Genomic DNA, 228,540 nt, shown 5'->3' on the forward strand with positions numbered 1-228,540 from the left:
CATTAAACAAGCAAACAGACAAACACACAAACAAACACAGGCCTTGCAAGATGGCTCTGAGAATTACCACGTTTGCTGCCAAGCCTGACCACCTGAGTTTGTTCCCAGAGTCCACACAGTGGAAGGAGATACCCAATTCCACAAAGTTGTACTTGACTTCCTGCATGTGTGGGTGCATTCACACTCACTACATGTGCAAAACTAAATCCAAAACACACTCGAGGAGTGGAGAGGTAGTTGGTCCAGGGGCTCTGGTGCCCCAGAATGCCAGAAGCAGGCATCAGAGCCCCTGGACCTGAAGTTACAGATGGCTGTGAGCTGCCATGGGGGGGTGCTGAGAACCCCAGTCCTCTGCAAGGACAACATTTTCTCTCTTTTTTTTTTTTATTATTATTAACTTGAGTATTTCTTATATACATTTTGAGTGTTATTCCCTTTCCTGGTTTCTGGGCAAACATCCCCCTCCCCCTCCCCTTCCTTATGGGTGTTCCCCTCCCCACCCTCCCCCCATTGCCGCCCTCCCCCAACATTTTCTCTTAACCGGTTAGTAAACTCACCAGCCCTTCCTTAGTGGTTTTAACTTTTTTTTTTTTTTTTGAGACAGTTTCTCTGTAATGTAGCCCTGACTGTCTTGTAACTCACTGTGTAGACCAGGTTGGTTTTCGCGTGTCTGCCCTCTGAGTGCTGAACGTAAGGTGTGTACCATGTCGTGCTGCACCTTCATTTTTAAAAGGAAGATTCATTTTTATTTATATGTATGCATGTTTTGTGTGTCTGGGTCGATGAGTGCCTTATGTGTACGGTGCCTTCAGAGGCCAGAAGAGAGCACTGGGCCCTCTGGAACTGCAGTTACAGGTAGTTCTGAGTTGCCTAATTTGGGCGTGGGGAACCTGACTCAGGTTCTCTGAAATAGCATGTGCTCTTAAACTGTGGAGCCATCTCTGTAGCCACAAATACTCAGGCTATCCTCCCCTGTCCTTGGGATTGAGCCCACTGCTTCATATATGCTAAGCAAGAGTCCTACTGGTGGGGGCTGGAGAGATGGCTCAGTGGTTAGGAGCACTGACTGCTCTTCCTAGAGGTCCTGAGCTCAAATCGCAGCAACTACACTGTGGCTCAGAACCATCTGTAATGGGTGCCAGCCTCTTCTGGTGTGTCTGAGGACAGTGAGAGTGCACTCACATACCTACAATAAGTAAAATCTTTGAAAAAAATAAAAAAAATAAGAGTCCTGCTACTAAGCTATAATGCCAACCTTCTTTTTATAGGTAAAAAGCCCAGGCTCTCCTTGAGTTTGGGATTCTCCTGTTTCAACTTCCTCAGTCGTTTGGGTTACAGGCCTGTGCCCCCAGGATTGGCAAACTTGGTGGCACAGTTTCAAAAGATGTTTTTCTTTTCTTCGAGACAGGGTTTCTCTGTGTAGCCCTGACCGTCCTGGAACTCACTCTGAAGACCAGGCTGGCCTTGAACTCAAGACAGGCCTGCCTCTGCCTCCTGAGTCCTGGGATTAAAGGCGTGCTTCTGCCTTTTGAGTGCTGGAATTAAAGGCGTGCTTCCCCACTGCCCAGAGAAAGAGTCTTTTCTTTTTTTGTGCAAGTATTGGGCATGTTGAGTGGCCAGCTAATTCCAGAAACTGCTGAGTTCTTCTTGTAGCTGGTGTCGTTGTCCTGTTACCTTGGTCTTGTCGGTATGGACCCTACATTGGGCTAAAGAACTTTCGATTTATTTATTTATTTATTTATTTATTTATTTATTTATTTATTTATTTATTTTGTTATTTATTTTGTTATTTATTTATTTATTTATTTATTTTGTTCTTTTTTTCGGAGCTGGGGACCGAACCCAGGACCTTGCGCTTCCTAGGTAAGCGCTCTACCACTGAGCTAAATCCCCAACCCCTCGATTTATTTATTAACTGCATCTGACTCCGTGTTCCTGGGAAGACTAGTTAAGCCAATCATCCAGGAAAACACAGAAGATCCTAGAGATAGTGGTCATATAATGAATTGGTTAAATTGTAGCAATCCGGAGGCCTGAACCAAAAAGTTCTCAGTGTATAAACTACACATTGGGGATATAGATCTGCTGTAAAGCAGAAAACACCATAAACTGGGATCGGTCTGGTTGAATTTCTGCGGAAATCCCTCTGGCTGCCAGGGTCTCAGAGTTTAAAAGTGCTTGGAGGAGAGGTTGGCTCCAGGAGTCACCCAGCCCGGTCACACCAGGCACCCTCGCAGGGCGCCTAGAGAAACCAGATAGAAGGCGAAGAGTCAGCCTCGGGAGAGCTTGGAAGAAGCCGCACCCTTGAAGAGAGAGCAATGACCACCGAAGCTGTGGTGGTATCGCGGCTCCAACACGACCCTGGCTGTAGGATGGCTGATTGCTGCAGACCGCAACTTAATAGCGAGCGAATCAGGATGCCAAATCCTCCGCGGCCTCCAGCTCGCCACGAGATTTGCGACAGTCGGCTTTGCTGCTCTCGTCGACTTCGGACTTGACTTACGGCTCCTCTTCTGTTATTCTTTGGGCTCAGACCTTCTTCCCAGCGTTCCCTGAGCTTGCGCCTCGATCTCTTCTGCGAGGCCCTCTCCAGCCTCCCAGCACCCAGGACCGAGCTCCTGCGTGCACCGCGTTCCGAGGCACGTGAGTGCAGGCGGCCCTCGCTGGGGTGGTTCCAGCGGGGTCGCAGAGCGTGGGACCCTTTGGATTCGGGCGGCTGCTGGGCACGCCCTGCACGGGGGCGTCTCATTTAGGGAGACCTAGTCCGGAAGCCCCCTGGGCTCCGCTGATTCTGGACGGAGGCGCCGGGTCTGCGGTGCTGACCGCGAGCTAGGGAGGGCAGCCCGGGCTGTAGTAGCGGTTCTCTGCACAAGGTGACACGCGCGCCGACTGTTAACAGTCTGTGACTGGGTGAAGTCGGATGGAGTGGGTTGGGTTGAGAAGAAACGGTGGACTTGACCTTCGGAGTAGCCTTTCCGGACTTTGAAAACTGAGGCGTGCATTAGTACGTTTAAATTCACTCCTTAGAGGTGTGCAGTTCTCTGGTTACTCATATGCTTGGGGGTTGTGCAACCCTTAGCATCATCGAATTCCACAACATTTTCATCACTCCTAAATAAATCCTGAAGCTCCAGTGAGCTCTCCATTCCACCACTTTCCCCCTCGTCCCAGGACCCCTTCTACTCTGTCAGTGAACTTGCCTGTTTCGCTTGTGTGAAATAATACAGTTCGTTCTCGTTCTCTCTCTCTCTCTCTCTCTCTCTCTCTCTCTCTCTCTCTCTCTCTCTCTCTCTCTCTCTCTCTCTCTGTGTGTGTGTGTGTGTGTGTGTGTGTGTGTGTGTGTAGGATCTGTTTCCGCAGAATAAAGTTCTGTCGTGTGTATGGTTTCAACTATCCATCAGATGACTAAGTTGTTGGCCATCTAGGCTGATTCCACTACATCCATGACATCTCGTATTGCTGCTTTAATAAGAGCTAGACAGGGGCCGGAGAGATGGCTCAGTGGTGAAGAGCACTGACTGCTCTTCCAGAGGTCCTGAGTTCAAATCCCAGCAACCACATGGTGGCTCACAACCATCTGTAATGAGATCTGATGCCCTCTTCTGGTGTGTGTGAAGACAGCTACAGTGTATTCACATATAATAAATAAATAAGTCTTTAAAAAAAATAAGAGCTGGACAATGATAGCACCAATTGACATGCCCACTTGGAAGGGGGGCAGGATCTTGAAGGGCCAACCCCTAGATGTAGAGCTACAGACAATGACTGTTGAGACAGGGAGAATAGATACTAGAGATGAACCCCCTAACGGATAACCCAGTACCAAGTGATCAGCCCTAAAATCATGCATGTACATGCTACATTAAACAGACTTAGGGTTATATTTATATATTCACATATGTATGTCTGTGTTGTCTGTGTAAAACAAACACAAAAAGGCCATGATGTTGAGAGGGGGATATGAGGGATTGGATATGATGAGTATAATGTAATTATATTTCATTTAAAAAAAACATCAAGGCTAGAAAGATGACTCAGTGGATAAGAGGACTGGCTGCTCTTCCCAAGGACCAGGGTTCAGTTCCCAGCATTCAACATGATAGCTTACAGCTATCTATAACTCTAGTTATAAGGAATACGTGGAGGCACCAGGCACACATGGGGTGCCCAGATAAGCATGCGGGCAAAACACCCATATAATACAAACATTGAATGTTTTTTTTTTAAGATTCAAAATTTCTAATCTTTAAAAAACACAGGGGCTGAAGAAATGGCTTAGTGGTTAAGAGCAATGGCTGTTCTTTCAGAGGACCTGGGTTTAATTCCCAGCGCCCACGTGTCTATAACTTCAATTGCAGAGGTCCAGCACCATCATATAGACATAATATGCTGACAAACTACCAATGTACATAGTTTAAAAAAATAAAAAATGTTAGCTGGGTGTGGTGGTACATACTTTTAATCCCAGCACTCAGGAGACAGAGGCAGGTGGATTTCTGTGAGTTCGAGACCAAACTGGTTGACAGAGTAAGTTCTAGAACAGCCAGGACTACACAGAGACCCCCTCCCCCCAGTCATTTCTCTGGCTGGGTTTACTCCATGATAGTTTGTTTATTGTGGTAGTTGTGAATACAGTTGTGTTTGTCGTTGGTCTATATTTTGCCCCTAATGGTCTGTGTGTATTAATTTTGCATCCTGGTAGTTCATTAAAGTGACTATCAACTCTAAGACTTCTGTTGGAATCTTTAGGGTCTGGTGTATAGAGGCACAATGTGTACAACTAAGGATGCTTTGGCAACTTCCTTAGAGGCCGGCAGGGCACTGGCTGCCCTGAAGCTTGCTACGCAGGTCAGGCTGCCTCAGTGCTGGGAGTACAGTGAGGCAATCAGGTCAGACTCGTTTTATCTTTCTGTAGCTTTGGCTGTCCCAGAACTCAGAGACCCGCCTGCTCTGCCTCCCAAGTGCTGGGATTAACCTCATGGGCCACCTTGCTCAGCTCTGGGTGACATTTTCATCTATAGTTTAGATGTGTGCTTCGATAAAATTATAAGACCAGACAGACCAGAAAGGCTCCTTATGTTCAAAGCGTAGGTATAGACCGGGCCGGCTTCATTTCCTTGTAGGCAGGCAGGCTTTGTGGTGATTTGAATATGAAACAGGATTGCCATCCTTGTGGTGCCCCCCTAAGAATCCCCACAGGAACAGCCAAAATTAAGATACACTGACCAAAGTCACCTGCAAAGGAAAAGGAGGTCCTGTCACCTGCCACTAGAAGGCTGTGGGCTTGCCTCTTTCTGGACAAGGCCTTCCTTTTGTGTACTTTTGGTTTATTCTGATAGTAGAACGTTCTACAATATATGAGTTGGACTGAGAAGGCAGGGAGTGGGTACACAGTGAGATCCAGGACAGCCTGAAGGAGATCCCAACTCAAACAAACAAGTGTCCCATATGTTAATCTCAAAGATGGGAGGAGAAAGGCCACTGACTCATCATTTCATCAAGCAATTAATGAAAATAAGCTTTTTCTACTTGTGCACATGGACTGCCTTCACTTAAGGCAGGGTTGGAGAGGTCAAGCATTGGATAGGAAGAAGAGAAGACTTTTTTTTTTTTTTTTTGGTTCTTTTTTTTGGAGCTGGGGACCGAACCCAGGGCCTTGCGCTTCCTAGGCAAGCACTCTACCACTGAGCTAAATCCCCAACCCCAAGAGAAGACTTTTAAAGCTCAGGGGTAGGGGGTTTCAAATGGGGCAACTGACAGGCAAAACAGGCAGGGTTACAGGGGCAGAACAAAGCATAATGTCAGTCCTAAAGACCTGAAGCAAAGACTAGTTGCAAGGTGGGCATAACAAGGTAGTCATAGCAACTGGTAGCCATAGCAACCCCTTTGAAACAAAGGTAGGGTTGCAAGATAGTTATTAACTTTTTGAAACAGACATTACCATTCCTGGAACAGGTAGTACAGTTAAGGTTGCAGGTGGGAAACAGCCCAGAACTTGAGAAACAGGTTTAATCATGAACAGGGGTGAATCTAGTTTGTCTTTCTTATGAGATGGCTTTAAAGCCCCAAATGGAGTCAGGCTGGGTCTTCACATATCTGCCATGAGTGATGGGAATTGACAGCATAACCACTTCGATGATTCAGTAGCAAAGGCCTAGTGTGGATTTTTTAAAATTGTTTTTAATTATTTTCTGTGGGGCCGGGGTTGTGGTGTGTGGAGGTCAGAGAACAGTGTGCAGAAGCCTCTCTTTATTCCACCATGGGTCCCTGGGATTGAACTCTGATTGTCACACTTAACGGCAAGCACCTTTACCTTCTGAGCCATCTTGCTGGCCCAGATCTTATCCTTTCTTCCCTATAATACATATCCATACTTCATCCTTTTGTTCCATTGTCTTACTTGAGCTTTTTCTTACTCCTCTCTGAGTCGTTGTGATACAGGTTGGCGACTGACCTGTACCATTCCCTGTGGAAAATCTAACTTGCCTTCAGATTTCCCGTTAGTCTCTCTGGAAGCTGATGAAATGGGCTCACACTTTTCAGGTTCTTTATAAACACTGCTGCTGCTTTGAAGAGCTGAGAAGGGTTGCCGGGAGGGAGAAAGGTCAGACCTCCTCCAGTGACAGTGTCTCATTTTCTGTCCCTCCTTCCCCTTCCTTCCACAAATTTCTAGACATGCTTTTAGGTAATGAGATGGAAGAGAATAGAAAGCCACTTTGCTTGTTTTATCCCCGACCCCACCCCAGGACTGAGACATGAATGGGTCTCTTTGCTTGTGCTTTCTAAACCTTGCCTCTGAGCTGAGTCCTTATTTACCTTTTATTTTTTTGAGACAGGGTGTCATGTAGTCCAGGTTAGCCTTGAACTCACTATGTGGCTGAGGAGAGCCTTGGACTAATCCTTCACTTCCTAAGAGCATCATGCCTAGTTTATGTGGTGCTGACGATCAGACTTGGGCTTTGTGTGAGGTAGGCACTGTGCATCTTCAGCTCCGTTGACCTTTTAAATCATCCGTTTCTACTCGTAGTAAGGACTCCACTCTGGACTCTTACTATTTATGGGGCTCAATATTCTGTGTCGTTCCAGGCATTCACTGCCTGTGAGGAGGCAACCGTGTGTCTTAGGAAAAGGTTGTTTGAACATCGCCGCCATCTGAGGCTGCTGCATGTGGTGCAGTGCGGCTCGCCAGCTTGCCACACAGAATAGGTACTAATGCCAAAGGAGCACTCAGGTGAAGAGTGCAGGTGTTGGCGTTTGGACGGAAGGTCAGGGCGTGCCGTGTGGAGAGAGCTGAGCGACTGGACGTGCATTTTCCCTTTAACAAATGTGTACATGCTGGAAGGGAGAAGTGTCAGATTTCCTCCAGTGTACATGTGTGTACATAAGAAAAAGGGTGGGGCTGTTTCTTGGTGGTGGGATCCATTCACTTTTTGCTTTCTACTTATTTGTAGCCTTCCTTTACTTCTATTTCATGTATATGAGTGTTTTGTATATGTGTGTCTGTGCACCATATGTGTGTAGTACTTAGGGAGGCCAGATGATGTTGACTCCTTTGAAATTAGAGTTACAGGCGGTTGTAAACCACTGTGTACTGGGTTCTATGGAAGAGCAGCCAGTGCTCTTAACTACAGCTCCTTTTTCCTTTTCTTCCTTTTTTGTCCTCTCTAATTCTACTTTTATTAATTTTTTTTTTAGTCCAGTGTCTAGTTTCATAGGAATGAAACTATTTCTATGGCTGAATATCCTGACCAACAAACAGACAAAAACCAACCGCCACAACAAATCAAACAGCCTCGGGGAGAAGGGGTTTATTTTAGTTCACCTTCCAGGTCATAGTCCGTCATGGCCAGGAAGTCAGGGTGGCAGGAACGTGAAGCAGCCTGTCACATCACGTCCACAGTCGTGACCTGAGAGACATGAATGATCCGTGCTGAAGGCTCAGGTAGCTTTGCCTACTCTTGATGCAGTCCAGGCCCACACTGAGGACTGGTGTCTGTTCAAGCTGGGTTTTCTCCACATCAGCTCACGTAGCCAAGACAGTCCTCACAGACATGTCCCCTGATCAACGGGACCTGGGCAGGCTTCCCTTACGACCCTCTCCCCAGGTGATTGTAGATTAGATCAAGTTGACAACTAACCTGGTTAGCCATCACCTCGCTAACTAGCTCACCTGGTGTAGCTGGACTTTCAGAGATTAGAACATGAGTTCTAGCAGGGGTGGGCGCAGTGTGGCCTGTGGGCAGATCTGTTAGCTTCATATACAAAGCTCAGTTGAAATGCCCACTTAGGAATTGTCACTGAGCGACTGCTCATATGCTCACATTCCACAGTTGGATGCTCTGGCAGGCTCTGCATTGCTCTGGAACACAGTACTCACTGTCTAGCCTTTGCTGGATCCACTACATTTGTTTATTTCTATTTATTAAAAAATAATATACAGGGCCGGAGAGATGGCTCAGTGGTTAAGAGCGCTGTCTGCTCTTCCAGAGGTCCTGAGTTCAATTCCCAGCAAGCACATGGTGGCTCACAACCATCTGTAATGAGATCTGGTGCCCTCTTCTGGTGTGTCTGAAGACAGTGACAGGGTACACATATACATAAAATAAATAATCCTAAAAGAACATTACACACACACACACACACACACACACACACACACATTTGAGTACTGGAGTAGTTCTAGAAGTTTATTTTGGGGTGTGTATGTGGGGGGGTGGAGATTTGAGATAGGGTCTCTTATATCTCAGACTAGGCTTAAAACTCACTGTGTCACCAAGGACCTCAGAAAATGCTTCTGCCTCCTGCTCCCGTGTGGTTCTTAGTGTGTCTCTCTCTAACGGCCTATGTGTTTTCAAGCACATTGTACATGTAGTGGAATTGTGGGGCAGGCATTTGAAACAGACACTGTTTTCAGTCTACCGAAGCAGTCGTGCTTCAGCAGCCTGAAGAGGAGTCTAAGAATTTGCATCTTCTGCAAGTTTCCCAGCTGCTGCTGCTGCTGCTGCTGGTTGAGAGTCCAATCTGGCTGAAGGGGATGCTGCTGTTTCTGTCAGTCTACTGCCCTGCCCACCCTGGCTATCCGGGTCCCCTTTGCTTTTTCCTTTTCCTTTCCTCTTGCTCCTTTTTCCTTCTGATGAACTCTTGATGTACTGCCCAGGCTCTCCAATGTGGACCACCACACCTGGCCTGTTTCCTTTCTGGTGTTCTCCTAACTAGAGTGATTCTTGGAAAACAGTTGAGTTATTGTGGCCATTTCCATTTTAACCCCATAGAGACCAGAGTTACATTGTCCATATGCTAGATACTTACGGTTAGTCTTTAAGGTGAAAACATAGGTTCTCAAGTTGGGCTGGTAGCCTACATCTTTAATCTCTGCTTGTGGGAAGGAGAGGCTGCCCTGATGTACTTAGTTTCAGGCTAGCAGAGCTATAGAGTAAGACCTTCTCTCAGAATAGCCTCTTTATTCCCTCTAGCTTTCTAAGGTGTGTAGTATGCTGACTGTTGTTTTGAGATGACTGTGTTGTTCAAACTGGACTCCAGATCCTGGGCTGCAGGGCGCCTTCAGATCAGCCTTCTAAGCAGTTGAGCCTGTAGGCATTTGCCCCAGACCCAGCTACAGTAGTGATTTGATATATAGCATATACGGTGTGAAGTGATTGCCACAGAGAGGCTGTTAATACCTCTCCTCTTGTACTCACTCTGAGGTAGCAGTTAGTGACTCTTTCCCCATAGCGAGAATTTTGTTTTGTATTTTAAGACAGAGATTGTCTGCCTCTGCCTTCTGAATGCTCGCATTAAGGTGTGCACCACCGTCGCCTGCCTTTGTAACCCTGCACAACACAGTGTGCTCTTGGTGTAAATATTCACCCTTGCGAGCCCATAGTAGTAAATGTGTGAACTGAAAGTGGGAGCTATAGGTTTGTCTGTGTCTTCGTAGACCCTAGCTGACCCCTGAGATACTTTGTCCCTTGAGTAAGTACCTTATCTGATTTGGGATAGAGGCCCTCCCTTCCTTTAGCATTCTTTGAATTTTGTTTTAATGTTTTCTTTAAACAGAGTCAATATGGCTGGGGCTGAAGAAGCGGTCCATGGAGGCTGTGACTGCCGTCCTCCGTTTGTTGGTGGGAAGTCTGTGCTTCTCTTTGGACAGGTAACTGGCTCTTTGTCCCTCATAAAAGGAGTTCATGTGAGGAGTGTCAGACTGTCAGCATGTGTGTGAGCTACTCACTGGTTCCCTTTTTCCTTTGGATGCAGGACCTCTGGGTCTTGGCTGTTTTGTTCTGTATTACTGAGGATTGAACTCAGTGCTCTACTACTGAGCTGTTGTGTCCCCAGCATGGAGTAGGATTTTGTCCTTTGTTTTAAGTTCTTTATTAACTAAGTGTATTTAAACACTTTACAGCAAACGACTAGTAGGGCCAGTGAGGCAGCTCAGCGGATGAAGTCACCTCCTGCCAGCCTGATCACTTGAGGTGGGTCCCTAGGATCCGCACGGTGGGAAGAAAGAAGTGACTTCTGCAGGCTGTCCTCTGAGCCCACTACACACTATACTTACACATGCATATGCAAAATAAACACATTGAAAAATTAAAAACACCTAACAGTACAAGGGATTACATTTAGGTGTAAATTTTTTGTGCTCACCCTATTTGAATGTACAGTGTTTAGGATGTGTGTGTGTGAAGAGGGTATCAAATCGCCTGAGGCTGAAATTGTAGTCAATCAGTGATACACCAACCAGTGACAGCCTTCACAGTGACACACCAGTGACAGCCTTCACAGTGACACACCAGTGACGGCCTTCACAGTGACACACCAGTGACAGCCTTCACAGTGACACACCAGTGACGGCCTTCACAGTGACACACCAGTGACAGCCTTCACAGTGACACACCAGTGACGGCCTTCACAGTGACACACTGGTGACAGCCTTCACAGTGACACACCAGTGACGGTCTTCACAGTGACACACCGGTGACAGCCTTCACAGTGACACACCAGTGACGGTCTTCACAGTGACACACCGGTGACAGCCTTCACAGTGACACACCAGTGTCGGCCTTCACAGTGACACACCAGTGTCGGCCTTCACAGTGACACACCGGTGACGGCCTTCACGGTGACACACCAGTGATGGCCTTCACGGTGACACACCAGTGACGGCCTTCACAGTGACACACCAGTGACGGCCTTCACAGTGACACACCGGTGACAGCCTTCACAGTGACACACCGGTGACGGCCTTCACGGTGACACACCAGTGACAGCCTTCACAGTGACACACCAGTGACAGCCTTCACAGTGACACACCAGTGACGGCCTTCACAGTGACACACCAGTGACGGCCTTCACAGTGACACACCGGTGACAGCTTTTACAGTGACACACCAGTGACGGCCTTCACAGTGACACACCGGTGACGGCCTTCACAGTGACACACCGGTGACGGCCTTCACAGTGACACACCGGTGACGGCCTTCACAGTGACACACCGGTGACGGCCTTCACAGTGACACACCAGTGACAGCCTTCACAGTGACACACCAGTGACGGCCTTCACAGGCCCAGACCCTCCTGAGCTTCCTTTTCCCAAGCGGCACCAACATAAACAGCCCCCTGGCTAGAGCTTCTTGGCAGCCACTTCCCCTTTTCAGTGCTGAGATTTTGTGTGGTTTGAGCATGTGCGTGTGTCAGTGTGCAGCTACAGTCTGAGTGTGCATTAGTCCTCTTGTGTCTAGAAGGCGCTGTTGGCTTAGAGTCGCCTCTGCCTCTTCTGCATACATCCCTGAGCCTTGAGGGGAGAGGTTTAATGAATTCCATTTAGGGCTGTGTGTGCCGAGGCCTCTTACTCTCCTCACACTGTCTAGTTGTGTATCTGTGATGAGGGTTGAATGATGCATGGATCTGTGCATATAGTAATGTATCAGTATCATTTATTAAGTATCATTTATTGCTATATTTCTATGTAGAATAATAGTAGTAGGTTCCCCTCACTACTCTGATCCATCTAGTCTCCAGTCCCCAGCCATTTAAAGCAGTGTTTTTTTTTTTTTTTTGTTTTGTTTTTTTTTTTTGTTTTTTGGTTCTTTTTTTCGGAGCTGGGGACCGAACCCAGGGCCTTGCGCTTCCTAGGCAAGCGCTCTACCACTGAGCTAAATCCCCAACCCCTTAAAGCAGTTTTTAATGAGTGCATAAAGTAAGGCTTTGTAGAGGGTACCACACAATGCTTTGATTCATGTATATATATATATTTTTTTTTTTAAAAGAAAACCACTTTTATTTATTTTATTTACATTAGTACACTGTTACTGTCTTCAGACACACCAGAAGAGGGCATCAGATCCCATTACAGATGGTTGTGAGCCACCATGTGGTTTCTGGGAATTGAACTCAGGACCTCTGGAAGAGCAGTCAGTGCTCTTAACCGCTGAGACACCTCTCCAGCCCGATTCATGTATATATTAATGTCTAATTTTTCCCTTGGGCTGAGGATGAAACCTAAGCCTCATGCCTGCTAGGCAGGTACTCTCCTGCTGCTGACCTACTCAGCTCTCCTCAGTGTTTACCAGGAAGAGATGCCGCAGTTGGAAACTCAGACAGGGCTTCACTGGGGGAGGAATGGCACACGTAGCAATTTGATTTCCTTCTTGATTATAGAGCCAATACACAGCAGATGAATACCAGGCCATCCAGAAAGCCCTGAGGCAGAGGCTGGGGCCAGAGTACATTAGCAGCCGCATGGCGGGAGGAGGTCAGAAGGTAAGTTGAGTCTTGGGCATGTATGTAGTTGTTGACAGAGATCCTGCCTTTTGCTTTTATTGGATTTCATGGATTCAGAGGCCCTTGGCCTCTGTTACTAGATTCTTTTTAGTGCCTCTAAGATGGGTGGGTCCAGCCTTCACTGTCATCTGCAAAAGCCCAGACAGATGCCCTCTTCAAATTCCATGTTGAGATTTTTTAAAGACTTATTTATTATAAATGAGTACACTGTAGCTGTTTCCAGACACACCAGAAGAGGGCATTGGATCCCATTACAGATGGTTGTGAGCCACCATGTGGTTGCTGGGATTTGAACTCAGAACCTCTGGAAGAGCCGTCAGTGCTCTTAACTGCTGAGCCATCTCTCCAGCCCCCATTTTGAGATTTTTACATCATCTTTAAAAATGTTCCCTTTGCCACTTGCTTCCAATTTTATTAATTTTTGTTTTTGTGTTTTCAGACAGGGTCTTTGTATGTAACCCTGCCTACCTTCACAGAGATCCACCTGCCTCAGCCTCCTGAGTGCTGGGATTAAAGGCGGGCACTATCCTGCCAGGTCTTGCCTTCAGTTTTAACAATCTTCTCTTGGTGCTCGGATGGAGAATTGGCCTCCTGCCTACGAGGCGTGTGCTGTACACCTGGCCACCATGCTAAAGTTCTGTGTGTGGTTTTGGTCCTCCATTTAACATGTCATACATCAGCTTGACGGTTTTTCCCAGAGTCTGGTCCATTCCCAGAGGTAGACTGGTAGTTCTGGTTTGATTTTTTCCAAAACTCTCTGAAATACTTGCTGCAAAGCTTCCTGTGGAATGAAAGTTTTTCCAAAAATCCAAAAACGAAAACAAAACAGCAAAAAACCCCCACATGAGGAATAAATGACTTTCATTCACATTTTAAAATGGCAAAAATATTTTAATAGTTTTTTTCTTAAAAAATTTATTTTCTAGGTGTGTTATATTGAAGGTCACCGGGTAATTAATCTGGCCAATGAGATGTTTGGTTACAATGGCTGGGCACACTCCGTCACCCAGCAGAATGTGGGTATGTTTCTGTGTGTGCTGACTGCCCCACGTTCCTTACTGCATAACTGCCCTACTGTGCTCCAGTCCAGTGAGTTAGGGCAGGCGGCTTTGATTGACAGCCGAGGAGTGCGGATGAGGCACAGGGCTCAGTATCTCTCCAACTGCTTCTCTTTCCATTTCTAGATTTTGTTGACCTCAACAATGGCAAGTTCTACGTGGGAGTCTGTGCATTTGTAAGGGTGCAGTTAAAGGTGAGGGGGTGGGTGCCACTTCCACCTTGCGGGGACTGAGCAGACAGAGGGGAGGGAGTCTATAGAGTGTAGACCTGGGATGGGGCTGGGGATTTAGCTCAGTGGTAGAGCGCTTGCCTAGGAAGCGCAAGGCCCTGGGTTCGGTCCCCAGCTCCGAAAAAAAGAACCAAAAAAAAAAAAAAAAAAAAGAAAATCTATAACAACAACAGAACCTAAGTGTCATAGGGGATTGGAGTCTGTCATTTATTTGAAGCAATGCTGTGTCCCATAACCCTTAGCTCAGTTTAGACCAGTGGTTCTCACCCTGTGGGTGGCAACTTCTTTGGAGGTTGAATGGCCCTTTCAGGGGTTGTCTAAGACTGTCTGTATTTCAGACATTTACGTTACAGTTTCTAACATTAGTAGAATTGTTATGAAGCATCAAGGGAGACTGTTTTATGGTTGGGTCACGACAGGAGGAACTGTTAAAGTTTGGTAGAATCAGAAGGGTTGAGAAGCCCTGGCCTGACTGTGCAGGCTTCTAGGTGTCTGCAGCTCTGTCTTCCTTCTGCCTTTTGCTGAGGTGACAGGCGTGTGCTATGAAAGGCCTACTAGCTTTTTGTACTTAATTTTATAGAGAGCTATGGAAAAGGTGTCAGCAGACAGCCTAGGTTATGCTTAAACTGTCAGTCTTCTTGCCTCTTACCTTGAGCCCCAGGATTTTAGGGTTTGCTCTGCCACATCTGGCTATGCTGCACTTGGATCACAGAAACGTCAGAATGTTCTGTGTTTTGTCTCAAGTCCTAGTTCCTGCTGCTGTTGTCCTATATTTATGCTTGAAAGTTCCTTTTATAACTCCATTGCATTTCCACACCTCTGTGTGTGTGTGTGTGTGTGTGTGTGTGTGTGTGTGTGTGTGTGTGTGTAAACATAAATTCCTCTTGTTTAATTATTGACCTTAAAGCTTTAAATATTAAAGACTTGTCACTGAGCACAGGTATCTTTCCAGGTAGCTCCAAGCAGCACTTCTAGAAATTGATATCTTAAACTCTGTGCTGTGTCCTCTTCAGCAGTGTCCTGGGTCCTTAGGTGCAGGGCGATTTGTTTTGTTTATTTTCTTCCTTTCTTTTAAGTGCTGTTGGTCAGAGAAGAGGCTGGACAGCCAAAGGTAGTACAGCTTTCTGCTCCCTTTCTACCTCAGGATGGTTCCTACCATGAGGATGTGGGCTATGGAGTTAGTGAGGGCCTCAGATCGAAGGCTTTGTCACTGGAGAAGGCCAGGAAGGAGGCTGTGACTGACGGGCTGAAACGGGCACTCAGGTAAGGAGGAAGCAGGGGTCCACCTCATTTTAGCTCTTATTTTCAAGGAAGTGGCACGTTCACTTGGGTCAGAAGTCTAAATAGCATGGAAAGATGTCTCAGCTCATCCTGATCTCATGTTTCCTGCTTTTTTAAGGACTTTCCAATGGATAAATGGCAGAATTCAGACCATGCCTCTTGGTTCTCCAGTTTTGGGGCCTCTCTTTCCTCCCAGGAAGGGCCCAGAACTTCTCAGGTGCTGAGTCGCCAATCAGTTCTTAGAACAGTTGCCTGGATATAGTGCTCAGAGCTTTAGCTTGGCTCAGCTTTGAGAGGGCTTAGCCCAGGATTGACTTAGCCCAGGATTGACTAGCCTTCTTGCTGTGGGTCTGGAGCATGGGTCATGCATCGTGGTGGAGAAGCAAAAATAAGAACAGACAGAAGAGACCAATGGTCCATAGTCCAGAGGACAGATGCCCAATCACCAAAACCTCCCATCAGCCCTGAGCTGCTAAACTCCATCAGTTCCATCAGCTCCCTAGAGATGAAACTGTCAGCAGGTGGGTTTTGTGAGACTCATGTGCCTGTTCCTGCTCTGTTCTCAGAAGCTAGTGGAGTGCAGGGACATGGCAGAAGTTCCAGTACCACTGAATGAAGGTTAGGGTCCGATTCCTCTCGTGTTTGCATCCTTGTGGTGTTGTGACAACTGGTCAGATGTTGTCACTGAGCTCTTGTTTCTTTGTCACCATAGGAGTTTTGGGAATGCACTTGGAAACTGCATTCTGGATAAAGACTATCTGAAGTCGCTGAATAGGCTGCCTCGGCAGGTACGTTGTGTGAGAGCTGGTTAGCCCGGTTGGGGTTCTCCAGTGTGGCCCAGCTAAAAGGAGAAGTGAGGACTCTCACTTCTGGGCAGCATCTTTACTGATTATTTCAGATCTGGAAGGTTGATGCTAGTAGATGTGTCCTGGACAGGTTTTCCATTGCACCTCACAGACAGAGGGCTGTGCCTGGGACTGGTCTTTGACTCCTCAGAACCAGTGCAGAGCCTTCTGCCATTGCTGTGCGCCATACATGTTCAGATCTTTCTTCCTTTAGTTCTGGTGCTTAGAGGTGCACATCTCCGTTCTGGTACTGCCCACCTATGGAATCTTAGTGCTAGCCTCTGAGTGTACATAGATACTGATAGAGTCACAGTTAACTAGCGAGAGCTGCCATCTACCTCACAGAATCATTGCCTTCTCTGTCTGTCTCCTTGAGGGCCCTTTCAGCTCTACCCCGTTCTCCTCTCATGGGTCCAGTTGGCGTCTTCTTCCTCCTTCCTCTTGTGTGTCTGCTGTCTCCTGGGGACTACACTGTGCTTGTCTGCCCATCTCTTGGCTGTTGTCACTGCTATGAACATGGATGTGTAAATTCCCTTAGAAGCCAGCCTTCAGTTTCATGAAAATTACACACAAGTGTGAGTGCTGGATCGTGTGTCTCCTATGTTGATTCTTTTGAGAAATCTCCATACTGATATTCACAGTAGTTTCTACTGTACCAAAGGTTCTCTTCATGGCTTTGTTCTGTGTTTCAAAAGCTTGTTGGTCTTTTTTTTTTTTTTTTTTTGAGAGATTGAAGTCCTACGCCCTTTTTAATGGGTTATCTGGTATTCTTTTTTTTTTTTTTTTCTTTTTTCTTTTTTTCGGAGCTGGGGACCGAACCCAGGGCCTTCCGCTTGCTAGGCAAGCGCTCTACCACTGAGCTAAATCCCCAACCCCGTTATCTGGTATTCTTGCTGTTAAATTACAGTAGTACTTTCAAGTAAAGGACATTAAAACCCTTTATCTGTTAATAAGACATACAAATATTTTCTTCCATTCCCTGGGGATCTTAAGGTTATTTTTATTTCATTATATTAATTTTTTTTACCGAGAAAGGGTTTCTCTGGCTGTCCTGGAACTCACTCTGTAGACCAAGCTGGCCTTGAACTTGGAAGATCCATTTGCCTGCCTCCTCTACTTTTGGAGCACTGGGACTAAAGACCTGTGCCACCACAGCCTGGCTCTTTTGGTATTTTATCAAGACATTATCATCATATCCAGTGTTGTAAAACATTTTCTATTTTTTACTTCCTAAGAGTTTGGAGTCCTACACTTAGGACTTTAGCCTATGTTGAGCTGGTTCTTGTGAATAGTATAAGACATGAACCTTTGTTCTGGGAAGACCACGCATTCTCAGCCTCCTTTATTGACTCTATTCCCGGGTGAGAGCGAGTTCATGCTTGTGTGTGCACGTGGTGGTGAGAGGTCGATGTTGGTTGTCTGTCTTAGTTGCTCTACCTTATATTTTGAGACAGGGTCTGTCACTGAGCCTGGTGTATATCAATTAGGTTCCACTGGTTAGCCGTTGAGCCCGGGGGTCCTTCAGGGTTGGGGTTCCTTCAGGGTTGGGGTTATGGGCATGTGCTACCCTACCAGGCTCAGGCTCAGCTCTTTGTAGGTGTCACGTATTTGATATACTTTTTTGTAATTCATTCACCAAAACTGCTTTTTTAATTTTAATTTTTGTTATTTTTAATTCTGTGTATATCAGTTTATGTATGTGGGTGTGTATGAACATAGATGCAGGTGTCCATGGAGCACAGAGGAGTTAGATCTCTTTAGAGAGGCAGTTACAGGTCTCTGCAAGAGCTCCGTATCCTGAGCCATCTCTGGCCCCATCCATGCATTTTAACTAAGATTTGATCCATTTATGTTTAAAATAATTACAATAGGATTATTACTACTTTCACTTTTCTAATTTTCTGCACATTTAATAGCTTTTATTTTCTTGGTTCTTTGTCTTTTAAGTATTTTGCATTGCTGATTCACATTTCCAGTTTGTACATCCTAAGGTAATTTATTTCCATTGCAGTCGCATAAACCATCCTAATGTTAATAATTCTTTTAACAAGGCATCAGTTTAACTCTAATTGCATAAAAGCCTGTAAAACCGTGCTTTCTGTGTGTTACACAGTCCGTACCATAGGGTTGGAGGTTTTGTTGCCGTTGGCCCAGGCTCCGATGGTGTAGTTGTTGCTGGTCTGGAACTCAGAGAGACCTGCCTGCCTCTGTATCCTGAGTGCTGGGGTTAAGGGTGTGTCCCACATACCTGGCAGGTTTTTTTTTTTAATTAAATTTTTTATTGCTTTGCTTTGTACATTCTCTGTCCCAGAGTTTCAGTGGTCGTCTCTGTGCATGCCAGTGCTTACTGGAGACTTTTGTTTCCTTCTGTCTTTATGCTGCTTTCTGTATCTTTTTTTTTTTTTAATGTTGACTCCTGTTTTCTGTTTGTTTTAAGATTTATTTATTTACTTTATATATTTGAGTACACTGTAGCTGTCTTCAGACACACCAGAAGAGGGCATAAGATCCCATTACAGATGGTTGTGAGCCACCGTGTGGTTGCTGGGAATTGAACTCAGGACCTGAGAAAGATCAGCCAGTGCTCCTAACCGCTGAGCCATCTCTCCAGCCCTGTGTCTTTTCATTTTTAATCTAGAGGACTCCAGCCTTTTTTTCTTCTTGTTCCTCTCTTCTTCTCTCCCTTCCTCCTTCCTTTTACTTCCGTGGCCCTTCCTTCTAAGACATGAGGGGAAGCCCGTTTATCCTTAAGCTTGTAGCTGTCTTCTGTTTGCTGAAGTGCTAGGGCCTTAGGTGTGTGTCGCTGTGCAAAGACGGTAATAAGCAGACAGCAAGGACAGGTCAACAGCAAGATTCAAATTAGATTGTGTATACTATTCATCAAAGTAAAGATTCATTTTTATTATTTATCATTTGTTAAAATGTCAGAAGTCTGCAGTCCCAGCTGCCTGGCCCAAGAGTTTGACATGAATATAGAAAACGGACCCAATTATGAAACAAACAAACCAATTTGGAAATTATGGGTCATTTTAGTCACCTTTTGAGGACAGATGGATCAAGGATCAAATGCTATGTCCGAATAGCTATGCATGATGGGGAAGGACAGCTGTGTATGGGGTACATTCAATATTTCTTTCTCCTCTTTCTAGCTCCCACTTGAAGTGGATTTAACTACAACAAAGAGAGAAGATTTTGAACCATCTGTAGAACAGGCAAGATATAACAGCTGCCGACAGGATAAAGCATCGGGGCTCCCCAAACCACAGGAAGCAGCTTCTCCTTGCAGACCAAGCCACCCACATGATTCGAACGTTAAGCTACAGGGGGCTAAGGACAGCAGCAGCAGCTCCTGGTACTGGACTCAGGTTCCCTCCCTTTCCTCTCTCGCCCCTTCTAGTGTGGCTTTGATCGTTTTCCACTCCTGTACTTGAAACCAGCAAGTGGTTGTGTGTGCTTCCTCAAGCCGGGTCCATTGTGGTTAACTTGGTTTGCAGCAGTCTGGCCACCACCTCAGAGAGTGATGCCACTCACCAGAGGAAGCTCCGGAAGCTCCGGCAGAAGCAGTTACAGCAGCAGTTCCGGGAACAGATGGAGGCTCACCGGCTTAGCCACGCACCTGCCGAAGAGGTGGAAGCCAAGCGTGAGGGTGTGTGAGAGGGAGCTCCTGTGACTCATTCTAGGCCATGTCTCACTAGGGCGTGTAGGATCTATAACCCCATGAAATTAGGATGGTAAAGTTTGCCCTGCATCTTCCCAGTTCCAAAGACAATAGGCTTTTTAGGGAAGTCAACAGGCTGTGATTGACATAGTCTTCTACAGTACTTGGGAGGCAGAGGTAGGTAGGTGGTTCTAGGCCAGCCTGAACTATAGAGTGAGACCCTGTCTCAAACAAACACCTCCCAAAGACACCCCCCCCCACCCCATTCTGGTATTTGAAGTTTCAGAGACTTGCCTCTTGGATGGCCTTTGACTATGAGACAATGTTGGAAGATAATGAGCTTTGGGCAGATTCCTTACCCAGAGCTTAAATTAAGTCCAGGTTTCATAAAATTTCAGGTATTTCTGGTGTTACACAGATATTTGTCACAGAGCATTCCCAGACCAGGGAGCTTTGTTAGCTTTTGTTTTTGTTATGCACCCCTTGGCATAACAGTAAAATTATTGCAGGAAAAAATGAAAACAACAAAAACCAAAACATGTACCATTTTGGGTACATCATGAGTAGTGAGTTATACTGAAAGTTTGGCTTCTGGGTCATAGCAGGAGCTGGAAGGGCAGGGGTATCTAGGATCTACTGCCCTTGCCCCAGATCCACTGGGCTGGATGGCTCCTAACAATGTTCTGCCTTAAAGTAGAAATGGGTCAGGGTGCCGCTCTCCAGTTTTATCCCCTGCACCACAGACCTGCTGTGCTGGCACACTGCTCTCACTCAGTAGGTTAAGGTGTCGAAGGTCATCTTGGCTTTATAGGGAATCCGAGGCCTACCTGGGCTACATGAGATACCCTGTCCACCACAGATAAAATGCCAAAGGAAATACACTCGGTTCTCTCAGGAACCTGAATGCCCAAGGTGCACAAGGGGGATAAACTTAATCAGAGTTGACATGTGACTCTGGCTGACCCTCTGTCTCCTGTGCAAACCATAGCAGCACTTCCAGCCCCTCCAAAACACAGCACCCCCGTACCTGCAGCCTCGGCATGCCTCAGGGAGAAAGCCGTCCTTCCAGGTAATGCGAGTTCTGAGTTACTGTACTGTGTGCTTTTTGATATATATAGAATCCATGTTAGTTTGGGGAGGTCATGTACAGTGTTGGATTGATCCTACCTTGCAACACTAGGCAAGTGCTGTACCATTGAGCTCTATCTCTAACCTGTAGATTTCATCTTAAAGGAATCATAAAAGTCCTCACTTTTATGTGACTTTTATGTATGTCCTGGCACATACGTGTAGGTCAGAGGGCAACTTGTAGTAGTCAGTTCTTTTTTACCACGTGCCTGGGTCTTGAATGTAGGGAATTGAGCTTTGTGGAAAGTGATGTTACCCAGTAAGCTGGCTCTTACTTGATTTTTAGTGCCATTAAGTTTTATAAAAAAAATGGAAAGAGGTCTCCAAATTGATAGGGGCTCTGATATATGTTTCTTTGTGCTCTGACCAATGGGAAGGTTTAGATATTTGTGAGAATAAAAAATTATCAGAGGGAGCTTTAAGCATGGAATTTTTTTTTTTTTTTAAATCCCGAGACAAGGCCTCACTGTCTTGCCTGAAATTGTCAGTCTTCTACTCCCTGCCAGCTGCCAGGTGCACCATTATGGTTGTCAAAACATGGAAGCTTTTGTGAATAACTCTGTGGTTCTCTTTGTAGATAACCTAGAAGAGAACCTTGAAATGTGGGACCTTACTCCAGACTTAGAGGACATCATTAAGCCCTTGTGTAGAACAGAACCACCCCAAACCTCTGTCACCCGAACCCTCAACAACCAGGCGGTGATCCAGGACAGTGTCCCACATATCCATTGCCACCAGAAAGTACAAGAAAAACCTGGACCTGGGCACCTGCAGACCTGCAGCACTAATCAGCATGTCCTAGGTAGCAGAGGTTCGTGGAAGAGCAGAGATTCTGGGTTTAATTCTATCAAATGGAAAGGAAAGGTGCTAGTTCATTTTAAGAAGTTGACTTAGGGGGGTCTGTAGAGAACCTGGACTTAATTCCTAGTACTTCTGTGTTGCTTTGTAACAGTTTATAACACCAGTTCCAAGGAGATGAGGTCAGCCTGCACTATAGATGAATTCTGTGGGCTGGGCAATCAATGTTAGAACATTTTACCTAGTGTGTATAAGGCCTCATGTTCAATTGTGCCAGTAAGGAATACATACGAATTAAAATCCTGTCTCAAAAGAAAAAAAAAAAAAAGCTAGATGGAGTCCTCCTAAGGCAGTGAGCAGTACAGGTGGTGGTTTGAGCTTTGGACTCTAAACATCACGTCTAGATCTATTTAGATCTAAAATGTGTGTCCAACATGATATTTGGGAAAGCTATGAGTGTTTGTATTAATAAAGTTTAAAAGTTTTGTAAATTGATTGCATGGCTCTTGAGCTCCAAAATGTCAAAATGTTGGACACACTACTTATCCTGACTGCATTTAGAGGACTTCCTTCTGAAGGTAGATACGTCATGAGAATGATATCAGTGGTCACTCTCACTGTGTTGTCTGAATGAAAGTAGTTGGACAGTATACTCCAGAAATGACTAATTACTGTTTGTTTTTAAATTTGTTTTCACTTTACATCCCAATCATAGCCCCACTTCCCTTTCTTCCCAGTCCCAACCCTTAACAAGTCCCTCCCCCCATTACAGCCACCCCTCCTTGGGTACCACCTCACCCTGGGACATCCAGTCCCAGCAGATTGGCACATTCCCTCCCACTGAGGCCCAACCAGCAGGCAGCCCGCCCAGTTAGGGGAAAAGGATCCAGAGGGAGGCAACAGTGAGAGACAAGTCCTATTCTAGGTGTTAGGGGACCCACAGGAAGACCAGACAGCACATCTGCTACAGTTACGGGGGCGGGGAATGGGGATGGGAGGGTACTGTTTATTTTAAAGTCAAAGCTGCTGTATTTTAACTATTAAACCATTATCTTCTACAGAAAACTCTGAATCTCATAGGAAGAGCCAGGACCTGAAGAAAAGGAAACTAGATCCATCCTGAAGCTCAATAAGTTACTAGATTCTGCCACAAAAGGACTTTGGAAAATGCAGTTTGGTCACCAAATTATTCCCATCTTGGTTCATGCTGAACTCTTTAGAGCCTACTGTAGAGGAAGCTGACTACAAGAGGTTGTTGTACCCTGTGATGGGAAAGAGGCCAACAGATGCTTTAACTTTTTTCAGTATTGCTTACTCCTAAGCCAATGCATTGAGATTCTAGGAAGGCTGCCTTCCGTTTTAACGATGTAGCTCACCAAACCCAGTTTCATTGCCACCTACATTAAATCACGTGTGACCTTGCCTTTCCTTTGGCTTCAGGTTTTTAATGTTTTCCACTGGGTGCTATCAACAAGGTCACGGTTAGTTCAGGACTATGCATGGATCCACAGAGTAGCCTCCCTTTATCTAGAGATGTGCCAACACTTAAATGGGGCACTTAAGACTTCCGTCCTCTCCATGGCATTTCTTTTAGTGTTTTTGTTTTTTGTGTAGTCCTGGCCGTCCTGGGTCTTGCACCTGCCCCCTCCCTCCCTCCCTTCAGAGTGCTGGGATTAAAGGAGTGGCTCCTGTCAGTGCTGTGTTTTGAGCTAGTAATGTTTGAACGCTAATACTGGAAGAATTGGTGTGACTTATAACTGAGATTACTGGTCGTTAGACTTCTTGCATGGCTGTATTTGGCAAAGGCGTAATTCACATCCAGGGTAAGATTCATGAACAACGCACAATTTTAAAGAATTGTTTTCTCTGGCTGAAACCTGAATGAAAAACCATGGGTTGTCGGGGAGCTACTGCATAACTTCTCATTTAAAGGAAGGAATCATAGTGCATAAGGTTGCTGGGACTTGAACTCAGACATTTCAAGAGCAGTCAGTGCTCTTAACTGTTGAACCCCAGGAATAGGTTTTTTTTTTCTTTTTTTTCGGAGCTGGGGACCGAACCCAGGGCCTTGCGCTTCCTAGGCAAGTGCTCTACCACTGAGCTAAATCCCCAACCCCCAGGAATAGGTGTTTTAAAGAAGTAACTACTCTCTTGACTATGTCATACCCAGAAGTTCCCATGATTCTTTTCAAAGGAATAAGGAACTTCCAAGTCTACGTAGCTGCATTTAGGGTTATGCTATGCCTAAAACAGGAGGAAATTGGTGCTCTCTTCACACCATGTGGGTCCTTGTGGTCAAGCACAGGCTTTGTGGGAAGTACCTTTAGCCCCTGTTCTCAATCTCGAAGCAGGAACAAGATTTATTTGTGGGAAACTGAGTCAAATGCTTACAGAACTGTTGACTGACAGCCGTTTGCCATAATTTCCCTGCCTCCTAACAGCTGCTTTGCCTTTTTTTTCCTGAGGGGAAAGTACCACTTTCATCCTTGCAACTGCTACTAAAGGTTCCCAGAAACAATAAATCCAGCTATAAACTGACACATCTGTGTGTTGGTAGTCTGGCAGGTTGGAAAAGGAGAGACTCACCTCATAATTCATGTGTCCTTTGCTGCCTCTCCTGCCTGAAAAAGTTTTTTTTTTTGTTGGTTTGTTAGAAAGGACACCCCAGAGTTCAACAAAAGCAAGTTTGGTTTATTTGAATGGTTTCATTAAATAAGTTCTACAAAGGTAACAAACTGAAGCACGAAGCGCAATCTTACAAGAAGCGCAACACCCGGAGTTAGTGCAAAATGTACAGTTAACGGCTGCTGAGAAACCCCAAGGTTTGAATTCAGTTTTAAACAGTGTACATTGTTAAATAACGTAAGGAAAACATTTATAATTCGGAAAGTTCTTTTTAAATGTGGAAAAAGATACTCAAAGTGTACTATTAACACAAAAATAATTTAAACAGTTCAGTAGCTCTAGCTCTTGTCTCTAGGCTTCAGTTATTTCATCCACAGGAGGGGAAATCAACAGTAAGTAAACCTTTGTGAAGGGGGCACAGACCTCAAAACCAAACACCACAGGCTGCATTTGGCTCCCTCTACTGCTGGTACAAAACACTCAATCATCCAAAACCCGCTTCACTCCCACAGTACCTCTCACCCTCTCCCAAAAGGAATAAATGAGTGAACACTTTAGTAGCAGGACCTCAAACAAAAACCCTGCTCATTACACTTCCCTCTCCTAAAACTTTCAGCTCTCACTTGTACCTTTGGGCCTCGACCAACTTAGAAAGAACAGGACTGACTCTTAAAGGAAGCAGCCAGGCTCTTGCTAGTGTGGCAACTCCCGGGATGTGTCATGAAGTTGGAAATGTGTCAGTTCCCAACTCAAGGTGAAGCACCCAAGAAATGACGGAGATCTACTTTTCTCCACTTTTCTAGAATATTCAGATCCCAAACAGCCAATTAGGTCCCTACTGCCAGAAAGTTAGATAATACTGGTTGGTTCTGTTATTTCGGGACATGAGTATGAAAACGTGAGAGTATTATTTCTAATACAGAAGTATAGGCAGCACAATAGATTCTGACTGTGCAGCCATTTGGACATGGCAGAAGGGGTAGGAAAGGAAATAAGCATTGTTAGAAAGTCAGAAGTGGGTTGAATTCCCACAGTACAGTACTTAAAGCAGAGAAATGGGTGGTACATGTGTAATAAGAGGTGGGGGCAACCAAGCAGGTTTCCTTAGAGCAATATTTCCATCTGTGACTTGGCACTGCCATCCTCCCCAACGTAAAATCTAGCCCACCCCCTCTCACTTTACTTTCCTCTAGGTCTTGTTTGTTCAGTGGCCAGGCATCACTTCGAACAAGCTTGTCCCCCACATCCAGTCCCTGTCCTTCACACGGCTCACAACTCTCCTCATTCTTTCTGAAACAGAACTTTATTTCCCACCACTGATGCCAACCTCTCACTGTGTTCATCTCACACCTGCTCTAGGCAAAACTGTTGAACGACTAAAAAAAAAAAAAAAAAGAAAGAAAGAAAGAAAAAAGAAAAAAAAAAAAAAGGAAAAAGAAAAACAAAACAAAAAAATAAACCAAACCAAAACCAAAAACACTTTCATTTTCCCTTTGGCATATCCACTGCTGGGGTCACGTGGACCTAAGATTTCTTTCCACATACCCTTTGGTGACCTGGGGGTCTGGTAAGTTGATGCTAACAGCAGAAGCAATAGAAGTCCAAGGCACTAAAATATCCAGCAAGCAATACTGGGAGAACAGAAGTATTCAAGTACAGTAATTTATACAATTTTACATTCACATTTATTTATCTAATACAATGGAAATACAAAGGAAAAAGTTAAAGTGTCTTAATAAGGAAAGGACAGAGCTAGCTTTGTGTGTGAACCTTTTAAACCTTTCAAATTTTACTCTTAAAACTAATGTTGTCCAACAACATTTATATATCACAGTGTTTCCACATCAAAACTGATGGCAAAGTTAACATGTCCGCAGGGAACGTCATTGTTTTCCCTAATTGCTAATGCTGCAGTCAAAGCTGCTAATCTTTTGCTTAAAGCATTAATGACCTATATAAGAAAGGGTTGCAACCCCAGTCCCCTGGTGTTTTTCACTAGGTTGTAAAAGGAAAAAAAAAAAGTGGGGGTAGGGATCCGAGTGGGAGAGAACCTTTTTGTCTTAAGGTGTGCACTGTTGAGGGAATAAGGAGTTTCGGGGGCACATGTCAAAATTAAGAGCTCTACCCACTTCAGATACATATGGGATTTGGCTTACATGAGGCTTTCTGGTAACAAGGCTCTCTTCTAGCCCCTAGGCCTTACTGGTGGGTACAAAAACAGAAAAGCAGTCTCAGGCAGCCCCTCCACCAGAAAGCTCTTCTTTCCTTCTTTTTTAACTCCAACAAATGGAGAAGGAGGGTGGTTCTCCATTCTGAGGGCTCAAAATGGTATTAAAAACATTCCCTTCTGGCAAGAAATAACCAGTTAAATGCAGCACTAGTAGTTAGTATATAGGCTATTTCCCCCCCCCCCACCCCATCACCATTCCATTTCCTGCCCCCAGATCTACTCAGTTAACATCCTTGCTGCTGACTAGGTGGTCCGTAGGTTGGAACCTGGGGGGTTGCTGATGGACTTCTGCAAATTGCTGATGTTGAAATTTTGCAAGGATGTGGTTCCTACAGGTTGGAACTGACCAAGTGGCTGTGGTGCTGGACCACCTGTTCCACTCCACTGAGTGCCGAATGGGGCAGCTGGAAAACCATACTGCTGTGGGGGGCACATGGACTTGGTGAAGTGACCTAGAGAGGTAGCAGATGCTGCAGAGATGGGGGTAGAGCCACCCATGTTTGAGGTCATGGAAATGCACAGCTGCCCAGGAGCAGAGAACTTCCTTGCCATTCCAGGGCCCTATAAACAAGAAAGTAGCAATGAGAACTTGGCATAGGTGAATACCCAGACACAAAATGGGTGCTATGCAGTGCTGTTCTAGAACTGAGATGTTCTAATCTTAGCATTGTCAAAATATAACAAAGCCTCCCATAATATTCACTGGCTCTACCCTTAACAAGGAGGAGTAAACAGGTATTTATGTGCACATACAGGTAGTGCAGGATGCTGAAGGAAAAGGGTAACAAAGTGATTGTCTCCTTGTTTTCTCAGTGATGGAATCCACAGGCTAGTGAAGAGGGTGGTAGTTAAGAACAACACACCAGCCTTGGCAGTCCTGACACATCTGTGTGTTGGTAGTCTGGCAGGTTGGAAAAGGAGAGACTCACCTCATAATTCATGTGTCCTTTGCTGCCTCTCCTGCCTGAAAGATTCATGGCATCTCGGGCCCAGTTGTCTACCAACTTGTGCAGGTCATCTGTGAATGTGCCCTTCCTACTGGAAGTCATGGCAGGAGGCTGAGCCTGGGCAGCCTGGCTACTCACTGTTCCTCCAACGGTGTTTGTGCTGCTGGTCCCTAGAATTGTAAGTAACATAATACTTGCATTAATGTGGGGGTCTGGAATATAACTCTAGGGAAAGGGGAAAATGTCACAGGATAATGAATGGCAAGCCACAGAATGGGGAGAATATTTGGGAAGCCATGCAGGAGAGGAAGATTTTGAAGTTTTACTTATCCATTTGCTTTGCATAACAGGTAATGAAAATGGTTTCTCTTCCACAGCTTGTAGATAAGGCTCAACAACTTGGAATGATGGCAGGCATGAAGAGGAAGAAGCCTTTCTTTCAAAGCATTTTCTAACACTGGGACTCTTTGCCAGTACTCTATTCCCAGCAACACACTGATGAGGGAGTGATGCGGTCCACAGGGCTAGCTGCTATGGACTTTGTAGAGAGCAGGGCCAAAGAAGTACTGTGCACTGGGCAAGTTATAGTACAAAGGCAGAGATCAGTGCTTCTGTGGAAAAGATGGGGTTCTCAGACTACATGTGTACTGTGGCATTCTTTAGATCCTCTTAAACAGAAACAGACAATGAGATGCAACATGCTTTGTTCAAAAGTTTCCACCTGGAACCATAAACATAAATTTGTAAATATGAATTTGGAAGGAGTCAAGGCTTCAACTCCTCTCTGTGTCCCAGGAATAAAGAACCGAGATTTGGTGGCAGCAGATGTGCCTGAAATTTTCAGCTCCACGAAGTTATGGTTTCTTGAGGACTTGGGTTTTAATTGGTCAAGGATTCTCATCCCTTCTCCCCACTCTTCCCAACAGAAGAAGCACTCCTAGGTAGAAGCAACAGGAAAATGCAGCTGAGGCAGGGGTGCAGAGGGGAGAGGAGGAGGCATAGAGGTTATGATGAAGGATTTCTATTTCTATGGTTTGATGAAAAAGAAAAGGAGGAGTCTGTGTCCTGCCTGATTTTGGTTCAGCTGGAGGGCACACTGAAGGTTATTCGAAGAGGCAAGTTTTAGGGAAGAGGGAAAGAAGAGTCATGGTCTTATTTTTGGTTTTTATCCCCCACTTTATTAGTAGACTTCACATTTACTACACAGTTACTAAAGCTGTGAGCCAGTAGGTCCTACCGTATGCAGGAGCTCTGGGTTAACTAAGTGCATGCATTTTCCTGCTTTCAAATGCCAAAGCAGCACACCAGAGCACAGCAGCACACCTGAAGCAACCCTGCCTACAAACACCCACTGCCATCCTCTGTTGATACCAAAGGGTATATCTACTACTTTACCACGTAGGGAATAGGACTCTAGCTAAAAGCATTTCTGTGCTAAAGGAAAGCTAACTTGGGTGAAGCTGCAGAGCGAGGATGCTCACATGCTTTTTTTGTGTGGCAATTCATGGCTAAAACTGCAGGGGATCACAATACAGTGTGAAGGTAGAGTAATTCACCTATAGTACAGGAAACCAAGTGGGAAAGTATAAAAGCACAGAAAACGGCTTTCTTTGAATGCAAGTGTGGGATAAGGTGCAGTGGGAAGGAAGCAAAGGCCATGAGGATGGGCAGTTACAACAGTGAGGAAACCCAGAAAGCAGGCATGTGGCATGCATGTGGACCAGCATCCTGCTGGATGACAGGCCAGATGATCAGAACAATAAAAATATCCACAAGTGAGCAGAGCTGTCGATGCCAGATGAGAAGCCAAGTCAAGGTGAGCACTGCTTGTCCAGAGAGCTCATGCCAGAAGTCACACTTCTCTAGTCTGATGCTAGTTGCTCTTGATGTTGTGAGGGCCCTTTAAAACCAAACGCCATTCATTTTAGTCTACATTCCTCAATATTGTATTCTGAAAACGAGGTTTACCCTACACACGAGAGTCACCCTACAGTTAATCTTTTTTTTTTTTTTGGTTCTTTTTTTCGGAGCTGGGGACTGAACCCAGCAGTTAATCTTTTTATTGTAGTTTCTGACTATAAAGTAGGATTAACAGGCTTTCTGCCGAGTATGGTAACTTTAAAATGTTTTCAGTCACTCTGAAAGCTTTATAAACTAGGATAGATTTTATTCCTTTAAATTCATGCTTCCCTATCCCTACAATGTCAGATTCAGACATGTCCCTCAGCCACTATAAGTCATATTTACTGCCAAAGAATCCCACCCATAGAATTTTCGTGTTAACTCTGTATACTCTTATAACTTGTTGGGTACTAAATTCTTAGCATTTGCATTTTATTTTAATGAGAAACCCCTAGGCTAAAAAGCCAAGCTCTAATAACCAAGCAGCATTCCTCTCCCTACTAGCTGAGCATCACCTTCTACTGAGATGAATGATAACGAGAACATGGTTCTCTGTACACCTAGATCATCGAGTTTCCAGTGTGACCAACTGTGGGGGGAGCATGCTCCCTGTCTCTGAGATTCTTCTGCCTGGATCCTAGGTTCCCCCCTTCTCCCTACTCAACATCAGTGGACACAGTAGATCCACGACTAACTTAGCTGGGATCACAGAACAGCACTGACTATGAAGTGGTTTCTCAATCTGGAAGTAGTAGTAATTAAATATGGCAATTAAGCATGTTAAGGAATATATCAGAAAAGGGTGCAGGAATGGGTGGAAATTAGGAAACAGGGAGTTAATGAGGCTTCAGAGTTCAAATAACGCATGGCTTTGCAATCAGGACCAAAAGTGACAGAAAGAAAAGATAATTACTACAGAGCTGGTTGCAAGGACAGACTTTTTTCACCATCTTCCCTGAAGCACAAAGAGAGAGCAGTGTGTTAAAGAAATATCAGTGTAAAATCTTTACAGACACTCCAAACAGCACATAGAAGCCCAGCAAGAGAAAGCAGGAGGAGACATAGCTGGGTGGGACCTGGTAGCCCTAGAAGTAAACACAAGTGGATGAATAAATCTAAGTGGCTTGTGAACAGTGACATAGTTATCAGATGGACTGGCTGTAAAGCCGGGGTGACAGATACTGGGCTTTTACACCTAATCTTTCTAAAATATAATTTGGCATTAAGGCTCTAGAAGAGGAAGGAACAGGGTTCACTGCTTGAATTTCAAATATCCAAGCAGTACTTCCATTGACCTTGTCCTACTTCCTGTTTCTCCTGCTGGGTTGTTATAAAGCATTTAAATCAGTAACATTGTTATAGCTTTAAGTTAACTTAAACTGGTTGTTATATTTCCACATCCTAGGTACAACACACCCATGTACACACACACACACACACACACACACACACACACACACACACACACACACACACACCACCCCTATACCATACAAACATACTCTCGCTTCCCCCCATATACCCCATAACTTCCAGAAACAATTTAAAAGTATGTGAAAAACAAGCAACCTTTAAATAAATATAGATAGAGCATTAAGCCAAGCCGTGCTTCCAAACTATTTTGAGAACATAGGATAATGTCTCCAAAACTAGTAAGGGTCCCCCGACTCTTTCAAGCACCTGCTCTCTATTCTATGTCTTTTTAAAAATCTGCCTCCTAGGATTTGTCCAGCAGTTTTATCATGATGCACCTTTGCTAGGTATAAGGCCTTTCATTTTCAAGTAGATAATACTGCCTATACTTAAAGAGTATGCTGTGAGATACAAAATTAGTTCAAATGGTGCATATCAGATTTCACAGAAAGAAGCCCTGCTTTGCCTTTTTTTCCTCAGATGTATCAGGCTGTGTTTTACAGGCCTGGCATGTCACATTTTACTGCAAAATACCCACTCTATTACTAATACACTTACATCTCTCTAGCTGGACATATAAATTAAATGCTTATTCAAGTGTGCTAACAACATATGTAGTCAAAGCTACACTAATTAAAAAAAGGTATTGGTAAATGCATACACAAATTATGCATGCTTGGAAACCACCAAAATGGACACTGCCCTTCAACCACTTTTGTTGAAGAGCTCAGCCCTGGACCACTGACATGTGTGGGAATGTGGTAAAGGAAGGCTCTAGGTAGAAGCAATCCATAACTAACCCAGGAGAAAGAACAGGGGAACAAGGATGACAAATATGTCTGTGAGGGAAACAGAGGCTAAATCTAATACACAAAAGTACAAGAACAGAGCAGAGAGCAAATTCTTCCCACCATGAAGAGGCCAAAGGCTCCCTGAGCCATACTTAGAAACACTGATGGCTTTAGCACATGCATTTAAAAGCACTAATAACCACACCAGAAGTTTGAGGCCTCAACGGATTGTTATTCAAACTCTAAACAAGGTTTTTTCTTACTTGAGTTTTTTCTTTTTAATTTTTTTCTTTCAATACACACTTATTGGCCACTTACTAAGTACCAGAGAGGTTCTTGCTAATCACAGGGAACTCTGACATTTTTCTAAGGACCAGACGTTTTTATGGAGAATATCCATATTTAAATTGCACAATAGCCTTGGGGAGTAGGCACTGACTTCACTCCTTATCTGGAGAAGACGAGACAGGGCAATCTGCTCCTGTGCACATGTCACCTTGTTCTTCATGATTATTTTTTATTTCACTGTTATGGGTGTTTAGCCTGCATGTATGTCTGTGTACCATGCATGTGCGTGTTCTAAGGCCAGAGGAGGATGTTGGATTCCCTGGAACTGGCATTGTAGACAGTTGTGAGCTGCCATGTGGTTGTTGGGAACTGAACCTGAGTCCACTGGAAGAACAGCCAGTGCTCTTGACTGTTGAACAATCGTTGGAGTCACACGGGCACCCTTTTCTTTTGGTGTGTGCCCTTCTGTGTATAGGTACATGTGGTGATTGGAGGACAACTTCAGGTGTGGGTCCTTCATGAGGCCATCCAGTTTTTTTCTGAGGAAGGGTCTCTCATTGGCCCAAGGCTTGCTAACATGGCTAAATTGATTTGTTCTTGAGACATGGGGTCCTTTTTCCAACTTTGCTACTACTAGGATTACAAGTACAAGCCAACGTGCCAAACTTTTAACTTAGGTTCTAGGGAATCAAACTCAGGCCCTCAATCTACATAGCAAATACTTTACTGAGGAATTTCTCTAGCTTTCTTCACCTCGTTTTTACACAGAAAGTGGGAAAGTTCTATTGATATTAAAGTGACAAATTACACGTGCAGGTATTTAGCTTTGGTCTTCAAAAGTATAAATGCTTTGTCATGATAACTACACTAAATGTTCTTTCCAACTACTTAGTGTCATGGAGTTGGTAATAGTAAGGGATTTCTAGCATTTTTTCAACCTGCACATATTCAGGCTAAATTGAAAAGGTGAACCTGGGAGTTATTTTGAAACCTCAAAAAATTTACTGTTGTTTCTGTATCTTTTACTATAATTAACATGGGGACCCAAACTTCTGAGGGTAACAATCAGCCAAGCCACTGAGTAGATGAAATATAAAAGAGACAAATGAAAATGGACTGCGTGACAAATCAGATCCAAAGCAGCAGAAAAACAAGGACAAGGAAGGAGTAAAGGTGTTACACACAAAGAGCCAAGCAGGGCGTACTCAGAAATCGCGTCCTCCTGCCACCAGGTTTGAATGTCACCTGCTCAGATGCACAGTTAAACTTCGCACAGCCTGTGAGAAGGGAAAAGGAAAGAACAGAGAGGAGAAGAGACAACACAACTACAAGATGTTAGAGCTTGAGGCTGGAGTGGTGACACACTGGATGGCATGTAGAAGAGCAAGATCCGTGGGAAGTCCATCTGCTGTATGAGACAGAGACACCAGGCTTCACTCCATTGGCAGAAATGAAGCCCTTTTTTTTCCGGTTGGAACAATGCTAGCAACTTTGTGTTGTTTCATATTAAGCAAATATATTAACTGGGTGAAGAGAAAATTAATGTCTAGATTTTATGTAATTGTGCAAAAGGCACTTAACTTTTCTGTAGTCTGTACCTCCATTCCTTTCTACACAAACACCCAATTGTTTTGAATTTTTTTCAAAAATTTTCTTTTCTTTTTTTTTCTTTTCTTTTTTCTTTTTTTGGTGTGTGTAAATCAGGTTTCACTGCTACAGCCCAGACTGGCCTCAGCTCGTGAGTACTAGAACTAAAAAATCATGTGCTACAACACCTGGCTTTCCTTTCAATTTTTTAAAGACGTTTTATGTGTTTGGCCTGATTGTAAGCCTGTGCACCATACACATGGGTGCTGTGAATTGAACCCAGATCCTCTGCAAAAGCAGCTCCTGCTCTTAACCACTGATATACTCAGTCTCTCCCTTCCAACTCTCACTTAATTTTAGTTACTAAAGGATCTGTGCAGAAATGTTTTGAATAAGACTAAACAAAATACTATTTTGGAAAGTAGAATATGGATCAAGAACTTGATCTTAGGATATTCCTCTCTTGGAGTCACTTCAACTCTATGGAATTTTCTTGTTTTCCTTACTAAATCCATGTTTAAAAAAAAAAAAAGTAGATGTTAAGACTAGTCATTTCAGTATGCTGCTATCATGCTTAGAAGTTTAAATGTGCACCTAGAAGTGCACATTGGCTTAAAAAAAAAAAAAGACATTAGTTTTTAAAAACTGCTAGCAACTTCTTAGAGTTTTGTCCACAAGTCTTGGCTTAGTGTGAAATGTTAAGGTCTAAATCTTTAACAAATTATATACATAGGCTGTAAATGCAATGATCCCTCTTTAAAAAGAAGCAATTTCAGAGCTGGGTTTGATGGCTTACATCTAATTCCAGCACACGGGAGGCTGAAGCAAGAGAACTTGTAGGAGTTCAAGGTTAGCCTGGGTTCCACACTGAGTTACAGATCAGTAGAATCTAGTCTACACAATGAGGTGTTGTCTAAACAACAACAAACGAGAAGAAGCTATCTTACCAGACGGCTGGAAGCAAGGAGGCCAGTGATTCTAATCCCTAGTCAACTTTCCTGCTAAGCTCTATAGCTAGTCATTGCTTAACAACTCAGGCTCTTTCTACTCAGCTGATGGCAGTAAGGTATCCATCTTGCTTTTGTAGCAAGTAAGGCAATATTTCTATTTTAATGCTTCTGGAAGATGGTGGTCACTTTGAATTCTTACCTTGACCTGGAGCAGAAAGGCTTGGTACTGAAATGGCACCATCACTGGTAAAGGCTGAATAGAGGTTGTCACTGGAGGGAGATGGCTTAAGAGGCTGTAACAGCTGGTTGTGTCCAGTCTCTGGGGTATTGCCTGGGGGATGGAGGGTCTGTTGGGGGTTTAAGACTGAAGTTCCACTCTGACCAGACAGGTTACCTGTTCAAAGATAAAAGTACGAAAAACCATGTAGAAGGGGCTGAAGATCTGTCTCAATTCGCTACGCATTCGTGAAGCACTGGATTTCATCTCCAGCACCACAGAAACCAGGGTATGTATGGTGGTCAGCATGTCTGTAATCCCAGCACTCGAGAAGTGGAAGAATGATCAGGCATTCAAGGTAATCCTTAACTGCACAGTGAGTCTGAAGTTAGTTTGGGATTCATGAGACCATATCTTCAATAAATAACTAAATAAATAATAAAACAAACAAAAGAAAAAACATATAAACCTTTCCTAATACACTTATTGTTTCTGTTTCAAATTTGTCTTGAGAGGTAAATGAAACAAAACAAACCTAAAAAATGACAAATGCACAAAAACTTTATTGATATGAAGGTGAGAAAAAATAAGTTTATAAACATAGGATCATTATGAATTGCTCAAGAATGATAGCTTAGGTAACATGTAGAGCTCACTAGCCTGAGCAGAATGTACAGTAAATTAGAATATAGACACAAAGATTCCTTTCTATTTCCATAATCACTGTTTTCTGCCATATTAGAAAGATGGTGACCATACAAATAGGATGTTAGTCTCTGCTTAGATTTCCTTATAAACATGCACGATATAATACATATAAAAATGGCTGGAGAGATGGCTCAGTAAGATTAAGATTAAGATTAAGAGCACTGGTAGCTCTTGCGAAGGAGCCAGCTTAGATTCCAAGAACCCACACGGCAGCTTACAACTGTCTTTAATGTCAGTTCCGGCGATCCAACACCCTCTTCTGAACTCCTAAGACAACTTATAAATGTAGAACAAAGCTTAAGAAATAGGACACAAAGAAAGCGTTGAATGATGATGTAGGTAACCACTGACTAGTATTTAAAACTCCTTTTGGATAAAGAAAATGAATAAAAATAACACTTAGTAGGGAGTTATGAGTTATGTCAACTGCCCATAATTCTTGGTTTACAAGTTACTAGTTAAATAGAAATGCACTAAAAATTACATCAAAACCAGAGTTTGAGTCTGAATTAGCCACTCTCCTCTATAGACACATCTCTCTAAGTTGCACACATTGGTCAAGTACTCAAGAAAAGGCCTGAATCACTCTGAGTTTCTAGACAATAGAGAGCAGGTAAGAAATTTGCAAATACCTGCTTTCCATACTTCAACTAGACTTGGAGAACAAGTGTGAAACATATAGCCCTTTCTTTTAGCCCTCTTCTTTAGCTCTGAAGCCAATTAGTTGTCATATACTACACAATTTTAACGAGGACAAAACTTTCTATCCCATTAAAATAGGCATAGTGTATTATGAAAAGTTATGATTTTATATCTTTGATTAGAGTCACCATCAAGTTCCTTATCCTAAGACAGATACATGAGATGCAAAGCTTCATCTAGGGTTAATACTACTTAAGTACACCAAGTCTCTAACAGCTACATTAAGTTTATGCAATTATGGCCAATTCACAGACATTTAAAAAAGAAAAAATCTTGAGGCTGGAGAGATGGCTCCCTGGTTAGGAGCACTGGCGGCTCTTCTAGAGGACTTGGGTTCAACTCCCAGAACCCACGGGGCCACTCACAACTATCTGTGACTCCAGTTTCAGGGGCTATGACACCCTCACACAAAAACATGCAGGCAAAACACCAATGTACATGGTATAAAAATAGATTAAAAAAGAAAGAATGAATGAAAGAAAGAAAGAAAGGAAGAAAGAAAGGAATCTTTAGTTTATTAAACAGAAAATAAGTTTTTCTTCTAAATGCCCAAAGGCCTGATCAAATATTGAGTTGTATAAATTGACAGAGCTAAATGTCTATCCTGAAGAATAATCATAAACAAAAACTGTTAGTAAGATAGACAGTAACACCCATTACATTTTTTAAAAAAGCCTATTTCTATAGTGTCAGAGGTTCAAAATACACAAGAGGTAGAAAAGTCAAAGAAGCAAGAAAGCCAAACACCTTTGAAATGTAATAGAAGTTAGCCAATGTGTAGTAGTAACATACATTGTGGGATACAGACAAAAAAATGACTGACTTGACAGCTTCCAGCTTTTTACCTGAAAGCTGAGGGCTTTTGTTGCCCAATGAGCTGCTGCGACTGGACTTGCTGCCTTTGCTTTTAGTAGGCCTCCTTCTTCTCCCTGACAGAGGAGCAGCTGGGGGAATAATGACAGCAGGGGGAACCTTGCCCAGTTTGGTATACAAAGATTCAATTTCATGCTTCTGGCGACTCTGCAGGTCCTGAATCTCTTTAAGATGTCTAGAAAAGATAACCAAACATAGATAAAAATATAACCATCATTGTTGAAGAGTTAAAGCGTGTTCTTAAATCTGCATTCAAGTGTTTACATAGCTATGAATCCCTTTGCGAAATGTGCTGTGAGACTCTACTTTGACAATTCATTTTTGCTGGTCTCTATTACACAAGACACATTCCAGCAATCTCCTAGTCTAGATGATAGCATGTTACAGAAAAAAAAAAAGGACTTGAGGCCATACAAAGGGTAGGTAAGAATGCTACTGTGATCCAAGTGATAATCAGCAAAACTGATCACAATTATATACTGTAGTGCTATTATTAGATTCATAGTATAGACTAAGAAACAACCAAGAGTTGTTAGTTATTAACAGAGCTGGAGAGATGGTTCAGCAATTAAGAAAATTTCCTCTTCTTGCAGAGGACCTGAGTTCAGTTGGCAGTACCCACATCACAGCCAACAACCATCCGTAACTTAGGTCCAGAGAATGATACTGTCTTTTGTTCTCCATGGGCACCATGCATGCACATGATGCATATCGTGCAGGCAAAATATTTATACACATAAACAACTTTCTTTAAAGGTGTCATAAGCAAAAGTAATTTAATAATACAGAAGTGTTGAAGAGATCCCAAAAGTAGAAATGCCATGGGTGCTGATGAGTACAGAACAACCCATGAATAATCTATCAGGTAATTTTAGCTTTTGTGTATCACTTTCTGTTCAAAAGGGACGTGAAATTAGCATCTGTATTGAAAAGCTATTAGACCAGGTGAGACATAGTATCTAACATTATTTTACATGAAAAAATTACTTACTTTTCCCGTAGTCGTCGCAGTTCTAACCTTAAGTCTTCATCTTCAATGTCGGACTCATTGTCACTACTCATGTAAGAGGAGTTGAATGAATTACTAAGGCTTTGACTTAGAGTCTGGATGGGAAGGCTCTTTGAACACAGGTGAGGGGGAGAGTGAGGACTACCTGATCCATCCTCTCCACCCCTACTTAGAAAGGCAGCCTCCAAGTCTGAAGATGGCCCATTCAGATGGGAAGGTTCTGCCAGCTCAGGCTTCTCCTTCTTTGGTATCGCAGCAGGAATAACAGTTTGTTCTGAATCTCTGAAAGGAGAGGTCACTGGTCCCTCTTTTTTGAGCTCTGTGACCTTGTCCTCAGTTCTTGAAACAGAGAAACGACCCACTTTGTTGGCTGTAGTTGTCACCTGAAAACGTCCAACCTTGGTAGGCTGTCCTGTTTCTGACTTTGCTTCTGGGGTCGGTGTTCTATGGGTACTGTCTGGCACATCTAAGGAGATGCCAGAAACAGTAATTCCATTAGGCTCTGGCTTTACCAGGGTACTCTCTGGACTACTACTTGAAAGAACTGATGACTCTGATGTACTAGATTCAAAATGAACCGACTTTGTATCTTCTGACCTATTTTTACGCTCTTTCTGGGCATCATCCATTGTAACTGAAACCTGGTGGAAAAAGAGAATGAAGTATAATTAAAAAATGATGTCCCTGGCTGGAGTGGTGGTGCACGTCTTTAATCCTAGCACTTCAGAGGTAGAGGCAGGTGGATCTCCATAAGTTTAAGTCAACATGTTCTATATAGCAAGTTCCAAGCCAATCAAGGCTACATAGGAAACCTTTTCTCAAAAACAGACAAACAAACAAACTCCAAAAAGCACAAAGCCAAACGAGAGAGCAAGATAGACAGAGAGAGAGAGAGACTGAGAGAGAGAGAGACAGAGAGAGAGAGAAAGAAGAGTTCTTCCATTTTTAGCGTGGACAGTTAAAAAAGAAAAATCTGCTGGTGATGTAGCTCAGTTGGCCAAATGCTTGCTTAGTATGAATGAGGCCCCTGGGAGAAATCTCCAGGACTAAATAAACCAGAAACAATGGTGCATGCTTGTAATCTCAGCGCATTGGAGACGGTGTCAGGAGGATCAAAAAGAAGTTCAAAGCCACCCTCACATACACAGCCTGGGCTGGAGAGGTTTGCTTAGAGAGGAGAAGGGCCAGGAGGGGCAGGGCAGGGAGGGGTGAAGGTGAAAGAAGGATTAGTGAACTTGTGGCACCTCTTCTCTTAGTGTCTCTGATCACTGTGAAGTAAAGTGGATACCTATTACAGAGAACATTTGCATACAGTACTGAGATGCATATTCTCAGTGGCTGCTGACTAAATGATTCATTTTTACCTCTTATTGGACCTGACACAAATTCATATCTCAGTCAAATTATAAATAACAGGTTATAGTCTTGAATGTTTCTTCTGAATAGATTAAATACAACAAACCTCAAATGCTAGAATCAATAGTAAGGCCATCCAAGCCATGACTTGTTCATCATATAAACTCAGTCCATTCCAAACTCTTAGAACCTCTGTTTGAATTATAATTAAAAAAAAAAAAAATCACCTACAATCTTCTTCAACTCCAAGGACTATCCCAAAAAATAATGAAAGTGTTTTAGAAAATAATTCTCTATGTATTAAGGGCCAAAAACCCTCCCTGGTTGGACCAAGGTGGGAAATAAAATGTAGTATCACTTGATGCTGATTTTATTTGAGGGCTGAATCCTAAGAAAAATATTCTAAACATGGAAGATATTTTTAGATGTTTGCTATTACTTTCGTTTGTGTATTGGAAAATTACAACAACAAGGAACAAAAGAATGTATAGGTAAGCCAAATGGCTATTGGGGAAAAGAATCTAGAAAAGATCATTTAGAGAAGCCAGTTGTTAAGGGGGGTAGGTGGAAGAAAATATGTTTGCATTTTCTATAATTAGTAGTAATGATTTATGAGGTAAAGAATAGAGCTATAAAATGGTATATAAAATACACCATTAGATTGATAACTATGTCCTAAATATGTATATAATATATATTTCTCCTTTTTGTGAAGACTGAATTGAGGGATGTGAATATGCTACTTTAGTGTCCTAGCACTGAGTATATCCTAGCCTTCTTTTTACTTTTTGAGAAAAGCTCTTACTAAATTAAAAGTCTGGACTTGAACTTACTCTGTAGTCCCAAGAACACTCTGAACTGATGGCCCTCCTGCTCAGGGTTCTCGACCAATTTTCTAGAATCATAGTCCATGCCACTCAGTTTGGCTAAGAGTTTTTTTTACTATAGACCCTGTCCCCAAAAGAGGCAAAGAAAATGATTGCCTTACCTGAAATCTCCCCATCTTAACAACACCAGCTCCTGAGCTACTTGCTGTGACATGAACTTCTGTGCCTTGAGAAACAGAAACAAGAAATAGGAAGACAAAAGCAAATTAACATCTCTTTTTAGTCTTTGCAATTTCACCAGTAATGTGACATTAAAGATTCCTTTCCTACCCTTACGCAGTCTGCTAATAAACTTGTTCTGTGTCAGACTCCCAAGTACGTATGAAATTACAAGTGTGCAATCAGTTAAACATTTGTTTTTAAATTTTTCATTATTGCTATGGTTTGTTTGTTTCTTTCTTTAAGACTTATTTATTATATATAAGTATACTGTACCTGTCTTCAGACACACCTGAAGAGAGCATCAGATCTCATTACAGATGGTTGTGAGCCACCATGTGGTTGCTGGGATTTGAACTCAGGACCTCTGGAAGAGTTCAGAGCAGTCATTGCTCTTAACCACTGAGCCATCTCACCAGTCCATTGCTATGTTTTCTTTATGATGTGTGTATGTGGGTATGTGCTTGCATGTAAAACAGCACATGGGAGAGGTCAACTTTCAGGACTTAGTCCTCTACACAGGGTAGACTCTGGCAATAAAAGCAGGTTGTCGGGCTTGTGTGGCATTTACCCTTGAGCCACATCTCTAGGCAACATCATTTTTTGCCTTTAAGCACACACACAAAGAAAATTACATTTATTTATTTCGTATGTGTACATGTGTGCACACTTGTATTCTATAGAATGTGTGTGGAGGAAAGGATGTCGACTTGTGGCAGTTGGTTTTCTTCTTCCACCTTCTAAGTCTTTTTTTTTTTTTTTTTTGGTTCTTTTTTTTGGAGCTGGGGACCGAACCCAGGGCCTTGCGCTTCCTAGGTAAGCGCTCTACCACTGAGCTAAATCCCCAGCCCCCACCTTCTAAGTCTTAAGATCAAACTCAGGCTGACAGGCTTAGCAGGAGGAGCTTCTGCTTGCCTGACCATCGCACTGGCCTTTCTTCAGATTTTTTAAGTTCTCTGAGAAATAGTCTCTTACAGATCTATACACTACAATTTTGACAGATGTTACTAAACTGATTGGCAGAGGCTTTTTCCATGTGGCTGAGAAAGCAAACTGCTTTTAACTTTTTAACTTTGTTTTGTATTTTTGTTATTATGTATTTTCATAGTTATGTCTTTTAATCCCAGCACCTGGGAGACAGTAGCCAGATTTGAGTTCAAGGCCAGCTTGGTCTATAGACCAAGTTACAAGATAGCCAGGGATACACAGAGAAACCCTGTCTTAATAACAACACCCCCCCCCCCACGAAAAAAAGGATGTCCCTTTTTTTAAAAAGATTTATTATATATGAGTACACTGCCGCTGTCTTCAGACACACCAGAAGAGGGCATCAGATCCCATTACAGACAGTTGTGAGCCACCATGTGGTTGCTGGGAATTGAACTCAGAACCTCTGGAAGAGCAGTCAGTGCTCTCTCTCTTTTTTTTCTTTTAAATATTTTATTCATTTATTATATCTGAGTACACTGTAGCTGTCTTCAGACACAGCAGAAGAGGGCGTCAGATCTCATTACAGATGGTTGTGAGCCACCATGTGGTTGCTGGGATTTGAACTCAGGACCTCAGGAAGAGCATTCGGTGCTCTTAACCACTGAGCCATCTCTCCAGCCCAGTCCCTATTGTTTTTTAACTTAGTCTGAAAAGTTACTACTACTGCCTACTCTGGCTTGTACACCAAACTTATTAGTAACCTGTTTTACTGTATTAGTAAAAACTGTGATTAGTGGGACAAATTTTGCTTTTGACCATTTTTAGAAATACATTTATTTTGCACACAGCCATGCTCACCCACATACTATTATCCACTGTAAGAGACTTGTGTGACTTGAAAAACCCTTTTAATAATCTTAGTATCTGGCCTTTACAGAAAAGTTTCAGTCGAGCATATAGTAGCCCATATCAATAATTCTAACACTCAGAACATAGGAGCACAAGAGTAAGAGTTCAAGGTAATCCTTAGCTACACAGTAAGTTGTAAGCTACCCTAGGCTACATGGGAGCCTTTCTCAAAAAACAAAAGCAACCAACCAAACAAAAAACGGTCCTGGGCTCTGCTCTAGATAGTTGGGGGAGAAGATAAGTATGCTTAATTAGTTTGGGTTTTATTATTTTTAGTGTGCCTTCATGACATAGAAATATAGGTTTATGGTATTTTCACACATATACTTTTATGACTTTTATACTGATATTTTATGTTGCATCTGTGATTTATTTAGAATTTTACCTTGGTCTAACTGCTGTTCATCTTGGCATTATACAGATCACTATATAGTGGTCCGAACCATATACCAAAATTTCCTATCTTGCCACGTGCTATGGTAGTACACACTTTTAATCCCAGCAGAGGAAGCAGGAGGATCTCTGTTAGCTTTGAGGCCAGCCTCATCTACATAGTGAGTTCTAGAATAGTTGAGGCTATGTAGAGACTCAGTTTCAAACCATCAAACTCACTCTACTGGTTTAAAAAGCCATCTTTTCAGATTTTACATGCTTCCCTATCCTGCTTTGTTTTTCTGAGACAAGGTCTGACAGTATCTAACACTGGCTTGCAACTCATGGCAATCCTCCTGCCTTAGCTTTCTGGGTTCTGAAATTAGACCTAGTGTTTGTATTTTCTTTTATTTGGCACACCTTGTCACCCCTTAAACCCCAAGTGATGTAGACTGAACCCAAGGATTTGTGCCTGTAGATTTTACTCCCAGCCCTGGGGTGAATACCAGTTTTTATTTTATATATATATATTTTTTCAATGCATCTAAAACACATTGGAAATCTAAACTTTGTTCATTTCTAGACTTTCTATACTGTTGTACTCATTTCTCTGTTTTGTTTTTAATGAGAGCAAATCAGAAGATAATTGCTTTGAAAATAAAAATTATAATGTCTAAACTAATATATTAGTACCTTAAGTTTTTATCAATAAAGAAATGTTATGTCCAGGCTTTTCCAGGTAAACTACATTTCTGTATATATGTTTCTATGTAAAAATTACAAATCTTAATAGTTACCTGTCAATTGACTACTCCTAGCCTTTTCCCTGCTGACACAGTTATTATCTTGCCTCTGCTGTGGCACATCACCACACCTGGGCTTGTAAATTGTTTTTTATAATAACAAAGGATCTCATTCTATAAACCACACAATGCTTATTACATGTACCTCTTTACCCCAATATAATCATTCAAGATTCATTAGTCCATTATTTCCTACCTTAGAAATTAGCAAAGTTCTTCAGTCATGAAAACATATAAATATTCTCATATATAAGTCAAAAGTACAACAATATTGTCAAAACGTGTCTTTTAAATAGTAAACTGTATTATCATTTACAGGTAGAAGTGGGTTCAATAAAACAAAAGGAAGAAGGCATCTCACCATCCTTCTGAGGTTGACTTCCTGCTTCTGTAACTGCCGTTGAAGACATCGTAGACAAAGGCTGCAAAACACATACACATAGATACCAGACAATCTTCAGTTTTAATCACTCTGACAACTTTTGTTTTGTTACCTTTCCTCTATGTAAAATAGCAGAAAGATAGTATATACAAGGAAATACTTTAATGTAGTGGGGTTTTTTTCCCTCTTCTTTTTTTTTACAACCTAAAGGTTGGATATAGAAAGGCAGTTTTTAGAAAAAACATTGAAACTTAACTCTTTACTATTGTCTTAGTTTTCAGCACAAAAAAATTTAAAATTACATTTATTTATGTATATGTGTACAGGTGCCAGGAGAGACCAGAAAAATGCATTAGATTCCCTGAAGGTTGAATTACAAGGAGCTGTGAGCTGCTAGAGAACTCAACTCTGGTCTTCTCCAAGAGCAACAAATGTACTTAATTGCCAAGCCATCTTTCCAGTGTCTATCACAAGATATTTAAACAGTATAGCTTAAATATTTATTGGGGAAAAAATTTTTTTTGAAGCAGGGTTTCTCTGTGTAGTCCTGGCTGTTCTGGAACTTACCCTATAGACCAGGCTAGCCTTGAATTCAGGGATCCACCTGCCTCTGTCTCCTGAGTGCTAGGATTTAAAGGCTTGAGCCATCACTGCCTCACTGAAAAATAGGCTTTTTTGTTTATCAAGACAGGGTTTCTCTATGTAGCCTTCGCTGTCCTGAAACTTGCACTGTAGACCAGGTTGGCCTTGAACTCAGAGATAGGCGTGCACCACCACTAGAAGGTAGTTTTAGTAAAAATATTGTCACAGGGGTTTAACCTCTTCTAAAACACAAAATTCATAAGCTCGAGCTATAATCTAATTCCCTGAGAGGGCATCTCTGATATCTTTTTCCATAGATACATTAGGGGTCAGTGTTACTCTTTCATTAATCCGTGCCGTTTTGTTAACAAGGACTCTGACTAGGAATTAAGATAATCATCTAGATTATAGTTTGTGCTAGGAAACACTTTGAAGACTGGTTTTTATCACAGCTTTAAAAACTTACACCAACTGCGGGTGTCACTGGAATAGTCTCTGGACTAAGTGTTCTTCTCAACTGAGCATCAAGATCTTCTAGGGGTTGCTGGGTCTAAGCAAAAACAGTTACAGCACTGTAAGTTGTTTAGCACCTTCAGAGTCACTATATATAGCTAATTTATAGAACATACATTATTTTATGCTTTAGACCACAACATTTGTTGTAATACTGAATATGAAACCAGTGCATATCAAGTTGCTAGTCTATCAATCTTTGGGACAATTCAAGAACATTTATGCTTTTGTAGTTTCAGAACCATTTTATCTTGTGTTTAATATTAGTGACGTTACTGTTTTCTGTATGAAAATACATTCTGGAAAGTATATCAGAATCTATTGCTAGATTATATAACCACTTGTCTTTCTACACACACACACACACACACACACACACACACACTTTTTTGCTGTGTAGCCAGGTTAGACTTCCTGGTCTCCTGAGTTCTTTTATTGCTATGTCTGGCTCTTTCTCAGCTTTCATACATCTTTCTGAGAACTGCTCTCTGAATAAGAGATAGCATTAACACATCCTGTTGCTATCAAGGGATCGTTTTCTTTTCTTCAGCTGTTCAGATGTAGTTCTTCTGTCATTAACAGCATCAAGGAGCTGCTTTGTACCACTAGTGTCCATCTCAAGTTCCTTTATTACTCTCTAATCCTGCTTCTAATCTTGTTTTTCTTTTCTGTATGCAAGCTTTTATCTGTTAACGTCACACATTTCTCATTACACTTTTAACTTCCCTAGATTTCTTATGTGACTTGCTATGCTTCCTAGGTTAGTTGCAAACTTCTGGGTTCAAGTGATACTCCCCAAACATGGTGCCAGGCCTCTAAATACCTATTTCTAACAAGAACCAGGCTAAAAACTACATTCCTAATTATAAGCTTTTCCTTTTCTCCTAAACTTTTATGGCTTGACTGGTAGTGTCTATTTCTGTTGGAGTTAAGACTCTTATGGTACATTCCTTATCCTATCATGTCTATTGAAAATTAAGATCAAATAAGTAGGATAAATACATACTGGGCTTCTTATGTAAGCAAATTTGTCATGTTTTTCTTAAACATAATTTAAAAATGAATTACAAATATTTCAAATTTATTTGCTGTTTCATATAAGAAGCTTTTTCAGGTTTACAATGAATTCAGAACTGCTTTCAATCAAGAATGCAATTAAATGCATTGGTAACAGTGGTGGGAAAAGTAAATAGTAACTTAAATATTATACTTATGACCATACTGTACTTTAACTATTTCACTAATGAAAGAAATGATAAACACAAAAGGGAAAGCTTGTGAGCCCCAAAGGAAAGCTGTACCAGTTACCCACGTGGTTTCCACCCTTCTCTCCCTGGAAATGGTCTTGCTATGTAGGCCATCTGTCCTTGTACCTAAAACTCTTTTTCTTGACCCACCCAAGTGGTGGGATTATAGATCTTTTTTTTTTTCTTTCTTTTTTTCAGAGCTGGGGACCGAACCCAGGGCCTTGTGCTTTCTAGGCAAGCGCTCTACCACTGAGCTAAATCCCCAACCCCTATAGATCTTTTTGTACAAGGCCTGGTTTATGGTTCCATTCTTTAAACAAAGTGAACAGAATTTTAAGGAAAAGTGAGGAAGAACTCTGGTTGTGTGCTGTGGTTTGCAGAGATTTCAAACTCTGACTGCTGACTTATGACGGATTTCTTTTCTTTTCTGACTCAGGAACTCAAGAGTTAAATATATACCTTTTATTTCTACAATGGCTTAGAAGCTCAACTTACTCTTTTTTTGCTTTCAAAGTTTCATCTTATTTCTGTGTGCCCGTGGTGCTGTGGTGGGCGGCACTTATATACACTGTGTATGCAGAAGCTTGCAGTTGTTATCAAGTGTCTTCTTTGATTGCTTTCCATCTTATATATTGAGACAGGTGCCTCGTTTGAATCCTAAACTCATCACCTGACTAGCATAGCCAGATACAGTTTATTATTTACTTATTTATTGAGGGAGGGTTTATGTAGCTCTGAATGGCCTGAAACTAACAGATCCACTTGAATGCTGGGATTAAAGGCATGTGCCGCCATGCCAGGCCTGCCAAATATAGTTTAAAAAACTGCTATTACTAATTTATAGCCAAAATGAGTTGGAAGTCAAGATAAATAACACAATGGAGAATTTACACAAACTTGGTGAAGAAAAAAGCAGGGGCGCAAAAAATAGTTTGTTAAGTTAGTGGCACCTGAATTAGAGACGGTCCGGGAAAAGGTGGCAGCTGCTCACAGGGTACAGTACCAGCCGAAAGCTCAGTACCCACTGGCGGCACCTATGATGATGAAGGAGAATTCAAATCCATGAGCTACCACTGGTAAAAACCATATAATAAGAAAGAAAATGAAATAAAATGTGAAAGCAGACGAATGAAACTAAAGTGTGTCTTTTATGGCACACTAAGTCACACTCTTCAGTCTGTCTTAAAGGACAAAATATCCAAAGATATTATTATGAGAGTTACAATGAAACAAATGATAAAATACAGTGAAAGGGAAAATAAAAAGAACAAATTTTCTAAGTAGATAAGAGGTACAGTTAGGGGCTGAAGAGATGGCTCAGCAGTTAAGAGCACTGGCTGCTCTTGCAGAGGACCCAAGTTTTGTTCCCAGAATCGGCATGGTGGCTCACAACCCCAGTTCTAGGGGATCTGATGCCCTCTTCTGACTTTGGTGGACACCAAGCACTGAGTGCCAAAAGAAGACCCATGGACAAATTTTTGAAGCTGCTCATATAAGAAAAATGAGACATTTTAAAGAAAACATGCAGACTTAGAAATAATCAAGGTTCAAGACTGATAATAAAGGCATAAAATTATATTACTGTAAAGTAATTTCTGTTGGAGCAGAGAGAAAGAAGATGAAGATATCAGAATGGGAGGAAATCTGCAACAGCACAATTAAATACATTCTGGTTATTGGATTTTTAGAATGATACCACTTCCTCTTCCATTATTATTACTTAACAACTTCCAACTTTCTTTAATATATATGAGCATGCTGTCGCTGTCTTCGGACACACCAGAAGAGGGCATCAGATCCCGTTACAGATGGTTGTGAGCCCCCATGTGGTTGCTGGGAATTGAACTCAGGACTTCTAGAAGTTAACTGCTGAGCCATCTCTCCTACCCAACTTCAACTTTTTATTAAATCCAAATTTATATCAACGGAATCTACAATAAGGAATATTCATTCTCAACTAAAAGATGATAAACTTTTCCCCTGCTGGTAGATACATTTTGTTCCCTTTTGGGATATAGAATTCTTTACCATCTACTAATCTAGTAGAAATAACCTTTCCTTCTTTTCAATAGAGATTTATTATAGTATTAAACTATTTATATCTATTTATGTCTTTGTGGGGAATGTGCATTCTGAATGCAGATGCCTGCAGAAGCGAGAAGAGGTCAGATCCTTGGTGCTGGAGTTTTAGGTGGTTATTAGACTCTCGCACATGGGTTCTGGGAACCAAATTTGGAGCCTATGAAAGAGCAGCATGTGCTTCTAAATGCTGAGTCATCTTTTCCAGCCCTTGCTTTTGTGTGTGCGTGCGTGTGTGCACAACAAAGCCTCATTCTATAGTCAAGGCTGGCCTGGAACTCACTATGCCCAGGCTCTCCTGGAACTTGTAATTATTCCTACCTTCTGTCATTAAGTGCTGGAATAATGGATATGAGGCAAAAGACCCAGGGAAAAACATGTATTTTATCTGATAATTCTACATTCTAAGAAAATTGTCCAACATAACCTAAAAATCTAGCTATATTTCAAACAAAGAGAACATTCTCGTGTTAACTGTACTTATATCCTAAAATGGCTGTCACTTTAAGACTGAGTGACGAGTTTATATGCCAGACACCTTCATGACTTGTAAGACTCAGGTGAAAATATGTAATTACTGAGGGAGGAAAGAAAAGTAATCATATTTATTTAGTCATTTTATGATGAATCTTACCACAGTCTTAGTTAAAGATGGCTTTGGGGGAGTTGTTCCAGGTTTTGCTCCTGTTGCGGTGCTGGCTGGGGCTGAGGCATGTGTGCCTGGGGTAGAAACTTGACCAGGTGTGCCCACTGGCATAACTGGCATGCCAGCTGTTCCTAAGGGTAAATTGGTTGGTGGCAAGCAAGTGCTTGTAGTGGAAGTCATGAGTTTACTTGGTGCTACAGCAGTGGTAGGGATGCCCGGTGTGACAGTCTCTACTACTAAGGGTGTCTCCAGGGAGACAGAAGCATGCTGAGTTCCAGATGAGCTATGCTCACTAAAGAGCGATCTCAGCTTTTCCTCCAGAGTCTTTATATCATCGATCCCAGGAGCTTTGGACTGGGTATCAGCATCCATTTCGGGACAGTGTGTGTGAGGCTGGTTGGGAAGTAGAGCTGGTTGAGGCTGACTATGAATGAGTGTTTGCTGTACAGCAGGCACATTAGCAACAGGTTGTACCAAGGGTGGGATATTAGGTACTTGGGGTAATAAAGGTGTAGAAGTAGGTACTGCTGGTTGTGGGAGGACAGGTGTAGAAGCTATAGCTGATGAGATGACCAAAGGATGCACAATACCAGGCTGAGAAACAGAACTAGACACTGCTGTTCCAGAGGAGGAAGAAGAGGACGGTGCGCAAAAGGACAAACCCAATCCTGCTGTACTACTGTGAGATGCCTTGTCTAGTGAGTGTGCACTAACCACCACTGTTTCAGCTAGTGTAGGAGCAGATGTGCTGCTACCAAGTGGAAGGGATGGCTGTGAAGCCATGGCTGGGAATGGAGTGGTAGTAGAAACTGATGTCACTATGGCTACCCCAGCAGTATTACCTGCTACCTGTTGCAGTAATACAGTTGGAGGCTTAGCATTTGGGACAGCTACACTACTCACTGTGGTACCTGTAGTTGTGGAAAATGTTCCAGAAGGAAAACTGCCTGTACTAGAAGCAATGCTCCCAGATGTGGAAGCCTGAACTGGTTGGGATGTTGTAGACACTGTGACAACTGCAGGCGCTGTAGAACTTGAAACTGCACTGGAAAGTGTTGGTGTCTCAGACACAGACAATGTGGTGAGACCACCTGAAGCTACCACACCTGTGCTGGTGGTAACTCCCCCAATGCCTTTGTCAGTGGGCAGTGCACCCTCTGACTGCATCACTGATGTGGAAATGTCATTAAGAGGGCTGCTTGTTATAGGGACTGATACTGATGGTGTGGATGCTGCTACAGTTTGGACACCAGCAATGCTAGTCAAAAAGGGAGAAAATGTTGGTCCTGGGTGATTAAAATTTGGAGGTGCTGTATTGGGTCCTTCAGTCATCTGACCATGTTTCAGTTCAGAAAAAGCCTGCTGGAGACTAAGGGATGAAGCGGAGTGAGATAAGTTCATTCCAGGGCCCTGAGATGTAGAGGCCGCAACTAGAAAAGAAAAAATAAAGAAATTACGCTATTTAAAACATGTGGATTCAAAAAGAGTGTCTTTGAGGAAACATTATTGGATTATTAACAATGTTACACATCAGTATGTCTTATAACTATTCCCAAGGAAATGACACGCTGTAAAACAGTATAGTAGTTTGACATAGTAAGGCAGCTTATAATTTTGAAAACCATCAAACATAAGACTAGCCTGAAAACAAAATTTATCTCTAAGTATAGAAACACAATACTGTGTAGGTTCTATTTAGCACGCCTGGTCCTTTATGGCCTGCTGTCTTTCTTTTTCTTTGGAGAGAGGGTGTTACGAAGCCACCCAGGCTGACCTCAAACTCCCGATCATTTCCTCTTCCCTGTCTCCTGAGCATGAAATTACATGCACGTGTCATGTTCAACTCTAAATTTTATTTCAACACTATTTTAGTTCATTTCCCTCTTCCATGTTACTTTACTATTACTTTTAATTTTATACTTTTGATTTGATCATGAGTTATTGTTTGATCAAGATTCCGCCATACCAGAGATGCTATAAGATTTACCAAAGCGTGGCTAAATCATTCTTACCTGGATCTGGTATTTCACTGGTGAAAATTTTTGATTCTCGTAATCGACTTTCTGGAACTGGACTCACTATAAATCGTCTTCCAGCAGAATGAACAACTTGTGTTAAAGAACTGGTAGGAACACCTGAACAAAACAAATCATTGAAATTCATATATACTGTTATATATAAATAAAGCCTTGAGATTTCACTATTGGCACATACAACTTCAAAAGAAAAGCTTACCTATTTGTTGTGGCATGGAAGATACAGCAATTGGTTGCTTGAACTCTCCTTCTAATTTCTACAATAAGCAAAAGTAAAACTCTTCTCAAATGCAACCTCCATGATTATGCAAAGCAAACTGTCACATTTGATGCGCACATAAATGTTCATTCTCAGGCATAGAGGTACTAACTATTGCATCAGTGGATATTCTGCTTGATAGGTTAGGCAGTACAGAACTATTTTAAATACAGAACTAACTATAGCTATGGTGAACATACCTGAGAACCTGGAAAGCCATAGTCATCCTTTCCTTGTAGACTCTCCAATCCCTGGTCACCCTCAGGCTCCACACTGACATCCTCGCTTAACATTTCATCAGCCTTTTCAATAATTTCCCGCACTTGAGCCACAAAAGACTCTCTCTCTATGGCTAGAATAAAGTCATTGTTCACCTATAAGAAATTTGATATCAATCTCATTAGTACATTATTTAAGCTTTTAGTCATTCAATTACCAATTCATTTTTATGACTCCAATCTGTACATCAGCTGTACTGTGTATGTGGTATTTAAAATACTACTTTCCTTCATAAGACCCTGAACACATACACAGCTACATCTTAGACGAAAGCCATCTCTAAATCATAGAATCATGGGTTGGGTATGCTAGTTTTAAAGCAGAAAATAAAATTTATCATTAAAATGAAAGTGGATGGCAAAATACTGCATGGTTGTCTAGGACATGTACTTAAGACCATATACTATGGGAAAATGTGGAAATCCAAATGGAGGCATACCATAATTGTTGCTATCTCTTCAGGGTTGTCACCATCTAGGTCAAATTTAAATGTAACCATTTTCCGATTATGAGTCTCCAATTGACATTCTACTACTCGGTCTCCTTTATTTGAAACCTAAAATGAGAAAGGTAATTCATATTCTGATTTATTACTGAATTTGAGAAGTCATCTTGAAATTCCTTGAATCGTTGGGTGTGTATGTGGTTTTTTGAGACAAAGTTTCTCTATGTAGCGTCCTGGAACTCAGAGATCTGCCTATCTCTGCCACTCAAGTGCTAGGATTAAAGGTGTGTGCCACCGCCATCAATGTCTTCAATCTTAACTGGCTAAAGAAACCCGAGAGGTCTTGCTCAGCCCTTGCCCTCTTTTCATCTTCCATTAACGAAAGTATCTAGTATCTTTGTTTTGTCAGCTCAAACTCCAGAGCTAGGTGCAACAACAAAAAGAAATGTAATAGTCAACTAACAGAGATTAGGTATATTAAATAAAAAATCTGCTATAAAATTATATATAAAGATAAGGCATCTTTATTTTAACCAAGTGAGTGGTTTAGATCTCATGATCTCTAAAATTAAAAGTACTAAATTCTTTAAATAATACAAAGGTTGAAAATCAATATTTACATTTAAAATCCTCAGTTTCGGGCGAGAAGTCTTTTCATGACGAGAACGACTTCTTACAGATTTTCGATAATGACGTTTTGTCGTCCTCCCTTCATGCCTCCCGCTGGATGAAGGAGCATTCTCATTGCCATCACTCATACCAGAAGCAACATCTGAATGGGCACTTTGAGGGGGAAAATCATGTATAAGATTTAAAGGCCTATTATTCTGAAGTTTCATATCATCCTGCCTATTAATCAAAGGAGTGTTTTTAGTTTACTTACCTGTCCACAGAGGAAACCAATGGAACAGGTTGAGTAGGTTGTGACTGTGTTATTGGAGTTTGTTCTGGAGGAGCAGCCTGAGAGACTCCCTGTGTACTACTCTGTGGATTGAAAGGATAATTCAAATCTTGCATTTATACATATATGTATTTAAATATAAAATAATCATCCATCAATTCTAAGATGTCCCCTTTTATTTTTCTTGTTACCCCGCTATAATTCCTAGAAGCAATGAAGCTACTAGTAATTCTTAATATTCAAAATCTAAAAACAGTGTGCTTACATTTTCAAAGTTTCCAAAGCTAGTTTCTAGTATAGACTGTTGGTGTGAAGTCAGCCAACCTATTTGCGAGGCACTGTGAAACTACAATTTGCCATGCAGCCAGCATCTTACCAGAATGTGCAATAGGGCAGGTAGAGCAAAGTGCAGAGATGAATTCAAAACTGTATCCTAGTAGGACAAAAATGACTGCTGGGAGCACAGCAAGATAAGATACTCTTATGAACTGCTAATGGCAAAAGTTTGTGGAAGAACAATGGCTAATGCACTAGCTAGAGAAGAGAAGTGCTAATAGTGTTAATCTTCTCTAAGGCAAACTCACTTCCCAACAAAACAGCCAGTGGCAACAAGGCCCCCACATTGGCATTTCATTCTGCTGTAAGACAAAGTCATTTAGAAGTTAGTTTAACAGTGTCTAAATGCGTTGTAATAAGGGGAGCCTGTTTTTCCTTTTCTACTTTAACCCCATGTTCAATAGATGTTTTCTATATAACCATGCAGTAATTCCATTTACCTCCAAAACTGCTTGCTGGGAGGATGTAGTGGGGGGTTGTTGCGATAAACTCACTGCTGGTTGGGACACTTGAACCTGGCCTCCTACACTGCCCATAGGAACCAAAGGAGTTGATTCCACATAAGGCTGCACTACTGTAGGAAAGTAACCTTGGGTGGCCAATGCTTCTGTTGGCATAGGAGGAGGGGCTAGGACTGTAGAATGGATGCAAACAGAAGCCACGTTGGAAGAGGGAGCAATATTTGAATCTCCTGGGTATTGTGGTGGCAGTCGAGATGGGAAGCCCTGTGACAGAAATGAGGAAGGTGAGTTAGTGCAGGCTGGGACATCAAATTAGCAAATCAGTAGACGAGGAGGTGGAGGGGAAAAAGCACAAAGCAAAGGACAGTGTCCCACTTTCTAATAATTTAAAGATCATTTTCAAAATGAACTAGCAGATAACTTATGATACTTTAAACTGCTTGATTTCCCCTTCTAGAGAAAACTGACATAGAATTTAGGTACTTAATTCCTCACAAAAAGGATCTATAGCAATCTTACATGGAAGAATGCAAAAATATTTCCCAGGTATCAGTCATATTATGAAATGTAAAGCCTCTAAATCTAAACCCTGAACTTTCTGTTAGTACCAAGATGCCTGGTCTCTTTACTCATCTACATATAAAGGAGCAGCTTGGTATATTTCACTAACCATATATATCCAGGGATATCTAGCTTATCATGAATACTGAGTTTAACTTTCTTCTAAGTTATGTCTTTAAAAATGTGTAAGGAATCATTTGACAATATTATCCCATTAGATTTTTTGAGACAGGGACTAGAACATGCTATATAGACCAGGCTAGCTTTGAACTTACAGAGATCTGCTACCTGCCTCTACTCTACAAGCATTGGGAACAAAGGCATATACTGCTATGCCCAGTTTTCCATTCTTATTTTTAGAATTTTGCTATTTATATTTTTTCTAGTTTGGAGTTTCAATTTTTGTTACTGATACTCAACTAGTACAATTTTCAAGTTCTTAATCATCTTCCATTAAAATCAAGCACTAATTAATACCCTCTGATTTGCTGGCTAACACAATACCTGGTACAGAACATCTCCAGGGGGAAGTGGACACTCAGCAGCTTGTCCAAGGTTAGCTGGTAATCCCATGGACTGAACTGTTGTTGGCTGTAGGAGCTGTGGGTGAACCTGACTCTGCAGCTGATTCACAGGCTGCAGAAGGGTTGGAAGCTGATTAGGAACTACAGTTGATGCCCCTGGGATTGAAGATGCTGTAGCAGATGAAGCCAAGGTGAGCAGAGGCTGATTAATGCCAGCAGCCATTGTTATAGGAACAGATGAGAAACCTGTTTGCGCCGTGGACACATGAGGAGTCGATATGGAAATTTGAGAGACAGGATACTGTGGGAGTAAAGAAGTAGGGATTGGCTGTCCCATAGGAAGGAAATGAGCACCAGAGTGGACTGGAACAACTGAGGGTTGTGTTGAAACTGGGATGTGAGGTTCACCTTGGACAGTTGGTACTATCTGGGAAACTGGAAGCTGGGAAGGTAAAGAAAAACAAAACAAGACTTTTTTTTTAAAAAAAAGCAAAGCTGCCAAAAGCAAGATTTACATATTAGGCAAGAAGAAGAAAACCAAAACTCTGAATACATTAGCATAAATTAACATGCCATATAAGAATTATGAAAGAATAGGAAAGACAAATATGCTAATAAAGTGTCTAACATCTCCAGACCTTTTGTTGTAGAAAAATATGGCAGTGTTTCATTGTTGGCAATAAAAAGAGGACCTTTTCACAGGTGAGCATTTCCCCCTCTCTCCTTTCCATTTATGTTTTTGATTTTGAGTCTCACTAAATAGCTGAGGCTTTCCTGGAGCTTGCTTGGTGGTCTAGACTGCCCTCGCCTCCCAAGTGTTAAGATTCCAGATATGTACTACAATACCCAGTTTTCTGCTTGTTTTTTGGTAGCATTTTTGCATGTTTCACCCACCATAATCCACTGGCATGTTTGCTATAACCTAATCTCTGACAGCTTATAATTAAACATAATTTCTTCCAGTGGAATTAGGTTTTACCAGTATTATATATCAGTTTTTAAAATGTAAAACAGCTCCATAAAGTGGGTGTAATTAACACAATTCACTGACTCTAGGAAGTTATCACTCAGTATTTCACTAATCTGTCACTTTAACAGCTTAGAAATTGGGATATACGTACTAATTAGAAGGATGTATTAGTTATTTACTTTGTGGTAAATAAAACTATAGAGCATTTACAGTTGATACTGCTTTAGTTAGTTCTAAGATATGATAATAACATATTCTATGCACATATGATGGATAAATGAAGCTGATAAAGGTTATTCATAAGAACATACCTTCTACAAGGTACTTTCCAAATGACTGAAACAACAACAAAAAAAACAAAACACCCAAAGAACAACCAAAATAATCCCCCAGACAAAATGAAAATCCTCCAAGGTTTTTTTGGGAGGTGGGGTGGGGTTAGGGGTGAGGGTAGGGGTGAGTGTGAGGGTGGGTATAGCAGATATTTAAGGTTTTTCTTGAAATTTTGAACCACCTGCCTGAGAAATCTCAGATGTGTCAACATGCCCATCTTGTGATGGGTAATCCTGGCTTGAGTCCACTTTAATTGGACTCAAGAATAAAGTAGGAGAGTGGTACTGTAAGTCCCTTGAGTGTGTCTCTGAGAGGATTTCCAGAGACAACTATATCATAAAGATTCTGACCTCTGATGAATTCATATCTTGAATGAACTAGAAAGTAGAGGAACTGTAGAGGGCAGGGCCTAGGTAATGGTGGGGCTTTGAAGGTTATATTTTGACTTTAACCTCTTCTATGATCCTTGTTGGCTATAAGGTAAATAGTTTCTTATGGCATAACCCTTCTTCCATCCCTTGCTACAGGCCTAAAAGCAATATAGCCTGCCAATCATAGATGGACTGAAACCTCTGAAACCACACAAGAAGAAAAAAGCTTCTTTCCTTACAATAACTTTCTACTTATTTGTTAGTAATGAGAAACTAATTATAATTAAACAATGAGTTAGTATCTGTAGGCAGTGAGGGGAAAAAATACTGAAGTTTACCAGGAAATGAAACATTGTGGCAAATCTGAACTATCAGATAGACTTGACATATTTCTAGAGAATGTCACAGGTTTACTTACCAAAGCATCTCCATCTAACCCATTAGTTGCAATACTTGTAACTACTTTATATCTATAAATCTAATATCTCACATTTCATATTGTCACTGCTATCAGCATATACTGATTTACAATAAATAAAAGCGTATAATGGGAATGATCTTTATTCCATTTTAACAGATCTTTAACTATTTGAAGAGAAAGTAAAATCTGTAGGAAGGGACAAAGTATATAGCTATCATTTGCAGCATCCCTTCAGACATTTGAGTTTACCTGTGTTCCAGCTGACACTTGAGGCTGACTCACTGGCTGGACAGTGCCTTCACTGGAAGACGCTGCCTGTGGAAGTGAATACTGTACTGCCTGTTGAGGAGGTACAGTCGGCTGTATTCCCTGCTGCGAAGAATAAAATACAATGTTTCAGATTTTTTGAGAGGGATTTTGCTATGTTACTTAAAATAAACTTTAAAAAAAAAAAAAAAAAAAAGAGAACAAAGTATTATCGTGTAGCTCTGGAACTCACAGAGTCTGCCTGCCCCTGTCACTGAAGGTGATGGAAGGCAAGCTCCATCACCTTCAGTTCCTGTTGGCTTTTAAGCATAGGCTACGGGAATGACATTAAGACTATGTGCCCGGGGTTGGAGATTTAGCTCAGTGGTAAAGCGCTTGCCTAGCAAGCGCAAGGTCCTGGGTTCGGTCCTCAGCTCCGGAAAAAAAAAAAAAAAAAAGACTACATGCCCTCTTCTACCCCCCACGGGCACTGCCTGCATGTGAGAGACATACAATCTTTCAGGCTTTAAACACTAATATAAATAAAAGTAAACTTCTAAAAGTATATACATTTTAAAAGTTAAATGTAAACACTACCATTTCTATCTATTCTCAAGAGGTGGTCACTATGGATTTTCTCAGTTTTCTATATTTTTACTTTCTGTTGAAACAAAACAAAAACAAGCCTATATTATAAACTGATGTTACTAATTAACATTTTGGTAGGTTTTCTTTTTTTGGGGTGGTGGGGTTGTGGGTGGGGAGGTATTTAAAAAGATTTCGACTAATAGCCCTAACTAGTCTGATTTAGGGTTAACTACTGTTATGATCAAATACCATGACCGAAAGCCGAGTTGGGGAGGAAAGGGTTTAGTTTATACTTCCACATCATAGTTCATATTTGAAGGAAATCAGGACAGGGAATTCAAACAGGGCAGGAACCTGGGTCAGGAGCCAATGCAGAGGCCATGGAAGTGATCTACTTATTGGCTTAGCTTGCCAAGAAGCTCTTATAGAACCCAGCACTACCAGTCCAAGAGTGACACCAGCTCCAATAGGCTGTGCCCTCCTATATAAATTACTAATTAAGAAAATCCCCTACAGGCTTGCCTACAGCCTAACTTTATAGAAGCAATTTTTCAATCGAAGCTCCCTCCTCCCTGATGACTTTAGCTTGTGTTAAGTTGAAGTAAAAGTAGCCAGCACAAAACCTTCGTCTTGATATATCTAATACAATTATTTGGTTGGCACCTGTATAAAGGTAAGTTACTTATTCACACACCATAATGAGTGCCTTGGATTTTTATAAGATACCTGGAAATACTTTTGTCCTAACAGAATGATTTTGTATCATCAAATTACAACTACCAAATTTTAAAAGCACCAAAATACACTCGTCTTATTTAATCATTCCTGATAAGGATTCTTTCACTACGCATGGCCATGCTGGAACCTGCTCTTAGACCATGTGTATACCTTCATCTCAAGAGAGTCACCTGCCTCTGCTTCCCAAATGCTAGAATTAATACTCTTACATGGACAAGTCATAAACATATATAGAAACAAAGATATTCTTTGTATGGTTTACTTTATGCATAAAATCACTTAGGAAGGGAGATATAATTTATAACTATATAACAATTCTCTTTTTTAAAAAAAGATTTATTATAGCACTCTGCCAGCATGTATGCCTCCACACCAGGCAAGGGCATCTGCTTTCATTACAGATGGTTGAGAGCCAGCATGTAGTTGCTGGGAATTGAATTCAGGACCTCTGAAGAGCAGCCAGTGCTGTTAACCTCTGAGCCATCTCTCCAGTCCACAATTATTCTTTTCAACACTTATCTCTTAAATTGCTCATAGGTACATAAAACATGTTATGAAAATTACTCTTTCAAAAACTTAGCAACCCATTTATATCAGAAATCTACTGATATAGATATAAAACAGTGCCTGTGGCTACTGCTAAAACATTAATATAGCAATGTGACATTTTTACCTGCTGAGGATGTTGGACGGGTTGTGAAGATAGAACCCCTGCTAAACTACTTGATGGCTGGCCCTGGTTCTGCCCCTGTGCCTGAAGAACAAAAAGCACATACAAATTAGAAAGTTTATATACAAAGTTTAGATTTTTGTATAAATACTTCATTCAGATCCTGAGAAGATTGCTTGATCAAAATGAAACATCAGCTTAATGCTGTAGTACAAGACCGACCTCGGATTTTTTGGTAAGGTAAGTTCAGAAAAAAGATCATAGAACATTTCTGATCACATCTCAAGTAAACACAAACAGAAAGACAAAACCACAAACACATTGATAGTTCCAGTTTTAGCTGGCTTGAATAGTCAGATTCACAATAAAATTGTCACAGGGAAAATGTGGTAAGATATCAATATGAAAAAATTTATTCTTGACAATTAAAGAAAACCACATTCAAAACTGTTAATTTGGTTCCCTTTTGAGTTTTCTTGTAGTATTGTAGTAACTCTGATGAGAAATGTGAAAGAACTGTTAGAAACCAACTCCTAAACAGGCATATAACGGTTGTCCAGGCAATGTAGAAATATCTTGAGTCATTCTGATTGTTAACTAGGGGAAATGGCTGCTACTTATAAGAGATACTACTAAAAATAAATAAATAAATAAATAAAATTCTATGACGACCAGAGGAATCTCACTCAAAATAAAGGATTAACCAACCCAGAATGTCAACCACGTTGGGTCTGAGAAACTGAACAGTGCATTCCAATTAACAAGAAGTCAAATTAACTAAGAATAGAGTGTAAGAATATATGTTAGGAAAATTAATCCACGTATACTATGTATATAAACACGTTAAGAAAATGAGAAGGCTAGACCTTTACTGTTTCATTCCAATGTAGCAGAAGTTTACATGGATGTATCATACTCCACTAAAACTTTAATTATCTATTTTCTTTAAAAAAAATATTTTTCCTTTGCAAAGCTTAGAGGATAATGTAAGCATACAGCATGTCCACACTGTTTAAATTTCAGGGTCCTTTTGCTTCTTAAACACTACTCTAAATAACTGATAAGAGATAGTCATTGCTGACTGCCTTACTTCTATGTCTTTGTGTAAATGTTCATTAGTATGTATATACGCTCACCTGTGTGATTAAAGTTTTACATGTATTTATTGAGAACAGGGTCTGAAAGATCTACTGTTCCCAACTATGTAATATGTTATCATAAACTCATGAAAACCTAATAAAAACATTATATAATAGGCTCTAATAGTCATTAATATTAGACATAGTCCTTAATTTTAGTTTAATATTTTATTAATATCTTTAGTATAGTGATTTGACGGATACCATCTCAAAATGGCACCTTCATTTATTAAGCTAAACTCCTAAATTATGTTTTCTTAAGTTCTTATGATGAAAAGTTCTGTGTTTCTTAACATGACACCAAAAAAGCCATTTTGCTTTATGGTTTGTTTCTCATTTTTAAAAACTTATTTAGAAGAAGCAATTATATACTAAATCATCTTACTATAAATAATCAAGACTGACAGACAATTGCATTTTTACTACTACCACAAAATTCCACAGATATTAGTCATTGATTCTGACAACTAAAATCACAGGTAAACCAGGTATTTTCCACTTTAAAGTTCATTTTTTTAGTACATATATTTATAACCACAAAAGAAATCCTACTAAGAAAATAACATTTCTTATAAATCCATGATTCAGGGAAATGAGACAGAGAATTTAAATGCATTGGTGCATAATAGGGTATTTTAAAAGAATTGTGAAAGTTTTCCTATAACCTGTGGATGGAGTGCAGATCCTCCTGAAGAATATGAAGCAGATAAGACCTGCTGAGATGTGGTTCCTTGGGGGAAACAGAAGAATAGTGGGGATTCTTGTAACACTGTCTGAGGCAGGCGAATATAGGGCAATGAGACGTCAGAGCCAAAAGGTGCAGCTGTTCCCCCTGTAGGGGGAGGTGATTGAAAATCACTGATATCTGAAGAAGTAATTTGAGAGGAATCACTGGAATATTCTGGGCTTCCTACTGGCCAGTTTTGTCCCATAGGTTCTACCACAGAAATGGTCAATTCTGGGGTATGGTTATTACGCTGTTCTTCAGTAACAGGCTGCAGGTGGCAGTGTAATCCAACTGACTGAGGAGACAGTTCTTCCTGACTTGAGTCCACTGCAACCTGTCGATTTCGGTAAACACGTTGAGGTAAAATCCCACCTCCTTCTCCTGAAGAGGAACTTGGTGTTTGAGCATGAAATTCAAATACACAGTTGCTTCTGTTCTCATTGCTATGAGTTAACACAGCTGGTGCAGAATGAGGTACAAAGACAGGGTGAAATTTCAAATGTGTAGCATCTGTACTGTTAGGCGCAGAAATACTAGACAGGGGTGATGCTGGACTTGGTCCAGAATCTAATCTTAAATTCTGAAGGTGTCCTACTAGGAAAGCCTGTCCAGAAGGAAATTCAAAGACAGAACTTGAGGCAGGGCACCCAGGCACTGGCTTCTGTTCAGTTATCTGTTTCATAGGACTTGACAGTACTGGTGAGTTGTATGAAATACCCTCATACTGTCCTGCCGCATGGGCCTGGTAATGCACCCCAGCTAGATATACTGTTTCCTGAGGAATAAAATAGTGAGCTTCTTCTGCCAGTACTAGTCCAGGTCTATAGTCACTGTAAATCTGGGTTGTCTCAAACACAGGTTGGACCTGCATCTCACATAGCTCTCTATTTACTCTATTGGCTGTAGTACCCAACATAACTATGGCCTCTGGTGTCCAGTTAGTTGGGCTGCCACCAGGTGGAAGATGATTTTGGCCAACAGTCCTCAGCAGGGGTTGGAAGTGGCGAGTTTGAGCTTCCAGGAAGGAGGTACTCTTACGTCGCTGGGAAATGGCTACTTTCGGTGGACAGGTAGGAGGTGGTGAAAAAGAAACTGGACGTTCATGAATAGTTGGGAAAAATATCTGTGATTCTGGGTATGTTGGGGTCCCCCCACACGGATGCGCCACGGACTGAGGCTGTATCAACATGAATAAGACAAGTAATTCATACATTCAATATGTAAAATTACATCAGACATGCACAGCTGGATAGTTCTGTGTAACCCCATGAAGTGGCTACACCAAAATTTTAATAACTAACAATGCTTTTGGAATTTATAGCAAAAATCCATTAAATACATCCAGGGCCAATAAAGTCAATCTGTGGCACTTCCTTGAATGAAAGAAAAAGCTGCTTTCCCACAAACTTGCTCCATCAAAGCAAAGGCATAAATTACAACTTCCCAAGTAATTATTCTATTTTACCTATAATAAATGTGTTCATTCTTAAAATGTTTGTCAATGGAAAGAGCTAAAGTTAGAATATTAAAGGACAATAAATAACCTTATTATTTTTATAATTTAAAATATATTTCAATTTAAGCTACTGTTCCATAGTGCTACAACATTAGTCTATTAGAGGCTTCAGTTATTTTTCATTAACTAACAGTAGAAATTTAACTAGTATAAATCAGAAGAGGTCTTTGGTATTTGGTATAAGATAAGCCGAAAAGAGTGGAACATACTTATAATAATGTTAGCACCCAAGAGGCTAAGACAGGGGAATGTAAGAGTACAAGACCTGAGCACTGTCTTAAAAAAACAAATAAAAAGATAAATGACTTGTTGCTCTTTTCTGTGTTTAAAGCTACAATTAATAGTTTTACTATAAAACAAGCTACAGGTGCTAAATCATTCTTCTGATCATTGCTAAGGGCTGAATACCATGAGTTTCCTAATTCTGACAAATCAGGCAAAAAGGCAAACCTGATTTAATAGCATGTTTTATTTCCAGAATTTAAGACTAAGCTTGCCAAATGCAATATACATACTTCTCTACCATGCACTGGACTTCTAAAGTGAGCTTATGTAAGAGCCCAGGCTCAATCCTTAACAACATAAAAACAGAGGACAACCTGAAATGTTGGACATCATCCCCAACTTGTCAGAGACAGGTGTCTGTTGCTTGATTATGTATACAACAGACTGCAAGGCACATAAGATTCTACAGAGTCTATTATCCTCTCCCATCGCAAAATAGGAACACGAGATTATGGACAGTATCTACCACACCAGGCTTCACATGGGTTATGGTAATCTGCATTCAGGTCTCCATGCTTGTGCAGCAAGCACTTTAGTCACGGAGCCATTTCTTCAACCTGCTAAAGTATTTCTCCATAAAATCAAAGTGCTCATATTTTATTGATTATTCAATTTGTGTCCTGAGGCTATAAAACATTGTACAGTTAATCTTTTTCCTAAGTAAAAGTCTTAAGTTTCTGGTGTTATTAGTTCAGAATATTCTGTTTGGAAAAGCAGCAAACAAGGTCTCATAACAATTAATGTAATTTGAGAGGTTGTATGTTTCACAGACATTAATGGACACAAGGAAAATTACATGTTATATATGTATCTAATATACTCGAGTCTATGCCCCACTTTATGTAATCTAAGAGGTGAAAAGAAAGTGCTTCCCAGACAGGAAATAGCCTTTTGATTTCCCGACATTTCACTTCATACAAATGACTGAATTAAAATCAACTTTTACTCCTCGATTGATTGGTTTAAAAAACAAAGGACTTGGGGTTGGGGATTTAGCTCAGTGGTAGAGCGCTTGCCTAGGAAGCGCAAGGTCCTGGGTTTGGGCCTCAGCTCCAAAAAAACCAAAAAACCAAAAACAAAGGACTCAATTAGTTGTATTTCTTAAGAATAAACTGAGGAGAAAACATACTTGGTCAGTGTTTGGTAGACTCTACTTTTGATTAGGCTAATGAGTTGAATTAAGTAATCCACATACTTCTTGCTAAGATATTAAAATGAGAACCCTTTTATCAATAGAAGATAGAAAAGTATAATAAAAACTCTATTAATATATGCTAATGACATTATAAGCATTCTCTTTCATTGCCTCTTTGCTTTTTATTCCCATTTAAAGTCTTATTACAAAAATGTTTCCTATAGGAATAGTTATCTTAAAACACAACATTTGCTAATAGTTTAGTTTTGCTTTTTTAAGCATATAGTCTCTATGCCCGGATGTATTCATTGGTAATGGTTTTTCACTTGTCAGGAAGTTTACAGTTACATACAGTAGTGACAAAGAGGGAAGGCAGGCTGGAGCGTCGGTGCTTGCGCTGGGAGGCAGAGTGCATAGGCAGGACACTCTCCAATGCTTTAGAGAGTTTTTCCGCAAAAGTTTCCTCAGGGGCACTCCGAAGGAGGGAAGGACAAAGAGGTGCAGACAGCACTGGTGGTGGGGTGGAAGGAGCACTGGGAGAGATGCGGGATAGAGAGGGAACAGCAGAAAGATGGGGAACACAAACCGACATGCTACGGCCACGACGAGGCTAAACAGAAAACAAACACACATGAAAAACACAGTACTTTGAAAACAAAATAACCAAATGTACAGTGATAATAGGGTATAGTTAACATAAAGAAATGTTCTACCCTCCCCAATTCTACAAAAAAAAAAAAAAAAAAAGAGTGTAAGACATAATTCTACAAAGCACAGCTGGTATATTGTAACTATTTTCCCTGTTCTGGTGGTTTTGTGCAGGTTTTCTTATAAACAATCAAAAGATCAATTATGATCTTTAATATTTTGAAATAATATCAACTATTATAAGTTCATTAATTTAAAAAAATGACTAACAATACCACACAAGAAAAACAGTTAACTATAGTTCTAAAACCTTAGTAAGACTAAGCAAGAATAAATTCTATTAGAGTACAGGATTTGGGAGATGAAGAGTACATTGTCTGTAAGAGCTCTAGTAACTTGAGGGAAAAATTCACCTATTTTTTTTAGAAGCCATCTAAAATGTTGTTTGCTCACAGCTTTATTCTATTGCCACATTCTGTAAAAAGGTTAAAGAGTCATTGACTAGAAGAAAAAATTCATAACTGGGTATCAGAAATATTGTATATTGTTACGAAGGAGCCAGTGAGGGGGTACTTTCAATACCACAACCCCCAAAATAAAAAATTCAGTTTAGACCTACAAAGCTTGAAGTACCTTAAGAGAAAGGGTGTAATACAGCTACAGAGTAGCCTAATACTGTGAAGTTGTCTGGACCTATTTGTTTTTTTTCAAAACTGGCTGCAAAGAAAGCCTTCAGCCAAACTTGAAGCCCATAAGTACATATCATAATTTAATTTATTTTGATTTCAAATTTTTATCATTTTAAAACTTTTTCTCTTACAGTTTTACATTATTATAAGGCATAGTAGGTTTTTGAGATGAGACAACAGAATTATAAAATATTTTAATGTTATAAAGACTTGTAATTCTTTATAACTATTTGACAGAATATTGTCATCAAAAATCTAGAAAGTCTGATTTTAGAGCAGCAAATAAATACAACTATGTTAATGGCTTAAGCATTTAACATCTACATAAACGATCAATCCTGCTTGTCTTTTAGAAACATACATAACCCTGTGGAGAGGGAAGCCAAGAGGTAGAAAATAACTGTCAAACAAAAGGAGAAGTTAAGAAGTGCTGACAACTAATATTTGCCAGTATTCAGAAATAAATCACCCAAGATCATTTACCATACTTAGGTTAAAGAACAGACTGTTAAAAGTTTAGTATACATTAGTAGTAGTTTTCTTTGTATTAATGTGGCCATTAATCTTGGGATCTATGTCCAAAGCAGGACTGATCGATCAATGGACTCCAAAACAAACATCTTTTATGTGCAAAAAGTATCTTCCTGAAAAACATTCATTTAATGGAGATAAGAATTCTTCAAAGTTCAGATTAAAGCCCTCTGAGGAGGGTGGGAAATCGGTCTGCTTAAAGATTATACTAAACAAGTGAGATAGAGTGAACAATTATCATCTAATTCCTTTCTGAAGTATATGATCTAGCTTTTTTTTCTCCAAAGACCTCACAGAGAGTCAGCAAAAGAAATGAGGATATTTTATGATTCATCTCCTTTAACATTCACTATTGCAAATGGACAATGTGCATATGCATCGTGTACACAAACAAACCATTCCAAGAAATTTACTTCTATAAGCTGACTCTGAAAATAAACTGGTAATGAAATAAATACCAAATAAAGGGAAAAAGCAAATGAACATATACTGGGAAAGGAACACGCAGAGCAACTGATGATCAACTAAATACAAGCAATAAATTAGTTAGAGGTCATAAAGGATTCCTTTACACTATAATACTCACATGCAACATTCTATAATAGTTTGAAGGTCTTACCTGGTTTTTATACAAAAGAAAAATCTTAAAATTTCTTTAGTAATAAGCTTTAAAATTATTTTAAAAAAATTTGTTCCACCCACAAATCATCTGGTATATCTAGTTTATGTCACTGTGAAGAGTTTTTAATTCCTAGGAGTCTTAATGTTCACATAGCTGCTTTCTAGGAAGCTCAGTTAATTCTCACTGTCTAGTGTATATTTACCCAGTCTGATCTACTCCAGTTATATTCTTGTGAACTGATCTTCTTTAGCAATAATACCCTCAGTCTCTGCTCTAAGTTGGTTTCAAGTCACCCCAACAGATATCAAAATCTGCAACTGGCTAAGTCCTTCACATACATTATCCCAGCATTTGCATATAATCTCTAGATTATATACCCATGTAATTCAAAAGCCATATAAAAAACTGTCATATTGCTAGGGAATTAACAAGAAAAGTCTGCACATGTGTAGTACAGATAAATTTTTTAAGCTTTTTACTATTTAAGTCCCCCAACATAAAAACCCCAGATAAAGAAGACTGACTAGACCATTTATAGTCTCTTAGACTCACAGTGCTACTTAGATGACATAAATAATTTTAATTTGGCAGATTACCTATTGATTACTATTTTGGTATTCCATTTTCTTATGCATTTACTCACCATACTTGAGGGTGGATACACCCCATGGGGCTGAGATTGTGCTTGGATACTAGAAACTGTATGTCCTGGTGCTGTGCCAATAGAATGTGCCTGCTCATGTTGGGAGCCATAGGAAACAGTCTGTTGGCTGCTCACTCTGGATTCTGTGAATACAGATGATCCTTGACCACTGTCAACTGTTCCATCAGCTGAAGGAAAAAATGAATCATAAGAGGGAGGGATATGGAAGGGAAAGAAATTGTTCACATTTAGAGTCATTACATTAATGTTATTAGTTATTTCTTTGTTCAAACCCAAATTTTTAAAAAAATGAATAGCTCAAATGAGTACTTAAAAAATTATTTCTCTGATTCTCACTGAATGTTATCATCTGAAGAGCAAACAAAATTTAAGTTAGTCTTAAATTGAATCCAACTTCCAGGTCTTACCCTGTGGAGACCTATGTGTACTTGATATTCGATTAATGTGCACTGGTCTTATCAGCCTTTGGTTTGCTCTGCAGTATTGCTAAAAGAGCTGAACCAGATTAACAGCTGCAATTATAAATGCCAAATTTCCTCACTCTTGATTATTCACAATCTTAGGGAACTAAGTAAAACAGACAACTTAAACCCCCAAGACACTGGAAGTTTTTTCAAACTTTCTTATATTCTAACCACATTTCCTCAGTGTTTCATCCTATTAATCATGGGTATAGGAATAGAAACATATAAAGAACAAACTAGCACATCTGTTTACTCCCCCAGATACTTACACAACACAGATATACTAGGTTGCTGATACTGCAGCTGTTGATGCTGATCTGCCTCGGGTTCTTCAGGCTCTACTTGAGTAGAAACTGAAGCGGATGTGGTGGGAGCAGTGGGTATGCCAGTGCTAGCAACAGAGAGTGGCTGGATTCCTGCCTGGGAAACACTTGCTTGTTGTTCATTCTGCTGTTTGAAACTGCTCTCTTCTTGTTTTCTTTTTTCTTGTTCTTCTCGAACCAACTGCCGCTGCTCTCGTTTTCTCTTAATTAATGATACCCTATCTTTGATAGCTTTAGCCATGGTCTTGTGATCACCTTCACAGACATAACCAGACTCGACCTACAGAGTAAAAGAGTATATTAGGAAGAAAAGGGTACCCAAGGAAAATGACTTAAAATGACAGTAAAATTACTAGTCTGGGTTAAGTTTCTCCACAATTGTGGTAAACAGAGACCAGCAGTCTCAACTGACCTAGACCCTTGAGATCTCTCAGATACTGAGCCACCAACCATACATCAGCTGATATGAGGCCCCCAACACGTACACAGCAGAGATGTACGCCTGGTCTGGCCTCAGTGAAAGAAGATACATCTAACCCTCAAGAAACTTAAGGCCCTAAGGAGTGGGGAGGTCTGGTGAGGTGGGAGAGGGTGGGGTGGGGGCATCCTCTTGGAGACAGGGGGAGGAGGTATGGAATGGGGAGCAGTCTAGAGGTAGACCGGGAAGGAGATGAAGACTGAATTGTAAAAAGCGGATCAAAGAATAAAAAAAACAAAACAAAACAAAACAAAAAAACCAAAGGGAAAAAAAAAAGATCAAATGAACAAACCAATAAAATTAAATATCTATTTCATATTTAGCCCATTTTTAAAAACACTGAATAATTTATGAATCCTAGTAAGGGTACTCTATAACTATCTGTGTGATAATTGACCATTTTTTTAGGCACTGTGGCATATCTAGATTTGGTTAAGGGTTTCCTTTAGAACAGTGATCGTTTACACATACTTAAAGTAAGGATACATCAAAGAGTAATTAGTAACTTTTGACAATGAAAACATCCTGTAGAGTAAAAATGTTTTCATAATGTTTATTTTTGTTATTTATATCATGTGCATGCAGATGAAGGCCCAGTATTTGACCCCCTGATACTGGAAGTACAGGAAGGTGTGAGCTGCTTGATGTGGGCAGTGGAGACTGAACTAAGGACCCTGGAAGAGCAGTATACACTTGTAACTGCCATCTCTCCAGCCACCAAAGTAAAAGTACTTTATAATCCTGTATCTGTCTACAGTATTTATGAGGATGGATCAAAGGCTAACCAGTATTTAGAAACAATTCAAAACTTGATCAGACTGTATATGCCTGTAATCTCAGCACTCAGTGGGATGAGACAGGAGGACCATGAGTTCAGTGTTCCCACAGCAAAATAGCATAACTAACACATTTTGACTAAAGAATCAGCTACAAAGGAGGAGTTATTAAACTTTATAGACATTAAAAGGACTCCAAAATGCATCCCAGTCTTATATCTCATTTATCCACTTGTACCTACATGTTATTTTCCTCGTATAAAAAAATTTAAAGAACTAAAATCCAACCACATCAAAACAATATCAAAAAACACAAAGAAAGAACTTAAAGAGAAATTATAGGTAGCCCCAGCCCCCACATCCAAAGACAATACACTTGGGAGCAACACAACCTCATATAAATGATATACATATCATACATCACTAATTAAATAGTTGTTTTGCTTTTTTCCTATCAGTTTCAGTATATATAAATCTACATCAACATCTACGGGCCAATTTACCATTTCTTGAGCAACATCTTCTGGTACATCCCTCTCCAAGTCAAAGGAAAACTCAATAGCTTCATTGTCTTTGTATTTTCCCTTTAATTTCTTAATATCTTCAATACGTAGCCATAATTTGATAGCTATCTTTTCTCCATCATCTTCTTCTGCTAATTCTACCCGTACCCCTGTTTCCTCCTGGAAAAAGGCATGGTTCAAAAGGTCTTTGATGGAATATCTTTCAAAGAAAGAAAAATCAAAAAAAAAGAAAGTCATTAGTTTGAAAGGACATTTTTCTTTCTCTTTCTGAGATAATATTTCACTATTTTACCCAGGTTGGCCTCAGACTACAGAGTACTTAGAGGAATAAGAATGATTTTCGAATGTATGTGTTTACTATTATTTAGTTAAGGGAGAACATCTACAGAAAAACAAGGAAAATTTTGTTATTCATTTTAACATTAATCCATTTGAGTGGTAATGTTATAGAGAGAGAGGGGGGAGGGGGGAGAGAGAGTGAGAGAGAGAGAGAGAGAGAGAGAGAGAGTGTGTGTGTGTGTGTGTGTGTGTGTGTGTGTGTGTGTGTGTGTGCGCGCCCAGGGAGTGGAGGCAATGGAATATATGACCTTGTACATGATAGACAAGTACTTCTACATCTCCAGTCTATAGTCATACTTTAGTCTGTTTTGTTTTTTTTTTTTTAAATAACAGTCGATAGGGACAATTTTTAAATTAAATGACCTAGTCTTATTAGTTAGTAGGATATAATTATGGCAAGTCATACATACATAGAATATCGAAGCTTCAAAATACCAAAGAAGCATAGCAAAAACAAACAAAACAAAAGCCAAGAAAACAAAATTATGTATGGCCTTGACTGACTCTTGAACAATAACTATCCAATGGAATACCATTTACTAACTAATATAAAATGAAGGCGGAGAAAAGTTAATAGTCTTTCTGAAATTTCTAAAATAATAAATGATGATATAATAAAAACTAGAACATAAATTTATTGATTTCTAGTTTGGTACTTTCTATAACAGCCACCTTCATTACTACAATAAATTCCTTATCAACAACTTGTGGATTAAACAAGTCAAAGGCTGGTTATATAACAATCAAAGAAGTTTCAACAAAATACCAGTAATCAAGTAAAACTGTTCCATCCAGAAAAGAAACAGAATGACATTTTAAGACACAAAACAAATATCCCTTTGTTTACAGTGAAAAAGTCTGAAAAGAGCAAAACAGAAACTCAAGCTAAATATCCACTGAACAGTCTTATTAAAGATCATGATGTTAAGCTCTTCTAAATAACATTTTGAAATGAACATGAGCCTCGAAGGGTGAAGATACAGAATTCTTGAATTTGACTGATATACTCAATTGTGCCCATATTTTAGGAGATAGGTTATGCTCAATTTACAATTTATATTTGTATTAATTAGGATAGGATGGTGTACTTTTTCTTTTGTAGCTGGTATGGGGGTGTGGTAAAGGCAGATTATTTTCAAATACAGATTGTGGCTGCCTGCCAAGCCTACAGGTGACCCATTAGCTGCACTGCATAAACAGATACTTGACACTTTTCTCAGAAAAGTTCTGTTTGTACAAATGACTAAGCCAGATCTCCTCTTAAGCCTTGGGTAAAATCTCTTTTTACTCAAAGGAATTTTGATATTTTGCTCTTTAATGACAGAAAAAAATCTAGGCCTACGTAGCTGAGCTGACTTTCAAAGCCAAGATTTTACTTTACCTTTCAAACTTTAATGAGAAAAGGATTAAAGAATGGGTTTGCTGCAATGGAGAATAAACTTTAGAGTTTTCTAAAATTATCCTCTAAGTAGTCTGTTGTAAGGTGTAAGGCTTACATTAAAAAAAATCACTAAACCACATTTTTACAGTTACAGTGGGCAAATTTGAGTAGATTCAATGGAAATAATCCAATTTTTTAAAATGTTATATGCTATGAATGAAAAAATGAAACACAAGTATTGAAGTCACCTCTCATTGTTCAAGTGACACAGTATCAAAGAAACAACTTACCTTTCATCTTTGTTTTGTCGGATACATCCTTCAATAATTTCCTTCACTTCAGGAATTGCTACTTTGTCAAAACTGGCTGGCTTCACTCCCTAAAATCAGAAATAATGAAATAATGAAAAGAGAATCCTAAACTATGTTCTAAATAAGATGCCTCCTTAGTATCCTGGTCTTTTTTCTGATGTACCTGTAGGACCTGATCCAGAGGTATTAAGTAGCAATCTCAAGAAACAACAAGTAGTATGGTAGGCTACTTTCTATTAGTAGAAAAACATTAGGCTGCTCAAAGTATCTTACATGGTATCCAGGTGCTCTGATTCATTAGAAAATCTTTTGTGCAACTTTGAAAACTAACATATTGATTACTTCAGCCTTTATTCTGGACACTGAACCCATGAGTAGGTATGAAGTCACACAGTTTGGTAGACATATTATATAATACTCTTTAAAACACTTATTACAAAAAATTATGGGTTACTATTGATTTGCCAGAATAACTAGGAAGCAATTTTACATAAATAAAACAGAAAAAAGAGAATCAGGAGCAGTGATATAAGTCTGCAAGCCCAATACTTTTGAAATGGAGGCAGGAGGATCAGGCTTGCAAGGTTATCCTTGGAGTAATGTCACAATGGAGTACCTCAGTAACGGAAATTAAACTAGTGATAACCGGATCATAGAAAGGTATATAATCTCTCACAAGACTAAATAAAAACACAGTTGTTTGAGTTCTTCAAGTGTAGACTGGAAATATTAATATTTGTCTTGATTCTGTTCAAGAAACCACCTTAACTTTTTACAATAAGGTACTTTAAGTCCTAGAGGAAATGTATTAGAAGATTCAGTACTATCACTGGTTTCAGACACCCACTGGTTATACATCAAATGATTCAGTGTCAAAGCCATTAAATGTGGAAATTAACTACAAATTTGATTAATTTTTATTCATTACCCATTGCGTTCTTTCAAGCAGTGATTTAGAGAATTGAGCTCCTAAGAATAACTCTTCACAGCAACTAACTGTGTATTAAGAGTAAAATCCTCAAGTCACACAAAGGTAATTTGAAAGTTTAAATCTGAGAATGACTATAAAGATCATTTTTTTGGATTTTCCTTAGTCATTTTCTTTTTCAAATGCAGGTAAATAGTCCCTAAATATCTTTGTCTACATAATTCTGTTTGAGAATTTCATAAACATATGTGTCTTCATTAAGCTACAAATCCATGCACACACAAACCCTTTGAGACCACTTAGTGATGCCAGTGTACACTTGGGTGAAGTCATCCACTGGATCCTGGGTAATAAACCTCTTAGAGGCTGTCCCTCCCTATTCATGCTAGGATTTTGTCTGGTTTATTTTACTCAAGTCTTGTACATGCTGTCACAACTGTTATGAGTACATACGTGCAGCTGCCCTGCTATATTCAAAACACCCCAAATAAGTTGTGAAAAGAGTTAATATATATATGGGTATAATGATATACCATTAGGAGTCATTTTAACATTATGTCCGTTTAGCTGAATAATAATCGTAGGTATTGGGCTGGAGAGATGGCTCAATGGTTAAGAGCACTGACTGTTCTTCCAGAGGACCTGAGTTCAAATCCCAGCAACCACATGGTGGCTCACAACCATCTGTAATGAGAACTGATACCCTCCTCTGGTGTGTCTGAAAACAGTTACAGTATACTTATATAAATAAAATAAATTTAAAAAAAAAATCGTAGGTATTTCTCTAGGGCCTAAGACATACTACAGTTACAAGTATATGTTTTCTTTTAAGAAGCGGGCCTTAAATCCAATCATAAAGTGTTTCGTTGCCGGGTATAATGGCACATGCCTTTAATTCCAGAATTTGGAAGGCAGAGGCAAGTAATCTCAGAATTAGAGGCCAACCTGTTAAACACAATTTCCAGGACAGACGAAACTCCATAGTGTAACCCTACCTTGGAAAATAAAACAAAACAAAAGTCAAAAAGGTGGCGGGGAGCGGGGAGGGTGTTGTATACCTCCATAACAGCTTGCCACTATTGTACCAATGGCTATGTCTTGGTAGGCCAATCCTAACTGGGATCACAGCCGAGTGAAGACTGGTGATGCCTTTTCTCCACTAATAGCTGCACCTTCCAGCAGAACTAAAAAACCTAGCTTAGTAGGAATGAAGCTTCTAGATTGTTACAAGGTTTGCTTTCTCCGTGTTCTAGGTGCTACTATGTAGTATCGTTAGCAACATAATCTTATTATCTATTTCCAGATGACAATAGCCTGTCTATGAGTTCCACTAATGAACAACTCCAAAATAGGAAATATATGTCTACCACTGGTCTTTTTTGTTTTTTCCTTAATAGCTTATAATGTCAAATAGAACAACTATTTTTAACCCTCACCTCACCTCAGCTACAGGATAATTCCTTTTAAATTCTTTGTATGTTTGTATAGATTTTAGAAAGCTTCTACAGTAGTAGGTTTCCATGCAGCATTTCTGAAAGTCTTTAGTTTAAATTATCCCTACCCATTCTCCATTCTTGTGAGTGATAGTATTAAAAAAGTCACCCTGGTGGCACACATTTTTTTAGTCTAAGATATCAGGTATTAGGCAGAATTGCAGTAGTTTATACTTGGCTAACTTAAAGAGCTTATAAAGAAATTCTTTTCCATGTTTAAGATATGGGTATTGATTTCCCTGATGACAAAGGATGTTGAGCATTTCTTTAAGTACGTCTCATCCATTCAAGAGTCCTCTGTTGAGAAATCTGTTTAGCTCTGTACCCCATTTTTTGGGGGAGGGAGGGTTCTCTGAAGTCTACCTTCTTGAGTTCTTTGTATATTTTGGATATTATCCCTCTTTGTCAGTTGTAGGATTAGTAAAGATCTTTTCCCAATCTATAAGCTGCCATTTTGTCCTATTGACAGTGTCCTTTGCCTTACAGAAGCTTTTCAGTTTCATGAGGGTCCATTTATCAATTGTTGACCTTAGAGCCTGAATAATGTGTTCTATTCAGGAAATTGTCTCCTGTATCATATCATTGCATTCAAGGCTACTTCCCACTTTCTCTTCCATGAAATTTAGTGTATCCACTTTTATGTTTTGAGGTCCTTGATCCACTTGGACTTGAATTTTGTGCAGGGTGATAAATATGATTCTATTTGCATTGTTCTACATGTAGACATCAAGTTAGACCAGCAACATTTCTTTTTCCATTGTATGGTTTTGGTTTATTTGTCAAAAATCAAGTATCCATAGGTATGTGGGTTTATTTCTCAGTCTTCGATTTGATTCCATTGATCAACCTGTCTGTTTCTGTACCAACACCTCCTAGTTTTTACCATTATTGCTTTATAGTACAGACCCTAAGATTCCATCTTATATCAATTTATTTTCCTCTGCCTCCCAAGTACTGGAATCAAAGGTATGTGCCACCACTACCACCAGGCAAATTCTCATATCCCCTTACCCCTTTTAAAATTTACATCCCAAATGTTGCCTCCCCTCTTGGTGCGCCCCCTTCATAAAGCTCTATTCTATTACTTGCGATTTTCATTTTTCTTAATAGCTAAATATCCCACTGTGTGACTATAGCACATTTTCTTCATCCATTCTTCTGTTTATGAACATATGGTTTGTTTCTATTTCCTGGATGTTATGAATAAAGCAGCAATGAACATGGATGAATAAGTATCTCTAAGATATAGTCTTTTGAAATATGTCTGACAAAGGGTGATATACTTGATCAGTACGTAGATCTATTCCTAGCTATTTCAGGAAACTTCACACTGCTGATTTCTTCACTAGCTGCACTAGTCTGAACTCCCATTAACAATGGGTAAGTGTTCTCCCTTTGCCAAACCCATGCTGTAATTTTTTTGTCTTTAAAATCTTAGCATTTCTGTCTGGGGTATGTCAAAGTAGTCTTAACCTGGATGACTAAAGGACTGAACACTTGGAAATATTTCTTAAGCATTTACATTTCTTCTTTGAGAACACTCTGTTAGTTCCATGACCCAGTTTTAATTGACTTGTTTTCCTGATGTTTTGTTTTTTATGTATTCTAAATACTAACCCTCTATCAGATATATACCTAGGAAAGTTTTTTTCCCCTCATTCTATAGACTGCCTTTTTATTTGACTGTCTGTATCCTTTGCTATACATAAACGTTTTAGTTTTGAGAATCCATTTAAATTGCTAGTTGAAGAAGAAGAACTTGGCATATTTGCTGCTTGTATACAAGAAGGCTACCAAGCTTTATGTGTTATGTTTATGTTCTTTGCTAAATGTGTTTATCAGCAGTCAGAATTTTCTGGTAAAAGCCATAGAGTCTTTTATGCATAGAATCATATCATATGCAAACAAGAATACTTCTGTTTCATCCTTTCTTATGTGTACCACTGTTAACATCTTCAGTCACAAGACTGTAAGCACTATAGTAATAGGAATGGAGATCATGGACACTCTTGACTTATTACTGATTTTAGTGGACATATTCTTCATATAACTCAAATGAAAACAAGAATACTGCTAAAGTCAAAACTGCAGTGATAGAGCAAAAGGGCATTTAAAAGTTAAGACTGTAAGAAAGAGAAACCATGGGTTGTGTCTCAGTTGGTACACCTGCCTAACAAGCTTAAAGCCCTGGGTTTGATCTCCAACACCACATAAGTCAAATCTGGTCTGGTGTTCCATAATTGATCCTGGTACCCAGGGAGGTGCCACTAGCCAAGAGGATCAGAAATTTAAAAGTATTAATGGTTACAAAGGAAGTTCAAGGTCAGCCTAGGTTATACAAGACCTTGTTCCAAAAACAAAACAAAAATAAAATAAAACCACAAGTGTCACAGCACACAAGCAGTTTTGGACATACACATAGTAAGTAAAATAGTAATTTACAATAAAACAAAACAAACTTCGTTTAAGCAATTTTATGGATGTATTACACTAAAGCCTGATAGGAGAAAGTTTGAATTTTCTGTTCTATATTGGCTTTTGTTTTCTACAATAAAGTAAAAACAGCATAAAGGAAACTTTTAAATGGCAATAAACACCTAAAATATTATTTGCAAGCAATCGTCTGAAACATAATTTGGTATAACAGACTGAACAGTTAGACTTTGCATGTGAAGACAGTTCAAATGCTACGAAAAAATAATCACAAATCAACAGAAAATATAATGAGGAGAAAAATGTTCCTTCTCTAATACAAGGGAATATAATCTCCAGGGAATGCGCTTCAATTATTGGCAGTAATATATTAACTACGATGGCAAATGTGGACTGACTTTGGTAGTAATGTAAAGGACAATGACCCTGCTTCTGTCCCTGACGATTCTAAACTGCCATCTTATACCACAGCAGCTCATGCAAACACACACACTCACATCTTTACAAACTGTAATTTCTATCTACTTGCTAACAAAACAGAAAAGTCATGTATGGCACAACCTCAAATATATTAGTTAATACTGTCATTTAAATTTATGGCTAAAGTTAGAAACAGATGGCTCTATATGAATGTAATAAAATATATCCAGAAGCCACTGTGGCCTTAAAAAATGACCTTTAAAAAATAACTATGTGGTCCAGCAATGGTGGCACATGCCTTTGATCCCAGGACTTTGGAGGCAGAGGCAGGTGGATCTGTGTAAGCTCATGGCCAGCCTGGACTACAGAGTGAATTCCAGAATAGCAAACGTTACACTGAGAAACCCTGTTTCAAATAAACAACAATAATAATGTACAAGAATGTATAAATTTAGTATTAACAGACAAGTAAAGTATTTGGAATAAGTTCAAACTTTTATATGCCTGAAAATGACTTACGGAAGAGCCATTTGAGACATTGAGTGGCAAGGTTTTGAGATACTCGTGGGTTTTTTATTTTTAAGATATAAGAACTTGGGCTGGGGATTTAGGTCAGTGGTAGAGCGCTTACCTAGGAAGCGCAAGGCCCTGGGTTCGGTCCCCAGCTCCGAAAAAAAGAACCAAAAAAAAAAAAAAAAAAAAAGATATAAGAACTTAATATATATTTGATAATTGACATTTTTTAAAAGTTGGTCTAGGTTATTCTAAAACATAATTTTTAGCACCAGAAAGAACATAGTAGTAATAATAATGTTTTTGTATTAACTTCATCTTATTTTTATTTAACATGCATATATGAAATAGAGACAAAGATTAACTTGAAAGTCTTACAACCCCTCAAAAGCAACCCTTTTCCTTACTCATTATCTTAATCACACTTGGTCCTGTTCCAACTAGTAAAAGCAAATGTATTTCCCACCTTTTCTGAATAAGATTAGAAAATATAAAACCGATACTAAAATAGAAAAAACTGGGTTACTGTTAAAGAAAAAAAAGTAAGCTTTATTCAATAAGGACATACACTTTTCCCACTCCACTCCTCCCAACAGGCAACTTAGCTCTAAAAGTATTCTTGTTTTACTGTTGAAAGTCACAGGATCTATCTTTGGGCAACCGTCTTGATAGACATACATTCCCTTGCAAAATGTGAGAGTAGCCTATTTCTCTTCTTTAAATGATATTAAGTATGTCTTGAGTATCTATGGATACCCACTAGATACTTTCAAGGTAATATTTGTGTACTTTCTCATTTTGTTTTGAGACCTTGTCTCAGTCACTTCTGTAACACATATAAAGTATAAAAAATATAGAATATTTGACTCTAAAGTATCAAATATGCAGCATTAGGTGCTAGAGAGATGGGTTAGTGGTTAAGAGCACTGACTGCTCTTTCAGAGGTCCCAGGTTCATTTCCCAGCACCCACATGAGGGCACACACTTGTAACTCCAGTCCCAGGGCCTCTGTCACCTGACACAGACATCCATACAAGCATAACACCACCAGTGAATATCACACACACACACACACACACACACACACACACACACACACAAACCCACCTCTGTCTGACTTCATTAATTCTGTTTGTTTGCCAACTAATCTGCTGGAAACACAGGAATGAGTCATAATATAGAATTCTTTGGTTCAGTCTTTGATTTTTTTTTTTTTAAAAAACTGTCAGCAATTCCTTATAAAAGCTTAAGTTTCAAAAGTTAGGGTAATATTTAATATCTTGACAAAAGTAAAACTTGTCCTAACCATTCAGAATTTAGAAAAGCATACCTCCTCACACAGAATAAATTATAGATCACTAAATAATTTCAGTAATTTAAGTGAAATTTCCTGTATACATCATTAGAAAGGTTATAATATGCCTGTATAAAGACTGGAAATTCTTACCTCATTTATACAATCCTTTTGAGAACAGCAGCAGCAATGAGAATTTACAATAACAAATACTGAACAAAAATCTTTCTTCAAAAAATCCATCAGAAAAGGCAAAACAGACTTAATAGAGTTTAGGAAAAAACTAGGGGGAAAGTAAATAGAAATACAAACTACCATAAACTTAGCCTATAGCATAAGGAAGACAAAGACCAAAGTCAGAGCACTGGTCTTGTTTAGCAGCCATGCTTCCCAACTCTATTGCGTTTGTTCTGCTCAGCCAACAATCTATTTAGATTGGCTCTGTGGATATAAACCCTGAAAGGGCAATGATTTTGCTGCTAGTAGTTTCTTCTGCTTCTCCTACAATAGCAGTAAATCCTTGAATAAGCACAGCCGTTTTTATTTGCTCAAAGCTCCACCTACTGTATCCAAAAGCTCTGCCTCCCTGACTGTGAAATCTGCCTTAGAGGCGTTTCTGTATGTGACACTATATATCTAGCTACTCAAACACTTTTTCACGCCAATCATATTAAAACTTACCTTTATTTAGAAGTGGGATAAGAGACTGAACTCAGTCACCAAAGGAAATTCAGAAGAATCATCAAGAAGGGACAATACACTGACAGTTATCCAGTTAACTTATGCTCCCATTGGCTTTTTGTCCAGAGGACCCCTATTTACTTCACAGCACACACACACACAGCAGCTCACAACCATCTGTAACTCCAGTTTCCAGAGAATCTGATATCTTCTGGCCTCCATGGGCACCAGGTACAAGTGGTGCATAGAAACAGATGCAGACAAAACACCCATGCACTTAGACAAATAGAAATAGATCCTGTTTCCCCAATTGACAAGTGTGGTAATATCAGGGCTGGGGACGTCGTAGTTCAGTGGTACAGGGCTTGCTGAGCGTGGATGAAGCCCTGAGTTCAACTCCCACTGTGTGTGGAAGGGAAGAGTAAGCGCTATTAAACTGCTTCCACTTCTGTATAGGTTTTTTTAAAAAAACAGCAGTGAACTGTTATACAAAACCAATAAAGGTTTCTTTTTTTTTTTTTTAAATCCATCCTATTTAAAGCCTACACATGTACAGAAATTTCCTGGACCCAAATAAAAGCTACTCTGAATTTAATTATTAATCATTGTTTAGCTTTTCTTCATATTAACACAGTAGAGAAAGTACTGCTGTGGCATCAGCATAAAGCTGTATCCTTTGAAATGGTATGAGATTGAATCGCAAAGACAGCAGTGGATGTCAGGTAAGGGTTAGATGCTATTTGGTAAAAATACTTCTACTCTCGGGAAAGCTAAATGACTCAGTGGGTAAAAAAACTTGCCATTGAGCCTGACATGAGTTCAATCCATTAGACTCATGTGTTGAAAGGAGAGACTGACTTTCACACAAAATGTTGCTGTGATACATTAGTGCCCCCCCCCCATGTATACATATAAAAAAAAATACTTCTATCCTATAAGGTTAGAAATGCACTAATTCTGGCAGTAATTTCTGGCTCAGTCATTTAACACTACTAAGCAGCCAATCTAAGACAGCAGGTACTGGGCAGACATGCAGCAGTTCTTTCAGCTTACACATACAAGAAAGACTGTTTAAGACTACATGCTTGGCTAACTCAAAGCACTTTTGCAAAAACAAAAATTGCCTTTCCTGTGCTTCTTTAAGATATGGGTATTGCCAAGAGGTGGTGGTGCACGCCTTTCTTTAATCCCAGCACTCAGGAGACAGAGGCAGGCAGATCTCTGAGTTTGAAGCCAGCCTGGTCTACAGAGGGAGTTCCAGGATAGCCAGGGCTACATAGAGAAACCCTGTCTCCGAGGGGGACAGAGAGAGGGAGAGAGGGAGAGAGGGAGAGAGAGATCAGGGCCAAAAAACAAAAAGAAAAAAACCAAAAAACCAGCAAAACCCCCAAAACAAATAAAAGTAAATAAATAAAATAAAATAAAAATAACTTTAAGACACATAGAATGGAAGGAAAGGAACCAAAACAGAAATCCCAGGACTGAAAAAAAATCTTATGAGCTTTAGATACTGTTGGAGGAGTTAGAGAAAGGATTCAAAGAGCTGAAGGGGTTTGCAACCTCATAAGAACAACAATGCTGGGTTGGGGATTTAGCTCAGTGGTAGAGCGCTTGCCTAGCAAACGCAAGGCCCTGGGTTTGGTCCCCAGCTCCGAAAAATAGAAAAAAAAAAAACAAAAACAAAAACCAACAATGCCAACCAACCAGAGCTCCCAGGGACTAAACCACTACCCAAAAAGTACACATGGACTGACCCATGGCTCCAGCTGCATATGTAGCAAAGGATGGCCTTGTTGGGCACCAATGGGAGGAGAAGCTCTTAGTCTCACCAAGGTTGGACCCACAGTGTAGGGGAATGGGGGGGGGGGGGCAGTTGGGGGAGTGGATGGAGAGGGGAACACAGAAGAAGGAGCGGAGGATGAGATAGGGGGCTTATGTCCAGGGAACCAGGAAACAGAATAACATTTGAAATGTAAATAAAAATATCCAAAAAAAAAAAAAAAAAAAAGAGGAAAAAAAAAAAAAAAATAGCTCTTAAAAAAAAAAAAAAAAAAAAAAGTTGTACATAAGATCCCCAAACTGCACTTTGGGGCCTTACATAAAAGTCTGTGATCCTTGCTCAGCACACACACAAAAAAGACTGATTAGCTCTATGTTATACTTGTTATCTGACCCACTTATCTTAAATCTATGCCTCTGGTAGTAAGAACCAAGGAAGAGTATTAATTCAGCTACTTGGGAGGCTAAGGTAGTAGGACTGAAAGTTCAAGCCCTACTTGAATTACAGAATGAACTCAGAACTCTGTGAGACTCTATCTCAAAGTAAAACTTTTAAAGGTGGATATGGAAATACATAGGTCAGCAGTAGAACATTTGTCTAGTATGTGCTTGGCCATAGGTTCACTCTTTAGTGGAGCAGGAAAAGTAATACAAGCTTTGCATGCTATTAAAAGCATACACCACGGCATCAATATTTATATGGAGGATAGTGCATCTGAGGTTGGAGCAATACCTTGGTTCTCAAGTATCCAAGGTAATAAGCCTTAGGAAATCACGAGGCAAGCTAATTTCCTTTAATAGAGCCAACTCAATTTGGTAGGGCATTTGAAGAGGCTTGTTTTCCAATGGAAATATATGCTATGTTCAAATACCTGTAAACTAATGGTTCATACCAACAAGAATCTGGCTTAATCCAGCCCTTTAACAACCAAGTTAAAAATAATGGAGATTTTTAATGACTTTGTTTGTGTAATTTGACTTTGTCACTGATTCCATTAGCCTTTGAATTGCAAGGCTTGAACATCTTATATGGAAAAAACAGAATTAAAGCCATTAGGGTAAAATTCCTTCCAGTTTTTATATAACAGATTACAGTTTGCTCCTTTCTATAGAAACAAGTGACACGCATTTGTGATTAGTGTTTGAGGTTGAGAAAAATGTTCTATTATCTTTTAGCAGTTAGAAAAAAATCTGGAATTAGCTAAAATGATTCTTTAATAAATCCTCCTGTAAATCTGGATTGAAAGTGAAAAGATAAGTTGTACCTTAACATTCTTGTCTTTCAGAGGTTATCTGTTACCACTGTGGTTCTAAATTTAAGAGACTATTTGGGGTATTATTTGTGGGGTTAAAAAAAATTGCAAAATTTTTCATAATTCCTCAGTGAAGCCTGAATATCAATCTTTAATTCCCTATGTAGTAGATAGAATAAAAACTGACAGTATGTAAAGATACTTTTCTTACTTAGGCACATTTCAGCAATAATGAATTTTCTGGCCTAAGAACCATAAGAAGTAAGTATACACTAAACAGAAATACATCTGACCAAACTTACAGGGGCGATGAAGATATTAACTTTTAATATTATTATTATTATTGCTGTTGTTATTATTATTATTATTGAGTCAGATTTGGGGAAAGGTGTTTATTGAGAGCAAAGGAAAATATCTTTTATAACAGAAGGAGCACTATATGAAAAATACAATGTTTTTGGTTAGTTGGCTCATTTTTTTGAGACTAGATCTCTATGTAGCCCAGGCTGGACTCCAGAAATCTGCCTGCCTCTGCCTTGCAAGTGCTGGGATTAACGGTTTGTACCACTACACCCAACTGAAAAAGTGTTATTAATGGAAACAAGTTTTAAGCATTCAATGAACAAGTACTCAGTCTGACTGACTTACTCTGAGAAAATAAGGGTAGATAGAGGTGAAATACTAAACATATAGTATAGAATTCTACTTTTTGTTCTACCATTAACTGGACCATTACATACTAGAACATAAACTGTGCCTTACCCTAGCTGCTCAAGTTAATGCACTATTAGCACTCACTAGACTAGATATTCAGAAGTCAACACTAAATTAACATTTTTTCATATGAATGCTCAAAATTACAGAAATAAAATGAAATATATTTGTGCTGAGAAATGCAGTAATAAATACAATTCAAGAAAGAAGAACAGCTCTCTACATTGATATATTGTTACAAATGAAGATTTTGGAGTCCCACCACCCACCCACATCTTAGTATCTGTTGCCCCTTTTGCATATGCACTTTTATAATCAGCCCTCTGAAAAGACTCCTAACTGAAAGAGAATGAAAAGCATACAAATGTGCATTAATCATGATTTTATTTAAAAATAGCAAACAATGCTGTACAGAAATTGATATGTAAATTTCAAAAAATACTGCATTTTAGATTTAATTGGCAAAGACACAGAATTTAATCTTCATTGTAGAGACCAGATACATCAAACTGACCAAAATAAAAGTTTACTGCTGTTTGAAAATCCTGGGTTGGGCTGGAGAGAGGGCTCAGTGGTTAAGAGCACTGTCTGCTCTTCCAGAGGTCCTGAGCTCAACTCCCAGCAACCACATGGTGGCTCACAACCATCTGTAATGAGATCTGATGCCCTCTTATGATGTGTCTGAAAACAGCTACAGTGTACTCATCATACAAAATAAGTAAGTAAACAAATAAAATTTAAAAAAAAAGTCTGTATTAAAACTGCTGTGAACAACAACAAAAGGCTATATTAATTTAGGTTGTTCTTGATACCCATCCTTTTTCTCTTTCTTTCTTTTTTTTCTTTTTGAAACAGAGTTTCTCTGTACAGCACTGGCTGTCCTAAACCTCACTCTCAAGGCTGGCCTTGAGAACCTTCTGCCTCTGCCACCTAAAAGCCTTTGCTGGGATTAAAGGTATGCGTCAGTCACCAATACCTGGCTAGGGACTTAAAACAACAACAACAAGGAAAAGAAAAACCTAGAAGAAAAAGTTTAAAACAACAACCAAAGGACAAAACTATTAGGATCTATCTTAATATCTTGTTTTTAGACTCTGTTATTATTTGTCATGACATTAAGTAAAATGATTAAACCTTTCAAGTCTGTCATGCTATCTATGACTATACAAAAATTAGAATAAATATAAGGTAATTTGCAAGGCAACTGACAAAATTATATGCAAATATCAATTCCTTCATCCTGTTTGAAGTTTGGCTTTATGAATGACGCTTATTAAATACATTTCATACAATTTGCTGAATATCATTAGTGACAACTAATTTCATCACTACTGATGCTATAGTAATATTAGTAGAATGACAATATCCAGCAAGTGCTATAAGTGTATACCCAGGACGTTTTTAAATTTTATAATGCCTTTCTCAGTTCATACTTTAGGCTCAGAGGAATTAAAAAACCTGCAGCTATCAAACATTCCTGGGATCTGAACCCAAGCAGACCAAACTTCAAATGCATTTAATTCATCTCTCATAATCCATACTCATGTATTTATTTCACAAATACTGGCCGAGTGCTTATAACTTCCAAATCACTGTATTACCTAGTCTTTAATTCTATACTGTCAACTCCTATATTTGAAAATGCTATATTTTTTTAACTGATATCCATTCCTCATCATGAAATGAACAACAAAGGGCCTGTGTTTTGTGTTACTTTTCTAGAGGGCTGCTTGTGTTTGAGGTAATAAATATACAGACAACACAATAATTTCATGTAACTATAAGCAACAAATGACCACTATTAAAATAAGCCCCATTGAAATATTGTGTATATAACTTGTATTTGAATTAGAATATAAAATAAAAATTTGCTGGCATGTGATAAATGAAAAATAAAGTGAGGATGGAATCAGAGTATATGATATATTTTAAGAATTTTTTTAGATAGGTTAATCAGAGAAAGCCTCGCTAGGCATATTAACATTAAGAGAGCTGAATGATATATACAGTGTATTATCAATGCATTATTTCTCTGTTAATTCAGTCTGCCTTTATCACTCTCATATCAGCAATAATGCAGGTTAAAATGCCCTCATATCATAACTGACACTATACTGCTTATTAATTCATTATAACACTTGATTTAAGCTGGATCTGAGATCAGAACTCTTATTTTCCAATTTTTTTTTAAATGTTTTATATTTTCTGGTCTGACAGCTACAGTGTACTCATATAAGTAAAATAAAATAAATCTTGAGAGAGAGAGAGAGAGAGAGAGAGAGAGAGAGAGAGAGAGAGAGAGAGAGAGGGAGAGAGAGGGAGGGAAAGGGAGGGAGGGAGGGAGGGAGGGAGAGCACGCAAGAGCACTTAATGCTTTTCCTAAGGCCCCAGGTTTGATTCCCAGTCCCAATGTGGTAGCTCACAACAGTCTATACTGGAGTTCCAAGGGATCTGAAGCCTTCTGGCCTCCCTGGCGACCAGGTATGCATGTGCTGTACAAGACAAACATACAAATAAAACACTCAAGCACAATATAATAAATAAATGCATGCATACATACATACATACACACACACACACATAAATAAATAAGAGTGTTAAGAAGACTAGGCTGTTCAAGACACCATCTTAAACAGAAAGACACGGAAAAAGAGCAGCCTAATTTCCTCTTCTAACAAGACATATGTATTACTTCCTTAGTTTTAGAAAAACTATCCTGAAATGTTTGCGGGATATTTTAAAAAATACAATTTGCTTTTGCCCTCAGAAAACAAAGTAAAAATAAGACTAAAAATTATGGGGAAATACTGCCAGGAAAAGCCCCACAATCCTATCCTGACAGCATAGAACGTTGTTTTAACTGGCTACCAAGAAACTTCAATTTTGAGATTTTTTGAATCTGTACAAGAGGGTTCAGATGCTACCCCATTCTATCCTTTTTTTCTATACTTATATATTGCTTCTACGTGTATGTCAGTTTCTATTTACTGTGATTTAACTTCATTTTGTAAGAAAACAATTTTTCAAAAGTCATTTTAAATTTCATTTCTTTTTTGGAATATAATTCTCATAAATTGGCATAAAGCCCAACTTTTAACTATAATTGGGATTCCTTTAAATTTAAATGTTTTATTTTTCAAAACATTTATAAATGCCTGTACTATGCCATATGCTATACAATGAACAGGTAAATATAAACAAGTATTTGACAGATAAACTCTTAAGAAAATGACTTTTAAAACACTATATACATCATCCTTCATGTTAGCTATGATCTGATTATTTATATATCCACCTAAAAATCTGATGTCAAAATACAACATACAATGGAATAGTATTCAGAAGTACAACCTTTGGCATATGGTTAGGTCATGAATGTACAAACTATATAACTTAATAAAAAGAATCTTTCACAGGAAAGGACAATGTGAAAAGGCATTCTGCACGAGGAATGGGTCTCCCATAGATACTGAAACTGGAGGCGCCTTTATTTTGAACTTTCCAGTTTCCAGAACTGAAAAATAAACTATATAAAATAAATAACCCTGCTGTTTAATTCACTCAGTTTATGGTATTTCTATTATAGCTGCTCAAAAGATTAAAACACCGTTCTTTATCCTTCTCCAGGAATAGAATCAAGCAGTTTAACAATAAAAGGAGAAAAAATACAGAACTAAGGAAGAACAAAAGCTGCTGAATATTATACAATAGAGTATTATCCAACTATAAAAAGTAATGAAGTACTGCTACATGTCAGCACATGAATGAACACTGGAAATATTACGCTAAGTTAGTAAAACTAGAATATTGATATCATATGCCCCCAAAAGACAAATCAAATTCAGTTTGGTGAGTAGAGGAGAGAATTACTAACTATGGGATTACTTTGAAGAATGGTGAACAAGTCCTAGAATCAGTTGGGAAGGATACATTAGAAATGTAACAGAAACCGCCAAACTATATACTCATGTATTCATATTTGCTCACTTTAAAAATATTTATTCAACAACTGAAAACAGACTGAGAGCTATAATAACTAAGAAATAGTTACAACAGTCTGAGTACTATTATTAACAGAAAGGTCTTATTTAAAAGGATTTTATTCTTTTTTAACATTGATTATTTTATTTATTTACATTTCAAATGTTGTCCCCCTTCCTGGTGTCCCCTCCACAAACCCCCATCCTATTTCTCCTCCCCTTTGCCTCTATCAGAGTGCTCCTCCACCCACCTACCCACTCCCATCTCCCTGCTCTAGCATCCTCCTATGCTGGGGCAACAAGCCTCCACAGGACCAAGGGTCTCCCCTCTTAACTGACATGAAGTTTATAACTAGTAAACTCTTCTTCATTTCCTATGAACCAATTTTTTTAAAACCATCCAACTGAATTAAGACTGTAAAGACAAAGTCATCACCTGAATTAGAATAAAAGCCAAGTATACTGTGTGTTAGGTCTTCTCTTATCAAGAGTAAAATTTGCTCTGTGCAGACACTTCACTTGGAGTTGTAGTGTTCTTCTTGGCAGCCTTAAACTTGTTTCTAACACCTTGAAAGAGTAGTCAGTGCTCTTAACTAAGCCACATATCCATCTCTCCAGGCTCCCACTTTCTCTTTGTTTGTATGTCCTGTTTTTGTTTTTTTCAAGACAGGGTTTTTCAGTGTAGCCATGGCTGTCTTTGAACTCACTATGTAGACCAGGTTGATCTCAAACTCAGAAATCCATCTGCCTCTGCCTCCTGAGTGCTTGGATGAAAGGTTGTTTGTTATTTTTGTGTGTGACCCATTCTGTTTTATTAGGGTTTCTTAACAGGCTCCTGGGTGAAGGACTATTTGCAAGAGCATGAGCTCCCTATCAATGGTTATACTTCTGAAGAAAATGTCTCTGCTTGCCCTAGTGACCATTAACAGCCGATAGATAAGATGCTTAGGGAAGGTGGGGCACCCTAAAGCCCTCCCTGCTAGCTACCATTATCTGTCCACAAGTCTTCAGAAAGGAACAAAATGTTGGTAAACATAACTGCAGTGAAATCAATAATGCGAATGCAAAGTCATCAACATGCTCCAAAGACAACGTTCTACCTCCCTCACCTACTTTCTCCTGCTCTTAAATTCTTTCCATTTCCTTTTAGGTGACAGGTGATACATTTGTCCCAACGAACATTCAACATTCTCTTGCTCTTATTACTATGACCAATTGGCAATCTCTGGATCACCAAGGGCCACTGTAGAAGTGTATTTCTCTAAAATGGTCATTTATTTTCTTAAATGTTAAATGTAAGAACTCAAATTTAAATTTAATAAGACAAAACAAAAAGCAAAAACTTCATGAATCCATCTAATACAGGTTTTTTCCTATGATTCCATACCTCCAAACTTTCAGTTATTTTCCCCCATTAGCTGATTACTGTGATGATCATTTCTCATTTGCCCTTCTATATGACTCATAATTCTGCCTTGGTACTCTTCAGTGCTAGTGTATACCACTAAATCAGAACTTCAATAGCCAACTGTTTTTAGTGTGGTTTGATTTTAGTCCCCTATTCTGCTTTTCCTATTTTGATTTTAGTTCTCCAAATTTACATCCAAAAAAATCTTTGTAAAATTTAAGTCTGATTATGTGACACCTATCTGTTTTATAAAAGCTACAACAATTCTGCCAGTACTTTAGATAAGCGTCAAAGGTTTTCATTCACCCTTTAACCCTTTACTCTAAACCTCACTTTTTTCCTATCTGCAAACTCAACAGGCATGCCTAACTGTAGTTCTCTCACAGATAATACTTGGGGCCCCGTAGGATCTTTGATGATTATTCTCCCAATCTGTTCAACTCAGTGGGATACTAACTGCTGCCATGAGCTTTAGTTAACTATTTAACACTAGAATAGCTGGCCTAGTTGTGGTGAGACACATCTTTAATGGGGGGCTGGGGAGGAAGGGGAACAGAGGCAGGAAGATGTGAGTTCAAGGCCAGGCTGGTCTATAGAGGTAGTTCCAGGACAGCCATGGCTACACACAAAACAAACAAATAAAAAACAAACAAAAACCAACCAACCAACCAAACCAAATAAACCCACTAGAATAGTGTTTGTCTGTGATACCAAACTTCTTTGTCATTGTCCTTCCTCCACTTAAGCTTTTTAGAAACAAGAACTACACTTAATAATATTCAGAATCATGAATTTAGAAAAGTCTGGAATACAGAAGAGACTCAACATATTTGTTGGTAGATGAGATAGTTCAGCTGTGGCCAAACTTGGTGATCCAACTCTTGTCCCTGGGGCTCATACTGTAAAGGGAAGAGTCCTCTGAGCTCCACACATTTGCTATGGCATGCATGTACACCTACACAATGAAAATAAATGTAATAATGTAACAAAAGGTATGGGTGATACCACTTCTTGGGCTGCGATCTAAATAAACAGGCGAGAACAAGTTTTTTTTTTTTTTTTTGGTTCTTTTTTTCGGAGCTGGGGACCCAACCCAGGGCCTTGTGCTTCCTAGGTAAGCGCTCTACCACTGAGCTAAATCCCCAGCCCCAAGCGAGAACAAGTTTAGCAGCAGCATTAATCTAGATGTAATATGAACAGCTGCCTCAAAACCCTGCCATGATGGGCTGTACTCTGTGATCCAAAATAAACCTTTCCTTCTTTAAATTGCTTTTGTTGGGTATTTTTGTTACAGCAACAAGACAAGTAACTGATACAATGACCTTATTTAGAAACAGGATTATTACAGAAGTTAAGTTTGACAAGGTTAAGATGAGTTCACTTGGAACAAAGGAAATTATATAGCCTTGAAATTTAAAATCATTTTACCAAATGTTAATAAAATTGGTTTCAGAGGGCTGCCACAGCAAATTATTACAAATTGAGTGAGACCTTTATTTTCTCAAGGTTCTAGAGGCCAGAAGTTCTAACCTACAGTTTTAGCATGACTAAATGCCTTCTAAAATATGTTTGGCTTTGGTGTTCCTTGTCTTGTAGCATAGACAATCTCTTACTCTGTCACCACACAGAATATCAGATACTCCGAACTATATGCACCTCTCCTATTCTGACAAAGAATAGACAATTCTTTGTAAGGTAATTCTTACAAAAATAGCTTGTCATTGGGTTGAGGTCCCCTATCCCTTCCTGAAAGGTAAATCTAAAAGCTAAAATGTGGAGCAGTGCTGATGCACACCTTTAACCAACACTCAGGAGACAGAGGCAGTGATTCTCTGTGAGTTTGAGGCCACCCTGATCCTGTTCCAGGACAATCAGGGCTACATACTGAGAAATCCTATTTTAAAACAAAACAAAAAACAAAAAAACCCAGCTAATTTGTATACATTTGGTGAACTATGCTGTATTATGTGATAAATTATTTAATTCACATATGTAACAATAAAGACCAATAAAGAGTTAGGTTTTGACAAGTTCTCGTGTGTATATGGTCAACTGATTTGGTAGATGTGCTCAAACCATTTAAAGGCATAAAAATCTCACTCTGCTCAATAAACAGTGGTAGAACAATTGCCACAGTCAAAACTGTGAAGTAACTGAGAAATTCGGCATGTAGTTCAGTTGGTAGTTTGCTTGTTGGGCAGACATGAAGCCTTAGACTCAGTTCTCAGTACTACCTAAACTGAGGATGGTGTTATGTGATTCTTCTATGTCACCAGGAAATAGAGGTAGGAGGATCAAAATTTCAAAGTTACCTTTCATTACATAGTAAGTCCTCATGTAATCTCTAAATACAACACTATCTTCTACATGGCTGACATCAATACTAAAGGATCCAAAGAAAAACCTTTAGTGTTTCTTCTTTAAACTGTTTTAGAGTTGGTTTTTTTTAACTTTTAACATCACATTGAAATGAAATACAAGAGAGCAAAGCAATTTGATTCCTCTTAAAGTTAAATGACTGAACTTCTAGACAAAATTCTAAAGTCTAGCTTTGATTTGAAAAGTAACTCAAAGATGACAAATATAAAATAAAGTAAGGCAATTTGAGATTTGTAAAAGAAATTCAGCAACTTGGACAGTAAACTAACCAAAAAGAACATGGAGGGGAGAAAAACAAAGCAGAACAACAACAATCAGAACATGAACAGCTCAATAAATCCAGTTTAAAAAAAGGGGGGGGGGGCTGGGATTTAGCTCAGTGGTAGAGTGCTTACCTAGGAAGCGCAAGGCCCTGGGTTCGGTCCCCAGCTCCGAAAAAAAGAACCAAAAAAAAAAAAAAAAAACAGTGGAGAGAGGCTGAGTGAATAAAAAGATGTCTGTCCTGTGGGTAAGCCTGAGAAAATGAGTTTAAATATCTGGGACCCAATAGTAGGAGAAAGCCATCTTTCACCTTTGTCAGTGCACTAAAGCAGACAAATATGTACCATAAACATAACATAAAAACAATATCAACAAAATAAACTAAGTAGAAGGACTATTAGTGATTAAAGGCAAGATTAAAGAATTATTACATTCAGACAGCAATAAAGAAAAAACCCTATAAGAGTCAATATGTCTGGAATAAGATTAAGAGACCAATTTATAAAAAATGTGATAAACTTATTAACTGATAACTTATTAACAGTCATGGTAACTGTCTTACTTTTCTATTGCTATGATAAACTACTATAACTAAGGTAACTTACAAAAGGATTTATTTGGAACATAGAGTTTCAAGAGAGGTAAGAGTTTATCACTGTATTCTGGTAAGAGCATGTAGCAGGCAGGCATAGTCCTGAAACAGCAGCAGAGAACACACATCTGATCCATAAACAGGAAACAGAAAGAACACTAGGACTGGAAGTTTTTGAAACCTCAAGTTTGCCCAAAATGACATGCTTCCTTCAACAAAGGTCACACCTCCTAGTCATCCCAATTGGTTCTACTAAGTAGGGGCCATTTTCATTCCAACCAGAGTAACCCTATTCAATAAAATTGCTCCTAAATCTGGTGAGGAGGGGGATGGACATCCAAGTAGAATTTCATATAAAAATTACCAGAAAAGAACATTTCCATATTAGGTTACAGTTAAGCAGTTAGGAGCTTAAAAGAGTTGCTGGAGAAATGGCTCAGTAGTTAAGAGCACTTCCCAACACCCATATAGCAGCTCAAAATTGTCTCTAACTCCAGTCCCAAGAGATTTAACACCCTCTGCTGGCTTCAAGGGCAGACACACACACACACACACACACACACACACACACACACACACACACACACACACACACACAGAGAGAGAGAGAGAGAGAGAGAGAGAGAGAGAGACAGACAGACAGACAGACAGACAGACAGACAGACAAAGGTTATTTAGATAGGCAACCTACCAGAACAGTAGCAGACAGCTCACCAGAAACCATAAAAGCCAGGAGAACATTAGCTAATGTTTAAATATCTGCCAATCAAGTTTATTATATCCACCAAAATTACCTTTTAAAACTGAAGGAAAGGACTGGAGAGATGGTTGGTTCAGTTGGTAAATGCTATGCAAGCATGAACACTGTGTTTGGAGTACCAACATCCTTGTAAAAAGCTGTACCAGGTTTGGTAGATCTGACACCTGGCCATGGTACACACCCTTATGTACACACAACATACAGACACAAGACACACTTGCACATAAATATAAAATAAAAATGACCTCTGGACTTCCTACACACACACACACACACACACACACACACACACACACACACACACTCTTCAAATGAGGAGAAATTTGGCCAGCAAGATGTTTTAGCAAGTAAATGTGATGGCTATTTAAGCCTGATAACCTGAATTTTGATCCCTAGAATCCATAGTAAAAGGAAGAAGCAACTTCCAAAAGTTATCCTCTGATCACTGCATATATATGTTGCTACATATGTACCCATATTCACACAGGCATGTGCTTTCTATACTGCTCTGAACTAAATCAACTTGGGGTGGGGGATTAATTTGGCTTATATTTCCAAATCACAACCCATCATCAATCAAAGTCAAGGCAGGATCTTACGGTAGGAACCTGGAGACAAGACTTAAAACAGAGATCACGAAAGAAGACTACTTACTGGCTTATTCCCATGGTGTACTCATTATGCTTTCTTAAACCCCCTAGGACAACCTGCCTGGAATGGATGGTCCCACCCACAGTGTGCTGGGCCCTCCCAAATCAATCATTTATCAAGAAAGTGCCCCAACAGATTTGCCTATGGGCCAATCTGATAGAGGAAATTCAATGGATATTCTCTCTTCCCAGATATGTGTCACATTAACAAAAACTAACCACTACACACACACTAATGATTTTTTAATGAAGAATAAGGAATGAATTGTCATGATAAATTGTCATGAAAAATGACCATTAACCAAGCACTCCAGACTCAACAACATCTAAGTTGAAGGAAGAAATCAGAACATACCTTTAGACGATAATCCTAAGTATAAATGGTCCTAATTTTGTGAATGTATCAAAGTAAGAACAGTTTTAAACAAGACTCAATTGCTTTCTATCTGTGAAAACTCACCAACTGACAAAGGCCCAAAGCAAAAGAACAGAAAAATGGTATTTCTAAGCAAACAGAATTAAGATAGCAAACAGGAGTAACTAAATTCCTAAATAACAAAGGAGGCTTCAGGACAAAATTATAAAAGGATAAAGGCTAATACATATTAATAGACAATCAAGAAGATCCCAGTACTCAGGAGGCAGAGGTAGGGGGCTCCCTTTGAGTTTGAGGCCAGCCTAGTCGTCTACAAAGTATAAGTTTCTGATCAGCCAAGGCATAATGAGACCATGTCTTAAACTTAAATAAATGCATAAATGAAAATACAACGAAAGTTTGGGCATAATAGTGTGTCCTTATGTGACAGTGAGAATATAGGTAAATCCCTAATGTTGGCTGACCAGCCACTCTGGCCTACTTGGCAAGTTCCAGGACATGGAATATGATGGATGGTACTTGAGGAACAGTACCCTGGCCTCCTCTTCCCTAACCCCTCCTCTAATAAATAGCCCAATGGTGAACTGTAATCTTTCCTAAAATTTCAAGATCTTAGAAAAACAACAAGTCAAACTCAGAATTAATAGAAAGGGAAAAAAAAAACTAACAATCACAGTGGAAAAAAAAATTTTAAGGCTGGATAATAACAAGTCCTGACAACAATACAAAAATGAATAGAACCCTCTCAGTAGCGAAATGGTCAAAAAATGTAAAGTGGGCTGGGTAGTGGTAGTATATGCCCTTAATCCCATCACTAGGGAAGCAGGGGCAGGCAGATCTCTGAGTTTGAAGCCTGACTGGTCTACAGAGTGAGTTCTAGAACAGCCAGGGCTACACAGAGAAACCCTGCCTTGATTTAAATTAAAAACAAAAAACAACAACCAAAAAACCCAAAACAGTAAAACGAAGCAGTCTCATGGAAAACAAGTGAATAAATGGTTGTGCATAATTATGTGTAATTGGTATACTCCTACATAAAGACCAGAAATTAAATAACCGATTGTACAGATGACCAATCAAATTCTTGTACATGAACATTCATGGCAGATCTATTTAAAATTCCCCCAAAAGGCTGAAACTGACTAAATGTCCACCAAAACATGAATGCTAAACAAACTACATTGTATATACACAATGAAATATCTCTAAAAGTAATGAAAGGTACAGGGTATACCTAAGTGGTAGATCACCTGCCTACTATGTACAAAACTCAGGAGCTCCATTATGAACATCATGACCCTCAAAAAGAAATGAGGATAAGAACTCACTACATGAAACTTAAAAGATACTGAAAGAAGCTAACCACAAAAGATCACACATGATATCCTATTTATAAAATATCCAGGAAGGTCTATACATATAGAATAATTCATGCTTTTATTATGCAAAAAGCCTTATTAAGTCTCTTGATCTGGTACACAAATACACACACACACACACACACACACACACACACACACACACACGTATAAAATGTCAATCAATACATCAAACTCTCAAAGATTCTCTAAGATTTAATAAAACAGCAGAAAACATAAGAATATCAAACCGGCAAAGAAAATCTATTGCGACTGACCTTTAAAGACTACCAAAAGCCTATCACTTTGATTACATAGCCAGACAGATATCTGTATATAATAGTTCTCATGTTTACTAATTTACTGAAAAGCTTTGGGAATGAAGTACTAACAGTTTGGAACAAGAAATTTTGTACAAAGAATTTATTCAAAGAAATCAGTTTAACCTCTCTAAACTTAAATAAGCTAGTTTTGCTACTACTTGTCTTCAATTCTGAGCAACTGGAGAGATGACTTCACTGTTAAGAGCACTTACTGCTCTTCCAAGGGACCTGGTTTTAAATCCCATCACCCATATATACTTGTTTCTTAACTATCTATAACTGCAGTTTCAGGGAATTAGATACCTGCTACTGATATCCTTAAGCACAAGACATGCACATGGTACAAACACATACATGCAGATAAAACACTCATACCCAAAGAATTGTAAAAAAAAAAAAATTAATTTATTAAGATTGAAGACCTTTCAAAGATAATATTACATGCTAGATACAATAAATCTATTTTAAATTTTTTCAAATGCATTTTTCAGTTTATAATTTTAATACGTTTGTTGTTCCTAACAATCTTAGAAATTCTAGCCATCATTAATATCATTACCACATTCATATGAATAAATTAAGGCTCATAAGTGATTATCTTACAAATACTTTTTATAAAACATTGATCTCTATATTCAATTGGGAAAATCAACAATACTTTGGCTCATTTTTTCCTCCAAATTGATTGTCTCAGCTTTTATTTTTCTGTCTTACTAATATGTTTTTTCGTTTGTTTGTTTTCAAGTCAGAGTCTTGCTCTGTTGATCAGGCTAGCCTGAAACTTAGATTCACCTGCCGCTGCTGTAAAAGCTATGACTGAAGTCTTGCACTACAACATGCAGTTTCGTTATTTAATTAAATAAAAATCAAACTGATTTGTTATATAATCATACATTTCAGGCAATAAGAATGAGTATATGACTGTGTCACAGTAATGAACCTAAATCAGCTTTTCAGCTTTTATCTATCATCTATTTTAAACTTGAATCATGTTATTATTTGTAGTGGTTTAAATAAGATTGGACATTTTAGGTGCAAATGTTTGAATACTTTGGTTCATGGTTGGTGGAATTGTTTGGGAAGAATAAGACGGAGGAGGTCACTGGAAGCAGGCTTCAGTATGTCTCTACAGGCTTCCTTTTTGTGAATCTAAATGTGAGCTTTCTTTCACCTGTTCCTGATGTCACTCCATCACCATGGACTCCTAACTCTGAAACCATAAGCGCAATTGAAGATTTTCTTTTGTGTTGTTCATGGTTTTCTGGACACAGTAATAGAAAAGTAACTAAGATACTGTTTTAAGAGTAATACCCTTTTTCACACATGTGAAGAGAAATAAACTCCATATAAAGTTGCAACCTTTTTACTTGGTATATTCTTAAGACCATAATATATTGGTTGGTAATAGCTGATATGCAAGCCATGTACAGATAGATAAAATCTGTTGGGGTTGGGGATTTAGCTCAGTGGTAGAGCGCTTGCTTAGCAAACGCAAGGCCCTGGGTTCAGTCCCCAGCTCCGAAAAAAAAGAAAAAGAAAAAAAAAAAAAAAAAAAAAAAAAAAACCTGTTAAGTGAAAGGATACTAAATAAAATTAACCAAGGACTAATAACTTACTGCCTCGATAAATTAAGTCTTAAGAATGTGTTCTTTTGGGGACAGGAGAGATGGCTCAGCTGTTAAGAACACTGCTCTTCCAGAGGTACTGAGTTCAATTCCCAGCAACCACATGGTGGCTCACAACCACCTGTAATGGGATACAATACCCTCTTCTGGTGTGTCTGAAGGGAGCAAAAGGGTACTCACATACATTAAATAAATAAACCTTTTAAAAACTGTTCTTTAAAAAAAAAACTGTCCTTTTATACCTACATACACATAAAATTACAAACAATGAAATTATTATATAATAGTTTATTAACACTGAAAATTTGGTATTGCTTTCACTCTCTGAGAAGCACAGCATTCCATAGATACTATTTCAAGGTTTTTTTTTTTTGTTTTTTTTTTTTTTTTTTTGGTTCTTTTTTTTTTTCCGGAGCTGGGGACCGAACCCAGGGCCTTGCGCTTCCTAGGTAAGCGCTCTACCACTGAGCTAAATCCCCAGCCCCTATTTCAAGGTTTTATCATCCTTTGAAGGCAGTCTTTCAGGTTACACACCTCAGATACTGTTCACAGAAACAGACCTACTTCTAGTACTAAAGTGAGGTAAGTAATCTATAAGGGAGTGAGGACATTTTGCTTTTTTAACAGAGAACAAAATAAAATACAGATAGATGATTTAGAAGAACACAGAAGTAACAAATTTAAACAGGAAAGTGAACCTGATATTTTGTCTCCTAAACTCACCATGATATATCTAACATTATCTCTGAAAAGGGAAAAACAAGCAAACAAACAACACCTAAAGCTAAAAAACTCTTCCTTCTTTATGCCCATCACGCCTCAGATCCCACTTAAACTGGATATTTCTGTACCAATTATCTATCATAGTTTCACTGCCGTAATACCAATCTTCTTAATGCTTTCAAAAGTCTACAACTGAACCCTCCTTTTAAACAATATAATAAATAGCAAGACAACACCATATATGGTGATTAGGAATTTAGATATAAAACACAGCTTCAAACAAATGCACCTTGAGATAAAGGTTTGAGTGAATTCAAGGAAGGAAGAAAAACTGATAGCTTATCTTTGTTCTCATTACACATAACTCAGCAAACTCCCATACTAACAGCTTTGGCTTTCTGTTGTAGTGCCCTTTTGCATAGGTGGATGTTATCCAGCTTGACTTTATTAGATATGACTCGATGTCATCAACAATTAGGTGAGGACTTACACTGGTCACTCGACGGTAGATCTGAGCAGCATTTTGGCACTCTGAGTATGGATATTCAGACGTAGCCATCTCAAGCATGCACATCCCAAAAGCATAAACATCAACGGATTCATCGTACTTCTCCTCATACATCTCAGGAGCCATAAACTCTGGGGTACCTTAAATTAAAAGAATGATTCAGAATCAGACTCAATATGGCCAATAGTTGTAGGTTTTACTTAGCAGAGGTTTCAAGAAGCAAAGAGGTTGACCTGTCAAAGAAAAAAAAAATGGAAGGGAATAAAAAAAGAAAGGGGGGAAGAGGGGTTGGGGATTTAGCTCAGTGGTAGAGCACTTGCCTAGCAAACGCAAGGCCCTGGGTTCGGTCCCCAGCTCCGAAAAATAGAAAAAAGAAAAAAAAAAAAAAAAGAAAAAAAAGAAAGGGGGGAAGAGGAAAAGAGGAAAGGAAGACAGAAAGTTTAGCCTGTTCCATCAAAAATCCCATAGAAGATTTTAAAAACACACTGAACATAGTCAAGTACATGATTACTTATACTGTTGTGTACCCATTATTAACATGGAACTTTGGCTAAGAGATACATTAGTACTATTCAGAATGAAAACAAATATAAGAGAATGGTAATAAAAGACAAATAAAAACCTATCAGGGAACAAAATACTGTAAGATAGTAATGAAAAAAAGATCAAATACTTGTCTGCCCTCTACCACATGGCAGTTGTCTATATTTTCCTTTGGGGGTGGGTGGTGGGTTGTGAGACAGTGTTACTCTGTTATAGCCTTGGTTTTTCTAGAACTCACTCTGTAGACCAGGCTGGCCTCAAACTCAGAGGTCCACTCGCCTCTGCCTCCTGAGTGCTGTGATTAAAAGCATTCAGTAGGACAGTTGTTAGAAGAATATTCACAACCAGTCTTAAGCCATTAATATTACTTTTTAAGGAAGCCTTGCAGAAAAACGAAAAAACCCTCTGTATTCAATGTTTTTAAAGACAACGAAATGTAATTATCCATAAAGGCGACTTAACTGATGCATTTTCTTCATATACTTACCCTCCCACCTACAGTACACAAATCAGCCTAATATAGATATAGGAGATATAGTAAGGGGTATCTTATAGATGAAAAACGAATATACACGATACAAATATAGAAGTCAAATACAGACTGATTTGTAAACATAGTATGTATATGTATGGTCCTACAAGATTAGATTTTATAATGATTTCAGAATTTTTAACTTCAGTTCCAAGAATCAATATGGACAGCATGATCTGGGGGGAAAAAAAACTCTTGAACCCATGATTTTAAGATGTCACAGACAAATAAATGCTTCTTATGAAGAAAACAAAATGACAATTTAGCTTGAAATGTATTTTCCCTATTAATATATTATGTGAATACATATAAACAACATTAGAAATCCTAACTACAGGGTTGGGGATTTAGCTCAGCAGTAGAGCACTTGCCTAGCAAGCGCAAGGCCCTGGGTTCGGTCCCCAGCTCCGAAAAAAAGAAAAGAGGGGGAAAAAAGAAAAAGAAAAAGAAATCCTAACTACACAATATTCCAATGAGAACACTATTTTTGTTTTGGTCTTTAAATAAAGAACTACAAATGACTGGTGTGCCATGATGTTGTTATCAATACTTAGAATTCTGGCCCACTATCAGTTAATGAGCTTTTAATATTATACCCTATTGGAGAACGGAACAGAATGTGAACTGCAAATTTTTAAGTTCAGAGAGCTAAACCTTATCAAACAGCCTTTATTTTTTTCCCAGCTGTGACTCTAATAAACAATCAAAAAGTCTGCAAGGTCATTCATATTCTTTGGACTACTTAATGATTCCCAATAGAGTTAATTTTGTTCTTACTGACAGTCATTTCTGGAAATATTTTGGTGACAACAATTAGGAGTAATTAGACAGAGTATGCTACTAGTATATTGTGGTAGAACTCAGGATTGCTATAGAATAATGCTACAGTATGTCTACCCGACTGTCTACAGCCAGACATCCAGAGGACTAGAGCTAGGAAACCTAATTTAGATATATCATTCATTCCAAAAGGTGGAAGTAAAGGAAAGTTGATGAAACCAGCCTTTCACTGGACTTGCCCATATGTTCTAATTTTCAAATCAAGTTTTACAGCAGGTATTCTTGAACATATAGCCAATGGACATTTCTGAAGCTGAACTATATATAAATTCCATTTATTCAATGAAGAAAAGCAACAATTTGTTCCTACTGTATAAATATGAATATAAAATATTAAGTATTAACAGGATTACTTAGTAATAAGATATTATATCAATGAAGTTCACCTTACTTCTCTCTATGTAACTTTTTAAAAACATCAATAATCTTCAAAATGATTTTAGAAGCTTAATATTTTAAAAAATCCCTCATTTCATATTTAAGTAGACTTGATCACTAGATTCAAGCTATGAATTCCTAAAGGTGTATTTCATGTCAGAAAAGATATGGTAGGGTCAGGTTTCTAAAGAAAAAACTATGTCAAGAAGCTAAACTGGCCCCAAAAGCACACTGGAAACATACCTATCACACTCTTGGCAAAAGAAGCCCGCTTTAGAGTTGCCAGACCAAGGTCTCCGATCTTGACTGAGCCGGTAGGACCAGTGATAAAGATGTTGTCACATTTAAGATCCCGGTGAATAATCGGGGGAGTTCGTGTATGGAGAAATTGAAGTCCTTTAAGGATTTGCCGACACCAGCTTCTTAAAACTTTGATTTTCATCACTTTAAACCTTTTTAAGTACCTGGAAAAAGCAAAGTAAACCAAACGGGTTATCAATGATATGATGTTCTGCTTTGAAGAATTCCATTAAATTCTAACATACCAAAGACAGGAATATCAAATTTGGAATACTGAACCTCAGTAAAAGTTTAAGGGACTGAGATAAGATTAAAGTGAAATTCTATCAAAAGACAAGAAAAATAAACTTTTTTTAAAAAACATTTACTGTTATGTGAATATATATATATATGAATATTCATATATATTCACATGTATGTGGGGTGAAGAAGTACATGCACCTGTCCATGTATGGAAGTCAGAAGAGACCGTGAAATCCTCTGGAGCTGAAATTACAGGTATTTGCCAGTTGCCTGGCTTGTTACCTGGGTGCTGGGATCTGTCTTCATGACCACAATAAGTGATCTTTTTTTTTTTTTTTTTTGGTTCTTTTTTTTGGAGCTGGGGACCGAACCCAGGGCCTTGTGCTTCCTAGGTAAGCGCTCTACCACTGAGCTAAATCCCCAGCCCAACAATAAGTGATCTTAACCAACTCTCTGTGGTTTGTTTTCAAAGGATCTAACTATATAGCCCAGGCTAGCTTCAAACTTGCAATTTTTCTTCCTCTGTAACCTTTTTGTTCTTTGTTTGTTTGTTGAGAAAGGGTCTCATGTAACCCAGGCTGGCTAAAGTTTCTATATAACTAAAGATGATCTTGAACTTTGATCCTCCTCTCTGCTTCCGAAGTTTAGAACCATAAGCATGCACCACCATACCCATTTTTGCAGTGCTAGGGATTGAGCCCAGGCCTTTGTGCATACTGGCAAACACTTTACCATCTGAACAACATCCCCAGCTCTCAGTACTATTAAAGTAGAAGTTAGTAAAATAATTCTTTTTTTTTTTTTTCCCTTTTTTTCAGAGCTGGGGACCGAACCCAGGGCCTTGTGCTTGCTAGGCAAGCACTCTACCACTGAGCTAAATCCCCAGCCCCGTAAAAAATTCTTATAACTAAAAAAAAAAAAAAAAAAAAAAAGTATTCTTTAAAATTAGTTTGCTGTTGACATAATTAAAAAGCAGAATTTTGGGGCTGGAGAGACGGCTCAGAGGTTGAGAGCACTGACTGCTCTTCCAGAGGTCCTGAGTTCAACTCCCAGCAACCACATGGTAGTTCACAACCATCTGTAATGAGATCTGATGCTCTCTTCTGGTGTGTCTGAGGACAGCTACAGTGTACTTATATATAGGAAGGAAGGAAGGAAGGAAGGAAGGAAGGAAGGAAGGAAGGAAGGAAGGAAGGAAGGAAGGAATAAATAAATTTTTTTAAAGGCAGATTTTTGCTTCAGTAAATAATGGAGTAGCTTCTACTAGTTACAAATGTATTCCTAAACTAGTTTAAATGTGTGTGTGTGTGTGTGTGTGTGTGTGTGTGTGTGTGTGTGTGTACATACACACACGCAAGCCTTGCAAAATGGTAAAGGAAAGGCAGAACCAACAACTGCAAGTTGTAATCTTAAATATGATTTAAAGGGTTTTTTAGTTTGTTTTTGTTTTTGAGATGGGGTGCTTTCTCTGTGTAGCCTTGGCTGCCCTGGAACTCCCTCTGTAGACCAAGCTGACCTCAAACTTGAAGATCTGCTTGCCTCTGCCTCCTTAGTATAAGGGTTAAAGGCATGCACCACCCACCCACCCACCCACCCACCCACCCACCCCCGATAGGTTTTTTTTTTTCCCTAATTAAACACACATAATTGAAAGGAGCTAGAGAACAAAACCAGTTGAAGTAGAGGTGATTTGACATGAGAATATAAAGGAAAAGCAACATGTAAGCAGCCTCTATGAATGTATGCATGCATGCATGTACATGTAGAAAGAGAGGTCAACCTTTTGAATATCCTTCCATCCACCTTGTCTTTTAAGCCAGGGTCTTTAATTGACAAAAAAATTGGGATCCGATGCCCTCTTCTGGTGTGTCTGAAGACAGCTACAGTGTACTCATATACAAAATAAATAAATAAATCTAAAAAAAAACCCCACAAGTGTTAGCTAGGAAATGTGTTTTAAATGAACTTGTACAATATAAGTGCTAAATTAAGTGAAGAGGTAAGGATATAAATAAAATCTTTATAGTAATCTTTTTTTTTTTTTAAGAAATCCTACATTCCACATCTGAATCAAAAATGTACAAGTAAAACTAAAATAAAATTCTACAACTGGATGTAGCAATTAAATAAGCCTAATAGCAAAGGCAAGTAGGTGCTTTGACTACATGTATGTCTGTGCACCAAGTGTGTGCCTAGTGTCTACTATGGTCAGAAGAGGGGGTCTAATCCTCCAAGAGTAGAGAGAGTTAAAGATAGACAGTTGTGAGCCTGCTGGGACTTGAACCAGGGTTCTATGCGAGTGAACCTGGTATTTTTAACCCTTGAACAATCTTTCCAGCCCACTAATTACTTTTAATCCCTGAAACCTGATTATGGGGAGAGATTGGGTGAATATATAATCGAGATATGCTGTTCTCTAAGAGTTAATAAAAATATTATTAAAAACAAAACCAAACAAACAAATAAAAATGATCAGTACCAGGGGTACCATAGACCCCCCCCAACATTACAGCCTACTGCTATTGTTGGTTACCCTCCAGAAATCGATGGCAAGCCCCTACTGCTGAAGAGACTACATAGCTGACAGAGAAAAATCAAGCTGGAAACTTCATCCCTACTGACAAACTTTAATAGTGCAGGAAGGTACTATGTATACTACAGCAATCAACAGTTCCACCCAGCTTAGAACCCATGTGAGCTACAGTAAGGACTGGCCTAGCAAGAAATGTCATTGACACAATATTGACAAAAATGTTATGGGAGTAAGCAACTACTACTTTATGACTGAATTTAAGACAGAACCCATGCCAGATAGTAGTACTAGTAGGTTAGAAGCCCTAGGGAAAATGGCCCTACTACTGCTGTTCTGTGAAATAGACGTAGTACTAGAGTGACTCCTGGTGGCTTATCATTATACCTATGTACTAGTACATCTCTCAAACCTCACAAGAAGCTCCTATTTTTGCAGCAGATGATGAATACAGAGACTAACAATTAGTAAACAGGGAGCGAGAATTAGAACTTACAGACTGCTCATCCCTAAATGGGGTATATATGTCACACCTCCTCCCTCTGTGGCTCAGGGATCATTGCTAAAGAGGGGGTAAAAGATTATAAGAGCCAGAGGTAGTGGAAGACTAACGTTAAACAATGTTTTCTATACATCAGAGAACTCTATACCTGAGTTCTATAAACATGATCAAAAACTTACGGCTGGGACGTTTTAGGATCTAAAAGCTGGTTCTTTCTCAACCTTCCTAATGCTGTAATCCTTTAGTACAGTTCCATCATGTTGTGGTGACTGCAACCATAAAATTATTTCATTGCCACTTCATAACTTTAATTTTGCTACTGCTATGAATTGTAATGTAAATAGCTGATATTTGACCCTTGTAGGGGTCACAGCCCACAGGTTGAGAACCACTTCACTGATAAGAACTCAGTACTGTTGGTGAGCACACCATCTTCTAAATGTTTAAGTTTATACACATAGACAAATGCTTTCCTTCGCCTTAATTAGAGAAGGTTCTCTTTGCAATGAATGTAGTGAAAGTAAATGCAGAGACCGATAGTTGCTCGGGCTGGTGAGGATAGGTGAGAGCTGAGTATTTAACTTTGAACAAAACCTTGTAACAACTTTTCTAAGTCTTAGGGAACTTGTGGAATTAGGACAGAAAACTATATGATCCAAAGATAGGGATAAGAACTATAGGTTAGGGGCTGGGGATTTAGCTCAGTGGTAGAGCGCTTACCTAGGAAGCGCAAGGCCCTGGGTTCGGTCCCCAGCTCCGAAAAAAAGAACCAAAAAAAAAAAAAAAAAAAAAAGAACTATAGGTTAGTCCGGCAGTAGTAGCACACACCTTTAATCGCAGCACTCAAGAGGCAGAAACAAGTAGATCTCTGAGTTTGAGGTCAGCCTAGTCTACAAAGTGAGTTCCAGAACAGCCAGGGCTACACAAAGAACCTTGTCTCAAAAAACAAAAAATAAACAACACCCAACAAAAAATAACTATAGAATGCTATTTTCCAGGAATGATTCCACTATTCCAAAAATCACCTGTATAAGATTGGGCCAGCCAGGGGTTGGGGATTTAGCTCAGTGGTAGAGCGCTTGCCTCGCAAGTACAAGGCCCTGGGTTCGGTCCCCAGCTCCGAAAAAAAGAAAAGAAAAAAAAAAAAAAATTGGGCCAGCCAACAGTCAATCATGAATAGGGGAACAGAGCTTCACAGGATCCTACATACACCACTACCCCCATCCCACCCAACTGAACTACTGGTTACTGATTAAGGGGAAGAAGTAACTTTCTTCAATTCTGTACCCACTAGTGAGCCCACCAGGCTCCAACAGACAATTCCAAACTCACATTCACATGGGTTAAACTCAATGAGTCACAAAACAAAACAAAACAAAACAAAACAAAACAAAACAAAACAAAACAAAACAAAAACAGCATGAATGTGGGGAAAAGACTTGTGAGGAGGTGGAGGAGGAGTGTCAGGAATTGAGAAGATATTGGAAGGATGAAAGAGTAATCAGATATACAATATTCAAATATGAAATAGTCAAAGAATGATTTTCCCCCTTTGGGAGTCAGTCTAAGTGTCCCTGGATGCCCTGGAATCCATTAGATAGAACAAACTGGAGACCTGCCTGTCTCTGCCTCCTGAATACTGAGATATATACCAGGAGTATACCAGGAGCAGACTCTTATGACGTTTTAATGATTTGCTCTTAGGCAGATTTTGTTTAATTGTGCCTGTCATTTTCGGGATAGAGTCCCATTTCTTCTTTATGTCTTCTACTATTTATTCTCAATCCTCCTTATATAACTGTTCGCATGCTCGTTTTAATCTTTCCATAAACACTTAATATATATTACTTTCAGAACTGCCCAAAGTATCTTTAACTGCTCCAGTATTAATTTCTGGTTGTGTGTCTTCATAGTTTAGAGGGTTCATTGTTTAACTGTGAAATCATCTGTCTAGTTACTTTTCTGTTACCATAACAAAATACCATCACCAAAGCAATATATCAATATATCAATATATATTTGGGCTTATAGTTTCAGAGACTTAAGAGTCCATGATGGTGGAGCAAAGACATGGCAGCAGACACATCCCCAACCCCCCCCCCCGAAGACAGAGATTCTTTGTGTAATCTTGGTTCCTAGCACCCAGCCCACTACAGCCTGTAACTTCAGCTCTAAGGGATCTATCACCCTCTTCTCACCCACCTCCGCAAAGATTTCCATACATATGGTATACTCTCACAGATATGTACATTTACAAATGAATAAAAAATAGATCATGAAAACCTTAGTAGGGGGTTGGGGATTTAGCTCAGTGGTAGAGCACTTGCCTAGCAAGCGCAAGGCCCTGGGTTCGGTCCCCAGCTCCAAAAAAAAGAAAGAAAAAAAAAAAGAAAAAAGAAAAAAAAAAAGAAAACCTTAGTAGATTCATCAATGTTTTTGCTTGTGTATCCATGTGTGCACCACATGCAAGCTCGGGGTCCACAGAAGCCAGAAGGTGTCAGATCCCCTGGCATGGGAATTACAGATGTTTGTGAACTACCATGTGAGTGCTGGGAATTAAACATGGGTCCTCTGCAAAGGAACAAGTGCTCTTAACCACTAAGCTTTTGCTCTAGCTCCATATATCATGGCTTTAAAAAAAAAAAGCAAGCAAGACACAAGTAAAGCCACTGTACTCTGCTATTACATAGGCCTTACAGACTGCTGACAAGCAACTAAGTATCTGTATTAATGAAAAGAATTTCAAGTTGTAGATAGATACACAACTACCACACAACTCTCTTTAAACCACTAAAGTATTTATCAAGTTTCAGACACTGTGAGACAAAGTAAAGTCTAGTAGAAGAAGCAGGTATATGAATAAAAAGGAGTCTGAATATCATCATCATCATCATCATCATCATCATCTTCTTCTTCTTCTTCTTCTTCTTCTTCCTTCTTCTTCCTCCTTCTTCTCCCTTCTTCCCCCTTCTTCCCCCTTCTTCCCCCTTCTTCCTCCTCCTCCTCCTCCTCCTCCTCCTCCTCTTCCTCCTCCTCTTCCTCCTCCTCCTTCTTCTTCTTCTTCTTCTATCCTTATCCTCATCCTTACCATCTTCATCATCGAGCGAGATGGAGAGATGACTGGGCAGTTAAAAGTACTTGCAGAGGACCTGAGTTCAACTTTCAGTATCCATGTCTAGTGGTTCACAACTACCTGTTAATCTGATTTTAACCACTAGAGGGCAACCTTGACATTGATTTTTAATCCCGAAACTGCTCGATTTTTTTATATTTTTGGTTGTGAGCCTAGCCTTTAACGGCTGAGCCATCTCTCCTGCCCGAAACTGCTCAATTTTAGAAATACCAATCAATGTGACTTAAAATTAACTAGGTTTATTCACAACAAACTCATTCCAACAGTTACCAATAAATAATCACTGTATTCAAAATAATATATACAAGACGATTTTGTGGGTAGGAAAAACACATTGTATCAAAGGTTGAAAGGATTATTTCTGTCATAATAGGCTAAACAAAAAGTAGATCTAAAACAAGAGATTATCTGGAAAAATATTGATTGACTTACGTTTTAAGTGTTCCAGATGTCATTAGTTCAGTCACTAAAACAATGCATTTTTTCCCTTTTACTGTGGATTCCCAGGAATCATAGAATCGAACAATGTTAGGATGTTGAAGACCCTTTAGCATTTCAGCTTCTTCTTTGAATCTCTGCCTTTCAGATTTTGTTAACTTTCGATCCTAAAAGGGAAAAAAACAAAACAACGTGATTTAAAATGGTAAGACACAAGTCACACAGCTGCACTAAGATGCTCAATAGGCCACTCATACGGTTGCAATCACTCAGGTAGCCTCAGTGAGGCACTAAGACTTAAATTCAAAACGTGTCTAAACAATAAAATGTGCTAATTATACATTAATGATAAATAGCATTAAAATGAAACAGTAACACCAATAACAGTCATTTGTATGTCTAAAGAGAACAGACTACTATATGTTTAAGAAAATTGGATTATAAAGTAATGCTTAAAATTATTTAGTAATATCAATGTCTAAAATATAATCTCATTTTGTATGATATAGTGAACTTGTCACTTCCAAAATAAATCAATAATTGTTAGAATCAGGCAATTAATGTCACAGAATAATCATCGGTTTTTGAAAGCAAAGACTTAATAATCAGGGCTACACAGAAAAAATGTCTAAAAAAAGGTTAAATTAAATGAATATGGTTCTATCTTTGCACTAATTAGAACTTTCTATGAATATGCTGTATAATCTAACAAAATTATTATCATAGTCAAGCAATCTAGTAAGTATGTTTTCATCATGTGTTTTAAAGTTCTTTGTGCCGTTACAGGTGCTAATTTACTTCCTATGAGATGAAGAATATTAAAAGGATCAAATTTGGTTTTATAGTTTAACAAAGTCCATATACACAATGTCTAGATTGTTTTGCTTATTAAAATGGAAACTATCTTTAGTAACCTCAGTGTGGATATTTTAATGTAGTATTTCCAGCAAAACTAAACGTGATTCAATATTTTAGCAAAACCAAGTGTTTTTTAATATTAAACATCTAATTTAAAGTCCTTTATATAACTAGAGTGAATACTCCTTCCTACTTCTTTCCCTTGAATGAACAGTATCCTAAATTTAGGTATATAAGAATCATGGGGCTGGAGAGATGGCTCAGCGGTTAAGAGCACTGGCTGCTCTTCCAGAGGTCCTGAGTTCAATTCCTAGCGACCACATGGTGGCTCACAGCTATCTGTAATGGGATCCGATGCCCTCTTCTGCTGTGTCTGAAGACAGCTGCAGTGTACTCACATACATGAAATAAATAAATAATTCTTAAAAAAAAAAAAAAGAATCATGTAGGAGGGACCAGCAGTCTCAATTAACCTGGAACCCCAAGATCTCCCAAGACACTGAGCCACCAACTAGGCAGCATACACCAGCTGATATGAGGAGACACACACACACGCACACGCACACACACACACACACACACACACACACACACACACACATCAGAGGACTGCCATTTTGGACTCAGAGACGATATACCTAACCCTCAAGAGACTGGAAGCCCCAGGCAGTGGGGAGGTCTGGTGGAGTGGGGGGTAGGGGGTTGGGGGATTGGAGACATCCTTGTAAAGATGGAGGAAGGAGATATGGGATATGGAACAGTCAAGAGGGTGGACTGAGGGGGGGGATAAAAAATGATTATAAATTATTAAATTAAAAAAAGAAAAGAAAAAAAATCACTCAAATATGAAGACTATACAAAACTTTCACCAACCTTCCATTTTGAGAACTATTATAAATATCACACCACTTATCCATACACATGATATGAATTAGTAAATATTTTGTACAAAAAATTCACTAAAGAGTTTTTTGGAAAATAAGCTATGAATGCAATTATGTTTCAGGTAGAATGATCAATGTTATAGCAATGTTAATTTGACATGAGCCAAAAATCAAAACATCTATGTAATTATTGCTAGTATTTTTGTGGAACAAGATATTCTATTATTATATTGACATTATTTTATCTTCTTGAGAGAACACCAAAGTTTGTCTTCAACTTCAAATCTATTCATTATTTGACTCAATCCACAGTAAATGTATTTCAATGCCTCTGTTCATTTCTTACTGCTTTATGATGTTGAAGCTCTGTATTATATGAGGATGGCATTGTGAACTTTATATATTCCATGAATGACAGTGCTAATAAAATACATAATGAAATAAAAAGAATCATTGTTTTTTACATTCTGAAAAAAATGAACATATTACAATCTATATATTACTTACTAAGGAATCTTTAGACACTTATTCATTTGTTGCTTCTCCAATACCACGAATGAGGTTGGACTGTTCATATTTTGGGGCTTGTATGTGTAACTACTATAGAACACTAGGGCTTTTGTTTTGTTTAGACAGGATATCTTTACATAAGCCTGGCTGTTCTAGAACTAAGTAGTCCAGGATGACCTTGGACTTAAGAGATGTACCTGCTTCCGCTTCCTGAGTACTAGGATTAAAGGCATGTGCCACCCAGCTTGGATACTTTCTCATAGGATTCACAAGCTTCATTTGCAAACTTACAGAACTAGACAGATGACTGCTCAGTTAAAAGGAGTTGTTGGTTTTGCAGAGGCCCCAGGTTCAGTTCCAAGCACCAGTATAATAGTACACAACCATCTATAATTCCAGTACCACCTAATCTAATGCACATTCTTCTGACCTCCTCTGGCATCAGGCATGTACACTCTCATTCACATACATAAAATAAATCTAAATATTTTTAAATGTTTATAGACTTGCACAAATGTTAATTTTGATTAACGTTGAATTAAAACTTATCATTTCTTATTTATGAATGTAAACATCTAACTGTATTCTGTATTACCTGCGATTTTTATCACTGATGGACTTAATCAAATAACAAATAATTATAGATACCCCAAAATGCCACTCTGATTAATCACTGCTTGGAAATGATCATAGCTACTAGATCTTGCACTATATCATAGAATCTATTACTTACATATATAATGCCACTTTAAGAAAATGATACTTTGATAAAAACCAAAGCAACTTCTTTTCTGCTCTTCTGTGCTTCTGCTATGGTCTAAATAATTCACATTAAAATCTTAGCTCAAAGATATTAGGAGGTAGAACCTTTAGGTAGTGACTTCATAAAGGGGACAGGGAATAGGGAAGAAATTAATCTCTTCACCCTCTTCCTCTATGTGAGGATGCAACAAGAACAAGATACAAGTTCTGTGAGGCACAATAAGTACTGACCAGACATGGCAACTTAACCTAGAACTCCCCAGTTACCTAAACTATGAAATCTTTTCTATTATTTATAAACTAATGCCATCTAAGTTTCATCATAGTAGCCTAAGCAGTCTAGACATTTCCTAATGTCTAAAGGTTACCACCGTTACACATGCTCAAGAGCACATGTGGTAGTTATCTACAACACATCAACTTTGTCAATTTGGTGAGTGTAAAATCATATCCTGTTGCTTGATCAGTGTTATTAATCTGCTTAAACAACCTTTTCTTTTTACTTTTCTGAGAGGATCTGATATATATCCCACAGATGACTTTGAACTTGTAGGCCTTCCTCAGTCTCCCAAATGTTGAAATTACATATATGCACCATCAATGCCTACTCTAATTACATTTTTTAAATAAAATTTTCAAGTGTTATATTTTAGGAAAAATCTCTCTCTCTCTCTCTCTCTCTCTCTGAAATAAACTCCTCTCAACTTTCTTTCTCTATAAGACTTTATGTGTAGAAATTCACACATGTGTGCATGTAGGACTTATCTTTACTGTTTCTCATTTTCCATTGCTTTCTCTCAGCTCCCTTTTCTCCAATATCACAATCTTTTGTTACTATAACACATTCTTGCTTATTGCTGTTTTAAAACTATCATTACTAATCAAACCATAGGGCTTAAGGAAGGCAAAAATACAAAAGGCACTGTGTCAGAGAGTCTGCTCCAGATATAAGGGTGAGGTGAGCATAAATGAAAATACAAGTGAGTCTGAAATATAGATTGGGGCAGGTGGGTGGCTATACATGGACACACACAAAGAATATGAAATAGGCCAAGCTAGACATAGTGATGGTATGCCTATAATCTTAGCATTCAAAGATTTTTGAGGTTAGAAGAGGCTGTTTCCCTCCAAAACACAAAACAAACAAAACCATGTCCAAATCAAATTTGAACAGTACAACAACAAAAACTCTACAAGGATAAGCAGAAAGCCATCGCTCCTATTCATTATTCCTTCCACAATATCCAAACAAGGCTAAGGGCCAGAGAGATGACTCAGCAGGTAAAGGCATTTACCCATAAACCAGATGTCCTAAGTTCAATTCCTAGTACACCTCAATCCATGGTGGAAGGAGAGAACTCCTGAAAAATGTAAGCTATCCTCTGGTCTAAACACGCCCATGCAGGCATGCATGTACATACACTAAGACAAACAAACAAAAAACAAAAAAACAAAGCTAAAATGGGCATGATGGTACTTAGCACTTAGGAGGATTAGCCTGGGCTACATAGTATAACCTACACTAACTCATTTAAAAAAAAAAAAAAACTAGAAAATAGCCTGGAGAGGTTATGTAGGGGGAATATGATCATACTAAAGAATTTACTAAGAAGAGTCTTCTAGCCGTCACTTCCAAGGAACCCAATTCCTAGAGAGATTCGTCTTTCCTCATACAGAAGCAACCCTCTACATCTGAATGAGTCATAATAATCAGTTTAATACAACAGTCCCCTTCATAAGCAAGCAAGTTTTTCCACATCCTCTTTGGACTTCTTCCTCGTCAGAATCTTGCCTGCTCTCTAAACTTTTACTGTAAGACCAGCAAAAACATTATTTCACTGGGCTGGTGACATGGCTTAGTTAGGTAAAGGCACTCTTCACTACATAATTGATAACATGTTTCAGATTCCAAGGACCCAAACGATATATGGAGAAAACTGACTTGGACAAGTTTTCCACTCACCTCTAATACATATATCCAAGCTCCAACAACAATGAAAGTAAAATTTTTTAACGTAATGTTTATAAAAAAACCAAAAATCCAAGCTCTCTGTCACATCTTTTTATAATTTATTTCAACTCTCCAATCAAAAGCTGTGCTGCTTCTTTATCCACAAAGTCACCTCACCCGCTCTCTAGGGTTCATTATTCATGATGACACAATTATTGTATTATTGGTTATCTTCCAGAGTATGAACTTTCCAGAAATTATTCAAGGCACAGGTCAAAGTAACTGAGGCTAGGTGACTGAAGAAGATGGGAATACCAATCACTTAGTATTTGATTTCAGTGCATTTTTATTTCATATTAGATCAATTTTTCATTGTACTATCACATCACTATTTCATTTTCAGCCTCTTAAAAGATACTGAGGTTATATTAGGAGGACAGAGTTCAAAGCCAGTCTGATCAAATAGCAAGATCTTATCTAAAATAAAAACAAAACTATAAAAAGCTAACTCTGAGAAACAAGAAGCAAAGAAAGAAGGGAGTATGGGCATGTTACCCAGACTAGTCTTGAACTCAAGTCAAGTGATTCTCCCATCTCAGTCACCCAAGTAGCCAGACTACAACAGTGTACTTTAAAACAGTGTACTTTCTTCAGCTTCTTATTTTATCATTCATTCTCATTCTGTAACTTGTTTTTCTATGCCTTTACCACATAGGCAATGGAAGTCTTGTGAGAAAGAGCAGGGGTGACTTCTCTTACCTTTGGTTTTTCTTATAAAGATCCTCTAACTCACTTCCCAGTTCCCAGAGACTCTTCATTCAGCCTATCTTCTCTAATTCCTAACCCTGGCTCTATTTAGACTGCTTCTGTCCTCTTCCCTGGATTGTTTCTTGAGGCCCTTAAAAAGTACACAACTGCTAGCCTTGAATCACCAGAAGGAAGGGACTTCCTAGACAAGTATTTCTTTGCAACAGATACTATAGAAGCTTTAAACAGGTCCTGAAGGCTAACAAATAGGCACATAGGAGTCTGAGAATCATAAATAATGGGGATAGGATAAAAGAAGCCAAAGGACCACAGAAATAAACTAATGGCTGAATTGCTAACTGCTGCTATGAACTCTGTGTCACTCTGGGAATGCCAACTATGAAAAAAATAATAGGAAAGTGTCAGGAAGGTCCTAGCCAGAGCTATAACTCAGCCAAGCACCTGCAAATCCATATATGTAAATAAAAAGGACACCGGAAAATAAAACATCCCTTTGCAGGAAAGGGACCAAAGATTCCCTGCTCTCTCTGCAAACAAATGGGACACTGGAAAGAAAATGTCTCCGGTTCTGAAACAGTACAGGAAAAATCTTGGGAGCTAAGGGACTGCATATCCTTACCCAGAAATCCAGGCTCCTGCTAGCAAAGAAGAAAGAATTTCAGAAAATTTAACAAGTACTTAAGGCCCTTATCACTTGCTTTCTAGCTTTAAGCATAGAAGTTTCTAGGAATCTCACCAGAAACCCCATTTATAGGGAAAGGATGTGTACTAAACTCTTTGTGCAACCCTAGTAGCTTCTAGTTTTACTTTATCAGATTATAATTGGGCCCAAGGCATTTCCAGAGCCATCCTATAATCTGACTTCCCAAGGGAAAACAAACACCACTAAGGTTTTCTAGCAATTTTCTGAGATGGTAACTTTCAAGCTACCAAATGGGTATATAGGGCTAATGCTGAGACAATTGTGACTCTCTCTTGAGAAGCCCATTTCTCTATCTGGGGATGTCTTACTTTCTGTGACTCTCTCTTAGAGAAACCCACACCCATGCTCTCGGTGGAACATTTATTTTTCTCTTGACACTCATGCTTCCATCTCTGTAAAACTATCTTTAGGGCCAGCAGGATAGGTGAGTAGTTAAGACACTTGCCATATAAACCAGAACCATTCCCTGAAACACACATAAAAGCAGAACTAACACCACAAATTTTGTTCTCTGACCTCTACATGCACACAGTGACATTTGTGCATGTGCATGCATGTGCACAAACACACACAATTTTAAAGAAATAACAATAAACTCTTCAATTCTGCTTATATCAGCTAGGCTTGACATTCTTAGAATTCTGGAGTGCTCATTGAACCTGAGTCAAGGTCCTTTAAAAGCTTAGGGAAACTCTGCTAAGGATGATATCATGAGCTGGGTCTCTGTGTCCTCAACACTGATGCTAGAGGAAACTAAGGCTATCCAAAGTTCTGGTGACCCAGGACACCTAACTGAAGGGACTAAAAGGTCCTCTTTCCCCCCTATATCATCATATCAAGCAAAAGGGATGGAGAAACAAAATCAAACAAATATACTTGTGAGCTGACAGTTAACCTCAAATATGTCTTTAAGGAAAAGGCCGCATAGGATCAGCAGTGGTATTAACTGCCTGTAACCCTAGAACTATGGGAGTCGGAGATAGGATTATGAATTTGAGACCAGCCTAGGCTGTTAATGAGACCCTGTCTCAAAAATCAGGGTGGAGGAGAGGAGAAGGGAGGGGAAGGAAGGGGACGAAGGGGAGGAAGGGGAGAAAGGGAAAACCATCAAGCTAGAATTGAAGAGAAATGGCTCAGTAAGTAAGAATGATTACTGCTTTCTTTCATAGGTCCCAAGTTTGGTTCCTAGCATTCACATCGGAAAAACTGCTCATTAACTCCAATCCCATCAACTACTCTAATTTTTTATTGACTGATAGTTCAGTTATTATTCTAAAGAAATTATTTCATTTAGAAAGTCCACGAGGCCTCAACACCACAAAAAACAAAACAAAACACTACAAATAACTAAAGGAATACCTAAAAATAGGAGAAATGTTTGTCAGGAAAGAGCACACAAACTGGTTATCTAATGCCAAATGATCAGTCCTGAAAACATACATACAAGTAACATTATATAGACTGGGTAGGCTGTATTTAAGAATCTCTCTCTCTCTCTCTCTCTCTCTCTCTCTCTCTCTCTCTGTGTGTGTGTATATATATACACATACATATATGCATTTAAATGAAAAAAAGGCGAAGAATTTGAAAGAGCAAGGAGTGTATGAGAGGGTTTGGAGGGAAGTGTAAATATAACTATATTATAATCTCAAAAATAAAACATTTTTAAAAAGAAAGAATATTTCATTAGGCTTTTCCCCTGCCACCGCCAAGTTCCGCAGAGGCGGAAGCTCAGGTGCGTTCAAGATTCGGCGTCACCCGTAATCCACCGCCGTGGCTGAGGAAGGCATAGCTGCTAGAGGTGTAATGGACTCCAACACTGCTCTACAAGAGGTGCTGAAGACCGCCATCATCCACGATGGCTTAGCACGTGGCATACGCAAAGCTGCCAAAGCCTTAGACAAGCGCCAAGCCCATCTCTGTGTGCTTGCATCCGACTGTGATGAGCCCATGTATGTCAAGCTGGTGGAGGCACTCTGTGCTGAGCACCAGATCAACCTGATAAAGGTTGATGACAACAAGAAACTAGGGGAATGGGTAGGCCTCTGTAAAATCCATCGAGAGGAGAAACCACGGAAAGTGGTTGGTTGCAGTTGCGTAGTGGTTAAGGACTATGGCAAAGAATCTCAGGCCAAGGATGTCATCGAGGAGTACTTCAAATGCAAAAAATGAATAAATAAAATTTTGGCTCAAAAAAAAAAAAAGAATATTTCATTTGAAACATTAAGTAAAAAAGGTGGAAGCAGCAAGATAGCTCAGTGGATAAAAGTGTCAGAAGCGCAAGGCCCTGGGTTTGGTCCCCAGCTCCTAAAAAAAGAAAAGAAAAAAAAAAAAAAAAAAAAAAAAAAAAACCTGGTAACCAGAGTGCAATTCTTCAGACTCACACGGTGGAAGGAGAACTGACTCCCAGAGAACAGCTTATGTGGCCTGCACATGTGTCCCATAGCACACAGGTCTCCCTCTTCCCACTACAAAGTAAATAAATTCAGTTTACAACATTCAGTTTTATATTCTCTAGCTAGACATCTGTTTTTGTTTGTTTTTTATACCAACCTCATCCTTTTGAGGACTTCTTATTAATCCCAGAAGAAAAGTTCCAGGCCAATTCACAGTTGAAGCAGTGAAAATGTCTTTTATTAATTAAAACTGAATGTTTACAAACCTATAGCCCATATCTCAAAAAATATTTAGTCCTCAAGTCCTTTTATTTTCTGTGGTATTTTATGTTTGGTAATATCTGAAGTCTTCTAAATTAAGACCCCCACATGATAATTCTACATATCAAAATATGGCTGACATACCTGGAATCCTTTGATTAAAATAATTTGGGTCAATACTAGAGTCCTCCCTCCTTATCACTGTGCACCACACTGACTTACCAAAAACCCGAGCATCCATTCCATCGTTAAAAAATAAGCACTACGGGGCTGGGGATTTAGCTCAGTGGTAGAGCGCTTACCTAGGAAGCACAAGGCCCTGGGTTCGGTCCCCAGCTCCGAAAAAAAGAACAAAAAAAAAAAAAAAAAAAAAAATAAGCACTACTAACTTAGGTACTTATGTTAGGTATTGTGATAAAAATTAATTTCAGACAGGTAATAAGCAGCAGTGTGAAACTACTAAAGTACAAATTCCAATTATAATAGAAAATAGTGAATCTATCAGCAATTTAAAATAAATCATAATTATTTGAGTCTGGAATATTCTCTGATGGAGTAGGTTGTATATTAGCACTTTTAAATGAGAGAAGTATTTGCTTATGTATTTTTTCATTCTATTTTATGTGTGTGTGTTTGTGCCTGAGTGTATGCGCATACACATGTATATAGTGCTCTTGGAGGCAAGAAAAAGGTTGTCAGATCTCACAGATTTACAGATATTTGACCTGCCATGTGGGTACTAGAAACCCAATCCAGGTTCTTTAAAAACGCACAAAGTGTTCTTAACCACAAAGACATCTATCTCTATAGCCCCTAGGCCCCTATTTTATTCTTCATGATGATATCAGAAGAGACCTAGGGAGTGGGTAAATAACTAAGAGGCAAAATGATTCTTGCAACTTTAAAAAAAAATGCATACAATGATACAATAGAAAAATAACTCCTGAATCTTTTTGTGGGCAAACCTAGATTAAAATGCAGGTGGCAGATGTCCTTACAACCTTCAAATACACTATCCCTAAAACAAAACTAGGTCTATCCCTTAGGAAAAAAGTTTACAATAGTTGAATTTTCCTCAATAAGTAAAATATATGATAATCACAAGAATAAGGTACAATGTCCTTTATATCCCACGGAATCATCTTAATTATTTTGAGCCCAAAAGCTCAAATTACCCAAGATGCAATCCACAGACCACAGGAAGCTCAAGAAGGATGACCAAAATGCAGATGTTCCCACTCCTTCTTAAAAGGGGAACAAAAATATCCATAGGAGGAGACATGGAGGCAAAGTTTAGAGCAGAGACTGAAGAAATGGCCATTCAGAGCCTGCCCCACATGTGGCCCATATATATACAGCCACAAAAACTAGGTAAGATTGATGCAACTAAGAAGCGCATGCTGACAGGAACCGGATATAGGTCTCTCCTGAGAGACACATCCAGAGCATGACAAATACCGAGCAAGGCGAATGCTAACAGCAAACCACTGAGCTGAGAACGGGACCCCCTTTGGGGGAATCAGAGGAAGGGTTCAAAGAGCTGAAGGGGCTTGCAACCCCATAAGAACAATGACAACGGGGTTGGGGATTTAGCTCAGTGGTAGAGCGCTTGCCTAGCAAGCGCAAGGCCCTGGGTTCGGTCCCCAGCTCGGAAAAAAAGAAAAGGGAAAAAAAAAAAAAAGAAAAAAAAAAAAAAGAAAAAGAAAAAGAACAATGACAACCAGCCAGAGCTTCCAGGGACTAAACCACTACCCAAGACTATACATGGACCGACCCAGGGCTCCAACTGCATATGTAGCAGAGAATAGCCTTTTGTGGGCACCAGTATAAGGGGAAGCCCTTGGTCCTGCCAAGGTTGGACTCCCCCACTGCAGGGGAATGTTGTTGGGGGGGGGGGGGACACTCTTATGGGGCAGGAGGAAGGGATGGGGGCTTATGGACAGGAAACCAGGAAAGGGAATAACATTTGAAATGTAAATAAAGAAATATATCCAATTAAAAAAAAGAATTACTTTGAAATTGTACCAGTCTGTAATTTTTTTAAATTCTCCATTAAAAATAGTAAATAAAGTCTGTTTTTGTTCTTCTGTTGGACCCTTCTTACTACAGCTTATCTTTATACTCATTTTACTGCAACTGGATTCTTCTACTTAAAGATACCATTTTCTCAAAACAGATATATACTAATTTATAGGTTCTATTCACTAAGCACCCTCCATTTAAATTTCCAAATTTGGACTACAGATTTATATGCTAGAACCTAAGTCATTTCACTGTACCCCTCTATGTTTGGGGAGCACCTAATGTATCTAAAACTTGGCTTAGAGAAAGCTTTAAGTTAATAATAAAATGTGACAGAAATATAAAATAGTTGAACAACAAAAAATACTATTTCGATTTAAAAAAAAAACACACTATTTTCTCCTAAATGACTTACAGTATCTAGAGTAAACAATACCCTAGACGTTGTCATAAATTTAAAAGTGGTGGTGGTGGTGGTGCAGGTTTAACTGAAATAGTAGAGATTAGTGTGAAGGCAACTAACTGAAGGGGCTGAACTTTCAGCTCTCTCATGTAAGGCCTAGGACTACTACACCTTCCTAAAGAAAGCAATTAAGCTGACAAGGAACCAAGGAGAAAACTGAGCCAGATGAAGATCAAATGGAAATTTTCTTCAGCATCAAATGCCAACATTTTTTTCTTGGAGGGGGGGGGTGGCAAGGGGAGTCACTGAAGAAGCCAATAGAACAAAACTCATTGAATAACTAACACTGAACCAGAAGGTCATAAGGTCATACAAAAGTGTCAGCACAGGAGAGGAAGGTGGTGGTGGTGGTGGTGGTGGTGGTGGTGGTGGTGGTGGTGGTGGTGGTGGTGGTGGTGGTGGTAGATACTGCAAAGCTAATGAGATTCTCAATGAATTCACTGACCCTGATAATCAAAACTGCTTTCTTTTATTTTGGGGGGGCTGGGGGGAGGGAGAAAGCAGGGGATGTCAAGCAGAGTATAAACACAATTTGTTAGGTTTAAGAGGCATGATGAAGCTCTTAAGGAAAGAGGCCAAATGAGATAGGACTCAGAGCCCTTGGGTGGAACATACCAGTGATCCCAGCATTAAGTAGGATAAACTGAGGAAAGAGTTCAAGACACTCAAAAACGAACAAACAAACAAACAAACACAAAAACAAAAGACAACAACAACAAAAGAGTCCGGAGGAATCATCTGCCTTTAGAGTCCATAAGATATGTTACTGTGATCCTAAAACAAGAAGATGACAGGGATAGAACCAAAAATAAAGATATATTCACAAACAAAAGCTTGCCAGAAGTAGGTAGAAAACAATTTTTTGACAAAATAGCCCAAACAGAATAATCAGGCGGGTTGGGGATTTAGCTCAGTGGTAGAGCGCTTGCCTAGGAAGCACAAGGCCCTGGGTTCAGTCCCCAGCTCCGGGAAAAAAAAAAAAAAAAAGAATAATCAGGCAAGAGATTCAGAAGGATGGGTGAGAGTAATCACAAGATTTCAAAAAAACAAGAACAACAAAAACAAAAACCTTCCCAGAAAAAAGAAAACAAAAAAATAAGTAGAAAATCTCCAATTGAAACCCTTCTCAAAGGAAAAACACATATTTACAAGAGTCTGTTTACCAAACCAGCACAGATGGCAGAGAAAAAGCTAAGACAAACAAACTGTAATGAAAAGAGGAAAGTATTATTCATTTAAGTCGAGTTTCCAAAAGAGAAAAATACCAGGACAGCCTCCTTTCTCTATGGGTAGAGATCTAAAAACAACATTTCGAGCTGTTCTGCATGAGCTATATCTCCATATCATCACCACCACCGCTACCATCGCCCCTGCCACAGCCACCTGAAACAAAGTCTCTCACTAGTCTGGAAACAGCCTCACTGGCTAGCTGCTGAGTCCCAGGGACCTACTTGTCTTCACCTCCCCAGCACTGGCATTCAAACATACACCACCACACTTGGCTTTCACTTTAATAAACAAACAAACAAACAAACAAACAAACACCATGAGTTCTGAGGATCACACACAGGCCCTAAAGTACTTTACAGCCTGAGCCATCTATCTCCCCAGTCTTAGAGCAGAATGTTAAGAAGGAAAAGTGAAATTATAGACTCCTACAGAAAATTTGCTTTTAAAAGTACTTTCATGGGTAAATACACTCAAAGTTTAACATACATGCATCTTTCTCTTATTAGCAAGACAGCAGATACGTTAATATTTTAAGAATTGCATTTATTAAAATCTATAAATATTAAATATATTTAACAAAATATTTTGTATGTTAAAGAAGGGTTCAGGAACAGATCTGCAAAAAGGGGGCAACAATACCAAAAGACCATTTGTGCAGCAAACTAGCATATAGTCCAGATTTAGGAGGGCAGAAAAGCCTGCAAAAATCCCAAATTGGATATGGTATATAAGACATTAAAAGTGAGGGGGGGGATGAAGTAATTTAAACCAAGTAAATCAAAAAGTCTGTATCATTTTAGTGCACCAGGCATTTTTGCTTTTTCTCTATCCTGGAGTCCCTTTCTGGGTATATTAAAAATTGTTTCATATTCATTAGTCTCTTGAATTAGTGATTATACAGTGAGGCTCTTACTTCCTACAGTGCTGGGAATTGAACTTGGGTCCTTTCAAGATTTGGCCTCCATATATACACAAGCACAAATACAGTAAGTACAAGGTGATTGCAAGAAAAATGAAGAATGTAAAAATAAAAAAAAATCAAAGCCAGGAACAGTGATATACATCTGTAATACCAGCACTTAGAAAGTTGACTCAAGGGCTAATGAGATGGCTAAGGCAGTAAAGAAGCTTGCCACCAAGGCTGACAACCTGAGTTCAATTCAGGGAACACATGGTGAAAAGAGAAAACTGACTTTACCAAGTTTTCCTCTCATCTCTATACAAGTACTGTAGTATCCATAAGTTCACACACATACATGTGAGAAAATAGTGTGAGGGAATAGGAAAAGGGAGGGGGTGGAGAATGAGAGGGGCAAAGAAGAGGGAAGAAATAAATCAGGGAGTCAGAATTATCAAGAATTCAAAAATGAGTTCAAAACCAGTCTGGGCCACATGAGACCCTGTCCCAAAAACAAGAAAAAAAGGAAAGGATGTTAACTAATGAAAGGAGGTGCAAAGTCCAAAATGATTTTCAGAAATTTGTTCTTGTAAATCAGGCACTCAGGAATTTGATAGATGGTACAAAAGAATCAAAACAGAGTGACTAAGTAAAAATGAGAAATGGGGTCAACAAAATGTTTTGGCAGATGTTTTGAGGTTTGCCAGGTCTGCACGGCAAATTCCAGGGTACTCAGGATATACAAGACCATGTCTCAAAAAAACAAACAAAAATATCCATATACCTAAAGTCTTTTTAAAGATAAAGGATACCAAAACAATTCAATGTGAGGAGGGAAAAAACAAAAAAGGCCTTTAAACCTTGGGTTACCCCTGTTTTTATTTAGGGGTGTGGATACACAGGGGATGGCTAAGGCAGGGTACCACACTGCCAAGAAACTGAAAACAAAACCCAAAAAGCAAAAAGTTAGCTACCCATATCTCTGAAAAAAAGATTTGTATGAGGCTAGAGAGATGGCTCAGTGGTTAAAAGCACTGACTGCTCTTCAAGAGGTCCTGAGTTTGGGGGTTGGGGATTTAGCTTAGTGGTAGAGTGCTTGCCTAGCAAGCGCAAGGCCCTGGGTTCCGTCCCCAGCTCTGAAAAAAAGAGGGAGGGAAAAAAGAGGTCCTGAGTTCAAATCCCAGCAACCACACAGTGACCTACAACCATCTGTAATGAGATCTAATGTCCTCTTCTGGTGTGTCTGAAGACAGTTACAGTGTACTTATATAATAAATCTTTTAAAAAAGATTTGTATAGGGGCTGGGGATTTAGCTCAGTGGTAGAGCGCTTACCTAGGAAGCACAAGGCCCTGGGTTCGGTCCCCAGCTCCGAAAAAAAGAACCAAAAAAAAAAAAAAGATTTGTATAATCTATATTGAAAACTTTCATAAGTATAATAAAATCACAAATAATCTAAATTAAAATATGGGCAAAGGAACTGAAAAGATCTACAATGGTCATTTAGAAGATATTTGATGTTATTAATTATGAAACAAATACAAAATCATAATAAGGTGTCACTTTGCAGCCATTTCATGGTATAAAATAAACAAAAACTGGAAAAATTATGCTCAGTGACACTAAGTACAAATTGGATGGGTGTAAGAAGTTCTGAAATGCTATTTAATTCACATGGGGTGACTAGATATAACAATAATGTATATTCATCTCAAAAAATCTGTAAGAGAGGATCTTAAAATTATGTTTGAAAAGATAAATACGCTTAGCTTCTTTAAAATATACAAAATCTATGCATGTATTAAAACATTATATAGTACTCTAATCAGTATATACATAATTTTTTATCTTTAGTTAGTTGAAGAAACAAAGAGCTGAGACAATTAGGAGAACCAATAAGTCTTCTCTTATAATTTTATAGACTTTCCATCTCATCCAAGTTTAGTATGAAATACCAAAAATAGCTAAAATTTTGATAACTTGGTTTCTCTAAAACCACAGGGGGAAAACCATGTATTAACTTCATTAATCAATTCTTTGATTATCTGGTGAGAGTTATTGTGAGACCCTATGAAGTTTTATTGTCTTCATTTAGGGAACTGTCTTTCTGTGCTCTATTACTACATATTTTATTTCTTAAGTATGTAAGGATGGAATATCTTGACTTTTTTAACTAACATTAGCCACCCTGGCTAAGTGGTCCATATGTAATCCATTTAAGATAAGAGATGAGGAAAAACAGCATTAAGGGTATCCAATTCCAAACTGTCTTTTTTTGTATGTGTACATGGATGTGGTATGAGGGTCTATGTGACTATGCATGTAGAAATACAATAGGTATTTTCTTCTATCACTCTCCACTTATTTTCTGAGAAAACCTCTTACAAAACCTAGAATTCAGATTCAGCTAGACTGTCTGCCTGGTCAGCAAGCCCTCAGGATTTTGACTCCATCTCCCCAGCTCTAATAAAATACACACACTGCTGCATCAGGCTTTTACATGAGTGCAGGAGACCCAAACTCAGGTCCTAATGATTATATAGTATGCACTTACCAGGTATCTATGCTATACTTCCAAATTGTCTTTTAATATTCATTATACCTGATAAGAATTTCTTAAACTTCAGAAAACAAAGTGAGCCACAGAAATGTTCACATGGTTTTTCAAAATATAGTATGAATAGACATGTGCGTGAATGCATAAATAAAAAGAAGCACATTTGATTTTCTATGGGCAAAGGAGGGCAGAGCATGAAGGAACTTTATTGGGCTGGAGAGATGGCTCAGAAATTTGGAATACTAAGAAATGTTCAACTCCCTAGTCCTCAAAGAAATGCACATCAGCACTACCTTGAGATCTCATCAATCCAGTCAAAAATGCCAAAATCAATAAAACAAATGACATCTCATGTTGATGAGGATTAAAGGAAACACTCATCCACTGCTGACGGAACTGCAAACGTATTCCACCACTATGGAAATCAATGTGGCATTTCTCAGGAAGCTGGAAATAAATAGATTTACCTCAAGATACCACTTTTGTGCATATACCTAAAGAACTCTACATCCTTCAACAGAGACACCTTTTCAACCACTTTTACTGCTTCTCTATTCATAATAGTCAGAAAATGGAAACAGCCTAGATATCTGTCAATAAAACAATGGATAAAGAAAATGTGGCACATTTAAACAATAAATTTTTTACAATAAATTTAAACAATATGTAAAATTGGCAAGTAAATGGATGGAGCTAGAGGGAAAAAATCATGAGATAACCAAAACCCAAAAAGGAAATATGATATATATTCACTTATACGTGGATGTTAGTTATTAAGTCTTCCATAAGTGAGCTACAATCCATATAGCCACAGAAGTTAGGTATAAAGTAAGAGAATGGGGTGGGGGGGTCCTCCTTAGGAAGGGGAAAAAGATTAGTTACTACAGATAGGCAATGGTTAGAGGGAGAAAGACAATGGAAGAAATCAAAGAGAAGGAGGGAAGGGAGTAAAGGAAAGAATATGGAAACCCAACATGGTAGAAGCGTCTTAAAATATAAACACAAGATAAATTTAAATTGAATTAACAAATAGTGAAGGGACACAAAGCCCTTAATAGACATCCCATGTCACCAAATGAAACATCACTGAGTTGTTGGCCAAAGGGACCCAATGGACAACCATCCTCTACAACAACCCAAGCTATTGTCAAGGCTATTGGTTGATCTCCACCAATTGATAATGGCCCTATTGTTGAAAACACCTACACAACTCACAGAACCCAGAAAAGTCAAGCTGGTGCCTACCTAGAGCTTTCACCCTTACAGCCTAGTGTTCATGGTACTAAAAGGTACTCTATCAGAGGAGAAAGGTAAACACCAACCCAGCTACAAGCTGTTCTATCTACAAATGCTGACCTGCCTGCAAGATACTCTGGTGCAATAGTGACACAAAGCTTGTTGAGTAACCAATCAATTAGTATTTGATTGGATTTAAGGCCCACTCCATGAGACAGAACCCAACCCTGACAAAGCTCAGGTGTCAAGAACATAAGACTAGATAGGTACCTGGGTAAAAACCAAATATTACTGTTCTGCTAAAGGAACACAGCAATAAAAGGACTCCTAACTACATACAATATTGTATCTGCCAGATATGCATAGAGTAGTGTCTTTGCTCAGATGTTGTCAGAAAAGCTTCCTCTTAGCAGTAGATGGGAACAAATACTTATACGAACAGCTGGAAAATATGCAGAAACCTTGCTACACTAACTCCTAAATGTGGTGTCTTCATCAAATCCCTCCCCATGGGGCTCAGGTAACCTTGCAGAAGAGGCAGCAGAAAGATTTGAAGAGCCAGAGGGGATAGAGGACACCAAGGAAACAAGGCCTTCTAAACACAGCAGGACTAATACACATATTAACTCACACATCAACTCAGAGAATGCAAGGAAAGGCTTCCATGATCTGGACCAGATAGGGTCCCAGCACTGAAAGGGGAAATAGTCACAAGCTCCTCCTCGAACCCCACCTCCCCGCCATCGGTAACCCAGGAGCCAATTGATAACCATAGTAAAGTAAAAATTAGTTTTCTCCAACAGTCTTATTGCATAAACAAACCATTCCTAAAGGCAGGACCCCGTGCTTAAGCAGTAATGCTCAACACAAAATGAATTCAATAGCTTTTTGACGGTTCATTCTCTTGTAATGTTTCCTCTGAGTATTATTTTTATTCTTTTTCTCTATCCTTTTTTTCCTCCCTTATAGGTCTTTTGTATATATGTTATAGTTTCTGGTTTTGTGTTTTACTGGAATTTGTGTGTGCATATGTGTGTCTCTGTATATGTTTCTTGTGCTTTTCCTTGGGCTCTTTTTCTCCTGGTTATTTGCTTCATCTATTTCTGCTGATTTGTTAGGTTTTTTTTTTTTTTTTAATTTATTTTGGGTTTTGTATGAGTACACTGTAGCTGTCTTCAGACACACCAGAAGAAGGCATTGGATCCCATTACAGATGGTTGTGAGCCACCATGTGGTTGCTGGGATTTGAACTCAGGACCTCTGGAAGAGCAGTCAGTGCTCCTACCCGCTGAGCCATCTCTCCAGCCCGATTTGTTAGGTTTTATTTTATCTTTTTTTTTTCTTTTTCTTTTTTTCGGAGCTGGGGACCTAACCCAGGGCCTTGCGCTTCCTAGGCAAGCGCTCTACCACTGAGCTAAATCCCCAACCCCTTGTTTTGTCTTTTTTAAAATGCCTGTTTGTATTCTAGTGAGAAAAAGAAAGGGTATGGATTCATGCAGCAAATTTTTCTTTTAAGAAAACTTTTTGTGGGCTAGAGAGATGGCTCAGTGGTTAAGAGCACTGCTCTTCCAGAGGTCCTAAGTTCAATTCCCAGCAACCACATGGTGGCTCACAATTATCTGTAATGGGATCTGATGTCCTCTTCTGGTGTGTCTAAAGAGATCTACAGTGAAAATAAATAAATAAATCATGTACCAAAAAAAAGGAACACTTTTCGTTAACATGTTCTCCTATTTGAGGTGGTGAGGATGGGGAAGCACAACTAGATTCAAAGTAATAATTTTTAGGTACTACAAAGACAAGAAAGTTCCTTTCCATAGGTATTAATTAAGAGGGAAAATAATTAACTGTGTAATTCACCTCACCCACTCTAAGGCACTCTTGTATAGATCCTGGGTAAATAAGACTACTAAGTAAATGGTATATGTTTTAAATACATAGTAATAAATCACTGTTGTATTAAAATACTTAAAAAACAAAAATGCTAAAGACAGCAAACAGATGAGAAGAAAACTATCAGGAAATGACTTAGTAATTATATTAACTAATGTTTGTGAAATATATTAAGGGCTGCACCCTGTAAGCTAGAAAGTCTTATTTCCTTTCTTCAATTTGTTTTTTTACTAAGTAAATAATCTAAAATAAGTATTTGATGAAATAAAGCAGCTTTCCATTTAGGATGGCAGGTTACATACAAAAAAATCTTTAGCCAGGCATGATGGTGAATGCCTTCAATCCCAGCACTAGGAGGTAGATGGCTCTTTAAAAAGCCCAGGCAACCTAGGGCTTTATAGTAAGAACTTGTCTCAAATAGGCTCTACTGTTAAAAAGCAGATTCTTCCAGAGGACCTGGGTTCAAGTCCCAGGGCCTACATGGTAGCTCACAACCATCCATAACTTTAGTTCTGGGAACCTCTTCTGACCTCAGCAGGCATCTAGCATGCATGTGATGTGCATACATACACATGCAAAACATTCATACACAGAAAATAAAATAAATCTAAACTCTTTTAACCTCTTGAGGTAAGGATAAGTTTAAAAGTTATTTAAAAAAAAAAAAAGACCAAAGTTTTACATAAATTTTGTTTTTTGACAGTTTTATTCTGTAGCCCAAGCTAGTCTTGAACTCAAATAATACACTTGCCTTAGACTCCCAAGTATGAACCACCATAACTAGTTGGTTTCACATAAATCCATAACTAATTGGTTTCACATAAGTAACAGAAATGGAAATATTTCACTTAATATTACACACAGGAAAATTTCCAGATAGTTATCACTATTGATATGTCTCTTAATTAGGAGAAAAACCTCATGTTCCTAATTTTAAATACATAAAAGATGGCAAATTAGGTTACTGAAACTTAAATTACTATATGACATGTATACACGCGTGCCGCGCGTGCGCACACACGCACACACACACACACACACACACACACACACACTATTTATGATAATCTTCAAATCCTAATGAAGTTTTACACCCTGTTTTTAATATATTGGGTTGTCTTGGAGTTAGAAAGAATGGAAAATGTCACCAGAATCCAAATATACCACATGGTTCCCTCTTTCTACTACAGCTGTAATTCATTTCCCAGAAAGACCTGATTAAAAGTCTACTGGCCAACTGATATCATTCAATCTTTTTGACATCTCTATCTTCACCTCTATATAATACAAGGGGGGAAAAAAACAAGAGACGGGGAGCAGGGAAGAAAAAGAGAAAAAAACCAAACAAACATTTAAACTAAAAACCTTATAAAATCTAAACAAAATGGGCTAAAAACTTACAATTGGGTGACGGAATATGACACTCAAAATGAAACATTACTTACTATGCCAGGTGTGGTTAGCAGCATTCAGGAAACAGGCAGGAGGATCTTTGTTAGTTTGAAGCCAGAGTGGCCTACATAACCAGAACTACATAGACACCCTAGCACAATAAACAAGTAAGCAAGCAAACAATTAGCAAGCAACCAGGTAAATTCCTGCTGTAATTCACAGTCAGGATAACTAAGACTACATAGATATCCTGGCACAATGAATGAATGAATGAATGAATGAATGAATGAATGAACGAACGAACGAACGAATCAAACAAATGAACGAACGAACGAATCAAACAAACAAACAAACAAAACCAAGTAGCCAGGAAAATTGCTGCTGTAATTCCAGCCCCAGGGAAAAAGAGACAGGAAAATCCCCATTGTCAGTCTATGGGCTCCAAATATAAGACATGGACACACACAGAACACAAGTGCACATACATGAGGACACACACAAAATATAAAACAATGAAAGGTTTTTTGTCCTTTCAAAGATTGTGTTTAGAAGTTTCTTATAAGTGCTTGAACTGGTTGCTCTATAGTCCTTTAAAAGTCAGTAACACAGCAAGCAAGCACTTTACCCATTGCGCCATATCCCCAGCAATTACCTTTTATGCATGAAAAAGATATGTTTTTTAACTTACTTGAGGTATATCTGTATGTATACACACACACACACACACACACACACACACACACACACACACACACATTACAGCAAAATTAAACTTAATAGCATGGTCAAATCAAAACTTCATAGAGAAATTCATAACAAAAGACTAAAAGATAAGACAGAAGTTGGGGATTTAGCTCAGTGGTAGAGCGCTTACCTAGGAAGTGCAAGGCCCTGCGTTCGGTCCCCAGCTCCCGAAAAAAAGAAAAAGAAAAAAAAAGACATTTATTTGGGCTGGAGAGGTGGCTCAGCGGTTAAGAGCATGGACTGCTCTTCCAGAGGTCCTGAGTTCAAATCCCAGCAACCACATGGTGGCTCACAACCATCTGTAATGAGATCCAATGCCCTCTTCTGGTGTGTCTGAAAACAGCGACAGTGTACTCATATGCGTAAAATAAATTAAAAAATTCTTTAAAAAAAAAAAAAAGATAAGACAACCCCTCTAGGAGAAAAAAAAATAGTTGCTTCAAAACAAAGAAATCAAGGACAAGAAATAAGTAGAAGGAAAATTCTCAGAATTGATGGCCACTATTAACAAACACTAAGAGCAATAAAAAATCTACACCACAGCAGCAATTAATGTATTTCAAAATACTTAAAAACAAGAAAAAAAAGGAAACTTTGAAAATTTTTAGAAATGGGAGACAACAAAATGTCCTACCAGCATGCAACAATAATTCAAAAAGCTAAAATAAAGCATCCCTTTAAAGTCTACAAGAACCATTTCCATTCTAAACCATAATATCCAAACTACCAATTAGAGAATTTTCAGACACTCAGTTTCAAAACCGTATCTTCCAATTGCTATTTCTCAAGACATAATGTGCTAATAGGCTTTTTGTTTGTTTGTTTGTTTTTTGTCAACTTGATACAAGTTGAAGTCATCTGGGAAGAGAGAATCTCAATTGAAAAAATGCCTGTAGACAAGTCTTTTGAGACATTTTCTCGATAAAGGACTCCTCCTTTATCACCTTTAGCACACTGTGGGTGATATCAAACCTGGCCAGGAGGTCCCAAGGTATATAAAAAAGCCAAGTGTAGCTGGCGGTGGTGGCATACACTTTTAATCCCAGCACTTGGGAGGCAGAGGCAGAGGCAGAAAATCTCAGAGGCCAGCCTGGTCTACAAAGTGCAGAGTGAATTCCAGGACAGGAGGCCAACACAAAGGAACCCTGCCTTGAAAAACAGAAGGGGAAGGGGAGAGGCAGAGGAAGAGGAAAGGAAAGGAACAAGCAAGCAAACAAGCAAACAAATAAAATACTTGTACAAAGGAGGAAATCAAGAAAGACTAAGAATAAGAAATGGAAGTCTGAAGCCAAGTTGTAATAGCACCCAGAGTTAGAAGAAATACCCAAAATAATAAGACCCTAACCTGGGTCACAAGGTAGAAAACTACCAGCACAAACTAAAGATTAGAAAGTCTCTAAGACAGATTAACTCCAAAATGGAAAAACATCCACCCATTGTAATACAGTTTCCAGATTAGAGTTCTGGAAAATATTAATAAATAGCTTGACTGTGATAATGGTTTATGGATATATTATGTGTGTATGTATATATGTAAGTTTGTCGCTGTACATTTTACTGAATTATCATTTCTTGAATTTTTTTTTTTTTTTTTTTGAGCTGGGGACTGAACCCAGGGCCTTGAGCTTGCTAGGCAAGCGCTCTACCACTGAGCTAAATCCCCAACCCCATTTCTTGAATTTTTAAAATAAAAAATGATTATCATATCCGGATAGTGGTGGCCCATGCCTTTAATCCCAGCACTTGGGGAGTTAGTGGCTAGTCTGGTCTTTCAGAAACTCAAGTTCAAAAAGTTGCTGATAAATTTTAGTGTCGCCATCTTGTTACAGCTAAACAGTACTCTCTTCTGCCTGTTAATAAAGATTAAATTCAAAATAAAAGTAAAAACCTAACAGATTGGAACTGGAGAGATGGCTCATCACTGGGAACATGTCCTACTCTTGCAGAGTATCCAACTTCAGTCTCCAGGACCCCACATCAGTGTTTCATAACTACCTATAACTCAAGTTCTACAATACTTGATGCCCTCTTCTAGTCTATCAATACTAATACTGCATACATATGCACAACCCTCTCCCTATCTAACCATACACACTTAATTAAAACTGAAATCTTTAAAATAAAAATAGATTATCTAACTAAGATATGGCAACGTTAGCAAAACCTTGTCTAGCATCCATCCCCCATTTTGGAGCTCCAGTACTATATGAACCAATGCATGCAGAAATGGGATTATGGGAGTGGAATTTCCTGAATATCAGGAATTCAAGGCCATTCTCTGCTCCAGAGCTGCATAAGACCCTGTCTTAAAGAAGAAAACAAAAATGAAAAAAAGAAAAAAGAACTTTACATGGACCTAACTTCAGCTGTTACATAAAACCATAATTATCTGTTCCTTTCTAAAAATGAAATCAACAGTGTTACAATTACATATGGCAGAAACTAAAATTTATATAGCCAATAATTTTCATTTTGTAGCAAATAATTATCAACAATGTTTAATTAGTTTTAAATACATTATTATTTTTAAAAAATGTAGCTTCAGGCTAGGGCAAAAGGACCAAAAGTATAGTGGCTATTCCAGAGGCTAAGGCATAAGAATTATAAATTCTAGACTAGCTGGAAACTAATGAGACCCTGTCTCAAAATAAACACAAAAGGGACTGATATATCTCAACAGTAAAGTATTTGCCTAACATGTGTAAGGCACTAGGATCAACATTCAGTACAAAATAAAACAAACAAACAAACCCAACCAATTTTTACCCTAAAAGTTTTTCAGAGTAATCTATAAATAGTACCCCTTATTTTTTTAAAGAAATTTTAGGCTTTTTGTAAGTTATTTCAAAGTAAGTAAGTAAGTAAGTAAGTTCAAAGTGTTACTTAGAATACTTGAATACTTCTCAGTCATAAAAAGTTAAAAAGCTCAACTATAGCAAACCATACCATACTTCCAAACATCTGGAAAAGAGTCGCAGAACTAAGACTGAATCAAAGAATTAGAAGTATATGTAAGACAAAGGCCTAAAGTTGACAGATCTTTACCCACAATGCATCATTCTTCTATAGCTTACATATGAACCAAATCTCCTAAACTAAATTAGGCTGTTTTCACCACATTAGCATTTAAGTCTGAATTCTGAGTCTCTTATTTTGGGTTCTAAAAACTAAAACAAATTGCACCCTAGTACATGTGACCACTTTCCCAAGTACTAGTGTACCAGATTAATGACCATGCCAGCCATCCCATTAAAAGCTTTTTCTAGCTAGTTAGTTGGTACTTAGCTTTTTTATGGCACTTTTCTTTTCACATTATGCTCAGTAGTGCATGCAGCACACTACATTTAGGAATGCAACACACTTGTTTAGGAATGCATAGTAATGGTTATAGTATAACTGACAATCTCCTTTCTTATATTACCTAAATTTAGAAGCAAAGTACTACAAAATGGAGTTGAAAAATTCTGCATTTGTTACCTGCATATCTTACTATTAAAATAAATTAAACTTTCATTGAAAAACATAATATCTTAGAATATGCAAAAGACCTTATTCCTATCACCTCATCTTTTGCTAATAACTGAGTCAATTAAAAACACACAAAAATTTAAATTTAAATTTAAAATTGGATTTGCTAGCAGGTCATGGTGGCACACACCTATAATCACTGCAGCCAGGAGACTTATGAGCCTGAGGCCAGCCTAGCCCTCACAAAGAGTTCAAGTACAACCTTGGTTACACAGTGAAATTCTGTCTCCAAAAAGTCAAATCAATACACAAAATTGAGTTAAAAAAAGATTCTATATAAAGAACAAAAACAAATATTGCAAGCATAGGGCAGCTCATAACTACTGTACAATCAAAGATGTACTACTATCCTCCTCCTTTCCAATATCATAATAAATTTATGGTATTGCATGCAAAGAATCACCCTCCAAAGTGTTTTCAATTAGTTCTATAGATATTATCTGTTCAGTTTTAAGCAGTTCTATCAATTACTATCAACTAAATCACAAACATGAGAGAATATTCAGCAATGAGAATGTCAGAGATATTGGCTCTTATAATGATGAGTAAAACTAGTAAAATATGGATAATTCGCAAAAAAAAAAGTACAAGAAAAAAGGGTAGGTAACTTGAGAATCTAAGTTCTTTATCTCTAAAACAAGATAAAATGTCTTATTTTTCAAACTTGCCCACATGCAGTCAAAGAGACTTTAAATTTTATTATTAGTATTGTATGTACATGCATGATGTGTATTTGAACACATGTACCATGGTTTTCATGATGGGGCCAGAAGATAACTATGTGATGGCAGTTCTCTCCTACCACCTTTACATGGGTTTCAGTGACAGAACTCAGGTTACCAGGCTGTGCTATGTAACTGAGCCATTTGCTGACCTAAGACTTTTTTTCTTTTTAGTTGTAAATAGCATTTTACTTAATTTTATGTTTTTAGTGAGCATACAATGGGCTACATTATGACATTTTTTTTCTTTTCTTTTTTTCGGAGCTGGGGACTGAACCCAGGGCCTTGCACTTGCTAGGCAAGCACTCTACCACTGAGCTAAATCCCCAACCCCATATTATGACATTTTTATATGTATATGGCTTTGCTCCTATTTTCTGTTCCCCACCCCTCTTCCCAACTCTCTACTCTGACGGCCCCTCAAATTGTCAACCCTCTGCCACTTACAAGACATTTTTAAGTGTACTACTTTTCACATAAAGTTCAATTTACAAAAATGTGTTTATATTAAACTCACACTAACATATCTAAAAATTCTAAATGAGAACAGAAACTTCTCTTTAATATATCAAATTAAAGGCTACCAAAGGTATTGATTCCTGGGCAGCAGGTCAGTGATAGAACACTTGCCTAATATGCACAAGGCCCTGAGATCAATTTCCAGCAACACACACACACACACACACACACACACACACACACACACACACACCCCAAACATATGAGTCATATCACCTGAATCACTCTTAGCCATATTTAGCTCTAACTCAAGATCCTTGATTCATGATTATTCTACAAGGACCTAACTGATAAAAATCTAACTTCAAAAAAAAAAAAAAAAAAAGCTAAAAAAACCCAAATGCTGACATAGACCAGGAACTGAACCTCATGAATGCTAAGCAAGCACTCTACCTTTGAGCTACAAAAGTAAAGCTCAAAGTAATACTACATTCTGAAATGAGAATAACACAGGCAAATAATTCTCAATAAACCAGAGAATAGCAGCAATTAAGGGCTCAGGAGGTCATTTAGTCCAATCTTTTATCTTTGAAGTTCCTGAATACCTACCCTGTATGACCATGTCTTTGTAAACACTAATCAATGATTATGACTCAGAGTGTTCTAGTTTAATTTCACATTCCTATTCACAGATCCTCATTTTTTTTAATCAGCCTCTTCCAATTTCTTGGAAAACCATTCACACAATGTGACTTATCTCCCCAAAATACAGCTCAGTTACAAATGCCATACAAACTAAAGAGTACACTGAAACCTAATTTTGGCTTTGCATATTTAAAATAACATCAAACACCAAATTGAATACTGAAAGATCACTTCAATCTTTTAGTCCATAAACAAATTGAACATGTATACTAACTTTAATGTATACTAACAAGGCAATTATAAAGTTAAGAGGATTCTCAACCTTAAAGTAATGGAAAGGTTTAAAAAAAAAAAAAACAAAAAAACAAAAAAGATCTGGACTCAACTCCCAGTCCTATTATTTGCTAGTTGTGGTCTTGGTAAATCATTTAACTTCAGTTTCTTTATCTCTAAAATGACATTGGCTTTTTATGTCACAAGTATTAAATGAGAATATGGGCTAGGGGAGACAGCTGTGCAAAGTTTAAGACCTAATTTTGTATCCTTGGAACCCATTCAAAATAAAAAGGCAAATGTCCTATCACTCCTAGACCAAAATGGGAGGTACAGACAGAAGAAATTCCCCAAAAAAGTTGTGGCCCAGCTAGTCTGAAGTAGATAGTACAGTGGCAAACCAAAGAAATTCTGCCTCAAACAAGGTGGAAGGTAGGGAGAGAAACCCCACCCAGGTTATTGTTCTCTGACCTCCACACCCACATTATGGCACTGCATACCATCATACATGAACACATGTACATATGCACACCATATACAAAAATAGCATCTAAATTAAAATATATGTAAACTACAATTTTTACCCTTTTCTTAACACCAAGAACATAAGGTTTATTGCATGTACCCCCCAGTTTAATAAAATTTCACATTCGATCCTACCAACAAGCTATTGAAACCACAACTCATCATGACAGATATCTAAAGAGAAATGATGTAATTATGTTTCTAATAGTATATTATTTGATGTACCATTTACCTCATCATATTGAATATCTTAATTTACTCAATAAATACTAGTTCATAACATACAAGTGAGACAATAATCATACTAATGTCACTGAAAGTGTATACACACACACATACACACACACATATCCATAAAAGCAAATCAATTTTTTAAACATTTATTTTTAAGTGTATGTTTTCCTGCATGTATAAATGTGCACCACCTGTATGTGTGGTGTCCTTGGAGGCCAGAAGAGGGTGTTGGATCCCCTAGAACTAGAGTTACAAATGGTGAGATACCATGTGTGTGGAAGGAACCAAACCCAAGTGCAAAAACAAAAACAAAAAGTGATTTTAAACACTAAGCTATCTCTGGCCCAGCACATAAATTTTTAAAAAATCACTATAAGGAATATAAAATCAGAAACTTAGCAACTTTAGAAGATTTACTATACTTTATGTAAAAGATTAAAAAGATAGTTAAGATGACTGAACTATCTGATAAGTCTACTATGCTACTGGCACCAAACTTCAGCACTTCTGAGGGCCATATAATTCATTTGTATGTAAACCTAGCTCTTCTGTGGTCTGAAGCAAGATAACATAAATTAAGACCATAACTTCAAAACAATAAATTGACATTAATAATAACAGGGCTAAAGGTATATATAGCACTTGCATAGCATGTGCAAGTCCTTGGATTTGATCCCTACCACAACAAAAGCAACATTAAAAAATACTTCAGATAGGCTAGAGAAAGGGTTCAGTGAGTAAAGGTCCTTTGTTACATGCCTACCAATCAAGTCCAATCCCCAGAATCCACTGGTTGGTGGAAGGAGAGAACCCACTCCTGAACTCTGATCTCCACATGCAAATTAACAAAATACAATTCTATTTAAAAAAAAAAAAAAAAAAAGCAGATTGGGGATTTAGCTCAGTGGTAGAGTGCTTACCTAGCAAATGCAAGGCCCTGGGTTCGGTCCCCAGCTCCGAAAAAAAAAAAAGAAAAAGAAAAAAAAAAAGCTATATTTCTGTCATAACCTGAGTAAGACTGTATTTGTAATAGAAAAATAACATAATCTAGGTTAGGCAGGAAATGAGATAAATTATGTATGTCCATAAGTAACTATGCTGTAACTGTTCAAAATATTTACAGTAACTCTTAGGCCAGTGAGAGAGAACAATATCAACCATGCCAGAGTTCACTCTCATAACTCACATGGTTTAAAACGAGAGAAACACCAATTCCAGCCAGTTGTCACATGTTACAGACTTCCAAATACATGCTGTGGTATGTGCCCTGTATGCTTGCATGTATAAGGAAGGAAGGAAGTGAAAAACACACTAAAGTTCCTCCACCTCCAAGCTTAGTCAGTATACAAACTAAACTTCCTCAAATATTTTTCCTATTGCTTTGAGAAAGGGACTCACTATACTGCTGCCTTGGTTAGTCTAGAAATCACTTTTTAGATCAGGTTGGCCTTGAACTTGCAGCAATCCTTCTATCTTTGCCTCTAGAGTGCTAGGAGAACATGTCCTTGTTGATCAATCATACCCATCAGTTTATTTTGTTTGTTGAAACAGGGCCTCCTTATGTAGCCCTGGCTCGCCTGGAACTCAATATGTAAACCAGACTGGCAAACTGACAATGATCCACCTTCCTTTTTCTGAATGCTGAGATTAAAGGTGTGCACCACCAGGCCTGATCCAGCAATACACTATCAAGTATCACTGTTATTTTAAGCCCCTAATATTTGACTTTTAACAAAATTTTCTGAGAAAGGCAGGAGATATGGTTTGGTAGTTAAAACAACATTGAGCCATTCTCCCAGCCAACCCAAGTTTGATTTCCAACACCCACATGGCAGCTTACAACCATTTAAAAAGAAAAAAAAAAAAAAAAACAAAAAACAAAAAACAAAAAACTCCAGTCCCAAGGGATCCATTGGCCTCCTCAGAGGATCCAATACTCTGTCTTCTGACCTCCAAGGGCACCAAGCATATACATGATATAGACATAAATGCAAGTGATATACCCATACACATGAAAGAAAGAAAGAAAGAAAGAAAGAAAGAAAGAAAGAAAGAGAGAGAGAGAGAGAGAGAGAAAGAAATTATCTGAAAAGCAGTGAGGTTTCTTGCACCTCTGAACAAACATTAACAAGTAGAAAACAAAAATAAGTTTGGCAGTTATCAAGAATGACTTAAAACTTTGTTCAAAATGATAATATAGCAAGTGATAAACTTACAGTCTTAACTAAATATTTCCATTTGTAGACCAAACAAATCTCTAAGAACTTAAAAATAATACATACCTGGATAAGAACTCAACTGTAAATTTAGCTTCATGACCAAAAGTTTAGTTATAAAATTGGTACTTACCAAGTGCTAGGATTGCAGCCAAGTACTATACCAGCTGGGCAAGCACTCTACAAATTATATACCCAGCCAGGAAAGTGATTTTTCTAATAAATTAAGAAAAATAAAAACATGTATATTGCTACTTTATTCACTAAAGCAAAGAACTGGAATCAGCCTAGTTGTTCATCAGTAGACGATGGAAGTTTGATATATACATTTGTATGGAGTACTGGTTAGCACTAATGTAATCGCAAAACTTGTAAGAAAATGGACTTACAATATATATTTAAGTAAGGTCCTACATTCTCAAAAAAACCTGCTCATTTTCCCTCGTATGTAGAATCTAGCCAATAATATATGTGTACATGTAAACAAATGTACATTTGAGCACAGTATAACATATACAAGAGAGGCCACGAAAAGGTAAATATTAGGAAATGAAGGAGAACTGAATGCAGGTGATGAATACAATTAAACTAATTGTTTTTCCAGTTCTAGCTGTCAGAAATTTTTCATTTTTGGTGTGTATAAGTGTATAAATATATATTGTATAGTCAAAGTGTAAAAGCCAAGGTGAAGCACTACAACTTCAAAAAGGCTATCCTAAATTACAGGAGTTTTACTGAGATATATATATAGACTTTGGATCTGGTTAATTTTGATGTGAGGTGATTTTTTTATTTGTAAGTTTTTGTTTGTTTGTTTGGTTGGTTGGTTGGTTGGTTGGTTGGTTAGTTGTTTTTTTTTAAGACAGGGTTTCTTTATGTAACTCTGGCTGTCCTAGAACTCCCAACTGTACTAGACCAGGCTGGTCTCAAATTCAGAGATCCACCTGCCTTTGCCTTCTGGGTGTTGGATTAAAGACCTACCTCACTACTTCCCACGGTGTTTTTATAATAAAGTTATTTTAAAATTTTTCCAGATACTTGCAGCCATTAGTAACTTCCACTTGTCTTTCTTGCCAACAACTACCATACTCAAAGAATACAAGAAGAAATATTTCTGATAAAGACATGCTGCAAAATGACTAGAGAAACACTTAAAAGAACAGATTCCCATTTTTATAATAATCAGATGATCAAAGCACTACAAATTAAAAAGAAAAATGTTAAATGCAATATTTCTCTAATCAGCAACAGCAAAGAACTGTCATTTATAAAGAATGGTAGTGAAAAAAAAACAGAAAAGGTGCTACAATATTTTTAAAAGGAAGTAGTAAATTTGCTAAAATGTCAACTCTTTTATAGCATTTTAACGGGGTCAGTTTGTAACAGACAATAGAAATAGAACATTAAGCTAACCAAAACTTAAAATTTAAATTTACAAATGTTTACGTAAATAAAAAATCCAATAAAAGAAAAAAATATAAAAAATTACAAATGTTTAAAATGTAAGTGAAATCAACATAAATGAGCTCAATAACAATATATATTTAACCAATAAGCCAAATATTATTCAACCTGTAATGCTAATTGAAAACTATTAATTTTAACTTTCTGGTCCTAAACTTGCCAAATTCAATCTGTACTTAAAATACATATCAATTTGAATGCAAATTTTTCAGAAATATTAGATCCATATTTAAACCTCATACAATTTACAACTGATCATCTTTATTTTAAGCATATTTTTAAAGTTTTGTGGTCATTTCCAGATGACACAGAACCAAGTAGCCAATACCCTTAAGAATGCCAGTATGTCCAAGTTTTATTGTGACTACAGTATCTCACCTATGACTCTCCATTTTTGAGAAAGACACACTGTCATAATAGGAAAGAGTATAAAAAAATTACTATCACAAATGGATGTAAGAAGAGTAGGCTCACAGACTGACTAACAAAATAACAGCTGCATTGAACAAGAAAAAGACACATCCAACTTCATTCTCTGCTTTTCCTCTTGCAGGGATCCTGACCCTACCTGCTCCCAATCAATACTCTAGAACAAGAGACCCTCCCAAGAACCCTCCTCTTTTTTTCCTGGGATGATGCCTATAGAACTTGATCCTGGAATGAGGCCTCATGGTGAGACCTCCCAGTAAGCCCATGATAGTGCCCAATCAGACTGGGATGACTTAGCCAGACAGGTAAGAACAGAAGGGGCCTTTATCACTTTTGTTTCTATTTCATAGGAGATTGCAGTGCTGCGCCTGACCTGAATGTTCTTTAAAGGCCTAGGGGATATACAGCCAAACCTAGAAGCATGAAAAGATTCAAGTAATACAAACCCAAAACACTAAAGGTCATGAAATTTACTCATGCCTAATCTCCTTTAAAAAACTAAAACCAGTTCTAACAAAATTAACAATTCCACTACCTAGTACAGAGACTATCAGAAGCATTAATAAGGATGCTGAGGAAACTGAGGCCAGGCATTATGCACCCATAATTCTAGCACCAAGGGCAAAGCAGAAAATTAGGAATTCAAGGTCAGCTTGAGCTACATAAGGAGCTACTGTTTTAAAAACAAAACAAGTATTAATGACAAAATCTTTCTACTTTGAAGGCAAAACTTCAGTTACATGAAGTTATTGCAAGTAGACACATCCTGTTTCCACAAAATAATCTCACAATGACTGTCAGAATTATGTCTCTCTTTAAACACTTAAGCCTGGGGGCTGGGGATTTAGCTCAGTGGTAGAGCGCTTACCTAGGAAGCACAAGGCCCTGGGTTCGGTCCCCACCTCCGAAAAAAAAAGAACCACACTTACTTAAGCCTGACAGAAGTAATATTTTCTAACTAATATCTGTAATATCTAAAAATGTATAAGCACATTTGTTGTATGTATATATTGCCTAAAATGCCATTGAAAGTGGCAATATGTTTCAGGAAGAAGTATAACATGTGTAACAAATTTCAGTAAAGTCAAACTGATTTCTTCCAGAAAGCATTTTCTATTAGAAAGAACAAGAACTGAGATAAAAGATCTCACTATGTACCCTTGGCTAGCATGGAATTCAGAGATCCACCTGTCTCTACCTCCCTAGTGCTGGGATTATAGGCAGTGCCAGCAAGCCCTGAGCATGTCAGTGATCTTAAACAAGTGGTTAAACCTGAATTTGTTTCTCAAATATAAAAGTCAAAAACTATACTATCTGCCCTGTAGTGTAACTGTGACAAATAAATTATACAGTGGTGTTAGGTAAACAAGTAACTGTCAATTTTTAATAACCTTTCCCCAGTAATTATAAAGAATTCACTTTGCAAGCACTCTTAAAGCCTAAAGTACTACATATGTATAGTAGTTTTTAAACTTTTGTCTAAAATTAAAAAAAAAAAACAAGGATACACTAGAAACAATAATTCAAAAGTTTCTGTATAACAGAATTTATTTAAAATCTTGCTGTCTTGGGCAAGTCACATGGCTCAGTGGTAAAAGTACCTGCCAACCCCAAGTCCCATGCCTGGACCCACAATGACAGAAAAGAGCTGTCCTGAAAGCTGCCCTCTGACACAGATGACAAAGCACACATCTCCTATACATTTGTGAAGGTCAGGGGACAACTTTCCAGATTCCATCTTCTCCTTCCACTATGTGAGCCCCTGAAATCAAATTCAGGTCAACAGACTCGGTGGCAAGCAGCATGACCTGCTGAGCCATCTCACAAACCCTCAATACTTCAACCTAATTATTTTTATTATTTTACTTTATATACATATAACATATCTGTATATATATATACAAATATATATATATATATATCTTTGTGAGGAATGTTCAAAGATAACATCAAAATGACAACATAAAATGACACTGCATAATCACACCTAATATTTATTTAGGGACCAAGTTTGAGCTACATGTTTGAGGCAGAGTCTCACTCTGTAGACCAGGCTGAACTATTTTTTTTTTAAAGATTTATTTATTTATTATATAAGTACACTGTAGCTGTCTTCAGACACACCAGAAGAGGGCATCAGATCCCATTACAGATGGTTGTGAGCCACCATGTGGTTGCTGGGAAATGAACTCAGGACCTCTGGAAGAGCAATCAGAGCTCTAAACCGCTGAGCCATCTCTCCAGCCCCAGGCTAAACTATTAACTCACAGCAATCTCCCTGCCTCAGCCTCTCAAGGGCTGGGAATTACAGGTATTTAGCCACTACACCTGGCTAAAGCAGCTTTTCTTTATCCCGGCTGTACAAGGACAATAATTAACATAGCATTTGCCCAAGGCAATGAGAATCACATAGCAAAATAATAAATGCAGGTAACCTAGGATTTTTTGGTTTTGTTTTGTTCTGTTTTGGGTTTTTTTGTTTGTTTGTTTTTTGAGACAAGATTTTGACCAGGCAGACCTTGAACTCTGCCTGGAACATCTGGATTTAAAGACCTGTGACACCACTGCCCTGGGGGCAATCTAGTTTTTAATTTTATTCACTTGAAAATGTGGCCTCTTTAAACCAAAACAGAGATTATGCTAAGCCTCACCTCTTTCTTTCTTCCCTTTTTTTCCTTTTGATTTTTCAAGACAGGGTTCCTCTGTGTACAAGGCTGTCCTGGAACGCACTCTGTCTCGAACTCGAGATACATCTGCCTCTGCTGGGGCTAAGGTGTGTACTGCCACCACCTAATACAACAACATCTACTTCTAAAAGACCAGATATCTACCATGGTTAAAAACCATCTATTAAAATTCAAGTTACTGAAAATATTTTTTGGTTTTTTGTGCTTCTTTTTTTCGGAGCTGGGGACCGAACCCAGGACCTTGCGCTTCCTAGGCAAGCGCTCTACCACTGAGCTAAATCCCCAGCCCCCTGAAAATATATTAATATAAAGAATAATAAGGTTAAATATGGTGGCATACACCTTTAATCCCAACACAGAGGCTGGTGGATCCACATGAGTTCCAGGCCATCCCGGTCTACAAAGGGAGTTCAAGACAACCAGGGTCATCACAACCAGGGTCATCACAGAGAAGCTGTCTCAAAAACAAAATCAAACAAAACAAAAACAAAAAAACCCAAAAACCTAACATACCAAAAATCTCTAAACTGTAGTGATTAATATTTCAAGTATTTTCAGAAATTATTTTATTTGTTCTGCTATGGTTTTATCTAAAACATTGATTCTCAACCTTTCTAACGCTACAACTCTTTAATGGAGCTTCTCTTGTGGTAACCCCCAATCATAAAATTATTTCCATTGCTACTTCATAACTAATTTTGCTACTGTTATGAATTATAATATAAATATAAATTTGAGAACCGCTGATCTAAAAAAATTTAAAGCTACCAGAAATAACAACAGGATAAATTCTTAATACTACCAGTAATGGTTGAATATCAAGTACCAAAGGATAAATTAGGGTAAATTTCACATGACCAAGATCTTTCAGCACTTGAATTTTTAATGTGAACAGATGAAATCAGTCACCAGGTAACATTATATTCTCACTTGTCTTTTATACAATAAAATCTTTCCGGGGCTGGGGATTTAGCTCAGTGGTAGAGCGCTTACCTAGGAAGCGCAAAGCCCTGGGTTCGGTCCCCAGCTCAAAAAAAAAAAAAAAAAAAAAAAAAAAAAATCTTTCCAAGTTCTTAGACTAGAAATTAACATCATTAATTTGGGTCAGAAAAAAAAGGTAAGGGAAAAAATAACAAATTTAAATTCCTGAGACTGTGAAAAAGAACAATTTTTAAAAGTCAACTAAATCCAATTCTCAACAGTTATTTTCAACAGCATTAAATATGTATTTTAGAATTTGTTTTGTTTAGAACAGTGTATCTGTAATTCTGTAGCCAGGCTAATCCTACACTTGTATTAGACCTTACTATTTCAGCCTCCGAAAAACTGCATTGCTTGAATTCAAATCCAGGCTCTACTAAATATTGCTACTAGAATTACAGGTTTGCACCACCATACCAAGTAAACATACATCTTAAATCCAATCTTACCTAGCCAAAATCATATTTTTTCTAATTGTTTCTGAGTTTGAGATCAGCCTAGGCTACCTAGTGAGTACTAGGTCAGCCTGGAGTACAAAGTAAGCCCTTATCTCAAAATCAAAAACCAAAACAATCAAATGGGAAGACTCAGTTCAATAGGTTACTTTAAAGCTGGCAAAGGAATAAATTATGGTTTGAGTCACAGGACCAAATCCCATTTCTGCAGCACTGCTAATCTTGAAACATTAATATCCTGTACTTCGAAGCAGGCATGGTTGCACACCTTTAATCCCAGCACTGGAGCAGAGAGGCAGGTAGATTTCTGAGTTCAAGCCAGGTCTACAGACCAACTTACAGGGCAGCAAGGGCTACACAGAGAATCCTATCTCAAAAAGGAAAAACCAAACCAGACCAAACAAAAAAATCATGTACTTAGGAACTCAAACCATAACTTTGTAAAAGACAGTTTAAGATACAGGCACTAAATGGGCTGAAGTGTAAACAAAAATTCTAACTTTTACTTCTTTTTAGGTAGAGCTGAAAAAGCTCATCAGTATATACAGCATCAAAGAAACTCACTATTTAGAGACAACCTATGAGAAAAAAGTCAGAAATAAGTAAATTACTAGGTCTGTTTGTTTTCTTAAAGCAAATTATACTGTTTCCTAATGAGCATGCTCCAACTAACTATCCTCCATAAGAGTAAACTGTACAGAACACCCTGGGAACATTTTTCCAGCAACACAGTCGACCAAATAAAAGTGATTTTGACTAACAGGTCCTGATAAAAGAATTCTTTTAGGAGTTCTCAGTTTATTACTTAAGATTGTGGTATCAAAATATTACCTTTTTATTACTGAGAAGAGATTCTTGCTTTGATAAATAGCTACACATATTGTGACCCTAAAAATAACCTAACATTAGGAAGTTTGATTTGTACACCCCACTCATTCATCCTCCAAAGTCTAGATCCCCATATGAAGTGATAAAAATTAAACATTTATTAGACTTTAGAAATCTGACAGCCAATTCTACATAAAACTAGTATTACTTCATTTGAAATTACTAATTAGCTATCTACTGGGACTACAAATATAGTTTGGGTTTTTATTTGGCTTTTTGTTGTTGTTGGTTTTGGTTGGTTGGTTTTTTTTTTTTTTTTTTTTTTTTTTTGGTTTCTCTGTGCAGTCCTGGATTTCCTGGAAAATCAACTATGTAGACCAACTGGCTTCAAATTCAAAGGATCAGCCTGCATCTCCTCCCAAATGCTGGAACTAAAGGTGTGCGCCATGAGCATGCGCCTTTCTTTTAAAAAAAAAAAAAAATCTTTATTCTTCAGAAAGTTAACATATATACAGTCAAATATATCCACCACCTTTCTCCCCTTCAAGTCCCTTTAATGTCCCCCAACACATATTCCTCAATTCTTTGACTCTTTAAAAATAGCCTCCTAATTCCAATTTGTTGTTGCATAGGTTTGGGACTGCATAAGAAACCTACCAGTAGGGAACATCATGATAAAGAGAATGAATCTCCTTCTCAGAGAAGTTACCAACTGCCAAAAACTCCTTAGGATGCGATAGGCCTTGAAGAGAATATCTATACCAGAAATTTGGCTGGCAAGTTTATGTTGATAACCACAGCTGTTTCCTGGACCTTTTGTAATACTGAGAATTGAACCCAGAACTTGGGGATATTAAACAAATATTCTAACACTGAACTAAAATACTCTACCACTAAACTACATCCCCAGCTCTCTTCTCTTTCTGAGTTACAGTCTCACTGATTTGTCCAGGCTGACCTAAAACTTACTCTGTAGCCTAGACAGGCCTTGAGCCTGTGATCTTACTGTTTCGGCCTCCTGGAATAGCTAAAATTATAGGCCTCTGCTACCAGGTCTCACTTGTAATTGCCTTTAATATCTTCCAAATTACTGAATCATAACCATTTTAATGTTTGTTCTTTTCTAACATAAGATAAATTATGTAATGCCCTACATATTTCAGGTCCTTATTTAACAAACAAGTAGGTGGGAGAGAGACCCTGATTTCATCCAATTTTGCAACTTTCACAAGTTGGCTCTCTCTTTCCACAATGTAGGTGCTAGAGATTGAACTATTGGACATCAGGCTTAGTGACAGGGGTCCTTACCTAATGAGCCATTTCCCAAGGCCCTTCTAGTTTTTTTTTGTTTGTTTGTTTGTTTGTTTGTTTGTTTGTTTTGGTTCTTTTTTTCAGAGCTGGGGACCGAACCCAGGGCCTTGCGCTTCCTAGGCAAGCGCTCTACCACTGAGCTAAATCCCCAACCCCCCCTTCTAGTTTTAATACACTAAAAATTTTAAAACCAGGCATGGTAGTACATACCTAAAATCTCACTGCTAGGGATATAAAAGCAGGAGTTCAAGGCTATCCTGGGCAAATCAGACTTTTAACTTAATGGAACACAGTACTCATCCAGACTTGGTTCAATCCCTAGTAAAATGGGAGTGGAGAAAATGTGCATTCAATGTCAAGGGGTATTTTTTTTCCTCTCCAAAGCTTTACTTATCTTTAGGTTTGACCTTTAATTTGGACCCAAATATACTTTGATCAAAAACAAAATGATACAAAACAAAACCCAAAAAATACTGCCTGACTACTGTCATTAGGTGATCTTATACTAGGAGTCACATTTGTTTATTTTTAAAATGGAAGAGGACTTTTTTTAAGTCAAAAGAAAAATTTTTCAGAAGCTTGGTTAAAGGCCATGAAAAGTTCTAAAACTCATGGCTTCATTCTATAAGCTAAGATTCATTTCATTCTGCTTCCAAATGGTGACTTTGATTAAATATAATAGTCAATGTAAGATTTTTCATTAGTGTGATCACGCCCACATCTACATAAAGAACTAAGTCCAAAGCCAGGTGGCGGTGGCTCACACCTTTCATCCCAGCACTAGGAAGACAGAGGCTAGTGAATTCAGGGCCAGCCTCAGCTACAGAGCTAGTTTCAGGACAGCCAGGACTGTTTACACAGAGAAACTCGGTTTCAAAAAACCAGAGAGAGAGAGAGAGAGAGAGAGAGAGAGAGAGAGAGAGAGAGTGAGAGAGAGCACACAGTCCAAAAACTTAATACATTCTGAGAAAAACTGAGGAACTTTAAAGTTATTATTGTGAATTATTAGTTCTAGGACATAAATTATCAGTCCGTGAAAACAAGCATACTACATTCTGAAAAGTCCTCTTAAAAATGGAATATTTGACTGCTACAGATATAGTTCTATGTTATAGCACTTGCCATAGTACAAAAGATCCTCAGTTCAATCCTCAGAACAAACAAAACAAAAAAAGTAATAATAAAAATAAAAAGAGCACACATTTATAAATGAAATGTAATTAAAGAATTGAATTCCTGGATCAGTAATAGATCCTTAGTACGAAAAAGTCTTCCTGTAAATCAGTTACATCTAAATTATTGAGTATGACTGACCGGTAGTAGTAGAGGCATATTTTGACAAGTTTACCAAAGAAAGAAATAAACAACCAAACAAAGAAGGTAAGTTAGTTTGCCTAGTATGGCTAAGGCAGAAGAATCAAGGGTTCAAGGCCAGCTTGGAGTACACAATGAGCTCCAGTACAGCCTTCATTATACAGAGTTTTAAAAAAAAAAAAGTCACATCTCTAAAAACAAAATAAACTTACTAAAAGTAATTTAGTCACATTTCCAACTCTAATCCACTATAAAATTAACAAGGCATTATTTTACTTCATATTGTGCTTAGAAGTTCCATTTTAAATGTTGAGCTCAAGGAACTATATGTTACTGAAGAACTTTCCAGTTTCAAGTTTGCTTCCACATGCTGTGTTAACTTTCTTTCACATTTTAAAAATAAAAACAAAATAAACACGCAATTTCCAATAAAGGAAATTTCAAGCATATAGGAAAGTAGAGGGGAAAGCTTAATCGACTACCTTGCACTGAACAATCATGTGCTAATAATTGTTGAAGCTGGGAAATTACTAGCTACATTCCCCTCGCCTTTATTAGATATTTAGAAGCAAATGCCTAACATTTCACATTTCATATGGCCTTGGGTCATCTGGAAATCAAGTTGTTTGTTTATTAGTTCTTAGGTAAATCAAGTTCTGAGATTACTTCAGTTACTTTCCAATCCTATTTCAGTTTGGTTCATTTTCTTGACAAGAAATGATGTAGCTGAAATTCTGCTTCCACCACTAAAGTTCATTTCTGGATTCAAACAAACCAATATTTACACAGATGCTTTATAATAACAACTGTTTGTTGCTATAATAAATCAAGCAAATAGTCCAAACTAATCTATTTAAGTCTAGAATATACCTGCACTTTATTTATAACCTGGAATTTTCCCTGAGATAAAAAAAAAAAAAAAAAAAAAAAAAAAAAAGCACTGTAATCCTTCAGACTTTCGGGAAGTTTCATTTAAAAATCTTTTATATCCCTAGCATAGTGGCATGAAGTTTATAATCCTAGCATTCTGGAGGGTGAGGCTGAGGGATCAACAAGTTCAGGACAGTCTGGGCTATACTTTAGGACACCGTCACAATAATCTTTCATAACAATATTACAATAATGATGGTACTGTCACAACTTTCAAAGCACTTATACAATTCTGCATGGACTTTTACTACTCAGTATGGACTGAATAGGACCAAGAACAGACACTCTAATGAAGTGTCAGATCACAGCTAGCCACATGGCTTAAGCACCTGTAGGTAGGTGCATACTGTACCCTCCTACTCTGAAAGCACTTATCCTTAAAGGGAAAGAAAAGAGAGTTTTGATGGCTTTAAGGCAATGTCTTACTATGCAGTCCAGAATGGCCTTGAACTTGAAGTTCTCCTGCCTCAGCCTCTACAGTAGTAGAGATTTTCAGGCATGCCCTGTCACATCTAGAAAGCATTTCTGTCTTATTATCTACTAAATGTCTATGCTGCTATCAAGTACAGGGTCTGGTCTAACAACCCGATCTTAGAGATGGACACACACAAGGCAGTTCATTATTGCAGAGACTTAAATGAGACTGACGTGCACAGGAACAAAAAGATTTGATATTTACTTAACACAAAAAATGTTCCCAAAGGCTGAGGATATATATAGCTCAGTGGGAAAGCACTTGTCCAGGCCCCACTTGTTCAATCCCCAGCACAAGGAGGGAAACCCTTTTCCAATAATTCCATGTTTCCTGGCAGACATTAAACACACAAGTTTGTACTTAAATGACGTTTTATCCCCTGCCTGATAACAATCCCTCGACACCAATAGTTCCTATCGTTTTCCAAACACCTAACTACAGGCTCCACAATCTCCCAATTTCCACCTCTTCGGATGCTGGCCTCCCCCGCCCTCCTCTCAGAGTCACAGAATTACAAGTAAAGAGTGAACTCGACAAACTGGCTTAACCGAGTCAAATTTGGGATCCAAACAACAGAATAAGAAGGGAGGTGGGGCATTACCTGCAATTCACACCAGGCGACTTCCACAGTGGTTTCGGTGTCCAGACCTTTGTAGACCGTCTTAAAGGAGCCTCTGCCGATTTCGATGTCAAATTTGAGAAAGCGACCGTCATTGGACATTCCCACTGCCTTGGTCTCCAGCTCTTCGATATCATCCTGTTGCTGGTTCCTTTCCTCCTGCGGCTCTTTGGCACTGGCACCACCGCTGCCACTTCCACTTCTGGACGGCGGCGGCTCCTCTTTGCTACCCACGAGGCTGGGCTGGGACACCGGGCGGTCTTTGCTGGTACTGCTGGGGACGGTCGCGGTGGCCGAGCCTACAACGGCTTGTTCCCCAGGGGAGGCAGCAGCCGAGGGTTGCTGAGACACCTGGGAAGCAACGGTGGCCGTCAAAGTTTCCTCTCTGTGAGGCTCGGGTGGAGCACTCTGAGGCACCACTGCGGGTACACTAGGTTGAGGGATAGAGAGAGGGAGGCCCGGCAGCTCCAACGCCGTGGCATTGGAGTCGCAGATGACGCTTCGGCGGAAAAATCGGTGCTCCGTGGGGGTAGTGGTGGCGGCCGCCCCACGACTGTCCTTGTCCATAGTGTGCCGGCGGCGCCGGTATTCCTCTGTCCTGCCAATTCCGGAGTCGGCGACCGCGGCCCCCAGTTTCTCGCCCACGGAAGAATCGGAGCTTGAGCCATTCTTGGGGACTGGAGCCGGAGGCGAAAGGAAGCCAGGAGTGCCGCTCTGCTTCTCTGCGGTGCCGTCAGACATGGTTGGTCCGGTGGAGTGAAGAATGCGGGCTCGGATTTATGAATGAAAAGGGAAAAGGGTGGCCCGGAGAAGCCACCAAGAAGTGCTGGGCAGCGCTCCTACGGCGGGCTCGGAGCCACCGGACGACTCCCACTCAGCACTGACAAGGCGCCCCGAGGGCGACGCGGGACACTGAGTCCGGCTGCGGCGGCTGCTGGCACCGAGGCTGCTGCGGCTCACGGAGCGGGCTCGTCGGCGAGCGAGGAGGGAGCGGAGCCACGGGGGTTAGCGCCGCACAGTCCGCATCCATCCTGCAGCCAGCGGAGGCCGGTAGGGCTGTGGCAGCAGAAGCGCCGCAGTCATGAGGAGCAGGGCGCGGAATTGGCTCCCAGGCGAGCGGATGCGACGAAAGTGAAGACGGCTAAGCTCCCGCCGCAGCCGCCGCCGCCGCCGCCCGCCGAGCACGGCGGGATAGGCCCTGAGGGCGGAGGCACAGCGCGCGAGGGACGAGCCCCGACGCCGGGCGGTGGCAGCCCGGGGCACAGGAGTGGGAGGGGCCGCGCAGGGGAAGGAGGGCCGAGGCCCGGGTTCCCGGTCTCTCGGCCGCCGCCTCAGGCAGCACGCGCCCCGAAGAGGGGACCAGTCTCAGAGGGCGCCCATCACTAGATGCTGAGGGCGGAAGCCTCGAAGCCTCGAAGCCTGAGGAGCGGCCCCCCCCGTCCCCGAGGCCTCCCCGCCCGCCCCGGGCCTGGCGAACCTCTTCCCCTCTCTGGACGGCGCCGGGGGCAGAGGAGGGAGGGAACTGTGGGGAGGGGAGGGCCGCTCACCGCGGGGCCCGGGCTCCGCTACTTCTCTGACCAGGAGGAGAGGAGACCGAAAGAACTGGGAGGAGGGGGAAAGGGAGAGAAGAGAGCAGTCACCCCACTAGGAGCCTTCTGTCAGCGAAGAAGGGAGTACGGGATGGCCGAGCAGAAGAAACGCGTCCGCCCGGGAAACTCTCCGCTTTAAATGGCGCCGATGTCTGAAGCCTCCACACAGCCCGCTTGGACCCCGCCCCCCGCCGCCCGGGGCGGCCCCGCCCACATCGCGCTCGGGGGCTCTCGCGCAGGCGTGCGGAGCTCGAGACACGATGGGATTTGTAGTTTCTGAGTGAAAACCGTGAAATGGGCCTAGGAGGAACGCGCCTACTACTTCCGTGATGCCCTGCGATTGCTCTAGCCTGGTGCCTCCTGGGAATTGTAGTTTCTTTTTTGAAAACCGCCCCTTCTGAAAGCCTGATGGGAGCGTCATCCTGGGTCGCTCAATTCCATTCCAAACTCAGTACTCCCTATCAAAATCATTATTTAAGAATCAATCGCAAAAGAAGAGAAGAAAGGAGAGAAAAAAGAAAAGAGAGAATGAGAGACTTCCGTCATGCTCTACTTAGACAGCTCATAAAGCTGCCATGGATTGAAAAATGATCTGTTGTTCGTCTTTAATGGAGAGCCTCCTTAGTGTTGAGTGATTAGAGGTGTGGGAGTGAAGAAGAAGGTAAAGCTGGATAGAGCCTGAGTTCGAAGAGTTCCGGGAAACTTTGTGAAGAGTACACATAAGATCACTGTTGATTAGATGGGTTAGGGAAGACAAAATATATTCCATCCTTCTCTTCACAACAACTAAAGCCACATGCTCATCTCCAGTTTCCAAACAAGTACTTTGGCTGCAAAGATGGGCTGCCTACTAAATAAAACCCAGGATCAGAGCGGACCTCTTTGCTTTGCCAGAAACTTAACGGGAACCAGAGTTGTGGGGGGCGGGGAGAGGCGGGTGACAGGCAAAGGAGGAGGTCGAGTTCGAAAGTAGTCTACGTCTTTGATCTTTGATTACAAATTTGAGAGGACATAGTTGACTTTCGCCTCTATATTTGAGTAAAATTTATTTTCCTTTTGTTTTGTTATACTCCCCCTCGGTGGCTCAGTAAAGCATCCCCTTTAGCATATGTATACATATGTGAATAACACCAAGACGCGGAACTAGGGAAACCTAGATCCGTGCAGTTACAGTAATGGAATTCTTCTCTTCAAAATATCCCTAGTGCTTCCTGGACCACCTTTGCTACTACGTAAGATTATAGTTGTAATGAGCACCAGGGGGCACCAGACAGAGAAGGAAATCAAATTTCTGAGCCAGATGGCAGTTACAAGTCTTAACCCAACCGGTGAGAGCGGGAAGCGCTTAAACGTACGCAACCGCACCGGAGCGTGAATACGCTGCAGCCTCAGCCCGGGACTGGAACGAGCTCTGAAGCGCGTTTTCTTAGTCCAAGACCCTATGAGAGGAGCAGTGATTTGGAAGCAGCTAGACAGAAGATTCGTTGACTCAGTGTATCTAGATAAACTCCGCATAGAGAAGTCTTGCTATACAATTGATATTAACTTATCAGAAACGTTTAAAAAGAAGTTAGTACTCTCCCCCCCCCCGCTTCTCTCTCTCTCTCTCTCTCTCTCTCTCTCTCTCTCTCTCTCTCTCTCTCTCTCTCTCTCTCTCTCTCTCGCTGGCCCCGAAAGCTACCATATAAGTTTTAGAGTTTGTTTGAAACCTATGGTTGTTAGATTTCATAAAGAAGGCAGGTTGTTAACATTTTAAAATATAAGTGCAGAAGGGACAGAGAGAATACTGAAATATTAGTGCTCTACTGTTTTAGAAAATCAGTAGTTCGCTATATTAATGGTAAGTCTGTTTTAGTACATTTAATTAGTGGTTTATCTCCAGTCATAAATCTAATCTCAGCAAGTGAAGAAGTAACTGTGAAGTGCATTTTTCTTGTACTTCTTGAAGCTACTGATATAATTTTCTCAGTTGTTGCTTTACCAGAGAAAACTTTATATAGCACAAAGGGACTTAATTATACAGTGGTGAATTTTTAAAAGGCCAGTAAATCACAATGTTTATTTTTGTTTCTATAAAAAGAAATTAGGATATTTCTATACGGGTGGTTATGAAACAGTTTTATCATTGTTGCTTACTGTTATTTACTAAGCCCTGAAACTTTAGTCACATGACAATAGGCACAACTTCCTTAATATATGTAATGTGACCATGACCTGTCAGCATGTCATTTCAAGTAGGAATACCTAGTCATTGTAAATAACCTAATAATCATTGACTTTAAGACCACACTTATGCACATGACTTTTCCCATTTAGCTTTACTAAGAAAACAGATATAATTTTGAGCATAATTGCTGTGCACGGTGGTAAGACTTAAAGGTTAAACTATAGCATGGATGTTTACTACACTGATTTGCTCATTGCTCTCTATAATGCCTTCCACCCAAACTGTTATTCGTGACTATAATTCCCAATAGAGCTTTTCCTTTCTCTGGCGCTTCGGTTATCAAGTTCCCTCTGGTCCACACAAACCAGCAAGTGACTCAGTAGAAGTGGGTGGAAGAGTGCACTCGGCATGAACGTTTGACGCACTGGCATTTAGGTAGCTAAGAATGCTGATCTGTTTCCTTTCTCACCGTATTTGTACTCCCTTACATTCTTGTTCAGTCTGTCGATTCACGCCTCTCCCTCCTGCCCATCCACGCATTTGTTATGATGACACAATCTCTTGCCACTGATAACTTACAGGCAATAAAAGTCAGTGAGAGCAGTGTTAATGTACCCGGTGGCTGAATGAGCCTGGCATATGCCTGATTTAGAGTACGGCACAGTTCATGGCAGCTTCCGGGCTGTGGCTCGCAGAGAGTCTCTTCCCCTTTTACTTTCTTTCCCTCCTTTCCCCGTTCCCTTTGACTTTCCTGTGGATAATTTTTGTCTCATTTCTGCCATCTGCAACTCTGCTTGGCCTTATTTTAAACTTGGCTTGTGTTCACTGATTTACAAAAGCTCACTTTGTGCAGGGTTAAAGCCGGAGAGTATGGATACCAACTTCAAGACGTCATTCAAGAAATCCCTCTGACTTCTTTACAAGAAATAATCTTTTCTTCCCTCAAATGTCATTATCCATTATTTTTACCTCTGTGTCATAGATCACCTTCTAAAATGTAGTTTTTTTTTATTTATGTGATATGTTATATTCTCCTGTCCCTTTGTTCTGTAAAATAACACCTACCATTGATCAAACAGTTACTTATATGTCAAGATCTTAACACAAACAGGCTTATTTGAACTTCACAACTACTTCCCAGGAAGTAAGTTTTTTAATCTTCACTTTATGAGCAAAACCCTAAGGAGTAAAAAAGATTAATATGGAGAGATGGCTCAGAGGTTAAGAGCATTGATTGATTGCTTTTCTAATAGACCTCAGTTTGATTCCCAGCACTCACATGGTGACTCACAAGTATCTGTACCTCCAGCTCCAGGTACCCTGATGCCCTCTTCTGACATCTATGAACACTGAGTGTGCAAGTGGTGTGCAGACAGGCAAAATATTCATACACATACAATGAAATAAAATAAAGCCAATGTGTTGTTTAAGACAGGAGCCTCTATTCAGACTCAGCTAATTTGCCCTCAGAGTTTGTGCCCTAGCATCCTCTGTAATGCTTTCTGTACGTTGCAGGCACTAAAGGCCCTCTTTAATTAATTAGTGGATCAATTAGTCAATGAAACAACAAAGCTGTTGAGTAGTTGCTCACAGACCATGCCAATTTCAGAAACTTCTTCTGACCCACACATAGTGTTAGGATAGCGTTAGGATAGCACTTAGGAATAAAACCATTTGGATCATTACTGAACAAAATTCTACCAATACTAACACTGGCAATATTAGAATTAACCAAAGACACTGCTGCACATGCCCAAGTGCACTAACTTTAACTTCTGTAGAAGAGGAGGTTACACATCTCAAAGGGCTAAATTATGGACTGGAAATGTAGCTCAGTAGAATGCATGCTGTTCTGAATATGGCCTTCCTGTGCCAGAGCCCTGATACAGCAAAAGCACACACATAGAAACAAATTATATAACTCTTTGATTGAACTCTGGTGTTTCATGGGTTCAGAAAGAGAAAAAAGCAGGTTTTATATACCTTTGGTTATTGTGAAATTTAAGAAGCTAATGTGGTATACAGGACAATGCACAGTATATAGAGAAACAAACCTCCATCCCCCTCACTAGGGGTGGGAATTTCCCTTGTTCCTATTTTGCAACTAAGCTGAGTATCAGACAAAGCCATGAATAGAGATGAATGAATGACAGCTGAGAGATATTAGTCAAATTCCACAGGGTTAAGTTATCATGAATCAGAGGTGTCAACTCCACACCCAAGGTTCTTAAGAGCAGCTTTTAGTCTTGCAGGAGTATCTAGTTAGGAGGATAAATGAGAAGCTTAGAGGAAGGAGGAAAGAGGAAGTGGTTACTCCTTGCAGAGGGTGAAATTGGTTCATAGGACCCCTTCACTGTCATGGTGTCTACTTTGTCAGGCTTGGGTCAGCTCAAGGGCATTTAAAAATCTGCAGGTCTCCCTGGGTCTGCATTTCACAGAGGAAAGGGAAGATTAGGTACAGGCACCTTCCAGTCTGCTCATCTAACTTAAAGCAACAGGAAATGTCTATTCTCAGTCCAGAAACCACACATTCTCCTGCCTTTGTAATGTTCACACTTCAGTCTGGAAAGGGGGTAAAGGAGCTCTCATTTCTACTAAGCAGTAAAAAAAGCCAGCCTGGACAAACCTTGAAATTCATTCTAAGAATGTGAATGGTTACTTAAGAGGTACTCCAACAATGTACGTCTTAGGTGTGCTTCCCCAGAAAGAGACCTATATGTGGATGTACACGAAAGGCTGATTGGTTCCTAGGTTTTTGTTTGGTTTGGTTTTGATTTCGAGGATTGTTTCTGTTTGTTTGTTTGTTTGTTTGTTTGTTTGTTTTTTCAGATAGGGTCTCTCTATTATGTAGCACTGGCTGTCCTAGAACTGGCTCTGTAGACAAGGCTGGCATTAAACTCACAGAAGACCAAGTCCGCCTTTATATCCTGGACTGCATGGATGCTGCCTGCTGCCAGAGATGGGCATAACCTCTTGACTCCTTTGCTAAATCACTCCTGGAGAGGAACTCAATGCCAGGCAGTGTTATGGCTTCAAGAATTCTTCAGTGCAAACTGCTGTTCAGCTATTAGTCATAGTCTAAACTCAAAAAGCGAGGAAAACTTTTGGTTTGTTGATTTCTAGAAAGCAATACTGGGAAGCAGGAGAGAGGCTGCTGTTTAGGAGTGATGATGTTGAAAAGAATGGATGAGTTTTAATTCCATTGCAGCAGTGTGAGCAAAACAAGGGCTGGATGACCCTCCGGGGGAAGACAGTTCCGGTAGTTGGTGGTGGAAAAATCAGTTCTCTCTCTCCTTTTTTTAAAGATTTATTTATTTATTTATTTATTTATTTATTTATTTATTTATTTATTTATTTATTATAAATACACTGTAGATGTCTTCAGACACACCAGAAGAGGGCATCAGATCTCATTACAGATAGCTGTGAGCCACCATGTGGTCGCTAGGAATTGAACTCAGGACCTCTGAAAGAGCAGTCAGTGCTCTTAACTGCAGAGCCCTCTCTCCAGCCCAAAATCAGTTCTCTTTGCAGACAGCAGGGAAATTTTTCTTATATTATACAAGCACAAATGCTACCCATCTTGATTTAATGCACAGGGTCTAAAGGGTATTTTCAGTTTGTCACGTCCTTGAGAGAAAAGCTAAGAAGACTTTCTCAGATCTTGACAAAACAAAACTCCTAAACAATATACCCCTCCCCATCAGTGAATCCCTCCAGGGCTAATGCACGTGTGTGTGTGTGTGTGTGTGTGTGTGTGTGTGTGTGTGTGTGTGATGTGTGTGTGTGTGTGATGTGTGTGTGGTGTGTGTGGTGTGTGAGTGTGTGTGTGGTGTGTGTGTGGTGTGTGTGTGTGTGGTGTGTGTGGTGTGTGAGTGTGTGTGTGGTGTGTGTGGTATGTGTGAGTATGTGTGGTGTGTGTGTGTGGTGTGTGTGAATGTGTGTGTGGTGTGTGTGTGGTATGTGTGAGTGTGTGTGTGCTGTGTGAGTGTGTGTGTGGTATGTGTGAGTGTGTGTGGTGTGTGTGTGTGGTGTGTGTGACTGTGTGTGTGGTGTGTGTGTGGTATGTGTGAGTGTGTGTGGTGTGTGTGTGTGGTGTGTGAGTGTGTGTGGTGTGTGTGTGGTTTGTGTGTGGTGTGTGAGTGTGTGTGTGATGTGTGTGTGGTATGTGTGAGTGTGTGTGTGCTGTTTGAGTGTGTGTGTGGTGTGTGTGTGGTGTGTGTGGTGTGTGTGTGGTATGTGTGAGTGTGTGTGGTGTGTGTGTATGTGTGTGTGGTGTGTGTGTGGTATGTGTGAGTGTGTGTGGTGTGTGTGTATGTGTGTGTGGTGTGTGGTATGTGTGAGTGTGTGGTGTGTGTGTGTGTGTGGTGTTGAGTGTGTGTGGTGTGTGTATGTGTGTGGTGTGTGGTATGTGTGTGGTGTGTGGTATGTGTGAGTGTGTGTGGTGTGTGTGTGTGGTGTATGTGTATGGGTGTGTGGTGTGTGTGTGTGTGTGTGTGTGGTGTGTGTGTGTGGTGTGTGTGTATGGGTGTGGTGTGTGTGTGTGTGTGTGTGTGGTGTGTGTGTGTGCATGCAAATTTGTTATATAGCAAAAACTTTTTTGCTTTGCTCCTTTTTCGAAAGGATGGAGCTCAGTAGAAGAGCATACATTAGTTTACATCAGGCTCTAGATCCGATCCTCAGCACCAACTATTAAATAATTAATTAGACAAAGCAACATGAAATCAAGTAAAATTAAGTATCTGATTTCTCCCTCAGGTTTTCAACTCCTGGAGTGGAGGTTCTCAAGACTTACTCTTTTTCATTTCACCCACTGCTATGAACTGTATTCAAACTGGTCACCCTTAGGCCAACACAGGCACCAACTTAAGAGGGCACAGGTCCACACTGGTAATCACAGATGAATACTTCTTTGTTCTTATCGACAAGGCATCCAGCAAACAATTGCTAACATGGATTACATCAGTTTAGTAGTCCTGGGTTGAACATCTAGTAGTCTTTCTTTCTGAAGTCAGGTGATTGCAAAAACAAAATCAGAATCATATTTTCCTCATTGATTTAGATTTTACAGGCATCTGTAACTTTGAAAAGCTTTGCAAGAAATAAGACAATCTATGCCTTTATTATCTATATGGTAGCACTTGTCACACAGCAGATAAAATATTGGATGCCCAGTTCAATTTTAATTAAACATAAAAAAGAACAATCTTCAGTATAAATGTATTGCATGAAATACTTGCAAAAATTTATTTTTTAGGGGTTGGGGATTTAGCTCAGTGGTAGAGCGCTTGCCTAGGAAGTGCAAGGCCCTGGGTTTGGTCCCCAGCTCTGGAAAAAAAAAAATTTATTTTTTGAGTTAACATCTTATGTGTCCTAGGCTGGCCTGGGATTTACTATGTAGTCCTGGCTGGCCTCTTACTTGTAACAATCCTCCTGCCTCAGTCTTCTTCGGCATGACAATTGTGGGCTACCACGCTGGAGTGAGAGAAAGCATTTTTAAAGGTCCTTTATGAGAAGTGTGCTATTATACAATGGTTTTCTTAAATTAATCATCAGAAACTCTTCTCAACTAGAATAACCTGGTTACAAACCAAGTCACCGGCAAACAGCACGCGTACTGTCCTGTAATTAGCCTTTTGGGAGAAAGCATGTTTTGAATTGCTGCCGGTAGCCCTGGGAGCTTTGCAAGAAGCAGATGTGAATTAATCCGGAAAAGGTTTCCATGACAAAGGCTGCCTTTACTGTACAGCTTAAAGGAACTGATACTGTAAATCGACAGGTTCAATCAGCTGACAAGCCTGCAAAGCCTAAACCATCCCTATAGCGTCTCTCATCCTAGCGTCCAACCTGGAGGTTATCCTTTGTGTCAGTGACCTATGCGTCTACATAAAGCAAGTGATGGACTGACTTGGTGCAATGGTATCAACATTCATGTCGGGCTGGAGAAAGAGCTGAAAGGACAGGAGCAATGGTCTTCCAAAGAACCTCGATTCGATTCCCAGCATCCACATGGCAGCTCAGTCATCTGTCTCACCCTCCTCTGGCCCGTGTGGCCAACGAGCATTCATGTGGTTCACAGACATACACACTGGTAGGCAAAAATACCCAAACACGAAGTCCTTTTTTTGCTTTGTTGTTGTTGTTTATTTGTTTGATTTATGTTTTGGGAGATAGGGCTTTTCTGTGTGGCTCTGGCTTTCCTGGAACTTACTCTGTAGAGCAGGCTGGCCTTGAACTCAAAATTTGCCTGCCTCTGACTCCCAAGTACTAGGATTAAAAGTGTGTGCTACCACTGCTGGATCGAAATGGCTCTTCCTGTTGTTGCTGTTTTGTTTGTTGTTGCTGTTTTTATTTTTAAAGTTTCCTCAGGAAAGGTTAAAAAGTAAAGGCAGATGAATTACATTTTAAAATATTTTTTGACACACAAAATAGTTGGCACCCAGCTAAAACCCATTATACAGATGCCTGTACAAAGCGCTTGACTTCAGGACTAATGAGAGAACTGTAAACGAAAATGACCGTGGAGAAGCGTTTTTTGTTTTTTTTTTTTTTTTCACTCGTGGGAAAAATAGTTGTAGTCAGTGTCAGTATCGCTGAGGAGAAAAGTGGCATCTGCTGGTGGAAAAGCCAAGCAACATGGTCACAGAGCGTGCACGCTCACAGTGTGGAGTCTCTGTATGAAACTTTTGCCACACCGATTTTATTTCTAAGTAGTCAGTTCAAGAAAAGACTTACAAAGTCCCCGAACTGCATACACTGGCACTACAGGTAACAGGTATTTTTTGTTTGTTCTGAATCGTCCTTGTAATATACTCTCGGAATGACAGACTCTGTGTTGAAAGGACCCTTTTTTTCATCTTAGCGTCCAACCTGGAGGTTATCCTTTGTGTCAGTGACCTCTGCTTCTACCTAAACATTTATTATTACTAGTGCATTCTTTCATTTTGTGTGTAACCCTGCAGTCCTCCAAGCACAGACACAACTATGGAGGTAACAACTCCCTATATGAGGCTGGGGGAATGGAACCCAGGTCATCTGGCTTAGTGACGAGTGCCTTTATATCCACTGAGCTAGCTCGTGAAACCCCCAAGCATTCTTTTTGTAAAAAGGAGATCATAGGCTCACACAATACTCGTTGCAACTTAGGGCAACCTTAACCACTAGCCAGGTTCTACTAACATTAAATCGAAATCCATCTCTGTGTGACTTACACTCTTCAGCCCTTTGAAAGCACACAGGATAGGTCCAATCTACCTTTAGGTACCTGAAGAATGTCATGTCCCAACACAAATTTCCTTGTCTGTGCTGTGTCCTGGGTTTCTGAACTTTCATAGGACATGATTCCTTTTGTCTTCTTGGGGGATACCTGCTGCAAGCTTGATCAGTAACTTCCTTTTTTAAAAAGCCTTCAGACAGCAAGGAGTGTCACAAGATCCAACCTGAGATAAAGATCCAGAAGTTGTCAATAGCTGCTGAGGGAGGGAGAGCCAGTTGCATTTTGCTTGTGTTTTTGTTTTTGTTTTTGTTTTTTTTTCCAGGATTAAGTAAGATCTCAATCCTAAGCGTGGTCACACCTGAACATGTGCATATATGGGTAACACTAACTGAACTTGGTATATGTGTATAAGAAGCCATGAATTTGAGAGGGGGTAGTTAAAGGGTCACAGGAGGAGCTGAGGGGGAGTCGGAATTATGCAAACATAGTGTACTCATGTAGGAACTTCTAAAAAAAAAAAATGATAACCAGAACAGAACACTATACTGTAGAATGGTGGTTCTTTAACTTTGGCTTTCTTTGCTCGGTAGAGAAAGAGTCAAATGTATCTTTGGGAGACAATGGAAAAAAATCTGTGTACTTATTTCCTGAAAGAATATAGATTCAACCCCAGATATGGTGGTAGGTAATTCCGGGGGCTGAGACAGGAAGACAGTGAGTTGAGCTCGCAGGATTTCTACCCTAGACATGATCCTTACTATGTATCATACGAAGAGTGAAAAGAGCGCCTTGCTATTTCCTCAGTACAGCGAGCTTCTGCAAGCCTGGGGCTGAGGATGCAGCTCAGTAGATCAGTGTGTCCTTAGAATACATAAGGCTCTGAAACCCAGAGAACAGGGCAGAGGGAACAACAAAGCCAGAGCAAGTTCCCCTGTACCAGGAAATATAAGAGGACTAGGATCATTCACCATCTAATGCCTTGGGTGAGTCTAGACCACTGGTTCTTATCCTGTGGGTCGTGACCACCAGAAAACAATATTTCCAATGGTCGTAGGAACTGAGACACCACTCAGTAGCAAATGCTAGTTATGAAGTAGCAACAAAAATAATGTTATGGTGGGGATGGGGAGTCACCACAACATAAGAAACTGTATTAAAGGGTCACTTTAAGAAGGGTGAGGACCACTGGTCTAGATGGAGGCTCTCTCTGCACCTAAGAGAATCTACTAGTCAACCTCAATCACTGGCTAGGTTACTCTAGAGTCAAATTATCTGCTTCTAGTCTCAGATTACCCATCTATCTTACTCAAGTTTCCTTCCTTCCTTCCTTCCTTCCTTCCTTCCTTCCTTCCTTCCTTCCTTCCTTCTTTCCTTCCTTCCTTCCTTCCCTCCTTCCTTCCTTCCTTCTCCAGAAAAGAAAGTGGGAGAAGGTGTATGGTTGCACGGAGAGCTGTGGGTTCGACAAAAGAAACCAGTGGAATACTGTGTAATGTTAAGAGCTTATCTGTCCAGATTGGTAATCCTTAAAAAGAAGCTACCACGCTTTAAGAGTTAGAATGGGCTGAGGTGTAGATCAGTGGCACAGTACTAGCTTTGTACACCTGAGAACCTGCATACTATACAGGATAAAAAGAAAAGAAATTAAAAATCACATAAAATATCCAGGTGTGGTTTGGTGACGCACATCTCTAATCCTACCTCTTGAGAGGCAGAGAAAGGTGGATCTCTGAGTTCGAGGCCAGCCTGATCTACCTAATGAATTCTGAGATAGCCAGAAGTCTCTCTGTCTCTCTCTGTCTCTGTCTCTCTCTGTCTCTCTCTGTATGTGTGTGTGTGTGTGTCCCTCTGCTCTCTCTCTCTGGCTCTGTGTGTGTGTGTGGTGGGGGAGCTAAAAGTCATAAATAACTACACAGTTTTGTACACCTAAAAATAAAAGTGTGACACACTCATATACATTTTTTAAAAGAATGGTAGGAAACACATACGGAGTATAGCTCAGTGATTGTATGTTAAGTGATAGTGTGCTTGCCAAGCCAGCAGTGGTGGTACCCACCTTTATTCCCAGCCCTTGGGAGGCAGAGGCAGGCAGATCTCTGAGTTTGAGACCAGCCTGGTCTGTAGATCGAGTTCCAGGGTGGCAGGGGCTACAGTGAAACCCTGACTTTAAAAAAAAAAAAAAAGACAAACCAGAAATAAAAAGAAAAGAAATAGAATAAAATTGGCTGGGCCGTAAGAGAGGGGCTTTAAATTCCTCTTTGGTCATTCTGAACTACCTTTTCATGACCCTGTGAACAAAGACAGTATAACAGGCTGTTTTCTCATCAAGGCCTAACTTTTTTGCTTGGTCCTTTCTCATAGTTAATCTGATTTTTCAACCTGTCCTAGGTTGTTGGAGAAAAATAAGACTACAACATAAAGAATATCACCGTCTTAAAGCATGTACTCTACCAAGTGTGGAGATACGTGCCTCTTAGCTCTCTGGAAGCTGAGACAGATGAAATCTTGAGTTTGAGGTCAGCCTGGGCTACATATGAAGTTCTAGGACAGCCTGGGCAAGTTAGCATGACTTTGCCTAAATGACAACAACAGAATGGATAAGGCAGGAGGAGTTGTAAGTCCAAAACCAGCCTGCGCTGCATCGTTCCAGTCCAACCTGGTTACAGTGTAAGAGCCCATCTCGACAAACAAAAACAGGAGAACAACAGACTGCACACTTTTATCTGCTAAGGCAGATTGGCACTGGGAAACTTGTATATATTTTCTCATTTGGGATGAGGATCAAAACATGGTCCTCATGCGCTCCTCCACTGAGCTATGCCCCCAACCACTCTACCATCCTAAGACCGTAAATTCACCCTCTCTTCCAGATCGTCAATTGGTCCCACATACGGACATTGGGAAAATGATACTATTGTTTCTATTGTTAAGGAATTTCCTAATTCACAGAGAGTGAACCTGGCTGTGGAGATTAATTAAGCACAGTACATTCAGTGGAATCGTCTTCAATTTCAAAACACTAATACTGAACATTAAGAATCTATAAGTAGTGTACAGAATTTACTTTAATCACATATGACTGAGTAATATAAATAAACTCTTGAGAGGCCATTAGGGAGAGAAAAGCTCATCTTTGAACTTATTATGAAGAAGAGCATTGACCATAGCTTTCATATCTGCCTCCATAGCTCTCTCTCTCCTCCGAATGACCACTGCTGAGGAGTTTATTGGACTAACTAGTCATTTCCTTTGTACCTTTCTGTCACAAAATGTATGTAGACTTTTCAGGAACTGGGTTTTGCATCTCTTGAGTGTACAGGCAAAAGACTGTGGGCATAAGAGAGTCCTTTGCAGAGTGTAATAGGTTTCAAAGAATTTTCTAGAATTCTGTTATTTAAATAATCCGAGTTACTGAGTAACACAGTATATGATAATAAACTACGAATTTAAGTGTAACTCCCTAGTCAGAGAGATGGACTGGCAAGGAAAAGCAGTCCTGATGACCTGGGTTCAATCCCTTTGAAGCAATGTAAAAAGCTGCGTGTGGTAGTACACATCTGGGATCCCAGCACTCCGACAGTGACGTGGGAGGCAGAGATGGGACAACTAGCTTGGAATACACAGCAAAGCTATAAAATCAAGAGGGACCCTGCCTCTCAAACAAGGGGCAAGGTGAGAACTGATCAATAAAAGTTGCTCTCTGATCTCCTCATGTGCTCTGTGACATGAGTGTGCCCACCCTCACACCACACACACACACACACACACACACACACACACACACACACACAAATAGATAAATAAAGCATTTTAAAGTGTTCTTGGTGGTGGTGGTGGTGGTGGTGATGGTGGTGATGGTGGTAGTGGTGGTATGTGTGTGTGTGTGTGTGTGTGTGTGTGTGTGTGTGTGTGTGTGTGTGTGGTGTTTTTTGAGACAGTGTTTCTTTGTGTTGGTCCTGGCTGCCCTGAATCTCACTCTGTAGACCAGGTGGCCTCAGAGATCCACCTACCTCTGTCTCCTAACTTCTGGGATCAAAGGTGTGCAGCCCCACGCCAGGCTCATTTTAACGTGTTTTAAAGTATAACTCTCTGATCTAATGAATGAGAACAGTCACGCAGCTGCCATTAAAACTCAGACTGAAGCCATACTACAACCCTTCTCTGTATTCTTTTGCAACCAATGGCCTACTTCATCTCATTGACCCTCATGATAACTTTTACAGGGCTGAAAATTCAGCCCTGAGCCTCAGGCATGCTAACTAGACATACTTAATGAAAGTGCTAACTTCCCCCCTCCCCCAGCTCTAACCTGTATTGGTTTTGAAAGCCAGTATCAGCTGGATATTCTTGTGTATCCCTGTGAGTGTGCACACGCATGCGTGAGCAAGTGTATACACGACGCTGGATTGAGAAGAAATTTTCCTTTGCATCTTTCTCCTGACCTGCTGAAGAGATGACTCTCCATGCTGGTCTAGACCAGACATCCCAAACTAGGAACCCTCCACAGTCGTTAGCCTCTGCAGTAGTGAAAACCATAGGTCAGCCTGCACTACAGAGCCAATTCCAGGACAGTTGGGGCTACATAGAGAGAACTTGTCTCAAAAACAAACAACAAACAAACAAACAAACTGTAACTGATTTTTACATGAAACAATAGGGGAGAAAGATAGTCTCAGGAGGGAAAAGGAAGAACACAGAGGGGAAATCTTACAGTCATGACTTGTGTTTTTCTAAAGGGAAATGTGCCCTCTGAATGTCATCTGCCCTGCCATCTAATTATGTATCATTTACATTGGTGGAAAGTTTCTCTATGGAGCCTAGGCTGGTTCTAAACTTCTGGGATCTGGTGGTGTTCTCACCTCACCCTCCCAAGGAGATGGGGTCAGGCCTATGCTGCCAGTCCCAACTTGGAAGGATGGTAGTGTTGTTCTTTTTTTGGTTTGGTTCGGTTTCACCTGTCATTGTTCATTTCTATGAGGAAATGTTTATAGAAAAAAAAGAAATTTAGTTTATACTAATAAAGACTGGGAAATGCAAGATAAAGGCAAGGTCTATAATTAGCTATGTTGCCTCCATCCCAAGCCATAAAAGATCTTCTCTCCAAGCACTGCCAAACGACAAACAACAAAATGAACAAAATCCAGGATGTAGAACCCGTAAGAGAAGTCACTGACAGAAGTGACTTGGGCTGCCCCCTCACTAGTAGAGGAAGGCCCTTCTGCAGGAGACCTCATGGAGCCTCTGCAAGCCTGCCCAGCTGACTCACACCCTGGGAAGATGCAATAGGTAGCCCTTCCCCCATCTACGTTTCAGACCTGCAATGTGTCCAAGAGCTTAGTCATCAGCGGGGGCGCACTAAGGGCCATGGAAGCTTTCAGATGTGGGGCCTGCTGGGAGGAGGGCTTTGGTGTTTAGGGGCTGTGTGCTTGAAAGAGATTGAGGGTGCTGATGCCTGCCTTTTCTCTTCCTTTTCATGAGAAAAGGGGAGTTTTGTGTGATTCCTAATCGGGAAACTAAAAACATAAAGATTAAAGAAAATAAGGCTAGGAGGAGGGGTCTAGCCTTTCAACAAACAGTCCTGGGAAACTTGAGATTCATATGCAAAAGAATAAACTTAAATCATTACTGTTCATTGTGGAAATGTGTGTGTGTGTGTGTGTGTATGCATATATATATATATGTGTATATATATATATATATATATATAAAATCAAACTGGAACAAAATATAAACAGATCTAAACCTATAAAATCTTTAGGAGATTAGGTTCACATCTCTTGCAAGCAAACACAATAAAAGAAAAAAAAATAAGTAAACTGATTTCATGAAAATTGAAAACTTTTGAGCAGTGGGGCTACCGGAGGTGATGACCTGTTTGGTAGTTTAAACCTGAGTTTAAAAGGGGCAAAGGACTTTAACTCGCTTGCCCTCCCTCCCTCCATTCTTCCCCTCCTCTCTCCCTCTCCTAGTCTTTCTCAAGCATTCAATGGCTGAGCCACAACCCTAGCGCCCTTCCTTATGTGAGATTATGCGTCTGTGGGCGTGCCTGTGTTTGAGACAGAGTCTTATTGCATAGCCCTGGGTGGCCTGGAACTCACTATAGAGACCAGGCAGGCGCCTTCCGATTCACAAAGATCCGCTTCCCTCTGCATCCTGAGTGCTGGGATTAATGCTGAGTACCACCATGCCCAGCAACTCAATTTTTATTTTGATGTAAGGTTTCACTAAATCGCCTGCTTCAATGTGAACCTAAGTAGCTCAGCCAAACGCAACCCTCCTGCCTCACTCTCCTGAGTGCTAGAACTTGTGGCCCTCATGCCTGGCCACAAACATTGTTTCTCTGAAGAAGATACACACACCAAGTATATGATTATAATCGAATGAAAACAGGCACATCGGTACAAGTCAGTAGGGGAATGCAAATAAAAACTGCAATGAGAAGCACGCTAGCCTTCAGGTCAAGTGTGAAGTAGTGACTTAGGCCTCTAGGATCCGTGAAAAAATGCCAGGCCAGTGAGTTTGTAATCCCAGCACTGGGAGGGAGACATAAGACCCCAGGCTCGCAGGCCAACTATCCAAAACAGTGAGCTCCAAGCCAGTGAGAAACTTTATTTCGAAAGTAGTTGATGTCAGTCGGTGGGGGATGGGGTGGGGTGGGGTACATTCCTTTAATCCCAGCACTCTGGGAGGCAGAGGCACATTATCTCTGTGAGTTAGAGGCCAGCCTGGTCTGCAGAGTGAGTTCCAGGACAGCCAGGGCTACACGGAGAAACCCTGTTTCAAAGGAGAAAAGAAAAAAGTAGATGCAATTCAAGAACATGACACCTTAGGTTGTCCCCTGGCTTCTACACACACCTGTCCACATACACACATGCACAAATGCACACGAATATGCACACACTGTACACACTTAACATAACACATTGGGGGGCTGGAGAGGTGGCTCATTGGTTAAGGGCACTTGCTGCTCTTGCAGAGAACGCAGGTTCGGTTCCCATCACCCACCTGGTATCTCACAGGCCCCTGTAACTCCACTTCCAGGGTGGAAGTGCCCTCTAATGCCCTCTTCTGACTTCTGCGGTGCATACACATACAGCCAATCAAACACCGATGCACAGAAACCTTAACATTAAGGCATCGTTTTGGGGTTGGGGATTTAGCTCAGTGGTAGAGCGCTTGCCTAGGAAGCGCAAGGCCCTAGGTTCGGTCCCCAGCTCCGAAAAAAAGAACCAAAAAAAAAAAAAAGGCATCGTTTAAAAAAAAAATCTACAAAAGGGCTGGAGAGATGACGCAGCAGTTAAAAGCATGAGTTGATCTCTGAGAACCTGGGTTCCATTCCAAGCACCCACATGGTAGCTTATAGCATTCACAACTCCAGTTCCAGGGGAACTAAAGTCCTTTTCTGACTTCACAAGCACCAAACACATATGTGGTGTATGTATACACATGCAGGCAAAACATTTATACACATTAAAAACAATTTAAAAATAATTAAAAATTTAAAATACCAGATACTACTTCACAGCTCTTAGGATAACAACGACTAAGCAAACAAACACACCGGGATGTTGGTAAAGACTGAGAAACTGGAGGTTGTGTGCACCGTTCATGGGGATGTAAAAGGATACAGCTGTAGAAAACAGTTAGGCCAGTCTACAAAACGGTAAACAGAATGATCCTACCATCTAGCAGCTTTACTCCTCGGTGTGTACCCAAAAGACCTGAAAACAGAGACTCGAACAGATTACCTATGGACTAATGTTTATAGCAACGGTGTTCAAGATAGGTGAACAATACAAGCGTCTATCACTACATGACTGAATAAATAAAATGTGGCATAGGCACACAATGGGATATTGTTCAACCTTTAAAAGGGATAAATTCCTCTTATCCCAAGTAAAAAAGGCAAATTCAGAGAGACAGAAGGGAAATGACAGGTTACCCAGAGCTGGTGTCTTACTGTTTAATGGGCACCAAGCTTTTATTCTGAGTCATGAAAAAGGATATCGGTAATGATTACACAACATGTTGAATGTTCTTTTTTTTTTTTTTTTTTTTTTTTTTTTTTTTTTTTTTTTTTTTTTTTCAGAGCTGGGGACCGAACCCAGGGCCTTTCACTTGCTAGGCAAGCGCTGTACCACTGAGCTAAATCTCCAACCCCATGTTGAATGTTCTTAATGCCACTAAATGTATGTTCTAAAATGAGTAAAATGGTAAGCACTATATATATTTATGCACACACACACACACACACACACACACACACACACTTTTTTCCCCTAAAACAGAAAAGAATACTGAATCAGAAATATAAGAGTAGACCAGTGAAAGAACGCCAAATAGACTCCTTTGGCAACCTACTCCACGTTAAATCTGTAAGACAGTTTTGAGGGGCCTCTGGAAAGAGGGATGGGTGAGCAGTTTATAAGAGAGACAGGAAGCTGTCACCTGAGCATCAAATGGGCATCTCTGGCTACAGCGCCTTGTAGTGGTAATGGTTTGAGAAAGGTAGTTTCAGGTTGGCCGTTGGCTAGGGTCACTCTGAAATTGAACCCCTACAAGGCTTAGCTTTCCTCTTGGCTTGTTTTCTTGGCTCCTCTTTCAGCGTCTGAGCCAAAGCCAAGGCCAGAGCATCACTAGGGATTCATGAGAGACTAGGATCCAGTATCACAGTGTCCCCTCAGCTTCTGTCCCCTCAGGTCTGCAGAGTCCTTGTCTCTTGTGCCTGCTGTCAGCTATACTTCTAAAACTACAGCCTTTGAAACTGCCCAGGCATTTTTTTTTCTCCAGCTTCTAAATGGGGTTCAAGAAGTGTTTTTCTGGTTCTTCCTGCTTAACACCTGCTTTTGTAATTACCCTCTTAGAGCCACAACAAATGCTTTTTCCTTCCTGTTTCCTCAGGCAGCATAGCATAACCAGCTCAGGCTGGTGAGGAAGTCTAGCACTTTCTCCATCCCTACTCCCATCCCCCATGACTTCTGATTGTCTTTGTCAGCCACAGCTCTTCTGTATATTTTATATAAATTATATATAATATAATGTATAATATGTATGTTTTATTTTATACATATTAATTATTTTATACATATTAATGTTTTAATTTTTATATATTAATATATTAAATGTTATATAATTATATAATATATTATATGTGAAATATCTAATTTTTATATTTTTTTCCTTAAATTCTGGTCTTAGGGATACACACCTTTAATCATAGCACTTGGGAGGCAGAGGCAGGCGGATTTCTTTGAGTTCAAGTCCAGCCTGGTGCACATAGTAAATTCCAGGAAAGTTGGAACTACACAGTGAGCTCCTGTCCTCCTCAAAAAGAAATTTTGTTTGATTTTATATGTATAAATGTTTTTTTCTGCTCTCTGCAGAAAAAAAATTATTCTGCTATAGTGAACACGGTAATTATTTACTACCAGAATGTGTATGTCTCTGTAACCATGTCTGTTCCTGGTGCGAGAGAGAGTATCAGATCCCCCTGAAACTGGGGAAGAAGTGTATCACTCACTCTTCAAGCCCAACTTACTACTGACTGCTGCTAGAGACTCTCCTAGGCCCATTACATACAAACATAGTGTCTTCTATTAATAAACCTAACTGTTGCCACGAAGCAGCTTAAGCATGAGATCAGACGAGATCATTGCAGGACAACGGTGCTGTCAGCCGAGTGTGTGCTTCAAGAGAAGGGAGATTTGCAGTCTTGCAGCACAGAGTGAAGGAACCTGCTCTCTTGGCTCTTCCACAGCAGCGTCAGGAGGAAAATGGAAGCTTGCAGCAGCCGAGGAAAGCTGTTAAGAACCTTTTCAGAACCAGTCCTCAGTCTGTGACAATTTGAAGACCAGCTTATGCATTCAAAATTCATGCTTTTTCTTTTTTTCCAGAGCTGGGGACCTAACCCAGGGCCTTGGGCTTGCTAGGCAAGCGCTCTACCTCTGAGCTAAATCCCCAACCAAAATTCATGCTTTTAAACAACACACACACACACACACACACACACACACACACACACACACGTTTTAGTTGACAGTGATCTTTATTGTCCTGAGGGAGTCCTGCCTCTATCCCATCCATATGAGCAGAACTTCTCCCCAGGCTTTTTAACTTAACCCTCCCATGTTTATGCTGATGATGGTTGGATTCCATAGCACACATCTCAAGCTGAGGATAGGCTGCTCTTTATTAACCACTGTGGCCAAGCATGAGGCCTTTCATTCGGATTCCTAGTGTGTGTCTGGCTCTCTGTCTCGGTGGATATGACACTCCTTTCCTGCCTTCCTCACGTCTTTGAAAAGTTCCCCTGCTTCCAAGAGAACTCAAAACCAAAAGGGGAGGATTCTAGACCACTCCTGAAACACAGAACCTGCTGTTTAGCTGTTCTAATGGTCACGCTAGCCCCATCCCTCCATTGGCAGAGTCTACTGGATTCTGGTTATGACGGGAATAAGTCAAACAGCAGCCAGGAGGCACTGCCCTCCTCCCTCCTTATTTGTGAAATGAACTTGAGAAACCAGACAGCATTCACAAAGGATGTGTGGATGGCGTTGATGAAGATGGGAACCTAGAGTTCTCTACCCTGCTCCCCCCCCCCTTTTTTTTTTTTGGTTCTTTTTTTCGGAGCTGGGGACCGAACCCGGGGCCTTGCGCTTCCTAGGTAAGCGCTCTACCACTGAGCTAAATCCCCAGCCCTGGCTACATGCATTTCTTATTTAAATGCATTTTACTTAATATATGCTGTTGGGTTTTTTAAAATTTTATTTATTTATTTGTTTATTTAATGTATGCGAGTACACTGTCACTGTCTTCAGACACACCAGAAGAGGGCATTGGATCCCATTACAGATGGTTGTGAGCTACCATGTGGTTGCTGGGATTTGAACTCTGGACCTCTGGAAGAGCAGTCAGTGCTCTTAACCGCTGAGCCACTCTCCAGCCCCACTGTTGGATTTTTTTTAACATGGCTTCATAGCACTACAAGTCATGGCTAAGTGAAGATTGTTTAATATGTGTTCTCTCTGTTAGGCATGTAACGTTCTTTTCTTGCTTTTAAAGATGCTGTACATGGAGCTTAAGAGCTGGCTCAGTGGTGGAGAGCACCATCTGCTCTTGCAGAGGACCTAGGCTCATTTCCTAGCACTCACAATAGTAGCTTACAATTGCCTGTAACTCCAACCCCAGGGAATCCTCTTCTGACCTCCAAGCCTAGCTACATATGCAGGCACACCAACATACAAATAAGTGAATATAAATGAATAAATTACTCAAAAATAAAATAGAAATGTTAAACATTACTTCAAAGACTTTTAATTCCTAGGGATGGAATAAGGGCGTTCTGTTACCAGAGTTTTGGGGTCAGAGCCTGGGCCCTGGTCACCCTAACAAGCAGGGCTCTGTCACCTGTAAAAATAAGGCAGCTAAAGAGTAACGGTGAAAAGGAGACTTTTCAGCATGGCCTCATCCTACAAGAGGAAGAGAGAGGTCCAGTGGCCAGTGCTCCCAAGTCCATCTTCGAGGGTCCTGACATGAGGTTCAAATAGTTGGCAAGAGGTAACAAAGTAATCCTGAGCCAAATGTGGTCCCACTCATCACCCACCCACCATCGCTCTCTCAACTCCAGTCTTTCCCGAAGGCCAGGCCGGTCTCCACTAGGTTGTCGGTTGCCACAACTGTATGATTTGGGAGGCAATCTTTCCTGGCTAGCACTAGGGCCCCAGCCCTTTTCTTCTCTCAGCGTGAGACTCCTGGGGAAATTCCAATTTCTTGGGACCTATTGTCTCAGTAATTTGATAGCCAAAGGGAGGGCCACAGGTGTCCCTCAGAATATATTTGCCCTTTTCAGAATGGTAACACCCCAACTGGCTACCACTGAGCCACACCTTCACACACACACACACACACATACACACACACACACACACACACGCACGCACGCACGCGCGCACGCACGCACGCATGCACGCGCGCGCATCATTTTAAAGATCTTAAGAGAGCTTGTGAGGACCTGGTTCAATCCACAGACAAACAAATAAACAAAAAAAACCAAAACCAAAAACAAACCTTCATAATTATCAACCAAAAACACAGAAGAAAGGACAAAGTATGGTACAAATAAAGGGGTGCTTGTCTCCAGTACAGAGCAGAACAGCCTCACTTTGTCTGGCCCCAGAGTGCACTACTGTGCTCTGATGACTCAATTTTCTCATTTCTCTGTGACTGTCGCTGACTGGTCACAAAAGTCCTGTGAGGATGGATTTGGCAGTCACAGCTAGATTTTAGGGAGTAATCGAACCTGTAAATACTGAGCCAGGGTAAATGAAGATTAATTATGACTAAATACTGTGAATGTAAAAATCTTAGCTGTGGAACCAGATGTCAAGAAAACATGCTTTAGGCTGCTGGGATGGCTCTGTAAAGAAGGACTTTTGCTGCTAAGCCTGAGTTCTAGCCCCAGAATCCACATGGCAGAAAAGAGAACCAATCCCCCCCCCCAAATAGTCCTCAAGTTCGATACCCACCCATCCACCCTAATAAGCAATTGAAAAAAAAAACAAACAAACAAACAAATATAAAACAAAACAAGCCATGGTTTTATGAGCCCTCAGAGCAATTGAATCTATTCTAAAGGCACTTTGAAATGGTTAGCCTTCATCCATAAAAGCAACACCATCACCTTCTCCAATCCACCATCACTAGAAAGTGATTAGGAAAATGCTTGTCCACTGCTACAGCTATATTAACTGTAAGCCAGATGATCTCAAGGTCTGGTACCAACAGCATCAAAACTTTGTCAAAAATATCAACTCCCAGGTGGGTAGTGGTGGTCCATGCACTCAGTAGGCAGAGGCAGGCAGATCTCAGAGTTCAAGGCCAGCCTGGTCTACAGAGTGAGTTCCAGGACAGCCAGGGCTACACAGAGAAACCCTGTCTCAAACAAAAGAAAAAAAAAAAAGAAAAAAAAGAATCAGCTCTCATGGCAGAGTGTGGTGGTACATATCTTTAATCCCAGTGCTTTGAGAGATCCTGTCTTTAAAAAAAGACCACCAGATTGGTGTGGTACTTCAAGTTCAAAGACAGTCTTGGATACAGAGTGAAACCCTGCCCTCAGTCAGAGAGAAAAGGAAAGAGAACACAAATCCCATGGTTCCCACAGTAAGATTATAAAACTGGGTGTGGGAGGGGAGGGAGCACCTTCTGGATTTTAAAAAGCTTGAGATTTTGCTCTCAAGGTTGAGAACCTTGCTCTAAGCCACAAACTACCCCAACCAGGTGGTCCCTCTAAGGCTATTGACCTACAGAAGGCGTGACTGATTGTCCTTTGTTATGGAAAGACCCAGGGCCTGACAGTCAGAAGAATCTCACTTCTGCCTTCTATAAGGAGAAACATTTAAGTTACTTAAAGCCTCTGAGGGCCAGTCTCCTCATATGTAAACATGTGGGGCTTCATAAAGCTTTACCTTCTATAAGGAGAAATGTTTAAGTTACTTAAAGCCTCTGAGGGCCAGTCTCCTCATATGTAAACATGTGGGGCTTCATAAAGTAGTAGCCAAGAAAAGTGCCTAGCATGTAAAGGCCCTTTCTTGCTCTCTTGATCCCAGGTTTATTGAAAACATTACTGAACAGATACAAAGGGCTCCCCATGGAGTTTTAAAACTCAACCCAACTGCAGGCTGAGTAATCTTGTAGTTTGGTGAATGAAAAAAAAGAAAAAGAAATAAAAAGAAAAGGACATGACTGCTCCTAGGTATGGTAGAAGAGAAAGTTTATTGTAGATAAAAGGAAGAACGGAGCCAGAGCCAGAGACATCTGGGAAAGTGCAGAGTAAACATGACCAGATTGAGCTGGGCCTTGTCAGGAGATGCAGAGGAGGGAGAGAGGAGAGAGGGAGCCAGGCGCACCAGCCAGAAGGCCAAAGGCACAAAAGGAGTGAGTAACCAAATGGCTGGGTTATATAGGGGAGAAGAGCCCAGCAGCCTGGGCTTGAGGGTTCGGAGCAGGGAGGACAGGTAGATCGGCCAGGAAGGCCTGGTTAGGACTGAAAATGCAGGTAGATCGGGCAGCCAGCATCTGCTTTGATTTGTTAAATAGTCACTTCTGCCATTTGTCCCAAGTTTGAAACCTAACGGTCAGAGAGACTGTGTTAATCCCACCAGGTAAGAATTAACCAGTACTACAAATTTTTCAGCCAAATTTAAAGTAAGCTTTATCAAATACTGGCCACAATGTGGATGGACACTGGCCAAGTCCACACCCAGGACTCCCAGAGAATGGCACACTTATAAAAGCAAAAGCTATAAGGCTACTCTCTTCCTGCCTTCATTCTATTGGGGGCGAACATACTTCCTGCCTACATAGCACCCGCCTATGTGTGATCAAGCATGGTCTATGCAGTTGGGGAAATGAAGTTTGTTTCCAGAGGCAAAATATGAGGCATGTTATCTTACATGAGCAGCAGCCCCCAGCATTCGGCAAGTGCGGCTCACAGGTTAGAGGCATTTTTTGCTTTCTAGATCTCTTAAGCACGTTAATTTAAACTTAAAACATAACTTTAGCCATCACAATAGTCCAAGATCCTGGGAAGTCAGGATAGGAACTCAAGCAGTAGCTTGAAGCAGAAACTGCGACGGTGAGGGACACTGCTTGCTGGCTCACTCACAAGATCATGCTAACCTAACCTTATACAGTCCACTACCCACTGCTTAGAGAATGATGTCGCCCACAGTGGGCTGGGCCCTGCTACAGCAGTTAACAATCAAGGCAATTCCCCAAAGACATGCCTCCAGGCCAATCTGATCTATATAACACCAGGATTGAGATTCCCTTCTCAGCCTGCTGGGTTGTCTCATGTTGACACAAGTTTATCTTAGTTTAAAATTTACTTATTTGCTTGTTTATTTGAGACATGGCCTCACTATGTTGACCCGCCTGGTCTGGAATTCTCTTTGTAAAACAGGATACACTTGAACTTGAACTCAGAAATTTGCTACCATATCTGGTCCATTATTTTTTATTTTATTTTTAAGTCTCTCTCTCTCTCTCTCTCTCTCTCTCTCTCTCTGTGTGTGTGTGTGTGTGTGTGTCTGAGTCTGTGTGTCTGTGTCTGTGGGTTCTGTGTGTGTGTCTCTGTGTGTGTCTCTGTGTGTGCATATGTGCAAGAATGTGGGTGCAGGTGCCCACAGAATCCAGAATAAGGCCAGGATTCTCTAAAGCTGGAGTTACAGGTAGTTTTTAGCTGCCAGATGAGAGTGCCAGGAACTGAGCCCAGGTCCTCTGCAAAAATAATAAGTACTCTTAATCACAGAGCTGTCTCTCCACTCCTACTACCGCCAACTCTTTTTTGAGACAAGATCTCATATAGCTCAACCTGATCTTGAAGCTGCTATGTAGCCCACAATAGTCTTGAACTCCTGATCCCTCTGCCCCAGATTCTCAAATGCTGGACTTACAGGTAGAAGCCATCACACACAGCCAACTATTACAATTTTCATTATAGTGTCTTTCTCTATATAAGAAAGGGCTAATAATGTGGTTCTGGTGTTGCTCTAGGGAAAGAAACACACTAAAGCCCTTCAAAGAGAATATTCACTAAGTTCCTTCACCAAGAAATACAGCAGAAAAGCAAGTCCCCAGAACTCACCCCCAAAGCCCGATTCCTTCTGCTTCTGTGTCTGCCTAACACCATCTCTTGCTTGTCTTCTAGCCTAAGAAATTTAGAATCCCTTTCTCTGAAAAGTGGGTGGGTACAGGCTACTGCCAACTAGCCATCCAGTTAAGGGAAAAGGCAAGTATTAATTTGCTGACCTTTGATCATGAGCCACACAGTCATTAAAATCAAAATACAAGCCGGTGACTTGTGTTCAGAGCTGAAATATGCCGTATCCACATTGGAAGGCCTTTGCATTTAGAAATTGACAGTGTCCATTTCTGCTATAGTTCAGATATGGTTTGAACATAGCCCCTCAAAGTCCATTTGTCTGGGGTTCAGTCCTCACCTGATGTGGGGAGACCTTAAAGAAACTAGACCTGAAGTTGTTCGAGGTGGTACTATTATGGGACCCCAGCCTTCCTCTGGTCTCTGGCCTTCAGAAGGGGCCTTTGGTTCCCCATCATGGTAGTTTCATGCCCTTAAACCTCCAAACCCTGATCTACATTAATATTTTCTTCATAAAGTGTCCCAGCCTGAGCCATTTCACAGGTTTGGAGAATATATCAATACGGTTCGTCTGTGGGATAATAGTCTAATATTTGGCTACATGAAGAACAGAGTTTTCCTGTATTTGAACTTTGCTGGGGTCACCCTGGAGACCCACTGTGAGCGCCACCGCACAGAATGCTGTGCTCTAATCTTAACTCCTCCCCCCTGAGCAGCAGTCAGATCCAGTGGATGAGCAACTCTAACAAAGAGCAAGAGAGGACCACAACCTTGGATTTTTAGCAGTAAAAACCAGAGGGATTTTGAGGGTAAAAACCTGTTCTGAGGAGGGAATTTCCTTAACACAAGTTTCGAGATGTCTCACCAGTTTTCCCTGGATCTCTTCTCATTCTAACCCACCTCCATTTTCTCTTTTACTGAATCTTCAGCTAGAAAAGCTATCTTGCTATCTTGGCTCTTTCACCCAGACTCCCTTCTCTTTCCCTCCCGCTAATGCTATACTTTCCTTTTCTGAAAAGAAAAGTTAGAGGCAACTGGAGCCATTATCCTTACTTAGCCCCTCCCCATGGCCCCATGCCTGACCATTTCCCATCCTACAAAGCCAGAACTGAGATTTCCCTTGAAGATTTGCTTCCTCTGAGAGGCCAAACCCTCCCCTTCTTCACCTGACTCCAAACCCCTATTTGATCCAAGCCCCTTTCTCTTCTAGGTATAGCATTGTTGACAAGAGGATCATAGAAGTTTTTGTTCTATTATTTATGTGGATCCCAACTGGGGCCTGGACAGATAGGTCACCAGTCAAGAATACTTGCTGTTCTTACAGAGAACCCAGTTTGGTTCCCAGTACCCAAGTCAGGTGGCTGGGAAAATGCCTGTAACTTTAGCTTCAGGGGATCTGGTACCCTCTTCTGGCCTCTTCCAGCACCTGCATTCATGTGCATATACCTGCCATTACACATCCATACACATAACGAAAATAAATCTGCTGGGCTGTAGTGGCAAGACGTTAATCCCAACACTTGAGAGGCAGAGGCAAGCAAATGTCTGAGTTCAAGGCCAGCCTGTTCTACAGAGCAAGTTCCAGGTAAACCAGGGTTATACAAAGAAATCCTGTCTCAAAAACAAAACAAACAAACAAACAAACAAAAACCCCACAAAACCCAAAACAAACAAACAAACAAAAAGCAAACAAACAAAAACTTTCAGAAAAAAGAGCCCACAACCAGCAAATCCAACTCTAGACTCAAAGTTCCTAACTCAGAATTCCCTTTATGGCATGGAAATAACTATTTGTATTTATGTTCTCTATTTTAAAGATTTAATTAGCTGGACATGCCTTTGCTCCCAGAACATGGAAGGCAGAGGCAGACAGATCTCTGAGTTTGAGGTCTGCCTATTCTCCGTAGTGAGTTCCAAGACAGCCAGTGCTACATGGAGAGAGACCTTGTCTCAGAACTTTTTTTATTTATTGTATGTGGTGTTTGCCTTCATATATATATATATATATATATATATATATATATATATATATATATATATATCCCATATACGTAGGAGCTCACTGAGAATAAAGTAGGTCATAGAACACTTTGAAACTGGAGTTATAGGAGGTTGTGGGCTGCTCAACCTGGGTGCCAGGAACCAATGCCAGGTCCTCTACAAGAGCAGTTTACCCCTTAACTGTTGGGCCATCTTGGCATCCAACCTCTCCTTTCTGTTTTAACTTCATGCATTCCATGAGTCCCATGCTTCATTGTTTTCTTTTTTTTAAAAATATTTATTTTATTTTATGTGTATATGTGTGTGCCTGAGTATGTGTACCACATACGTGCAGGAACCCACAGGACAGAAGAGGTGTTGGATTCCCTAGAACTGAGTTACAGATGATTGTGAGCCATCGTGCAGACCTTAAGGACTGAACCTGTGCGGGGTGGTGGACCATGAGGGGAAGCTTGGTAAGGTCAAGCAAAGGCTTGAAGCCCTGGAGACCCTGAAGGGACAGTAGGAACTTCGCCCGCTCTCTGCACCAGGCCCCTGTCACATAACTGCAGTGCCCCCAAAGATGTGTGGCCATCAGTCATGAAAGAGCAACAGCCCAAGCCCTTCCACATGTAGATAGGCATCCCTAACATCTCAGACCAAGACAATAGGAAAAGAGCCGTGACCATAGTCAAGTAGGCTCGAAACAGAGTTCTCCATGATGATGAGGTACCTAGAGGACCGGAGGGCATTGCCAACATGCTTCCCTTCTCAGACACTCCTCCCAGCAAAAGGTATTTAATCTCAGACCCACCCTGAAAGGTGAGGTATGGTTTTACGCATCCACTTTCCACCATGACAATAAACTGTTTAGAACCACGGATTGTCTCTTTTCATTGAAATCCGCTGTGGGGAGACAGGGAGGAGGCATATGCCTACAGAGCTGAATCTCCCATAGAAGGCTTCTCTGCACTCCCAGTCCATGCCTGCCACCATCAAGCCAAGAACAATCCCTATGGGACCTGCCAGAGCTCCCCTTCTCCTTCTGCTCAAGGCTAGACACAGCCCACAGGGGCCCAACTCCACAACTCTCAGAGAGCAGCTCCTGGATATCCAAGAGCCTGAAAACTCCATGGCCCTGGCCTCATCACAGGCCCTGGGACCCCTAAGCCTGCTCCAGCTTTCCCACATCTCAGACTGCATTTTCCCAGTCCCGGAGTGGTGGCACTCTGTCGCTTCTGTCTCCAACCCACAGAAAAGAGCGACAACACAGTGTTCTTCTCAAAGCAGTTTATTCAGGAACCTTTCTTTCTGCCTGTAAGCAGAAATCTCTCTTTTCTTCCCTTCCTCTTCCCCAGCCCCTGAGCACACTCCCTTATATCCCTTATATCCTCCCTCAACTCTGCCTCCTCAGTCCAGACTTCGTAATCTCAGTTCTAGGTCCACGTCACATGGCCTGATCTTGCGTCATGGTGCGCCTGCGCAGCTCTCACAATGGCTAGTTTCAGGTGTGTGAGGAAGTCAGGTGCTAATCATGAGACTTAGCTGCAGTCCCAGGCGCCATCTTGGGACTGCCACCACACTGGCTCCCCACATCCTTTATGACTGTATAGCTCAGAATGGCTCCCTACAGCACTCCTATGGCCCAGCATCCACCCCAGCAGTTACTTTGTAAAAGGAAGGAGCCATGTTTGAAAATGATGTGTAACTGAGGACAAATCAGAAAAGATCTGACAAAATGAGTCAGAGATAGGATCTGCCTAACCCTAAATAGAATAGATAAGGAGAGGCTACTTTAGAGCAGGCAGGGAGAGAAAGGTATGTGTGGCAGTTTTAGCAGGACAGTTTTACAAACCTAGGTGGCAGAGAGAACAAGCTAGACATAAGTGAAGACAGAACGAGCCAAAGAATGAGAAGGAGCTGGAGCCAGAAGATTAGAACATATTGTCAAAGTCAGTATGAGGCAAAGCAGAGCAATTCAGTGATAAGTTGAGAGAAGTCAGATTGAATCAGTCAGCTTGGAAGATTAGCTTGTATGGAGGCTGGACACTTCCAGGCCTAGGCCTAGAAATAGAACAGAGAAATAACCACTCTGAGCTCAGCCCAAGCTGAGCTGTGTGTACATTCAATTCTCATCTCTTCCCTCCATCCAAGGAAATAAAAGCTAAATTTACATTCTGGATGACCACAGTTCTAGATTCTTGGTGTCCTTCACATTTGAGCCCCAAAGAGAACAGTGTTGATATAACACAGGAGAGGGACTGGAGATGCAATTCAGTGGAACAATGTTTGTCTACCATACATAAAGCCCTGGGCTTGCTCTTCAAAGGTAGCAAAATACACTTTGTGGAACAAAAAGGAAGACAATCGAGACCACAGTTACCACAAGAAACTGACTCAACCCAGGCCTAATAGAACTCACAGGAGCTGGTGAATATGGAGACACTCATTGGACTTCAAACAGAACTATTAATTGCCAACACTGTACGATGGTGACCTTGGCTGCAATGAACTACATGCCGATGACCTACCAATTCGGACCGATGTGAATCTCTCATGTCATGTATTAGAATTGTTCTAAATCGGGGCTGGAGAGATGGCTCATTGGTTAAGAGCCCTTCCAGAGGTCCTGAGTTCAATTCCCAGCATCCACATGGTGGCTCACAACCATCTGTAATGGGATCTGATGCCCTCTTCTGGTGTGTCTGAAGACAGCTACAGTGTAACCATATAAATAAAAAATACATCTTAAAAAAAATAATTGTTCTAAATCTGGGGCTTAAATAGTCAGGCCTGGGGTTGGGGATTTAGCTCAGTGGTAGAGCGCTTGCCTAGCAAACGCAAGGCCTTGGGTTCGGTCCCCAGCTCCGAAAAAAAAAGAAAAAGAAAAAGAAAAAAAAAATCCTCAGGCCTGGAGAGACTGAGAGGATAAAGCAGAATCGCAGGGAGGCAGAGTTGGTGGAACCCCAGAGTGCTGTCCTCAATCCAGAAGCTCGCTCCTGAGCCCTCCTCTTTGGGAACTCTGTGTCCACCAAACCCTTCTTGAACCAGTTGAGTAGGTTTCTTTTGCAACCAAGTGTGGACTAAGACCCGCCCCTTGAGGGCGGACCTTGTTTCCTGCTTGCAGGTATTGCTCCTCCTTCACTGACTGACAGTTGACAGGGCCAGTTGTAAAGGCCCAACGATGCAGCTACTGCGAGTTCAAGTCTGTAATGGCTGTGTCATATGTAGGAAATGATATTTCTCAGCCCTTCCCCTGTCTTCTGGTTCTTACCTTCTCTCTGCCCTCTGCAATGTTCCACGAGCCCTAGAGGAGGAGATAGATATAGATGTCTTACTTAGGGCACAGCACTCAACTACTACTTATTCTCAGCACCCTGAGCAGCCGTGAGTCTCCCCATTCACTAATGTTCCCCTCGATAAGCCCCGCCCCCTCCTCACTCCAATTCAAATTACAATGAAAACATCTGATATGCGGGATATCCGATATGTGACTCCTGATAAGGGTCACAAACCACAGGTTGAGAACAGCTAAGCATCTATTGAATGGATAATTTGTTTTGAGTCAGGGTGTCAGGGTCTCGAGTATCTAAGGCTAGCTTTAAATATAGCCAAGGGTGACTTGGAATGCTTGAGTCTCCTGCCTCTACCTTTCAAATGCTGGGATTACAGAGATAAGACTCCTGGGACACTTGGCTCTGGTTCCCAACAGATGCTGTTTTCATTTCTTGTTGCTATGGCAAAACATCTGCCTAGAAGAGCTAAAGGAGGGCAAGGTTTATCACAGTTGAGGGACAGGCAGTCATGGCAGAGAAGGCATGGTGGTGGGACGAACACAAGGCAGCTGGTCACATTGTGTCCACAATCAGGATACAGAGAGAAACGAATGCTGGTTCTTGGTTCATTCCCTCCTTTTTAGTTAGTCTGGGGCCTTTGCCCATGGGATGGTGATGTGCATAGTTGTAGACAACCTTCCCGCCCCAATCAACCCAGTCTAGAATTCCCTCATACACCCAGAATTTTGTTTCCATGATAATTTTAAAACCAATTTAAGATAAACCAACAATATATTATGCCCTGTATATTTTTCTCTCTTTAAAAAAAAAAGACTATTTGTTTATTTGTTTATTTATTGTGCATTGATTAGTGTTTTGCCTTCATTCATGTCTGTGAGGGTGTCCGATCCTCTGAACCTGGAGTTAGAGACAATTGTAAGTTGCCATGTGGGTGCTGGGAATTGAACCTGGTTCCTCTGGAAGTTCAGCCAGTGCCCCAAACCACCGAGCCATTTCTACAGCCCCTCCTCTTCTTTAAGGTTTTTATATTATTGTGATGATAATCATACTGTGTGTGTGTGTGTGTGTGTGTGTGTGTGTGTGTGTGTGTGTGTAAGAGTATGGGAATGCACATACCACAGAGCACAGGTAGAAATCAGAGGACAACTTTGGGGAGTTGGTTTTAAAGCGCTTTTACCTCTGAGCCATCTTGCCGGTCCTCTGCTCCTTATCATTTTCCTTCTTCCCTTTGCAATCTGTTTAAAACATGCACTAGCATGAAACGGTTTGTTTACTGAAGCATTGAGGATGGATATAAATTCCTTCAGGGACAGAGCATTGGTGTGGCACATCTGCTCCCCTAGCTTTGCAGAATCTAATGATGGGCCTTATTATCTAGTGTTGCTGAGATAATGGCATTGTTTCTATAGAACCTAGTTTCCAAGGCACGCAGAACCCTTGTGTACATCATCTAACATCTCTACTAAGTGGTGATCACTGTTATTACCACATTGGCATGTGCACGTGCGTGCGTGCGTGCGTGCGTGTGTGTGTGTGTGTGTGTGTGTGTGTGTGTGTGTGTGTGGCTTTGTTTTTTGTTTTTTGAGACAGGGTTTCTCTGGATACCCCTCTCTGTCCTTGAACTCCCACTGTAGACAAGGCTGGTCTCGAACTCACAGCGATCTGCCTGCCTCTGCCTCCTGAGTGCTGGGATTAAAGGCATGGGCCACCTCTGTCCAGCATGATTACCACATTTTGAGGCTTGGCAATCAGAACCCTCACGGATCGGACCAGAATGCTCAGCAACACTGAACAGAGCCACAGGAGTCACGAGATGCCACCGTGCGGAAGATTCCTCCTGATGACCTGGAAAAGGTCAATAGAGATGAGCAAGAAGGTGTTCAGCGCACAAATCAATTCACAAACACCGAGTTATAACATTCAAAGCGGCTCTCTTTTTTGAGAACTTCCCAATATTTAATAAACAATGTACACTATGCTTCCTGACAGAGAGCAAGAGAGCATACACCAGTTTTCAGCTTGGCCATTACATTTTTAAAGATATATTTATTTATTATTTTTAAGTACACTGTAGCTGTCTTCAGACACACCAGAAGAGGGCATCGGACCCCATTGCAGATGGTTGTGGGCCACCATGTGGTTGCTGGGAATTGAACTCATAACCTCTGGAAGAGCAGTCAGGTGCTCTTAACCACTGAGCCATCTCTCCAGCCCCCTTGGCCATTGCATTTAACTATTGAGAAATTCTTTTTATTTTGATTTTGTTTCTAATTTTCAATTTTTATATATTTTTTCTTTTTTCTATTTTTCAGAGCTGGGGACCGAACCCAGGGCCTTGTGTTTGCTAGGCAAGCACTCTACCACTGAGCTAAATCCCCAACCCATATTTTTTTAAGATATGGCCTCACTCTGTAGCCACAGCTGGCCTAGAACTCACTGTGTAGTCCAGGCTGACCTTGAACTTGAAGCAATTCTCTGGCCTCTGCCTCCCTAGTGCTGGGATTACACCATGCACTCTCATGCCTAGCTTGGCGTGATACCATGTTCTTTAGAGGACTAGTTTGGAAAACTAGATACACATAGATACACACACACACATATATATATATATATATACATATATATATACACATATACACACACATATATATATTGTATATTACACAGGACCCTATATATGTGTATATATAATCTATACTATATATTTTTATATAAAATCATGCCAATATGATTTATACTCCTTTATTCTAATTCTCTTCTATTATAAATACCAGCTACTCATATTTGTTACTATAAAAACAGAACAAAAAACCCCAAATCTGAAGTAATTCCGTCCTCACATTACCTTAGGTCCATCCTGCACACTACAGTTCACTCCTGTGCGGCTGGCTGCAGCTGGCCTGAGGGAGTGGTGTTGTCAGTCACGTTTGCTGGTTATGATCTACCCTGGTCTCATGGGGCTCTGGGGTTCTTTTGGTTTTGTTTTGTTGCTTTTTTCCCCTTTCTTTTCTTTCTTTTTTTGTTGATTTATTGTTTTTATTTTTATTTTTTGACACAGTCTTTCTCTGTGTAGCCCTGGCTGTCCTGGCTGTCCTGGCACTCACTCTGTAGATCAGGCTGTCCTTGAACTCACAGAGATCCTCCTGCCTCTGCCTCCTGAGGGCTGGAGACGTACATCTCTGCCTGACTTAGGTTCTTTTGTTAATTTACAATTTTTTTATTACTTTGAAGACTGTATAGTAGAAAATAATCACCTCTAATTTTAGTAAAAGTAGATTATTGAAGCCAGACTATTATGATACATGTCTCTAATCTTATCACTTAGCAAATGGAAGCAGAGAGATCAGGAGTTCAAACTACAACTACACAGAGAGCTTCAAGCCATCCCGGGCTACCTCAGGTCTTGCCTTAAACAAATAAGGAAAAGTATGATATTGATAGAAAATTAGATTTATAAGAAATGTCGCCTTATCCAGAAAGGAAATCAATCCATAGAGTGACATCAGGTTTCCTCACAATGAAAGAAAAGCCTCCTGCTTCTTAGAGCAAGCTGTGTTTCAGAATCAAAGCGATTCTTCTGTATGTTTGCTGCTGGTGGCGATGGGTTAGGATTCTGTCCCGGAAGTAGAAGCCAGGGTTTTGCACAGGTCAGGCAGGCTCTGAGCCACCTCAGCCCTCCCTGTTTTAATGTGCAGAGAAGATGCTCCGTGAGCCCTGGCGTTATCCTGTTTCTCCTCAGGGAAAAGAAAGGATATGGCCGTGGTGGAGGCATCTGCTTTGGAAACAACCGTGACCACACACCTACAGATAGAACTCACCGAATGTGAGAGCGTTAGACGAGAAGCAGTCCTAGTTTGGCGCCCAGCGGCTGATACCAGCCTGCTGTCTGTTAAGGGTTGATAAGTAGGTCTCCCTTTCAAGTGAGGTTTTCATGTTATAGCAGAAATGAAACAACCTCAATAGGAACGATCTGAGAGGAAGGTCACGCGATTGAGGGGAAGACTCCTCATACTGCTGATGACATCACTGTTTGAAGTAAGACAAAAGCAAACCAGAAAGGTTGGCATTAGGTGCGGGTTTATCTCTGAGCTTCTTGGTCACTGCTAAGGCCTGGGTAACTGCTGCATGAATAGCCAGCCATTTTATGTTTTTATGACTGTTACATGGGGACTTTCTCCTGAGAGGTTACTAGGAAACTTTCTCATGCCTGAGTTGACTGCATATTCTCTTATGTGCTGTGCTTTGGTGTTCTTGGAAACCAATCACAGCAAAGGTCAGTTAGAACTGCTTTGTATAGTAAGCTCAGATCCTAGGCAATGGTCCCACAGCACTCCTTACACCTATAAGCTGCCCCAGAGATGGGCCCCAACGGAAGAGAGAAAACTTCCACTTTGAGTAGGGGGTCAAATGAATTTTTAAGTTCCCAAGACCTCCCTGGATAAGTGACATCCTGGTGGCAAGTTAAGACATGAATGTTAGGTAAGGCAAGTTCCCTGCCACTGTTGTATGCCCCAGCCAATGGGAGCAGGATAAATGTACAACTAAGACATGTTCTGAAGGAAATCCCCTATCCCTAAATCCTGATTGGTGGAATAACTTGGCACAGTTTGTGGATTTCAGGCTTAAAAACTCTGTAGGACCCTGTGTAGGATTGTCACAGCCAGCTCCCAAGTCTGGTCTATGACCCCGATCAATCAGTCTTGGGACAAATGCTCAATAAACTATCCCTGTCTGTGTGATTTGTGGGGTGACTCCTGGACCCCAAAAGTAACCAGATAAAAACGGAGAGAGGCTATAGAGAACAATGGGTGCCTGTCCATTACCCAGACCATTACCCAGAACAACAACAACAAAAAGATTTTTACAAAGTAAATCTTTTTTTTTTTTTCACACAAAGGCTCTTATTTTAGGGGCTGCAAGACTGTTACATACACGGAGTTTGGATTAGATTCAAGATATAGTGTCTATATGCTAGATTGGTCTGATGTTTTTGTTGTGTTGTTTTGAGACAAGGACTCACCAAGCAACCCAGGTTTTCCTTCAACTTGTCATCCTCCTGCCTCTAGCTAGATTGTTCTCTGATGAAGAGTAAAATAATAAGAGAATCTCTTTTTAAGTGCCAGAAGTATTGATGCATACAATCTGATCTCTGTGAGTTCAAGGCTACCCCAGTCTACATAGTTAACTCCAGGGCAGCCAAGATGACATGGGGAGACCCTATCTTAAAAAGGTGTGTGTGTGTGTGTGTATGTGTGTGTCTCTCTGTGTGTGTGGGCGGGGGGTGCTATAGAGATGGCTCAGTGGTTAAGAGCACTGACTGCTCTTCAAGAGGTCCTGATTGCAATTTCCAGCACCCACATGGTGGCTCACAATGGTTGATAGCGGTAGTCTAATGAGATCCAAAGCCTTTTTCTGGTATGCAGACAAAACATCCATACACATTTAAAAAAAAAAAAAAGCAAATGACTAGAATAAATCTTTTTAATCATATTTATAAAACTATGGTAATTCTTAGACCTTTGTCTGATTTAAATATGCAAAATAACTCATTTTTCCAACTCCTGTGACAGACTGTTTTATATGGAATGCAGTTGACACACTTTTGTAGCCCAATCTGTTAGTTTTTGTGGGGAGGCAAATACAGAACTCAGTCAATACTCCATATTTGTCAATTACTATTTTCTTTTAAGCGACAAAACACATTTTCAGAAAGCACTGAACACTGTAAACACATTTTCTGACAAATTTGAAAATCTAGCGTCAGACGATACACGTCTCAGTATTTCCTCTGTGCTTTCTTCCACAACTGTAAGACAGATGCTAGGTGGCACAGGGGTGTTTCTGAGTTTCCGGTTGTGTTGGAGTTATTCGTAGTTATTTCTCTGTGGGGATGAGGGCGTGTGTGTGAGAGTGCAGGCGCCTATGGAGGCCAGAAGGAAGCATCAGACCCCTTCGGATCTGGAGTTCCAGGTGGGTGTAAACTGCTTGCCATGGTTTCTGGGGCATGATTTCTGGGTGCCAGACTCCGGTCCTCTTCTAGATCAGTGTGTGCTCTGATTAGTTGAGCCATCTCTCCAGTCTCACTGAGTCGTGATTTTTTTTTTTTTTGTAATAAATCAAAGATAGGTTCATTTTCCTGTAGTTTCAGAATGACTCTTTAAAATTCTAGTTCTGTCCCTAAAATGAACTGAGCACTGTTTTTATTTCCTTAGCAGTGTAGCAAGATGCTCTCTGCCTTTCTAACTTCTGGCTTACCAGCATGCACCACACAGGACTAAGAACCTCAGAAGAACTATGAAGAAGCGTGGTGTGCGATCCGTCCAGCAGTATCTTAAGGGATGAAATGTACCTCTATCCATGAAGGACTGGAATTACACAGCAAACACAAAGCACGACAGAGCAGTGTCTCCTGCTGACAAGACTGTCATGGCGCTCGGTCTGTGAGTGCTGAATAAGTGATTAACCTAACAGGACTTAGGTTAGTCATGAGTAGGGACTCTGAGATGATGAGTCTTGAATTAAGGTTTAGGATGTTTTGGGTTTTGTTAACAGGGTGTCCTAGAAAGCCATTCACTTCGTAACCCAGACTGGCCTAGAACTCGAAATCCTCCTGCCTATCTCCCAGGTACTAGAATCACAGGCGTGTTGTCCCGTGCCTAACTTTGAACTACGTTGTTGTTTTGGTGGGTCTTCCTTTGATTGCTGTTTTGTTTTCTTCTTTTGCAGGAGTTGTTTTCAGACATGGTTTCACCCTGTAGTGCATTCAGGCAGGGCTGAAACTGTCTTCCAGAGTGGCCTCCAACCATGGCAATCTTCCTGCCATGGCTGGAACTACTGCTGGAATTGCAGGTATGGGGACATATGCATATGGCCTGCTAGAGTTTGGTGCTTTAAGGTAGGGGGCCTCATTCTACAGCCCAAGCTGGCTTTGAACTCATGATCCTCCTGCCCTTAGATTCCAAAATACCAAAATCAGAGGGATGCCCCTCCCCCCATGCCTGGCTCTGAACTGAGCTTCGAAGGAAGGACTATAGCCGTTTGGATATATTGAATACTTGGTGGCCGCTATTAGTGTTGTTTAGGATATTACAGAACGGTGAGGAGCACCCTTGCTGGAGGACGTGCATCACTCGGGGCAGAGGTTGGAAGTGTAGAGGCTCACCCCACTTCCTCTGCTTTCTGCATGTGGTTGAAAATGTTATCGCTCAGCTTCCTGATCCGCCGCCATGCCTTCTCTGACGTTGTGTCCCCAACCCCGTTGCCCTTTGGAATGATAAGCCAAAGTAAACTCTCTTCTATATGCAAAAAGTAAAAAATAAAAACAAATAAATCTGTTTTTAGTGTTTTTTGAGTGTCTCTTTTATATTATATTATATTATTATTTTATATTATTTTTATGTGCATTCGTGTTTTGCCTGCATGTATGTTTGTGTCAAGATGCCAAATCCTCTGGATCCAGAGTTACAGACAGCTGTGAGTTGCCAATGTAAGTGTTGGGAATTGAACCTGGATCCTCTGGAAGCAGCCACTGCTTGTAACTACTTAACCATCTCTCCGGAAGTTCCAAAGTTAAAAATAAATAAATAAATTCATTTTTTAAAAAGATTTAGGGGTTGGGGATTTGGCTCAGTGGTAGAGCGCTTGCCTAGCAAGCGCAAGGTCCTGGGTTTGGTCCCCAGCTCCGAAAAAAAAAAAAGATTTATTTATTTTATTTATATGTGAGTACACTGTAGTCGGTCTTCATACACTACAGAAAAGAGCATCCTATTACAGATGGTTGTGAGCCACCATGTGGTTGCTGGGAATTGAACTCAGGACCTCTGGATGAGAGAAGTCAGTGCTCATAACCACCGAGCCATCTCTCCAGCCCAATAAATTCATTTTTAATAAAGTAAGAACTAACAAAGCCTAGCAAATTAATCTGGGAAAACTTTCCAGAGCACACACGCTTTCCAAGTACCCCTGCTCCTAGGGTGACTGTTGTGAAACCTTGCCACATGAAGTTTTTAATTTTAAAAAGGCTACAGAGAATTGAAAACAAAACAAAACAAAACTGGGCCTAGTATAACATGGGCGTACTCTCCATTCAAGCTGAGGAAATAGTAACGGTTATAGTGTCGGTTCTCAACCCGTGAGATTGCCTGAGAAACGCAGATCTTCCACGACAATGGCAGAATCACAGTTATGAAGTAGCAACCAAAATAATTTATGGCTGGGGTTCAACGCTACCTTAGGAACTGTATCAAAGGACCCCGCAGTAAGATGGCTGCGAACCACTGCGTTATCAGATCTTTAGACTTGAAACGGGGAATAAGGGATGAGTGGATGTGATTATGCTCACCTGAAATCCCAGCGCTAGGGAGGCTGAGCGGGAAGACGACAACTCCGAGGCTGGTTTGACCAATAGAACAACTCAATCTTCTCCCTACCCAGGCCCTTTGCTTCCTCCGCTTTGCGGGCACTGTTTGAAAATGGTCCACATCTCTCTTGGTATAAATAACAAACCTGTCTCTACCCTTTTATCTCCTGTGATGCTTATTAGCCCTGCCTGGCCCCGCCCTGCCCCCAACCTCGTGACCCCATTGCATTCCATTGTTAATGCTGCGATTAATAAGACGACCCCTAAAGTAGCCGTAGAACCACTGTATGGTAAGGGAACCTCTCTACCATTCCTCTAAAATGATGCTAAACATACACCATCCTTGGAAAGAATCGTTCAGCTAAATCCCCGTGCTCTGTAGCGCAGAAGGGTGTCTGCTGAAACACCACTGAGACTGTAACCGGAAGAAGATTGCAAGATCTTAAACTCTGGGACCTTTCCAGCTTTTCTAGATATTGCCAATGACGCTTCAAAATGCATCTTCTAGCTTCATATGTGCTCCAGGTATGGCTCTTGTTTTCTGTATATTTTAATTTTATTTAAAGTTATTTAAAGCTGGGTGTTGGTGATGAACACCTTTGGTCCTATACTCAGGAGGCAGAGGTAGGCAGATCTTTGAGTTCCAGGTCAGCCTGGTCTACAGAGCGAGTTCCAGGACAGTTAGAACTATACAGAGAAACCCTGTCTAGAAAATCCAAAAAGAAAAAAAATCCCTTATTTATTCTTATCATATTTGGGATGTCTGTGTGGGCATGTCCCCCACGGTGCACCTGTAGAGACCAGAGGGTCCTCACTCCTGGAGGACTTCCACTCAGTGAGTGACAGGACTGCTTCACCCTGGCTGGCTGTTCCTTTAAAGAAGACTTGGCTCATGGACACCGTTTAGTACACCGAGACTGAGAGTCAGTGTACAGACTTGGTGCCTGTACCCATGAATTGGCAGTACTGCCTGGGAAGGACCATTAGCTTAAAAGGTTTCCTAAGCGGAGAAAATAGGTCAGTGTAGGACTATGGGTCAAAATACTTGCTGCCAAGCCTGACCACCCGAATTCCATGCCCAGGTCCTACATGGTACAGGGGAAAAAAACAACAACAGAAGATCCCAACTATCAAAAGTTGTCCTCCAGCTCCCACAGAGGTCTATGTCCCCTTGCACAATTGTTATGTGACAGGGTTTTCCTGATGAGGGACACAATAGATGGCCACACCACCATACACACACACACACACACACACACACACACACGTACAAACACTATAATTGAATATTTAAAAAAATGCCGTAATTATAGGAGTGAGTAGACCTAAAGTTTTCTTTAAGCATCAACAGAAGGGGCTGGAGAAAAATCACTTCCTGCTCTTCCAGAAGGCCTGGGTTCATCCCCCAGCACCCACACAGCAGCTCACAACCACCTGTAACTCCGGTTCCAGAGGATCCAATGCCCTCTTTTGGCCTCCAAGGGAACCAGGCATGCACTTGGTGCACAGATACATAGGAAGGTATAAAATTAATTTTTAAAAATTAGAGAAAGTGTGGGGTGTGTTAGGATCGTAAAGTTATTTGTGGTATTTTCCTTCCTCTGTTCTCCTAATAGCCTGTTGCTGTAAAATTATAAAAATGGCTTCCTTTTATCCCGTACTAGGTCCGGCACCTCAGTGCCCCAAGATATCTGGTAGATATCTTTTTTTTTTTTTTTTTTCAGAGCTGGGGACTGAACCCAGGGCCTTGCGTTTGCTAGGCAAGTGCTCTACCACTGAGCTAAATCCCCAACCTCATCTGGTAGATATCTTAATCTCAGTCAGCAAAGCGTCTCACCCGATTTGCTCTATCCCATATCGCACTGCCGATGGCTTCTCTCTGAGCCTGGCAGCAATCTGACTACTCATCTAGTTCCCAAGGCAGGTTGCCACCATGCTAGAAATATACATCCCAGTTCCGTGGCAGCCTATGTCTCCAGCCACCACATAGTCAACTGAACTTAAATTGCCTCATGAAAGAACACACAACACAATAACCTCTGATCCCATTGATAATGTATAATTTCCTCATCTAGACATACAAAGCCCTGAACACATCTATCCCTTAAGAATATTCATAACAACCTGTAAATGTGCAGAGAGGAATCTTAACATCGGCCTCCATGTTCTCTCAGCTGCTTCTTTCCTCTGCCTCCGCTGACTGAGATGAAGATAGTTACCAGATATCTTGGGGCACTGCGGTGCTGGACCTCATTCAGGATAAAAGAAAGCCTTTTTTATAATTTTACAGCAACAATATCCTATATTAGACTTATGCAGTGGTATATTAATAGTCTAAAATCATATCGAAACCCCAAACTAAATCTAAGCCAGTGAGGTGACAGGGACTCAGTTCCTCAAGAAGGTGAACACTCGGCTCAGGTGGGAGAGGAAATCAAGCGCAGACCAGCAGAAGGGTCTCTCTCCATTGTGCGCCTTTCAAAGTAGAGTTCAAAGGGCTGGGAAACTGCAGGCTTCCACAGGACGATGAGGAGGTGGCCAAGTGCAGAGGCTGGGAGATGCATTGTCACAAGAGCGAAGAAGGGATGTGATGGAGTGGCGTGTCGGCTCAGCCGCGTTCTGGGTGTCTTGGAATAGGAAGGAATATCGCCAAAAACCTTCCTAGCTGCAAAGGTAGAGAGAGAGACGCCGAGGGTAGCATGTGCGAGGCGCTCACATTCCACGTATCAGCAGAGGATGGTGTCCCGTATGCCAGCTGAGCCCTTACCGATGTGCATAGCCATCCATTCCTGCCTTGGTTTATTTGTGTGTGGGGTTCAATATAATCTCACACCGGAATTAGTTTCAATGTGTGTTCATCTCATGACCATCCTGTTGTATACGCGGCCGCCATTTTCCTCCTGTATTTAATGACATCTAGGGAAGAAGAAGAGGACACACATGATACGAAGTGGAAAAGACTGTTCTACAAAAAGTGTCTCCATGAGTTGCACGAGACAGTAAGGAAACGGTGTGGGAGAGGTGCCTCGCTCTCAGTAGGCCATGTTCCACGACAGATGAAGTTTGAGGCCGACCTAGGCTGCATACATGTAAAAACTAAAACTAGAATCAAGATGCAGGTGGTGAGGAACGTGTTATAAAACTAACAACTGGCAGCTTCCGTCCCCCAAGATGACTACGATCGCTCTGAAACTCCCTTCTTCCTGTGTTGTGCACAGTGAAAGAGGTGAATTTCCTAGTGTTGGGTAGCGCATGCGCTCCACTGTAAAAAGTACGAACTTGCGGTCAGAAGGGCCAAGGTGTGAGTGTCGCCGCCATTGAGTGCTTCTGAAATGAACTGAGTGACGTTCCTTCAATTCTGAGCTCCAGTTGTGACTGTTAGGCAGAGGAGCTGAGGAAGAGTTACACTTGTCTTAAGGTAACAGACTTAAAGGACACATATTTCCCTAAGTACTCTGACTGCTTTGAGTAGCAGTCTGAAGAGCCCGCCTCATGAGTGAGCGCAGGGTTGGGCCTCTGCTAGGTTCTGCAGTGGCTGAAGGTATGTTTGCTCCCACCTGCTCTCCTTTTTCCTTTTTCTCTGTGTAGACCTGGCTGTCCTAGGACTCACTCTGTAGACCAGGCTGGCCTCAGACTCACAGAGATCCACTTGCCTCTGCCTTGAGTAGTGAGTGGGTCACCACCAGCTGACTATATTCTGTTTTGTTTTGTTTTTTTTTGTTTTGTTGTTGTTGTTGTTTTGTTTTTAATGGCCACATATTAATTTTTCTGATCAGGAAAAAAAAGTGAATACCTGTACATTTACAAAATTTCCTCCCTACTTTGCAGATGAATGAAACCAGGGTACCAGTTAGGAAATGACTCGCGGGAGATCATGTGACTCTCAGTGGCTTTGTGACGAAGCTCAGGAAGCCACACTTCCATTTCGTACCCCGATCACTTAGGTCTACGTTACCAGTAGTTTTTATAACACGAATCTTCTGAGCCTCGGTTTTGTAGGGAACTCTGAACTGTCCTATGAGGGAAGGATTAACTGACCTCATAAAAAAGCGGGGGGTCAGTTGAGTACGCTCTTCAGTTGAGGCTAACTGCTAGGGGAGCTTCCAAAATCAAAGCCCTGTTCTCATGGGGCTTCCAGTAAGTCCTCACTGTTCCATGTGGGCCAGTGACATCAATGTCACAGTGCCGAGCTTAAATTTGAGAGCTGCGGTGGGGGCGAGGGAGGAACTGGTTGTCAGAGGAGCATGAGGCACAGAATCTTTGTCCTGGAGCTGTTCACAAATTTAGAAAAAAAAAAAATTCTCTGCCCCTTTATTTCCTCCAGCTACCCTTTGGAAAAGGGTCCAAAGGCAGGGTGTGAGTGGAAGAGGAAGCTTGTAGCCGCTCTGTAGCTGGTAGATTCTGTGGTTCACAGTGCAGCAGACTCTGAGGAACCGAGCGAAAGTAACTTAAGAACACACCTAAGGCCTGGAGGATGGCTCCATGGGAGTGTGCCCAAGGTCCTAGGTTTGATCCTCAGCTAATCAGAGCCCATAGGAAGGAGTCTGGGGTACAAACTGGTGCTAGAGCATGTGCTTAATAATGTAGGAATGTATGTAAGGCCCCCGGCTCAGTCTCTAGTAGAAAAAATAAACCCATACAAAGCAACACAAAATCCCACACGCAAGGACAATTCTAAGAGTGACCCCTCATGTCTGCTACAGACTTGAGGTGGGAATGACTCCAGGAAAAACAAACAAACAACCCTTGCTGGTGTCAGCGTAGTGTAGGGAACGGACGAAAGCCTGCACTGGCACTGTCATGTAAAGGACTCCAATCCCTTGGACCCATGGGAATGGCAAAGTTGGCCCCTGGTGAAGCTCAGAGACACGGCAAACCCTCCCTCTGGTCCAAGAACGTGAGTCTACCAGAGATTTGATCAGCGTGTACAAAAACTAACAACTGGCGGCTTCCGCCTTCCACGATGACTACCATCCCACTGAAACTCCCTTCTTCCTGTGCTGTGCAGTTAAGAGAGATGAATTTCCTAGTGTGGGGCAGTTCGTGCACTCCAGCAAAGCGAGCATCGTCCACCCCATCCCAGCTTTTCTGTACCCATCTGTGTGTCTGTTCTGCATGCTGTCATCCACCTAAGCCAGGTTTCCAGACCACGCTGTGAAGGGCATGGAAGTCGAGGAGAGTGGCCAACTGGAAGGAGGGTGTATGACGACTCTTTGAACTTTCTGCTCTAGAAAACAAAACTCTTGAGAGCAGTCGAAATTAGGGATACGTCCAACAGGTGCAAAGCTTTGGTTTTATCCATAGTACTGCCAAACAGGAATATCAAATAAAGAACACCCTCCTTCCCTCCACACCCCACAATCACGCCAGCAGGCAGAAGGACCAGGGGTTAAAAGTAGACTTGTTTCCTTGAGTGACTGAGTTATCAATAGCCTGTTAAACGCCACCATAGCTGTACGGGCTGTGTATGTGGCCTGTCCCAGTGTGTGCTGGAGTTGAAAGGTGGAGGATAAGGAGGAACATTTGGAGAGAGGAGAAGAGAACTGGAGGGAAGAAGTCCCAGGTGAATTCTGGTCACATCAGTGAGGATCTTGAACAGCGCTCTCTGCATTTAGATTCCTCAACTGTGACTTTTGGCTGGGTTACTGTGAAGGCCAAAGGAAACCAAGTACATGCAAAGTCCTCAGGGACTATTCGAAGAGGACCTGTTACAGGCGCGACTCCTTACATGCACAGACAATACATCCAAATGGTTCAGGGTGCAGCTGGGAACTGTGCTTGTAAATAGACAGTTCCACCGTCACCAGTGAACTACTGTCAGTTGCAAGGACGTTAGACAGGACTCTTCAAGGAGATTTGTTTTTGTTTGGTCTCCAATCTCTGGTTTTTATACTCTGCTCAGAATTCCACTACCTTGTCCTCACCGCATCCTCATAGACTCGTGTTTAAAAGTCTCACCGGTACCACTACCTCCTGACTTTCAACCTCCCACACCTAATCTGAGCTTCATTGCCCTTTGTAAACAGTGCAACAGTAACAGTAAGTTGTCCTCTCTCTGAGGAGTCAATAGGACCCACTGTGGACAGTGTCCCTTCTGCAACTGGATAAGTGGCCAGGCTGAGTCGTCTTCCGTGTAACTTGAAAACACCACAGAACTTGTGGTTCCCAGTCTAACACAATCAAAGACCTCCCTTGGAGAGACAAACCCTCCCATGGCCGGGAATTCTACTCATTCCCAAGAGGTGCCTTAATGGATGACTTGAAAAGATGAGGAGGAGCAATTGCGGGAGATTCTAGCATCTTCTCTTGGTTCTTTGTTATCTTCCACCTAAGAGCCCAGTTACTAAAGGGTTTGCCCCTGGCTTACAGTCATTGAAAACCACAGACGCCCTTCTATTGCAGAGATCAGAGTATTCTCCCCTGAGTGCCAGAAGAGCACCAGAACCCCATCACCCCCTCCCCTTACTTTGTAAGATAGGGTCTCTCTGCATAGCCCTGGCTATCTTGGAACTCACTATGTAGGTCAGGCTGGCCTTGAACTCACAGAGGTCTGCCTGCCTCTGCCTCCCTAGTGTAAATGCTGGGACTAAAGGCTTGTGCCACTTCTTAACTCTGTCACAGAGGTGAAAGGTGAGAAGTATTCTACATCAGTCTCAGGAAGGCTCTGTCACTAACCATCAACTCTACAGTGAGTCACAGCTAAAATCCCCTGTTCTGAATTTGAAAGAAGGGAAATTTTGTAGCAATGAAGAACGCCCCAGGGTCTCATGGGACACTTCAGAGAGCTGTGTGCCTGAGTTCCTATTAATGTCAAATCAGACTTTAGACAGAAGAACCTCACTGGCCATTATATTAGCTACCAGCTATTTAAATGTAACTATTCAAACCAGACCCAGTGGGTCACACTGGAATCCCAGCACCTGGAAGGCTGAGGCAGGAGGATTATTTTGCATTCTAGACCAGCCTGGGCTATATAAGAAGACCTTGTCTCAACACACACACACACACACACACACACACACACACACACTGAATGATTGAATAAATAAATAAACCTATTTAAATTGAGTGGTGGCACATTTAAATTGAGTGGTGGCACATGACTATTTCTCTAGCATGCAGGAGGCCAGGGCATCAGGTTTCAGCATGTGATTTCTGTAATAGAGCAATTACCTAATGTTCAGGAGTCCAGTTTGACTGCAGTCAGTGCACACATATGCACATACAGCTGTCTAAATGTAAACTTATTTATTTTTTGGAATTATGTTTGTGCGTGTTTATACTATGTGCTTTTGGGTGCTCTTGGAGGCCAGAAGTAGGTATTGGATTTCCTACTTCTGGATGGAATTACAGGTGGCTGTGAACCTCCCAATGTGGGTGCTTGGAACTAAAATTGGATCCCCCTCAAAAAGCAGTGCGTGCTCTCAACCACTAAGGTATCTTTCCAGCCCCGTTAATTAATTTATTAATTCACTTATTCATTGAGACAAGGTCTTGCTATGTAGCCCTGGCTCCTCTAGAACTCACTATGTAGACCTCAGTGGCCTTGAACTCACAGAGACCCATCCACCTGCCTTTATCTCCTGAGTACTGAGCTTAAAGATGTGAGCCATTATACCTGGCTTTTTTTTTATTATTATTAAAATGGATTAGAATTTGAATACTGAGCCACACCAACCACATTTCATTTGCTCAGCACCTACATATTGACTAGTGGTTGCTCTACTGAACGGTGAAGATGGAGACATCCTGTTACTTTGGCCACTATGAAAAATTTTATTAGACACACAGAGGTCACTGGATTCAATTCCTGTTCATCCATTTTGAACACTCTGGGCCTCACAACAGTCCCTGCACCCTCAGCTCCTGCCATAGGCCGCCAGATCTTTCTTTTTTTTTTTTTTTATTAACTTGAGTAGTTCTTATATACATTTCAAGTGTTATTCCCTTTCCCGGTTTCCGGGCGCCAGATCTTTCTTTTGCTATCCATTCTGGACCCAGATTTCCTGATAGCAAATTTGGAAATGAGTCTGTACACATGTCCCAAAGTTAGCTTTTATTCTCGTGTTTGCATCTTGTTAGACATATGTCTCCACTAACAGAGGTGCCAGACAGAGATAATTTACCCTAAGATTTCTCTAATACGTAGATATTCTATTTGAGACAATTTGGCTGGTGAAAGTAAAGATAATTAATTTCTATTTAAAATTTTTTCCTATTTCAATCTACTTATAAACATACTTCTTTCTCCTCCTCTTCCTCATTATCCTTCTCCTCCTCTTTCTCCTCCTCCTCCTCCTCTTCTTCGAGTCAAGGTTTCTCTGTGTACCCGTGGCTGCCCTGGAACTCGCTCTGTAGACCAGGCTGGCCTCTAACACAGATCCACCTGCCTCTACCGCCTGAATGCTGGGAAAAAAGCATATGCCACCACTACCTGGCTCATGCACATATTTCTAACCCTTAACTTTCTCACTGAGCTGAGACCTGGGGCTGACTACATATACTGTTACCCAGGAAGTGTTTAATATAAACATGCATTAGGAAGAAGAGTTGAGAGATACACGAAGCTTAGGAATCACTGTTTTTGCAACTTCAGTTTTCACACACATAAAGGAGATAATACCTGAGGGAGAGAAGTAGCTCATCTAAGAAAACACAGCGACTCAGCAGAGCCACCCGACGACCCCAGGGCTCCCCACTATTCAGTTAAAGGATCTTTTTTTTTTTTTTGGTTCTTTTTTTCGGAGCTGGGGACCGAACCCAGGGCCTTGTGCTTCCTAGGTAAGCGCTCTACCACTGAGCTAAATCCCCAGCCCCAGTTAAAGGATCTTATATACTGCTTGACAGACTGTGATTAAAACATACATGCATTTCAAAGACGATGGAGCATTAAGAATCTTTTCACTATACAGGAATGATAACTGTTTGAAGGAATAGATATGTTTGCCTTAACTGGAACATTATACAGTGTGTGCTTGTATTGGAGCAGCGTGTGTTATAACTATAAATATTATAGATATTTATAATTTTTCTTTCTGTGGTATTGGGAACTGGAGTCTCTCACTTACTAGGCAAGTGTTCTACTATTGAACTACATCCCTAGTCCACAGTAATTTAAAATATATTTTTTGAAATAATTTATCCTTTTATAACGGGCTGGTCTTCAATGTGTGTTCCTCTTGTTTCACCCTCTCAGGCTGCTATTTACAAGCTGGAGCCTCCATTCCCAGCCTGGCTTACAATCTTCTTCACACGCCACATTTAAAAAATAATTTGTAAAGACACTAACTTACTAACTTTCTAATTTTGTTTTTGTTTGTTTGCTTTTTTTTTTTTTTTTTTTTTTTTTGACACAGGGTTTCTCTGTGTAGCCCTGGATATCCTAGAACTCCTTCTGTATACAAGTCTGGCCTCAAACTCACAGAGATCCACCTGCCTCTGCTTCCCTAGTGTGCTGGGATTAAAGGCCTGTGTGCCATCAGTGCCTGGCTAACTAATTAATTTAAAAAGTAACCAGGAGTGGTTAGGCATAGTGGTACATTGCAATTTGGGTAATTGAGTTGTGGTGGGAGTCAGGAGTCCAGGAGACCTTGTCTCACAAACCAAATAAGTGAAATCACAGTATCTTCTTCCTTCACTTGTTTGGGTAAGTTCTTTCTACATAGCTCTGGCTGTCCTAAAACTCACTTTGTAGACCAGGCTGGCCTCAAACTCACAGACAGCCACCTGCCTCTGCCTTCCGAGTGCTGAGTGCATGGAGGCATACACCACCGTGACTTGCAGAATCTTTTTTTTTTTTAATTTTACATTTTTTAAGACTAGAATCTCTTGAGTTCAAAAGTTATCTTCCTACCTCAGCCTCGGCCTAGCGGAACTGGAGCGGTGTACCAGCATGCCATGCAAAGGGATATTCTTATTGTCTTCTGTAACTTTGCCTCTTTGATAACCATATTGAAGGCTCCCACCTCATAATTGCTTTGAGTTGGTGTGAGGATAAGTTCAAGTGTGTTTAAAAAAAAAAAAAAAACCAAACCTTTCCCCAAGAGAGTTTCCCTAAAAATCCTTCTTGAACTTCACCCTACAAAAATCACCCACACTGGGGTTGGGGATTTAGCTCAGTGGTAGAGCGCTTGCCTAGGAAGCAAGTGCAAGGCCCTGGGTTCGGTCCCCAGCTCTGAAAAAAAGAACCAAAAAAAAAAAAAAAAAATTGAAACTTTCCCCACTTGGGGCAGGTTGAGTCTCTGTAGCCAAATGTCAGAAGTCCTATTCACAAGTCTCAGGACCCTCCTTTACAATGTGAATGTCCCCAGAGAGTTTATCCCAGTGCCAGCTCATGAGAGCTTAGCAGTAGTCATATATGTGAAAAATCAGACTTGAAAGATGTTCCTATCTAAGTTTTTTCGCCCAGGGTTCTGCAGACTACAATTTGTGGGGCCATGCCTGGTCTTGGTTTTATAATCTCTGACCACCTTTTTTGTTAATAAAGTTTTTTTTTTTTTTTGGTTCTTTTTTTTTTCGGAGCTGGGGACCGAACCCAGGGCCTTGCGCTTCCTAGGCAAGCGGTCTACCACTGAGCTAAATCCCCAGCCCCATTAATAAAGTTTTATTGGAATGCTATCACCCCCAGCCACTTACACACTGTGTATGGCTGCTTTTATACAGTATCAGCTGAGCTGAGTGGGTGTGACAAAAGCCATATGCTCTACAAAGGCCAAAAAATATTTACTCTCTGGCCTCTTACAGAAAGAGTGTGATGACCCCTGGTGCAGGGTCACGGTGTGACAGAGAGATAAAACACTTTCCAAATCCTGCTTCTTGTTTATCTCCACATGACGCTTATGAGTAGGATACGGTTCAAGTCCAGGGCCAGCTTGGCAACCTGACCAGTCTGCTAACCAATCGCAGCTGTTTCCTCTTGCAGCCCATGTACTCGTTACTAAGGAAATTTCTTTGGAAATATATTCAGGTGCTTTTACTCTTTTATATTTTCTTCTGGTTTCCCCTCTACCTAGTCAGATGCATCTATGGAGTTAAAAGATAATGGGAATTATCATAGATTACCACAGGAAGGCAAAGAGCGAGGAAATGATTAATATTTTGTTCCTGAGCCCCCAAATAAAAAGTTCTAGCTTCTAAAATTCTACAATAAACAAGAATAGCCATCTGCTAAATTAAAAAATAATTCTAGTAAGACAGATTTTTTTTTTTTTGGTTCTTTTTTTCGGAGCTGGGGACCGAACCCAGGGCCTTGCGCTTCCTAGGTAAGCGCTCTACCACTGAGCTAAATCCCCAGCCCCTAAGACAGATTTTTTAACATTGTTATTTATTCTATAATTAAAACTTGTATTTCTTTGACACACACACACACATACACACGCACGCACACACACACAGCTTGGAGGAACTGCTTCTCTCCTCCACTGTGTGGCTATCAGGGTTGTCATGCTTTATTGTAGAATCCTGTATCCTCTGGCCCATCCACTTTACAGGTCCAAGACAATGTTTTTGATAGGTTTTATTGCTAAGGAAGATTTTCAAGTTTCTCTGTCTCTCCCTTTGAGTTATTATTCTAGAATTCCATGGAAGAGGATGCGACAAAGAAAAAAGAGAGATGGGCTTCCCTTCCTCGTCCTCGATTCTGAAGGAAAGAAGAAAGGCAGAGGAAGGAGAGCAGGCATTGGAGTGTGGATGTCTCTCCTCTTTAAACCAAATGTGTGCCTTATCCAGATCCAGATTTCTGCGCTTCAGATCTTCAGTCAGTCTTGAGCCCCTGCTTGGCCTCCTGTGCTTCTGTTTCTGCTATAAAACAAGGGGAATAATGCTGGAAGCACATTTCCACATTTCCAGCGCGATTACCAAAGGAGGCAGTGTGTGCTAGGTGCTGAGGACAGTGCTTACCACGCAGAGCTCCCCACAGCCCGATGTTGAAGGTTTGGTCATCACAGTGCTGTTGGGAAGCAGTGGTGGCAGGAGCCAGTGCGGGGAAGCTAGGATATTGAGTGGCCTGCCGTTGAAGGAGTATTAGAACCCTTCCCTCCCTCTTCCTTTTTCCATTTACTCCCTGCTGCCAGGAGGTGAACAGACTTCCTTTATAACACATTCTTAAACATGGTTTTGGAGTGCTGCTACAGACTCCCCAGAGCAGGGCCTGCCAACCGTGAACTGAAATCTCTGAACCCTTGAACCAAAGGTTGATTGATTGTCCCAAGTATGCTGTCACAGTGACAGAAAACTGACTGACACATAGATAACTGTGAGAGGTAGGGTGTGATGGGTAATCTTGTTCACTTGACATAATTCTCACCTATCATCAAACCTGCTCACACTGTGTAGCAGGGTGGGAATTGGAGATTCTAGAGAAGTCAAGAATATCTCTCCCCTCTCCTCCCCTCCCCTCCCCTCCCCTCCCCTCCCCTCCCCTCCCCTCCCCTCCCCTCCCCTCCCCTTTTCTGCCCCTCTTCCCTCTCCTCCTCTCCCCTCTCCCCCTCCTCTCTCTCCCCTCTCTCCTCTCCCTCCCATCTTCTCCCCTCTCCCTTCTCCCCACCCCTTCACCTGTGAAACTGGCAAGAATAAATACACGGTTCTGCCTTGCCCCATTCCCACCTCCCTGAATGGAAATTCTCCCTGGCAGCTGTCGTCCAGCACACTCACAGACTCCCACCACAGCAGTTTGAGTCTAAAACAGGTCTAGGAACAAGACAGAAGTGTTTTAGGTTTTACAGTAAACAGGAAAAATAATCTGTTTCCAAAAAAAAGTCTGGCTGTTGTAGCTCTCCTTTAAGTGAGAGCAACAGTGGCCCAGTGAAGGGGATTTGAAGGTGCAGCATACCGTGAGCTCTCTCACCTCAGGAGAGAAGTCGAAGGTATCAATTTGTATTACTTACCTAATAGCTTTGCATCCTACTGGGTAAGCTACTCCCTCCTCTCCCCTACTCTTAGGAACCGAGGACACAAACAGAACAAGGGACAGAAAGGGAGAAACTTCAGAAACTCTTGTCTTGGGATTGTGCTGAAGCCATCCCACGATTGGTGACCAGATACCCTACACTGAGCATCTAGTGTGCTGTGTGAAAACCCCGTTAAGAGCTGTTCTCCAATTTCCTTGGTAAACATGCAGAATTACTTTTTCAGTAGTAAACCTTCCTGCCTCAAAGCAGGCGCCGTCACCTCAGACGGCCTGGCTGGGACTAGATGGACAAAACTCAAAAGCCCACTTATCAATATGCCACATGCAGGGCAGAAACTTGCACACATGTGCGCCTCCCCCAGGGGCTGAGGCCAAGCCAAGTATCCCGCATCAGCGGATGAATAGCTGGTCTGTCTTGCAGCAGCGCTGTCTCCCACCTCAGAAGAGCTGGAAACACAGACTGCCCGGCTAAGAGCCCACGCAAACTACAGGCACTCGGCGGGTGGCAAGTGGCCCAAGGACAGCAAGATGGAGTCAGACCGAGAAATCATCCACCTTCAAGTAAGTTCTGTGGGGAGCCAAGAGAAGGGGGGAGTCTGGGAGCGGTTGTGAAGGTAGCATTCGGTCACTTATTAGCCACCCCCAGCTCTACTATCTCTCTTCCTCACCCCTTCTCTGAACACGCGCCATTGGCTTTTGCTCTTTAGTCCCATTTCAGGCAGTGTCCCCGGGGCTGGTTCCTCACGTGTCTTTAGATATGTGAAAGTGGATTGTTTCGATTCCTTTCGGCTTCTGCTTCCTCTCGTCAAAGAGCTAATGAGATCTGTGTTGTCAGAAAATGATTTAATATTCTTTGCCGTTCTTTCCCCCAAACCCTGGGACAGTGGCTGCTACATATCCAGCTGTTCCTTTAGAGACAAGGAAAGCTGGGGCGTTAGAGAGCAAGAGGCAGGTGGCCAACTCTGTATTTTCATAGTTTGGAAAAACCTAAACTTTTTTGAGACCTGAGTCTATAAGGCTTTCTTGTGTGGGACAGACAGTGTCTCATTCAGACAACGACAGCATGAGGTAAGCAGCCGTGTACTGGGGAGAGGCAGTCAGGTATCCTACCCTTGATGCTACAGGCTTGGAAGGCTAGAGGAAATGGAAGGTTCTAGCAAAGGCAGAAAGCCAACCAGGCAGAGTAGCATCAGCTGTAAGTTGCATGATCATTTTTCCAAGAGTCAGACAAACTATTTAAAAAAGGACTTTAAAAAAATCTTTTTCCATTTGTTTTCTTCCAACACTGTATAATTAGCTGTTCTAGACCTGGGCGTTTACCTCTGCATATAAACTGTAGGGCCATATTGCTGATAGCCAGGAATTTGTTTTGCTTGGAATTGTTGTGAATCTGTAGTTCAAACTGAGAAGAACTGACATCTTAACAACAATGAGTCCATCTTCCTGTGTGGATTTTGATTTCCATCATCTGGACACAGTAGCAAATAACTGAGGTCAGCCTGGGGCAAAAGACACACCCTGTCTGAAAAACAAAACGAAGGCTGCAAATCTAGTTTAGTGGCCATGCATGTGTGGGGCCCTAAATTCAATCACTAACATCAAGGAGAGAGGAAAACTGAGCAGGAGAAATGGCTTCATGGGTAAAGAGCTCACTGTGCAAGCGTGAGGACCTGAGTTCAAATCTCCAGACTCTACAGAAAGCCACCCATGACAGAATCTGTTCTAGAGCATCTATGGTGGGATGAGAGACAGAGACAAACTCATCCCTGGAAGTCCATGTGTTAGCTAGCCTCATGCAGTGCCAGACAGCAGGGAGCACCATCTTTTGCGTTTCTGTGAGTTTTGCTTCACATAGTTTGATGTATGTGAAGGGTTGTTCTACTCACTGGGCCTGGTGGCACAGGTCTACTCAGGACAACGAAGTAGGGGTCATTTCTCAGGCCATCTGCCTTGCTTTTTGAGATAAGGTCCCTTGCTAATCTGGGGCTCACCACATTGGCTAGGGTGGTTGGCCCGGAGGATATACTATTGTCTCCATCGCTGCACTGTCAGTGTACCACCGCCATCGGCCTTGAGGGGATTCTGGGAATTAAACACAAGTCTTCATCTTTGCACAGCAAGAGCTTTACTGACTAAGCTGCTGTGTTTGTCTTTTAAGTGATGCATTTAGACTATTGATATTAAAAATGATTTTTAAAAAATGAGGTCTAGGGGCTGGGGATTTAGCTCAGTGGTAGAGCGCTTACCTAGGAAGCGCAAGGCCCTGGGTTCGGTCCCCAGCTCCGAAAAAAAAGAACCAAAAAAAAAAAAATGAGGTTGGGTGATGGTGGCACACACTTTTAATCCCAGCACTCAGGAGGCAGAGGCAGGTGGATCTCTGAGTTCAAGGCCAGCCTGGTCTACAGAGTGAGCTCCAGGACAGCCTGGGCTACACAGAGAAGCCCTGTCTCAAACCTGCTCCACCCCACCCCCCAAATTTTTTTGACAGATAATAAAAATGAAGTTTTCACTTTACCTGCATTTATTTCTTTGGCATTGTTACATTTGTTTATATATTTATTTTTGTTCCCATCATTCTAAAATCAAACCAAGGGTCTCACAAGTTCCATAAATCTGAGCCCTCTACTTTCTTTCAATAAATCTGCGTTTTTGGCATATTTTATTTTCTTTTTCGTCTAAATAACTTTTAACATTGTTTGAAGTCAAGTCTACTGCAACAAACTCCCTCAGTTTTGTGTATCTGAGATCTGAGTCAGTGTCTTTTTGTTTTTGATTTATTTTATTTTATTTTGTTTTGTTTTGTTTTGCCACTGCTGGAGACTGAACTCCCAAGTGCTTGCTCAGTGAGTTACACCGCTTGGCTCCACCCCGTCTTATATTAAACTCATCACTAAACTTCTGTACTCTTTAAGATATCATCCTTCAAAGGGGGCTGGGGATTTAGCTCAGTGGTAGAGCGCTTACCTAGGAAGCGCAAGGCCCTGGGTTCGGTCCCCAGCTCCGAAAAAAAAGAACCAAAAAAAAAAAAAAAAAGTTTAATCCTTCAAAGAGATCACAGAAATTACAGTTTTCAGAAATAAATTCCAGTGTATTCTTCAGGAGGTAAACTGTCTCGCGTTCAGCAATAAGAAGATATTTCTACACACGCTCATCATCAGCTGATTCAAATTTGGTTTCTGCTGACAATGTGTGGAACACCCAGGACGGTTTAATGCTCTGTAACCTGCTTCCTTGAGTTTTTAGTAATTGACTGGTAATCACTGTCTTGACTCTTAGCCAATATGAATTCTTTCAACGAAAGATCATCTTGTTCATGGTGCTGCCGCGAAGCTGAGAATGTGCGTTACCTTCTTGCTTTCAGTGTTATATGTTCTGTTTAGCTTCTCCACTGTGATCCTTCCTTCTTTCCTTCCTTCCTTCCTTCCTTCCTTCCTTCCTTCCTTCCTTCCTTCCTTCCTTCCTTCCTTTTTTAGACAAGGTCTCGTGTGTCTTAAGCTAGCTTAGAATTCACTGTATAGCTCTGGATGACATTGACCTTCTTACCCCACCTGCTGCCCCTACTTCTTGAGGGGTAGAACTACAGGTGAACACCACCACACCCACTTTTATGTGGTGCTGGGGAAGCTGGGCTTTTGTGCATGCTAGGCAAGCACTCTACCGACTGTTTCTTAACCACTGTGCTCTTAAAGGCATTTCTGCAGGCTGCTAATGCTGTTTCTTTGCTGGCATATTTCTTTTTGTGTTTTAACAAATCACACATCTCAGATCTGGTGTCATTTGCACAGAGAATGTTCTCCCTCGCTCATCTCACTTTCCAAAAGTTCTGTTTCCTGTACACCGGATTGTAGGCACTGACTGGGGTCAAATTCCTACTTGTGGTTTAGATATTCACGCTCGGTAGACTTAAAATTATGGTCAATCCCTATAATCCTTTTTTAAGGTCTTTTTTTTTTTTTTCCGGAGCTGGGGACCGAACCCAGGGCCTTGCGCTTGCTAGGCAAGCACTCTACCACTGAGCTAAATCCCCAACCCCTTAAGGTTTATTTCTTTATTTTACTGTATGAATGCTTTTGTCTACATGTATGTATACCATATGCACGCCTGATGTCCAGGGTTTAGGAAAGGGTATCAGGTCCCCTGTAACTGGAGTTACAGAGAGATGGCTGTGAGCTGCCATGTGGGTGCTGGGAACAGAACTTCAGTCTTCTACAAAAGCAGGAAGTGCTCTTAACCGTAGAGCCATCTCTCCAGTACATCCTGTATCATCTTTAGCTGGTGTGGTCTAGGGGAGAAGATCTCTGTCTTTGTTTGTTTTTTTTTTTGTTTTGTTTTGTTTTTTTGTTTGTTTGTTTTTTTTTTCGGAGCTGGGGACCGAACCCAGGACCTTGCGCTTGCTAGGCAAGAGCTCTACCACTGAGCTAAATCCCCAACCCCGAAGATCTCTGTCTTAAGCAGGAGGTATTGATGGCTGGTTTCTCTAGAGCCTTCTGTTTCAGGTCTTGACTCTGCAATTCCTCAAGTCTCTAGAAAAAAGTCTTTATTTTCCTCTTTTATTTTATTTTGTAACCTCTTACCCATTTCACTGTGGCGTTCCTCTAAATCCATGTCAAGGTGTCTGGTTTCTTCACTGAACTCAGATTTCTTGAGTCTGTTGACTCTTTCTTCAACTGGGCTGTTTCCTGGTTCTTTTTAAACTGGCTTCATTAATGTTCCCTTCCTACGCATTGTCTTCCGGGCCACTTCATCTTGATGGCGGCACTCTCTCAACCCGGAAAGCCTTTCACACAGCAGCCCAGCCTCGTACAGTATTCAGGAGCTAGCCCAGGTTCTGTGACTGTCTAGTTTTAAACCCAGGGAAGCTAGTTGTACCTAATTCCTTCAACAGGTTGTGGTCCTTATCAATGGTTAACTTGTTTCCTGGGTGTCACACATATTTTGATAACGCAATTAGCTTACTTGTTTTCTTGTATAGTTTATTCTTCTACACTTCCGATTTTTTTCCACTTGTCATTCAGTAACCAAGAGCATGACGTCATACTTTGTGTTTCTCAGCCGTTTGAAGCTTTATCCGTTTTGGAACCATTCACTATGGGCTTCAGGGTAGCTGTTAAGGTTAGCTATGGTGACCTGTGGTCGTTTATACTAACGTGTCGTAGTCTGCTGGTTATTTCATTACCTTTAAAGTTCACTTACTATTATTGTATGTGTGTGCATGCATGCTGCGTGTACACGAGCACACATACCTTGGTGTATGTGTGCAGGTCACAGGACAGCTCTGTGGAATTGGTTTTCTCCTTTGCCTTTACCTGGGTGGCAGGAAATGAATTCTGATGGCTGAACTGCTGAGGTAAATGCCTTTACCTACTGAGCCATCTTAATGGTCTTACTCTCTCATTTCAACGGGTTTGCCTGTGTGCCATAGTGCAAACTTGGGGGGCAGAGGACAGCTTTCAGGAGCCGCTTCTCTTCCATTTTGTGGGTCTCAGGGATCAAACCATCAGCCTTGGTGCCAAGAGCCTTTACCCACTGAACCACCTCTGCCCTTCTGAGTACCTTAAATGTTTGACTGTACTGTCTTCTTTTGGGAATTTTCATCTTTAATTTTCTGAAACCTTTTTTCCCTCCTGCCTAGAGTTCTCTGTTTCCTGGGTCTGTGATTTATTAGCATTGGAGGTCCACTTGGTCAGTTATCTTTGACTTGACTATGTCTTCTGTCCCTTCCTTCTTCCTCAGATGCTTGTCCACATCTGCTGCAGGAGCCACACACAGCCTTTGATTATCCTGGCCATCGGTTTCTGTTCTTTGCTTTCAGCTTGGAGCTTTTCTAGAGACACATCCTCAAGCCCAGAAAGGCTTTCCTCAGCCACGTCACCCACACATAAGTCTGTCAATGGCTGTCTGTGTTTCTGTCCAGGGCTTGACATCTCTAGTGTTTCTTCTTGATTCTTTCCCCCACCCCTCATTGAGCGCTACCACTACCTGTCGTAAAATTTTATTTTATGCAATCTTGATAGATTTGTGGTTTGTTCTTTTTTTTTTTTCATGTAATAAGACATCATCTCCCGGTATTCTGAGCTTGTACCTTTAATTTCCTTTTTGATGCTGGGGATGGAATCTAGGGACTTTGAACCTGCTAGGCTAGCACCTTATCACTGAGCCACGCCCCCAGCCCCTTGGATTTCTTCTGGCTTTACTCTCATTCAGTCTTTACTTGTTCTTTGTCTGCTTTAGGGTCCTTAGCACAGCTCAGAGTTTTAAACTTTGTCAGATAAGTTTAGCATCCCTGTCATGTCTGATTCTAGCATCTTGTTCACTCTCTTTAAACCGTGTCTTTATAAACTCTTGATGTGTAGATACACCAGTATCAGGCAAAAAGAATGTTGTAAATAGATAGTTATTGTGGTAATGTATGGTAGGTGTTCGAGGGTTCGATGGCCCTCAATGATGGGCCTTCCTGAGCCTCTGTGAGCTTCAGAAGTGCTTATCAACCCTCCCTTCCTCGACTTCTTATGTGCGACAAAATGGCCAGTGTGTACTACAGTATTTTCTTTCCTTGGGTCAGTGAGGCTGTGATAAAAAATGTAGGCTGTGGTTAATAATGTCTTGAGAGCAGACCATATTTAAAAGAGCAAATCCTCTGTTATTTCAAAATGATTTTGTTCCCATTCCTTCTGCAAGAGGGAGTTTTCTTACAGCATTTACTCTGAGTGCTTAGCGGGCTCCTAGAGGTAAAATGCATGAAGCATTTTCCTCACTCATTACAGTGGGACTCCTGGCGTGGTGACTCTGAGACACATTGCCTCTGCCTCCGTTGCAGACCTGCAGCAGTGAGCCCCCACCCCACCTCACCCCACCTCACCCCACCTCACCCCAGAGTCTCTCTGCTTGGCTATGATACCCTTGGTCTATCTGCCTGCCCCTCCAGCTCGAGGGATTTGCTTTCCCTGTTTGCCTACTTCTCTTTCAGAGACAAGTTGAGATGTTGAATCTTTAGCCAGTTAACTATTGCTTGTCCCATCAGAGTGGGGTCTTTTAAGCTTCTTATATGCAGAACCAGAAACTGGAGTCTCCTCTATTTTCAAGTGGGAGCTCCAGAAAACAAGCTGGGAATATGCATTAAGAGAGTGTATTTATTTATTTATTTATTTATTTATTTATTTATTTATTTATTTATTTATTTAGATGTGTATTGGTGTTTTGCCTGCATGCATGTCTGTGTGAGAATGTCAGATCTTGAAATTACAGACAGTTGTGAGCTGCCATTTGGGTGCTGGGAATTGAACTCAGAACCTCTGGAAGAACAGTCAGACATGGCTCAGTGGTTAAGAGCATTGACTGCTCTTCCAGAGGTCCTGAGTTCAAATCCCAGCAACCACATGGTGGATCACAACCATCTGTAATGAGATCTGATGCCCTCTTCTGGTTCTGTCTGAAGACAGCTACAGTGTACTTATATATAATAAATAAATAAATAAATAAATAAATAAATAAATCTTTTTTTTTAAAGAGAGACTGTTATGTGCTGGGTGGTAGTGGTGCACACCTTTGATCCCAGCAGTTGGGAGGCAGGGGGAGGAAGATCTCTGAGTTTGAAGGGCAACCTGGTCTACAAGAGTGAGTTCCAGGACAGCCAGAGCTGTACAGAGACATCCTGCCTCAAGACACAAAAAACAACAACACAACAGGAGGGGGGGGGGCTTGGTCTAAGAATTCAATAGTTGCTCAGATATGCAAGGATGTTGATTGAGATTTATGGGGATAAATAAATGGTTAAATATAGATTGTTGCAGCTATGAATAGATAGTTTAAAAAGATTTTTGAAGAATATTTAAATGAATACTATTCTAGTTTGGTTTCTGTTGCTGTGATAAACACCATGAACAGAAGGACCTCGGGGAGGGAAGGCTTTGTTTTAGCTTAGAGCCTACAGTCTGTGGTCGAGGAAGGCCAAAGCAAGGACAGGAGCTTGATGCAGAAACCACAGAAGAACTAGACTAACTGGCTTGCTTCCAGGCTCACATTCAGCTACCTTTCTCATTCAACCCAAGACCATCGTGGACTGACTCCTCCCACATCAACCAAGAGCTGAGAAGATGCCTCACAGGCTTGCATGCCCACAGGCCAACTGATGGAGCAGCTCTCGGTTGATGGTACCTCTTCCTACATACATCAAGTTAGCAACCAAGATTACCCATCACAGATACCAGAAAGCACACAGAGAGAAATAAAGGACACAGTACTGGATAAACCTTTAATCTTGAATGCCTTCAAACATCATGAAGAATAAATATGCATGTCTTAGTATTGGCCGGAAACACACCAACGTGTTCACTGGCTATTTCTGGACTGTGGGATTATGAATGACTCACTTTCTTCTTCTTCTTTTTTCTTTTTTACTTTTTATTTCATTTGCAAATTTTCTACCAACATATGATTATCCTTAGAGCAGAAAGTAAAAGGATTTAGTTTTAAAGGGGTTAGAAAAGCAGATGTGTCCATACATACAAATCAGTAGATCCATGAATATGAATAATAGTAAACATACGTTCATGTACATGCAGACGTTTTTATCCTGTCTCTGATTACCATAGAAAGCAACCAGCTGACTAATTCTGTGTGTTAGAAGCCATCTCCTTTTTAATGACTTCCACTTTTCAACAGTTGTACACAGCACAACTTCTGCGTGTGCATGTGTGTGTGTTTCTTCTAGTGCACATATATGTGGAGGCCAAAGGGTGACAATGGGTATCTTCTTCAGTTTCTCTCTATTATACTTTTTATTAAAAGATTTATTTGTTTATTATATATAAGTACACTATAGCCATCTTCAGACACACAAGAAGAGTGCCTTGAATTCTCATTACAGATGGTTGTGAGACACCGTGTGGTTGCTGGGATTTGAACTCATGAGCTCTGGAAGAGCAGTCAGTGCTCTTAAGCACTGAACCATCTCTTCAGACCCTCTATTATATTTTTAAGATTTTAAATTATATGTATGTACCTATGTCTGTGTCTGTGTGTCTGTCTGTGGACTTGCACATGTGTGTGTAAATGGTCACAGAGGTATGAGATCCTCTGGAGTTGGAGCTACTGGTGACTGGGAGGTGTCTCACATGGGTGCTGGGAACTAAACTTAGGTCTTTTGAAGAGCAGCAAGTGCTTTTAATTTCTGAACCTCCTCTAAGACCTTCTACCTTATTTTTTGGTACAGGATCTCCCACTGAACCCAGAGCTTACCTCTTTGACTAGACTGGCTGTCTAGCAAGTCTTGGGGTTTCTTCTGTCCCTGCCTCTCTATTACTTGGATTACAGCCATGCACTGCTGCACTCAGTCCTTCTTATGAGAGTTCTAGGGACTGGAGTCAGGTCCTCAGGCTTGTGTGGCAAGTACTTTACTAATTGAGCCCATTTCTCTAGCAGACAACTCTTGTTTTACACACACACATACACATACACATACACATACACATACACATACACATACACATACACATAACACATATACATATGAGTAGGCTCAATGAAGAGACTTTAGGAGCTAGAGAGATGACTCAAAGGTTAAGAGCACTGGCTGTTCTTCTAGAGGTCCTGAGTTCAATTCCCAGCAACCACATGGTGGTTCACAACCATCTGTAATAGAATCTGATACCTTCTTCTGGTATGTCTGAAGAGAGCAACTGTGTACTTAATTCATAAAATAAATCTTTAAAAAAACAAAGAGACTTTAGTATAAGACACAGGTCTACAAGTCTGCCAACCACTGAGTTTCTTCTCCATAGCACCTATGGAGGGGCCACGTCATAAGTAATAAGGCGTGAGTGGTTGGCACCTTGACTTTAGCTCAAACTTAAACCTGACACTTCTAATACTGTGTTTTACTATCTCCTAAAGAAAAGTCACTTGTGGGGGATAACAACTGACCGATAGATGAATAGATAAATCATAATTATCCTTGAAGACCCAACATAAACAGACAGACAGAGAAGAGTAGATTTCTCCCGATGTAGAAACATTTGAGACGGATTGTCACAAAAGTCAGCTTTTATTGTGTGAGCTTTGAGGAATGAACATGACTTTGAGTAGGGTCAGGATGTTCTGTGGTCAGAACTGTGAGCCGAAGCGAGAGGAAGGAAAAGAAGGAGTATGCCACGGGAGACTGAGTGCCAGCGATCTGGGGAGAGCTGTAGGCTGTGTGTGAGTGAAGGAGAGACGCAGGGAAGAATTATTCTGAAGTTGGTTGAGGAGCAGGAGAGATGACTCAGCAGCTAAGAGCAGGTACTGGTTTTGCAGAGGATTCAGGCTCTGGCTCCCCAGCACCCACATCAGAAGGCTCACAAACACCTAAAACTATGGAGGACCCTATGTTTCCTTGGGCACCCACATTCGTGTGCACACACATCTGCTTGCACACAATTTTTGTTGTTGTTGTTGTTGTTGTTGTTGTTGTTGTTGTTGTTGTTGTTGTTGTTATTCTGTCTTGTTTTTCAGGAAATGGCTTCTCTGTGTGGAACTCCCTCTGTAGCCCAAGCTGGCCTTGGCCTCAGTGATCTGCCTGCCTCTGCCTCCTGAGTGCTGGGACAAAGGCTTCAGCCATCAATGCCTGGCTAGAATTTAAAAAATCTGGTTGGAAACAATCTTTAAAGACCCAATTTGGTGTCCTGGCTAAGTGCCTCTCTGGGTGTTATGTAGGAATCTTGACAAGGGGAGTAGGTTAGGTGGGGAAGGACACAGGCAGCTTTTATTCCTTCTACATTCCTTCCGGGATCTCTACCTGAACCTTGGACATTCCTTCCAGGAATATGGTTTCCCTCCTGCTCGTTGGTGTTTTGATGCAGGGTCTTGCTGTCTATCTCAGATGGTAGATGCCATCCTACCCACTAGGCCTCTGAGTATTGTAGGCTTGTTGCCATCATACCTGACTAAGAGGCAGGAAGCTTAACTGGGCTTTAGAGTTCTCACATATGATCTGTCTCTAATCAGCCACAGCACTGGGCAGGGTATCTGCTGTGCAGGAAACAAACCAACTTGATAAACAGTGTCTTGGTGGTCTCTCCTCTCTCTCTCTCTCTCTCTCTCTCTCTCTCTCTCTCTCTCTCTCTCTCTCTCCAATTGAATGCAGGCTTTGTGTCTGTGAAATATGTGTTCTATATCTGAGCCAATGGCAGTCCAACAAAAAAATTGCCATGGAAAATGATAAGCTCTTTCAAATCCACATACAGTCTAATTCTCGGGCCAAAAGCATATCGAAGTTCATCATCAAACAGGGTAGGAACCTGGAGGCAGGAGCTGATGCAGAGGCCATGGAGGCTGCTTACTAGCTTGTTATTTATGGCTTGCTCAGACTGCCTTCTTACAGAACCTAGGTCCACCAGCCCAGGGATGGTACCACCCACAATAAGCTGGGTCCTCCCACATCAATTACTAATGAAGAAAACGTACTATAGGTTTTCTCCATCTTAGAGAGGCATTTTCTCAACTTAGTTTCCTTCCTCTCAGGTGACTCTACCTCATGGCTAAGGAACTGAAGTTCAGTAAACTATGGTTACAAGCGCTCGGAGCTACAAAGTGGCAGGCTGGGACTCAGACCTAAGTTTTCTTTTGCCACACATGGTCCCTGGACAGCACCATTCTTTTATGTCAAGATTGTTTGAAATGTCAAACCAGGTGCCAGACATAGTCCCACACTTCTTTAAGACCAACACTTAGGAAGCAGAGCTAGGCAGATCTCTGCTAAATTCAGGGCCAGCAGGACTATGAAATGAGACCCTGTCTCAAACTAATAATAATAATAATAATAATAATAATAATAATAAGAAGAAGAAGAAGAAGAAGAAGAAGAAGAAGAAAAGAAGAAGGAGAAGGAGAAGGAGAAGGAGAAGGAGAAGGAGAAGGAGAAGGAGAAGAAGAAGAAGAAGAAGAAGAAGAAGAAAAGAAGAAGAAGAAGAAGAAGAAGAAGAAGAAGAAGAAGAAGAAGAAGAAGAAGAAATGTAGAACCAGAAACCCTGGGAGTGTGTTCTAGTCTTTGAATCTCCTAATGGAGATTTTTGCTTCCCCAAGGCTTTTAACCCAAAATCAATCATAAACTGAAAATATTAAATGGAATATTTCAGACGTTAACAATCCATATGGTTTTAATTGTGCCCCTCTCTGAGAAGCATAACGAAACCTCCAGTGTACTCCCTGGAATGTCAGCCATCGCGTTGTTCACCATCTCCCTTCTGCTCATCCTACCCAACCTCTAGTCAATAGGCCCCATGGTGGTTACCACCTCAGCTACCACAGTGTTGCCATGATCCTGTCCAAGGGACCCATGTTTTACATGACAAAGGGAGAGAGAGTTCAAGACCAGCATGGAGTTCAGAATAGCAAGAGTCTTTCCATCAGTCACCCACACATGCTAGACCCCACCCAGCACTTGGAAAGCAGGAGGATCAGGAGTTCAAGATCAGCTGCCTTGCCATAGAGAAGGTTTGAGGCCAGCTAGCATACCTGAGATCCTGTTTCAAAGCAAACAACACATGAAAGTGTGATAGGGTTGGTGCTTGTGATCTGAATGGGTAAAGACACCATGTAAAGTGTGCCCTTTAAGATAAATGTTTAGTGGGGCTGGGGATTTAGCTCAGTGGTAGAGCGCTTACCTAGGAAGCGCAAGGCCCTGGGTTCGGTCCCCAGCTCCGAAAAAAAGAACCAAAAAAAAAAAAAAAAAAAAGATAAATGTTTAGCATCGATGCATTTAGCATACACACACACACACACACACACACACACACACACACACACACACTCAGAGGCAAGAAACCATATACAGGACTTCAGTCACAGCTTCAAGTATTATTAGAAGTCTTAGAACCCAGCAACAAGACAAGTGGTGACAGTTTTAACAACCCCCTGGTGACTCTGAGGCACAGTGAGGTTTCAGAAGCTCTGCTTAAATGCATGACTAATTGACTGTGGGGGATACGGGGACTTCGAGACTGGCCTTTCTCCTCCTCGGCTGTCTGAAGTGTGCCTGCTCAGGCCCTGGATGAAGCCAGCCCATAGTTGCCAGGGAATTGGAGAGCAACAGAAGATATACATTTTACAAGTCTGAACGTTTTTTGTTTTAGTACAAGGCACCCCCATCCTGGCACCGAACTTACCTGCCTGCTGCATACCTGTGGGGATTTACACCCACTCTGATGAGAGATAACTGGGATTCCTCCAGCCTGGGAATGAGGTGTGTTTGACAAGTCTGCCCCACCGGGGAGATTAAGTATAATGAAAGACCCAGGCGTAGATGGATGTCTCTCTCTTGACACCCAGCATTGCCTCTCAGTTGCTCTGCAAGAGTGAGAGCGACTGAAAGCAGGAGTGGACCTTCCCACAGGGCATGTGGGAACAGAACCCAAGGGGTGGGGGAGACTCCCTTCTCTAGAGCAGAGGAGCAGAGGACTTCATACCCTGAGTGGTCAGGGGAGGGAATCTCATGGAAACAAGAGTCAGGTGGGAGAGCACTACACCCCTCACAAATGCAGCCAAGGCTGGACAGGGGAAGCCCCTGGGCTAGACACAGGAGAGAAGATACTGGTCCCCCTGTAGAGTTCGACTCCAGGAAAACAGAAAGTTTCCCCAGGCTGAAGGTCTCAGGTTTTTTTGTCCTTCTGTTCTTCCTTGTCTTAAACCATAAGTGCAAACTTGGGACACTGTTGCGAGGTCAATGCCAGTTTTCAGCCTCGGTCCGCACACAGCTAGGACCTCTCCAACATTTTCTTAGTAGCAGGACCCCAGCACTCTTAACTCCAGCAGGGCTCAGTCAGCTAGAGAAAAGAACCAACTGTAGGGGAGGGAGGTTGAGAGTCTACGGAGGCAGGCAGGGTATGGAGAGCGGGTGTCCTGCTGCCCTGCACAGCCTCCTCTGCCTGGGGGGCCCCATAGCCACCTGCCCAGCTGTGGGATCCTCCGATGCTTTGGACGCAGAGCGCTGGCAGGAGAGCTGGTGAGAAAAGGGTTTGCAAAGACTTGACTGCACTGCCATAGTAGTCTTAGTAACCAGGACCCAGATCTGGACAAGCCCGGGTGCTGCTCCAGGTGATCAGGCCAGAGCCTCCCAGGTCAACAAGGTGGAGTATTCTCTTCTCCACAGAGGAGAAAACTGGAGCAGGGCAGTGTGAGGGAGCCTGAAGGGAGGTATGTAGGACGGGGTGGGGTAGGAGACACAAGCTTTCTGCCCATACACTCGCCACTAGTATCCAAGCCCCAAGAGCTCAGCTTGTTGCTGGTGACCTCCCAGGTCACCAGGACCGGAAACACCTTCCTGTAGGCCATGGCCTACAGGCAACTGCCCCTGAGAGACTGAGAAAGCAGGAAGGAGGAAGAAACCCGGTTATTTTGTCTCCATTTTCCATGAGACCTGAAGTATTTTTGCCTCCTCCCATAGAAGCCTGCCCTCCCACCCCCAGCATCCTGATGTGACCTACTTATCTGCTCCCTTAGAAGGGAGGTGCTCTGGAAGGCATCCCAGACAGGCGTTCCCTCTGAGTCTCCCCAAAGCTCTTTGACCAGGAAGATAATACAAGGTGGGGGTGGAGTAGGGGTGTTGGGAGGGGTGGGCGAAAAGGTAGATGGAGGCCCACAGGCCAGGGGAGAGGGCTCCAGGAGCCATTGGTTACCAAGCCCCTTTCCAGTGGATCCAAAAGGAGAGAAGCAGTAAGACACACACACACACACACACACACACAGAGTCACACACACACAGTCACACAGAGTCACACAGAGTCACACACACACATACACACACACACACTCACACACACACAGAGTCACACACACACTCACACACACAGAGTCACACACACACACAGTCACACAGAGTCACACACACACACAGTCACACAGAGTCACACACACACTCACACTCACACACACACAGAGTCACACACACAGAGTCACACACACACACACACACACACACACACACACACACACACACACTGTCCTAGACCTTTCTCTTTAACAAAATGTTACTTTATTTGTCCATAAGTACAAATGCAGGAAAGTTGAATACTCTCTTTAGTCACAATGACAGTACAATTTTTTTTTTAGTCCTAGATCTTTTTGGAGTTGTCTATCCACGGCTCACTGAGCATTTATCTGATCTTTTTTTTTTTTTTCCGGAGCTGGGGACCGAACCCAGGGCCTTGCGCTTCCTAGGTAAGTGCTCTACCACTGAGCCAAATCCCCAGCCCCCATTTATCTGATCTTTAAGCCTCAGTTCCCCCATCTGTAAAGTGGGGACAATTTTTACTTCAGAAAATTGATCAAAGTATTCACCCTACCCTCTGTTCATTCAACTTGATGAGGGATAGGAACAGCTGCCTCTGTCTGACAAGCCTACAGCTTATTTCTAAATACACAATCTGTCGCAGGAGCTGTACGTGCAGTTCGCCTCCCTTAATTCCGTGAGGGACATGCTACGCCTTTTTCTTTTAGTTCAGAAAAGTCAAGTCATTTGTGCAAAGTCACGAGGCAAGCAGCAGAGTTGAATTTGAATGTCTATCTGGATCACGTGGGCGCTAGTCCTTCCCTAGACTACAATTTTATTGGGCTTAATAAGAAAGGATTTAGCCAAGCTGGGCTTGGCTCATGCTGGGCGATCTCAGCATTCGGGAGGCTAAGGCAGGAGGATTGCTACAAGTCAGGGGTCAGCCTCGGCTGCAGCGTGGAACTCTGTCTCAAAGCGTGCAGGGGTAGAATTGGCAAAACCCACACTCCCAGGTCTTAAGTAAATTTAGACTGCTGAGTCAGGTTGGTGATGGGGAAATGGGAGAATAATAGGATTGTAGAATGCTATCGGGTTATGCTAATTTTGGCTCCGAGGAAAGGTTCCCTTCTGTGCGGAGGGCAGGAACAGAGAGCATTGTCCCGATTGATTCTGCGGGTGGCTCCCCGTGCCCTGAGGAGTACATCCCAGCCCCTATGCCATGTCTGCTCCGCTCGTTCTACTCTTCTTTTTAAATCAAATATATTAAAATACACCATATCACTCGCTAAATAAGAATCTGTATATTGAACCCTTTAAAATAACATTGCTTTGTTTTTTTTCTGATTTTCTAAACATTATTATTTTTAAAAATTGCAAATAAATACAAGCAACACACGCCAAGATTAATTAGCTTTCTTTTTTGGACAAAATCTCACAACTGGAGATGAAGCTGGCTTCAAGCTCTCAGCAATCCTCCTGCCTCAGCATCCAAAAACCTGGGATTATAGGCATGCACCCCCACATTGAAAAATGCATTATTTGAGTTTAAGAATTAATTGGGGTGCTCCGTTCTGGCCTGGGGATGTAACTCAGTGATAGAGAGTTTACCTAATGGGTGCAAAGCCCTCCATTAACATTCAGGCAGCAATGTTTTTCCTTCAGGTTTCAAGTAGACTTTGGAGAACTCATAGCTCAAGACTTGTGCACATTTGCCTAGCAAGCAAAATGGTGCAAGCCACCCCTGTCCACAACCCCCTCATGCTAATCTCCTATAACTGTTTCCTCTATCTAGAAAGTTCTCTCTCCTACAGCTAGATCCTATGCACTGTTTGCCTCATTGACCCACATTCTTTTTTTCTTTTTCTTTTTCTTTTTTTTGCCCCCCAAGTTGGTGCTACTAGGGGATCAAACCAGAGCCTTGGCATATGTTCTACCACTGAGCCTCATACAAGAGTAACCTCTCAGGATCCTCATCTATAAAGAGAGCCATTGGGAAGTAAAGCTCCCTTTCATAGGTTATTAAGAAACAAGGAAATGGACTGTCCATGAGCTCTTGCTCTCCACCAGTCTGCCTTTAATAAACTCTTATCCAGGTGCTCTAGCTGGATAGAATAATGCTTTTTAATATGAGGAACACTCAATAAATGAAGTTTTGTTTTTGAGATGGGGGTCTTGCCAGGGGAGGCATTTGGCGCCGACGTTCCAATCAGAACATAGCCCCTCACTCTGGTGTCATTCCTTCTACCTCAGAGGGCAAACAATAGAAAAATGAGTAAGTATGGGGTGTAAATTGGGAACTAGAGATGCTCCAGGAGACGTTGGGACCAAGAGCAAGTATTATAAAGCCTCAGGAACGAGTTGGCAATTCAAAACCCCACCCCAGAGTGACAGAATGGTCTATGACACAGGGCTGTCCCCATTATCTGAGAGGAAGGGGCTCCAGAAGAGACATGGCAGGGGAATGTCCTCTTTTGGCTAGTGGGGTTGAACAGCTTGTGGACTTGGGTGGGTAGCTCAGTGGTAGAAGACTTATTTGCAAGACCTTGTGTTCACCTTCAGCCTCCAACACGAAGAAAGCAAAACAGAAACAAAGAACAAAACAAACAAACAACAACAACAACAAAGACTATCTTGTGGAAAGAGTGGCTCAATGTACAGTAACGTATGGGGGACATAAAGTGTGTCCCTCATATCCAAAGGCACACCCTCGCACCCCTTCTGGAAAGTCCTTCAGAAAGCTCCACTCGACCTCAATGATGGCCTTCAAGCAAACAAGGAAGCCTGTGGGGTTTTCGAAGGGGTGTTATTTAGTGTCCTAGTATGAAGCTGAATTATTGAAAAAAAACAAAAAACAAAAAACCATGCCTTGTAACCCAGATACTGGCTGGGTAAGGGCCCTGCCTCTGAGGTGTCCCCAACCCAGTCACCGTAGAGCCTTGGTCCTACAGCCCTAGAGCAACTGTACACACTCCAGAGGGTTCTTGTGAGGAGTAATGGACAACGTTCTGTAAATACGGTCGAGGCCCTGAACCGAGTTCACTCTCTCTTTACCAAGTTCTGAGAGCCGTACAGCAAGCAGCTGCACCGATGTAGGTGTGAAGGCTGGAACTTTGAAGACTACTAGCATTTCTAGTGTCGGTACAAGTCACACTCCTTTCTGCCTGGATTTGAACTTTGCAAGCCTGGAGGGGAGGAGGGAGTGGAGATGAGGGAGGGGGAACTGGGGACAGCGGGGGTTGAGGGGGTGAAGGGGGAGTGTTCGCACAAGGTCAGCTGACTGCAGCCATCGGGGAGCACTCCCTGGCTGCCTAGCCGAGGGCTCCAGAGCAGACTGGTTCCTCCACTCCTCCAGAGCCAGGCTGAAGGTCTCCAGCCCTTGCACAGCAAACTCTGGAGCTCAGCCCTGCTTGCAGGGCCCAGCAGAGTTGTTTCAGTTCCTTTTTTCGCAGAAGAGGAGTTCTTGGTTTCCTGCTGAGTTTCCCCCCAAGGCTTCCCTTCTGTTACAGCTACCGCAGTCACCTCAGAGTGACAGCTACCGCTTTTCGAAGGCCCGATGTTTTGCTGTTGAGATGTTGCTTTGCTTGGTTTTGTTTTTCTTCTGGTCAGAGTAAATCCATTTTATAGATGAGAACATTTAAAAGTTGAGAGAAGTTCATTTGCTCACGGCCATGCGAGCTTGTATGGAGAATACAAGACAAGCTCGAAAGGCATAACGGATGCTGCCAGACCGCTGGGTGAGGCCTATGCAGGACCATTTTGAAGCATGTTAGGACATTTTCTATATCAGCAATACTAGGGCAGTGTTTAAGAATTCTGCTAGAATTTACCAAGAAAGTCAAAAGTGTGTGTGAAATTCTCACCTGACTTCTGAGAGGAGCATCCAAGTTTGGGGCTTATCTCTTTTCCCACCCTTTCTGCCTGGTATAGAGAATACAAAACTAAGCTATAGTTCAGAACCTCTGCACCCAGAACCTTGCTATAAACCCATACAACCTGAAGACGTTGGGTGGTCGTGTGAGGGGCAAGAAAGCTTTTGTACATTTGCAAGGCAAAAAATGTGGGTTTTACTGAGATTCCAGCTCGTGGCTGGTTTTTATTATTTGAAAATCAGTACAAGCAGACTGTCAAATAATTTTATCTCATAAGCATGACTAGATAAGAGAAAGATCTACAGACTACCTGTAGGACCTGTCTCTAAAGTAGAGTGTACAGACTGAGGAAGGGCTAACCCCACCTTCTAACCAGCAGCTCCTTTCTTCAGGACTAGAGCTGAAAGCACTCTGCAATGTGGGAACCACGGGGGAAGAAGAAGAGTGTGCTAACGCAAGTAAGACAACTTTACAAACTGAAATGTTGCTTGATTCTAGAATTGAAAGTCAAACCAAAGGGGGAAAACTGGCTAAGGGTATAGTTGAGTAGTAGGGCCAGGCTTACGTCTGTGTGAAAACCCAGGCCCTATTCCCAACACTAAACAGAACACACCCCTTAAAAAGAAACCACCAAGGGACTGAGAGATGGATGGCTCAGCAGTTAAGAGCACTTGTTATTCTTGCAGAGGACCTGGGTTCGATTCCCAGCACCCACACAGTGGCTCTTAACCACCTGTAACTCTAGTTCTAGGGAATATCATGGATACTTCTAGTTACCAGGCACGCACATGATACACAAACTTGCAAGCAGGCAAAATACTCAAAGGGAGTCAGCAAGAAAGAAGGAAAGAAAGAGAGGAAGGAAGGAAGGAAGGAAGGAAAGAAAGAAAGAAAGAAAGAAAGAAAGAAAGAAAGAAAGAAAGAAAGAACGAACGAGCTAAAAAGAAAACGGAGTCACCAGGCACCCAGACCGCACTGGAGACACAAGGTTTCAGGTCTTGCAAGGGAGGAAGGAAATAGTGGAAAAATTACACTTTTTTTTTTAGTCAAAAGTCCTGATTTCTCCTATTTTTGTTTAAAGTGTCAATTTATCTGAGCATGATGGGTGCACATGCTTGTAATCCCAGCCAACATCCCAAGGACAGAGATAAGCAGATTCCTGAGACTTCCAGGTCAAGCCTGGTCTATATAGCCAGTTCCAGGGCAGGGACGCATAGAGATCCTGTCTCAAAAAACACACACAAGCACACAGACCAAGAGTCAGTTACCATATTAACAGAGCAAGGACTTGAAGTGATGAGTTTCTAAGCTGTCGCCCAACTTGGAAACTCCTGCGCCTACAATGATATTTTCATTAAATGGCACTCTGCTCCTCCAGCTCAAAAACACGTTAATCATCTGACTAACTGCTCAGATTTCCTGCTTTATGAGATCATCGTTGCCTGTTCCAAGTGCTTTTGGCTGCCAGAGAGCAAACATTCCGCTTGTGGACTGGAAACGCATTTCACTGTGACAATAGATCTGGCAGGTTGAGGGCTGCTAATTTAATCCAAAACAGTGCTGAGCTGGGGTCATCTCCACCAGGCTTTCCTGGATCTCAGACAAGAGAGTTTCCTACTTTACTTTCTGACTGCTGCAAACTTGATCCTTAAGGGTTTTGCCAAGGCAGAACCGGGGTCCTAGAAACTTCATACCGCAGACTCCCGGCTCTCTTAGGCCTCTCTCCTCCAGGATACTGTCACTCTTGTCTACTAAGCGGTGGTTCTTAGTGGCTTGGAGTTGGAGATCTATGTATATCGTATGACTAAGGTCTCGATAAATGGTCATGTTCTGTCAGTCACAAACCACACATAGTGTCCAGAATGCATCAATAGCTCCTTACAGGTACTTCAAACTTTGAAACTCACAGAAAGAACCAGGGGTGTGTGTGTGTGTGTGTGTGAGACTGCATGTGTGTGTGTGTCTGCATGTGTGTGAGTGTGTGTTTGTGTATGCGTGTGAGTGCATGTGTGTCTATGTATATATCTATGTGTGTATCTGTGTGTGTGTCTGTGTGTGTTTGCATTTGTGAGTGTGTGTGTCTGTGTGTGAGTGTGTATGCATGTGTGAGTGTGTGTGTGTGAGAGAGAGAGAGAGGAGAGAGGGTCTGTGTGTGTGTTTGTGTAAGTGTGTCTGAATATAAGTATGTATGCATGTGTGAGAGTGTAAATTTGTGTATGATTGTATGAATGTGTGTGTCTATGTGAATATGTTGTGAGTGCATGTGTGTCTGTGTGTGTTTGCATTTGTGAGTGCGTGTGTCTGTGTGTGTGAGTGTGTGTATGTGTGTGAGTAGGTCTGTGTGTGTGTGAGTGTGTCTGTGTAAGTGTGTCTGTGTGAGTATGAGTGTGTGTTCCTGTGTGAGTGTGTGTGTTTGTGTATGCTTATATGAATGTATGTGTCTGTGTGAGTATGTGTGTGAGTGCATGTGTTTGTGTATGCTTGTGTGAATGTGTGTGTCTGTGTGAGTATGTGTGTGAGAGCATGTGTGTCTGTGTATCTTTCCAGAAAATTCTCACATAGTACTCCGAGTACTCTAATGAAGGTGCATACACAATGTACGAACAGGGATGACATTGGGAAGGGTTGGAGTCTCCAATTGCCTTCAGAAGTGTGGTTAAAGACAAAGGCTCTGGCGCTGAACTGCCTGGGTTTGAATCCTGGACCCGTCTCTTTTTTGCTGGGCTGTCTGCTCTTGGGGAAATTACTTACCCTGTCTGTGCCTTATTTTCTTAGAAGACAGTTGTAAAGGTTAAATGGGTTCTTTCAGGGAGGACACCAGAGGCAATATCTGTCCGGGTAAATGCTATGAGGGCGTGACAGTTGTCATGGCAGGCCTTATGCTAACTGCCTAGGATGTATCATTTATTCTCCTAGGAAAAAAGGAAACAAAAATTTACTGAATTCTACACTAGCTCACAACAAATGACGGTGACTGAGAATCTATGAAGAAACAGAAGACTGATGTCAGATAGGGCCTTTTTTTGTTCATTTCCTTCTTTGTAAAAAGGTTTTGTGCTGTGCTTAATTGTGTGTAGTGTTTCTCCTCCCCCTCTCCCTCCTCCTCCCCCTCTTCCTCCTCCTCCTTCTTTTCCTTTTCCTTTTAGAGACAGGATCTCATGTAGCCCAGGCTGACTTAATCTTGCTATGTATCTAAGGAAGACTGTGAACTCGTGATACCTGCTTCCTTCTGGTATCCCCAACCCCTGCCACACCTGATTTTATGTGGTACCAGAGGACCGAACCCAGGGCTTCATCCATGTTAAGCAAAACTTCTAGGGGCTGGGGATTTAGCTCAGTGGTAGAGCGCTTACCTAGGAAGCGCAAGGCCCTGGGTTCGGTCCCCAGCTCCGGAAAAAAAGAACAAAAAAAACCCAAAAACTTCTAGCAACTGAGCTACATCCTCAGTTTCAGCCCCTACTTTTTTTTCCCTAAACACAATACTGTGAGTTAGAAACGCCCATGCAGGGCTGGAGAGATGGCTCAGTGGTTAAGAGCACCAACTGCTCTTCCAGAGGTCCTGAGTTCAATTCCCAGCAACCACATGGTGGCTCACAACCATCCGTAACGGGATCTGATGCCCTCCTCTGGTGTGCATGAAGACAGCATACACACATATATAAACTCAATAGAAACGTCCATGTGAGACTATAGAGATGATGCTAATGGTGGTTTTAGCGGTGATGGTTGATCTTAAGGCCCTGTATATCCTGAGCTCAGTTATACTTACTTTAACCCCGCTACAGAGAATGACATGCTATGAATACGCATCAAACTGTTCTTTAAGTACTTAAAATTACATGTATTTATTATAGTCACGTGGATGTGTGTGCATGCATACGTGCCTGGGGACACGTGTGAGAAGGTCAGATCATAATTTCCGGAAGTAGCTTCTCTCCTTCTACTGCGTGTGTCCCGGGGATCAAACTCAGGTTGTCAGACTTAGCGGCAAGTGTCTGTACACACTCAAGCATCTCACCAGCCCTGTCCTGGACTATTTTATATACCCTACTCCTGACTGCCTGTTTAACATTTACTGTATATGCTCCATGTATGAGGGAACAGGACAGCAAAACGTTGTAGAGCATGGCCCCCAGCAACTTCACTTTATAGAGACACACGAAATGGCCAAGGACTCACACAAGAAACCGTTACTGACATACCAACCTGAATTTAACAAATACCTGTGATGGCTCACAGCTTAAAATCCTACTATTCATAAGGCTGAGGCAGGAGGGTTGTTGTGAATTTGAGACGAGAGCTATACAGTAGTTTCCAGGCTAGCCAGGGCTACAAAGGTGAGGCAGAGCATCAAAGAAAACAAAACCCAAAACAACCTAAAACCAAGTTTCAGTGGGGGTGTGATACTTGTGGCTACTGAAAAGCTCAATAAATAAATAATAAATAAGCACTGAGCCTGTGTTGGAGTTGAAGCCTGGGTCCCAGGAGTCTGGGCTGGAGGACGGCCTACCCCTAGGACTTCCAGGCTCTCTGAGAAACTGCTCAAAACAAGAAGGACCAGTGTATGCTGCCATAACAAGCCAAAACACAGCCACACAGGATGTCTCAGCCTGAGGTGGAACGCAGCCCGCCTGTGCCTGCAGAGTCTCCTGTAGCTTGCTTAGCACATGGGTAACCCCTGCCTTCCAAAGAGGGCAGCAGGTAGTTCTTCCTTCCACCCTGAGGCAGAAGCTAGACTGCTGTCATTGAGTTACTACCGATGCAGGCTTTCTGAGGCACAGAGCTCTCGTAAACTGCTCGGGCCCCATTCTTTAGGGTGTGAGAAAGGTTGCTTACCCTGTGGCTCCAACCTAGGGACATGCTCTATACAGCCCGCAGAACGCTCTACAGTCAAAACCCACACTTGCCATCCCTCCTTTGAGGTCTTATCTGACGGTGTCTTAATGTTAAGAAAAACGTGGATCCTGTCTACCACTTGCCCTGTCACAGGCCTTTTCTCTCTATGTTGATGGTGTAGTAATAATCAATTACAGAACAAACTATACTAAGTACCTACTATGGTGCCCAGGTCTTTTGGGAAAAAAATATATAGGGCGTTTGGCATGTCTCTAAGATCTTTTTCTTTTTTTTTTTTTAAGGAATAAAAGGCATGATTTATTCTATAGTGGCCACGGCATGGGGATATGTATTTAGGTCTCCCCAAGTACAATATTTTAATGAGAAAGCAGCTTCATGAAGCTTCATATATATGAATAAAGTTATAGAAATCAAGGCATTTTAAAAAATGCATCGGGGTTGGGGATTTAGCTCAGTGGTAGAGCGCTTGCCTAGCAAGCACAAGGCCCTGGGTTCGGTCCCCAGCTCCAAAAAAAAAAAAAAAAAAATAGAAAAGAAAAAAAGAAAAAAAATGCATCGGTGACCATCAGAGAAGTGAATGCTCTATTTGTGCCTTTCCACTAGTGGGTTTTGTTAATTTTGTAGTGTGTGTGTGTGTGTGTGTGTGTGTGTGTGTGTGTGTGTGTGTTTGTGTGTGTTTGTGTGTCCCGAACACTGCCCCGCTCCAAGCCCCCCTCACAGAGACCCTCCTCCCATCCCCTGCCCCTTCTCCTTTGAGAGGATGCCCTTCATATCTCCCCACTCTGTCGCATCAAGTCTCTGCCAGAGTAGGTGCATCCTTTTCCACTGAGGCCAGACAAGGCAACCCTGTTGTGGAATGCATACCACAGTCAGGCTACAGCTTTACTGCTCTGGTTGTTTGAGGAGTCACCATCCTTGATCTCAAGTTGTTCTACAGAGCAATAATGATAAAAACTCCATGGTATTGGTACAGAAATAGGCAAGTTGATCAATGGAATCAAATCGAAGACCCAGAAATAAACCCACACACCTATAGACAATTTTAGACGAAGAAGCCAAAATCCTATACTGGAAAAAAAGAAAGCATCTTCAACAAATGGTGCTGGTAAACTGGATGTCTGCATGTAGAAGAATGCAGATGTTCCATGTTCATCACCCTGCACAAAACTCAAGTCCGAGTGGATCAAAGACCTCAACATAACACTGGATACATTAAATCTTGTAGAAGAGAAACTGGGAAATAGACTTGAACACAGGACCGCATGAAACTGAAAAGCTTCTGTAACGCAAAGGACACTGTCAATAGGACAAAACGGCAGCCTACAGATTGGGGAAAGATCTTTTAGTTTTCCAAGATAAGGTCTCACTATGCACTATGCAGCCCTGACTGTCCTGGAACTTGCTCTGTAGACCAGGCAGGAATCCAGTTTTACCACCATGAGTTGTAGAAAGGGTGTTCACGTTCTCTCTCTCTCTCTCTCTCTCTCTCTCTCTCTCTCTCTCTCTCTCTCTCTCTCTCTCATTTTTTACAGCCTTTTCAAAGAGTGTGTGGCTGTAGCCTTGTGGGTAGGTTTCTGGATCCTCTATTCCAATCCCCCATAGCTCTGGTTTTGGTCAGTATCCTGCTGTTTTGCTACTCTGGCTCTGGAATACAATTTTAGAGCAAGTGTTATAATGCTTCCAGCATTTCTGTTAAGGGCTGCCTTAGCTTCGAGGAACAGGGTCTTTGTGCTTCCATTTGGTCTCTAAAATTGTTATTTTTATTACTGAGAATAATAGCACCACTGGGATTTTGATGAAGTTTGCTTTAATCATCTAAGTCATTTTTGGGATTTTCACAATATTAATTATTCTAATCTACAAGCACAGGAAGTCATAGCATCTTCTAGGGTCTTCTTCCATTTTTGTTTAGAAATGGGATCTTGCTATGTATTCCGCATTGGCTTGGAACCCTGTATAGACCAGGCTGGTACCAGACTTATAGCGGTCTTCCCTGCTTGTCTCCTGAGTGCTGGGATTAAGGTATGCCTCTACCAATGTCTTAAAGTTTTCCTCATAGAGATCTTTTCACCTCCTTGGCTAGGTTCATTCCCCCTCCCAGTTTCTTTCTCAGTAAATTTGTTGTTGGTGTAGAGAAAAGTTGCTGGGTTTGTGTCCTGCTGGTTGGTTGGAAACGTTTCTCAAATCTTAGCATTTCCTGGTAGAGACTTCAGTGCCTTTTAAGTATAGCATCCTGTTAGCTGTAGATAAAGATATTTTGATTCATTTCCTACTGTATCACTTTTATTTCTTTCCTTGTCTGTGTGAGTTACTTTCCTATTTCTGTGATAAAAACAGTGTGACCACGCTAACTTGTAAAAGAATTTATTTAATTTGAAGCTATGATTTCAGAGGGTTAGAGGCCCAGATGACAGAGCAAAGGCGGCAGGAACAGCGGTGAGCAGTGATCTATAAAATGGAGGCAAAGAGGAGAGAAGACGAGAGGGAGGGAGGAAGGGAGGGAGGGAGGGAGGGAGGGAGGGAGGGAGGGAGGGAGAAAAAGAGGGAGGGAGGGAGGGAGGGAAGAAGGGAAGGAGGGAAGGAGGGACAGAGGTCAAGCCTGGGAATGGTGCAAGTCTTTTGGATGCTCAAGCTCACTTCCGCTGACACACTTCCTCCAACAAGGCTGCACCTCCTAATCTCCCCAAATAACTCTACCAACTCAGGACCGAGCATTCAAACATGAGCCTCTGAGGCCATTCTCATTTAAAACACCACACGTTTGTTAAGACGTCAAGCACCGTGTTTAATAAGAGCAAGGGAGTAGGCACCCCAGCA

General features: G+C 40.8%; 3 protein-coding genes and 1 pseudogene across 88 annotated transcripts in view; 3 read left to right on the top strand and 1 right to left on the bottom strand.

Annotated features, from left to right (window-relative positions):
* Positions 1–2,463: 2,463 nt before the first annotated feature.
* Positions 2,464–25,642, top strand: Rad52 (RAD52 DNA repair protein). Of its 34 annotated transcripts, none has more exon segments than NM_001354109.1 (12): positions 2,464–2,639; positions 10,057–10,150; positions 12,658–12,759; positions 13,707–13,800; positions 13,965–14,032; positions 15,213–15,331; positions 16,062–16,137; positions 19,344–19,546; positions 19,689–19,840; positions 20,841–20,921; positions 21,558–21,791; positions 22,840–23,472. In NM_001354109.1, coding segments are annotated over 11 exon segments (1,278 nt in total). In that variant the 5' UTR covers positions 2,464–2,639; positions 10,057–10,063; the 3' UTR covers positions 22,902–23,472.
* On the bottom strand, positions 24,449–150,842 carry Wnk1 (WNK lysine deficient protein kinase 1). 51 transcript variants are annotated; one of them, XM_087655630.1, is made up of 33 exons: positions 149,071–150,842; positions 107,461–107,633; positions 100,564–100,784; positions 98,010–98,167; positions 71,556–71,644; positions 69,525–69,744; positions 67,714–68,047; positions 66,960–67,147; positions 64,179–64,436; positions 60,829–62,067; positions 59,028–59,108; positions 57,032–57,154; positions 54,668–54,799; positions 53,582–53,866; positions 52,788–52,888; positions 52,525–52,687; positions 51,899–52,015; positions 51,381–51,554; positions 51,121–51,178; positions 50,898–51,020; positions 48,874–50,315; positions 47,111–47,194; positions 44,867–44,950; positions 43,798–43,858; positions 40,365–40,429; positions 38,003–38,661; positions 36,984–37,186; positions 34,711–34,905; positions 33,159–33,251; positions 30,396–30,437; positions 28,650–28,676; positions 27,563–27,750; positions 24,449–27,194 (listed from the first exon to the last, which is right to left on the bottom strand). In XM_087655630.1, exons 1-33 carry the CDS (start codon positions 149,827–149,829, stop codon positions 26,877–26,879), a joined length of 8,457 nt encoding a protein of 2,818 aa, XP_087511756.1. In that variant the 5' UTR covers positions 149,830–150,842; the 3' UTR covers positions 24,449–26,876.
* Positions 115,682–116,074, top strand: Rps12l11 (ribosomal protein S12 like 11; annotated as a pseudogene).
* Positions 150,843–202,656: 51,814 nt separating the features above from the next.
* The window catches only part of Ninj2 (ninjurin 2), a 100,764-nt gene continuing 74,880 nt past the window's right edge, over positions 202,657–228,540 (top strand). For 2 of the 3 annotated variants that reach the window (XM_087659140.1, XM_087659141.1), the window contains exon 1: positions 202,765–202,818. Coding sequence is in view for 1 of the 3 variants with exons in the window: in NM_021595.3 (NP_067606.1) it covers positions 202,786–202,818 (33 nt within the window). In the remaining 2 variants the exon portion in view is untranslated. 3 annotated transcript variants of the gene reach the window in all.

This window comes from Rattus norvegicus, chromosome 4 (genome assembly GCF_021556685.1).
Source record: "Rattus norvegicus strain SHRSP/BbbUtx chromosome 4, alternate assembly SHRSP_T2T, whole genome shotgun sequence".
Lineage (NCBI taxonomy): Eukaryota > Metazoa > Chordata > Mammalia > Rodentia > Muridae > Rattus > Rattus norvegicus.

What these genes read in the sequence shown, in the direction of transcription:
- Rad52 (XM_087656938.1), top strand. Translation starts at nt 10,064, where the DNA reads ATGGCTGGGGCTGAAGAAGCGGTCCATGGAGGCTGTGACTGCCGTCCT. An exon ending in TTGTAAGGGTGCAGTTAAAG is followed by an intron (nt 14,033 to 15,212) that starts GTGAGGGGGTGG and finishes TTTCTACCTCAG; the next exon opens with GATGGTTCCTACCATGAGGA. An exon ending in GGAGAAAGCCGTCCTTCCAG is followed by an intron (nt 20,922 to 21,557) that starts GTAATGCGAGTT and finishes TTCTCTTTGTAG; the next exon opens with ATAACCTAGAAGAGAACCTT.
- Wnk1 (XM_087655579.1), bottom strand. Translation starts at nt 149,829, where the DNA reads ATGTCTGACGGCACCGCAGAGAAGCAGAGCGGCACTCCTGGCTTCCTT. An exon ending in CGACAAAACAAAGATGAAAG is followed by an intron (nt 69,745 to 71,555) that starts GTAAGTTGTTTC and finishes TTTCTTTGAAAG; the next exon opens with ATATTCCATCAAAGACCTTT. An exon ending in CCGGACCGTCTCTAATTCAG is followed by an intron (nt 44,951 to 47,110) that starts GTGCCACTAACT and finishes GTTTTTGCTTAG; the next exon opens with ACCCAGCAACCCCTAGAAGA.